Genomic DNA, 231,228 nt, shown 5'->3' with positions numbered 1-231,228 from the left:
AAATAACTTGGTTATAATAATTGTAGTCTGCTGGATATAACAATTCTATTCTGTGGAATATTGCAAAATCTCCAAGTAGTTCATAGTAAAAGACAGTGAAATGGTACCAGAAGTTTAAAACACTTGATCTATTCCCCCTCATCCAGGTTGATACTGTCTCCAGCCAGCTGTTCAGCCAGGGTTTGGGACCAGAGAGATAATGTAGGGATAGATGATTCAGGGGCCCTCTGTGGGCCCCATTTGAGATATGGACCAGATCAGACCTGTAAGCTAAGTGTATCCTATCACTGTTCTGAATGTTTACCAACATTTTACAATATTTTTCCAACAGTTCTTTCAGGTCTCATTTAGCACCAAAGCATAAAAGGCTCCCAAGCCAACTAGAAGCCCCCCAGCTGTTTACATGGGGGCTGGCTTCCAGGCACTCTGGTGGTGTGTTTATATGCTGTACACCTCTGGAGCACCGTAAAGTCGGCTTCCAACCACCACGGGACGAAACAGCCAGCTTTTTGCTGGCCCAAAAGAAATGGCTCTTTGCCTCTCCTTTTTCAACCAGCAAAAAGGCAGATTGGGGCCGCGGTGTAACAACAGTGCAGACAGTACTCACATTTGAATATCTCACCATTGTGATTGCAAAGAAAATACTAAACATCTACTTGCTGTTCTCAAAAGTTGAGCTAGTTCATAGTTGTCATTTATATAGCACTTGGGAGTTTTCAAAGGGCTTCACGTACATGCTTTTCTAAGCCCTACTGCAGTCTCGTCAGGCAGGACAATATTCCTAAATGATGTAGCTGAGGTTCAAGGGGAATGTTTTCCCTAATGTCACCTAAAGAGTCCCAGGAAGAAGCAAATTCTTTGCCAAAAATTGTCTGATTGTCAGTTTTAGTCTCTGTGCTGCAACAGCTCATAGGGAGCAAACAAATGTAAAAAAAACACACACACACACACACATTTCAAATGTAAAAAACCGCCAGTCTCCCAAATGTTTAACAACTGTAAGCTTCAAAATAAAGCAACGGTCTCTATCTGCTGAACATTGGAAAGAGATATTTAGTCTCTGTTTCAACATGTAACAAGAGGGGATAAGGATTTCCTTGTTACCACAGAGTCTTCATTAAGGGATATCACAGGGTTCCATCTCAGCCTTCTGCTGGGGGTGGGAATGATGTAGTCCTCCAAATGTTCCTGGCCTGCATCTCCCACCATAGGAGAGCCTATGGTGAGGAATGCTAGGAATGGCAGTCCAATAACATCAGCAGTCCAATAGCTACCAAAAGTGTTGCATCATTTCCACCTATTCCCTAGGCTCTTTTAACATTGATATGAAGTCACTGGGTGAAGTCATCTATGGCAAGGGTTTGGAATAAGATACCATTAGCGTTCCAACTTGTTATCTAAGTAATGTCAGTTTGTGGAGATTTTGAACAGATACCTGGAAGAAGTAGAATGGCATTAAGCCAAATCCCAAGAGAAAAGAGGTTGTGCAGGTATATGGACAACAGGCCAAGAAGCTAGTGTTCAGTCTTTTTTGACAGGGTTGTACTTCCCTTGAAAGAGGAAGTTCACTGGGAATACTTTTGTATCCAGCTTTGTCAGTCAGTGCCCAGATGACCCCAGGGACATGGAACATCTTTTACTGGTGTCATCTCCTTGCCAACTGTCCCTGTTTCTGTACAGGGGTAGTCTGGTCACAGAAATCCATGCTAATGTGTAATGTCCCAGTAAGAATGCTTCAATACTTCATATGTGGAACTGCCATGGAAGATAAAATAGCAATGTAAACTGTACTAGATACTAGATATTTATTCTGGAAATGGCTTGAAGGCACCCAGAACAAAAGCATTGTTTCTTTGCATAAAATAAATGCTTTGTACAGAATATTTGGGGGGAGGGGTTGAAATATTTTTCACAAAGAAATCCCAGCATTTGAAAAAAATCTCATAGCAGCTGAACATTTTCATCTTGGAGTGTGTCAGTCTGCTGAGACAAGTATTTGGGTGACAGCCTTTCTCATCAAGAATTAGAAAACGTAAATAATTAAGCCATATAATAAACTCTCTCACACTCTCCTTCCTCGCTTCTTCACATCCTCCAACCCAAACATGATAGTTAAGTATTGATTCCAAATACCTTCCGTAACATAGTTGTTAAACCTATTATTTCTTTATCTTTCTTTCCTCAAAGTATGCTAACACTGGTTAATTATTTACATATATTTCTAGTCTTTCTATGTTCATGTTTAGAAACAATGGTATAGGAAATAAGAAGATTATACACCCACAAATTTTTATTGAAAAAGAGAGGATTATAATACGTATTTGGTAGTAATAGTAGCAAAGATATTAACAGAGATCCAAAGGGGTTAATTTTATGGGATAAAAGCAAATTACATAAAATAGAATATTTTGGAAATCCAAGAGATCATGCGGGGAAGAAACTGTTAAGGGTTGAGGAGGAAGTTAGTTTGCGAGGAGATATGAATGAAGGCACAGGCAGGTTATGTAAGAGAGGGGAGAGAGGAAAATGTTAGTATGTAAGAAGAATGGAAAATGATGAAGGGTAATTTGGTAGATGGGGGAGGAGAAGGATTATGGAAAGTAGAGATATGCAAGAAGAAGGTACTGGAAAAAAAGAAGAGAAAAGAAGAATGGAAGAAAGAACAAGAGAATTCGTAAGATATATAAAGGGACGAAATTTCTATGACCCCAAATATCATAGCTTATGTAACTGGAAGGTGTATGTCTTGTGTGATGTTTTAAATGCTAAGTGATTGATTATCAGATTGTTTGATGTTTTTAGCCAATAAAATAATTTTAAAAAATAATTAGAAAATGTAAGAGTCTAAAATCCATAATTCCAATTTGTTTCCATCCTTAATTCTGATAAGAGTTGGTATTCAACATAATTTGGGAGGCCACATCTTCCCCAGTTGTGCCAGAAAGATTTTTAGCCTCATAAATTATTTGGATCCCCATCTATAACCCTTGTATCATCAAAAAAAACACTCACTTGCAAGGACTGTGTGTGTCTGTATCTGTGTCTGATTTCTATTCTCCGTTATCTTTTCTCTTCCTGCACCCCAAAAGGCCTCCACTACAGTCAGGAAGACTCCAGACCAAATTTGAAGGAGGAGAGCTAAAAACCAGAACAGTCATCCCATGTAACATTAACCAGGTGTTCAATCAGGAATATCTTAACTAAAACCTACACACTGACTTCCGTAGCTTTTTCAGCGTTGCATCTTGATTTGCTCTGTCTGAGTACAGAGCACTCTGGGCAGAAAATGTCAGAGATGTGGCTGTAGCTTGGAAGTGGGACAAAGGTGACAAGGTAACCTGAGTTAAGTGGCAGACATGATGACTCAACATTTGGAGAGCCCTGAGTCACAGGAAGCTGATGAGAGAGGGGCAGGAGGTGAAACCAGCAGGATTCAATTCTACAGAGTTACAGCTGTCCGTGATAGGAAATTGGATGACATACCAGGAGGAGGAAGGACTCAAACCCCTAGGAGGGGATGTGTATATAAGAGAGTGAGCTGAATGCTCAGTGTGGTGATGGTTGTATATAGGTGTCTGGTCGCCACATATGAAATCCTGAAAATCCTTCAGTCCCCAAATTTCTAGCATTGCTGTAACTTAAAACTCCAGTTAAGCATATAGAAATACAGTTCAAGCAGCCAAAGAAAAGGGGCAGGCAAAGGTACCAAAGTGGTGAAACCAGAAAATATGAGTTCTAGGTGTGACTGATTTTCAGTGTTTCACTCTGTGCAATGCTAGAAATTTGAAGGAAAATTTCATTAGGGGAAGATTCTCATTTGAGGGGACAATACCCTTATTTTCCCCCTTCCCCACAGCTGTGTTCCTGTGTTTGAAATACACTTCCATCATCCCCAGACAACTGGCTTGGGATGGGGGGAGGGGGGTTCCAAATATCTGGAGGACACAGGTTGGAAAAGCTGATCTAGTACATGCTGAAACCCTTCAGGATTTTTAAAAATCCCTTCAAGGAATAGAGAATGTCAGCTATTGACAGAAATATAATAAGTAATACTGTGGTAGAAATGCTGCTGGTACTGAAATATATACTGCTATGGCAGAAAGAAATGTTGGTATCATTATAGCCACAGACGCACACAGTCCTTTCCTATGATTAATTTGCCTGAATCATGAAGCAGCATTACTTCCAAAAGACTCGCTTTGGAATTCTCTGTTGTCTCCAGGAGTGGAGATTCCAGCGTGCTCAGTTCAGCCGAGCCAGGAACAATGTTGCTCTGGGTAGTATTTTTCATCCAAATAAATCCTGGAATACTTGCAAATTCCAAAATTAGAAAATACTCCAGCTTTTTCTGGCATTGGCTGAATGTGGAAACTTTCTAAAACAGAACACTCTTTTGCCAGTAATACACAGTAATACTGTTTTTGAGAACTGAAATCCAGTAGGCAATTGAAAGTGCTATGGGAATTGTGACCATCAGGGTTTTGATCCTCACTTTTTGCTCTTATATAGGGGGAAAAAATCTTATCCTTACAGAAGTATTACACACATAGAAGAGGTTCTTTTGCTCACAGAATCCTGGTTGCCATAGAGCCTTGAACTTTTACCTTGAAGAAGAACTAGCTATTTATTTTTGGAATACTTTTCACTTGAAAACTACTGCCTCAGCCACATTTCCCGCTGGCACTCTATGAAACTGAGTTTTGAATGCCTACCTGGAGCAGTACCACCTTCAGAGTCATCTAACCATCTTGCATTGGCTCTTGATATTAGAGTTTTTGAACTCTTTACTGGCTAAACCCACTCCTACATTTAAAAAAAAGTCAATTTGCAACACATATCACCAGAACCTCTGTCATTCTTATCAAGGTATTTACTAAGGCAATACTCACTAATCTAAATCTTCTTCCAGAGCTAGGAAAGAGCAACTGTTATCTGCACTCTAGTGACATGGCACCATATTTTAGACATTTTCTCCAGCAATGTGGCAAAAAGGAATTATAATCTGATAACCAGAAATGCATACCTCTTTTTAAGATGGTACAAAAGGTAAGCATTCAGTCTGAGCCAATTTTCATTTCCCTGTCATTTGCAGGTTATTCTGTTTGCATACAACAAATAGGTGAAAGAATTGTAAGTGGTTTATTATTCTATCAAATGTCAGTCCTTCTTTGTTTTACTTCCTGATACTTTTCTGTAGTCATATTGTGATTTTGTACATACCAGAAAGCTAGGTGAGGCCATAACCAACTGGAGTTATGTATATAAAAGGTATGTGTTAGAGCAAGAATGTAAAAATATATCAGCCTAAATTCAATTGTTAGTCCCAACTACAGTAGACCCATTAAATCAATAGTACCCTAGTAAAAGAACACTTGAGTACATTCCATTAATGTAATGTTTCTACTTTACTTGGATTAGCAATTGGATTTAGGCCATTTGTTTCAAGACATCTAGAGCTTATAGGACCCTTATTAATTCTTGAAAACTCAGCACCATATCTTGAAATGCATTCTGCACCTTAGATTACGAGTCTTCTCCCTTAAAATTAACAAAACAAATGGTCAGTGATGTTACAGAATTTGTACCCATAGACATGCATTGAAGCTAGTAATCTAGGATGCAGAATGTATTTCATGATCTGGTGTTGAGTTTTCAAGAATTAATAATGGTCTTGGAAGTCTTGAAAGTCTTGAAATGAGTGGCCTAAATTCAATTGTTAATCCCAGGTAAAAATGAAACATTGCATGATTGAGCAAACATTGCACATTGCAGTGTTTACACCTATGGCCATGCATTAAAAGTCAACTTGGTATAGTGGTTGAGTGTTAGGCTATGACTCTGGAGACCAGGATTCAAATCTCCACTTGGATATGGAAACCCAGTGTGGGCCTACAAGTCACACTCCCACAGCCTCATAGGGAGGCAAAGGCAAACCCTCTACTGAACAAATAGTGCCAAGAAAACTCCACAATAGGGTTGCCTTAGGGTCATCATATATCAGAAACAACAACAACAACAACAACAATAAAGTCATGCATTCTTTATTTGCATTTCATTCACTCTTCTGAGAACAGGTGAAAGAACCAAACACCTTCACTTTCTCTTACTCCAGTGCTTCTGAGACTATGTGATGTGGGGGACTGGCAATTTTTCCCCCCATTGTGCCAGAGACCAGCACAAAATTTGTAACTATTGGGTACAATTGTTTCTTTCTTTCCTGGAAATTTTCTAGAGACCAGCAATCAATAGCTCAGGGACTGGCACTTGTCTAGGGACAACCACTTTGAGTAGCACTGACTTAGCCCACAAATATTTCTTAAGACATCATTTTATTTTGTTTCCCTTTTCCTCCTATTCTTTGTGTTGGTCAATATTGTATTGTATTGTATTGTATTGTATTGTATTGTATTGTATTGTATTATCATCTATCTCCTCCTCATTATCACCATCAGTCAACATTATGTTGTTGTAATATTGGTACTGTATATAAGAAGGTGTAAGTTGATATGACAATGAACCTCAAAGAATAGATATAAAATCCCCTTGGGTATGTAAGGTATAATACAACTATGTATACTGGCTTTTTGTTTGTTTGTTTGTTTGTTTGTTTGTTTGTTTGTTTGATACACTTTGAAGCAATAAGGAAAAAAACTTATAGGATGTATAAATCTATAGAAGAAACATAATCTGTATTAAGCTCAAAAGTGAAAATCTTTTCTCATATGGTATGGAAAAACTGAAATAAATATTATTATAAAAAAAACATTATGTTGTCATCATCATCATCATCATCATCATCATCATCATCATCATATCATCATCATTGTCACCTCTACCACTACCACAGGCCTATCCATCTTGCATAGGTACAAGAAGCCGATCAGCAGATTTTGGAGGAGTCAGATTTCGCTACCTCAGGTATCTCCTGCAGACCCTCAATATCTGCTCTAGTGGGCTGGGAAACCCCCTGGAGTAATGTTTCAAGTGACACAGAGGCTTAGGAAGTAGTGAAAAGAGATGTCCTCTTACAGGGGTGGCATGGAGGAGAGGAAATCACTTCCTCCAAGATCCTCCAGCAGACTGTATTCTATCCAAGCAAAGACTTAATAGGATTTTAATAATACCTCATCCTCCTCTCATGATCATTCCCTCTCCAGCTTTTCTAGTGAAATCCATTCTTTTATCATATTACTTCAATATATTTCAGTGATATTATTCTTTCTTTATGTTTTATGTCTTGTGGCATACTCATGCCTCCTTCAGCTTGTCTCTCTGTTCTGAATGTTTTCTTTTCCCTGTTCTGGAACACATAATCAGAGGCAGGAAGTCACAAATCATTCCCATTACGAAAAATGGATAGTTGGAATCCAAGGCCCTTTTACACTGCATAGTTATAGCACTACAATTCTACTTTAACTGTCATTGAGTTTTTAGGATGGGGGAGCACTAGAGCAATCTTCTGAGAATTCTAAATCTCTTTCCCTAAACTGCAAATACCAGGATGCATAGCATGTTGCCATGGCAGCTAAGGTATAACCTTACTTCTCTAACTGTGTAATGTGAAATGCTCCCCTTTGGGGAGACTTTGGCCCTGTACAGATGGGCTTTGAAGCATGTACTGAGTGCGTGCTAGGGTTGCCCAGGAGCGTCCTATTCAGACACTCCCTAACCCCAGGACGTACTCAGTTCATCAAAATGGTGGCACCCTGTCTACATGGGCACCACCATTTTGACATAATGACCGCATCGCGTCCAAATGGTGCAGTGCGGCCGTTACATCCTGGCACCGTGTCAGGCCGCTTGTGGCGGCCTAACCGCGGTGCAGGAAGGAGCTCTGAAATGGAGCTCCTTCCCGGAGGGCGCCTTGTTTCCGTGGCAACAAGATAGCCATGGGAACGGCGCCAGGGGGATAGGGGCCAAGTGGCCTCTTTCTCTCCTGGCTGTGGCTCCTAGGGTGTCCTGGGGCATGAAGCCCCAAGGACACCCCTTTTCAGGACCAGGGTCCCTGGTCCTGAAAAGCACCATATTGGGGCGTTTGGGCTGCCGCTGTGGCTGACCTGGCCCCAATACGTTTGCAAAGGGGCGGCTGCAGCCTGCCCCAAATTGGCAGTCTTTATCCCACCTTTGTGAGCAATATCATCAGTACAATATCGTCCTGCACAGCTTTTTATCCTTCCCACCTTTTGCTATCATATGGCAGTGTTGATGACCTCAGCCTGAAAGAAGGAGCACCTAGCAGCTGCTCCTATAGTCCTTGTTTGTGTTGGTCCTGATTCTGTCCCCCCCCCCCCCCCCATAGCCTTCTTCACACACTGAAAAGGACACAGCTGAAGTCTGAACTGGCAAGGAGAGAACAATTTCATCCTGCACAGAATGAAGGTGGTCTGTGATAAAACTTTGTTAGAGAAGCCCACAAGCTGTCCCAGGAAGCTGAACATGACAAACTGCTCTTGCTAGACAGAATGGCTGGTTGTCAAATGTCAACAACCTGCATGGTTCAGCCAGTGAACTGTGATGGAGGTGGAAAATGCTGTTGTATGGGCCTTCATCCATGTGGAGCTATGATTTGTGATGGACGTGTGGTCCTAGGCCCAATGCCTTTGTACTTTGCTATGTTGTGGTCCTCCATAGTAGCCTCTTGGCAGTATTATGCAACACTAGCAAGGCAGCAGCCTCAGGACTTGGGTGAAGAAGGGATGGAATTGTGGGATTTACTACTGCTTCAAACATATTTCATTCTTATAGCAGTGGAGCAGCAGAGAACTTCTCTGTCTGAGAATTCTAAATACCCCTCCTTAAAACTGCAAATCCCACAGTGCAACAGGAGGCAGCTAGAGGAGTCAAAGTGGAATTAAGAGTATAGTGTGATAAACATCCAGGAGTTCCTGAGGGAACAATAATTTGAGAGAGTGGGTTTTGATTATAGACCAAGAGAGGGTCTAGTAGTCTCAAGAAGGGACAGTAGTCCAATTGAGAGTCTTGTAGTGAGAGGCTCAGGGTTAGCCAGACTCTGGAAGAGGGGTCTCAGTTGATTAATGTCCTGTGGGATATCATAGCCTGAGTGACTGACTTTGGTTTACTACTTAGAGAGAGAGTAGTGTGATATCTGTAATTAATTTGCCAAGTAAAGATACAATAACAACTGTTCTTCAAAATTACTTAATATATTTCTCTTATTCAAATAAGCGTTTATTATTGTTTGAAGAAACTGCTTGGCCTGAGTGTTCAAAACACAAAAACATTCTACTGTATGTTAAAGACCGGAATAGAAGTAGGTTGGGGTGTGGAGTACATCACAAGAAGTCCGTAGGCTAAGCTTTAAGTATGTTTCATCAGATGCACTTTGATTAGATACTAGAGCTGCCATTCACAAAACACTTCTCCCTCACCACCCTCCAATCTTTTTCTTATATGCAGCACATAGGATAAAATTTATCAGGTTCCTCTGTGGCTGAGATCCTATTTGATGCTAGGGAGCCATGACATTCCACCAATATAATTGATGCAAGAGGTCTAAGATGTGAGAGATACCAATAGGGCAATGTTGGAATATAGAATGATCTCTAAAATGCCAATGTTTATCTAGAATGAATTTTAGACTTCACTGCAAAATGTGCTATGTGGAGTAGGTAGCAATGCCCAAGTAATTCCTGTTCAGTTCTTTGTAACAACTGGCAAATCCTATATTGGCAAATCTCACTGAGGGCAAGACTGCCATTTGCTTGGAACTGCAGTCAAGTGGAGGTCCCTGCCTTATTACAAAGCAATTCTTCTTCCATAAGGGAGCTTATGCAACACGCTCATGTGCATGCATGCACACACACACACCCTGGCACCTCTCATGAGCCATTGTGCAGTGTGATGAGGAGCTATTGTGCAAGAGAATATGTACTAGATCCCACATACATTTCTGAAAAAAGCAGCAATGCTAGTTATAGTATACAACAGCAAGAAAAATGTGGTTGATGAGTCCCTTTCCTGAAGATTAATAGGTAATTAATCTTCAGGAAAGTTCGAATTCAGATTTGGACCACTTTGGAGGAATCCTATTTCAATTTCAATTCAGACATCTCTCGGAGCTGATCAAATTAAGCTCCATTTCATTTCAAGAATCTTTCATACTTGAAGTAGACCCCTAGTTTTTCTGCTTCTTTTAAGATATTATGCACACCACTTTGACATCACATGTGAAGGCAAGGCAATTTATACATTTATGAAATGAATTAATGGATAATACCCTGGCATCAAGAGGTGAAGGAATACCCAGTTCCTCTTGTCCAGGGTTCCAATTTCAGATTTCAACAAGTAGATGTTCAAGGCTACATCATGTACTTGTAATTAGATGAGGGAAGGCAGCAGGCTTCAAGTTAGTAGGATCCTTCCATTCAGGATTTTAACTTAAAAGAGATATACCTGTTTTGGAGCATTTTACTGCTGGATTCACTTTTATTTTTGATGCAAAACCCCTAATATTAATTCAGTTTATTTGTATAGGAAGACAAGATTTCCACTTGCCCAATGAGATTTTCCCCTCCTTTTCTTTGCCCTACAGACCCCCATGCCCTTCCTCAGGTTTGTTCCAGGGGATCCCCCAATCCTCTAAAGCAGGTTTGGGGGTTGGGAAAGGGTTACAGATGGAGAGGGGGAAATGGTTTTTCCTGCTCCACTGAAAAAGGCAATTCTATATTCCGGCTGGGGAATTCAGGAAGTTGTAGGGCAAAAAATTTTTCCCCAAAAACCCTGACCAATGTCATAGTATTATACAATGAAATGTTCTTCTTCCACTATCAAAAAATGCTGTGGGGAAATTCAGCAAAGAGGAGAGGGAAACATATGTTCAGCATGGTAACCACAACTCTCCCCACTTTTCAATTGCTTGCATCGTTTTTTACTGCAGAAACTAGGATCTAGGAAGAGTTTCCTCCCTACTTACTGGTTGCCTTTTCTGGTTTAGTTTTGCTATGGGATGCTCTACTTATTTTGTGCCATGTGGATATTATAATAAGATGAAGATGTGTTATAACTGTAATTGGTCAATTGTCAACTCAACTGCAGCTCTGCTATACAGTGACTTGTTGGAAATAATAGGAAACAGAGGCCATTATCCTTTGAAATTTTGAAATAATAAATTCCATAAGGAAGGGGACATGACAGATAATTGAGAGCCAAATTTGACTACAACATATCTCTGCTAACATCTACTGAAAAATACCACTAATTTCCCTAAAAATATATAGGGTTAGAGATACACAACACCATGTATATCCTGCATAGAAATAATTTTAGAATGGCAGCTATTATAATCAATGCTGGGGGTGGAAACCCTTGGTAAAATGGTGTCCCTTATATAAAATGGTAAAACCAAGGTTTGCTTTTTAGAATTTATATATGTTTAAAATATTTTCAAGCCATGGACAGATGAATCAGGGGATATGGAGGGCTGAGTGTAAGATGCAAATAAGGCATATTATGCATTCAAATGGATAAGCAGGAAGTTTACAACAAACAAAAAATAATCATAATCTACTCTCTCTTTGATTAAGATACTTCAATCATTTTCAGATCAATAAAGGACTACACAGCAATTAACCAACATGGAAACCATCTACCATTTCATTAATGCATCACTCATCAGTAAAGTCCCTACACGTTACGGTGAGAGTTTGGAGAACACACCGCCTATTGTCAACTTTAGATAGGCAAATCCATTATGGTTCCAGGTGCTGAACCAGTTCATGAACTGATCCATACTTCTTTTTAATGCCAGCCTTAAGGCAGGCTGAGTAGCCCCTGACAGCATTCTGCCTACCCTAGCTAGTCACATTTAGCAAGGAAGATGCTATAATGGCCCAAGGGTAGTTTTCCCCATATTTCCTTGAACCAGGCAGAATAATAATAATAACAATAATAATAATAATAATAATAATAATAATAATAATAAATATTTATATTTATATTTTCCCGCCTCTCCCAAATGGATCAAGGTGGGATTACAACCTAGTATAAATATACAACTACAAAACTCTGCAATAAAATATGTAAACATTTAACAGTTTAACCTTTTAACAATTAAAAACACGCTATCAAAGCGACAGTGGGAATAAAGGTATTCCAATCCTAGTCACAGAGATGGATCCATATATTTTATACAGAGTCAGGTGGGTATGCTCGCCGGAAGAGATCCATCTTAGCTGCCCTCTTAAATGTCTCCAAAGAGGTAGTAAGACGGATCTCTTCCGGGAGACTGTTCCATAATCTAGGAGCGGCTATGGTAAAAGCTCTTAGGGAAGTTGAAGCAAGTCTGGTTGTTCTTAATTCCAGCAGGTTCTTCCCCAATATTCTGAGAGTGTGGGGCGGGTTATGTAGGGAGAGGCGTTCCCGTAAGTAACTCGAGCCTGAGCCATGTAGGGCTTTAAAGGTAATAACCAACATCTTGTATTGCGCCCGGAAACAAATCTGCAGCCAATGAAGATATTTTAGAATTGGTGTTATGTGGTCAAACCTTGAAGAACTGGTGACCAATCTGGCTGCCATGTTTTGAACTAATTGAAGCTTCCGAACTTGCTACAAGGGTAGCCCCATGTAGAGCGCATTACAGAAATCAAGACGAGAGATTACCAGAGCATGTACTACTGCTTCAAGGTCCTTTCTGTCCAGTTAGGGGTGCAGTTGGCGTATCAACAGAAGATAGTACCAAGCACTCCTGGCCGTCACATCTATTTGAGAGACAGATCCAGGAGTACTCACAAACTGCGAACTTTGTCCTTTCATAGAATCATAGAATCGTAGAGTTGGAAGAGACCACTAGGGCCATCCAGTCCAACCCCCTGCCATGCAGGAAATCCAAATCAAAGCATCCCTGACAGATGGCCATCCAGCCTCTGTTTAAAGACCTCCAAGGAAGGAGACTCTATCACCCTCAGAGGGAGTGCATTCCACTGTCGAACAGCCCTTACTGTCAGGAAGTTCCTCCTAATGTTCAGGTGGAATCTCTTTTCCTGTAGTAGGATAATCTAGTAGGATATCCATTGTTCCGGGTCCTGTTCTCTCAGCAGAAAACAAGCTTGCTCCCTCTTCAATATGACATCCTTTCAAATATTTAAACAGGGCTATCATATCACCTCTTAACCTTCTTTTCTCCAGGCTAAACATCCCCAGCTCCCTAAGTTGTTCCTCATAGGGCATGGTTTCCAGACCCGTCACCATTTTTGTCGTCCTCCTTTGGACACGCTCCAGTTTCTCAATGTCCTTTCTGAATTGTGGCACCCAGAACTGGACACAATATTCTAGGTGGGGCCTGACCAAAGCAGAATACAGTGGCACTATTACTTCTCTTGATCTAGACACTATACTTTTATTGATGCAGCCTAAAATTGCGGGGAAGTGTGACCCCGTCCAGGACAGGTTGACAAATTTTCCTTCCCAGGACTGAGTAAGATGTTGAGGCTGGCTGGTTGCTTAAGTTGGGGCATGGTGTCCACATGATGCATGCCCTAACTCTGGCTACAGGGTGGTATGACGCCATGCACTGTTTCACACAGTGCTTCTCTGGTGCTGTATCCACATGGCACAGCCCCAAAAGAGTGCCTTAGAGCCATGGTGCCATGGCTATTGCACTCTTTCCAGGTTGCCCCAGCCCTGATCCAGCAAAGATGGAGGAGATCTGCACAGCCCCTTAGCATCTAAATTACTAGTTACCTCTTGCCTCTGGTTGACTCCATGTTGTAAAACATTCAAAGATTAGCACACATGGGCTGTTGAGGACTTTACCATGTTTAGATTCCAAACAATTGCACTTTAACATTTTTGTTTTTCAAGTGTGCTGGAGCAAGATGGAAAACATGCAAACAGAAGAACCTTTATTTCCAGATGGACAAAACCAGATTGTGGCAACAGCCTGCTTGGGGACCCTTCCTTCAGGTAGAGGCCCCACTATTTCCCACTCTATGACAGCTTTTCAAATATAGGCAAGCACGCAGCTTATTTTTGTTGCTGAAAATATTGATGGATTTATTATTATTATTATTATTATTATTAACCTTTATTTATAAAGCGCTGTAAATTTATACAGCGCTGTACATACGGTCTTTTTAATTGGACGATTCCCTGCCCTCAGGCTTACAATCTAAAAAGACACAACACAAAAGGAGAAGGGAGTGGTGGTGGGGAAGGGGCCTCTCTAGTAGGATAATCTAGTAGGATATTTATTATATTTTCATTTTATTTTTGTGATTTAGAAGTTATTATTTTTACTGTGTTTTATGTACAATGTTAGCTGTCTCTGATGTTGGTTTTTTTTTTTTGGGGGGGGGGGGTTAAGTCTCAATATAAATCTAGTAACCAAACAGGCCAACGTGCTCATAATTCTTTGATGGCCACTATTTTAACAGTGACTTGTGCAAAATAGATTATAAAAATTAGGATTGATCTAGAATTCCTGGATCCAGTCAAAAGCATGTTGGGTGAATAGATCCTGAATCAATTTATTCACTGAATCTTGAATTTGTTATTTGTGTAACATTTATCAAGATTTCAAAGGACTGACCCTCAGAACAATGCTCACTCATGTGTTAACATCATTCCCAGGGACATCTTGGTAGACTGCTGTAATCTGATGGCAGCCTCAGTAGTCCCTCTGGGCTATAGAGAACTGCTAAACTGCCACTTGAAGCAATTTGTTGCTGATGTTGCTAGGAAGGAAGGAAGGAAGGAAGGAAGGAAGGAAGGAAGGAAGGAAGGATTGATCCCCTCCCCCAAGTGACCAAAAGGGGGAGCCTTTTGATGGGAAACAAATGATCCCACAAAAAATGAGGAAATATTTTTTGCCCATCTTTAGTCTTAACAAACCATACTTGTGTTAACAATGTACATTTTAAGAATAGATGGGAGTATTTAAGCTACTTCATTTAAGTGCATCCTCTAATTCTACATTTCCTATTTGCTGAAGAAGATCTTTGTCCATGACGCCGAAGGTTTTGTACTTTGTTTTTCCAAGAGAAGGCTGTCAAAGCATATTTTGGAAATGTCTCAGTAAGTCTGATGATTATTATTCCACTGACACATTTCCAATATGAAATTCCACAGAGATCATCCAATTCTTATTTTATTTATTATTTTATTTTTATTTCATATGGAGTATTTATAGGCTACTGTAGAAAAGAGTTCTCAGGGTAGATCATAACAGGAAATAAAACAATTTAAAATTCAGTGATGATAAAAAAAAGTGGTGTGGTACAACACCGTAGAAGTGTATGTCCACTAGCATAACAATCCTTCGCCGTTCTTATTTCCCCTCTACAATCTCCAGATCTGCTTATGGAGACAGTAGATTTTCTTGGAAGATAAGGGCTGCAGCATGGAAGAGGAATTTGATCAGCCAGAGGTGTCCTTTCTATTGGTGGATGGGCACTGTTGGATTTCACCCAGTTGAAGTACAATACAGTGCAGCATAAAAATACAAGTTGCAAGGAATAAAAAATTAATGCTAAAACAGATCAGCTATATTGTGAACTTTTTAAAATGGTTCTCACCTGGCACCAAAATAAATGCCAGGTGAGTTTCTCTAGGTAGGCACTTGACACTCAAAGGCCATGATTGAAAGGTCTCTCACAGCACACCAGACTTCACTTGGCAAAGGCACTTGGAGAAGAATTGACAAAAAAGATCTCATGGTGCAGGGAAGTACCTGTGGAGAAAGGTAGTACATCAGAAACACGGCCAACTGTAAAAGACTTTAAAGGTCAAAACCAGTACCTTTATTTGGGTCCAGAACTGGACTGGGAGCCAGAAAAGATGGTAAAGCACTGTTGTGATAATGCACTCATCTTTCTCATTCACTTTTAAGAGTCTTAAAGCTGTATTCTGAACCAACTAAGAGTGTGTACTGTAAAAATAATGAAGTTTGACACCACTTTAACCACCATGGTTCCATCCTACTTTAATAAAGTAGGATTTGTAGTTTTGTGAGGCACCAGCACTCTTTTGCTTAGAATACTAAAGACCTTCTAAAACTATAAATCCCAGGATTCCATAGGATGGCGCTACAGCATTTAAAGTGGTCTCAGAATGTATTATTTCTACAGTGTAGATGCACCCTGAAGTTTCTGCATTACAGTAATCCAAACATGAGCTTCCTAGGGAATAGATAAAGGAAACAACACTCTCCACCTTCAAGTAAGATCTTAGCGTGATGTTGCAGCCTAAACTGGCAAAGAGTACTCTTGGCCACAGAGACTGCTTATGCCTTCAGTAAGAAAGATGGATCAATGTAAATTCTTAGGGTACGAATCTGATACTTTTGGGAAATGTAATCCTTTTGGAGTTGGAAATTTGCCTACTTGCAGTGCCTTCATCTTATCTGATTATTGGACCACCACTCAGTCTTTTACCCAATCATTGATTTGGCATTTCCACTATTTTAGATGAAAACAAAGAAAGCTGGTTTCATTTGCAACTTGATGATATTTCGTTTTGGATGACTTCACACGATGGTTTAATATAGATGTTAAAAGTCATGAGGCATCAAGTGAAATCATGTGAGAAACCAACATGTAAATGTGAAGGTGTCAAGAAGATCCCACACCTCAGCACCTCCTTCTAAAATTACTCACCCAGAAATGATCAGGAAAGCAGTTCCCCAACACCCGATTCAGAGAGACTCTACAGAAAAATACCATTATTGATGGTGCTGAGCTGAGAAGTGTGTTCAGGAAGATAAGCAGGATCATACTTCTTCTATCTCTTTCCTGGCAGAGCAATCACATTTATTTTCATGCCAAGAATAAGCCTCAGCCCTGATTGAAATGGATCCAGAAAACCTGTGCCATCTCAAAGTGCTTAGAGGTGGCTAGCAACCACTCTGGTTAGGAAGAAAATCTTAAGCACAAGACAAAAGGTGTTCAGATCATCCACCTCTAAGGTAGGTGTCTTCAAAGATGTTCCTGTGGCTTCTACAAGAAACAGCATAAGCATTTCTCTTCTAGTGAAATGGATTTGTTCATGCTGCCCCATCTTTTGGAACTGATTGAATGTTCTAAGGGAGAGTGGGCTGGAAAGCAAGATGGAAAGAACACAGCATCAATGCAATCAATGCATGTGGTATTTTGATTTGTCATAAAGTACCATAATAGGGATAGAGTTGAGAGACTAAAATCATGACAGTAAAGATAATGGTATGCCAATGGGGAAGTGGGGAGGAATAAGGATTCAAGAGTTGCATGTTTATCAAATGTACAAACATTTGGGAAAGCAGTTGTGACTGCTCCATTCAGAAAAGTAAGAAGAGAAACTATTAACCAGCCCTTGACCCTGGGTTAAACTGCAACTGGATCCATGTCATGCAAGCCAGAGTAGTTGAGTGAAAAGACCTGGGGCTCTTTTTTCACTACATAATTACAGTGCTATGATTCAACTAACTCACACATCTGCATCCTATGGAAACCTGGGATTTGCAGTATAGGGAAAGGTATTTAGAATTTTCTGCCAGAGAGTTCTAGTGCCTCACCAAACCATAAACTTCAGGCTTGTTGCCATAACAGTTAAAATGTTATCATAGTTCTATAACTGTGTAATATGAAAGGATCCCTGATCCCATGCTATGCTGAAGAAAAGGAAACTAAATAGATCACATGATGCTCAGTAGCCAGAGATCACCTGATATTTAGTTGTTCAAAATTTGAAGATATTGTAGAAATTGTAGAAATAATGTGGAAAAAGTTGAGCTTGTGCAGCTACATTGACAGCAGCTTCCACCACTAGATGTAGCACAGATACATTGAGGCAATCTTTGTACAGAGACCAGACTGGAAATGCTTTACTCACGTGGCTTTTTGATCCCACAGAGGATCTTTCTTTACTCAATGACAGTACTTTTTACTCCATCAGGAAAGAAGAACATGTACCCCATGGGTCACTTACAGCCCATTTTTGTAGTCTTCCAAGTGTCCCCAGTGGGAGCAAAAGAGGTGCCACTTTCCATACACCACTATAAAACAGAACCTTCTGCTTTTAAATCACTTGCACAGGAGGTGTGTGCATTGTTTTGAAGTTCATTAGTGCTTCTGGAAGCTTCTTGGGAGGCAAACGGGCATCAAACAATGTGAGCACATGCACCTTGTTTTAAAGCCAATGTGCTTCTTTTTAAAAAAAAATTTTACATGCCAACAAATTTTGGTAGCGAGTAGGCCCCAGCTAATGGAGGCTGGCAATGCAACCCCTTACCTCCTAGATATTGCTTACCTCCTGGTCAGTATGATGCTAACCAGATTCTCACATACATATAGCTTCTACTAAACTGTTTTCTCCAGTGCTTAACTCATCTGGAATAAAAATGTTACACTCAGTAATGGCAATAACTGGAACTAATTTAAATTTTATGGATTAAAAATAAAATTCCAGCTCAGATCCATATGCATTCATAATTAAGGTTCTTTTTTCAGTGAACAGAGAGGATTTATTTCTTTGAGTCCACTCAAGAACACAGCGAGAGGATGTTACCCAAAGTCTCTTTCTGCATTTCCCCCCACATGAATCCTATTTTCCATTTGGTCAAGCTGCCATCCTTATTTCATAATATTGCTTATGAATGTTTAGCTGCCTTGATGCCATATGGGGGAAAGTGGGACAGAAATGTGATTAAACTATAATTCAACAATTGTTAGCCATCTGTTCTAAGAGACTTCTGGTTCCACTCCACACTGGACCTATGGATGGTACAAGGCAGAATGAGAGTAGAGATCTCACAGAACTATTAAAATGAGAGTTTACTACAAGAAAAGTTTTCCCTAATTGAAAGACAACAATTTGTTTTATTGCACATTTCATTTTCATGGCTTTTCCCTGCTTCTCATAACCCACAGTTGAGTGTTTCACTACGGTGGCCACATACACATCACCAGGAAAGAAGATGTATAGCTGTTATGTTCTTCTAGTCAATCTTTATTTATGGCAATACTCTCCTAGGGTTTTCTTAGTAAGACTGATGCAAAGTGGATTTGCTTTTGCCTCCCTTCTGGCTGAGAGATTGTGGACGATATCACATGACTGAAATTGGAAGTATAATCCAGTGTCATCCTGAATGGAATCATGCGTATTCACATTATTGCGTGAAAGGTTACCACATGCGATCGCTGGCAGTCCGAATGCACTCCGAACGCAATCACATGTCAATCCACAGTTAAGTAAATTCAGTGAACTAGCAAAGTCACAAACACTATTCCTAGGCAACTTTGCAATCAGTGCACTGTTGTTTGGTGTGATGCGCATGTCTCCTTTGGTCCTGGTCCCCCCCCCCCCCCATCATCATCTCTGTGTTCTACAGGCTCCATATACCCTGCCATGCAACCAGAGCAAGAACTCACTATGTAAATTTACTGTGAATGCATTGCTTTAATGAGCAACCGTACCCTAGGCCAGAATTTGGGAAAGATGGGTGGTGGTGTTGGGTTTGTTGGTTTGCTTGTTTGTATTGTATTGCTCAGGCAGTATCTTTTTCCAGGTTGCTACTAGCTCATCTTCCATGCTGCTCTTCCAAGAGCTTGAAAAGTTAATTGCTGGCCATCCCCCAGCATGGCCAATAGCCACCAGGTTCACTATTGAATTCTGGTAGCTGAGTCCTAATAAAGTCACTTTCCTAAGAGTTGCTTTAGTTACAGATGGAAATTATGATGATGGCACATCACATCACATCTTAGCTACATTTTGAATAGCACAAGGGAAAAGAGCTAGGTGGGGGTGGATCTTAAATTTAGACACCACCTTCTTCTTACCTGCTTCTTCATTACTTCCCTACTCAAAATCAACTTGTCTCAAAGATGATGTATCTTTTAAGAAAAGAAAAGAAATGCAAAGAAACGAAAAGAATACTAGAGTTCCATTATATGCATTTATCTGTACTACCTACTTAGTCCTCAAGCTTCCCTCCATACAATGTATATCAAAGAGTACTTTTTCCCCTCCCAGCTGCCTTTCTAAATTTGATCCAAAGCTCCACTTGTCACAATTACTTTACACACAAACACTCCCCTTTTCCCCCTTGCTCTTTCTGGGAATCTACATAAATACAGTTTATTTTCCTTGATTGTATATTTTGTTTTATTTGATGTCACTTTTATTCTTCCCCAGAAGGCTGAAACCTGGTTTAGATTTTGTGCTTAATGGGTATGAGGATAATTGAGATTTATGATGTTAGGGGAGGAGGATTGCATTGGCAGTGAATAGAATCCCCACTCTACAGAATTTTAACATTCTTTTTTTAAAAGGTCACTGTAACCTAGTGGCAATGTAGTATAATTGTTTCCTATTTTTCATGAATTATGCTGTTTTAAATAGGGCTGTACAAATAAATGTGACGAGCTGAACATCTACACTAAGAAAGTAACTTCCTCTGCTTTAATGTCAGTGAATCAGGCATAGTTGCTGTTGATGTGGTGTAGGGATGGCAAAGGTATAACCCATCAGGTGTTGTTGAACTGCAGATCCCATGAATCATAGCCATTGTAACCAATGTTAAGGGATGATGAAATGTGCAGTCTAAAAACATTTGGAGGACCATTGGGTTTTGACAAGGAAATACTTCTACTGCTTTTTTTAAAAAAATATAGACAAATCATTCAATACCAGGATCAATCTGCCACAGCAAAAGAACTGTCTCCCAACAGCATTCCTCACCTCAAATAAAAAATAAAAATGATATAAAAGCAAAACAAAACAATTGTAAAATAAAAAATTATCATTATAAAATAACCGTTGAACCTTCTGAAACCTGCCTGTAAGCAAAGAGTTCTTAAAACTGACACTTCTAGACCTTTTCCAAATTGAGGGTGTTGAATCAATGTTTCTGTGAATGCAAATAAAAGAAATGGTAGCCAAATAATCACAATTTGGTATCTTTTGATTTATTTTTCTTTTCTTTCAATTTGTACTCAACTTTCAACCTTTAAGTCAGTTTTTCCATTAGTGTGAGATTCCAAGTCCTATCCTTCCTTATCAATATTAAATAGAATTTAAGTGATGGTAAAAAGTAAACAAATGGTTGTCTGGTGTTCCAAAATAACCATGACTATTTAAATATGTAAATATTCAGCTTCAGAACAGGGGAGTAGATCAGGATCAGAGCTTGGAAAAATAACTTCTTGGGACTATGATTCTCAGGATCGTCTAGTCATGTTAACTGGAGGATTCTGGGACAAGTAACAAAAAAAAATTCCAAGCACTAGTCCAGTCATTGCCTCCTGCAAATGGAAGAATTCCTTCTATTTACAGGGCTCCTTCCATCAGAAAACAAACCAGCAAAACAAACCTGCTGGTAAAAGAAGGTGCAATGGAGATATCTGTCCTCGACAAACAGGACTGATGGATCCTCTGAAAATATACGGGAGGGGGTGGGTGGGGGGACTCAGGGGACATGGCAGGGGGAAAACGTCCATCCTCCTCTTTATCCACCAACAGGACTGGAATTTCTATCAGGAGATGCCATCACCAGTAGAAGTCAATTCTGAATACAAGTCATCAGCTAGAATCCTGTTAGTGATGTATGTTTTTAACGATCATTGAAGGAGTAAATATTCAGCATCTTCTTCACACCACAAACCTCTACAAGCAGAACCACACTCTTTCCTGTTATCCCCTCTTGGCTGTTTAGTGACAAGGTTAATAATAATCTAATAGAGTTTAGGGCATGAGTGATCAGACAGTGTCCAGCTAGGCTGCTACAGCCAGATGCACAAAGATGACATCCTCCTGCTGGATCTTTGGAGGACTGGCAGGCTGTCCCAGAGGACACTTTCTTTTTAGTGTGCTTGGCTGAATGTTCCTATTCCCTGCTGCCACTAAATTGCCATGAGGGTGTGGGATGGCAGGAGGCTCTTGCATGAAGGAGGCAGTAAATACCTCCTTCTGCAATGACCACAACTAGGATCTCAGCCATCATAATTTCATGGATAAATTCAGTTCAGCTCTATCTAAATCATGAAACTTAGTAACGTCACACTACTCAGGCCAAGATCCTATCTCACACTGCCAGAGCATAAGGCATAAAGCTCTGCCAAACTGTTTCCACTCAACGTCCAGAAGGTGAGACTTTCCCCTTTTCCGGCTGTATAGTCACTGCCACATGGCTCCCAGACACACCCATGCAAGCAATACCCAGGGGTCAGAGCTAGACCCTGGAAACATTAGACTGCCATTGTGCAGCTGGGGATAAAGGATCAGCTTTCACCCTTCTGGACCTTTAGGAGGCTGATCCTTTCCCACTAGCTGTACATCAGCAACCCGTTGAAGCTCCATCCCTCAGGCCAGGATTGGGCATAGGATTGTGCTTCACTACCATCTGGCTGCCACTAAACAGGCAGGAAAAAAACACTCCACAAGGAGGTACTGGATACTTCCTTGCACAGAGCCTGAAAATGTACTTACTGGTTTAACAAGGGATTATAGCAGAGTAAGTACTTTTTTCAGTTGTGCCAGCAAGAAGATTCCATCCTTCATTACTAAGGTTTGAGTATCTTCTACATGTTTGAGTTTGGTTATCTTCTACATCTTTTGTAGGGATGAGGGAGCCATCAGGCAGACCCAGCAACATCTTGGACTGCCTGAAGGAAGAGGCCCCTCCCTCCTCAACTGTCATCTTGGCCTCAGAGGGAGCCATCAGGCAGACCCAGCAACATCAGGGACTGCCTGAAGGAAGAGGCCCCTCCCTCCTCAACTGTCATCTCGGCCTCAGAGGGAGCCATCAGGCAGACCAGTAACATCTTGGACTGCCTGAAGGAAGAGGCCCCTCCCTCCTCAACTGTCATCTCGGCCTCAGAGGGAGCCAGCAGGCAGACCAGCAACATCTTGGACTGCCATGAAGGAAGAGGCCCCTCCCTCCTCAACTGTCATCTTGGCCTCAGAGGGAGCCATCAGGCAGACCCAGCAACATCTTGGACTGCCTGAAGGAAGAGGCCCCTCCCTCCTCAACTGTCATCTTGGCCTCAGAGGGAGCCATCAGGCAGACCCAGCAACATCAGGGACTGCCTGAAGGAAGAGGCCCCTCCCTCCTCAACTGTCATCTTGGCCTCAGAGGGAGCCATCAGGCAGACCCAGCAACATCAGGGACTGTCTGAAGGAAGAGGCCCCTCCCTCCTCAACTGTCATCTTGGCCTCAGAGAGAGCCAGCAGGCAGACCAGCAACATCTTGGACTGCCTGAAGGAAGAGGCCCCTCCCTCCTCAACTGTCATCTCGGCCTCAGAGGGAGCCATCAGGCAGACCCAGCAACATCAGGGACAGCCTGAAGGAAGAGGCCCCTCCCTCCTCAACTGTCATCTCGGCCTCAGAGGGAGCCATCAGGCAGACCCAGCAACATCAGGAACAGCCTGAAGGAAGAGGCCCCTCCCTCCTCAACTGTCACCTCGGCCTCAGAGGGAGCCATCAGGCAGACCCAGCAACATCAGGGACTGTCTGAAGGAAGAGGCTCCTCCCTCCTCAACTGTCATCTTGGCCTCAGAGGGAGCCATCAGGCAGACCCAGCAACATCAGGGACTGTCTGAAGGAAGAGGCCCCTCCCTCCTCAACTGTCATCTTGGCCTCAGAGGGAGCCATCAGGCAGACCCAGCAACATCTTGGACTGCCTGAAGGAAGAGGCCCCTCCCTCCTCAACTGTCATCTCGGCCTCAGAGGGAGCCAGCAGGCAGACCAGCAACATCTTGGACTGCCTGAAGGATGAGACTTCTCCCTCTTTTAACTGTATTTTTATTGTATTAACGATTTTACTGTACACCGCTATGATCATCGCGGAATAGCGGTCTATAAATAAAACATATTATTATTATTATTATTATTATTATTATTATTATTATTATTTTGTGTCTCATGGTGCTTAGTGAAATGTTTTCCCATGTAAATATACAAAGACTTTGAACTTTATAGCCCAATAATGTGTATGTCTACTTCCATCTAAGTGTCATTCATTTCTATAACACTTATGGCATTCCAGGATCTTTCCTTTAACATGCAAACAGACTGTGGTGGCATCCCTGAGTAAAGCAGTGGTGTTGGATAGAAGGATTATGGAAACAAACAACAAAATGCAGGTGTTTTGTCAGATTCCTTCACCAGTTTCTCAAATCAGCAAAGGGACACATCTAGTTCACATAAAGAACTTTAAAGTTCAAGTGAAATTCATCTGGAGACATTCATGTAGATACTTTGCTGCTGAAATCCATGTGACTTGCAACCCATGTTCACTGAGGATTTAGCCCCATTGGCTCCATTTAATGGTTTTTACCTCCTTAGTTAGTATGCTGAGAAAGGCAGCTTCAGAGGAACTTCACTTTGCTCCAAAAATAATGAAAGCATTGAACATTCCACCATAAAACTTCTTCCAGATGGGTGAGGTATTTGAAAACTTTTTTAAAAAAGAAAATAAATTGGAAGCAGGCACTCTTCCCTGGTTGGGGCCAGGGGTTGCAGGTTGCTTGTGAACTGGCATGGGGCAGTTGTGAATCAAATGGATTCTAAGAATAGAGAAGTATGTGGTTCAACAATGGCCTATAATAGCCACAGTATTTCCAAAGGAAACTTCAGTTATTAAGCAGAGTGCCAGGAGGGTCAGCTGGTTTGCATAAAGATGTATTGGAGCTAGGGGGAGTGCAAATTGCCACGCACATTCTCCTTCCTCATCTCTCTGACACACTCACAAGAACACACACACATACACATTTATTCTCAGAAAAGTGGACATCTTCACATTAAGGATTTTTTAAAATATAATTTTCCCATGGCCTCAAATAGCTTCTACAGGTTTGAAACAAATTCACAAACAGCTTCCCCCTCTTCTTTCCAGAACAGAAGCTCCCTGTTAAAAACTCCAGAGAGAGGCAAGGAAATGAAGAAAAAAAATCATGACATTCTTTCAGTGATGAAAAATAAACCCAAGTTGTCCATGGGAATATAGATTTTCTTTGGAGTGAGACAAGGAAATCCACACTTTCTATCAACTAATTAGTAGCTTAATCTTATCTGCCTCAGCCATAAAAGGATATGGATCCATATTAGAATTCAATTTTCACCAAAGCTCTCCTCTTTGAGCAGGTCTGCACACGTGACTGTCCTGCTGTGTCAGCTACCACCACTGTCCCTCTGTGCTACAAATGGCACAAATAACTCCCTCTGAGCTCAAAAAAACAAGGTGCCCAGTGATGATCACATGGCTGGGCACCTTGTTGTGACCTCAGAGAGAGTTATTTGTGCCACTGGCAGAAGGTGGCATTGCAGGACACTGTGTAGACAGCCTCCTGGCATGTCTCTGAAGCGCTCTGGATTTTCCTAGAAGATCCAGAACAAACTCTGAGTTTTTAAAATCTGAATTAAGGGAGGGATGGCCTGAATTTGGTGCAGAACTGGCCTTCCCACATGAAGACAATCTGAACTCAGGCTATTGGCCCTGCCTTGTGTGGACAGGGCAACACAAGGGTGGAGGGAAGTCAATGTAAATGGTCCATGTAGACATGCCCATGTAGACAGTTGGTGCACAAGTTTTAGCTTTGCAAAGGCACTCATGGTCACCGTCGATACCTGGGCTTCCAGGCTCAGTCCTGAATCCAGAATTACCCCAAACTATGAACCTGAGTTTTCAAGGGAAGTGTAACTCCATCTAACACAGGCTGAATCCCTATTCCCAGATCTGACTGACGAGGAGCACCTCTGTCTTGTCTGGATTAAGTTTCAATTTGTTTGCTCTCATCCAGTCCATTATATCAGCCAGACACTGGTTTAGGACAGAAACAGCTTCCTTGGAATTAGGTGGAAAGGTGTGATAAGGTGACACCTTACTCCAAAACTCTGGACAACCTCTTCCAGTGGTTTCATGTAGATGTTAAAAAGCATAGCGGACAGGACTGAGCGCTGAGGGATCTCACAGGTCAATGGCCAAGGAGTCGAACAGGAGTCCCCCAGCACCACCTTCTGAGAGTGCCCCTCCAGGAAAGAGCAGAGCCACAGTAGAACAGTACCTCCAAGCCTCATCCCAGAGAGGTGGCTCAGAAGGATACCATGGTCAATGGTATCAAAAGCCACTGAAAGGTCCAGCAAAACCAACAGGGACACATGCCCCCTTCCAGTTCTCTGTGTAGGTCGTCCACCAAGGCAACCAAAGCTGTTTCTGCCCCATAACCATACCTAAAACTAGACTGAGTTGGATCTAGGAACACCTAGAGTTAGGAAGCCATCACACGCTTCACTTATATACCGCTTCATACCACATTAAGCAGTCTCTAAGTGATTTACAACTGTAAGCTAATTGCCCCCAACAAGCTGGGTACTCATTTTAGTGACCTCAGAAGGATGCTAGGCTGAGTCGACCCTGAGCCTCTGGTTGCGGTTGAACTCACAGTCTTGTGGTTTGCGAGTGAGTGGCTGCAGTACCGGCTTTTAACTACTGCACTCACCATTATTAACTTATGGTTACTAAGACTAATAACTAAATAATAGTATATAACTACAAGGTATGCAGATTATGGGTGAAAGTTGGAGGGCACTTAATCAAATCCAAAGAGCTTCAGAATATTTTTCTGGACAACAACTCCTAGAAGACCCCTCCCCCTCAACAATACAGCCATTAGTCATGCTGGCCAGGGTATTCTGGAAGTTGTACTCCAAATATAACTTTTTCATGGTCTATCCTTAACTACTCCAAATGTTAACAAAGCTATACTTACCTCCCATCCACCAAGACCCTGAGAAAGATGGCTCTTAAGAGCTCATCATAGAATGTCAAGGAACTGAAGCTCTGCCGTCCCTTGAGTTCAAGATGGGTGTGGACTTAAGATAGGCAACCTGAGTAAACAAAGCAACACAAAACTGTAGAACAGATTGTCCCCACCAAAGCCACAGGAGAAAGACATGGTGGGAGAAAAGTCATGGTCTTCTGGAAGTCCCTGACATCTGAAATTGACAGATTATGTGCTTTCATTGACTCAGTCAGCACTAAGTCTGGGTGGTCCAGGTTTCAGTGAGTATATAATATCTGCTGTTACAATTAATATAAGATGGACTCATAAACTGATTCCAAAGGCAATAAAGACAAGGTTCTTTTCTTCATGAACTCCAGCATAACATTTTGAATGAGGCCCGGAAAACATAGGAACCTCAGCCTATTAAATATTATAGAACTGCAGTAAAAGCACAGTTTGTTTAAAGAGACATTACACTACATCTTTTTTTCATAAAACAGAAAAAGAAACAAGTCAATATACTTATCATAATACATATAAAAATCCTATATTTCTCATATATATCAATATCAATAAACAATTATTTTAAAATATTACACAAATTGCAATTGTTATTACGGAGCCAGAGGTCACCAGTACTTATTGAGAATAATCTTTGCCAGAAAGATATTCAAGGAATGTATCTTTCTAACAAAAACACAGGTTTGCCTCAAGATGTTACATATACTGGATGCCTCTCTACTGCTGGAGGTATGTGTAACTCATAAAATTGATCATGACCATCATTGGCTTTTCCTATATCACTCAAGAGAGCACCAGGAAACTCAGCAAATTTAGCATTTTGTTTGTCTTATCTTAAACCTATGCAACCAGGACTTTCAGGTGCTTGCCTTTGTGATATTAAATGATGTATATTATACCAATATATCCAGCCTTCTGAAGTCCTCACTCAATATGAAAGTAGTTACTTACATTTTTTTTGTAACAACAGCAGGGAGCCATCCTTCCTAACAATCCTTAGATTCCATCCATACTCTATTTCCCTTTCCTAGTGGTTGAAGAGACTTTTCTGTTCAGTCATAGAAATATTTTTGCTTATTGTGGACTCTCTGAAGATCCTGATGTACATCAGTAAGATCAGCAGAAATCCACAGTACCTCAATTACCAGAATAACCTCTTGGCCTTTATTGAGCCCTCATTATGCATTGGATTCCAATGGCACAGATTTAGGGCTAGCCTATATTGTTTTGGGTGTACTGAAGAAATGAAGTGGATAATACACCAAACTTGGATGTTTGCCATTTGTCTGAGATTCTTCACACCAATACTAAACACTTCTGAGATTTCAGCTGGGTGCCTTTTTTCACTTTCTTCCAATTAAATGTAACACAAAAAGGGCTTACATTTCCTTCCTTTCCCACAATAGTATGCATCTCCTGGAGGGGAAATAGACATTGCCACCTACTTTGGAAAGTGGAAAGAATATAAAAAGCTTTGTCTGCCAAGATGACCCAGCCACTGCTAAACTGTGATCTGTTCTTCCCTTTCAAATGAGAAGAACTAGAGGGAAAGACAAGCAGAAGACACACACATTGTCTGAACTGGAATAGGTTGACACAAGGGCATGGATGGGAGGAAAGTCTTTATTCAAGCCAAACCAAAGAGGAGAATAAGAAACAGAAAAGATAATGATGGGAGCGGAATTTTTCTACATTTGTTATACTTGGCCACAGACAGCTATTAAGAGGATGTACTAAAACAGTGTATACTGAAATATTTTAAAATATCAATTTAATGTTGAGGGCTAGGCATGCTTCAAATAAACTTGATTCCCCTTCCTTCAAGATTTATATTCCATGAATGTCTACATGTTACAACTGGCACTTTTAAGTTCCCCTTATTTCAACTGGGAAGTAGGGAATGGCAGAGTTCTTAACTTGGCCATGGAAACCAGTGAGATTTTAAAAGTGGGCTTTTAAATCTGCCTCAACTTTAGCAGGATAATACTGATTTAAGTTTAGCAAACACTCTTTTGTTGAGAGCCCTGTCTTGAATCCAAGAGGTTGCAGAGTTCATGTCAATGGCTACTGAAGGTGATGGTGGGAGAACCATCAACTGGCTTGAGCAACTGACAGAACAGACCCTCCCATCCCCTGGGGCTATTTAAGGAAAACCCTCGCTTGGGAGCACATGATACCTCTCCTGTAGAGATTTTCAGTTGGCCTGATAGAACCCTTATTTCATTTTCCTATAATATTTTAGTTATTTGAATATTAAATACTAACTATTGTAAAGCCTTGGGCTTATCTTGCTATATTGTTGTGTGTGCCTTCAAGACTTTTTGAACTTAGGGCGACCCTAAGGCAAACCTATCATGGGGTTTTCTGGGGCTGAGAATGTGTGGCTCACTCAAGGTCACCCAGGGACTGGCCAAGCAGGAGTCATAGTCCAAAACTTAAACCACTACACCATGCTGGCTCTCTAAAAAAAACAGTATATATATGCTTTAAACAAACAAATAATGAGCCATTATTAATGGGGGAGTTGTTTTTAGAACCAGGCATTAATGGGTGCACCTAAAGGCTCCTTTCCCCTGGAGGAAGTCTCTTCAATGGGAGAAAGTGAATTTTTGGGATGCAATCATTTGGGAACAATCTAATAAAATCCAGCCATATATTGAAGCCCCTATTGATTTCAGTGGGCGAATGCTAAGTATGTGACAAACTCTTCCCTGGTATATGGAAGACCTCCATAAAATGAAGTAGGCTGTGCAATGACTAGAGCGCCACTGGCGGAACATCAATGCTTATCTGACAAGATGCTCCATAAGAATACGTTAAATTCTTATGGAGTGGCAATTGATGCAGCAAAGAACTCGTTCTGTGCTGCACAGATTGCATCTGCGGAGTCTCATCCCGCAGAGCTGTTCAGGGTGGTTAGAGAGCTAACTCAACTGTCTCCCACCCTGAACCCTTTAATAGAACCAACTATAGCCTGCTGTGACGCTTTTAATGACTTCTTTGCTGATAAAATCTCTCAGATAGAGCTGATCTTGACGTTGGTATTATAACAGAATCTTTAAAAGAGATGTCCAGTGATTCCATAAATTGGATTAAACTGGATCACTTTGAGTTTGTAAATACTGATGACATGGACAAGCTCCTTGGATCTGTAAGGAAGATGACATGCCCTCTCGATCCTTGCCCATCCTGGCTGACTGTCCAGAGAGGTGATGCAATAAAAACATCACTTCATTTGATAATAAATGCATCCTTCCTGGAGTGTACATTTCCATCTTCACTAAAACTAGCTGTAGTGAAACCTCTTTTAAAGAAACCCTCCCTGGATCCCCTGTTGAGGAACAACTACAGATCGGTCTCTTTATCACCATTCTTGGGTAAAGTGATCCAGAGGGCAGTCGCCTTCCAACTCCAAGCTGTCTTGGATGAAGCCAATTATCTAGACCCATTTTAAACTAGCTTTGGAGTGGGATACGGAGTTGAGACAACCATGGTCGCCTTAGTCGATGACCTCTGTCTGAGTATTGATGGGGAAGTGTGACCCTGTTGGTACTCTTGGACATCTCAGCAGCCTTCAATACCATCGACCATGGTATCCTTCTCGAGCGCCTGAGAGAGTTAGGTATTGGAAGCACTGCACTCCAGTGAGGCTGGGGAACACTCTCACAAAAGAGAGCTGACATCTGGCATTCCCCAGGGTGCCATTCTGTCCCCCCCATGAAGCCGCTGGGAGAGATCATCCAGAGACATGGAGCACGGTGTTATCAATATGCTGATGACACTCAGATCTACCTGTCTATGTCTCCAACTGGTACAGTGACTGAGGATGGCATCTCTCCTCTGGAAGCCTGCCTAGGGTGAGTAATGGGTTGGATGAGGGAAAACAAACTCAAGTTGAATCCAGAAAAAATGGAGGTACTTGTGATAGGTACTCCTAGTCCAGGGATGGAGATTTGCCATCCAGTCCTGGATGGGGTCACACTTCCCTAAAGGACAAAGTCCACAGTTTGGGAGTACTCCTGGACTCATCCTTACATTTATCATCTCAAGTTGATGTGATGGCCAGGAGTGCTTGGTACCAGCTTCGACTGATACTCCAACTGCGTCCTTACCTGGACAAAAATGACCTTGAAACAGTGGTACATGCACTGGTAATCTCTCGCTTAGATTTCTGTAATGCACTCTACATGAGGCTACCTTTGTACCAAGTTTGGAAGCTTCAACTAATCCAAAATGCAGCAGCCAGATTGGTCACTGGAACTTCCAAATCAGACCATAGAACACTGGTCTTAAAATCCTTACACTGGCTGCCAATTAGCTTCCGGGAGCAATACGAAGTGTTGGTTATTACCTTTAAAGCCCTACATGGCTTGGGCCCGAGTTACTTGAGGGAATGTCTCTCTCTATGCAATCCACCCCACACCGTCAGAACAACTGGGAAGAACCTACTTGACTATCCTAAAGTGAGATTAGCAGCTACTTCCCAAAGAGCATATACTGCTGCTGTCCTCATGCTATGGAACAACCTTCTGGAAGAGATCTACCTCATATCTACCTTATATACCTTTAAGAAGGCATTAAAGACACATCTCTTCCAGTGAGCCTACCCCCCAGATCTTCTATAAAAAAGAACGGTTCACCTCAGGTCAGAATTGCCATTTATTGATTTTATTGTAGCAGTTTTAGATATTGTATTTTAGATTTGTATTTTAGATATTGTATCATTGTATTCTTGTTGTAATCCCGCTTCGATCCATTGGGAGAGGTGAGAAATATAAATAAATTATTATTATTATTATTATTATTATTATTATTGCCCACCCAACAAAAATCAGTGGAGCTTTCACGTGATTAGCTTCAGTGAATTGTCCCTTATGAGTCCAGCACCATTTCCAAGATGCCATTCTTTCTAACATAATGGTGCCCTTATGTCCTGAGCCATAGCTTGCATTAGAGTCCTGTCAAAAACCAGCTAACAATTTCCATGCACCCTGTTGTTACTATGGCAGCTTAGTGCCGTGCAATGATTGTTACTATATTATGTGAGATATGGAAGTGACTACAGAAAGTGACCATAAATGAGCTACTGCAAGTAGCTCAAATATGTGAGTAGACTAAGCAATAGTGATATAGTGGTGTGACTAGTCCATGAAGCTAGTTGGTGACCTTGGTATAGTCACTAATTATCAGTTTACTTTATCTTGGAGGGCTATTGTGAGATTACTATGGGGGACATCCATTCACATCCATTGCTCTGAGGATCTTCTTGGAGGCAGGGAAGGAGGAAATAATGTATAAAAGAAAAGTTCACCAACCAGACCTATGAAGGATAAGGGATTCCTGGCTAAACAATCAGAGCCAAGCTAGAAATAAGATTGGAATTTATCTGCAGCAGTGCAATTGCTGTTTGTTTGATACAAATAAAGCTGATCCATCATACTGGGTGGGAAGTTCCTCACTTTGCACTAATTATGTTTTCTTTCCTGTGTTCTTTCTCCTAGCAAAAATTTGTTGCTGACTTTATTTGCAGTCTTAGGTCACAAGCCAGCCTTAGCCAAGCACTCTCAAATAAAGTAATAGCAGTGGGGTAGAGAAAAAGCAAGCTTACCTATTTATTTCTGTGTGCATTTATTTGGATTTAGAGAAGCAAAACATAAAGCCAAGACAAACCAGCAGGAAAGAATAAAGCAGTTCTGCATATAAAGCCAAAATAGCGAGATCAGGCCCCTACATCTTTTAAGATACTTGACATGTCCTAAGGCAGTGGTTCTCAACCTTTGATCCTCCAGATATTTTAGAAATTAACAAGCAGGAGCTCCAGAAAACATGGTTAATGAGTAAGGACTCTGATAGCTGAAGTCCAAAACATCTGGAGAACCAAAGTTGAGAAATACTACTCTAAGAAGAAAAATAAGAAATAATTGTAGAAGGTAATATGATAATGATACTGATATTATACCATTCCTGTAAGAAAATTTCCACTGTTTGCCAAGCCCTGCAGTCTTACAGAACACTACCAGAAATTAAAATGTGTAAGACCATCAGAGTCCAAGTGGGCTACAGAGTACCAGATGTTGGCAAAAGATGCATTTGAATTTTCCACTGAAAGCTCTCCCACATTAAGGACTGGCGTTCCACATCTGCATGGATGAGAGTTTCACCTGGATCTGTCATTCAGTGAGTGATGCAGAAAAGGTGGGAGCAAATGACAGTCATTTCATCTTCCTGCACACAATGGGCATCAACCAATCAAGGAGGAGGCAGTTTGGAAGGAAAAAAACCATCAGCCATTCTCCATAATACAAAATGGCAAAAATCCCAGAGGCTAATTCAGCCAACAATGAGATTGTGTTTTTAACCCAGAACTATCTCACAAATGTTACACTGAATAGCCATAGCCCTGGTTGGTGCATTACATGTGTTATCCTACAAAAGTAACTGGACAGTTTTGTCCCATGCGCAACAACTACATTCTGTTCAAAGTAATAGAAACTGCATTGTGCTTGTGTATGTGGCCAAAGCTTGTCTGTTTGTCCCAGTGGAACTACCAGCAGGACTACTCCAGTTGTGCATTCAGTTGCATATTAGGTTAGGATTCAGTTATTCAACATTACCATTCAGCACAATGCCTACACATAATCATTGCATAATTCTGTGTTCAAGATTTATGCTACATAACTTTGATGTAGTATTTTGTGTGTAATGTATGTAATAAATTTGAATGAAATATATATCTCTAACACACAAACATATACACTTTCTACTGAAGTCCCAAGCAGTCCCTTTCTTGCTCATTGATTCTCTTTTTTCCCCTAAAATGATGAAGTTGCTACAAACTCTCACTGCTTTTGCAAAACTGAGAGTCATTGTGTGCAGAGGAAAAATGGAGCAGAAGAAAGAAGGATTAGCAAGAGGCTGGGGAGGGGGGGAGGAATAAGACAAGGTCAAAAAGTCAGGACTGTAAGGTCAAAGAACTGGCAGGAAACCCAGGCTTCATTCAAGAGCTTTTTCTATGGATGCACAGTTCGGCACGTGTAAGAGTTGAAACCCCACCATTATCAGGATCCAAGTTACAGAGTTCCAAGATCAAGAGCATCCCTCCCCCCACCCCCGGATCACATCATTTCAGTAGATGACTTTCTTAGCTATACTGAAAACAGCTGGAAATCAAAACAGAAACATAGCAATAAAAATAAACAAAAAGAATAGTATTAACAATCAAAAGGAGTTTGTTTTAGAAATAGTGTCATTATCTTTCCCTAATGATTGTGACCTGCTCTGTTGTTTCACAGCACTCCTGCTGCAGCACTTACACTGTTTTTCTTTGCTGCATAAGGAGGAGCAAGGCACCCCAAGGGGTCTGTGCAGCAGACGGGACAGAGTGGTGGCAATTGGTAGCTCTGAGCCACCGAAACTCTTCTGGGCTCTAGTCTGAAAAAGGTGCTGAGCCTATTTTGGGAGAACGTTTCAGCTCTTTGTATAATGCCCTTAAAGTTCAGACCAAAACCCAGAACAGTTTCACCCTCCTATTGGCACCACTAGAATAGATGTGACCAAGATTTCAGTAAATCTGGCACAATTCATATCCAGCATATTAAAAAGTTTATTTTACTTTACTTTTTAATTTATTGATAGGATTTATATCCCGCCTTTCTCCCAAAATTAGGTGCTTTGGCCTGACTGGGAGAGAAGAGTCAGTCAATAAGGGTGTGGGACAGACCGCCCAAAAAGGGTGGACTCCTGGCGCCTGTTTTTCCGCCAGAGGGAAGCTGCACTTGCCAAACTGCATGGCTTCCTGTTGGCAGAAAAAGAACTCGCAAATAGTGGGTTCTTCTAAAACCACAGCAGCAGCATAACGAGTGAGGATGCCACGTGGTGCTTACGTAACAATGGCGGGACCCATGCATACAAGGCGCCGCCATTATTACGCCCTCCTCACATGCTAGAGTTGCGGGGCATGTGGGCGCTCCACCCCCAGGCAACCCTAGCACGTGACAAGGGCGTTGCAAAGGGCCCATGTGTACTGGGCCAATGTTTCCTTTAGTTAGGTATAGGATTTGGGGGCCATTTCACACTACACAGTTATAGTGCTGTGGTTCCACTTTAACTGCCATGGTGACACCCTACAAAGTTTGTAGTTCAATGAGGCACTAGAGGAGTTGTCTGCCTGAAAATTTTAAATACTGTTCCCTACAGTACAAATCCCAGAATTCCATAGGATTGAACCATGGCAGTTAAATTGTGCTAAAGTAACATAATTATGTGGCATGAAAGGTCCCTGTCTTGAAATGGGATCTTCTATAGGAATGGGCTGCCCATCACATGGACCATAATAAGCTTCACATTGAATCAACCCATCAGCCCACTAGGTTAGTATTGCTGCTGCTGATTAGCATCAATCCTCCAGGTTTCACAACTGGATCTTCCATAGGCCTACCTGGCGAGGTCAGAAATAGAACTTCTTTAATGTAAAGCATAATCTACCACATAACTAAACTACAATGAATATTAACCAATTCCTGAGATTAAAAGGGGTGCCCTGACCAGGTATATCAAGTAGCATTTTTTTATTTCTCTTTTTAAATTATTGTAGAAGAAGGGGTGTTTTACTTGATGTGCTACTTTTTCACCAATACATTGTTTTATTGCTATTTCTTTTTTTCTTTTTTTCAACCCTGGAATTGCATATCTGCAAACTCTCTCAAATAGCCCATCATTCCAGCACAAACAAAAGGCTAACAGTTTGTGCTTGGTCAAGATCTTGGGTTGTGGATGGTGACATTTTCTATAAGGATGCTTCACACTTGCTGTCGTTTCCATGGAGAGGGCCTTTTTATACTGACCACCCACCCTGTACAATTCTTCCTTCTGCACAACAAACAGAAAAGTCATATGCTTTCCCCAGTTTTTTCCAGAATAGCTCCTGTCACAGGAGAAAGAGAGAGAGAGAGAGAGAGAGAATACCAGGCACTTCAAGCAATAGAAAACGTGATATTTGCACCAAGAACTTAGAGGTTCAGCCAATTTTCATCTCCTTAAATGAGGCAAGCTTCTAAAATGGGGTGAACGTTCCTCTTGCCTTATCTAGAGCAGCAAGTTATCAAACACATTTCACTTATAAGATGCTCAACATACTGCATGTCTTTTATTTTCTGTTTTCCTTCTGTTTTTCTCTTTTCCTTCCTCCTCTCTGTTATTTTTTTTAAAAACTTTCAAACAGGCTCTGTTTAACCATTAAAAAAGGCAAAGGTGTTTTACTTCTCTTGTTATTCAGTAGTTCTCTGAATTTTTGTTTGTGTCATTTTAAAATTTCTCTTTTTTAGTTCAAGCAAAACAATTTAGGGAAAAGTTAAAAGCTGATCAACACAGCACTGTTTTTGAACGTGACTGAAACTTTGTCCCACATTCCTGGGAATCATGAAAATCTGTTGAACTTTATTTGTATGGCTCTCTTTAGACAAGAAACTGCAATGTTAACAGCATATTCCCTGGAGATACCTAACTAGGGAAGATGTGTTTAAATAGCCAGCAGACAAATATGATTATCTTTTAAATAATCCTGTTCGTATGTTTTTCCTACCTAAAATGTTGTCTTCCTTCAGCACAGTCTAAGGGTGGAAGAACAATGACATTTGTTTTGGCAGACAAGTTACCAAGAATATTATATTGCCAGGGGGTTTTCTCAAGAAACACAAGTTCTGGAAGATATATTGGTTTATTTTCTTTATAAACAAACACATCACCACCCTTCAAATAAGCATTAAGTCTCTCTGGAAGGATGTTTTGGGATGATCCTTTCTGTTTCTTAATAGCAGTTTCTCTCATACTCTTACTTGTGGAGGTCTCTTCAGTCTTCTCCATTTTATACTACTCACTTTCTAGAATACTATATACCAGTTAGAAGTATTCTGGCTTCATTCCTATTATTATTGAACTGCACAATGTAGCAACAAACTAGAATGCAAGGGAAGGTTCCCAAATGGTATTTCCATTTAAGGCTTGCCCAAGATATTTTGCTGCCTGGGTCAAATGAGAAAACTATGTTTCTTCCACTTCACATAGAATCATAGAAGAGACTCCAAGGGCCATCCAGTCCAACCCTATTCTATAGAGAAGTTCCTGCTACAGAGAGGAGGAGGAGAGAGGTAGCTGGGTAGCTATTTTAAGTGGTGACTGTTTAAATTTTTTTAAAAAAACCTCTAGGGAGAGTGTGCTTATTGCAGAGGGGGTGGAGCTTCAGTGAGTCATCTGTGAGTGTTAGAATCCTGTTAGTATTCTACCAGATAGTGGTTAGTGTTGTAGTATAGTAGTTGGGGATGATGGGGCTTTAGTTGCAGTTAGAAATGTAGATAGTGATGTTTAGTGCATAGCAGGGCCAGGTGTCTTATCGGGTGGCCTTGAGGACCTGGCTCTCTGAGCAGGGAATGTGCTTTCAGTTCTGTGGGAACCAGGAGGGGCTTCGCTTGGCGGGTTTCTGCATGGGAGGGGATGTTGGCTTTTGGGAATTCTGTTACTTTGTCTGTGGGAGGGGTGTGGTTAGTCTCAGCTAAGAAGCTGAGTGAGGCACATGTCTGATTCTGGATCTATCAATAAAGTGCTGTTGATTATATCAATCAAACTGACTGGTTGATTGTCTGGGATTCTGGGTGCTAACTCTGACAGTGAGTCACTAGGGGGTGGAGCTAGCAGACTAGTTCTATATCACTCCTCCCAGAGCCTCTCCAGAGCAGTTCCTGCTACAGAGAGGAGGAGGAGAGAGGTAGCTGGGCAGCCATTTTAAGTGGTGACTGTTTAATTTTTTTTAAAAAAAACATCTAGGGAAAGTGTGCTTGTTGCAGAGGGGGTGGAGCTTCAGTGAGTCATCTGTGAGTCACTAGCGGGCAGAGCTAGCAGACTATTTTTATTTATTTTTTTCATCCAAGGAGATCTACAGCAGAGGTGGAGTTGATCGAGCTCGCTGCCACAAATTGTTGAAACATCAGGGGCTTTAACATTGGTGTTTTCTGGAGGATTTTTTTTCTAGGAGGAAGCCCACAGTCCTGTTCCAGTAATTTCCTAAGACTTTTCAGTATGGACACTAACGGAACCATTGCAGTCACCTGCTACAGTTGTGGATGTTTGTCTTCTTGCCTACAGAAGTGGAGAACTTCACATGCCCCAAGTGCAAGTTGGTAGCCCTCTTGGAGGAGAAAGTGCAGCAGCTGGAGTCCAGAGTAGCTACACTTCAGCATATTAGGGAGCAGGAGGATTTTCTGGACACAACAGAATTAACAATCCTGGATGAATAACACACAGAGGAAGTTGCTGGAGCGGAGGAGGTCACTTCACTTACACAGGAGGCAGACAGCTGGAGGAATGTCACACAGAGAAGTAGGCCAAGAAGGGATTGTTCGGGGAGCTTGCAGCTAGAGAATCGATTTGAAGCTCTTTCCCTTATCAAGGAGGACGAAGAAGAGCAGCATGAACAGACTTCAGGGACAGAGCAGGCAAGCCTGAGAGTCCCACCCAAGGGAACAGTCACTGCTAAGCCTCGGAGAAGGTGTGTAGTCGTAGTGGGGGACTCCTTGCTGAGGGGTACAGAAGCAGTCATTTGTAGGCCTGACAAGATGACTCGAGAGGTGTGTTGTCTCCCAGGGGCAAAGATTCGTGATGTGACAGAGAGGCTGACAAGACTGGTCAAGCCTACTGACCAATACCCCTTCCTTTTGGTCCACATGGGAACCAATGATACTGCAAGACACAGCCTGCAGAACATCAAAAGGGATTATGAGGTGCTTGGTAGGAAGCTGAAAGGAATGGATGCACAGGTTGTCATCTCGTCTCTTCTGCCAGTTGAAGGGCACAGTCCAGGAAGGGAGAGGAAAATAGCAGATGTGAACAACTGGCTTCGCAGATGGTGTCACCGAGAACAATTTGGATTCTTCAATCATGGGCTGCAATTCCATGAGGAGGGACTTCTTGCAACAGACGGGTTGCATCTCACGCCAGTTGGAAGAAATGTTTTTGCCAACAGTCTCAAGAACTTGATCAGAAGGGCTTTAAACTGAGCTCCGTGGGGAAGGGAGACAATATTAAGGAAGGTGAAAGGGCTAGAGAAAATAGTCAAACAGACATAGAGGAAACAAGAAAAAAAGTGCAAGGACCCAACAGTGGGAGGCAAAAAAACTTGCACAAGCAGCAAGTAAATGGGACCCATGGTCTGCGATGTCTCTACACTAATGCACAGAGCATGGGAAATAAGCAAGATGAACTCAAACTCCTAGTACAACAAAGCAAATATGATATAATAGGCATCACTGAAACCTGGTGGGATGAGTCTCATAATTGGAATGTGGAAATAGAGGGATATAACCTTTTTAAGAGAAATAGGCCAAACAGGAAAGGAGGAGGAATAGCACTATATGTCAGAGATATTTACACCAGTGAAGAGATCCAGGACATCAATCATGGAAGCCAGGTGGAGAGCATCTGGATAAAAATTAAAGGAGAGGGAAACAACAAGGATGTTACGGTGGGAGTCTACTACAGACCCCCAAGTCAGACTGAGGAATTGGATGATATCTTTCTAGAACAGATGACCACACAGTCAGAAAGGAGAGATGTAGTAGTGATGGGCGATTTCAACTATCCTCATATTTGCTGGAAGTCAAACTCAGCAAAATCCTCAAGGTCTAGCAAATTCCTCACTTGCCTGGAAGACAATTTCATGGTCCAAAAGGTGGAAGAGGCAACAAGGGGGTCAGCGATTTTATATCTGATCCTAACCAACAAGGATGACTTGTGCAAGTGATGGGATCCTTAGGTGGAAGTGACCATGTTCTCCTGGAGTTTGTTATACAGTTGAAAGGAGAAGCCGGGCATAGTCAGACACGCATTCTAGACTTTAGGAGAGTGGATTTCAGTAAACTTAGAGAAGTATTGAGGGTGATCCCGTGGTCAGAAATACTAAAAGATAAGGGAGTTCAGGACGGATGGGAGTTTCTCAAAAGGGAGAAACTGAAGGCACAATTTCAAACAGTTCCAGTGAGAAAGAAAAATGGGAGGTGTCTCAAGAAACCAGGAGGGATGACTAAGGAACTTTCAACTGAGCTAAGTTTTAAACGGAACATGTATAAGAAATGGAAAAAGGGGGAAATCACGAAAAAGGAATTCAAACAAATAGCAGGCATGTGTAGGGGTAAAGTCAGAAAAGCTAAAGCGCAGAATGAACTCAGGCTTGCTAGAGAGGTTAAAGACAACAAAAAGGGCTTTTTTGGATATGTCCACAGCAAAAGTAAGAAGAAGGAAATGGTAGGGCCACTGCGTTGAGAGGATGGCAAAATGCTAACAGGGGACAGAGAAAAGGCAGAATTGCTCAACACTTTCTTTGCCTCAGACTTCTCAGAAAAGGAAAAGGGTGCTCAACTTGAGGATAATGGAGCTGAGGACGGAATAGGGGAATTTCAGTACAGAATAAGTAAAGAGATAGTAGAGGAATACCTTGTTAATCTAAATGAATTTAAGTCTCCAGGACCAGATGAACTACATCCAAGGGCATTAAAAGAACTGGCAAATGTAATATCGGAGCCATTGGCAATAATCTTTGAACTCCTGGAAAACAGGAGAAGTCCCAGCAGAATGGAGGAGGGCAAACATTGTCCCCATCTTCAAAAAGGGGAAAAAAGAGGATCCTAACAATTATCGTCCAGTTAGTCTGATATCAATACCAGGAAAGATTCTAGAGCAGATCATTAATCAGAGAGTCTGTGAACATCTAGAAGGCAATGCCATAATCACAAAAAGTCAACACGGGTTTCAGAGAAACAAGTCATGCCCGACAAATTTAATCTCTTTCTTTGATAAAATTACCAGCTTGGTAGATGAAAGGAATGCTGTAGATATAGTATATCTTGATTTCAGTAAGGCCTTTGACAAGGTTTCCCATGACATTCTTGCAAACAAGCTTGTAAAAGGTGGGCTAGACAAGGTAACTGTTACATGGATTTGTAACTGGTTGATCGGCCAAACCCAAAGGGTGCTCAACAATGGCACCTTTTCATCCTGGAGAGAAGTGACCAGTAGGGTCCCACAGGGCTCTATCCTGGGGCCAGTGTTATTCAACATCTTTATCAATGACCTGGATGACACAACTGGGAGCATACTCATCAAATTTGCAGATGACACCAAATTAGGAGGAATAGCTAATACTCCAGACGACAGGATCAACATTCAAAATGACCTGAATAGACTAGAAAGCTGGGCCAAAGCTAACAAAATGAAATTCAACACGGAGAAATGTAAGGTACTGCACTTAGGGCAGAAAAATAAAATGCACAGATATAGGATGGGGGACACCTGGCTGAATGAGACTACATGTGAAAGGGATCTTGGAGTCCAAGTAGACCACAAGTTGAACATGAGTGAACAGTGTGATGCGGCAGCTAAAAAGGCCAATGCAATTTTGGGCTGCATCAATAAAAGTATAGTGTCTAGATCAAGAGAAATAATAGTGCCACTGTATTCTGCTTTGGTCAGGCCCCACCTGGAATATTGTGTCCAGTTCTGGGCACCACAATTCAAAAAGGACATTGAGAAACTGGAGCGTGTCCAAAGGAGGTGGACTAAAATGGTGAAGGGTCTGGAAACCATGCCCTATGAGGAACGACTCAGGGAGCTGGGGATGTTTAGCCTGGAGAAGATAAAGTTAAGAGCTGATATGATAGCCCTGTTTAAATATTTGAAAGGATGTCAGATTGAGGAGGGAGCAAGCTTGTTTCTGCTGCTCCAGAGAACAGGACCCGGAACAATGGATGCAAGCTACAGGAAAAGAGATTAGGAGGAACTTCCTGACAGTAAGGGCTGTTCGACAGTGGAACACACTCCCTCGGAGTGTAGTGGAGTCTCCTTCCTTGGAGGTCTTTAAGCAGAGGCTAGATGGTCATCTGTCGGGGATGCTTTGATTTGGATTTCCTGCATGGCAGGGGTTTGGACTGGATGGCCCTTGCGGTCTTTTCCAACTCTATGATTCTATGATAAATAAAAAGAAATATATTAGGCTACCATTACCGAGCCAACTAATTCTAATATAATTACTAATAACCATAACCACAAATTATTGCATTGTTAGATTTCTTATTGCTCAAAAGGTCCATAAATAATTTCCAATATTTTTTAAAAAAATCTTCAGTTGGCTTAGTCTTTAAAAACTACATCACTTTGACAATTTGGGCTAATTTAGCAACCTTAACAATCCATATATACTTCCATCTGCAGTCTCTCAGTCCATTTCCAAATTTGATTGTATGATATTCTTGCTGCTGTAGTCATGTAGTAAAGAATTAATCCATATTTACTATCCAATGCTCAGTATAAACATTTCTGGTGACATTACAAAATCTAACTTTAAGATTTTTTGGATTATCATATAAATCTTGGGCTTTTCACCTTCTTACAAGTGTACCACATTTAAAAAAAGGAACCATTCTTACCTTGACATCCCTGACATTGGTTTGAAACATACTTCAACATCTATTTGCACATTATGCCACAAATTTTGAGCCCACATTATCATATATTCTTTTACAGGTCCATTTTCTGTCTCTAGTTTTAATAACCATTTGTTATTGTTGTTGTGTGCCTTCAAGCTGTTTCCAAATTATGTCAGCCCTAAAGTGAATCTGTCTGGGGTTTTGGCAAGATTTCCATGGCCAATCAGGGAATTGAACCCTGGTCTCCAAGACCAGGGTTCAATTCAATTGAACCTTGGTCTTGAACCCTGCCAAAACTGTAGTGCACTTTTTAAACTATATGCTCATCTTCACACAACTCTAAATAAAATTCATTTTCTCCATCCGCTAGTTCTGTATTTCACTTGTCTTGATTAAATTTGTCATTGAGTTGCATGTCAGGGGGTTGGACTGGATGGCCCTTGTGATCTCTTCCAACTCTACGATTCTATGATTCTATGATTCAAACTAGTTAAGATCTTTGCCTTCCTTAAGAAGCATCTCTCTTGATTTAAACTTCGAACTCTCTTGTTCAAATTAGAAAAGATCACATTGAAACAACCCCCTCCAATTTTTAACTCATTCTTTCCTAAAGAAGGCTTCTTGTGGTGAGGTGGCTAATGTTTGCTTAGGAAAAAGTCTCTGCTTATATTTATACCAAAGCCATAAAAGAGTTGTACAATGATTTTTAAAATCCGTATAAGTTTTAATTTTATCATATCAAAGTTAAACATGCCACCCAAACAGAAATACATGCTTATGTATGGTTTCTCAGACCTTTGTCACTAACTTCTGGTTAAGCATGCATGGGATAACCGTCTTGTCTCTTAATACAAATTCAAATTGCAGGTGTATACACAAGACCAGTTATGCTTTGATCACAAAATACCAAAACCAAATGGAGGGGGGGGGGGTTGGCTAAGAGGAAAACAGAAACAGGGTGATTTTGCCTTATACTGAATAACATTACAAGAAATATAGTTTCTTCTTTTTTAAGAAAAAATACTGATATCATACAGAGAAGAAAACAGCCCCAGGCAATAATAAAATCTTTGTATTACTTCTTCTGTGTACCTTGTCTATCATTTAGACTACCAGTTTGTCCATATTCATTAGGTGGGAGGGCGGGCTAAATAAATATTTGAACTATGAAGTCATGAGTCAGCAACCTCAACCAATATGTTTCTCAAATGAACTAAACCAGTACCACACAAACTACGTAAACCAGCTAACATTAGATTATTGTAATTTGTATCAGCCCTTTCTTTCTTTGCAGTCATAACTGATCCCAAAGGGTTATAAAAATAATGTAAAACTCCCCCCCTAACTTGTGCTCCTTTGCACTTGAAGTGTTCCCTTCCAAGAAAGAAATCAACCTCTGTCACATTTCCTTTAATTTAATTTAAAGAGTTAATAACAATCGGATTCGGGGAAAAGTAATTTAGGGAAAACTTAAAGCTGATAAGCACACACTGTTTTGGTAAAATGAACACACAAAAATTAAATGCTCCATTTCCAAGATACAAGAGCCTAAATGGGAGCCTGTTAATTTGCACACCAAAACAATGGAAACCCTAACTTAACAATACAGTTCTAGTTTATGTTTAAGCAGCTATTACACTTTCGGTTTGTGGATTAAGTTCAATGTTGACTGCATACTTAAGAGTGAGCAGAATGGCATCTGCCTGTCCCATCTGATGAGTAAACTGCAGATTGTAGATGGGCAGATAGAATGCAAGGAGGTCTAAGACCCTTGTCCATCCTGGATAGTGAAGCCAACAAAAAGGCCTGTTTGACTGGTTTGGATAGGTCACTGATTGTTCAATTGGAGGGTGTGTTTTTACCTACTCTAAAGAAAGCAGCAGTAAGACGTTGGAAGAAAAATCATTGGACCCAAATGCTTTGAAAAGTATTGGCTCATCTCTTATTTACCAGTTTTTAGCAAAGGGTCGGAATAGATGATGGCAATTCAAGTTTTCCTGGATGAAACTGCTTGTTTGTATTCTTTCCAAAATGGGCTGAGTCTGGTTTCTGGTTATAGGAGAGGGAAAATGCATCCCTGTTGTTTCCATAGGACCTTAGCAGTGGTGTCTACACAAGTCAGAATACTCCAAGAGCAGCCTGGAGCATTCTGGCCCCATAGCTGCCCTGATGTCTCCCTGTTACCTTGGGCACTCTGTTGCGATTCCAGGCACATCCCACTGTGCTGCCAAACACCACTGCCACCGGTGTGAGTTGCTTGCTCTGAGGTCAGAATGAGGCACTTAGCATCAATCACATGGCTGGGCACTGTGTTCTGAACTCACAACAAGCAACTCACACCAGTTGTGGTGGCACCAGCTGGCATAGTAGGATGTGTAATAAACAGCTGCCTGACATCACAACAGAGGGCTCCAGCTCCTCCAGGAAAATCCAGAGCAAAAGGTGATTTATTTGAAACCATTTAATATCTCAGGTTTGGTGCTGAACTGACTAGATGCCATCCAGACAGTTCACACCAGAATCTGGGTTTGGGCCCTGCATCATCTGGACTGGTTGCCATGGGAACTGGCAGAGGACATTTTATTTGGGCAGTGCAGATAGGGCCAGTGTTATTTTTGTAGGTGGAAGAGAGGGTGCTGTTCTGTGGTGATTTGAGTCTTAAGTGGTTGATCCTAGAAGATGGTACTGTGAAGTTCCTGCTTGTAATGTGGCTTACTGAGGGTCTCCACTTATTGAAGAGGACAAACTCAGAACTTAATTATTGAATTCTAGTTCTCTAAACAAGTGGAGAAAAGAGGTGAGTTTGGTACCACTTGCCTCTCTATAACTTTATTAATCAACCATATGAATTACCTACTTTTACTGAAAATTGTTATGTTTGCATTGGCACAAAATGCATGAAGTCTAAATTAACATGGGATGGCTGATTCACATATCTTCTCTTCAGTGGCATCATTAGGGTTGGTGTCACCTGGTGCGGTAACTCATGGTGTCACTCCACCCCCACTGACATCCTCCCATACTACACCATATAGAATCCCTAGCAGTACTGTCATTGGGGGTTGGGGTTGGGGGACATGGTCCGTACCAGATGACACCCCAGAAAGGGAGTGACACTACAAAAGAGGGATGACATCCAGTCGGTCCCCCCGGCACCATCCCCCCTGCTCCCCCCCCCGCACGCACCTCTTCATGCTCCACAGGCACACAGCACTTCATCCCTTCCCCCACTACATCCCCCCCATATGAACCGCTTCATCCTCCATGGGCGTGTGCACTCTGTCCCCCATGTGCCATCCTGTCCTCAGGCCAACTTGTGGAGAGGGAGTGCGCACCTTCCCCAGAAGCCCCGCCCCAGAAACCCCACCAGAAGTCCTGTCCCACAAGTCTCACCCACAGCACCAGGTGTCAGCCAGTGCAAGAATGCCGCTCTCCTTAGTAATGGTTTTTGTATTAATGTTATTCATAAATCACAATTCCTATATATCATTGAATGTAATGGCAACAATTGTGACATATCCAGCTAGCAAACTTAAAATTAAGCCTTTAAATTACAATATCATGCACACAGCCTAAATGTATTTACGTGTACATAATTTCATGTGGTTAAAGTTAAAATTTGGTAAGATGTGATGTTCTTTAAGAAAATTTAAAGAAAATAATTTGTTAAAAAATTATTTTTTTGTAAATTAAAATTAAAAATTTATTTCAAAAATTGGGCCTCTCCTTTCTCCTCCCACTGAGCTTCATCCCATTCACACCATCTCTTTAGCATTTTGAAGGGATACAAGTGAACACCACAGCTTGATTTTGCCAAAAGACAGGTGTTCAGGGAGCATGGTGTCACACACACCCTTAGGGTGTCACCTGGTATGGTCCACACCCTTAGTGATGCCCTTACTTCTCTTGAAGAGAAGCAATGAGTCAATGCTTATATGAATTAGACCTACTTAAAGTGACTCTAGGATCAAATATTGCTTACAGTTTTTTTGCTCTGCCCTTTATGTGGTCTAACTTAGAAGAGACAAAATAATAACAAATTCCACCCACAACAAATCACTGCCCTTTGTTTTGTGCGCACATCTCTGTTTTTAGTTCTGTGAGACAACTTCTCATCCTTTTTACAACATACCACCAACATTTCTCAAATGAAAACCAGAATACATGTGGCCAAGCAACCTTAGAGTGTATTCAAAATGGCAAAACCTATTAAAAAGGAAGAACACCCAAACTAGGACAGGCTGCCGCAGTTTACTTTTACCTAAGCCTACAGGGAAGGACAAGATTCTGCCCCTCTTCACTCCCTGAGTGAGTACATTTGAACTAAGTTTCCACCAGTGGAAGCAAGCTGAGGACAAAGGGGTAACGTGAGAGGAATAGAAAGTAACTAGGACATCTTAAAAGTAATTGAAAAAGTGGCATGGCAGAGGACTAACTGGGACTTTCCCTGCCAGACTTGGGCAGTGAATATGTTACACATTCTGCCTGTCTCTCACACAGAATCCTTTCCAGACAGTGTAGTTGCTTGAGACCTTTTTGCCATTTTTTGCAGCTGGCTATAATCTTTATATGTCATGGCTTTGACTGATATTATTTTTTAAGACTTTATTAGGGGTGCATTCTTAAGAGGTGCTTTAATATAGTGAACTGCCCTATTTTGGATGAAAATAATTTGAAATTATAATCAATAAATTGATAACATTCACTCTGCCCTGGGGAGATAAGAGTCCATTTTTTTGTTTTATGCTTCATTATGTGAAGCTTGAACATTTTGTTTCTCAGCATAGGGAGACTTCTCATAATAATGGAAAAGCCATAGCAGATGTAATTGTGGCGGACAGTCTCTTATGCCAGACAAAGAATGTTATTTGATACTGGTAGCAAGGAGAAGTAGACAACTTCTGCTTGACTCAAGTGAGTTTGGGCTGGGGTGGCAGTGAAGTTGATGTAGATAGGGCCAAGGCAAAGTGGAAAGCAGCTTGAAGATGCATACTGTGTACTTGAAGTGTCTGGACATGTTGGGCCCAATTATAACTCTATAATGGTTCCACTCTGACTGCCCATGCCAGCATCTGATAGAATCCTGGGGTTTGTTCTTTGATGGGGCACTAAAGCTCTCTAGCTGAGAATTCTAGATACCAATCCCAAAACTGCAAAATCCAGGATTCCACAGGACAGAACCATAGCACTTAAAGTAAAATCATAGCTCTATAATTGTGTAGTAAAGGTAGGCTATTTCAGCTTACTCAACTAGCCATTTTTTCTGCTTTTTCAACAGAAGCTATCCTAGGATTATAGTGTAAGATAAACTGGTTGCTTTGGGGCTGTTGCCTGTTAACTGGACCGCCACAAGGTGATAAGAGTTGTTATTTCTATACATCCCACCTGATAGAACTTGGTAGGGTGTGGCAATTAATGCCAGATTTTTTTTAGGTTAGCCATTTCCTCACAAAAGCAATACTATATGAGCACTCTGAAACAATTTTAAAATGACATAGGCTGCATCCACACTGCAGAATTAATACAGTTTGATGTTACTTTAACTGCTATCACTCAATTCTGGAATTTGTAGTTTTGTGGGATATTTAGCTTTCTTTATCAGAAAGTTCTGTGCCACAACAAACTATAAATCCCAAGTTTCCATAGGATAGAGGAGTCTCGATTAAAGTGAGGTCAGTCTGCATTAATTCTGCAGTGTGGCAGCCACTGTAGTCTCAAATATTTTTACCATGCAGACATCCAATCAGGGTGCTTCTCCACCACATATACAAATGTAAGTCTTAAAGGAACATTGTCAGCTATTTTCAGTGACTTGCTTGTCAGTGACTGGCTTTTCACTGAACCACTAAAGTCTTTTACTAGAAAGGATACCTTTGGATATACATCACTGACTATGGAGATGCATACGAAATGTCACAGATTTTGCTGCAGTGAAGTTACAGGCAATTCTATCCAAAGCCTATTTGAACTCACAGATTGGAAAAATGAATTCTGATCAACATATTCTGTAAACAAAATCAGAGTAGTTTGCATCTGTAAGCATTTTTGTTCCTTTCTTCTCTGCAGTTTTCTTCTGAAGCTAACATAAATATGTAATTTAGACTCGAAGGGATATTTAAATCATCTACAATTTTGAGAGGTTTTTTTAAAAGTAGTATTTCACAAGAAAATGTATGCAAAGAAAAACTTGCAAATGATAGTGCGAGATTCTGGTTAAATATAGAATATAGTAAAACATAAATACACAGGATCCAGATAAACTTAATCTCCTTAATCTGCCTTCTGGTCCAACATAAAACTCAGTTCAGAGTGTTAACAATTATTCAATTTGAAACTTTATTAAATAAGTGGAAATAACAGTCTGGGACATAAAAGAGTGAGCTCTGACAATACTGTGCAGGATAATACATTTGACATATTACAAAGATAAGGCTATCTTTAATTATTATATGTGGCCAACAGTCTTCTTGAGTTTTTCATATTAATGATTCAAGATCAGCTTGTAAGAGCTTTTTGTGATAGTTAAAAGGATCGGACTGTTTTGTGGAGTGGGGAGGGGAGGGGGAATGGTAGGCTTGCAAGCTGACTAAAAAGCAAAAAGAAATGAAAGAACAAGGGACCAAACCCTCAATTTCTACCATGTGCTAGTGTTTTGGCCACAAATGGGACCATGTACTCTATAACATGTCAGACTGAAGCTACCGTGTCTAGTTATTTGTTCTGTAATCAATTAAATCCATACAAAGGTCATGACATTTGGATATGAATTGGCTGCATGAGAATTTGCTTCTTCTTCCTTTAAGATGTGCTGGATATAAATTCATTTACTGAGTAATTCTGTTAACTGTGAATGCTTTATGTAATTTGCATTTGTTGCACTGACTTTCTAATGAAGTAGTTATTGTGCTCTCGTAGGAGTTTTTTAAAAGCTCAGTTCATGATGTGGATAGGGAAAGAAACCAACACACCACCCAACCCATAGAACTCTTCTCACTTCAATTTTTTGTAAAACTGACCTTCATATTGCAAAAGAAGGCAAAGATGGAATATTTCATGGAACCAGCTGTGATTTTGAAAAATGCACTGAAGCTCTACAGGATGTGCTCATTTTTATCAGAATTCAGAGGAAAATATAACAATGAAACAGAATAATGTGCATTCACATATCTTTCCACTTGGTTACCCATAGGAGATATGTGTTTTCTTGGCAAGATGTTTGGCAATTAAATGGAGATCAAAGTAATATATCTTGTACTATGTTCTCAGAGAGTAAGAGCTCACAATAAAGCCACAAAATCTAGCATTTGGCATGCAAAAACATTTCATTTTTAAAGAAAAAACGTTGCTTAGAAGACAAGTTTGTCTGTTATTTGCTTGTTTGTTTAGTGAATTTATACCCCATCTTTCCCTTGAGATGGAATCTAAGGCAGCATTATGAATGATTTCCCTAACTATCCTGAGAGCAATTTCTATGTAATGACAGTATCATACTCTTATATTTTAAATAGTATGGTCTAGGATTTGAGGAAGAATTATGTCTTCACATGTAATTTAGAGAGAAAAAAATCATCCCAACCCAATATGTAAATTCAAAAGTAAGTCCAAAGGAGTTGTGATGAGGAATAAACATTCTGAAAAAAAGGTTTGAGGAACCTTGAATAAATAGTTAATGACAATGAAAATCCTATCTTGAGTTCCAAAGATATAAGCATTATGTTTATATCTGGGAGAGCCAGCATGGTGTAGTGGTTTGAGTTTTGGGCTACAACTCTGGCTTTGATTCCCAGCTCGAACATAAAAAAACCCCGGACAACCTTGGGCAAGTTATGTGCTCTCAGCCCAGTGGTTTCATGTTTATCTTAAACAGCATGGAGGACGAAACAGACATTAACGGGACCCCTACAGTGTCAAACAGGAGCTCCCCAGCACCACGTTCTTTGCCCCTCCAAGAAGGACTGGAACCACTGCAGAACAGTGCCCAAGTCCCATCCCAGAGAAGCAGCCCAGATAGTTACCATGGCTGATTATATTGAATGCCATGAAGAGGTCAAGTAGAATCAACAGGGACACACGCTCCTTGTCCAGTTCCCTGGTAGGTCATTCACCAAGGTAACAAAAGCAGTACCCATCCGATAGCCAGGCCTGAAGCCAGATTGAAATGGATTTAGATAATTTGTTTAATCTCTGGATCTGGGAAACCATCACATGTTCTAGAATCTTGCTCAAGAAAGAAATATTTGAGACTCATCTATAATTCTTGAGCATGGCAGGATTCAGGGACTTTTTTTTTTTAAGTAACAAGCTCCACACAGCCTCTTTTGGGCAGGATGGAGGCATTCACCACTCTCCTTACCCACTCAATCATATCTCTCTAGCTGCTTTCAGAAACTGGGGGGGGGGGGGGGGGGGAGGATACAATACACATGTATTGGCTCTCACCTCTCCAAGGATCCTCTTCATATCCTCAAGCTGCAGAACTTGAAACATAACTAGAGTAGACAAAGTGAATCAATGAGACCTTGGTAAGTCAACACTTCTATAATTAAGAATTAGATAACTAAATTTCTCTTTGATAAAGGCTGTTTAATTTCTGTTACTGGGAGAAGATGATGATACTTATATAATTATAGATATTAGGTTAGTATCATTGTGTTCCTGTAGCTCTTCCTCAGAAGATAAGTTGGGGGTTCTGGGGTCTCTCCCATACTCTTTTTTGGGTCAATGAAACATTCCCAACAACTTCATTGCTACTTATATCTTTATGAACTATTTTCAAAACATGCATCTTCAAATTAATCACTACTTTGGGCACTTGCATAGCACCATGGAATCCAAACATCTTAATGACTGAACTGCAACAACATTTCCTCACTACATGCACACAAATACCTCACATCTACCTGAAGTACATGACTGATGTCTTTTTTGTCTGGACCCATAAAAAGGACTAATTTGAGTCGTTTCACCAAAATTGCAGCAACTTCTTTCCTAACATCAACCTAAGCCTGGAACAATCCTCACATCATTTTTCTTTATACAGTCAGCCCTCAGTATCCATGGGGATCCATTCCAGCTCTCTCTCCCCCACACACACAGTTATCAAAATCCATGGGTGCTGAAGATATCAAAATCCATGGGTGAAGCCCACATTGTCACCAATGGTGGTGCATGCACACTGCCATGGCACTTGGAAACAACTGAACTTAATGGTGTTGTGGCCACATGCATGCACCATGTGGCAATGGGGGCTGTCCCTAATGTTGGTGTGGTTGTGTGCATGTGCCACCATTGGGACAATGCGGGGTTGCTATCCATGGATGCTACAAGGCAGAAAAAAACCAGAAAATGACAGAACACCATTAATTGTCACCTAAAACCAATAGTTGACATCATCAATTATTGGCAACCAATTCTGGACAATAATACTGCCTTTTCACCAGCTCTGGGTAACAGGCCTTTACTGTTACTTAATCATCTACTCGCCTACAATAGGATAGATTACAGGGACAGGAATATAGAAATAAGACTTTGCCACAAAGCAGATGCCCCTGCAGCAACATTAGAGGTCCTAACAATATCACTGGTGACATTAGAAATGCATTCACTTGCTCGTCTTCTAATATTAAATATGCAGTCCTACGTCAGTAATGTCCTCTCGACCCTATACACTGGACAAACAGGACAGTATCTATACAAAAAGATAAATGGACATAAATCTGATGTTAGAAATTGCAGTATCCCCAAACCAGTAGCAGAACATTTTAACCATCTTGAACACACCATCAGTGACCTTTAAATTATGATTCCAAAACAAAGAACTTTCAAGGGAAAATTGTAAAGAGAAACTGCTGAATTAGGTATATTCACAAATTCCAAACCATTAGCAGTTAACAGAGAGAATGGTGGCTTGGCACACTACATAGAGTGATATATATTTGCTCACAACTATCCCAATAATCTTCTAACTTCAAGGGAATTGATAAGCAGATTTATTGCTCTCCCTACCTCAGAACAATTGACCTACTGGACAGACCTTTATCATCTTATATAACTGCTTGAAGGTTTATGGCCAGTTTCACAAATTGTATCTTTCTGCATCCTATTACACTCTGATACCGCCCCCACAAATATGTAACTGCTAATATATCTGTAGTTTGATATTAACCCAGTTAGTACGTCTTTTTTATTCCCAATGGATTAGCTTCAATAACAGTGTACTGTACAATTATGTTTGAGAGAGGTAGGTTTAATATTCATTCATCTAACTTTTGGCTAACTGCACATTAAATGAAATATGAATCTGCCATCAAAACTACAATGATATGTTAAGTTCTTCTCCCAGTCTCTACAGATTATCCCATGTCCTTATGCCATTATGATGTGTATTTCTTTCTTTTTTCCCCCTACCAGTGACAGCCAATAATATGAAGTGGTGATAATACATAGCATAAACAGCTGCAAAAAGACAATGGATATATTATAATATGTGTAAGAAAGAGGGAGCAGAACTCCATGTGCAGCTTTAACCTGTGACTCCTGCCAGAACCTAAATATCATACACTGCATTTTGAAATCTGACTTTTAAATTTAAATATTCAGACAGGACTTTAAGCTTCACTGAAATTACAACATTCTTCACATGTAATTTCAGCTTTATTGCCCTCTTTTTAAAAAAAAAAAACATTAGTGTGCTAGTTACCTACAATCAATTTGAAGTCAGTAATGAGCAAAGTTTCACACATGGCGACAGGATCAGTTTCCCACTGTTATTTTATTTTATTTTGGCCTCTCCACAGAAATATATAACATGTTTCTGTTGTTCAAGGGGAAAATGGCTTTCTTCCAATAACCACATTCAATTGCTTTTCATTATAGCCAATACAAATATTATTATTCACAAGACTCACCTCTTGAGTATTTTTTTTCAGTATTTTCTTTCCCTTGCTGAGCTTTGTTTCCATACAACTTATAAGTCTGATGTGTGAATTGTGGGAAATGACTGCATGCATTTGGGATGATCCTACAGCTGCATGCACTGAGATCAGCAGATACTAGATCAATAGATCACAAAGCATGTAGGTCTTCAGGGGCCAGAAAGGATAACCTGACCCACTCTTCCCCACTGAAGCAGGACTTTCTCTAGCCACAAAACCCCACTGTAATAAAGCACACTTAGTGAAGAACTGGAGAGTCAGAGATGCAAAGTAAAGGTGACATTATATTTTTTCTATAACCGATTGGGGGGGGGAAATCTTCCCTCAGTTTCAAAGGCTGGAATGTCTTCATAAGAAAATTATTAATTACAAGATTATAAAGCACCAATAGGGATTTGTTTTAAAGGAACCAATATTATCTGCCTCTTTTGCTTTTTAGATAAGGTAGAGTGAGTAAAAACATTTTATTACTTCTTGATTATTATTTTTCTTCTGTATTAACATACAGCACTTTGTTTCCATCTGTATTATAGAACAGAGTAAACTGCTAATTTTCTTATGCTAAATCTAGAAGTCAATTGATGGCAGCTAAGCTGGCATATAATTTCTTTAACCACTCTGTGCTCTATGGGGTTCTATAACTATATGCACATAAAAGAAGAATTAAACAAAAGAAAAATAGAAATGAACTTCAAAGGTTTTTAAGTTTAATTTTGGTTTGCATATTTGGCCGGATTTGGAGATGCTTATTTAACACTTGTCCAGACTTTCCAAACTTCTCAAGCATGCTAAACTGGGCTGAAAGCATAGAGCAGAGAAGATTTTTTTTCTCATGAGGTTTCCAGTCCTTTGGCTTAATGTACCCCTGATGGAAATATTTTGAGGTCAGCCTTCCTTGCATATTTCTAGACTTCCACATCTGTTCAGAAAATGGAAAATAGGAAAAATCAATGCACAAAACTGTATGAACATTTCAGCAATACATCCAATGTCTGATTATTATTTTTAATGTGGCCAAAATCACACTGGCTTTTCACCTTTATGAATGTTATTTCATACACAACTTGTTTCTAGAACATGGAAGTAAAAACTACAAGATATAACATTTAAGAGCACTAAAGGAAACAAATTAATTTCCATAATCAACAAGGGTACACTGACATCCCAATTCATGCATTCAACTGCATGCATTTCATGCAATTCATGCATTCAAGCTCTCTCAGAGGTGTGAAGAATAAGTGACACATACAGAAAATCTTCAGCACATACTGTCCTTGCTGTGTAAACATCCTTAACATGTAAAACGTAGGGTTACACACTCCATGGCATTTTTTTTAGGAACATGAACTGAGCCACCATTGTATAAATGATGGGGAAGGTGTGGTCCTCATGCCACAGATGGCTTCACAACACCACTTTTGTAGCTTGTCAGTCCTTCCAGATTCACTTTTCTTTGGCTCATGTGAATTGCTTCACCTGAAAGCCTTTCACAGCAGCAATTTGTTTCTTAAATAGGTCAGAAAAATTCACTCCCTGCACTATTATCATAAAATTCCCTCTGCTTTTTTTCAAAACCAGGAATTAACTTCTAGCCACTTTATGTCATTCTTTTTTAGGGTTCTTTGTTGTTCGGTTGTTTGCTTGTTTCTTTGCTTGTGTGTTTGTTTTTTGGTCATCTGCACCCCAAAGAGTCTAGATCAAACAATTGCACGCACACACACACCCGATCTGAGGCAGTTGCTCACCCATGCACTAGAATTATCAATTGTGCAATAGGACTTCTTCCCTTTGTATGCCAGAGAGAATGCACTTAAGCTGTTCATGTATAAACTGGAATTTTGATAACCTTCACACATTAAGATAAAAACATTTAATAATAGTAATAATAATAATAATAAAATTTATTTATATCTTGCCTCTTTTGTTTTGGGGATCGAGCTGGGAAACAACAGCATTTATTTGAACTGTGTCAATTGGGGGGCATTTTCTGACCACAGTGAGAATTCCAGTATGTTATGCAGATGGGTTACAGGCAATATCAGAGTACAATGTACAAGTTTTCTCAAGAGTTTCTCACACAGGGTTTATCCTGTGCAGAAACAAGATTTAAAATGGGAAAATCCCATAAAAGCAGGATTGTTTTCACACAATGTCATGCATTAACGTGCACAGAAAATGGACAAATCTAGCAAAAATGGGGTTGTTTTCACATGACATCAGGGGCATTGAGCAATGATCCGGAATTAACCCACATAGAAAGTGGACAAGATCAACTGCATTTTACTTTCAGGATTCTCCTGAAAGTAAAAAGAGGCCTATTTTGTCCACTTTCTGTGCGGGTTATTTTCACATTAATGCTCAATGCCCCCAAAGAGTCTGAAAACAATCTCGCTTTTGCAGAATTTTTCTGGGATTTAAATCCTGTTTCTGCATGGAATTTAGGCATTTAGCCTCCCGTGTGATCGGTCTTGGACATTAACAGAAAAAATGGTATCTGACGCAGAAATAACATGGAACAAATAGGGATAGATTCCTACACTAAAATAATGTAGTTCAATATGTTCCAAGAAACCTTTTATTCAAAACAAACTATATGGACATGTGAAATGATACCTTTTAGAGACCACCTGACAACTTCTTTCAAAATGCAAGACTATTTGCCTTGCCCCCCCCCCCCCCCCCGCAACCCTTTTAATCATGTAGCACTTGATTGTAGTAATCTAAATTAGCACAGCTCTCCCAGGCTTCTGTTGAATGACTCAGAGCAGGGGTAGGCAATCTTTTTGAGCCGGGGGCAATTATTTATATTATTATTTATATATTTATTATTTATATATTTATATTTATATATTTATATTTATTATTTATATCTTGCCTCTTTTGTTTTGGGGATCGAGCTGGGAAACAACAGCATTTATTTGAACTGTGTCAATTGGGGGGCATTTTCTGACCACAGTGAGAATTCCAGTATGTTATGCAGATGGGTTACAGGCAATATCAGAGTACAATGTACAAGTTTTCTCAAGAGTTTCTCACACAGGGTTTATCCTGTGCAGAAACAAGATTTAAAATGGGAAAATCCCATAAAAGCAGGATTGTTTTCACACAATGTCATGCATTAACGTGCACAGAAAATGGACAAATCTAGCAAAAATGGGGTTGTTTTCACATGACATCAGGGGCATTGAGCAATGATCCGGAATTAACCCACATAGAAAGTGGACAAGATCAACTGCATTTTACTTTCAGGATTCTCCTGAAAGTAAAAAGAGGCCTATTTTGTCCACTTTCTGTGCGGGTTATTTTCACATTAATGCTCAATGCCCCCAAAGAGTCTGAAAACAATCTCGCTTTTGCAGAATTTTTCTGGGATTTAAATCCTGTTTCTGCATGGAATTTAGGCATTTAGCCTCCCGTGTGATCGGTCTTGGACATTAACAGAAAAAATGGTATCTGACGCAGAAATAACATGGAACAAATAGGGATAGATTCCTACACTAAAATAATGTAGTTCAATATGTTCCAAGAAACCTTTTATTCAAAACAAACTATATGGACATGTGAAATGATACCTTTTAGAGACCACCTGACAACTTCTTTCAAAATGCAAGACTATTTGCCTTGCCCCCCCCCCCCCCCCGCAACCCTTTTAATCATGTAGCACTTGATTGTAGTAATCTAAATTAGCACAGCTCTCCCAGGCTTCTGTTGAATGACTCAGAGCAGGGGTAGGCAATCTTTTTGAGCCGGGGGCAATTATTTATATTATTATTTATATATTTATTATTTATATATTTATATTTATATATTTATATTTATTATTTATATCTTGCCTCTTTTGTTTTGGGGATCGAGCTGGGAAACAACAGCATTTATTTGAACTGTGTCAATTGGGGGGCATTTTCTGACCACAGTGAGAATTCCAGTATGTTATGCAGATGGGTTACAGGCAATATCAGAGTACAATGTACAAGTTTTCTCAAGAGTTTCTCACACAGGGTTTATCCTGTGCAGAAACAAGATTTAAAATGGGAAAATCCCATAAAAGCAGGATTGTTTTCACACAATGTCATGCATTAACGTGCACAGAAAATGGACAAATCTAGCAAAAATGGGGTTGTTTTCACATGACATCAGGGGCATTGAGCAATGATCCGGAATTAACCCACATAGAAAGTGGACAAGATCAACTGCATTTTACTTTCAGGATTCTCCTGAAAGTAAAAAGAGGCCTATTTTGTCCACTTTCTGTGCGGGTTATTTTCACATTAATGCTCAATGCCCCCAAAGAGTCTGAAAACAATCTCGCTTTTGCAGAATTTTTCTGGGATTTAAATCCTGTTTCTGCATGGAATTTAGGCATTTAGCCTCCCGTGTGATCGGTCTTGGACATTAACAGAAAAAATGGTATCTGACGCAGAAATAACATGGAACAAATAGGGATAGATTCCTACACTAAAATAATGTAGTTCAATATGTTCCAAGAAACCTTTTATTCAAAACAAACTATATGGACATGTGAAATGATACCTTTTAGAGACCACCTGACAACTTCTTTCAAAATGCAAGACTATTTGCCTTGCCCCCCCCCCCCCCCCGCAACCCTTTTAATCATGTAGCACTTGATTGTAGTAATCTAAATTAGCACAGCTCTCCCAGGCTTCTGTTGAATGACTCAGAGCAGGGGTAGGCAATCTTTTTGAGCCGGGGGCCGGGTTGCTGTCCCTCAGACAACTGGGGGGCCGAAGACAATAAATAAATAAATAAATAAATAAATAAATAAATTTTAAAAATTTAAATAAATAAACAAACCGGGACAAATGCAGGACAACATTTTCAAATGGTGGATACTTTTTTTAAAAAAGTGGAGGACACGCAAAAAAAGTTGCTGATTTTTTTAAAAAATGTTAATATAAATGCATGTTTCTGAGGCGTCTATAGACAATTGCCCCCCTTGCCCCTGCGCACGAGAGGCCAAACGCCCCGGCGGCAATCAGCAGCAGGACCGGACTGGGGCCGGTCCCAAGGCTTCGCCGGGCCGCATCCGGCCCACAGGCCGCAGGTTGCCTACCCCTGACTCAGAGTGACTCCCAGAAAACCTGAACACAAACAACAGCGTCATGTAAAACCCACAAAACAGTAATACCTTTATTGAACCAACCTAAGTGTACATTATACAAGTTTCAAGTTTTCTTCATCAGGCAAACTTAAAAATCAAACAGGAGAAAGAGAGGATTTTTTTTTTTTTTGGACAATGTTAGTCATAGCCCTGCATTTGGTCAATATTTTGTGGTTGTTGTCCTCAGTTCAGATGGTATGTACTGTATTTTGCTATATGGTCAACACAGCTACTCCTGAATATGTTTCCTGGATGTGAAGATCCTGCATTTTAGCCACCACAGGGGAATTCTAAAGAGAGAGCCACTTTTCTATTTGAGCTTTCTACCTTGAACAAAGGTAAAACATTTTTTTAAAAAAAATTGGGCTACATTTGGCATGTTTTACCTTAACAACAACTAAACATTTTCCTGATGCAAAAGCATGGAGGCTTCCTGAGAAATCTAGTGTTCTCTTCCTGACAAAGGGGCTTGTAGCCTCACAAAGGATTCAAGACAAAATGGCTCTCAAAGGTATTCGCTTTTTGTCTTGCTAATAGAATTTAAAGTTTATTTCCTAGACTGAATCTCCCAATACCCACATGGCCAGAAGGAAGAGGGAGCCACCTGCATGAATGCCATCTGAACTAAGGACAACAGTCACAACATCTTGACCAAATGCAGGGCTATGATTAATGCTGTCAATTTTCTTTCTTTCTTTCTTTCTTTCTTTCTTTCTTTCTTTCTCCTGTATGACTTTTAACACCTTTGCCTGATGAAGCAGTGGAGCTTTGAAAGCTTGCAACATGTGTATAATGTGCGTTTTGGTTGGCCCAATAAAGATATCACTGTTTTGTGGATTTTGGATGATACTGTACTTTGCTATATGACCAGCATGGCTACTTTTGGATATATTGTCTGAACACAAAGTGAAAATCTACACTGCTTTGGGAGGGGGCTTTGAGAATTCTCTTCAGCCACATCTTGTCTCAGTCTGTTTCTTCTTCTTTTCTACTGTCATAGTGTATCTGCTCTATGTTGTTAGTACAGTTGGTCCTCCACAGTTGCAACTTCAATTTTTGAGTATTTGAGTATTTGCAGTTTTGTCCTCTCTAGGAATCTCAATGAATATGTGCTTTCTAGGAATCTCTAGGTCTTCCAACGCAATTCTGCCAGAGGTTAACCATAGAGTTGTGCTGGAGAACCTAGAAGTGCCTAGAGAAAACACTTTTCTAGGCATTTGTAGGTCCTCCAGCATGATTCTCTTATGTAAAAAGAATAGTGTTTTATTTACAGTATTTGTGTTTTTTCCACATTAATGGAGGTCCTTTACCCCTAACCCCAGTGAATATGGAAGGACCACTATATGTATCCTTTGGTTAAAGGAAACATTTTGTAAGCAATCTGATGAGTCTCCTGTTTGTTCAGTAGCTATATGGGCCAAAAAGCCTTCTTAAAAAGAAGCTTAATTCTCAGAGGTTTCCTTAACTAAGGCATGTCTGTACAAGTCTCATATTGTGAGATAAAGGGGAGGGGTGGATCAATTTCCTCCAAATATGATAATTTAATTACAAAAGTACATCACTTTCTTTTCGGCATAATGGCACACACAGGATTTTTGTTTGTCCCAATACATTATATAGGTGGGACAAAAAATTACCCCACTGACAAAAAGCAATAGATTTGTCATGACAGTATTTTGTTCCAGGTTGTTTGTTTGTTTGTTGGCAAGGAGATGAAATGTATGAAAACTTTTTACAATTGTTCAAGTGACAGCCTACACTGAAGGCCTAATTCCCTGTAGAATGTTAACAAAATATGGTTTGGGAGGAATAAAATGCCCCATCCTGATGCACTAGGATTAAAGCTGGTAAGAATCAAAATTAAACAGGATGTAAATTAATAAGAAAAGTCATGCTAGATCAAATCAAGGGTCTCTAGTCCAACACTGTTCACCCAGCAGCCAAGCATCTATTGGGAACCTACAACAAGATGTCTATAGGAAACCCACATGAGTAGGAGTGTCCTTCCTGTGCTCTCAGCAACTGAAATGTAGAGGCATGTTGGGGCCTTACTGCACTGCAAAGAAAGACAAGAGGCAGCAAGACAGAAGCGGCTTTTACCTTCCCTTCCCTCATGTTGTCATAGTGCTTCTGTTGTCTCTCCAGAGGGAGCCAGTTGTAAACACGTGGCTTTGCTAAACAGATTTTCCAGCAGAACAAAAGGTACACATTTATCATAATCTCCCTCAGCAGTAGAGCAGAAGTGCTTTGTGGGCATGCAGGAAGGTAATCAGTAAGCCACTTCTATCCCACTGCCTCTCATCTTTCTTTTGTAATTCAATAAGGCTGTTGATCTGACATTGGAAATCATATTTGTTGTGCTAGTGTTTCTGCCTTGACCTACCCAAGGTTAGAAACAGGGGAACTGCTACTCTGTTGGTCCTCTTGGATCATAGTATCCTACTGGACCAGTAGAAGACACTGTGTTACAGCAGTTCTGCCCTTATCTGTAAGACTGGCTCCAAAGAACAGCATTAAAGAATACTTGTTCAGCCCCATAATCATTAAACTATTGAGTGCCACAGGGTTTCTGTGCTGTTCATTGTCTGTTCATTGTCTCCCATGCTGTTCAAATATCTTTGTGAAACTTCTTGACAGAGTCATTAGGAGTTTTGGGGTTGGGTGCCATCAGGTGACACTCAGCTTTACTTATTGATAAGGTCAACTGAGGCTGTTCAGGTGCTAAACAAATGCCTGGATGTTGTATTGGACTGGATGAGAGCCATTGAACAATAGATGATCCCTGATAACTGAATTGAAACCCTCCATGGATGGGAGGTTCTTGGATGGCACAGGCTATGTAACCTGCCTGGAATGGGTTTCTCTCGTTGGAAGCCCAAGTAGCCTTCATCATGTGGAGTATTTGGGACCCTCTTCAGTTGCTCTGCTGTCCAAGGCCTTTTTTGGACAAGGGATAACCTTGCCACAATAATTCATGTGTTGGTAATTTCTTGATTATATTATAACAATTCACTCTATGTGGGACTGCCCTTGAAGGTAACTCAGAAGCTGCTGTCCAGGACACTATACAGGAACGATATAACACTGTCTTTCCAGAATTTGCATTGGATTCCAATAAGCTTCTGTTCTGAATTCAAGATGCTGGTGAAAACATTTAAAGCCCTCAAGAGACTCAAGGAGCACTTCTACTTATATATATCCTTGTCTAAGAGATGAGATCAGTTAGAGGGACCTCCTTTGTGTCACTCTGGGCGGGAGTGGGGAGGGAGAGAATGCTGTTGAAGAAGGTTGTGGCTCAATTGGCAGCAATCATGATGTCATTCTGATGTCAAGTGAAAACCTGTTTGTTTGTTTGTTTGTTTGTTTTTATCAAAGCCTTTGGGGCCTAATATTTTATCCAAATCTGCAGATTGTCATGGTTTTAACTTGTCTTACATTATTTTAACTGGTTTTAGTCTGTCTGATTTTAGCTTGTCAAATATATTTTTAGTCTGTTTAAATTATTCTTACTGTTTTAAAAAATATTGTAATGTACCCTGTACATCACATTAAAGTAGTGCTATCCTAAGATCCTCAGATATAGGATGGGGTACAAATATTTTAATTAATAAATAAAAGATTTTGAGTAATTTCATTTTCATTTTTTGAACAATGATTATTTTAAAACTTTTTCCTTTCAGGGAGCATGTGCCACATTATCTGTTGTGAAACTTTTACAGTCTGCTATGGAAAGACTTGTTTTTAGCTTTTGTAAACCACCTTGGGTCCCATGCCAGGAGAAAGGAAGTGTATATAAAACAAGCAAACAAACAAGCTCCACACTTAGTTTGGGTAGGATGGTGGCCAAGCTTTTCACATTTCTCTGTAGCCACATAGGGAGATACCACAGCTCAGCAAGAGAGCAGTCATTCTGCATAAAGAAGTTGGCTGGTTTACAGGGACGTAGCCAGGATTTTGGGAAGGGGGGGTCCAGACTAAGTGCCACCATTATAATGGGGCTTGGGTGCGGCGGCGCAGCAGCACACACCATTCATTTTATCTAACGGAAGGGGGGGGTCCGGACCCCAAGACCCCCCCCCCTTGGCTACGTCCCTGTGGTTTAGTCCCCATCATATCTAGGTGTAGCCTGGTAAGACTCCTTCCTGAAATCCTGGAGAAAGATTCTGCCAGTGACTGTGAAAAATATTGCGCTATATGGATCAAGGATCTGAGCCAGTATTGAGCAAATTATTATGTAACAGCAAACTAACAGTGTATCCTAAAACATGTCAGGATCTATCTGAGGCTGCATATTTGACATGCAGATTTGTAAAGATGGAGAAGCTTTCTTCAGTTAGTTTAGCTAAAGGATTACTGATGTCCTAAGTAAGGGAACTCTGATAAACATTTGCTGATAAACTCTGATAAACTTTCTAAGTAAGAAAACTCTGATAAAACCTTATAAGCTCTGATAACTCAAAGACAAAGACTGATAACCTTTCAAAGATTCGGCAGAACTGTTCCTCACATTCAGTTTCTGTGTCATTTTCAAAATTATTATTACTGCTTGTGGCTGTGGCTGTGGATTTATCCTGTGCCTGTGGAGAATAAAAACCAAATTTCAAATCAGGCATAATTAGAGAAAGAATTACAAATAAATCTAATAATATCATTTATCCCTTATGTGAATCTAGGGTGTAAATATATCGCAAATACTTAGTATAGTTCTGGTCACTTGAACTTAAAAAGAATATGGTAGACATGGAAAAGACCAAGCAAAATGACCAACGCAAAGAAGGAACTCACCTATGAGACCATATTGCAATGTTTGGGGCTGTTTGGATTAAGCAAAAGGCAAGTAAGGCAAGACATGACTACAGTGTATAAATGTATACAAATCTCACATTTATGTTGTTATGCTATGTGCCTTCAAGTTGTTTCCAGCTTATGGCAACCTTATCATGGGGTTTCTTGGCAAGATTTGTTCGGAAGGGGTTTGCCATTACATTTCCCTGAAGCTACGAGCATATGACATGCCCAAGGTCACCCAGGGGGTTTCATGGATGATGTGGAAATCAAACCCTGGCCTCCAGAGTTGTAATCCACTGCCTCCCAAATTTCATAATGCTAGCAGTCAGGATCATCCACTGAAACTGAATGATCAGACAGAAGGCAGTATGCAATGCATAAAGTGTAGATTCACACACACTCCATAAGATGAAGTGATGGATACATTTTGGATGGCTTTAAATGTGTACTGGAAAAATTCAGGAATATGAGCCCATCAATGGCTACTGTTCAGTATCCCAATAGGGAACCCCCATTATCAGAGGCAGTAGGCCTTGGTGTTTCACCTGTTTGGGAGTGCTAGATGGAAAGTGCAGTTGCATTCCTCTTACACTAGTGGGTTCCCCTCAGGTAACTGTTGGCACCATATGAACAGAATGTCTGAGAACCAAAAGGATGAGAGGTGACATAATAGTCATGCTCACATATCTGAAGGGATGTCATATTGAGGATGGAGCAAGCTTGTTTTCTGCTGCTCCAGAGACTAGGACCCAGAGTAATGGATTCCAACTACAGGAAAAGAGATTCCAGCTCAGCATTAGGAAGAACTTCTTGATGGTAAGAGCTGTTCAGCAGTGGAACACACTGCCTCAGTGTGTAGTGGAGTCTCCTTCTTTGGAGGTCTGATGGCTATCTGTTGGTGTATTCCTGCATGGCAGGAGGTTGGACTGGATGGCCCTGGTGGTCTCTTCCAACTCTATGACCCTAAGCTAAGCAGAATCAGGCATAGTTAGTACTTGGATGGGGGATCATTTCAGAATATCATTGCCAAAGTACCTCTGACTACTCCTTAAGAAAATCTTATGAAATTAATGGGGTTGAAATTAATTGACAGGTGAGTTGAAGGCACATAACAGAGAAAAAAGGAAGAACAGAGTATATTGTGGTGTAGTGGTTTGATTGTTGAATGATGACTCTGGAGCCCAGGGTTCAAATCCCTGCTTGGCCATCCAAGTCACTCTCTTAGCCTCAGAGGAAGGCCATGGCAAAACCCTTCTGAAGAAACTTGCCCAGGAAAGCCCATGGCAGGTTCACCTTAGGGTGGCCATTAGTTGAAACACCTTGAAGGCATACAAACAAGGGGCAGTGGCATCTGAATAAATTTTATTTACAGTGTATGAAGATGAAAAGATCATTAATAAGTATACTATGGAGTTCATCACACAGGAGGCTAAGTGCCCAAATCCCATGCAGAAACTGTATTTAAATTCTGGGAATATCCCACAAAAGCAGGATCGTTTTCAGACACATTGAGGGCATTGAGCATTAATCCAACATTCACCTGCACAGAAAGTGGAAAAAATCTGCCGCTTTTTACTTTCGGGAAAATCTGAAAGTAAGAGGCAGCAGATTTTGTCCACTTTCTGTGTGGGTTAATATTGGATTTATGCTCAGTGCCCCTGATTGTATCTGTAAATGACCCCGTTTTTGTGGGATTTGTCCACTTTCTGTGTGGGTTAACTTCAGATTAATGCTCAATGCGTCTGAGAATGATCCCGCTTTTGTGGAGTTAAATCCTGTTTCTGCACAGGATCCAACCAATTCCCTCCCATGTGATAAACTCCCATGACTCTGGAGACCAGGGTTCAGTTCCTCCATTAGCCATGGAAATTTTGCCAAGAACACTCGACAGAGCAGTTTATCACACGAATGAGATTGGGAGCTTATCCTGTGAATATCCTGGGGGGTAAATCGCGTAATTACATAAAATGATTTCACACGGCATTACACAAAACCCGCCATTAAAGTGGTCACCAAGAAGCATTCATGCACTTCTTTTTACTTTCAGCATTTCAGCAATAATGAATTTTCCGACATCACTTGATTTGCGTAATTGCGTGCGATAATCATCCACTCAATTACTCACCACAGGGAGGAAGTTTAAGAGGTGCATTTTATGTAATGATTGTGTTTTAACTATGTTGTAACCTGCCTCCAGCCATGAGGAGAGGCAGGTAAGAAATAATAATATTAATAATATTATTTGTTGTTTTAATAATCAATAATTTAATTGTATTTTATTATTACTAATGGGATGGGTAGGGAGGAGTAGGGTTATAATGTTATTATATGATATTGTATTGATATTGTATTTTATTGGTCTGTTTTAACGTAAGCCACTTCAATCGCTCAGAGGAGCAGGATAAAAATAAAATTTATTTATTATTATTATTATTTTCACTCTATCTGCAGGATGCTTTAAATGTGCTTCAATCTCTTTCATGCCGAAATTAGCCCCAGTGTAGTCTTCATAAGTTGGAAAGGATTTGAAGGCACACAAGAAGAACAGAATCATAGAATCATAGAGTTGAAAGCGACCGCAAGGACCATCCAGTCCAACTCCCTGCCATGCAGGAACTCTCAATCAAAACATCCTCGACAGATGGTCATCCAGTCTCTGTTTCAAGACCTCCAAGGAAGGAGACTCCACCATTCTCCATTGAGGGAGTGTATTCCACTGTCAAACAGTCCTTACTGTCAGGAAGTTCCTCCTAATGTTGAGGTGGAATCTCTTTTGCTGGAGCTTGCATCCATTGTTCCCGGTCCTGTTCTCTGGAGCAGCAGAAAACAAGCTTGCTCCCTTCAATTGTTTAAACAGGCTATCATATCACCTTTTAACTGTCTGTTCTCAAGACTAAACATACCCAGCTCCCTAAATCTCTACTCATAAGACATGATTTCTAGACCTTTCACCATTTTAGTCACCTGCATTTGGACATGCTCCAGTTTTTCAATGTCCTTTTTAAATTGTGGTGCCCAGAACTGGACACAATATTCCAGGTGGGGCCTGACCAAAGCAGAATAGAGTGGCACTATTACTTCCCTTGATCTAGACACTATACTTCTATTGATGCAGCCTAAAATCGCATTGGCCTTGTTAGCTGCCGCATCGCACTGTTGACTCATGTTCAACTTGTGGTCTACTTGGACTCCCAGATCCCTTTCACATGTTGTCTCATTCAGCCAGGTGTCCCCCATCCTATATCTGTGCATTTTATTTTTCTGCCCTAAGTGCAATACCTTACATTTTTCTGTGTTGAATTTCATTTTGTTAGCTTTGGCCCAGCTTTCTAGTTTATTCAGGTCATTTTGAATGTTGATCCTGTCCTCTGGAGTATTAGCTATTCCTCCTAATTTGGTGTCATCTTCAAATTTGATAAGTATGCCCTCAATTCTGTCATCCAAGTTACTGATAAAGCTCTTGAATAGCACTGGAGGAGCCCTTTGGGTTCAGCCAGTCAACCAATTCCAAATCCATATAACAGTTGCACTGTGTAACCCACAAGAAGCAGTAATATTGGAGGGAAAGAGGAGGAGGCTTCCGCCAGTGGAGGCAGTGGGTTAGAGCCATCCTGGGGGCCACAGAGCCTTTGGAGGGCTCCGAGGGATGGAGGGAGGGCTAAATGGCGGGGGCGACCGAGGCCTGGGGCTTGAAAGTGGCCCTGGGGGGCCTGTGGGGGGGCCCAGTGGGAGCTCCAGGAGGGGCTGAGCCTTTCTTAGAAGCCGCCCAGAGAGAGAGGGGCCGGAGGCCAAGGCGGGAGCCCCTGACTGAGAGTGGGGGCGGGGGCAGGAGGAAGGGAGCCTGGGGTCCCGGGGAGGGAGAGCCAGGGGCGGGAGCTGCCACCGCCTCCTCCTCCTCCTCCTCCTCCTGCTGCTGCTGCTGCTCCTTGACCGAAAAAGTTTTGGAAGGGTCTCTTGGGAGCCAGGGAGAGCCACCTTCCTTGGCCCCTTTCCCTCTGGAGAGAGGCAAGAGAAGGAAGGAGGAGGAGAGGCAAAGGCGCCGGGAGGAGAGGAGAGGGCAGGGGGAGGGAGGGAGGGGGGGAGGGGCCCCCGGAGTTTTTGCCTCCAGCCCCGAAGACTCCGGAGGAAGGAGGAGAGAGCCGGCAGGAGACCATGGTGGCTGGGGCGCCCTAATGCCAGCATGTAAGTCCCTCTTCTTTCTCTCTAAAGCGACTGGATGCCTTCCAGTCCTTTGCCTTTGTCACAAGGTTTCCCTGGCCAGTTTCTTCCAAGAGGTTTTGGTGTTTTTGTTTTGTGTTTTGCCCTCCTCTGAGGCTGAGAGAGTGTGACTGGCGCCTCTGGCTGAGCCGGGATTCGAACCCACGGCCACAGTCCCCTCCGCCAGCCCCAGCCTCCTGGAGACGGGCGCCTCCGAAGCCTTCCTTCTCTGGAGTCAAGAGCTTCCATCCCAGCCTCCGCCTCTTGAGCCCTTGCTCCTGGCGAACCTCTCCCTCTCATCCCTTGCCAGCCCTTTGGACAGAAACCGGCTCCGCTGCCCTGGCCAGGCCTTTCAGGGCGGACAGACCGGGTCCCTGGAGCCGCCGCCACTGCCATCGCCAGCCTTGGCTTGCAAGCCATCAGGGATGGTGGCTCTCCTCTGGGCGGAAAGAGAGGCAGGGCCAGCCGACTAGAAGGAGCCTTGAGCCAGGTAAGAGAGAAGAAGCTGGCCCAGATTTAATACGGTTCCTAAGATAGATAGATAGATAGATAGATAGATAGATAGATAGATAGATAGATAGATGCAGATCTATCTATCTATTTTAGATAGATATAGATATAGATCTCTCTCTCTCTCTCTCTCTCTCTCTCTATATATATATATATATATATATATATATATATATACACACACACACACACACACACACACACTGAAAGCAGTGCTGGAGCAAATGATGGCATTTCTTTGCTCTTGGGCCGTGGAGTGGCAGCATGGAATGTGGCGGAGGGGGGGGGGGGGTTGTCCAGACTTTATAATACATTTACTTTTCTGTTCAACAAAGAAGCATGAGATCCTTTACAGACAGCTACCATCCTTCATTTTCTTTGCCCAGTTCGCAGTGTGGCCTGACCAAAAGGCACCCTCAGAAGAAGAAGTGCTGCAACTACCCTTGTGCTTTGTATCAGAAAGTTCACCTGCGGTTTCTCCAGCTTCGCACACAGTTAAATGCTGCCTTGGCCGAGGTGTGATTTCAATTCACAACTTTGGTCAGGATGAAGGCAGGGGTGAGACGGTGGCCACAGCAGATTTGGGAACGAACCAACAAAAAAATGACACAACCACCTGAGTTGTTCTATCAAAATAAACAAGGAAAAGGAGGAAGGGAGGCTCACAGAACAGAAGGTCTTTGCCTCCTTTGCCCTTCCATCCTTTTCTTCAGTTTGAGAGGCTGTCCTAGAGACCTTTTTTCTTTTCCCTGGGGAGAAAATGTTATAGCGGTCTGATTGGGAATATTATATTTTTCTTAACTCACCCATCTACACTTTTGTACAAGACGATAACTTGCAGCGGCCATGTCAACTCATCCTTTTTGCTGGGGAACTGACACTTGTCCTGCCTACCTATATACTTTTCAATCCAAATGCAAAACTGTGAAGTTAGGGGCAAGAAGCAGAGTTTTCGGGACTCTGTTTTAAAGAAGGAGGTGCAAAAAAGGCATATCAAATTCATAGTGTTCATGAATAGAGTAAACTCCCCCATTTGGTTATAATGCCTATAAATCTTTAAGGCAGCAAACAGAAAATGTTGCAAAGCTATAGTTTAAAGCATATTTTCTTGTAATTCACTACATGCTAAAGGCATAGTTCTGATCTCTTTGGGTTCTAACCAAAGAAATGGATGCATTTATTTGTAATTAACATATTAATGACACATTTAATTACAAACACTTTTATAAAACCTTAATCATATCAGATTCAGGCAGTGAAATTAATTGTCCCAATTCATTTATAAACATCATTGCTGCATTTCTTTTATTCCCCGTCTGATACTATCCTGTCACTGTGGCAGCTCCAAGCTGAAACTTGGTTGCTAAAAAATGCCATTTTTAAAAAGTCCAGTGTTCATCCACCAGCTGCATGCAAACTAGTGTACCATTTACAAATAATGTTATTCTGATATAAAATAAAGAGGTATCGTAGAAAGAGGGACACATGGGATATGGTCAGGGTTTACAGTGGTTTAGAACAGGTAGCACTTGGAAACTGAGGTGAGGTACTAGGAGTAAATGTTAATACAGGTTGAGTTTCCCTTATCCAGAATGCTGAAGCCCAAAATCCAAAAACGTTCACATGGGTGGCTGAGACAGTGACACCTTTGCTTTCTTGTGTTCAGTGTATACAAACTTTCTTTCATGCACAAAGTTGTTTAAAATGCTATGTATAAAATTACATTCAGCCTATGTGTACAAGGTGTATACAAAACATAAATGAATTCCATGTTTAGATTTGGGTCACATCTCCAAGATATCTCCTTACGTATGTGCAAAATCTGAAAAGCTCCAAAAACCTAAACACTTCTGGTCCCAAGCATTTGAGATAAGGGAGACTCAACTTGTGGAGAATTCTGTCATGAAGTTTTTGTTCTTTGTTTTAAAATGGCAGACACTTTCTTCTTTCTTTGAGTTTATTTCACAGATGACCTTATCATTAATTTCATTCTTGATCATTCATGTGGTAAAAGTAATACTATTTTAGTTGGTTTAAGTGGTTTAGTTTGTAATTTAAATCTAGATTAATATATAGCCATTCAAATCTCTGTTAGGATCATATGCTTGTGTTAACATTTAATTTCATTTTCTGCTGAAGTGTCCCAGAGTAGCCTGAAAATTAGAAAGGTCATGAAAGAGCATCTGAGGCAGCAGTTTCTCTTACCTCTATTGTATAATATCAGCAAAAGTTATCTTTCAGGGGAAAATAAGACTATATATTAAAATATGTAGAAAGAAATTCCCTGTAGTGCAGAACTTCACACGTTTTAGTTTCTGGTGAGCAGTGAAACCAAAAGAGCTTTTCACTTATTCCTTCATATCTTGAAAGTTTGTTTTTAAGCATGCAGCTTTAGATGGCTTCAGCCATTTCAGTCCTGAGGGCTGCATCCAAAGTCTTTTGGGGGACCAGCAGTCATATGTGCATGCATGCGTCTGTGCAATTGGGCAATTGGGAACCACTTCCCACATCTCCAATTTCCTGCATTCCCAGTAGCCAATTGATCAGCTGAGCAGTAGAGAAAAGTGGATCCCTCCAACTTCAGCAGTTGCACAGGGAGAAGGGAAGAGCTGAGTTCCCTGAGAGTCGGAGTGATGTAGTCATTTGAGAGTTGGACTCTGGAGATCAGGCTTCAAATCTGACCATAGATTTGAGTAACCAGGATTCAAATCGGCCATAGAAACCTTGAGTAAGCTGCACACTTTCAGCCTCAGAAAACCCCACGATAGGTTTGCCTTAAATTCACCATAAGTCAGAAATGACTTGAAGTTACACAACAACACAATTGAGTTCTCTATGGCAAAATGTTATGGCTATCACAACAATGCTAAATACTTCTTGACAATTTTCTCTGGTTTCCCCCAAAGTTTTTGCTTTTAAAAAATTATGGTCTAGGGTTGTCCATGTGAAAACTGAAAAGAGCTCCTGTACCTATAATGATTATATAGAAGAGGGCATTTCAACAGATGTTGCTTAACACACAACCAGGTAACAGGCAACACCTGTTGAAATTCCCTCTTCTACACAGCCATTAAAAGGTTCAGGAACCCTCTCTAGCTTTTACTCAGACAACCTTAGATGTCTTACAGACTAACTACCTAATCCACAGGCATATGCATTAAAGCAGTTGATCTATTACAACCAACACCATTCTTTAGTTTCCAAACAGTACTTCGTTTTAATTGGATTGCACATCAGATTAAAGGGGAGTCTGTGGTTTCGGAGTAAAGGAACAATTATGCCGTTTTCATGAAAGCAGTGGAAGATAAAAGAAGTTAACCCAAACACTGTTCAGGAAAATACATATTTTCTGAATAGAAGGCTGGACTAGATATGTCTTTGTCTAATGCAAAATTATTCATGTTCTTATGATCAGTCTCTTTTCCCAGGCCCACACACACACAAACAAAATACATGAGTTTTGGTGTTTCAGGCAAACTGGCGCTTGGAGGCTGTAGTGGCAGAATGGAATGGAATTTTATTCAGTATCACTTTCTTTCAGAAGGAATTGGTAGATGGGTTTAGAGTGATGGATATATATGCAATTTTTCATAGGTAAAGTTAGTTGGTGATGTTGGGAAGGCATTACCTTTCATTCCCCTTGTACACTGGGCCCCTGCAGTGTTTTTGCCAATGTCTTGAGGTACACAGAGGCCAGATCAGCAAGGGGCAGCTGGTCTGTTAAGGACTTGTAGCTGAATGGTCTGCTTTGGGCAGGTGTTAGGTTGCATGACCAAGAGACTGTTGGCAAGTTGAACCAGGAAAACAGAAATTATTTATAGAAGTTCTGTTTTTATATAAGATGAGCCTTTATTTTATTTTTTAAAATCCCATATTTGTATACATTATATTTAAAGTAGCTTCACAATATGGTGGCTATTGTTGGCAACAGGGGAAAGAGAAGCATCCGTAGCATGTTGCTGGGATCAGTGGTAGCAAGAGGAAGCACACGTGCGCCAGGAAGCTTCAAATCCAGCCCCCCCCCCCCCAAAAAAAAAAAGTTTGATGATTCTGTTTGAGTGACATAATGTCTCCGGCCCACAGCTGTCTGTCCTTTCATATTTTGAAGAATTTTCAAGCCATTTTTATAGCGCACGTCATCATATTAGTCCAACAGATATTTCTGGGCACAGTGGATTCTGGCCACCCTCCACTTCCCCCAATTATACCGGTACAAGAAGACTGTTTTGGGAAGTCTGTGTGGGGAAAAAACAGAATGAGTGAGAGACAACATAGACAAGAAGCAGTGTGATAGAAATGCTTATATTCCTAAATTTTATTATTCCTCTTTGCATCTATATCCAGAGTAGCTCCAAGAACATGCTGAGTTTTAAATGTCCATATAAAAGCAGTATAAGAAAAATATAATTGAGTCAAACCTCAGCAAGGATTCAGGACAAAACAGTTTCTCCCTTTTCTACTAGTTATAAAATGGATCTCATTTTTATTAGGTTTTCTGAATTTGCTTTACCTCATATACAAATAGAATAAAAAGCAAAATACCCATATTTTCCGGCATATAAGATGACTGGGCATATAAGACGACCCCCAACTTTTCCAGTTAAAATATAGAGTTTGGGATATACTCACCGTATAAGACTACCCCTCTTCCAACGCACACCAAATAAAAATTTAAAAAACCATCAGGTTTGATTTCAATATGGTAATTTTAATCCAGATGCTTATGACATGCAGGTACTTAGCAGGAAACCTTGTTGTATACAAAGCCTGCTTGGACTGGTCAGCTCTCTCTGCCTGCCTAGTGTTCCCTGTCTCCAAGACTATCAGAGTGGTAGCTGCTTTCATACGATCGCCGCATACGGCGGGGATGTGTCCATGGCTGTTTTTGAGCTCCCCCCACTATATGCGGCGACCACAGATTTTCATGTCTGACTCAAAAGTTTCAGCTCTTCCCTATAAGATGACACCTGGCATATAAGATGATCCCTGACTTTTGAGAAGATTTTCCTGGTTTAAAAAGTAGTCTTATATGCCAGAAAATACAGTAATTCCTAGTATCTCTCATTTGTTTTTCAAGGTTGGTTAGTATCTCTTAAAGTAAACTCTCCTTAATGTGGTAGCATAGATTTCTCTTGGTATTCATTGTGATGGAATACCAATTTGGCTTAGCTCAGTATTGTAATGGTAGAATAAGCATTGGAGTGACTACATTTTTTAACTTGGATTTGGGCAGGTAAAATAATTGGATGTAAAGAAACAGACTGTACTTGATGCTCAAGGATAATAATGGCACTTTCTTATATTGTGCTTGCAGTAATCCTGTAGGTGGTGTTTCACTGTTACCTACATAGAAAGACAACTGTACATCTAAGAAAGATCCCACCATATTTATATATTTGCTAAGTATTCATTACAGCTTCTGGAATTCCATTTTAAAAGATTTTAGCAAGAATGTCATTGCAGTTTCACTCAACGGCAGGACAATAATTTTTTTGTGTTCTAATCTGGTTGTTTTAGACTAGAGTATTTAGCTTCATCCAAAAGTTTTTTCATGTTTCAGAAGCCCAAGCAGTGTATCTTCAGCACTATTAAGTTTAATTTTATTCCATGCCAGAGAGCTAGGCTGCTGTTAAGATAGTATTTCAAAATAAACTTCAATAAAGAAAAACGTGTTTCACAATCAGCTACTTAGTTATGCATGGAGAGTAAGAATTAGAAAAATGTAACCAGTAAGAAGAATCTACACAAACGTATGTGGGAGTAAGTTTCTGTAACAAACATAGTCCTCTATCACTTTCTTTCCCTTTCAAGCAGACTGGGTGCCACTTTTCTGCCCCTAGGACCTACTGGAAGACTAAGGAAATGACAATTGTATACCCAAAGTAGCTGGAAGTTCACTTCTGGCTTTGAAATATGGAGTTATTTTTTAACAATTAAATACTACAACACCTTCTCCCCCCCCCCCCCCAACTTATTTAAAAGGTGAATTGCTTCTGGAGGTTTCTTGGATAGGCTTTTTCTTTTTCTTTTTCTTTTTGGCCAGAAAAAGGAGAGTCAGGGCATCTGGAAAGGTCAAGGGCTATAAAAACAGCCTGGGGTGGTGCTGGTGAACTAGAGCCACACATTACCCACTTCTGCTTTAAAGGAACTTGTTTGGGCAAAGAAACTCTTCATGTTATTATCTAAGTGGCAACAAGTCATTTCAGAAGTATCTCCATAAAACCCAAGAAGATGTTTTCCCCTGATTGACAATTTAAAAAAAAAAAGATAGTTTCTTTCAACACATTTCCAAGTCATATTTGTGGTAAGCATTGAAATTCTTCTGAATGTACAAAATCAAAGGTATTATTTGGAAGACTTAATTTTCCATTTGCTTGTTCTCTCAACAATCCCCTCATGAATCTCCAGTGCTAAAAAGAATATGTATTTTAGGGGTGAAATAGATGGGCAAAATAAAGTGGCTTCCCACTGCTTTGAAGGTGGTGCATATATGTGATGCATGCCTCCAAAGCAGGTGAAAACCAAACCAAAACCACGCTTAGCTTGAAAAATGCACATTTTTGCAAAGCAAAAAAAAAGTGTGACAATGACAACATACACAAAACAGACAGTCCAACGGGGGACATGGAGTGAAGGGGGGTGAAGTGGGCTGGGGAGCCTCCATGATTGTGTTACGCCAATGTATCACTTGGCACGCTGATGCATCGGTGCCCTGTAAGGCCAAAGCATTGTGCATGTGACGGTGTGGCTGGTCAAAGGGGTCGCCATCCAATGGAATGGCATCTGGGAAGGACATGGGAGGTGATTGCAGGCAGTGTGTTTGTGTATGCAAGGTGGGGAGGTAAAAAACATTACCCATGGCATGGCTTGATGCTGTGTTGTGTGGTTGGGTTGGGTGTATTCGGCCTGCCTTGGGAAAAGGCCATTCAGACAGTGGGGTTTTGGCCTGCTTTTGGAAAAAGCAGGACTGAGCCACTTTTTCCTGCCTGTCTGCTCCAGTCCGCAGTGTTCTTCAGTGACACTTTTTGCCAATGTGAAAATGACCACAGAAAACTAGCCAATTTTTAGAAATTATTAAGCCTGCTTTAGGTATTATACAGTGCATTCAATGAATATGTGCTTTTATTGCAGCTTTGTATTTTCTTCATTCTCTTACACTTCCTTAAATTGCACTGTTTAATTTGGACTCTGGTCCCACAGGCTTATTAGGGTTAGCCCTGCTGTTAGGTTCATTGAAAAATTACCTCTAGCAGTAGAGTTCTGGGTTGTTAGATTTGCCACTCCCTAGTCCATCTTCTTAGAGCCCTTGCCATTTTGGAGAGCTGCAGCTGGCTGTGTTGGGGCAAAGCCCTTTCACACCACACAGGTAACTGCCTTTGAGTTGACCTCAGCTCATGGCAACCCTATCAATGAGCCATTCCAACATCCTTTATTCTATGTGGCCTCCCTGATTGAATCTATCCATCCAGCATGCTGTCTTCCTCTTTTTCTGCTGCCTTCTACCTTTCCTAGCATTATTGTCTTTTCTAAAGAGTCATGCTTTCTCATGATATGACCAAAGTATTGCAGGTTCAACTTTGTCATCTTGGCTTCCAGAAAGGGTTCTGGCTTAATCTGTTCACCTGAACAGAGTACCCATTTGTTTGTAGCAAATGGTATACTGGTGTGGGAACTTGCCTTGAGCAGGTAGGTGTCAAACCCATGAAGGAACATTGCGGGTACTGCTGCTGGTTATGTGATGTTCTGGATTACTTGGATGAGGCATGATATGGGTCTTTGAAAAAGCACCTGGTGAAGCCTAAGGGGGGGGGGGGGGGACAGAGAAAAGTGCAAAAGAAGCAGTAGCCTAATGGGTAGCAAATTTGATTTTGCAAACTAGAAAACTACAAGATAGTTGAAAGTAAGTTAACATAGCATTGATGCCTAAAGAAGATTAGAACATGACTTAGAGTACATCTAGACTGTAGAAATAATGCAGTTTGACACCACTTTAAGTGCCATGGCTCCATCCTACAGAATCAGGATTTGTAATTTTGTGAGACAGCAGTGATGAACTTTGATGAACATTGGTTTTGAAAATTAGCATGAGTTAAAGAATAGGATGAAGTGTGACTTCTAGTTTATAGAGAGTGAGGTGGAATCTATGAAGGTTATCTATCTGCAAAAAAGATAGTCAAAAGTCATTCTTTGCTAAATGTAGTAGTATATGTTGTAGTTTCTTGTTTTTCTTTTCTTTTTTCTTTCCTTGACTTAGTTGCATGTTTCTTTGTTGAGTTTACTCCACTTTTATTCTATTTTGAATACATGACGCACTGAGGCTGCATCATTTGCAAAGAACCAGGCCAAGAAGGAGCAGATAGAATCCACTCCTTCCAGCGGCCTGGATAGGGATCAGTCACATGAGGTTCCCATGTTCCTGGCGCAAATGGTGGTGGCAAAGTCTCTCATTGTTCTATTAGTCCTATCTGTTTTGAGCCTGTGATAGCTATCAGGATTGTGACCTTCATTGTAGTGTGCAGGACAAGGTGTAAGAAGTTGGAAACCCAAAAGCACAATTCTTTAATGATAGTAATGTAAATGTTCTAAACCAACTCCTACTCTGACTACAAACTGAAGAATGAAGATAAAAATAAATATCTGAGCAGCATGATAAAACTAAGGGGCTGTACAGACCTCCTTGAAAGGGCATTTTGCAGCCACCCCTTTCTGCTCCCGAGGGACACCGCAGCATCCAAACCGCGTGGCGTCCCACCACACCTAAAAGAACTCGGAAAAACCGGGTTCTTTTAGGAGCACACGCCCAATGCCATGAGTGCACCATTTGCGCACTGTGGCGCATCAGTGACACAAGTGCAACACAGCAACATATGGATGCTGCCCAGCGCTTGCATCATGGACACATGGGCAGAGCCAGGCAGTCATGGCGATGCCCGTACGTACTAGGGTTCGGGAGCGAGCAGTTGCTGCATGCTCCCGAATGCTATAATTGGGGCGCCATGCCACATTTGGCCTGTCTGTACCAGGCCTAAGTCTGATAGACTTCACAGTCATTCATACTACACTATTATAGCACTATGAATTCACTTTAATGGCCATGGCTGCCCCCTTTGGAATCCTGGAATTTAGTTTTCTGCACAGGAACCTTTTCACAAAAGACATGCTTTTTTGCACAAAAGACATGCTTTTTTTCCTGCAGAGTAAGTCCTACACTGTGAACATTCTCACTCCTATGGAAATCTCCTTGTCAAGATTTACTCACATCTGAGAAAATTATTTTTCAACCATTTTCCAAATATTTTTGAATATTCTTTCCATTCCTACTATGAGGTGGAATAGCCTTGTGCCATGAGAGCAAAGGCAAGCCCTCTCTGAACAAATCTTGCCAATAAAACCCCATGATGCCAATCATCAGAAACGACTTGAAAGCACAGAACAACATTATATTAACATACATTGGAAAGGTGTATCAACTTCCCAGAGCACGAAAATTACTTTTGTGAGCTACAACCAATCATTAATGAAGCACAGGAGCTCTCTGCCTGAGAATTCTAAATACCCCTCCCTAAACTGTAAATCCCAGGATTGCACCGGGTGAAACCTTGGCAGTAAAACTGGAATAATAGCACTACAGTTCTGTAGTGTGAATTGGCCCCGAGATACAGAATTAGTTTTGCCACTCTGTACATCATAAACTCAAAAATAACCCCATGATGATAAAAACTGATTTCAAATAAAATAAAGCACCCCACAAACAGAACAATATAAAAATGACAAGCGGTACCTTCTTAAAGAGCTTTGTTTTGCCCATACCTTCTTAAACAGCTCTATGTCTACTTAAGCATGTTGTCATCAAATGCCCCAAGACATTAGGTCTTGCTGAAACCTGGTGGAACTTAAGAAAGGAACTGTTCCGGGTAGTCTGAAAGAGTGTTTCTCTCTCTAACATCCTATCTATGTTTTCAGGTCATTTAGATATTTTTGGTTTTCAGCAGAATGATGCAAATGACCTCACTCACACATTCCAGGTTTGTTATTCACACTATGGAACCAGATTTATGTGCATCTCTGGGAGTTCAGTTGCTCATGTGTACCAGCACTCAAATAAACATGGAGTTGATGATGTGAATGTATTCAAAACATGTTCAAGGCATTCAGAGTTTAATCCCAAATTATCCCAGATCTGTTCACATCAGTTATTCACATTGCTAACAATGTGAATACTTTTTAAAAACTTGGGGAAAAGCCTGCTATTAATTATCCCGGGTTAAGTGGGGGGTTTTGTCAGCCCCTCCCAAACTTAATCAGATGCATTCAGGATGCATGTGAACAACAGAGATTCAACCCAGATTCACCATCTGCATAGGGCCTCAAATGTGCAGGGAAGCTGTTCTTGAAGTTCCTTTAACTCATTAAGTGACAAGATCAAAAAGGGACTTCTTTGCTGTGGCTTCCTTAAGACTCTAAAATAGCAATCAGACTTTCAATCCTTTTGGTCCTTTTTGTCCAAGCCTCCAAAATTCTGTTGTTCCTTTTATTATATCAGCTACCTCTTAATTTATTGTGGACATTGTTTTTATTGTATTAATGACTGTTCATAGTTACTGTAAATCACCTTGTAATCTATAGTGATTTATACATACTTACAATAAATAGATAAATTAATTTTAGTGGTTGCCAATCATATGACTGGGACATCAGTTATATGACTAGCAAGACCTCAGATGCTCAGTGGAGCAACAAGGGAGAATATGTGGAAGAAAGTGGTCCTTTGAATAAAACAAATATCTATTATTGGCTGTATTGGTAATAGTATTATTAGACCACACTAAAAGCTCTATGCACAAAGAAAACACATCTTACATTTTCTCAAATTTTGAATTTCTTTTTTTGTAGGATGTCTTATGAGAGCCTAGTGTGCTGGTGCTATCAATGGAAATGGAAACTGAAATTGCTATTCCTGTTTGCTCTCTATCTTATGCATGTACAATGCTCAGGTAAGGAAGAAAATTTATTCTCATGTTCTGCTGCAAATTTCATTAGTAAACCCAGATGACATGAGTTCAGTTGTAAATAAAGTGTAATTGTATTGCTTTTACCTGGATGTGCAGAAGACCTGTTTACACCAAGGCCATTTGTGTTAGTATAAGATCCGTCTTATAACATCTTTGGAGGCCTTTAAGAAGGCAATAAAAACGGATCTCTTCCGGTAGGCATTCCCAAATTGACCTCCTCGGAATGTTCACTCTCCAGTTGGGAATTGTCATTTTTAATGGTATTTTAAGGTGGGAGGGAGATAGAGAATTGGATTTTATATGTTTTGCTATGTTTTTACTTGTGATTTGTTGTGTTTTATTTTTATTGTTCTTATGTTTGTTGTTACCTACCTCGATCCAATACAAGGAGAGGCAGGATAAAATTATTATTATTATTATTATTATTATTATTATTATTATTTATGCTGAGACAAGATAGCACACAGTGTCTTCTTATTGTTTAAAATATAATGTTGGCAAGACTGTTCCCCTTTAGCTTGGAAGCCTTTCTGCTGTGGTGAAATTGTAAATCTGTTGCCAATTTTACATTGTTTTTAAATCTTTTAAGTGTGTTTGAACTTGCAAGTTTTATTTCCGTGCTTTCCATACCAGCACCATATGCTATAGAATGAGGCTGTTAATGGCAAAAGAAAGAGTATTGGTCCATTCCACTGAACTTTAAATTATAGTGCTGCCACAGTTACACCATGAAAAATTGTTTTAAAATTGTGATCAAACTTTAGTATTTTTTTAAAGAACAAGAACAGCTGTCAGGGAGGGGGATAAAAAGAGACTGAGGTTGCATTTTGACACTGCTTTAACCACCATGGCTCAGTACTATGGAATTCTGGTATTTGTAGTTTCATTCAACCCTCATCCCCACCATGGTCCTAAAGGCTACTGGTTCCTCTTGTCTTTCATGTCCACCAATACTTCACTGAAGGCCCCCATTTTTCCCTCACCGCCCCTGGATCTTTGCACTGCCTCTAAGAGGGGCATACTGCCCACTTTGGGAATCAGTGTCATATATGAACAAATGGTTTCATTACTACCGATATCCTTCTGTTTATATAAACTTAATTTTCCGGATATGTGTCATTACAGTGTGCCTGTGTCATATGTAGGTGTGCCATACACGGCTTCCAGCATATGCTGGAAGCCGCACTTGAAAAACGGTTCCCGTGCCCCGGAACTGTGCACACTGTGGGCAAGAGCCCCATTACTTGTTATGGGGCTTAAGCATACACATTTTTTTCTCTTACCGGGGGGGGGGGGGCAGAACGGATCCCCCACATAAGAGTAGGGCCCACTATATTTACATTTTATAATATGATTTGGTTTTTTAAAGAGTTGAATTAGAGTCTTCTCTTTTGAAAATATAGGTGAATTAATTAATTAATGCAGAACACCAACTATACATTGCAGTGCAAACTGTATAGCAGAAAAAATGTTAATTTTGATCTTTGTAATTCTATTCATAAGTTCCATGTAATACAGCTGGAATCAATTTTATCATTGTAAGCATGATGATAATAATACTGGATTGCATGTTTATGTGCCTTCAAGCTGCCTGTCAACTTAACAGCAACCCCATGAATTTCATAGGGTTTTCTTAGGCAAGGACTACTCAGAGATAGCTTTGGCAGCTCTTCTTCTGAAACATAGCCTAAAGCACTTGGATTATCATCTGATTTAGATTTCATGCATGGCAGGGGGTTGGACTGGATGGTCCTTATGGTCTCTTCCAACTATGATTTTATGATTCTATGGTTCTATGTTTAATATATAAAGATTATTAACATAAAGTATGTAAATATGCTTTTATTTTCTTTTTTAAACAAACATTAAAATATAAAAAAGAGAAATGTAGAGGAGGTTCTTTTCTTATGCTAAATATAAACAAAGAATTGGAGCATACAGCATTTCCAAACTCGCTCTTCCAAGAATTAATGAAAATCATGTGAAACACTGTATAGTCTTGAAATGTACTGTAATAAATACTAATTAACATTAACATTATTCCTTTTTATAAAAACAAATTCAATATTTGGCCACCATCTCTCTAAAAAGATATTATTTTAAAAGGGTTGCTAAAGAAATGAAGTATTTTATATAGTGTTTACTGTTCAGTTTCTGTTGTAATTTAATCCATGCACTTGCTAGTTATAGAATGCTATATTCATTAAAATACTGGCATGGATCAATATAATAATTGTTGTATTCTTCTGATTTACTGTTGCAGTGAGAAATTCTTGAAAAAATAATACTTGACACAGGGCAGTTGAAAACATGACCAAAAGGACTGTGTGGATTTTTATATGCTGCTATAACTACAAAATATTCAAAAAACAATTTGTTTTCATTAGTATCAATAACAGAACAGTCAGTAGTAAACAATAGTAGCTAAAAATGAAGCTAAGAATATCAGGAAAGGGGAGCTAAAATTAACAAGAAAAATAGCTAGGCAGGAAAAATAGCTACACGGAGCATCAAAAATGGTAGAAGTGGCATGGGGATTTTCAAGTCTTAGGTTTAGGCAAGGAAAAGCCCATTTTGGGACTTTATCACACCACCCCCGGTGCCCAATTTACCTCTTCCAAATTTGGTTCAAATTCGGAAGTTACGCTGATTTTATTGCATGGAAGACATGACCAAACAACAGCTAAAAACACTCCTATAAATATAAATCCCTGCTTCTTAATCCTGTTCATAATGGAGGACAGTTTGGAATTCTTCATGGACAGGAGATTGGAGTGTAGGACGTGTCCTGGAAAAGGAGGATGCCTGGCCACCTGTTTCTCTCCCCCTTCCCTTTTGAACCACCATCCCTTCCTTTGCTTTTTCTCCCTTATCTTTTTCTTGCTTAACTGCCAACCCACCCATTTATGGGCCTTTGTGTTTCCTTGGACCCCAAGGACTCCAGCTGCTTCCACTCCCAGGCAACTATATCTTGGGGGCAGCCAGACAGCTGAATTCACTGGGGAGCACACTCTCTTAGCCTCAGGGGAAGGCCATGGCAAATCCCCTCTGAACAAATCTTGCCAAGAAAACCCTGTGATAAGTTCACAACACCTAAGGGTCACCATAACTCAGAAAGGACTTGAAGCCAGACACACAACAACAGTGACACATTTAATGCCTTCTCAAAAGCATTGAGCACTGGACACTGGGGTTCAAATCCCTGCTTGGCTATGGAAACCCACTGGATGACCCTGGGCAAATCACACTCTCTCAGCCTCAGGGGAAAGCCATGGCAAACCTCAACAAATCTTGCCAAGAAAATCCCATGATGGATTCGCCTCAGGATTGTCATACATCAGAAAAGGACTTCAAGGCATTCAGTACCAACAACAACAAAGTTAATTCACTGCCAATTGAACTTATTTCTGCTCCTCTGTGCAGAACTAGGCTGTCTGTAGGACTAAAGAAGGAATTAGCAAACTAGTCTTAAGCCATTTTATCTCAGTAGTCCAGAAAGAAGTGGCAACCTGTGGGCCAAATTCTTTTTTTTCCTTTTTTTTAAGTAGTTTTCGTACAGGTCGAAAAACGCATGCTCACTTTTAGAAATTGTATACTTTGTGCATATCAGATATTTACATGATAATTCATAACAGTAGCAAATTACAGTTATGAAATAGCAACAAAAATAATGTTATGGTTGGGGGTCACCACAACATGAGGAACTGTATTAAAGGACCGCGGCATTAGGAAGGTTGGGAACCACTGTATTAGAGAGTAGGAGAGAGTTCAAGGGCTGCCTGCTTCTTAAGTTTTGTCAGTTGTTACATTTATCAAGCTGTTGGTGGCCAACAGATCTCAACAAGTGTATATTTGCAGGCATTCTTAAGTAAGAGCCAAAGATCCTATCAGTGGATGAGTTGAATAAATAATTACAGAACTCATCTTTCATCCTTGGGCTACAAAGAGAGAACATTCAGAGTGCAGCACTCAGTGCAGCTGCTTGTATTTCATAGAAGTGAAATGAATGTTTATATAACACTATTACTAATGTGTGGTGAAAATAGTCTCATGGAGTCAGGTGTATATATTGGGTAGATGCTTAACAAGTATGACATTTCATTGACTCATGCATGTTCCTCTGAATTTATAGATATCAAAAGGTTTTTTTTTTGATGTAATACTTTTTTGTTTCAAGAATAGGAAAATAGCCAAAAATGCACTAGAAGAATAGTATTGTTTTCAAAATTTTCCAGCATGTTTTCAGATGTATCAGTTTTTTGAGGAACGTCTGAGTAGACAGACAGGGAGGCCACATTTCTTGGAGGAGAGAGGGGATAATGAACCTCTGGAGACAAAGTGGTGTTGTGTCCTCTCTGGTGTTCTCCTTTTGCTGCAGGGTATTTTCTTTGTTTCAGTTCCTCTAAGGAAGAGGTACTACCCACATTTACAGTGATTTCTATCACATTTTGAGCAGAAAATTGTGCTTTAACAGCTAGTTTAGATATTTGTTTCCATCTTGCAACAAACAAGAGTTTTTGTGAGCTCGTTGTTGCCATGAATAACTGCAACTTTTGAGGTCACTGTAAGGAAAAAAATGACCCCCTCCCCATCTTAAATTGGTATATGTGAGGGAACATATACCCTTGGAATGGCATATGCACATATGTAGGAGAGACACAAAATGTTTCCCAAAGTGTTTCATATTCACAACATACGTTATTTTCTAGGGGGGGGGGGAATCTATTGTATTTGTTCTATTTTCTTTCTGTGGCTTTTCTTTTCTTCCTTGTTTTTCAGTCGCCATTCAAAATATGTAATCATCTAGAACTATGCTCACTATAATGGGCTGGATGAGGGAAAACAAACTCAGCCTGAATCCAGAGAAAACGGAAGTACTGGTGATAGGTTCCCCAGGCCCAGGGAAGGAAATTTATCCACCTGTCCTGAATGGGGTCACACTTCCCCTGAAGGACAAAGTTCGCAGCTTAGGAGTACTTCTGGACTTGTCCCTGCAGTTGACATCTCAAGTAGATGTGACGGTCAGAAGTGCTTGCTATCAACTTCGGTTGATACGCCAGCTGCGACCCTACCTGGGCCAAAGGGACCTTGAAACTGTGGTATATGCTCTGGTAACCTCTCGCTTAGATTTCTGTAATGCGCTCTACATGAGGCAACCCTTGTACCAAGCCCGGAAGCTTCAGTTAGTACAAAACATGGCAGCCAGATTGGTCACTGGTGCATCCAGGTTTGGCCATATAGCACCTATTTTGAAAGATCTCCACTGGCTGCCCATTCGCTTCCAAGCACAATACAAGGTGTTGGTTATCACCTATAAAGCCCTACATGGCTTGGGCCTGAGTTACTTGAGGGACCGCATCTCCCCATATAATCCACCCTGCACACTTACAACATCCGGGAAGAACCTGTTTGAAATACCATCTTCCAGATATGTCTCCGCATCCCAGAGGGCTTTTTTTGTAGTAGCCCCGTGGATCTGGAATAGTCTTCCCGAGGAGCTCCACTTTATGACCCCCCCTGGAATCATTTAAAAAGAGACTTAAAACCTTTCTCTTTTGCCAAGCCTTCCCCTCTGTAGAATGAATAGTATTTTTGATGTGATTGATTTCCTGCCTTACCCTGCTGTATGTTGTCCATAGAGTTTGTAGAATTTTATATTGGAATTTATTTATCCTGTTTTTATGAGATTGTGTAATGGTTTTTAATTAGTCTGTAACCCCGCTTCAATCCTATGGGAGAGGCAGGAAAACACAAATAAAATTTATTATTATTTATTATTATTATTATTCTAAAACCACATACTGAAAAGAGATCTTGCTTAAAGTGTTTTCATTATTCTGAGAACTTTAATCTATATTTTAAATCACAAAATCTGTTCTTTTTAGAACATAGTGTCAGCAGAAAGGCATGATAAGGCACAAAAAAATTCATTCTTTACTTTATGACTAATTCAGCTTGATATGAAAGCAGGCTACAACTGGAGCAGGCCCTTCAGGAAACCAGTTCTGACTAGGTTTAGCTGATTGTATATAGGTGTGTACATACTATTACCGGATGTATGCCCTGTAGCCTTATGAAATTGTACTAAAAGTTACTATTTCAAAGCCATTCTAAAATTGGTGTGTAGGATTTTGGTACCCATTTCATGGGGGGGGGGGGGGAAACTAAGAACATACATTTATTCATCAAAATATTCTTTAGTAAGTGTTTAAAATGAATTATGTAGTCTTCTTTAATTATTTTTTTTAATTCTGAAAAATATACAGTACTATTTATTTAATAGATTTTCAGACTACCTCAGCACTAACAATTTTGCTCAAGGTACATAACAGAAATTCAAATACAAAATCATCACTCAGACATAAAAACACACATAGTGCACCCACTCCAAGTGCAGGCTTGCCATCCACGGTTTGGGCTTCCATGTACAGCAATCCCCGTCTTTTTGAATGGGAACACACATCCATTGAGAAGATCAGGACTCAAGGTCCTGCATTTTTTTACTGTCCAGAATAGATCCCCTGCAGATAGCAAGGGCACACTGTAATTTAAAATTATCAGGGAAGAAGTTGTCCAATTAAAACACAATATTTTTTAAAAGAAAAAATAATGAATTGCACCAGATTAAAACTAATTCAGCATCAACTCAGCCAAAGAACAACAACAAAAGTGTTATCTCAGGAAAATTCTGGAAATTGTTGCCCCAAACAGTTGTCAACTAAAATAGCAGCCATGCTTACTGGAGAGAATAAAAAAATAACTCGTTACTATGTATCACATGCACTATCCTACCTCAGGCATAGAAAAAGTGAGACTATTATAGCTTTCTTTATGCAGAAGCCTATAATTTCAGATATGTTGGTTGCCTGTACATGTGTATAATATTGTGTTGAAGGAGCTGAACATGTTCAGGGCTGAACATGTCAGCCCTGAATATGTCCAGCTCCTTCAGGGCAGAATTAATGCAGTGTGAACCACTTTAAAACTGCCATCCTATGGAATCCTGGGATTTGTAGGAGAAGTCTCACAAAACTGTGGATCCCTGAATTCCATAGCATTTAGCCACCTCACTGACATGAATGCAACCACTAACATAAATGATAAACTTTTCTTGTTGCTGCCCTGAGCTGCACACAAGCCCCTCCATGAGTGAAAACAGTTACATTGCTTTTGCCTTGATTTGCCACTTCAGGGACATGTAGGGCAGGTTCATCATGTTTTTGTTCTCCTAGACTGTTTTCAAACTAGCCTTAAAAACAACAACAACAACTGGATGGCAGCCTAAAATGGCTCAGGAGGGGGATAAACCATGGCAAAATTGTCCCAAGTTTGCTAGAGAGAATGCAGAAGCATTTTAAAAAAAAAAGATAGCAGGTATGAATGGGGTCCTGAGGACCCAAAAAAACTTAATATATTCCCATCTGCATTCTGAACATATATGGCTCATTCATTTTGAGTTGCATTCTTTCAAGACATTATCTGTTAATTTTTGTTCTTTCTAATGTTTTATTTCTGGTGTCTGTGACACTTCTGTTCTCTTTTTGTGGCCTCAAAAACAGTCCTGAGGAAGGCCACAATTTCCTCAGTCCTGTTAAGGGTCTTTGGTAAGTTCAGGCCTGGGTTTTTTGGCCAAATGGTGGTTGCAAGCTAGAAGAAGATTGTGCTTCCCTTGCTAGAGATAGAATGGTGTGAGAGTTCCGGAAGTGCTGGAACTGGCTTTCGTAGCTATGAAACATTTGGTTGCTGTCTAGAAAGTGAAGTTTGTGGAGTAGTGAATAAGCATCATAGTTAATTGGTATGATAGAATGTGATTGATAGTTTGTTGTAAGTCCCTCTTTCAGGGTAACTTCACATAAAACAAGTATATAAATAAACCAAGAAATGCCAGCTTGGTATTCAGCCTGTAACTATTACTCTTACTACAACTACTCCCCTTTCAATGGCTATTAGCCATAGTAGCTAACTGGAACATCAGTGTTTATAGGCTGAATACCAAGTGTATAGAGACCAACAGTAGAAGTAACTGTGTGGAAGAGTTAAGTAATGTTTAATACAGTAGCTGATAAGCTGTGATTCAACTTCTGTTTTGTAAACTTCTCTCCCCACATCCCTATGATTTCTGTTCCTTTTCATGGCCAGTTTTATTTCTTCTTAATGGAAGTCTTTCTGATCTCTTTTTATTCTTTATGTCTGAGAATATAGGTTTGTATTTTGTTTATTTGGGAAATAAGATCTCAGTGCACTGCTACAGTTTTCATTTTCCACAGAAATCTGGGCCCTACTGTGCATTCAGTCCATCTGGTCAGGATATGTTTGATTAGCTGCCTAGACTATGTTAATTTTAACATGTTTTTGTCTGCATTGTTGTAAAGGAAAATAAATGCTTCATAAAAATGTTGCATCCTATCCCTTTTCTATTCTGCTCAACAAGAGAGAACACCATGTGACGAACCGTGGGCAGAAGGAAATAAGCAATCCAGGAACAGCAAAGGAGGCATTGGAATATGATCTCTCTTTTTCACCATTGTAGTAGTTGGAAACCCTGTTGTCTCTGTATTGGCCTGTGAAAGGAAAGGTGCTTACCAGTTATAGGAGGAGATTCACTGTCATGGGCCAGATTCTTTGGAAGCCTGTATAGAAGGGCATAGAACAACAAGACTGGATATAGGGAAAACACCATTAAATATTAAAAAGCAGGGGTAATATTTATTTGCTTGAGACAGACATAGTAATACAGTAATGATGAAGAGCACCTCACGTTGTGACTACAGGTAAACATCTGGGATTGGGAAACTAGCTAAATGGACTGCAAGATGGTATTGATCCCAGTAAATGTTCCATCCCTGCTCACAAAACCTAATGAAGACAGGTATGCCAGGTTATTGGGAAATGAAGGTTTATAAGAGCATTAATGCCTTTTTCAGGAGCTCTCTTGATTATGTAACCCCTATGAATATTGGTTTGGCCCTTTAGGTAGGGAAACTCTAAGGAAAAAGATGTACTTAATGGTTGAGTTCAGGAGGAGCTGAAGAGTAGTAGGTGCTAGAGATAAGAAATAGCCCCTTTTTCATTTTGAATAAGAGCTTTAAGGTTTCACCAAATGTTGCAGTAATACTGAGCAACACAGGGAGTATAGTCCTGCAATCAAGCCCTGCATGACACTTCATTGGATGTTTAGTACTTTGGGGGGGAGTGCATAAGTGTCAAAATTAATATACAATTTCTTGTGGCAATGTTCAATATATATGTTTCAAGAATTAAACTGTAACTATTTTTGCAATATTCAGTTATAGTTGTCCCCATAGTACCCAGGAAGAGATACACTTAATCTACATTTTCATTCTAAATTAGATTTCACTTTCTTAGCTTATCTACCATCCTGTTATAGTCGCTGTAAATATGGGGTTGTGTATGTTTTAGAAACAATTTTTTGACTATTGTAAATTTAAATGCAATTTTACTTGGTATGACAATGGCAAATTTTATATTATTTTTAAATGAGAATGTAATAATTGTCGAAGGCCTGTTACAGACTGCCAAAATAAAGCCGCTTCGGGTCTCTTTGGAGGTATGCTGCTTAAATGATGCATGCATCCTAAGAATCCAGAAGCTGCACCAAAGCTGCACTCCAGTGCTTAGGAATGGAGTGTGGCTTTGGCGTGACCTCCGGACTCTTAGGACCCATGCATCATTTAAATAGCATACCTCCAAAGAGACCCGAAGCAGCTTTATTTTGGCAGTCTGCAACAGGCCTAAAAATAAATTTTAAAGAAATACAATTTAATGTGAAAGAGACTGGAAACCATATTTTCACAGTCCTATTACTATTTTTAAATTGCTTCCTTCCCTCTGCCCAAATAGTCACTGTGAAAAGTGCTCTAAAATCATCATATAGAAACTACAGAAGGATTCTGGAAAGATAGAAATGCAGTTAATTTAATCATGAATAATGAAATCTGACCACAGCCTTTCAGTGTTCCTGTTTTTTCTTGTCTATGAACTCAGTTCAGGGTGAGTGTTCAGACTGGTTACTGTAAAGCTCTATGAACAGAGTTGGTTTTGTTCTAATACTTGCCCTGACTGTTCAGTGCTCCTATTCTCCTAGTTAATGGTGCAGTGACAAACTCATACTATCAGGCTGAAGTCATCTTTTATCATAAAGTGATTATTAGGTGGAGAGAAAGAGCTCATGGCTTAACTTGCCATAGAGGAATTTGTGGCAAATGACAATAATCTTGTAGTCTGTGTTTTATAATGGTGTATATAGTGCAGTGGGAACATCTTCTAGATCTGGGAGATATAATTTATCCCTGCATATCAGTCCTTTGGTGCATTTTTAAATGTTTACATACTTGTTATATTTGAAGTATTTCAGGCGCGTTACAGACGGGCCTAAGAGGCGCCATCCTCGCGCCGCGATTACGCGTGAGGGGCGGCGCTTCCAGATGCGCCTTGCCCCTCACGCGTAACCGATATATCAAGATAGTGGCGCTCTATACAGATGGGCGCCGACATCTTGACGTAGCGGACGCTCTGCGTCCGCACGTCCAAACCCAGAAGAGACGTTGCAAGTGCGTGCTTTGGCACTCGCGGCGTCTCTTCCGGGTTCCTGGAAGGAGCGCGATTTGCGCGCTCCTTTTTTGCTCCGTAAGGGAGCCGCGTGGTTTGGCTATGGCGGCTCCCTCACGGAGCAAACAGCAGCACCGGGAGACCACCTCAAAGCGGTGATACTTAGTGATACTGAGGAGGTCTGATGCAACATCAGTTAAAATATACTAGAGGAGTCATTCACACACTTTTTTTAGTGCAACTATGCAAATGATCTCATTCACTCATTCCGTGTTTGTTGTTCACACTATGGAACAACATATCTGCAAGTTCTGTTGCTCACATGTGTCAGGACATGGATAAAGATGGAGTCAATGGTGTGAATGTATTCAAAGCATGTTCAAGGCATGCAGAGTTTTATCCCAGTTTATTCCAGGTGTTATCGCATTGGTTATTCACACAGCCAAGTATGCAAATCTTTTAGAAAAATGGGGAAAACTCTAGAATTGATTGTCCCAGGTTAAATGGATTTTTTGTTACACATACACACCACAAAAACTAACAAACAAACCATGGATTCAAAATGCATCTGAACAACAAAGATTCAACCCAGGTTCAACCTGGATTATTTTCACCCTCTGAATATCCCCTTCGACACCGTCAGTCTCAAATATCCATTCTATCTGGGAACACTGAGCAGATAAGAGCATAACATATTCCAGAATGAGGATAATGTGATACTAACTACTAGCTGGCCTCAAGTTTAACTGCAGTCTCTAGGAATTACTGTTTTAGACATGCAAAAGTATGGGACTCCAAATCATGTGAATATATCTTTGATTATGTTGAGGTAGGAATCTATAGTGAGAGCAAGCATGTTGTAGTGGTTTCAGTATTGGACTAGAATTCTGGAGACCAGAATTCAAATCTCCATTCAACCTTGGAAACTTTGAGTAAGTCACACAGCCTCAGGAGCTTAGGGCACAGCAAAATAAAATGACTTACCACTCCCGAATTCAAGCCAAATTTGGGTTGCCCCCTGATGTAATCGCATGGCTTTTGCCCCCAAACCCCCCTTCCGGCTATAGCCCAACTGCAGTGCTGGTCCCTGAACTCACTTCAGGAGCTTTAGGAGGCAGGTGGGGGGGCAATTTCACCTTTTTTATTCAGTCTCCCCAGACCATTACAGTCCCATATCAGGTCTTTCTTAAAAGCAGTTTGTTGTTATGTGCCTTTATATTGACTCTGACCCTGTCCTAGGATTTGTTGTTGTTGTTGTTGTTGTTGTTGTTGATATTTATTCAGAGGAGTTTGCTATTGCTGTCCTGCTAAGTCTGAGAGTGTCTGAATTGCCAAAGGTCTACCAGATATTCAAGGCAAGGCAGGGATTTGCGAAAGGTCTTCCAGAGTCCTAGCCTTAGACTCAAACAACTACACCACAACTGTCTCTTTTTAAAAGTAAGGAGTCTGTCTTCTCCTGCCTTTCACAGATATGAGGCATGTGGCCTCTTGAGTAAAAGATTTCTCTTTTTTAAGTAAAAAAAAAAAAAGAGGCTATGGATGGGATGTATGTGACCCTCCAAGATTTGGTGTGTGTCAAGATGTCACTGGATCTTGTACAGTTGCCCATTCTTGTGGGTATGGAGAGCATTTTCACAACGTTTGGATGCCTCCCAGCCCCTAGAGGTCAAAAACAATTTTTGCAAAATGTTTCCAATCCCCCCCCCCAATTATTATTATTATTATTATTATTATTATTATTATTATTATTATTAATTATTTTGCACCAGAATGTCCATTCAGGGGCATGGGGTAAATTTCCACCATATTTTGCAGGCCCTCTGGGTCACTTTAGGCCCAAGAGAGGCTTTTTTTTTAAAACCCAAAACATGGTGAAAATCCCCCATGCTGCCTAGATGCATTTAGGATAAAAGGTTTGTTTGTTTGTTTGTTTGTTTGTTTGTTTTTAGGAACAAATGCAGCCCTCCAATGTCTTCTAAGGAGCTAATGTGCCCCCCTATTTATTTATTTATTTGTTTGTTTGTTTATTTATTTATTTTAGCCTTCCACAGTTGCTTACCCCTTCCAAATTACATGGTGAAAAGACAACCAAATAAATGACAGACTCACTCATAAAAGTAGCTTTCCTAACGCTGGAATAGATCTAGAGCAAAAAGACAGTGCAAAACTTCAGTGCATGGAGAAGATGATTATATAATTAAAAGAAGGGCCCTAGCTTTGAAATTCCAGAGACAATGACTGTTAAACTCATATACTTGGTGTTATCATAAATATTTTAGTACATTCAGTTCTACCAACAGCCTAAGGCCCCATTCCCACTGGCTCAGTTAATGTGGGTGGAACTGGGTAGATCCAGATGCCCCTTCCCCGAATCTCTCCGTTAGTGAGTGCCCACTACGATTGAGGGGCATTTGAACCCGAATGCCTTATCGGGTTTAACTTGAGGGCGCCTGCTGTCAATCAAGCAATCGTCATAGGTGACGTTTGCAGGGGCATCGGAAGTGTACTCCCCCTCCTTTTTTTTTAAAGAGCCATGCACAATGCCCCAAAGTGCACACCTTTTGTCAATTTAAAATCTCTTTTGTGTGTGGGGGGGCATTTGGGTGAGTGCAGGGTATGATCTGCCCTCGGCCCCATTTTCAACCTCAAAATGCAAGTTAATGCATCATGCATCCCCCACTCCTTGCCACCCCAGATTGCCTCTTACACATGTAATAATAATAATAATAATAATAATAATAATAATAAATTCCTCACCTCGGAAATGCCAGAAAAGGATGCAATTGCCTTGCATTCTTTTTTGTTTTTAAAAGCAATTCAGGGCTGCCTCTGAATTCAGTAGCAAAAGCATGTATCATTTGACAGCAAAAAATGTAACATTGATTGTAAGTCTAGCCTTTTGTAACATTTGTAACATTTCCCCTTTGCTGGAAGCGAGCAGATGAAAGTGCACAAGCTGCTAGCGCTGCTCTATCTGCCTTAAGAAAACAAACCATGCGCATATTTCGTCAAAAATAATTTTTTAAAAATATGAAAAGGGGGGGAGGTGCCTGATGTGGGCTCCATTCGTGCCCTGCCTTTGACCTGACCTGACCTGAACTTTTTCCTCCTGCTAGAGGAGCTTTGCCATTGCCTTCCACTGAGGCTGAGCGAATGTGACCCGTCAGTTCCAACTAAAGTAGACCCATGGAATGAATTGGGAATAAAATGGAAATGCAGCGCAGGCATTCCTGTAGCATCCTCATATAACACTAATAATAATAATAATAATAATAATAATAATCCAGGAGCAACAGGAAAGTAGAACAAGCAGGCACCCAAAAAATAATGTGCATAAATTGTCAAAAGAGGCTGATGTCCCTACATCCCCCAGCTTGGACCCACAGCCCTCCTCCTCCTTCCTTCAGACCCTATCCTTCCTTGGGGATGCCCATTGACCCTTTTCCCCAGCTCCTTCATCCTCCTCCTCCTCCTGCTCCGTTTTAGAATCCCCTCCATATGGCTCCCTTCCTCCCACGGCCCCTTTCTCCTCCTCCTCCTCCTCCTCCTCCTTCATCACTTTCTCCACCCCCCCACCTCTCTCTGACAGACTTCTGCAGCCCAAAAGTCACCCCTGATTTCACCCTTTCTCCTCTCACCCTTTGCATCCAGCGATTCCCCTTTTTTCGGCTCTTTCCTCCTCCTCCTCCCCCTCCCTTCTGATGATGGGATGGAATGCTCTGACCTCTGCCCGCCCCCTGACCCTAATCCCTCCCTAATTTGCCCCGAACATGATCGAGGGCAAGTTCATATTTCGCAGAACCGGGTCTTTTGAGAAAAGACGGATTTTAGCCCGAATCTGGAAACCCCAGGGTAAGGGGCATTTCCTTGTGCAAGCCTCGACATGGATCATGACAGAATCGGGCCTAATATGAACTTCACGTGCAAGATTCGATTTCAAAACCGATCTAAAAGGTAATGTGAATGGCCCCTAAGTATAGTTGTTGTTGTTGTTGTGTGCCTTTAAGTTGTTTCCAATTTATGGCAACCCTCAGGTAAATCTATCATGGGGTTTTCTTGGCAATATGTATTCAGAAAAGGTTTGCCATTGCCTTACCCTGAAGCTGAGAGCCTAAGGTCACCCAGTGAGTTTCATGGCCAAGTAAGAATCAAACCCTGGTTTCCAGAGTCGTAGTCCAACACTCAAACCACTATGCCTTGCTGGCTTTCCTAAGTACTGTACAGTAGAAACTTTGTATTTCAAGGATTAGCAGCTGCTTACCAATGTCCAAAAAATGTTCTGTCTAGGTATTTTCTAGGTGCTCCAGCATGATTCTATGGTATGTTTCTGGCAGAAGTAGACAACAGAGGCATGCTGAAGGACCTAGAAATGCCTAGAGAGCTGTTTTTTGTAGGAATCTTGAGATTCTCCAGCATGACTGTATGGTCAACTTCCTCTGAAAGTCATTTATTTCAGTAAGGTTTGCTGTTACCTGTGGTTTCACATTTCCGTGGCAAGTCTGGAAACGGGAAGCCAGTTTTATGCAAGAAGACTGAAAAAGACTAACTTGTGTAATAATGCATGTAGATATGCCAGTATTGTCAGTGCTGGAATTTGAAACAGCCATGTGGCTCAACAAAATCAGCAAACACTTACATGGTGTTTGTGAATAGGAGATTGGATAACCTAAATTTATTATAGGAGATTATGTATAAATAAATTTCTAGGTTGGAGGGGCAACATACAGTTTTTGTAGTAAAAAAGGAATACATATCACAACAATTTCTGGAACAGGCAATGATGTCACTTGGGTTGATGACACCCATTGTGGGATGTGTGTGTGTGTGTGTGTGTGTGTGTGTGTGTGTGTGTGAACTGCCTTGTCTCCCCACCTCACCCGGCCAGATTGCTGCCTCTGGTCTTTAGAGTCCCTTGTGGCTAGAGCCACACACGGATTAGAATGCTACGTACTTCCCCCCAAGCCTTCAGAGTCCCATGTGGCTGCTGCCATATAGAACTCTGAAGGCCCCACCATCTCTCCAGCCTTGAGAGTGCCATGTGGCTGCTGCTGCATGGGACTCCGGAGGCCCCACCGGCCCCAACAGCTGCTACTACTGAATTGAGGGATGGCCTCCAGAGGGCCCATTTAGGGTCTGGTGTGGCTGCTGGACAAGTGGGAAAGCACACTTTCTCATTTGCCCAGTTGCCATGCAAGTCCCTCCAGGTGTACCAACCCCTGGGTACCAACCCCCTCTGGGATGTCACCCAGTGTGTTCCACACACCCCGTACCTCATAGTGACACTACAGGGGACAGGCTGAAGTATTTTCACTAGTATCAAATCTGATACACTACATACTCTGACCACTGTCACTACTGCCATCTCTTTGCTATCATGGTAGACAAATGCATTGCAGAGCTGTGAAACCGAACACAGTTTGCTGACAAAGAAGGAGGCAGAAACTGAACAAATAGTAAGAAAGGTTGACTCCATCAGGGTGTTCCAGCTGTTCAGCCCATACTGTTGCTCACTGAGACCTTAGTGGGAGCTTCCATCTTTTACAAAGTAAGGGCAGACCAGAAATTAATGATGTTGACTTACCAATCCTCACTTTTATGGAATTTCTGCTTTTGCACTGGTTATGAGAAAGCTAAGAATATTTTGCAAGTGACATGAAGAGCTATAGACGTGTTAAAATAAATAATAAATTAGGCCAGTAATAAAGGAGCAGATATGTGCTGTATCTAAAGCAACTTTCCAAGGTCCAGAGCAGCACATACAACCTTCCTGGACCTTGGAAGAGGCTGTCTTTTCCTCTCTCTCTTTTTTTTTTCAGAATGGTATTTCAAGGCATACTAAGCACTTTCACGTTCAATGCTTCAGCACTTCATACTGACACTGTTCAATTCTGTACTTCATAGTGATACAGAATGAAAATGGACTTTACTAAACAAGTGCTGCAACCTCAGTAGTCCTCAATATTGACTTGAATTTTTCCTGCCCCATCCTTACCAACATGATTGTGAAAAGCACTGAACAAGTGCTGAACTGTTTTGAAACAACAATTAACCTAGTTAGAAGGCATTTCTAGCTTTATGTTGGAGTCAACTTTTGTTAGTAGGGCAGAAGGAAAAAAAGCTTTCCTGCAATCTTTAAAGGGTTTATTTGTTCCACTGCAACATTGCTATTCAATTTTCATAATGTGAAAGCCTTAGAGGATGTGAAAAGAAGAACTTGTAAACATTTGGCAATGTAGTGCATTGTGACTTCTGCTTTTTCTTAGGAGCCTATTGTGATTTCTGAGTTGCAATGCTTGAAAAGAGAAGATACGTTGAAGTCTGTTTTTCATCTGTGTAATCACCATGTCATGTGATGACTGTGAAATGGTACTTAAGTACTTATTTAACTCTGAAAAATATCTGGGGAGGGGGAAGAGAAGCTGGGGAAACTGGAATCAAATATTTTTACTCAGTTTTTTGAAGGCTGAGTAAAAGCCATCCTAAATAACTGTAATATTGTACTACCCATATTTTCTGATGAGATCTGCATCTTCCAGTGGTTTCAGTGGGACTAATGCTGGCTCACAGTCTCTGTTCATCAGGCCAACAATAAGAATGGAGATTTGTTTTCTTTTTGTATTTATATGACAAGAGCATTTGTTCAACTAAATCTGGTGATGTGTAAATTAACTTTACTTCCCATAATCTTTCCATCCTTCCAATTAAGCTATAAAGCATTTGACTGGTCCCCATTCAATAGATGTTAGAGCTAATAAAAGAGTAAACTGAGCCTGGTTAACCATCCATGTTGCTACCTATCCATCCATGTATAATCTGGATGTTTTTAATCCAAGCTCAAAGAGGAAAAATGTTTTGTTAGACTTCCATTATTTTTGTTCCCATAATGGTGAAAGATTTATTGTCACTTTATAATCAAATTACTGTAGTGTGTTGGCTCTTAATGATAGGAGTACTGCTGTCTAGGCAAATTCTAATCTTAGAAATGTGGTGTGGAAGGCTTCTTATCTTAAATAATCAGCTACTGCTTTTGTTAATTCCAGATACATGAAATGTTTCATGGACATCTTGTTCCTAGCAGAAAGGAAAATGTATTACCACAGAAAATAAGTCCAGTTCTTTCAACTGTTTAACTTGTGTTCAGTCTTCATGTTTATTGACTGATGTTTAAAGAAATTAGGTTTAAGTTTAAAGGATAGTGTGAGATCATGATTGCATGAAGTGCATGGCACTTACAAATAATCCTACTAAAAGTAAAAATAAAATCTTAATCTTGTTAAATTGATTATTGTTTTATAAAAATCACGATAATAAGTTTAATATAGTTTTAATTTTCAAGCATCATAAAAGTCCTATACATGTAGTTTTTCAGTTGTACTCATTAATAAATAATTTCAATTAAGTTTATCACATCAAAAATTACATAATTTTGGACATTTTCCAGCATTTGTTGTTCAATGGTAATTCATTTTTCCCTTTGGATCCCCTGTGATTTTCAATTATTCCACCACCCTGGCTTTTTCAACTTAATATTTATTAAGGATATTAAATTTAATTTAACACCATTTAAAAAAACTATTACTTCATCTTAGAAGTCACTACTATAGTATTAATTAAGCAAAAAAAGGAAACAGCACTTCAAACAAAAGAATGATTGGGTTGTTTTATACTTATTTATTTTTTGGCACAAGCTTTTGTTAAGAAATGTCCATAATAAAACTGTGAACTGCAGAAGGGGCTTGTTCAGGCTGAGTGAATGGCAGTGCACTTAGAGTTTATGGATGGAAGTTTGTGTGTTTTAATAAGCTCTAAAATAAATATATTCTTTCCAGACCATGTGTACGTCTGATTAAGTATTCTTCAAAAAGACAAAAGAGCCTAGTTTTAAAAAGTATACTTTTGATATGAAGGTATTCTTCAATCAGATAAGAGCCTACTTGCAACCTTATCTGCTTCCTTTACACCTTTGAATCCAACATCTTCAAAAAAAAATTGATGTTTATAAGAATTCTTTCAGTGGCCTGGATCCAGATGGGTCCTTACACTACACGGGGAAGCCTATCAGCAATGTGGAAGGAGTGGATTTCCTTTCCTTAAGTGATCTCTGTGTATCCTCAGTATATCCTCTGGGGACTGAAAACACCCCCAGAAATCCAGACTGGGTGTAATGCTGCCTACTAGCTGTGTTTCTCCATCACATACAACTGAATGGAATGTAACATATAGAATGGAAGGGGGAAGTATCTCAGTACCAGACAGACAACCTACACATGCTATGCTTATGGCCTGGATATGCACAAGTGATACCATCTAGACATCTAATGGCCTGCCTATGTACAAATGGTCAGATCTAGAAATGCCCAGAGCCAGAGAGGAGGAGGAGCTGTGATAGCATAATGTCAGCTTCAGAGGCTCCTCTTTTGACCAGTAGGATCAGTGACATCGGCACTCTGAGTATTCCTTGCATCCTTGTGTGTATTTCTTTGTCATTTCCCACAGCTGAATGGAGACTGAAGCTCCATGGAACAGAAGGGTGTGGAGGCTGAGTAACATAAAGGAAGTGGAAGAATAAATCAAACACCAGTTCGCTCAAACTGTAACATTCCTCCCTTCAGCATTCTCATCTCTTTTTCATAGATAAAATATGCAGGGAGACCAGTAGTCATGTGAATTTCATCCTGCAAAGGTCTTATTTTTTTATTTTTTTATTTACATGCTGCCTTTCTCCCAGAGTGGGAGAAAGGGCCATAAGGTCCAACAACCTGCCATGCAAGAATACACAATCAAACCATTCCTGACAGATGGCAATCCAGCCTTTTTAAAAACCTCAATAATAATAATAATAATAATAATAATAATAATAATAATAATAATAATATATTGCGCTTAATCACTTGGAGACTCAAATAGAAACAGCTCTTAACATCCATTATTAGTCTTCTTCTGATTTCTTGACTGCAGTCCTTGTTCTGATCAGTGTTTGAGCTGAAGTATAGGAACACTTTTGCTATTTTCGTGTCCTCATTGTCTTGGTTGAACTTGTAAAGATTCTCCACATCATTATTTTTGTTTTCTTTATGTTCAACAGTACATAACTGCCTTTGCACTTTCTTCTTTGATCTTCCTCAGTAGTTTTCTGCTAATAGTATGGTGTCATCTGCATATCTTAGATGGTTGATGTTCCTTCCTCCTATTTTCACTTCTCCTGCTTCTGTGTCCAAGCCTGCTTTTCTTAAAATATGTTCTTCACACAAGTTGAAAAGACAACATGAAAGGATGCCTGACCCCTTTGTCAATTTGGAACCAATCGGTTTCTCCCTGTTCTGTTCTAACAGTGGCCTCTTGTACTAGGTACAGATTCCTCCTGAGGACTAAAAGATATGTTGGCACTCCCATGTCTATAAGGGCATTCCACAGCCTTTCATGATCTATGCAGTCAAAGGCTTTTGTATAGTCTATAAAGCACATGCTGATTTTCTTTGGAATTACTTGGTGCACTCCATTAGCCATCATATATTTGCAATGTGGTCCCTGGTTCATCTTCCTCTCCTGCACCCTGGGATTTCTTTCTCCATGTATTGTTGGCATCTATGTTGCAGAATTTTGAGCAAGATTTTACTTGCATGGGAGATTAGTACTATGGTCCTGTAGTTGCTGCTGTGTTTCCAATCTTGTGGATAGGGATGTAAATTGATAGTTTCCAATCCATTGGTCACCATTTTGTTTTCTGTATCTGTTGACATATGCTGATTAGAATTAAAAACTTACTTAAACAAAAAAAGGTCTTTACCTGCCAGTGAAAAGAGAGCAAGAAGCAGATCTGCCTAGTAAGCCATTTCCCAGATGACAGGGTTACAGAACCCTGTCAATCACAGTAATTCCTGACCAGAAACAAGTTTAAGATGGGGGTGTCAGGCCAGGATTCACTACATTGCCACATTACTACTATGATTATGTAGCAACATAGTGCATAGAGGATTCCGGCTGTTGCTACTTTAAAATTAGATTATGAATTGCGACCCATTGGCTTTTCATATATACATATATACGTATATACATATCTTTATTTCAGTAGAGTTTATTCCAAGTAACGATGTATAAGATTGCAGTCTAAACATTTATATGTGCAAACTGTCTTTAACAGTGTAAAGCAGTTGGCACATATTTTAATGAATACATCAAATTGGGTAATCCTTTCCTTTTTAACCAAGACAATTTGTATTTTTTTTATTTGAAATACTCCATTTTAAGGTGCAACTCCTATTGTACATTGTAGGAATTTATTTTTGAAAATTTAACCTTGGAATTGTGCTTCATGAATTTTCTGTGTAATACTTTTTACTCAGAAGTGTAAACAAAGATACACTTTGTTAGTGTAATAACAAAACTTGGTTGTGCCAAGAACTTTTTGATATTATTTCCTGAAGACTGATTGTTTTCTTAGAACTGGAAATCTTTCCTTTTGTAAATCAAATAAGTATGTCTAAAGAGACTAGCACACCATGATTCATGTAGGGTGTTACACCCAACCTTAAGCCAGCATGATTATGAACAATCCCTCATGTATCCCATTGAAATCTCAATACCATAGCTGTGAATGTTGGATTGTATTTCTATTCTCTTATAATCACAATACTGAGAATGCACAATATTTTACCAATTTGAGACTTTATTCAGTGGCATCATTAGGGGATGTGGGAGATTCAGATCTTACCAGGTGACACCATCAGGGGGTGGGGTGTCAATCTGGATTACCTTTGCAGTGTAAATGCAGCTTACCACCCCGCACTCTCAGAACATCAGGGGAAAATCTACTAGTACATCCTAAGGTGAGACTGGCAGCAACTCACTAGAGAGCATTTACATCGACTGCACAAATGTACTGGAATAAACTTCCAGAAGAACTTCGTATGACCTCTACATTGGATGCTTTTAAAAAGGCTCTAAAGACCCACCTCTTCCGATTAGCATTTCCTTTGGACTCTTTATAGAGAATGTCTCCTCAGATAGAAAAGGTTAACTGTGATCGATAGATTTGATGTTTGTTTTATATGCTGTGGTTTTATTAGTTTTACTGATAGATATTTTATGATGTGCATTTTTATGATGTATAATTTTTAAAGATTCTGTGAACCGCTTTGATCGTCCCGGAAGAGCGGTGTGTGTGTGTGTGTGTGTGTGTGTGTGTGTGTGTATATATTGATACTTAGGAGTTTATCAGAGAAGGGAAATTGGAAGTATAATCCAATGGCAATCTGCACACAATCATGGGGTTTCACGTTATTGCATAATAACCCACTACACACAAATTTGGGCAATGGAAAGTCAGTCTGAACGCAATCATGGGGTTTCACGTTATTGCGTGATAGACTACCACAGGCAAATTCGGGCAATGGCATGCTATTTTCAGGCAATGGGGAGCCAGTTCGAATGCAATTTGCATTCACGTAAATTAGCTGAACTAGCGAATTCACATGAATGCATTCTGGCCTCACTTTCTTTTCATTAAGAGAAATTCCTCACATGTGATAAAGTCCTTAGACAGTGACAACACTTGTAAGTTCTGATTTTTGTACACTTTGATATGATAAGAAACATTGTGCTGAATTAGAAGTGCAATTATTAGTTTTAAAACAATTTGTTCAGCTGATTTCATTAAGAAAAATAACATTTAAAATGTCTTAAGTCACTTCCCAGCTCCTTTCAAGAATTTGAGTGCACTTGTCCTCTTGCCTCATAAATCTTTTCAAGCCTCTTTAAAGTATGTCTCCAGAGATAACAAAATGCCATTTTCCTGTCTGTAGTACTTTTAAATACATAATCATGAAAGAGATTTCCTTTGGCTAATGTGCTTCGTTTGTTTAAAAAAAAAATTGTAAAGCAAGTGAATTGTAAAGCTGAGCATTTGCAGAGCGTGATTTAAAGTGCAGCATTAGGTCAAGCAATAAAACAAGTTGTTTGCAACAGCATGTTTTCTCCTTTGTAATAAACACTTGTCCCTCCACCTTCTCTGGAGTTAGGCGTACAGGACCCCATGAATGTGGGAAAACTTCAAATAACAAAAACACTATGTTTTACACGAGAGAACACCTCTCTAGGAATCTCTAAGTCCTCCAGTGAAACTGTGTGGCCACTATCCACCAGACATTGATCATAGAATTGCACTGGAGGAGCTACAAATGCCTAGTGGAGTGTTCTCTCTAGGGAATCTCTATGTCCTTCAGTGCGACTTGTGGTTAAAGTTGACCACAGAGTTGTTCTGGAAGACATAGATATTCCTAGGGAGAACATATTAATAAAATCTGTGGATAATCAAATCTGCAAAAGTTAAAGCCACGAATGTGAAGGGACAAGTGTAATTGTTTGAGATTTTTGGTAACATGACATTGACTTTTTAAATTTTACTTTTTGCACTGCTTACTTCATCCATAAGCCCACCTTTTCAGTCTAAATAATGCATTTGCATTTGTTCAGGGAAATTATTGCATTGTTTCCTATTTCTTCATAAGAATCTACAGATTTCTTATGTTACTATTTCTCATATTGAATGTGGTTACTGATGTAGAAGTGGAACCATCTTTCCAGGAACATAGATCAACAAAGCGGGGGATCCTACATGTCACAATGAAAGTTAAGAAAGGTCTAAAACACACTGCAGAAATAATCCAGTTAGAGACCGCTTTAACTGCCCTGGCTCAATGCTAGGGAATTCTGGGAACTGTATTTAGCCTTCTCTGTCAGAGAGTTCTGGTGGCACAATAAACTACAGTTCCCAGGATTCCCTGGCACTGAGCCAGGACAGTTAAATCAGTCTCAAACTGGATTATTTCTGAAGTGTGTTTTGGACTAGGAGAAACCAAGGCAGTGAATGGTGCTTTCTTCTTCCCACTGTTACTGTAGTCTGGCTCTACTGATGAGAAGAAAACAGAGAGAAACAGCTGAGATCTCAGTAACAGATTCATTTAGTGCTATTTTAATTCTGAAATACATATCCAGAGAATGGAAGTTTGACCTAAAACGAGTCTAGAGGGCCAATTCAAGGAGAATCTCAGCCAAATCTGGCTATCTGGAATCTCCATTGAAAACCTGGAGAAAAGTTTGACCGTAGTGTGCAATCTATTCTTGTATGGAATATTTTTTTTTAATTTTATTTTGAGTCAGGTGGTGGAATCCTCTTTTAGTCAAGTTACTCAGAAACAGATTGGGGGGAAAAAGCATTCATTTCTGTTAAGGAAAATCCTACAATGGGATAGATGAGGTAATTTTAATAACTTTCTTCCATCTTTGTAAAAATAAATATATTTAAACAATAAAGTTTCCATCCAAAATTTGATGAACTTCGTTCCAGACAATTGCTGTGTATTTTGGAAGAGAACAGAAATGGAACGGATGGATATCCAAAGTAGTAGTAAAAAAAATTAAAGACAAAATGAAGTGCATTTTCTCCTTAATGACTGCCTTTCTCCCTTTAATTAAACTTTAATTACGTAAACTAATTTTAAGCTGTGTCTATAGTGTGTGTGGATGCACACATACATGCACTCATATATAAAATCTTTCAAGTAAATCCCATAAGGGGCTGGCCAACACTCATGCTGAGTCTGAGTACAGTATTCAAGGCTGAACAGTCAGCACTTATTACTGAAACCATATTGCAATAATGGCTCTTCTGTTCCTACTTCTGTGACCTACACAGAAAAGTGTTTATGAGGCTGCCACTCCATATAGGTGCAGGTGTATATTCAGATTTGTTCAGGTGTCCTTTTATACCACAGCATACCTTTTGTACAGTCCACAAGAGATCTGTATTCCAGTAGGTAATATAAGCCGTATCAAGGGAATTCTTCAGAGAAATTGTGAACAAAGAGCTTTGCAGTACTATGAAGGAAGAAACTGCATTATTTTCCATTGACTCAGCTTTGTATTATAAATGAGAGAGAAATAAAAATTGAGCCATTATCCAATACTTGCCCAAAGTTTATTTTATCATAGTTTAGTAAAACATTGCTATTGTAAATAATTACAATGTCCTTCAATCTACTGAATTAGTTATTTAATTTTAAAAAAAGCAAGTAGAGCCACTAATTTTGAGTCAGTTTTGGTTTTTGTATAAGTATATAATGTGGCTGCCAATGAAAATATTCTTAAGTTACATTGGGCGTAACACAGGATTTTCACACTACCCCTTCCTCTAGGGGAAATCCGTAGCTGCTTTCAATGTGACCTCTTCACAAATTGTGGATTGAGCCAGTCAATCCATTTTGCTTTTACTTGATTTTTTATTGGCACAAAACCAAGGGACAAGGGGAAACAGGCAGGGCAGGGCCCCAAGTTTGGCTCAGAAAATATTTTCTGCTTTTATATCTGGCTCCTTTTGAGTTTCACAGTTTGCTGTCAACTTACTAAAGGTGTAACTGATTAACTGTCAAAAGACTGAACAGGTATAAATGCAATAATCATGGAAACCATTTGCAAATTATATATATATATATATATATATATATATATATATATATATATGGACGGGGAGAACAAGAGAGTACTTTACAAGAACATTCACCTATAATAATGAAGGTCTTTCTTTGGCATATGGAGGGTGGTTCAGAGGCCACTTCCTTCTGTCAGATCTTCATGTGGTAAAAATTAGGTGCATGAGATGAACAAAGAAAAAAGAGAGGGCTCAGAAGAACCACAAGGAAAGCTGCAGTCCTGCTGTGAACAAGTGAGTTCTCCATTTTGCCATTTCCCTTGCTCCTGACAAAGGCTTATTCATGAACCAACACAAGTAAGGCCCTATTCACAAGTAAGACAAGGTAGGACATACTTGAGCATGCCTGGAAAGCCACATATAAAACACTAAAGAATAGGAAAGGCAAGTTCATCAAAGAGATATTCAGGATTCCAAAGAATCCAAAGGCTGGCTTGCTTTCTTCCCAGTGATTATGTGTTATTGGAAACATGGCAACCTTTTTACTGGAGAATATAAAGCCTTACTGCAGATTGCTTTTCATATTCTGAAATAGCACTGATGCTGTATGATACATCTGTACATTTTACAAGTCTCTTAACACTGTAAGAATTGGCTGAAATCTGAAGTAAATAAAGTGTATACAATTACAATAACAACACACGACACCAGGAAGATGTGGAAAAAAATAACAAGATTGTCATGGAAGACTACAGTCTTCAAAATATTCTTTCTCTGTTCTCAAGGGAGCTTATCGCACACACTTTTGTCTCCGTTCTGGACATGGGCAGGGAACACATGTGGCCATGTGAAAACTGAGTTTATTGCATGCTAAATTGTCAGCAAGGCATCCTCACGCCATCGCTGACCCTAACCCATCCCCGAGCCAGGTGAGGTGTGTGGATTTCATTCTGCCAGAAAGATTCCGGCTGAGCTTAGAAAGCTTTCTGGCTGAGCAAAATTCACGTGCCTCAGCCTGGCTCAGAGAGGGGTTAGGGTCGGCAATGGCATGCGGATGTCTTGCTGACAGTTTAGCATGCGATAAACTCAATTTTTACTCAATCACGTCCATTCCCTGCCCATGCCCAGAACAGAGACAAAAGTGTGTGTGATAAGCTCCAAGGTGGCCAACCTGGAACAAAAGCATTTCAGAGACAGATTCTAGTATGGAAACAGCTGGACAAGAATTCAGCTTGGGGCTTCTGTGGCTTGAATTGGGACAAAGGGCATTTTGGTTCACTATGGCCTGAATCCTATTTTAGTCTTGATTAGATTAGAGCCTGAATTGGTTTTCAATTTGCAGAATATATGAAGTGATATTAATGATGAACATGTTATATTAGTGTAGTGATAGGCAAACATTTTAGAGACCAAGTGCCCAAACTCAGTGGCATTCCTATACTGGTGGGACTTCTGGGGGACGGGACTTTCACCTTCTGGGGAGGGGGGACTCCTAGGAGCAGGACATCTGAGGGAAAACTCAAGGCACACTCTGTCAGCCTCGGGCTAGCAATAGCAAATCCCCCTCTGACAAAACTTGCCAAGAAAACTCCATGATAGTTTCATCTTAGGATCACCATAAATCAGAAATGACTTAAAAGCACCACACACACAAGTCACATTGTCTCAGCCTCAGAGGATGGCAGTGGAAATCCCCTTGGACAAAGCTTGCCCCATGATAGTTTGACCTTAGGGTTGACAGGAACCAATGCTCGGGAGGGAAGGAGGGTGCTCTGGGCCCATAAATTGGAAATTACTTGGAGGCATACAACAGCAAACATAATAAAGCACAGAAGGCAGAGTGCAATAACAAGAACAAAGGCCCCATTCCCACTGGGCCATTTAACGTGGGTGGAACTGGGTAGATCCGGATGTCCCTCCCCCGAATCTCTCCGTGAGCGAGTGCCGACTACGATTGAGGGGCATTTTAACCCAAATGCCTTATCGGGTTTAACTTGAGGGCTCCTGCTGTCAATCAAGCAATTGTCATAGGTGACGTTTGCAGGGGCATCGGAAGTGTGCTTCCCCCCTCCTTTTTTTTAAAGAGCCATGCACAAAATGCCCCAAAGTGCGCACATTTTGTCAAATAAACCTCTTTATGTGTGTGTGGGGGGGGTGCGGGTTATGATCTCCCCTGGCCCCATTTTCAACCCCAAAATGCAAGTTAATGCATCCAGTATCCCCCATTCCTTACCACCCCAGAATGTCTCATACACAGGTAATAATAATAATAATAATAATATCAATAATATTAATTCCCCACCTCGGAATGCCAGAAAAGGATGCATTTTTTTTGCTCTCCCTAGGCTACCCCTGACTTCCTAGCAAAAGCTGTATCAATTTGTCAATTTACATAATTGGAAAGAGAAGCATTACATTCAATTGGTAACATTCATCCAGCAGTCATTCCAAAGGAAATAATAGCCTGCCCTAGCAAAAGCTGTATGAATTTGCCAAGTTGCAACATTACATTCGATTGGTAACATTCATTCGCAATCCAGCTGTCATTCCAAAGGAAAGAATATGTGCATAGAATTGACAGAGAAAAATAATTTTTAAAAAATACACATCAAAGGGAAAAGGTCCCTGATGGATAGGAGAGGCTTGTCTTGCTCTGCCCCCCCCACCTACCCTGAAATGACCCTTGCTCCTGCTCACCATCTCTCTCTCTCTCTCTCTCTCTCTATATATATATATATATATATATATATATATATATATATATATTGCCAAGAACATGCACATTTTTTGCCAAAAATAATTTTTAAAAATGAAAAAGGGGGGGAAGGTGCCTGATGGGAGCTCCGTTCGTGCCCTGGCTTTGACCTGAACTGAACTGACCCTTTCCCTTCTTTGCCATTGCCTTCCACTGAGGCTGAGAGAGAGTGACCTATCAGTTCCAACTGACCCGTGGAATCAATTGGGAATAAAAGGGAAATGCAGAGCAGGCATTCTGAATGTAGCATCCGCATATAACACTAATAATAATAATAATAATAATAATAATCCAAAAGCAAGAGGAAATAAAGCACAAGCAAGCACACAGACATGTCACCCAAAAAATCATGCACATATATTATCAGAAATAGAAGAGGCTGCTTCTGCTGCAGCTGGATTTCCCTACGTCCCCCAGCTTGGCCCCACGGCCCTATTTCCCTGGGCAATCCTCCTCCTCCTCTTTTCTTCCGACCTTCCCCTCCCAAGCTGCCCTGGCTCCTTCATCCTCCTCTTCCTGCTCCATTAGAGAATGCCCTCCATGGCTCCCTTCTTCCCAGGGCTCCCTCCTCCTCCTCCTCCTCCTCCTCCGCCTCCTCCTCCATCACTTTCTCCACTCCCCCCCCCCTTACAGCCCTTTGCAGCCCAAAAGTCACCCTGATTTCCCCTTTTGCCTCCTCTCAGCCTCCAGTCCTTTGGCTCTTTCCTCCTCCTCCTCCTCTTCCTCCCCCTCCCCTCAGATGAGAGGAGGGAATGCTCTGACCTCTGCCTGCCCTCTGACCCTAATCCCTCCCTTAATTTGCCCCAAACATGATCGAGAGCAAGTTCAGATTTCGCAGAACCCGGGTCTTTTGAGAAAAGATGGATTTTAGCCTGATTCTGGATACTCTGGGGTAAGGGGCATTTCCTTGTGCAGACCTCGACATGGATTGTGAAGGAATCGGGCCCAATATGAACTTCACATGGAAGAATCGATTTCAAAACCGGGGTAAATGGTAGTCTGAATGGGCCCAAAGAGAGCCAGCAGCTTGAGCATGTAACTCTGGAGGGCTTGAATCCCAATTTGGCCATGAAACGCACTGGGAGAGCTTCGGCAAGTCACACTATCTCAGCCTCAGAGGAAGGCATTGGCAAACCTCCTCTGAAGAAATCTTGTCAAGAAAACCCTATGGATTGCCTCATTACAACTCACAAAACTACAGTTCTCAGAATCCCATAGCATAGCAAGATGTATGCCTTCTGGCTGGAAGGAACAAAGCTTCCAGCCAGAAGAGGCAGACTTCTGCCCATAAGTGCCACATATTGCCCCTCCTTGTGATGGCTCGGTACTCTACGAGAGAAACCAAGCTGCAACAAGGAGCTGAGCCAAGCTAAGCATGCACACCCACCCCCTGTACCTACTTGCTGTGGTTATCACATGCCCTCAGAGACAGCTTCATGTTCCAGAGAGGGCATGCATGCCACAGGTTTGCCACCACGGTATTAGTGCAATGTGCAATGCAAAGGTCACAAAGAATGTGCAAGTTTTTTGAAACTCCAGTTCTCTTCATTGTGCCTTATGGAGAGATCTGGACATCTCTGGTTCGGCACATTAGATTAGTTCTTTGTTTAAAAATAAAAACTTTATAAAATAATTATAATCCAAAACCCAAGTTCTCTTTACATATAAATGTGTTCAACTTTGAGATCCTCCTAGAAAGTCAGAAAGATGATTCTGTATATTTACAGTCTTCTGGTCTGGTAAACATGGTCTGTTCACACAGTTGTTAGGGAAAATCTAGTTGAGCTTTAAATGGAAACATCTTTGTCCTTTTTTCTTTTCTTTTCTTTTCTTTTTTCTTTTGCTTCAGGTTATTTCCATAGTAAAAAGTCCTGGTGAATGTCTTAAGCATTCACTTCTTACTTTCTAGATTTAAAAGCAACACAGCACTGTGATAATTCAGTCCTATTCACCCAAAAATTCTGCCAGGAGATCTTAGCTGATAATTTCTAACATCATAATTCTGTTCTTTGCGCTTACAATGATTTTACTACTAAAAATAATAGATTGGTCCCCCCCCCCCCCCTAGCAAAGCATTTATTTGGTTGGTTGGGGCTGGTGCTTCACAAACAAAATATAAGAACGCCTAATCCTGACTGTGGTGATACTTCAGTGTAAAAATGAACAACGACTAATCTCTGAGGAGAATTTTCATTGACTGTTTTATGCACCAACCAGTTCAAGCCTTAGGCTGAGGTCTTTCCTAAACTAAAAAAAATTAAAAAATCAGCAAATGAAGGCATAAAGAAAGCTGATAGGACTAGAGATAAAATACTCTCTTTGTCTCCTGGCATCAGTGGACAAAATTCAACTGTTGAATAATTTGTGAGAATACAATCCTGTCTTTCATTCTAATAGAAAAGATTTCAGAAGGCCTGTGCACTATTTCTAGTCTAGAGTATGAAAGCTTCACATTCTTCCTGAGTATGGTGCTACTATATAGATGAAATCAAGGGAGAAACCAAAAATACAAACTTCGGCAAAGGTTTAGGTTTGAATACCTTACACAGTTTATAGAGGTTCATCCAAGATAAATAAATAGAAATGTAGCAATATTTGGAGTATGAATAGTACAAAGAAGAAGAAAGCTATTTCTTACCACTTGGAATGTCAGCAGAATCTTATTTTGAATATGCTCTTTTCAGTTAATGTATTCGTATAATATGTGTCAGATAAATTATAATGACATAAACTGTAGCCACAGAATTTAAATGTGGCCCCAGAGAGTCACAGTTGAAAAAGAGGTTATTATTGTAAGAGTTTTGAAACTTATAAAACTTTGAATCTAAAGCTGATGAAGGAAACTGATGTATAGTTAGACATTCAAAGGAAATGTCAATTTTTTTTTCTTGCTTGCTTCTGATTAATAATTTTTTAAATGTTTTTTCTTTTGTTGGTGTTTGAGAAATGTACCCTGACATTTTTATGTCTGGGTTTGTTTGTTTGTTTGTTTGTTTTAATTTATCTATTGAATTCATTGTGTATTTGCTACTCTTCTGCATGGTTTTTTAGACGTATTCATCTAAATCCAGCAGGCTCACTCCACTACCAGAACTATCTCTGTCCCCAAAGTTGAGAGGGAATGATTTCCCCTTTGCTTCTGCAGCTCCCTCTGCACAGTCTAACATGCCGTCTAACATAATACCATAACATGCAGCATTGGGAAATCTTATAGTGACATTTTTCAGGGCCACTGGGGAAAAACAGTGACCATTACCATCTTGGATTTAGTCTCCAGCTAGCACACCATTGCTATTGTCTAGATTGTCATTCTGTGAGAGACCTGGGGCCTGTGGATCTTTCCTAAAGGGCCAGTACAGATTACAAGAAAGTGGTGGCCAGAGGCCACCCCTTTTTCCTCCAGATTGTTGCCGCAGCAACCACACTGCCGTGACAATGTTCTGCCCCAAAAAGGAATTCCAAAATGGAGCTTCTTCTGGTGACGTCGCCAAGGTGCCATTAGTACCCTGTGGTGCATCTATGATGCAAACCCGGCGCCACAACGTGAGGATGCTGTGCCAGGATGCTGTGCCACACTTGCATCATCATGGTGGCCCCCATGTGGATGGGAGACCATCATGAAGGTGGTATCTGTACAGACTAGGGTTCTGGAGTGTGCGGTTGCTGCGCACTCCAGTACTCTAGAATCGGTGCCAGCACGCTGCTTCCCGTATGTACCAGGCCAAAATGTTATATGTAAGAAGTAGCTTCCTTGGTTTTGGTGGTTCTGAGTTTCATCCCAAAATAATTAACCTGTTAGAAAGGTTTCCAGTGCACAAGTTTCTCTCCTGTCCCTGAACATTGTGTGTATGCGCACAGGCCTTTGAAACAGTATTAGCATTCACATAAACTTGGTTGTTTCACGAACCTTTAAGGTTTCTTTTTACACTACCAGGAGTTCCTGACACCACTGCTTATTATTTCTTTCTGCCTTTACATGTCATGTGGGGTTTTTTAATGGACACTATGTACTCCTCTTCATCTCTGCTTGAGGAACCACTTACCTGCATTACAAAATGAGTATAACCATTGAAACTATCTCAGCACAGGAAAGCTATCTGTTTGTCACATTGGGACATGGGATTACATCATTGCCATTGACTGTGGTTTGTAGGGAAATTGTTGTAAAAATAAAATAGAACAGGGGCACATGTTTTTTAGAAAATATAAAATGCAGAATGGCCATTGCCTTTTCTGAAATCAGAATATTATCACATAGCACTCTCCAATTTCTCTCCCACGTGCTGTTCTAAAAAAGGAGACTAGGAGAATTGAGGTTTGCCATGGCCCATATAACTGCTTTTTTTATTCTCTGTTTATGTCTTACATAGGAAAAAGAAACATTTCTTTGTCCTGTAGTCAGTCCAGGCCACATACATCATGGTGGTTTGGCTCCTTCTCCTGTTTGTCTGCAGGTGTGCCCTCCACTGTCCTTATTCATCCACTTGTTAAGAGTCCTAAATTTAGAAATGCTTTTGGCCTGTGGCTTTGGCATTTAGACTGCACAACATTTATCACTACTTAAATAAATCCCAAAAGTGCAAGTGGTAACGAATGGACTTCCTAATAGCTCAAATAATCCTGTACAAGGTATTTGCCGTAGTTCCCTTTTAAACTTAGAAGTGTTTTTTGATATTCCTCAACTGTCTTCATTAGGATAAATATTTAAAACCATGCTTCTCTTCAGAGCTATGACAGTGTGTGCTTTTCCTAGACTGAATGGCAGAAGTGCAGAGAGGCCATCTGGCTGGGATATTTACAAGAAAGAGTAAATGTTTATTTGTCTTTAGAGATGGCTATGTATTAACTGATCAATATATGTCAGAGTACATTAAATGCATGTGTCATTTCAGAAGCATATGGTCCAATAACAGACTTTCCAGTCTTGAGAACTTCAGAAGTTTTAGATTCAACTTCCATCAGCCCCCGTCAGAATGCTCAGTGACTAGGAATTCTGTGGGTCATTTCCACATCTCTTCAGGGCACCAAGTTGGGATAGGCAGTAATAGGGAAATGGTGGCTCACACCAGCAGAATTATTTGGGAAATGTCTACATGGGCCAAATGAAAAGGAGCACTGGTGGTGCAGTGGTTAAATACCTGTACTGCAGCTACTCACTCAAAACCACAAGTTTGCGAGTTCAAGACCAGCTAAAGGGCTCAAGCTTGACTCAGCCTTGCATCCTTCCGAGGTCGCTAAAATGAGTACCCAGATTGTTGGGGCAAATTAGCTTACAGTTGTAAACCACTTAGACACTGCTTAGGTGGTAGGAAGCGGTATATAAATGAAGCTTGTTTGTTTTGTTTGAAATGCCCCCACACACACACACACACAGACACACATCACCCCTTTCTTCATGACACAGGCACAAAGGCTCAGTTTACCTGCAGACTGTCTTCACATGGAAAGAACAATGCCAAAGTGAATCTAGGCCATCCCTGCATTAAAGTGATATTAAAAATCTCACCATTTGCTGTGGATCTTCTAAGAAAATCTGGAGAACTCCACTGCGATGCTGGGCAGCTGCTTAAACAGTATCCCACTGTGCTGCATGCTGACATGGGTTACTCCCTCTGAGATCACAGTGAGGTGCCCAGCCATGTGACAGTCTCCAAGGAAGCATCTCACACCAGTGGCAGTGCCAGATGACACAGCAGAGCACCTAGATAATGGAATTCAGAGCAGCTTTGGGGCCAGAATACTTTGGACTTGTCCTTGGTCCAAGGATGTTCTCAACATACAATGCAACAGCTATGTGATTATGCAATAATGCTTCTGTTCAAACTGCTTCTGACATAATGGTCACAGCCTACCTTGAGCAGCTCTGGTCTTCTATTTTGCATCTTTGCAAGAAGTAGTTGCCACTAGCAGAGTGTTCCAGAAAAGCAGATTCTGAAGGAGAAAGCTCTGTTTCACATATATGAGCTGATGGGGTGGGGGTGGGGGGATAATGCAGAAAGTTTGTTCATACAATGATTCCCCAAGTTGTGACCTCCTCCCTGGTTGCTGATAATTGCTCTGCTGAATGGAAGGACATTTGCTGCTGTTGCTCTCCTTTCATGCTGCCATTGGATTGCATTCACCATGGGAGTTTGTTTCTGGAGAAATGGCAGGAGAAAATTATAATAAGAATTGTGTCTGGAAATGAAAATTCAAGAGGACTGTTGACATTGGCTTTGATCAGTGATAGCAAAGATTAATCACTTGAATTTTTATTTTTAAAAAAAACATTTTTATTTTACTTTTAGTATTTATTTTAGATAGATTCTTTTCTACAATGTAGGCCTAAACTTAACTGCTACTCCCAACCAGCAATGGAATTTACACAAGCATCAACTTACCATTAATCAGTTGCTTCTATGGTTCTTCTGTACCTGGGACAAGCAACTTGTATGTTCTTGTAATAAAATTTTAAAAGGAATTTCCTAATTTGGTATTGATAGGTTTTAGCATTTAAAAAGATAGACTTTCCTGAAAACATTAAGATAACTGATAGAAATTAAAAGTGCTGCCCCTGCCCTTTTTAGTAACCAGAGTGCTGGTCTAGCTGGTCCCAATCCATAATAGGGATTGGCATGTTAACATCTGTCAGTTACCTAGGCCAGGGCTAAAATATTGTCTCTTGCTCAATATCAGCAGGACTGGTGCTGCATGTCTTCATTTATGGTAGTGATTTGAGTAGGTGAAGGCAGAGAAAACAGCAATGGGATCACCACCAACTATTTATCCTGTGGCCCTTCTTTTTCCCTTTTGGCATGTGCCACTCTTCCACACATTTTAATTTACTATGTATGTATGCCTAGAGTAGCCATGCTATTGAGGATGCAGCTGTGCTGGGCAGGACACGTTTCTAGGATGAAGGATCATCACCTCCCCAAAATAGTATTCTACGGTGAACTCACCATGAGTCAGCAAAAGAGGGGCACCCCAAAGAAGAGGTACAAGGATTCCCTGAAACAACATCTCAAGCTCAGCCAAACTGATCACCAACAATGGTCTGCCCTGGCCTCGCACCGGGAGGCATGGAGACGCACTATCCATGATGCTGCAGCCTTTTTTGAAAACTCACGCCAAACGAGTCTCGAAGAGAAATGACAATGCAGAAAGAATCACAACCCGGAAACATCACCCAAGGAGACTTTCTGCTGTGCTTTCTGCAACCAGACTTGTTTATCTTGGATTGGCCTTTTTAGTCATCAATGCACTTGTAGAAAGCACGGGATGAGTCCTTCCTGAATCTTCGTTCACAAAGAAAAGCCAGAGAGAGAGATGCCTAGAGTAACAAAATGTCCATACACAATTCAAGGCATAATTTCATGCAGTAGAAGTGTGTGTGTGTGTGTGTGTGTGTGTGTGTGTGTGTGTGTGTGTGTAATTATTTACAGAATTGGACCTTAACATTTAAGGGATTCCATCCCTTGGAAAATCTGGCCTAATATTAACCAGTGGTGATGGAAAAAGAAACGGGCGGGGGGAAGAGTTGAAAGTTAGGCTCTGAAGTCTATAACCATATGGCTTTTTGACCATGAATGTAATTAATTTGTTTGTTCACATTTGTTCATAATGTATTTCTGTCTTGCAATAACTTGCTTGTATATATTTAGTACTCACAGTTCTATGTTTTTCTGAGCAAATGAAACAAAATATTTCTCTATTAGGGCAGTAAGCTAAGTGGCAGCCAGAAACAGTTTTTTTTAAAAAAAAATTAATGAGATAAGGATATCATTTTTATGTAACAAAAATTAAAAGCAAATGTAATGTGTAATATAAAGGAAATAAAGGAGAATCCATTCTGTGAAAATTTAGATTATGTATGGAAATTTTTCAGTAGTAATCTCTTTTGAAACAGAGTATTTGTGCTAAAAATTAATATCAAAAATTCCAAAGAAATGGAAATGTTTTGTCAAAAAGAGACAGTACTCATTTAGCCCATGTATTTGTGTCCTTTTGGTAACTATTCAACATTGCTGTGTAGCCCATTCCTGGTGCCTTTCAGGTGTTTTGAATGACACTCCTGTCACACCCAGACATGATGAATGGTTGAATTTGATTGGATTGTAGAATGCCTGCAGAGCATCAGCTTGGTAGAGGCTGGTCTGTTTTGTTACAGAACAAAGCATCCATATTAGATGAATACTCCACTACATGTAGCTACCTTTGAAGACATTTCACAGACTATAATTGCTTCAAAACAAAACTGCCATGTTATTAACTGGGCACTGAAGGCAGAACATATGAACAATTATGCCATTTGTTGGTTGCCAGCAGTTTCTGGGTCCAATTTAAAGTACTCTTTTGGGTCTTTAAAAATTCAAACAAAGGTGGATAAAATTTGTTACAGTAAGCACTTAGCAAACATGTTTTTCCCCCTTGAAATGTATGAAAGACAAAAATTATTAACAGTGTAATCTTATATATTATCTACTCTGAGATAAGTTTCACTGAATCAATGGGAGTTATTCACAAAGATGTTTGTGTAGTATGGCAGTGTTAAATTATTTTAAATACAGTTTTTGTTGCCATTTTAAGTAGAGTTTTAAGCCACCTTTTAAATTTAAGTCTGGATTTTGGATTTTATTGTTCACATGCAGTCTAGAGAGTGTGCAGAATCCAAGAAGCACTCCCATGTCACTGTGAAACCATACAAAACATAGGGTTGCCAGTCTGGATCCAGGACAGGGCTCTTGTAGTTTGATTCTTTGACAGTTCTTGGAGCAGGCAAACTACCATAAAGCTTGGTCAAGCAAGAAAAAGATATTTATCCTCCATCACAGGATGTCTTGTTCCAGAACAGGGTATAGTTCCAGGCCTCTCCAAGGGTCCTTTTGGTGCCAGACACTGACACACATTACTGCTATAGCATACACTTTATCGGTGGTAAATGATGCAACAGATACACAGCAGAGAAGCATTCCAACCCTTTCACTGACTCCAGTATCCCCTCACAGCCAATGGTACATTGGACCCACAAACAGGCGTATTCCATCCCTTGTGGTCAAATTTACATGTCCATTGCTGGAATTAATGGGAGACCTTGGGCTGAGGTGCTTCCCTCGTACTCTGAAGACAAGGCCAATGGAAGATAGGTTCTCAAGGGTTTTATGTAGTGCAGAAGCAAATTATGAGAATCACTGTGCACAAATGTGTCCCATCTCCACTTCTCCCCAAAGCTATGAAATTGTACAGCAAGGTTAACAATAGATTTTTTTTAATTACTCCTCCAATTTGTTCTCAGCCTTCATATCTTTTCCTAGTTTCAAACTGCAAAGCAAATTAAGAAAGTACATATTCAACACGGTCATTAATGTGAGTTAGCTCTTTCTTGCCACTGGACAGCTGTTAACACTTGGCCATGATCCTAACAAGGACTAAAAAAGCTCCCTACAGAGAACAAGGTACTACAGCATTTTATCATGCAGGATGAAGGTATCTCTCTTCCTTCACCTTCCAGACCTTTCAGCCACAGCCATCCCCTTCCAACATGGCTTTTAGCTCACTAGTGGAGATCAGGGAGGGGGATGTTGGAATGGCCACCTCTGTTCCTATTACCAGTCTAGTATGTTGGGAATGGATGGCTGTGTCTGAAAGTTGTATTTTGAAAGGTGAAGGAGGACGGGTACTTTCGTCCTGTTTGACAGAGCTTGAATGAATGAATAAGTTTATTACGGTCAAAGACCAGTATCAACAGAGCTTTATATTACCTTGTTCTGTTCCAAGATTATTACAGATTAAGCCTGTCTTGAATCCAATCTGGCAACCCTAGTGAAAGGACCAAATACTGCTGTAGTGTTAGACCTAGCAGTCATCCATGCAACTGTGAACATGCATCCTCCTTCCCCCCCCCCCCCCATTTATTTTAGGTCTTAAATATCTGCTGTGCTGATTTTCTCTCTTGTGTGTCTCTCCCTGTTTGTTTATTTCATAGTTTCCAGATGCTCTGACTGTCGCATGGTACTCTCCAACCCCACAGGAATTTTTACCTCTCCCTGTTTTCCTAATGACTATCCCAACAGTCAAGCATGCAAGTGGATCATCAGGGCTCCTTCTGGATTCATAATTCAAATAACATTTGTTGATTTTGAGATTGAAGAAGCTCCCAACTGCATTTATGATTTCCTAAGATTGCACACTGGAGACAAAGAAGTTACCTTGTGTGGTATAACTGCTAGAGGTTTATCGTTTAATTCATCTGGAAATGAAATGATTGTATCTTTTACAAGTGACTTTAGCATCCAGAAGAGAGGCTTCAATGCCAGTTATACCCGAGGTAGGTGTACATAATGTTAATCTTTCTTGATATGCCTTCAGGATGCATGTTAAAAATGTTTCTTCGGAGTTGAGACTAGAAGATTTGTGCCTGTACTGACAAAAACTGAGGTCACATATGTAGTTAGTTATAGAAACTGAAGTATTCCAACCAGTTGCATAGATTTTTTCTTACTATTTTAGTAGAGCTACTCTGCTGTGAGTAAGAGGACAAACTGGTGTAACCAGGCAGACTGGGTTTCTGGTTCAAATCTCAACTCATGAACTCATTGTGGGAAACTTAGACAAGCAGTTACTAGCTTTCTCCCATTCCCACAGTAAGTGGATAAAAACACTGATTTACATTGCAGTGTTGTTGTAAGAATTACAGCTAGGGTGGATGACCAGAAGTCTGCTTGCTCAAGCAGTAAATCCGGTTTCTGTGAGCAATCCAACATTGATAATGCCCAAGGGAAAGTAAGTTGATTGATGTTCAAAAGAATTCTTGAAGGCCCCATCAACCTCTCCTTTCCTCAGTAAAACTACACCTATCTGGTCTCCCAAGTACATTTATCCCTTTGTGAGCCCAGATGAGGTAGTGAATGTCTGTGCAAACAGAATCAAGGCAAGTGGACAACCTGTGGTTGGATGTTCTGTCTGCTGGGTGTGTTGTTTGCCTATGTCAGACTTCCCATTTGTGCAAACATGTAGGATGACATCATGTTAGCGACTTGTTCATACTCAAGTCTGCCTTACTCCTGTATGTGTCTTTTCTGGTCATTGCAGAGGTTGGCATTGGTCTCCACCCCCTTGACTCACTTTGCTCTGTGATAGTGCCCCCCCCCCCAGCCATTCTGTTGCTCATTCGGTTGTCTTCAGTCTGCATCTGACTACTGGGACATTGTGAAAGCCTGTCCAATCCCCACTGCTCCCCACCAAGAACAGAATGGAATAGTCATGTATCACAGCAGAAGAGTGAGTCCTGAGCTGGTGAATAGAGAGCCATAGCAGAGTCTTTATGCTACACGTGATCCAGCAGGATTTCAGCCATAACTTGCACATCCCTTTCACCAAAATGGATGCAGCAATCCTGTCCTCCTCCATATACAATAATATGCAAAAAGTTCTTGTGAATGTGTGACCTTTTGTATAAAAGTGTGGAAACTCATGTAGCTTGTTCCCCAATCCATGTGCAGAAAAATAAAATGGCAAAACAGTAAAACCTACTGTTGAAACACACATACATCTAACACAAGATTTACAGCTGATGTATTTCTTGTTGAGAACTCCAAGGGATCACAAACAAAATAATTTTGCTACCACTATGATGGATAAATAAAATGTATGATGATGACTAATAAGAAGTCCATCAGTGTGATAGCAAGAGAGGATGAGTAGATCCAGTGGTGTCCCTAGGGTTGGCGTCACCTGGAGTACTAACTCATAGTATCACCCTCCCATTGACATCTTCCCATACCACATCGTAAATAATATTTAGTCATATTTTTGCAGTAATGTTACTCATTAATTATAATTCATGGATTTCACTGAATGTTATGGTAATAGTTGTGACATAAGCAACTAGCAAAATTAAAATTATACCTTTAAATTACAATATCATATGCACATAAAACATTTGCATATACATCATTTCATGTGGTTGAAATGAAAATTTGATAAAATGATATGCTTTTAAAGATTTTTTAAAAAATTTTTAATTAAACAAATTTTACAATTTAAAATCTGGGGCCTCTCCTTTCTCCTCCCACTAAGCCTCACCCCACTCACACAATCTCTTACAGCATTTTAAAGGGACACAGGCGAATGCCCCATTTTTGCCAAAATGCAGATGTTTGAGTAAGCAGTGGTATCACACACACCCTTAGGGTGTCACCCCTCCCTTGGATGTCACCCTTCATGATGCCATTGAGTAGATCCCTCGCCTATTTCCCTGTCTATCCCTTTGGTCATCATTTAAGCAACAGTCAGTGCTGCAAGGGCAGAGTTCATCATTCTGGAAGTACATCCTGCCTCTAAGAGCACACTTGGATCTGGGAAAATGGACCTGTCCTTGCCCCTTATTCTCTCTAGAGTAGCTCCTTACATACATGACGTTGTGACAGTTTGAATGGTTGCTGCCACATACACTGTCTACCCTCAAACACAGAGGGTTGTTTTAAATTATTCAAAATTGTATCCCAAATTGTATTCAGAACCAATACAGGGAGCTAGGCCACTCATTTTTTAATGACCCTTTCCCATGCTTTGTGCAAGCAGTGAATTACAGATAAGTAGTGATAACTGACCATAGTGACCAGTTAACAAAACAGTGAATGCAGTGAGACATATTTCTAAGTATTGATGAAAATAATTGGTTTGTTATTAGCCAAGACCCAGTGGTATACCTCTGTGTGGTTTGTACTGGAACTTTATTCTCTCCTGTCATTACTGGAGTGTTAAGAACCTGCTCCAGAGGTCTTCCCAGTCCTCTGGACCAAATATGTAGAATGAACAGAGGGCAACAAATGGAAGGGTGTAATTGGTTTTAGTAGAAGCAGTGAATTCCAACAAAACTTCACCATTGAAGTCTGGCCATTGTGTAAACACAATACTTGGCTCCTAGTATATTTAGTAGGGCTGTTTGTGATGAAATACGAACAGATTTATTCAACTAAAATTCAAAGTTTTTAAAGTAAAGAGGTTTTATTTGCTAATAACGTAGTAAAGGTGCTCTGTGCAAAAACTAGAAAAGCAGCCTGGTATTAATTTCTCTTGTGTAATGCTGGAGATAATACATAATAAAATAATCTGAAAATCATTTCAGATTATTAGTCTATTGATTAACAAACAATACAAAAAATACAAATAAGTTGCAAAAACGTATTACAGTTTTCTGGAAGAAAATCCCTATATAATATTTACAGAATAAGATATCCCAGTTGACAAGTGTCACTTTTGCATAAATTTAATCTGATGCATTTTCCATACACTTATACAGTACATCACATTAGTTTATTTCAAGTAAAATTATATCATGTTTTGAAAAGACATTTTTTTTCCTCTTTTCTAGTTGCTGTGTCTTTGAGGAATCAAAAAGTCATCATTCCACAGTTCCAGGATACTGATACTGTGTCTCTGGCAAATTCCATCCAAGTACCAGAACTCAACCAGTTCACATTGTGCTTTGAAGCAACTGAAAACAATGGCAGTAGCCATGACTGGAAGGCTTTTTCTTATTGTGGTTCTCCTCCATCTACAGAGTTCTTCAGCTTTGGAAAAACAAAAAGGGGCCATTTTGTATTTATCTCAGACACAGAATGTATGTTAAATGATGCACTTGATACTAGTCCAGATGGAGACTTTTTCACAGAAACATTTGAACAGCTTTGCATTATATGGGATAGCTTCTCTGGCACTATCGGCGTAAATGCCAAGCACACATATAAAACAGTATTCTGTTCAAATTCTTATGGAAAAGTAATTCCTGGTAATGGGAAGTTGGTTTTGGGCTCTAATAGAAATGATATAAACCCTCTCAATGGAGATATTTATAATTTTCGCCTTTGGAATTTCACAATGAGTTCTCAAACACTTTCCAACCTCAGCTGTGATGTGAAAGGCAATGTTATAGACTGGGAAAATGACTTTTGGAGTATACCAACATCAGCACTTAAAGCAGAAAACAACCTGAGTTGTGGTGAGCAACCTTTATTAAATGTTTCCTTCCTGGTGTAACTGCAAATGAGCTAAGCTTCCCACAAAGCAGCCTCACCTTTCCTGGGTGTATCATGAAGTGTTCTTCCCATAAAGTGTGTGTTGCTTCTGGATATATTTGCTCTTTTTGTTAATTCAGAGTTGCATTGAGATAGGTTGTGTTTGTGTGTTTCAGTGGTTCAATAACAAGGTTTCTTTTGTTTCAGTGCTTTTATCATGGTATTATGCAATGTAGAATAAATAAATAATACAATGCGCCTTTGCCTTACGCGGGGGATCCATTTCGGACCCCTCTGCATAAGGCAAATAGAGCGTATGCTCGAGCTCCATTTAAAATGATGGGGCTCGTGCATGACGGGTGGCGCATATGCCACAGGTGGACACGCCATTGCAAACCCGTCGTGCAGCTTTCAGCATAAGCTGAAAGCCGCATAGAAGGCACCTGCATATGACACAGGCGCACTGTATAGGTTAAATAAGTCTCCCTTATCCAAAATACTTTGGACCACAACAGTTTGGGATTTCTGTTTCATTTTGTTTTGTTTTTGTATATATGTACATAATGCAATATCTTGGAGATGGGACCCAAGTCTAAACACAAAATTCATTTATTTTTCATATACACCTTATGCACATGGCCTGAAGATAATCTTATACAATATTTAAAATAATTTTGTGCATGAAACAAAGTTTGTGTACAATGAATTATCAGTAAGCAAAGGTGTCACTATCTCAGCAAGTCATAAAAAAAGTTTTGGATTCTGGAGTATTTTGAATTTTGGATAAGGGAGAGTCAACGTATAATAAGAAATCACAATTAATATTCTCTGTTCTTTCTTCTTAGATTCACGTCCTTAAACAAAACAAAATATAATAATATGGTTGCCATATTTTCCTTGTTATGAGAGATATCCCTTATTTAAGGGCCTGAAACCTTGTCCTCATATGGTTGCCAGGTATCCCTTATTTGAAGAAATGTCCCTTATTTGAGGGCTGGAAAGCTTGTACTTTATGTAGACTGAATGGGACACTTAAAATTCTGTCTTTAGGAATGTGATCCCTTTAAGATGAGATGAAACCAAGTTGCAGCAAGAAAAAATATCTGAATCTCACCACTGATATAGATTGTTATACTACCTATCCCACTCTTTTTTGCTTTAAATCTAGGGAATGTTTTCTCCTGAGTGTCTAATCAACCAAACTGAGTGAGAATAAGTGCCAGCTCTCTTTGACATGCAGACTTAGACTGTTTTATTTAGATTTTCTGTATATCTAACCAAATCTGAGATTACTCTGAATTTTAATTATAGTTGTCAAGCATTTTTATATGATCAACATGGATTCAGTTTTAATACATATTAAAAAGCTGTTGTGGGGGGTTTTTTAGTACGTATTAAAACTGGATTTTCATGAAGACATAAATCTATGAATTGTATAATTTTTGTTGATTAGAATGTGGACAATACATTGATATTAGCTAGAAGAACATAGTGAAATTAATTTTTGTTCGGTATTTGGACAAAATGTAAAATAGTTTGTCAGTCTGAATTTTGACTTTCCCTTATTACTTTATTACTTTAGTTGCTTTATATTATTATTATTATTATTATTATTATTATTATTATTATTATTACTTTTGAAAGCCTGACAGTTCTATTTAATAAGAAAAAGTGAGTATGAGGAATGAGCTAAACAAAGAGCATGCAAGATAGAATTTGTGTTTATTCAGACACATAACATAAGAATAAGGACAAAGTTTGTGTAGGCAAAGAGAAGGGGAGTCAGAGTCAAATTATTATATCTTCACTCAGTTATGGAGGTCAGTTATCTTAAGTACATTCATATACAAAACAGGAGGAAGAGGTTACTTGATATCCAGAAAGGAATACATAAAAGAAGCCAGTAAAGGTATCTCCCATCTTACTTCATTGAATTATCAGGGGTAGCCAGTTTTTTCAGGACTGTGGGCCAGATTTTAAGTTCAGCACCTCACAGTAGTTTTCAAATGGGCATGGGATGGAGAAAGAAACATGGACGTGACAAGATACTGACTTCTGGAAGCCTCTAGAAACAGAAAAAGCACAATATTTCAGTATTGCAGGGACATGGGAGACATGTATATGAGGTGGGAAATAAGGTAGGAAACTAGGAGTCTGTTCATAATACACAGTTCTGGTGCTATCATTCCATTTTAACTGCCATTTGTAGTTTGGTGAGGCACTGGAGAACTCTGATTATTTGAAATGCTCCTCTCCTATGAAATCCTGACAGTCCCAAGATTCCATAGGACAAAACCATAGCATTTAAAGTGGATTAAGAGAGTCACCATGGTGTAGCGGTTTGAGTGCTGGAGTATGATTCTGGAGACCAAGGTTCAAATCTCTGCTCAGCCATGGAAACCCACTGGGTGACCTTGGGCAAGTCACACTCTTTCAGCCTCAGAAGAAGCTACAGAAAAACCCCTCTAAACAAATCTTGTCAAGTAAACTCCATGATAGCTTCACCTTAGAGTCATAATAAGTCAGAAACAACTTCAAGACACACAACAATGGACTTCTGGGTGGAACACCATGGCAAGTGAAGGTCTCTGCAAGCACTCCATGCACAGGGAAACATTTTAGGGAAAACTGCTGGAGGCAAGATCTAGCTGGGAAATGTATCCCTGGATGAAAAGAGAAACTCAGAGATCACCCATTTGAGCTCCAAGTCCTTGTTAGTCATGTGTTGACCACTAGAAATGTGGCTGGTGGGTGCAGAATGAGGAAGGGAGGGCCACAAGAACAAAAACTGGCTCAACCACAAAAAGTGAGATGTTTTTTCTGAATAGACATTAAACTTGCACTCTCACTTTCTTGATGTCATTTTGGGGACTATTTTGGATAACAAAATTAAGAGGCGTTCAGATAAGTGGTGAAGCATGACCTCTAGAAATGGACTTCTTCACACGAGTAAGAGATTTTATTTAAAGGAGTGTGTGATTCAAAACAGAAATGTGCCTGAATATGTTGATTCTAAAAGAAGAGAGAAGGGAAGAATTGATGGATGTGACTTCTTAATAAAGAGAAAATAACAAGGAAGAAATTAATTACACTGAGAGCGTAAGGCAATGGTGTTGACGAAAATATAAAAAGGGAAGATAAAATGGAATTGGAGGAAAAAATGATTTTAAAGTTGAGAAGACTAAATATGTGGACATTACAGTGACAATTATGAATTGCAGGTTGTTGCAGAATAAAATATTTATTAGTAAATTAATATAGTAAGTTAACACCTTAGCATAGTTTAAGGTATGGGATGAAATGAAGAAAGATACACGAAGATGAAAGAAGTTAAATCTGTTGATGGAGTTTATCACACTAGCGAGATCCCATGGAAAAACTGGAGTTAAACAAGATTAAAGGCAAAGAACACTCGGAAATGCCCAAAGTTTATCACACAATGTTGCAGTTAACATGAAATAACGCAAAGTCAATCCGAACGCAAAGCAGAGGAAACGCAGCTTTTTACTTTCGGAACAATCCAAAAGTAAAAAAGGTGCCAGTTTTCTCTGCTTTGCATTTGGATTAACTTTGTGATATTTCACTTGTGATAAACTCCCCAAATTTGCAAGTTTTGTTTAAATTCAAATATACTTTAAATCTCGTTTAACTCTTGTTTTCCCATCGTTTTCCCATGGGATATCACTAGTTGGGAATGATTTCATAGATAGAAATGAATGTTTTGCCCAGAATGTCATTTTGTACCAGACAATACTGATTTTTACAAATGATTTACATTATAAGCAATAGCAGGATAATCGAAGTTTTTGTGGCAAGGGAAGAAACCAAGAGTAAAATATGAAATACTACAAGATGCAAAACAAGGAGGAAGGTTGCTGTTACACTGCAGAATTAAGTCTTTGACACTGCTTTAACTGTCATGGCTTCATCCTATGGAATCCCTGGGAGATTTCTCATTGGCATTTGTTGAATCTTTATCTTGCTGTTTTTCAGGACTGGCGAGATAAAGACACAACAAATGCAAAGAGAAATCTCCCAGGTTCAGGGGTTTCCCAGAAAACAATGAGCACTAATCAAGCAGACACTAATCCTCTTTTGCAGACCCTCTTACCCTGAGGCCTGTCATTAGCAACAAAACAATACACATGCAAATCACTCCTGCCTTCACACAGTAAAAATAAATAAATATATATATATATATATATATATATATATATATATATTTAACCAGCTCCTTTCCAGGCAAGCATTCTCTGCAGATGCCAGCCACAGATGCTGGCGAAACATCAGGAAGAAACTCTTCTAGAACATGGCCACATAGCCCGAAAAACCCACAAAAAACTATGGATGCCGGCCATGAAAGCCTTCGAGTTCACATTAAATAATATATGGGTTTTTCATTATTTTCTTGTGCTTGCACATGAACACAGAGAGCCATTGTAGTGTACTAGCTTTAGTACTGGCCTAGGACAGGAGACCAGGGTTCAAATCCCCACTCAGCCATGGAAATCCATGGGATGACCTTGGGCAAGTCACACTCTCTCAGCCTCAGAGGAAGGAAAGGGCAAACCCCATCTGAATAAATCCTGCAAAGAAAATACTGTGATTGATTGAGTCACTTTAGGGTCACCATAAGTCAGAAACAGCTTAAAGGTACACAACATACACATGCACACACATCTTTTTAACCTGTTTTCTTTACCCACATTTAAATCAAATACAGTTTCTAAGAAAAAACCCGTTCTTACCAACAGGAGCACGGTTGTGATTCTATTTTCCCACTTCAGAAATACTTACACACAGCCTCTAATAGGCTGAGCAAAAACTCTAAAAGTGCACATGGGAAATTTGCTGCTCTTCTCATCTTGTTCAGCAAATAAGTAATCTATTTTAAATGTAACCACTGAAAACAGATGTAATATCGGGAATAAAGTGCTAACAGCACTGTAGAGATTTGTCCTGATTGTTAATTTAATTGAAAAAAATCACAGAAACATAACCATCCTGCAACATTCACTGCAATAAGATCCAACAAACAATCAAGAGAACATCCTATTTGCATATGAATGTTACTGTCCTTATTACTCTCTTAGGGTTTCATTTGTACAAACAGTTGCTTTTTCTGGCAAAATGTTTTTTAATGGACTCTCTGAACACAATTCTATTAACATGCTGGTACAGGGAACCTCTTAGGAGAGCAATGCCTCCTCCCAGTTTAATATGCCCTTTAAAATTGAGTTCCTAGCTGCCTACATTTATTAGGCTTTGCTAGACACAGCTTCATCCCATAGGGTGGACCCAAATATAACTCAGTAGTTGAAGCTCTCTGCGTGTGAGAAAACTAGTCATGAGTTCCCTCCTGTTTTCAAATATCTGCTGAAATAAAAACCAGTTCTCCCAAGGACATGTTCTCAGAGTCTCACATTAAGGCTCCAGATACTCAATAGAGTTTTTAATTTTTGTACAGTGGACACTTGGTATCCTCTAGTATTTGGTTCCAGGACACATCACCCTGCCACTGTGGATGCCAAAATCCATGGATGCTTAAGTCCCATTACATGCAATGGCATAGTAAAATTGTCTCTTTTATATAATATATATATAGTTGCCGCATCACACTGTTGACTCATATTCAACTTGTGGTCTGCTAGGACTCCTAGATCTCTTTCACATGTAGTCTTGTTAAGCCAGGTGTCCCCAACCTATATCTCTGCATTCCATTTTTTCTACCTAAGTACAGTATCTTACATTTCTCTCAGATAAAATAAATTTTCTTAATTTTGGCCCAGTTTTCTAATCTATGAAGGTAATTTTGAATTTTGATCCTGTCCTCTGGGATATTAGCTACTCTTCTTCTGCAAATTTGGTAAGCATGTCCTCTATTCCTTCATCCAAATCATTGATAAAGGTGATGAATAGCACTGGGCCCAGTACAGAACCCTGTGAGACCCCACTGGTCACTTCTTTCCATGTTGGAGAGGAGCCATTGTTGAGCACCTTTTGGGTTCAGCCAGTCAACCAATTACAAATCCACCTAACAGTTGTATTATCTAGGGTTATGTTTTTATGTTTTACTAGCTTGTTTGCAAGGATACCATGTGGGACCTTATCAAAGGCCTTAGTGAAATCAAGATATGCTATATATACAACATTCCTTTCGTCTACCAAGCTGGTAATTTTATCAAAAAAGGAGATCAGATTAGTCTGACATGACTTGTTTCTCAGAAACCCATGTTGACTTGTGATTATGGCATTGCTTTCTAAGTGTTCACAAACTCTCTGTTTAATGATCTGCTCTAGAATCTTTCCTGGTATTGATGTCAAACTAACTGGACAATAATTGTTGGGATCCTCTTCCCCCCCCCCCCCCTTTTTGAAGATGGGGACAACGTTTGTCCTCCTCCAGTCTGCTGGAACTACTTCTGCTCTCCAGGAATTCTCAAAAATTATTGTCAATGGTTCTAAGATTACATTTGGCAATTCTTTTAATACCTTTGGATATAATTCATCTGGTCCTCTTTTTAATTTATATTTCTTTGGTGAGTGCCTCTCTGTATGTGCAAAACTAGGCACACACTGGCAGTTCTGGGTGGTACTGTGTGGGCAGTGACAAATGCTGCATGTGTTACGGTATTAGTGCAAAGGAAGGCAGTAATGCTAGAAATATTGCAAAGGTACAATAAAAAAGAGTAGTCCTGATTGCATAGCACTTTTGAAAAGAATGCAATTTTAGGCAAGAGCCTGATGTCATAAAGTCCTATATGTACCTAGATCATTAATAGGGGGTTAGCTCTTATGTGTTCAGCTTCATGTATCTGATTCTGCCACTTTTGTTGCATCAGCAGGAGAAGACAGTTCAAATGTTCAATCAGTTGTATTGATAAATATTTGTGAGTTATTCTCAGTTCATTGGCTTAATCAAAGTAGCTCGGTGTAATAGTGATCAAGTGATTAATAAAAAAAAACAACTTTGGTAACAAGGGTTTTTCAAAAAAAACCAGCAACTGTTGCTTATGGTTCTCTCTCTCTCTCTCCCTCTCTCTCTCTCCCTCTCTCTTTTAAGGTTCATATCTTATTCCCCTACCAACAATTGAACCAACTAGCTGTGCAAACCTAGGAGGTGTTTGCCAAGGTAAGAAACAAACACTATCCTTCAGATTGTGAATATAACATAATGAGAAGGAAACTAATGATTTATTTATTTGTATTTTGACTTAAACTTCCTGATAGAAAATAGAGAAAAGAGTGTTGTAGTCTTGATATACATGGTTATACTGTGTGTAGTATATGTGGAAAGCATGTAACAGCTCATTTGATACTGCTGTTTCTGTACAATCTTTTCTTATAGTACCTGACCAGTAGATTCTATAGGAAAAAGCTCCAACTTCATCTGTTCCTTCATGCCATTTTATTCATTGTCTATTTCAAAAATGTAGCTTTCACTGATGCAAAGTAAATGTTATCAGCAGATCCAGAATATATGAGCAAATCTACAGTACTGATTATCACAGTAGTCTTCTTAAGGAACATACAAATGGCTATACAATGAGGAAGAGAGAGACAGAATGAAAATGGTTGAGAGCTTTCTGGGATAAAGGCTGAAAATAAAGGCTTTTGTCATTTAATTGTATTTTTTGTATCTCTTTTGGGAGGTGTTGTCATGGTTGTTGCCAAATCCCCTGTCCTGTAAAAAGCCTGGGGGTTTGTCCACCCTTAGAAGCCAAAACAAAGATAACATCAAGCCAATAAAACACTATCTGATAATAACATATTGACATCTTATATTAAGCAGCACCAGCCATTAGTCAAGACCAAACATCATTTGTGTGAATTTGGAAAAGGAGCTTTCTTGCAGTCCAAACCACTGTCTATTTACTCAGCATTAAATCTAACAATATATGAAAAGATTTGTACCTGACAAATGTGCAGAGCCTTAAAGTGTTTTGGGTGAGATTAACCTGAAACATAAACTGGATATGGCAGATGTTACAGAGCAGAATACCATTTGGGCACTGTGACCATGTAAAAATAGTTTTAGAAGCAGTTGCACTTTCTCTGAGCTTGCCTAAGTGCAGTTCCTAATGAAGCCCATAGTTATATCAACATACCCCTAACACTCCCACTGTGGATTTTTGTAACAGGTAAGCTCAAGGCCGTAATGGCCACTGTACAATTTGTTGCAGACGTGCAGGATCCAACATAACTTTAGTGGTATCAATTTAACACTGTTGTGTTAAAAAATTAGGCTCTTGGCCTATAAATTATATGAGATATCCTCATTGAGTGATTTGGAAAATAACCATATTTGTAGATGTTCAAGTCCCCTTATATACAATGGGGTAATGATATGTCCCTTATATAAAATGGCAAGATCAAGATTTGCTTTTTGGAATTTATTTATTTATGCGTATTTTAAAGCTGTGGATATTTAAATCCATGGATGCAGAATTTGTGCACATGGAGGGCTGTCCGTACTTTTTTTTAAAATGTAGGTCTCTAAGGGAATGGCATAAAACTATAAAAAGTCCTGTAAAAGTGTCTTTTAAAATCATTATTAAGAAGAAATCAGAAAAGGATTATACGTTACACGAGAAACAGGCAACAATATTTCTGCTTGTTACATTGCAACTTCAACTCTTGTGCCTCCCTCAAGGTAACTCAGAACAGTAACTACTTTACTAGTAACTCATTGTTTCATGCTCTAATATTTAGTAGACTGAGAATATTTCACATCTGTTCACACTGAGAAATCTACTGAATATTGATGTTCTGTCTTCAAAGTGTCATATATATATGTCCTTTAGTTCCTTTGGGATATGAAACAAATTCAGTCGTAAAACAAATTTTCCTCACTATTTAGTGGTACTTCCCTTGTTTGGATGAAAATCTCTAAATACATTCGTTGTTGTTGTTACATTTATTTGCATCTCACTTTCCCCCCAAAATTGGGACTCAAAGCAGCTCACAATTTAAAAGAACAACACAATAAAAAAGTAAAAAAGTAAACATTAAAATAGCATTACATTATTTACAGTATTAAAACAATTTAAAAATAGTTCTAAATGACAAATTATTATGAAAACATTTTTTTCTATGTCAACTGAAAATGCTTCACTTTTTGAAGGTTTGTGGTAACCTCTGGATTTTCTCTGAATGCCGGTGGGAATTAAATGAAACCTCAGGCAGCACTTTGAAAATATATCCCTCACAAGTCTGTCTATTTATGATATTGATTCTGTTAATTATTCAGAGCTTAGAGGATTTACTTATATTCTAACATGGGTGTTCCAGACAAGCTGTTTTTATGCTGTTTGGTTAAAAATGGTTTTATTAAAATGCCTCGAGAGACGAATTTATATGTTCCTTAAAGGCAAATATTGTACAAGTAATTGTTGTTCTTACTGTGTGCCTCCAAATTGTTTCTAACTTATGGCAACCCAGAGGTGAACCTATCATGGGTTTTTCTTGACAAGATTTGGTTTGCCAAGAGGAGGTTTGCCATTGTCTTCCCCTGAGGCTGAGAGCATGTGACTTGCCCAAAGTCATCCAGTAGGTTTCATGGCCAAGCTGGGAATTGAGCCTTGGTCTCCAGTCACAATCCAACACTCAAACCATTATGCCATTTTCTGATTACATCCTGATCTTAAAAATAGTAATCAAGTAATCAAGTCAGTGACACAGGGCTCAAGCAGACTAGCGGCCTGAAACCAACCATTGCCATGGACTTGGACGGGCCATCAGCAAGAAGTGACTTTTCACTGCTCCTTTCCTGCCCAGGTTTGGGTCACCTTAGGTAGCCTCAGAGCAGCTTCCAGCCACATCAGGGGCATGTGTCATCTGCACACCATGCCCCTGAAGTAGCTGAAAGCTGCACTTTTTGGAACACAGTTGCTAATAGGTTTAATACTGGTGCTAGAAGAGCTTACTTTATTCTTTAGCAGAGGGAAGTAGTGTGTTTCAAACTGGCTTCAGGATAGGCTTTGGGGTTGAGACTACCATGGTTGCCTTAACTGACGATCTGCGTCTCAGCATCGACAGGGGTAGTGTGACCCAGTTAGTGCTCTTAGACCTCTCAGCGGCTTTTGATACGATAGATCACGGCATCCTCCTGGACCGCTTGGGGGGATTAGGTATCGGAGGCACTGCATTGCAGTGGTTCCGGTCCTTCCTCTCGAACAGGTCCCAGAGGGTGCTGCTCGGGGACAGTAGCTCCAGAAAGAGGGAGCTCCTTTGTGGGGTCCCTCAGGGAGCTATTTTGTCCCCAATGTTGTTTAACATCTATATGAAGCCACTGGATGAGATCATACGGAGTTATGGTGCTGGGTGCTATCAGTACGCTGATGACACCCAAATCTATTTCTCCATGTCTCGTTCGTCGGCCTCGAATTCTAATGGCACCTCTTCTCTCAATGAATGTCTTTGGGCGGTAATGGGCTGGATGAGGAAAAACATATTGAAGCTGAATCCGAACAAGACAGAGGTGCTCACGGTAGCGGCCCTGAAACCAAGAATTGGGTTGCAACCACCAGTCCTGGATGGGGTCACACTCTCCTCCAGTGACTGTGTTGCAGTCTGGGGGTGCTCCTTGACTCGTCGCTCCTGATGACAAATCAGGTGAATGCGACGGTCAGGAGCGCCTGTTATCAGCTTCAGCTGATACGCCAGCTGCGCCCTTTTCTGGAAGTAAGGGATCTCGAGACTATTGTGCACACACTGGTAACCTCACACCTTGACTTCTGTAATGCGCTCTACATGAGGTTACCCTTGTGCCTGGTTCGGAAACTACAGCTGGTTCAAAACATGGCAGCCAGGCTTGTGTCAGGGACATCTAGAAGGGACCATATCACTCCAGTTCTGAGGTCCCTCCACTGGCTGCCTATTGCTTTCCGGGCCCAGTACAAGGTGTTGGTTATTACCTTTAAAGCCCTAAATGGCTTGGGTCCAAGCTATCTCAGAGACCACCTCTTCCCATACAATCCTCCCCACGCCCTCCGGTCCTCTGGGAGGAACTTGTTGCAGCCTCAAAAATCGAGGCTTGCAGTGACCTCCCGGAGGGCTTTTTCTGCTGTCGCCCCCAGGCTCTGGAACAGCCTGCCAGATGAGATCCATCAATTAACATCTTTGGACAGCTTCAAAAAGGCTGTCAAGATGGATCTCTTCAGGCAGGCCTTCCCAGACTGAAATATCCCAGCCTCAGGATCTCCCCCCTCCTCAGTAATGTCTCCAAAGCCCCCTTTTCTTTTCTTTAGAACTGAAGTTGCAGTGGTTTATTGGTTGGTATTATTCTGTTTAATTTATTGTTGTTTTAATTACTTATTGTGGTTTTAAATTAGATATGCAGTTTAATAACTTTTTAAGGGGGGAGGGAAATATATTGTTTTTATGCTGTATGTCATTTTAATGTTGTAAACCGCCCGGATTGGTTCGCCACAGGGCGGTATATAAATAAAAATTTATTATTATTATATGTTTGTGTAAGAGAGGTTCTGTCTGTCTGTCTGTCTGTCTGTCTGTCTGTCTGTCTGTCTGTCTGCCTGCCTGCCTGCCTGCCTGCCTGTCTGTTTTAAAGCCCTGTGAAAGTAAATATCTATTATTATCATTTTATATGTGAGCAAATGAGGTTTGTCCAAAAGTAGATAGTTCAGTTAGAATTTTGAATTTGGGTTTCACACAAAAATACATATGTTTGCATTGTATAACTTGTTTACTGCTTTAAGAAGCAGGTTCCTCCTTTCTCTGTTCATATTTTCATGCATTATTTCCATTTGCCAATTTCATTAACATTCATATTCCATATAAGTTCACCTCTTTCTCATCTTTGTTACCAGCTACTGTAAATTCCACCACTACATCACCCACTGTCACCACTAACATGCCTGATACTAACAGAACCGATAACCAAACCAATGGTAAGAAATTCAGTGTTACATTTTCTTTGTTATTTGAGTAAGCTGCTGCATTGTCTTTTTAAGCATACTCATATTACACACTTCAGATATCCATTAAAGGGGCCTGGGTTTACTTCAGCAGATACTGATGATGATGTCCACGTTTCATGAAGGCAAGTCTATTTCAAGTACAAGGAAAATCTCTTTTTTCAAACACTGGTCACATTTTTAGTTAATCTTAAATGCTAAAATGTCAACAATTTAAAAATGCAGTATTGATCCTGTAATTTATAGGATATGTCATTTTAATGTCGTTGCTCAAAATAACCATAACCTCTATTGTTGTTATTAGATGGTCAAAAGCATTAATATCCATCTGTGTAGGTCATAATCCCAGACCAAAATTTAATTGGTGGAGAAATAGATCCCACTAAAGCCAACCATTGCCTTCTTCAGAATCATTTCATTTCTGGTAAACAATGAAAATGTCATTTCTCTTAGGTACAGATTGTGGATGTGATTCAACAGTAGTAAATTTGGTCCACAGTAAGAGACAGGATGAGAAAGATTAATCCACAGCTTTATTGCTCAAAGGCAAACTAACAATAGTGAATTAGATCCCGAGCAGGGTCTGGAAAATATACGGGTTTTTTGGACTACAATTTTCAGCATACCCAAGGTGATGACAGCTCCTTATAGTCAAAAAAGTAACTTTTCCAAATTCTCACCCAGATCCTCCTTTATTATTGTCATCTTGTAAAGTTTTACATTTAATTCTAGGCTTTTAAATTCTGAATTTTTAGTCCTCATTTCCTCATATACAAGGATGAATAATTACTGTAGTTTCCTTCCCACTGTAAGAAAAGATAGATATTCCTCTGCAGTATTCTCCCTGTATTTAAACATTGCAAAGAGTTGTGGAGGAATTATTCCATAGAGAAAAACATGTGGTGTATGTGTGATGTGTCATAACCCTGTTTTTCTTACATAAAAGAAAACCGCTGTGCAGAAAACAGTTTTATGTATATGAAAAAAAACATTTGATGTACAGGAAACCAAGTAAAACTGGTGTGTTGTTGTTATTGTTGTTGTTGTGTTTGCACAAACAGAATAATTCTTCCACAATGCTTTGGGACACTTAATATTATGGACACTAAAACACTATGGTGTAACATTCTCATGGTTGGTTATATTTCCTAACCAGTTTTTAGCATTGTCTGGTACTACAATTTTGTGAGCTTCAGAATCATTGAAAGTAAGGTACAGAATTAGGAAGCATACAATAAGCTGAAATAAGTGGAGGGCTGAGAGTCCTGGAGTGTAATACATGAGCAAGGGATTTCCAGTGTATCTGTATATGGGATATGAAATATGGACAGACCAAAATATGATGTTGGAGATAGGGCTGTTGTTTTTTTAAACACACAGGGGTGTGATTTCACTGTGGCTTCTCTCTCACTTTGGGTTTTCTTTACTTTCTTTGTATTTTTCATTCATCCTTTCTCTCCTCTCTTTCTCTCCTGTTCTTTCTGTCATCTCTTTTCCATCTCAGGCTCTTCTTGTCTTCTTTCACTCTGATTATCTCTTCCCATATTTCCCTCTTTTCTTCTCTCTCTGCCTCTCCCTGCCCTCCCTTAACTCTCTCCCTCTGTAAGCCTCCCTATGGCTCTTCTCTCTTTTTTATTATTTCTCTCTTTTCAGCTCCTCTCTTTTCCCTCTCTGGTTTTTCTTTTCTCCTTTTCTTTTTTCACTTACTCTTGTTCCTCCTCCCTCTCCTCCCACCTTTCTCTTTTCTCTCTCTTTTTTCTCTTTTCTCCCATACATTATCTTTTCACTCAGTTCACTTACTTTCACACACAATAATAATAGAATGGAGAAATAAGTCCATTCAGTTGCATGAAGAGAAAGAGAATCAGCTATGCTGGGGAAAATAAAAGAGGGAAGAAGTCCTCCGCCACATGTATTCCATTGCCCAAAGTGTCCTTCTCATCTGAGCTTCTTCCAAAATACAACTTGTTCACTAGTTTTAGAGGTAGGTATGTCCACTTCCTTGTTCATGTTTCATACATTTCCATTTTGCCCAGTCTCTTTAACATTCATATTCCATACATATAAGTTCACCTCTTCTCATGTTTGTTACCAGCTACTGTAAATTCCATCACTACATCACCCACTATCACCACTAACATGCCTGATACTGATAGAACTGTTAAACAAACCAATGGTAAGAAATTCAATCTTACATTTTCTTTCTTATGCAACAAAGCCACTTTCTTGATTATAAAATATACTTATGGTATTATAAGACTGATAAAAGGAGTTCACAAGAGAAGCAAAAATTGTGGCGTACCCAATGGAATCCAGAGAAGCCCCCCATCAGTATTTCCCAATTTAGTGTTTTGGTTCGGTTTTGGACAAGGGAAGTATAGATCCTGAAAAATTGGGGGGGGGGGGGGCAGGGATCATTATACACATTTATGATGTGATTGTTTCATTACTCTTCCGATACTGTCAAGATTAATGTTATTTAAGAAGACAATCTTGATACTGTTGCTATTGTCATTGATGAAGAGGAGAGCAGCTGATCAGAGAAATGTTGAGAAACCCTCCCCCTACATTCTGTTGTGTTCTCTCCTTCCATCTCTCCTTCTGTCTATGGCTTCTCTTCCCCTTTTTTCTTCCTCTTGCTCACTTTCTGTACCTAGTTATCCTTCTCCCACTGCTCTTTTCTTCGTTTGTTTATGTGCGATGAAGGAGAAACATCCTGATCAAAAGGAGATTAAGTGGCGTGGTGGAAGGAGCCTATCCCCTCCACAAAGTATCTTGTCTTAAAGGTTAGGGGGGACAGGGATGGGTTTCCATGCCTCTCTATTCATTTTGGGGGGTGGGGGCAGGGCAACACTTACCCTGCTCAGGTGAAGAGAGAGTCCATGAATAGTGGGGGAAAGAGATATATAAAATTTATTTCTACCACAATTTTACAACCTGGTGGATAACTCATTCAGTAGAATCATAACACTAAGAAATGAATGCAGTTGTACCATTTATTTCACTGGAAATTAAAGATGTTCACAGTGGGCAGAACAAAGATGACTTGGTCAGCTCCTTTGATGTTTTTTATGTTTCTGCACATCACAACAAACAAATGTGTTATAAATCAGTACTGTTCCTGCTTACACAGTTGTGAAGATAATCTTATGGGGAGTAAGTTAGTTTTTGCAAATAATTTGTTTATTAATTATATGGCTTGCTATATACAGACTTGCAGGAAATGAAAGCTCCTGCTGCAGTGGTCTTCAAATTCAAGAGAAATTCACCTGATTCCTCTCAGCAATTACTACCAGGGCAGGAAGATTCTAAGATAAAAGGTGTCAAAAATATAGGAATTATTTCAACTCCAATAGTTTGGCCTGTGAAACCAAGACTTTCCCGTACTAGTAAATCTGCATCAACTGAGGAGAAAAGTTCAGAGAGAAAAAATGTACTCAATTATTTCATCATGACTACCCCTGAGATCACATCATCTGCTCTTCAGGAAACACAAGTTAATGTCTTGGATCCTTTTATAGAACAAACAAACACTGACCATAATTCCTCTCTAAACTACTCAATTATTAATAGTTTTTCAGGGGACTCTAATAGCTTGCTAAGTGAGAATGATAATCCAAGAGAAGTACCCACTATTCCGCTTGATCATGTCAGGAATATGGTTTTTCCTTTTCAACAGAGCAAAAGTGTTGATACAGGATCAATATGGACTTGGGCACCTCCACTGGAAGATCTCATATCAGGTTCTTTATTCCCCTCACTGGTGAGGAAGAACCTTCTCTTTGAACATACAAAAGATCCTCAGTGGATACTATCATCTAAGAGTTATGCTTTCTCTTCTGCATATAAAGATACTTACAATTTCTTGCAACCTTTGACATGGAAAGAAGTTGCAACTGACAATCATTTAATTTCTGGAATTTTACAAGATACCTTTCCTTCTCATCTTATACAGTCTTCCTATGCATATGCTACTGAATTATATCAACAAACAAAGATGGAGTTACTAGAAAGCACACTTGAAAGTGTTTACTTAGAGCCCACTAAGAGAGTTCTACAAAAAGATTTTGTTAAGAATGAATATTACATTGTTGGCAAACTACAGCCTACAAAAGTTAATTACATCAAAGACCATAATTCAATACATTTTAAAAAACAGAATTTAAAACACAGTGCAAATCCTTCTGGCTCTTTACAAAACATGAAAGCCTGGTTTCCAGATGTTATATCTGTAATCCAGCCAACAGAAGCTCTCTTACCAGTGGAATACAGTATAAACTGGCAAAGTATATCAAGTATCTTACCAAAATTAAAAGAAAGAGGACCAGATGTTCAACAAACTAATTCTGTTTCATATCTGTCTCAAGGAACTTTTAATATGGCTTCTTTAAGAAGTGCCTTATTAACTGAACATCTGCACCATCCAGAGAAGGAAGATGCCTTGACCCAAAAAGATGTATTTAATTCCCCAAATACATTGATTTCTTACACAAATTATGTGCTTTCCTCTTTAATTTCTGTGGAAAATATCAATTCAACACCAAACAAATTTATCAGAGCTGGACATTTACAAAACAATAAATCTGATAACCCACCAAATTATGTTCCTTTTCCCACTGTTTTCCCTAAAATCAGTAAGTCATGGGAGCCTAATGACTTACGTCATCAAAAGCAATATGTAGATAGTATGTCAAAAAAATATTGGACTTTGGAGCAAGACTTCGGCATGCCTTCCAAGGAACCTACAGAAAAGTTGGCATTTAGTGAGTTGAATTCCTTCCTAACAAAGACAGTGTCCTTTTTCATATCCCCCACAAATATAGATGACATCACTGTGCAAACAGCATCTAATAATAGTGTGCTGGACTATGGAGCTGTAAAAATAGGCACTTCTATTCCTGTGTCAGAAAAGGATGGAGAGAAATTAAATTCATTTGCACCAACAGTCACATCAAGGATTTCAGAAAATATGGAAAACACAGCTCAGTTGGAAACAAAAACAGACACACATCCTTCTCTGAACCTAAGTGTGTCTATAAATGCCACATCTACACTTCATTTTCCTTTGACATCATTGGAAGTACCTATGATTCAATCTTCCTTGCATTCTGACCAATTTTATGTAACATTCATCAATGGACAGAAAGATAGTTTAGCCATGCAGCAAATTCTAGATAAAACCCCATTTGCCTATGCGAATGCTTTGCATTATCAAACTGAAATACTAACACTGTCTTTTGAGTCTTCATGCTTAGACAGTGACTGCACAAGTTCATCACCGAATCCAATAAATGTGGAGAGTCTATCACAAACTATGAATATGGCTAGACAGGGTTATGAGTTCACAAGAGCTTCTGATTATGTACAAGAGAATAGCTACTCATTTAAGAACAGTGGTTTTCTAGGAAAACAAAATCTACATAAATATAACTTGTTTATAGAGAGGGTACCTTTGGAAATGTTGCAAACTCATAGTTATAGACCTCAAATAAAAGCAAGTTCGCAGTTTGGGAGCAACTCAGGAGCACTAATGTTTTCTACACCATTGCAGTCAAAAAGCCTTTTGAATAACCTTGATCAAAATTTTCCTGGCTATGGCTATTCATGGAATGAAGAGCAAAACATACAGAGAAGCCCACTAAATGGACTCCTAACTAACAGTGAACAGCAATCTGTAGAAGATACAGAAAGCAGACTTACCCCTTCTCTTCATCTGCAACATGCAGAAATGCTTGATGGTGAAGTGGCTTATAAAAGTATTAGATTTAATATAGAAACCACTGTTTCAGGAGACAAATCAGTTTGGAAGATACATCACCATTCCAGCAAGCATAATGATCATCCTGTTAATAAAAGATTATCCTCCAATAATATCCAGGGTATTGATTTGTTGTATACATGGAAAATTTCACCATCTTTGGATTCTGAAAGAACATTTACTCACTCTTCTTTTTTAGAAGTGCATACAATTTCAGTGGTTACCAGCATGTTAGTCCAGTCTTCTCCATCTGTTGAAACTTTAAAACATGTTAATGAAAATACATTAATTCACACAGAAATGATGTCTGGAATTACATTCCTTCATAACACAGAAGTTCAAAACTCAGTAAAAGCATCAGCTTATGAAAATCCTCTCACCAGTGTGGTGTCTGAAACAGATCAAAGTATTGTGCCTAAAATAACACTGAATCCTGATAGCAGCTCTCCAAAATTGCTTTTCTCTTGTTTTTTATGTAACTCCTTCAATGGGTTGGACTGCCCTTGTGGACCTGAGGTCAAGCACAGTATGTCAACAAATCCATTTAGATGTAGAAATAAAATCATTTCATCTGCAAGATTTTGTAGAAACAATTAGAATTGTTGAGTAGATTAGAGTCCCATGGTATCATAAGCCTTAAACCGTTAACATAATTGAACATCATTAGAACTACATTTATGCCATTTAAAAAAAAATCATCTATTGTGTGTGATTCTAATTATGACCTTTCCTCTTACTAATCAGAAGAGCTTTGAGGAGACTACTGTGGCAATCAAAGACCACTGATTCACTTGTGCTGTTCCTGAGCATTATTTTAACTTTGCAATTTGAATAAAATCAACACAGACATAAATTTATAGCTGAAGAAATTAAATAAATAAGTTTGATCTAATGAGAGGGTGGATATAGAAATAAGCCTACCCTCCCACGGAAGCAAAACAGGCTACTAAGACCTACGACACAGCCCCAGCAGCAAGGTGCTTAGTACAAGGATACCATGGAAGAGAGCCTCTATGTGCCTCTTCTGTCCTCCATCCTACTGTTAAGCAGAGGAGATATTCAATAATATAAGCAGGGGAGATGAAACCCTAGCATTTAGCTTCAAATACATTTTTTTAAAAATTATATACCACCATTACCATTCTAAAGAAAATGTATACTGTATACATAATTACAAAATGGAAATTATATCTTTGAATCATTTTGGTTTTGGCATTTTATAGTCTCCTGAGAGTGACAATGAAATTATAATTTTCTGTACTAATCTAAGTGGTTTAGTGGTGGTGGAAAGTAAAACTCTTTCAGTCTTCTCTAGAGATAGAATATTAGAGTTTTCTCATCAACATGATTTAATTTAAAATGTATTTTGGTGTTTTCGCCTAATATTATTGCATTGTAATGGAAATAATCTTTTACTCATAGAAACTGATTCATGCATCTCTTAAGGTTCATCTACATGTCCTAATAATGCCATACATGCTGTGATGTAAGACCACTAGTAAAAACAGGATCTGCAGCAAATCATAATCCAATCTATTGAGAGTAATCTATGAATGGAAACTTTCACAAAGAGATTTGCTATATGTCTCTAGCTCCCTTCCCATAAACTTAGCTGGTGATCTGCTAGGCTTCTTTCCTCAGTTGGTTCCCCATTTGATAGCTAGACAGTGCTGTGAAAACATCTCTTCTCCACTTTAACTATTTTGTGGGAATAAGTGTGTTTGAGTGGTGGTCCTGACTGGAATTGGATTTAGTCCTCTGCCTCTGATAAGTATAGTTTGTATATCCCCTGAAGCGCAATACATATAGAATGTGAATGGGGGGGGGGGGAGGGGGACAGGACACAGAGATATCAGTGATGTAATTTTTGTTACTATATATGACCCCTTATGATATTGTTCACCAGCTAAATCAAGGGATCTCATAGCTTCTCTCACAGTTACTGAACCTATATCTGTGTAACTAGCAGTAGAATTGTGTCCTAAGGATAAACTTCTGGAATTGAAGAAAGGCTTGGAAAATGCAAATTATATTAATTAGTTTAAGCTGTTGGGATACACTGTTAAAATTTATATAACCAGGTAAATGTAGATGGTTAACTGTCACATAGTGTCTATTGACATCAGTAGATATTTTGTAATTAAATTTGTAGTGAACTGGGAACTCACATTGTATCTTGGCATCTTGCTGTACATTGGCTGAAGTTTTAAATATGGCTTTGTTTCAGAAAAGACATTGTAGGAGAGAAGGGCATTTTGATTTGAAGCCATGCACAAACTCCTGAAAAGCATAATTTTATTAATTTCTGGCATCATTTTTCTTCCCTCAGTCATAATTAAAATAACACACCATTAAGCATTCCCCTCACTAAGTTTCAAATAATCAATGTCAAATGCCATTTTTAGATTGTTGATATGTGCCTTGAAGTCATTTCTAACTTGTGAAGAACCTGTTGTGGAGTTTTCTAGACACGATTTATTCAGGTGGGGTTTAACTTGGTCTTCCTCAGAGGCCAAGGGCATGTAACTTGCCCATGGTTGCCCAGGGGGGTTCCATGGCTGAGAGGGAATTCAAGCCCTAGTCTCCCAAAGTCCTAGTCCAACATTCAGACAACTATATTTCACTGGCTCACGTAATTAGATACTTCCATATTAACGTAATTTGCCATAAAATCAGGCCCACAGTGTTAAAGTATAGTATTAATTATTATTAACATTATTTACAACATGGCTTTCCCCCTCATATTGGCACTTAAAGTGACTGAAAGTTGGTACATTAACCTTATGATTCAAGAATAGCAATATTAACCATGAGTCAGTATTAGATACTGTAGGTGCCACAATATTTACAGCCTCCTCCTTGTCTACATGAGCCAAAAGGCTTATCACTCTCTTATTCTAGCACCATCCTGTTTGGGCAATGTACATCCTAAACTACAGTTCTGGTGCAAGCAGCTGACATGATGACTGGTATGTTCTGCTTCAGAACCAGGATATAATAGCCTTAAAGCCTCTGTCTGCACAGGCATCCCACTGAGCTGCCTGGTGCATCCACTGCCACTGTGGGTAGCTCACTCTGAGGACAGAATGAGGCACCAAACCATGTGATTAAGACTGGGTGCCTCATTCTGACTTCAAGTGAATGACCTGCTGTGATGGTGGACAAACTGGATGGTTCAGCAGAATACCCATACAGACAGCCATGGTGGTGCGGAAATGGAGAACCAGGTAATGCGGTGGGGGGGAGGTTGGGGCAGCTGTGGGGCCAGGATACTCTGGGCTGCCCTCAGAGTATACTGGTCCATACAGACAAGGCCCTAGTTTGCAGAAAGAGTGACCACTTTTACCATTCAGGACGAATGGGGAAAATGTGGCCTATGGGCCTCATATATCTCCTACCAGCCCTGGAAACTCAAAATTACATAGACCCCTTCATTTTAAAAAATGTGCAGAAATAACTGAAACATGCTCACACACAAAAACCCCTCCCAAACTGCCACAAAACATGGTAGTTTGATTCCCCTTACACCTTTCTGTAAAGCTACAAAAAAATTGGTCTGCTCTTGCACCTTTGCAGAAGCAGAAATTATTTGATTTCACTTCCAGTCATGCTGGGAACAGCCACATATGTCCTGTTCCTCCCCTGAAGTTGCTTCACCAGATTGTCTCAGAATAAATGGACCTTCATATGCAGCAATATGTGTTTTAATACATAAATTGATGTCTGAAAGAATGCCCTGAATCTACTGCAGTGTGCTTTGGGTGACAGAACACAGTTTTCCATGGCACCACAAACATACCGCAGAGTTTTTCTCATTCTTCCTGTGCATGCTTGTAGGACGCATGCAGGATTGTGACTTTTCTGTTTCCACAAGCAAGTACACCTTCCATCAGAAGCAGCACACTGTTGAATACTGACCAATATTAAAATTTCTTTTTACATCGGAGTCACCACTCTAGTTGACATAGGGCTAGAGAATCTTGTGGACCAACACATTTTGGTATCAAGGAAGTGATCCACATACAGGATTATAAAAATAGTCAAAGGAAGTACTCGTCCTTTATACTCTGATGATGTTTCTCCCAACAATCACCAGTGTTTTACTGGTGTTGGGAGAAATATAACAGATCTTGCGATATTTCTCCCAACGTCAGTAAAACTGGTGATTAATTAGGTATTAATAAAGTAGTACCAATAACAATTATTTGTTTGATACTGACAAGTTATTGAAGGCATAAACCTTCATAAAGCATAAATTTTATTAGGACTGAAAAAAGATAGATGAAGAAGCTTTGGTAATGGTTGTAATTACAAAAAACAGTAAAATAATATAGTTGATGCAGTGAATAGGGTTTATTTTTTTGTTTTTGTTTTTTTGCTTTTAAGCGGGGAAAGCCAGAGTCAGCCTACAGTTACCATTTTAAAAAACAGAACAAATTAAACCAAAGTGCCTATAACATTAAAAAACCAAATTTAGTTTTAAAAGTCAATTGGGCTAAAGAATCAGCAGACTGCTTCTATAAGCATTTATCACCAGCATCATGGCCACATGGAATTTGCTGTTGTTATGTGCCTTCAAGAGAGCCAATGTGGTGTAATGGTTTGAGTGCTGGAGTATGACTCTGGAGATCAGGGTTTGAGTCCCCACCTAGCCAGGGAAACTCACTGGGTGATCTTGGTCAAGACACATACTCTCATCCCCAGGAAACCCCATGATAGGTTTGCCTTAGCTTCTCTATAAACTGTAAATTGCTTGAAGACACACAGTAACAACAATGTGCTTTCAAGTCACCTTGAATTTATGGCAATACACTTCTGTATTTTTTCTTGGCCAGATTTATTCAGAGGTTTGCCATTACTATCCACTAAAGCTGAGAGAATGCAACTTGCCCAAAGTAACCCAGTGGTGATTTCCATGGCTGAGTGGAGCTCTGAACCCTAGCCTCCTGAGGTCCTAGTCTAACACTCATACTTGGCAATATTTGAGGTCTGTAATTTAAACAGCTGGTTAATCAGGTTTATTCATTGCTGGACAATGGCTTTGCTAAGACATCCTTTGGGCATCATAAGAATAACTTGAATTTTGAAATTATCTATTTATAAATTATAATGTTTAGGGGTAGGCAAAATGCAGCCTTTGCACCACATTGGACCCCATGGCCATTTTGAGCACACACACCCAGGACATCCAACATCCCCTAAAATGGCAAAAAATGTGTTGTTTTTTTAATCAACGTGTCCTCTACACCACAGGGAGAGCAAGGGTGCAATTTTGCTTCCCCTATGAAAGTTGTGTGTTTATGTGCTTCAAGTCATCTGCTGACTTACGGCAACCTCATGAATTTTGTAGGGTTTTCTCAGCAAGGAATACTCAAAGGTCATTTTGCCAGTTCCTTTCCCTGAAATATAACCTACAACGCATGCTATTCATTGGTAGTCTCCCAACCAAATACTAATCAGGGCTGACCCTGCTTAGTTCCCAAGATTAGATAGAATTGGGTACGTTTCGGGTATTTAGGCCCCTACTACGAGAGAACTTTGATTAAATCAGAAGGTAAATTGGGAGTTGACTTGTAATTTACTTCCTAGTGAACAAAGGCCTTTCATGGAGTGAAAACAACTCAGATGAGGCCAATAACATGGAAGAAATGGGCACCTCAATTTCTCCCCCTCAAATGGGAGTTTTAAAATTACAAAAACATGTTTAAACATGTGTGGCTGACCCTCCAAGGTTCCATGGGACCCACCAGCCTCAGCAGTTGCCCACCCCAATATACGTGATTGCAATCTCAGCTACATAAATTTGCAGGCATTTATACAACATGAATTGTGGTTCTAACATTGACATTGTTTTTGTAATGCATAGGGGGGCTGTTCTACAGAATTGCTTTTACAGTCTACAATGAAAAAGACACTTCAGAATCAAATGTTCAGAATGCAGTTGCCAGCTGGGTAAGTTAGACTGATTTATAATCATCTCCACATATATTAAATATACTTACTGCCATTACATTATATTATAACAAATACAAAAGGTTTTTTTTAAAAATCCTCTGATCCAGCATGGTTCCTTCTAGCCTGAGGTATAGTTATATGGAGCTAAAACTCCTCTGCTTTCTATGTGAAATACATTTTACATTTAGCATTTTTGAGTGATTAAAAGAATGATCATCTCCTCAAATAATATCTGGTGGTAAGTTAGGATCAGTCCTGAGCCCCCTCAAAGCTGGGAGTTGAAGACATAGGCCCTGTACACACGGGCCCTTTAGCACGCCCTGGCAACATGCTAGGGTTGCCTCGGGGCGCCATTTCCAGATGCCCCACAACCCTAGGACATCACCAGGAAGTCACAGCTGTGCGGCGCCATATACACGGTGCGCACAGCTGTGACGTCACTGCCGTGCACCTTCCAGACGGGCGCGTGCAGCAGTGATGTCCTTGTGCTGCCACAGGCAGCACCAAAAGGAGCCACTTTTTAGCGGTCCTTTTGTTTCTCCGTAGCCACAACACGCAATTTGGTTGCTGCAGCACGGTTACGCAGAAAAGAGAGGCGGCCACCAGCCACCTCTTTCTGGTGGTGGGTACCCTGCCTATATTATTCAGGGAAGTGTTCTTAGCTATTGTGTGATTGTTATCTGTCATTTGATATTTGTTTTGATATTCGATGTTTTTAATTTGTTGCTTACTTATTTTATCTAATGCGATCTTGTATTATTATCTATTGTTTTATATATATATTGTTATTATCCCGTAGAATGTACGGCATTGGCAGGTTTCATTTTTATCAGTTTTTTATTGTATGTACAGTGCTGTGTAAATCTACAGCACTATATAAATAAAGTTTAATAATATAATAATAAATAATAATGGGACATTTTCACATTACACAAATACAGCACTATAATTTCATTTAACCTTCCATGGATTGAAGGTTTGGGAGGCAAAGTTAGAATTCTCAGCCAAAGAACTCCAGTGCCTCACCAGAACTCATGATGCCACAGGATGCAAATTAATGCATTCTTTTAAAGGCTTGTATGTGAAAAATTACTATATTAAAACCTTGCCCAGTTTTCTGTCTTTGTGGACAGTGATATTGACCACATCCTCAGTTAGCCTGATGAAGACAGAGGCATTTCATAGAACTGTAGAATCTAAGAGCTGGAAACTGCTACAAAGACCATTTAGACCAACTACCTGCCACGAAAGAATAAACAGCTAAAACTACTAAGAGATGCCCATCTTGCCTCAGTTTAAGAACTTCTCCCCCAAGGAAGGAGAGTCCACCACTCTCCAGCCAGTTTATTCTACTGTCAGATAGATAAATTCTTCCTAATGTTTAGGTGGAATTTCTTTTCTTATAAGTTGGTCTATGTTCTTGTCTCTGGAGCACTAGAAAACAAGCTCAGTCTATCTACATAATATTCCTTAAGATATTTGAAATTGGCTATCAGGGAGGTAACTCTTCACTACATTTCTTCTAACAAGTAATTCCAGCATTTTCCCCCTCCCACTGCAAGAAAGTCTTCAAAAACCACACAAATTTTGAAGTATTTGCGGTTGGGGCTTATTCTACACAACATTTGCATGTGGTTGTTTTGCACAGAAAACAGCATCTTCTGCTCTGGAAACAGAATTTTCTATATGTTAAATATTTCAGTGCAGAACTATCCTTGTAGAGTTGTTTTCTGCACAGGAAAGGAAATCTGTAATTGAGGATTTGTTATGTGTAAAATTTGCACATAGTTGATTTGCATAGGAAACAGCATTTTCTGCACAGCAGTTTCTGAATGGAAAATAATATTTCAACACAGAAATATTAATTCCTTTGCAAAAAAAATGCCGTTTTCTGTGCAAATCAACCAAGTGTGAATTTTATGCAAAACAAATCCCAAATTACAGCTTTTTTTCTATACAGAAATGCAACATTTTCTGTGCAGGAATTAATATTTCTATGTTGAAATATTATTTTTCCATGCAGCAAATGCTGTTTTGTGTGCATCCCACCATGTGCAAATTTTCTGTGAAGATTCTTGTCAGTCCAAGATTCTTCTCAACAAGATTTCTTGACACTTAAAAAGCATGTTTTTCAACCATTCTGGGGGATGTTTTCCAATATTCTTTCCATCCTTATATCATGTCACCTTTCAGTCTTCTCTTTTCCAAGCTAAACATACCCAGTAACTTAAGTTGTTGCTCATAAGGCTTAGTTTCCAGACCTTTGGTCATCTTGGTCATCCTCCTCTGAACATATTGCAGTTGTCAATATCTTGAGCTGTGGTGCAAATGAAATAGGATTCAAAGGTTCTACAACAGCGGAGATGACAAAGCACTTACATCACTAAACTACATGGATCCATACTGGTACTCTGAAGTCTTGATGATTTGCAGTGTTGTGACTAAAGTGGATTCAATATTTTATGGCCATGGTGAGATTATAGACATAGCAAGAAAAATCACAAGTCCAATGTTCTGCTGCAGAATCCATCATAAACCTGTGATTATCTTCACTGTTATCTTGCTGGATTTATTTATAATTGCTCTTTATATCTTCTCCAGCCTTTTTAAAGGTCACTGTTTCCTATTATTTAGCTATTACTGAAGGCAAAAGTAATATTCTCTCTACTAATTCAGACTAATGCATGCATGCCGAAAATTGGTTTTTAAAAATCTCTTTCTACACAACACTGTTATAAGTCATTGTGAGGACAAAGAAATATGTAGACATGTGTAAATATGTCAATTTAATAGTTTTTCCTTTATTTCCAGCTAAATCACACCTTCCAGGATTGGAATTACACTGTTTATGTGGTCAATATAAGGTAAAAACTTAATATTACTGAAATATAAGGCAGTTACAATGCCTTTTGGAAGACTTTTTTTCAAGTTTTAATATTTTTATTTGTTTTTGCTTTCTTTCTTTTTGTTTTACCTTTGTAGTATTCAACCAAGTGCTGTGAAAGACAGAGAGAGGGAAAAAAGAAACGTAGAGCATCAGAGGTAAAATTTTGTGAGATTCTTGTTACCAGGGGACTCAAAATAATTTGTATACTTTTATTAGTTTTATCAGGTCCTGAGATAATCACTTACAACAACAAAAATTGCTATTCAAAAGGCAGCAAAGCCTTCAGCCCATCCGTTAAATGTTTAGTTTCATGCCCTGAAAGTCAAAAGTAAGAGAGGGCTGTGTGTGTACTTACAGAATAATTGGCGACTAGCGACTGCAGTCTGCCATCTCTGAGAAAAGGCGACCACATGTATATCTGTTTTATGTAACCATAGTGTCCCACCAAGATTCCAGATGATATTTTGTATTATTGGCAAGAGTCTTAGCCAGTTTCTGACCCACAACCATTTTTTCCAGCAGTCTCTCTACTTTGTTACTAGCTTCAGAAAATCACCATTCATTTTTTTCAAATACAGAAGTCTATATCTCTAATAAACAGATTATTCAAACGCAGTTGTTGTGGGAGAGATGACATGGAATATTACATTCCCAAATAGAACAAAGGAAAATGGAATCCAGTAGTGTCTTGCTCATCTTGCATCACTTAGCAATTTGCCTCAGAATTATCCAAAGTGCAGACAGTTCACAGTATATTACATGCCAGTGACAGATATCTGTTTGCAGCTCCTAAAGTGCATAAACTTTATCGATAAATGGAGCAACATAAAAAGATATCTCAACAATGGTAGTGTGACATTGCCTTTTAAAAGCAGGTGTGTTGTTGTGAGAGTGTTTAATTTTCCTTCACAATTGCCCTCTTTGCCCAGTTTGATGATGCCCGGAGTAGAGCAGAGTTGAGAGGATAATAATCTTAGCTTTTGTTCATACATCTCCCCCACCCATAGTGTTTTTTCACACAAATATCATGTGCATTTATTAATTTGTTTATTTCATTGATGCCATGCCCTTTTTTGACATCGCAGTAATGCCACACATTTGTGCTCCTGCTGCTGCTGCTTTCCCCTGAAAGATACTACAGATCATAGGTGTAGCCATATGGCAAAGACTGGGTCGCCTGGGTAAGAGACATGTCTTCCTAAGGGCTTCCCTGTTTCTCTGTGTGGGTCTCCCTGCCAATTTTATTTTACACTGCTTTGCAGTCTTTTAACCAGTGTTAATTATCAACTCAATAAACATGCGTTCTGTGATTGCTCTACTTCATGACACTTTAGGCCAATACTGTACTGTGTCTTTAATCTTACTACAAGGAATGGCTGTTCTTACTGCTGATTAACAGCAACTTACTGAGACAAACCCCTCTAGTCATATTTAACAATCTAAGGAAAGAAAACAGATCATAGTTTCACTGTGTGCAGATAGATAGATAGATAGATAGATAGATAGATAGATAGATAGATACCAGTTCACACAGATGTAGAATCACGTTCCAAAATATTTGTCATGTGATTTGACAGTGAACATGGTATCTCCCAGGCAAACAATGTAAGTTGGTAAAACAACTCTGTGTACTATTGTATGACAGTTCAGGGCACAGAGTGGGGATTTTTATTTCAGTGAGAAAGCCTTTAGATTTTGAGTATGTCCCTCAAAACATAATTCAAGGTGCTGTTATGTTCATATTTTTAAAATATATCATCTAACTTGTATATCCAATCATTAAGTAGGTAAATGAAATTTTTCTTAGACTGTTTTATTCTGTTTCTCCCAGAATACTCATAACCAAATAACAATTATAATAAACCATTATAACAAATAGTTTAGTTGTTTGGAGTTTTTTTGTTTGCTTTATTTTGTTGATGTTGTTTTGTTGATTCTATTTCAAATTAAACCCACTGGGGTTTGGTTTCAGAATACATGAATGTTGAAGTCCCACTGAATATAATGGCATAGAAGAATGATGTCCCTTATATAAAATAGCAAAATCAAGTGTTGCTTTTTGGAATTTATATGTGTTTGGAATATTTTCAAGCTGAGAATGGTTGAATCCATGGATAAAGAATCTGTGGATACAGAGGGCCAACTATATTAGAAAGTTTGGATATGAATTCTGCCACTAAATATATGAATTCTCCTATTTATCCTATTTTTTTCAAACAATTTCATGTGACTTTTAAGCATTTCATTTTTATTCCGGCCAGGTGACTTATTTAATGGGGGGAAACTTTTCATTAATTCAAAGAGAGTAGCAGTCCTTACTGTAGGACTTACAGTAATGACTAAAGTTTATTCCTTCATGGTGGGTAAAATACTTTCTTGCATTATGTTTGCTGAATGATTTAAAGCAGATGCTGTGACAGAGTTCTGTTTTATATATCATATGCAGGATGACTTAGTGCTAACTCATATTTTCAGTACCCGGACTATTTTCATTGCAGTTTTGATGTTCGGGCTCTTTTGGTTTATAATTCTACCAACAATATAAGTTTAGAAGAACAAACCATTGAGAAGAAACTCAAGAGCAATAATATCAGTATTGGGAATGGTTGGAGAGTCATGAAAGTAGATGTTCATCCCATTGGTAAGAAATAAAAGTTAACCTTTGCTGTTTTCTGTATGTTGTTTGCATCATCATCATCATCATCATCATCATCATCATCATCATCATAGTTACCCTGACAATTTTCTCTCCACAGAAGAAAAATGTTTTTAAAACAATAAAACTACTTTAAAAGTGTGGTGATGTTAACTTAAAATCCTATATTTTCACTGTAATTATAAATTATAATAAGGACACATTTGTTCTGCATTTTACTAAACCAGTATATGCTTTGGACCAGTCAAGGTAGAAAGGATATACTGTAAAAATAGGGAAGGGCAGAGGTATTACAATAGCAAGGATCAGTTAAATTGTGTGCATGATAAATTAAGCCATGTATATGCAACATTTTCTCTTCTGATCTGTCAATCAGCCTATATAGCATTGGGCAGTTTCCATAGCCTCCTTTAAACTCAGGCAGCACTGAGGAAAGCATTGACCTTTTAAGTATATATACATATTAAAAAATTGGAGGAGGGTTTGGTGGAATTGTGGCCTTCCCAGGTTCAGTAGGGATCCAGCCTGGGATAGAGACAACTGAGTATGAGACTATGGATTTTATCACACAAGGAAAATCGGGGGTTTAAACAGCGATTGTCCTGTGAAAATTGCACAGTTATGATTAACATTTTCACATGGTGTCATGATTAAAGTGCCATTATCCCAGTAATAAACAGGCAATAAACAGCAACAAATAATTCATGAGGAAATGCCATGTATTATTTATTGCTATTTATTGCCTTTTTGTTGCTTGTTTATTCCCAGGACAATTGCTCTTTAATCGCAATTTGTGTGAAAATGTTAATTGTGATTGCTCGATTTCATGGGATAATCACTGTTTAAACCCCCGATTTTCCCCATGTGCTAAAGTCCTATACTAACTTGGTTTGTATAACAGACATCTCATTGGGGGAAAGAGGTGGTTTGACCATGTGGTAGAAGTGTCCTCTAGGAAGTAAAGTACAACAGTGACCTAAATTTAAGGGGCTCAGGGGGAGGGTTGCTATAGAAGATTGCCTTTTCATCAAAAGACCATGTTTGAATGTCTACCTGATGGCAGGGAATGGAGACAAGATTGAGATTCTGCTTGTATCCTGTTACCTAAGAGTATAGCTGGCTGATGTGACAACGATGGACTTGTATGTAGTGCTAAAGATGCCAAAGCCTTTGGTGTTGGGTAACTTCACTGTTGACACTGACATGGTGTTGCTTAATGCATGGCTACATTAAGGCTGCCTTGACAAGAATATGAGGCCTCTGTGGGCCTGGGCCAAATTAACACTGACACAATACACACGGGACTTAAACTTCTGTCCTGTCTGAGGGTGTATGGCGGGGGGGGGGGGGACAATTACTGTTGTCATTGTCAGATTACTGATTTTCAAGTGGCTATATATAGGTTTAATTGAGTCAAGTACAAAAGTGTAAAAAATGTGTGATTCAAACCAGCCTAATTTAAACTAGGTTTTTCTTCTTGTTCATGGTTCTTATTTGGTTTTATAGAAAAATGTGAAAACGAAGAAAATCCTCCAAATTATATTTGGACAGATACCAGACCCACAGTGACTGAAAGCATACTTTGCCATGGCAGTTCAACCCAAATTGCATCAAGAACATGGTAAGGACTCAGAAATCAAGAGATTCTTAGTGATGAGAGAAAGATGGAGTATAATGTGGATATAGATGTATGATGAAGGAACAAGATAATGGGATATAGCAATTGCATACACATCTGATTATGTTTTATATTGTGAAAGTAGAAGATGCAGAAAGCATAACAAGCATAAAAGGACTGTACAGCTTCCTAAGAACATCTATACTGCCAAACAATAATTTTATGATTATCTATTTTAATTTCTTCTCAGCTTTCTGAACCTGGATAATTACACATCATATTGGGGTGCACCTGACCTTAGAAACTGTACAGGCAAGTGTTTGTGTATTTGTGATTAAAACCATTTTGTAACATTATAATGGTCTTTGGTTACTTGTTTCTAGCTTCCTTATGTGATTTGTTGGAGAAGTACAGGGTGTGTATCAGGTGTCTTGCAAGAAACTAAATAAAAAATATTAAAATTGCAGCTCCCATAATCTTTCCTCATAGACCATGCTGGCTAGGGCTGCTGGAACTTGTAGGGAAAAAATCTGGATTACTACAGCAGTTTATCCCTGGCCTAAAGCCACAATTCAGCATAAAGTTAGGTGTATTTCATATTTGTGGACTTGAGCAGCCTCTACAGATAATTGGCTAATGTTCCAGTCCCAGTAATTTCAGTTTGAGCAAATGTACATGGCTGCAAATTGACAGCTTAGATCAGGATGGAAACTCAATAGTTTCACTACAGCAGGAATGGGTAACACACAGCCCAAGTACCTTATAAAGCCACTCTACTCCTCTGTTGTAGCTCCAATTGTTCATAGCAGTCAGCATCTATGAAACAAGAGTGCCTTTCTCCCACTCTTTCTTTCCTGCTGCTTCAGGAAGGAATCTGTGGTGCAATAAAATGTTTTAATTCATAGACAGTTGCTACAGTCCCTGTCAAATTTTGATAGTAACTGCAGCAACAAATGTGACAGCATGAGACTCAATTGTGGTAAAGCTCCCAGTAGATTTTAGAGCAATAATTCCCAAACTGGGTGGTACCCTGCTCCCATAGAAGAAAGCAGTAGAAGGGTCCAGAGGGGTGGTGAGGTAGAAAGGGGGCAGCAGGGGAGCTTTCAGTTAAAGTATCGGTATCCAGGAAAGACAAGGTGAACCTGCAGTCTTTAGGACTATGGTGGGAATGAAACTTCTTTTCAGGGTCCCCAGAAAACCACCACACTGTCTCACTGGTCATTTTGTGTGGTAGTGTCTCCCACTGTTTGCATGCCCATGTGAGTTCACTCCCTTACTGGTGTCTTTCACTAGTAGTGGCAATTGGGAAACTTGTGAGGCTTGGACACAGGGCGTTGCTTACCTGGGTCAGAGCGGCACCATTTTGAGCACATGGTAGTGAGGAAGAAGTGGTGGCAAAAAGGAGCTTTCACATTTAGGACCCTGCCTGAGCTTTGTGAGCTTTGCTGGGACTTGGCTAGCAGGTTGGAGTTGCAGTGCTGCTCCTGCTTTCTTTTGCAAGACAGATTGAGAAAAGCAGAAGAAACAATTTTTTGGTGTGAGAATGGAAACTTGAAGCTGTGTGGGGAACACGTGTCTCTGGGGAAGGATTATCTGTGCTGGATTCTTAGAAAGAGTCCTTTGTTTTAGAGCATCTCTTGTAGTTAAAATCTCTCCCTTTCTGGCCCACACCAGTCTCCAGTCCAGAGCATGTGGCCTCTGTAAACTCCCTGCATGCAGACAGGCTGTGCCTTTCTCTGCCCCAATAAAGGATGGAGGGTTCCTTCTCTCTAGGGACAAACTTCTCCCTTGCACCTGAAAATGTGGAACAGCACCTACGAACAACAACTGAGCACCTGCCTGAGCAGCAACCAAGAAGCCTCTGTCCTACCTGGCCTCTGCTGCAAGGCTGGGCACCGGTGATCGGCTTCTTGGTCCCTGCTCAGTTGCTTTTCCCAGGATGCCAGGGTGCAAAAGAAGCAGCGACTGAGCAGCCAGCTAATCTGCAACCCAGAAGCCTCTCGCCTGCACCAGCTTTAGCTGTAAGGCTGGCACAAACTACAAGCTTCTTGGTCACTGCTCAGTCAGCTGCTTGCTTGCTGTTCTCAAGGTGACTGGGTGCAATGGGAGCAGCAACCAAGACTGGTTCTTTTCGATTTTCAGCAGAAAACGGTAAAGGTAAGGTTTTCCCTTGACAAGATTGTCTTGTTATGTCTGACTGTAGGGGAAGGTGCTCATATCACTTAGTAAGCCAAGAGAGCCAGTATTGTCAGAGATGATTCTGTGATCATGTGACCAGCATGACTACAAGGAGAACAGTAGACCTAATATCAAAAAATATGTGCTGGGAGGGGTCTCTAGGACTGCCATCAAAAAGGAAAGGGAACAGTAGCCTGAAAAGACTTGGGGATCACTGTTTTAGAGCGTCCAGTGTAGCACAGTATTCCATCTTTACATTGGATGAGATTTCTAGTTTAAGTTCACTTGAAAAGGATTTTTCTTCTTCTAGGACTTTAAATAGTTTTTATTTTATTTTTATGCATGCTTTTAGAAAATGCAGCAGACATAGCCAATCAGCTTCTCAATCTCACGGGAGAAGGGCAACAGCTGACCTCAGACAAAGTCAATGATGTCATCCAGAAACTTAAAAAAATTGTTAACGATGAAGAAATCAATGAATCTCTGGGTTCTACTGTAGTCACAATATTTTCTAATATTCTAACCAGTTCTGATAGTGTTTTGGCAGCATCATCTTCAGAGTAAGTGTTTCTGAAAAAAATAAAGAGAGAAACTTACAAAAACATATGGGCATTATCTTGTTTTCCAAATAAGTGTCTTTCATATATTTGCATTGTAGAAATGACTGAGATGAATAAAGACCAAAACTAAATGCATGGGATTTTACAGTAAATCAGTTATTTGTGTGTTTAAAATAGTATTTATCTTGGAATGTAGCAGTTAGAAGACATCAGAATAAAAATGCACAAAGATAAATGCAGCAGAATATTGTAGTTGTGTTAGTAACATATATTCAATTTATAGATAAACACACAAACTCAGTTTTAACTGAATTAAATAATGCCAACTAAATGGGAATGCAGTCAGAAGAAGCATATACCAAAAGGAGACACAAAGAGTATCACCACAGTGTTCCTAGTGAGAGGCAATCATTTTTTAACTTGGCTACAATGACATTTCCAGTGCAGCTGAAGTATAAAGAGCCATGGATGAATAATATGTGTCTTTATTTTACAACTAATTCAGTATTTTAGTAGCATTGCTAATGGATAAAACATCCAACATCCACAAAACAGTGAGAACTTGGTTGAAGACATCTGTCTCAGGATGAAATTGGGTTCTGGATTATTTGTGCAGGAAGCAGTTTTTTGGCACAAAAATGTGTTCTTCCACACAGAATAATTCCTTTGCAACATAGGGACATTCAAATATAAACTGCACAAGATTCTTGCTAATCTATTACCAGTGAAGTTTCCTGATTATCAGAAATCCCCCTTATTTATTTATTTATTTATTTATTTATTTATTTATTTATTTATTTGACTTGGGAACAAATAATAACAAATGCACTTTCTATCTCTATCCTATCTTTCAGGATGTTTTGCTTGTTTGTTTGTTTTGGCATTTGGGGATATGAATGGCAAAACCAAATTCATCTCATGCTGAATGCTTGCCTAAAATACCGTGTATTTTGTTCTTCGGGCTTTCATAGTATTTATTCTAACAATTTTAATGAAAAAAATTTTTTAAAAAAAATAATGTTGTGTTATTCTGCTTGATTTTAGAGCTATAAAGACCATTGATGCTTTAGCACTGAAAATTCAGTTTACAGGACCCTCCATGAGTATCTCAGCAAAGAACTTGGCACTTGGTGTTTCCTCGCTGAATTCAACTTCGTTCAGTGGCTCTTCCTTCAGTGTTGGTCCCCAGAACAATACTTCAGACTTTCAGGTACAGGAAGCATCTTAACGTATAAACACATAAACCTGCAGAATTGTCTTCAATTGTCTTATAATGGCAGAAATTTCATTGACTTAAATGACTATATAATATTGAAAATGCCTTTGGTTATTACCCTTCCTGGCAAAGTATTTCTTCCAGCCTGTTCTGCCATGTAATTGGGTTTTTAATATCAACTAAAATGAGAAACCTTGAAACCAAGTACACACTTTTATTAAAGAACGAGACTACAGAGTATCCAACCTAACACATCCAGTGTAGAACCAAGGCTAGTTTATTCTTTCAGAAATTATAGTTGCCAACCCTTGAAATCTAATGAGTTTTGCTCTGAAGAAGCTTTTTTTACATCTCATTCTCTATCTGACATTTAATGAAGTTTCAATCATTTTCAGTCAGAAGCAAAACAAAATTAACTAAGCACTACAAGTATTATAGTAAGCACTTGGTTCTAGTGTTTGACTACAGGGCCCTCCATGGATATCAAAATCTGTAGTGGCTCAAGTACCTTTATACACAGCGGAGTAGTAAAATGGTGTCCATATATAAAACGGAAAAATCAAAGTTTGCTTCTTCTCGCTCTTGAACATTTTCAAGCCATAGATGGTTGAATCCATGGATGCAAAATCTGTGGAAAGAGAGGGCCAAGTGTTTCCTCACATCTTAGATTATGTGAACAATATCCAAGAAGAAAACAGATTACTCTGTAAAGCTGGACTTATGTCCAGGTTGCTAAATAAAAAATATTTTTTCATTATATTTGCCAGTGTTAACCTGGTAAAAGAAAATATTAAATTTTAATATGGAGGTATAACTTTGAACTCCTGGATTGTGAATCTAAATACTTCTATGGGTCTTTAAATGGTTCAGAATGTTACACATGCCATGAAGGCATAATCTTATAAAGAAATTAGATTTTGTTGGTTTGGTTTGTCTCACTTTCCACCTAGAAAATGGGATGTCAAAGGAAATTTATAGGGGGGATAAAAGGAAGTGGGCAGTGCTAAAATACAAGATGAGGAGCATCACAGCCTTAGATTTTAAAAAGATATCTTTTTTGTTGTTGTTGAGTTATTGAATAATTTTATGTAGAGTAAATCTTTGTTTTGGCTTGAAGTTGTTTGCGTACCTTTAGGAAAGGAAACCCAAGATGTAATCAACATCTGATATTACTCTTTTCCAGTATTATACAAAAGTAAAATATACAACAGTAAAATCCAGTAGCTGGACTGAAGTTATATAACCTAAGCAGCAAAATTTAAAAAAATCTGCCCAAAGTAAAGAAAAATGTCATTATACTGAAATCAGTTTAATTTATTTTCAGATTCTGGCACAAAAAGATGATTATGGTTCCCTTGACAATTGTCAGCTGTTAATTTTAGTCAATAATTTATTAGCAATAATTGGGAATTGATATATGTCAGTATTACCCTTTCATATGGAAAATATATTGCATTTTTGTCTAGTGTAACTTTATTTATTTTTCAGATTGATTTTCACAAAAACCAAGAAAATTCCCTGGCCTCTGTTGCTTTGCCTCCGAGCTTATTAAAGAATTTAAGCCAAGAAGATTTTGAAGCTGTATCCAGGGCTCAGTTTACTTTCTTTAATAAAAGTGGACTCTTCCAGGTAAGCACAGGGACACTCAATTCACTATTAATTACTTCATTTGGATTATATGATGAATTCTTTCAAAATAATGTGATGAGTTTAAGTACTCTGTAGTTTATCTTGTAGATACTAGTGAGATCTGTTTGGCCCTCTTCAGAACAACAGAAGGGAACAAGACCATGTTAGGGATTTGACCTACACAAATTCGATTCAGTGTTTGGGGGAAAAGTAAGGGGTGAAACAGGCCGCCCCTTCCGAAGCCAGATTGGGGCCATGGCAACCAGACACCCTGGCTCCAATCTGTCTTGAAGGAACCAAAAAAAAGGAGCCATTCCTTTTTTGCGTAGCTAAAAGCCAGATTTTCCCAACCACCACGGCTACACCCCCAAAATGCCCAGGAGCCAGTTTGTTGTGCTGATGTGTTTTGTACCTAACACTCTCTTCAAGGGCTTGTGAACAGGCTTCACCAAGTATAAGTATATACTCATATATAAGTCTAGAAATTTAGGTCAAAATATTGACCCCAAAAAATTGACTCAACTTATCCACAGGTCAGTGTAAGTATTGTATCTTAAATCTTATTTAAAAGAAGGCACCATCTCCTGATGAAAAACAAGAGTATAATATGTGAAGCACTGACCCCCTTCTACTCTCTCATCCATCCAATCTTAAGAGTAAGCACACAGTTATGTCTGCTGGAATTTTATAAGTTCTTTGACATTGTTTTGTTTTGATTCATCCTTTCAATCCTTTGCTATATGCCCCTAAATTTTACCCTCGACTTATCCATGTTTCACAGTAGTGGCTGACAGCAGGACCACAGGAGATGAAACAATAGAATTTAACCTCCATGCATAAAAATGAGTCATTTTTCTCCTCCAGATATACATTTGCCTTGTAAATTATATAGAGAGGAAGTATGTTATTCAACAGGGCTTGCCAAAGTGCAAATAAAGAGCCATATATGACTCCAACTCCTTTTTGATCCAGCACCTGAAGAAAAGATCAATTTTACCCTCCCACATATGCCACCCAAATAGTAGCATAGGATTTTTTGGTCAAAATTCAGCAGCCAACCACTAAATAGGCAAGGACGTAGCTAAGGGGGGGGGGGGGGTCTGGGGTCTGGACCCCCCCCTTCAACAGGAGGAGAGAAAAGGGCGCTTGTTGGAGCGCGCGCGTGCACACTCGCAGCCCCAAACAAACACCAGGGCCCACTTGCTCTTGCTCTCCTCTAGGCTTCAGGAGGAGCAGGAGTGGTGCCCTGGCGTTTGTTTGGGGCTGTGCGCGTGCACATGCGCACTCCAACAAGCGCCTTTTTCTCTCCTCCCAGCCCTGGCAAAGCCAGGAGGAGCGCAAGTGCCGCCCCTAAACTTTTTGCAGGGCCGGAGAGGGAGGGAAGGACAAGAGGCTGCATCAAGCTGCATCCACACTAAAGGTTTGGCAGCGATTTAACTCTTTTGTGGCTCATGGCTATGGAATTCTGGGAGTTAGAGTATGTTCTGGGGTCCAGATATCAAGGCTTGGCTCCTTTCTGGCTCATGGCTATGAAATTCTGGGAATTTGTTCTGGGGTCCAGATATTGAGGCTTGGCTCTTTTCTGGCCTCCTTTTATAGGATACATCCTACATTTCAGACTTCTGCCCAGAAGGAATTTCAAAAGTCCTCATTTTTTGTAAGATGACCAGATGTCCTCCTTTTCTAGGACGTGTCCTATGTTTCAACCTTCTGGCCTGAATGAATGTAAAAATGTCTTCCATTTTTGGTAGGATGACACACGTCCTCCTTTATCCAGGATACGGCACACATTTCAGCCCAGGAGCAATGTCAAAACATCCTCCATTTTATCAGGGTGACCAGACATCATCCTTTATCCAGGACACATCCTACATTTCTGCCCAGGAGGAATTTCAAAACATCCTGGTTTGTTCAGAGAGTGTGCCTTTACCAGCCTTTCCTTGAGGCTGAGAGTGTGTGACTTCCTTGCCTAGTGGGTCTTCTTGGTTTGTTCAGAGAGTCTGCCTTTGGTGACTTGAGTGTGTGCGAGTGTGCGCCTTCAAGAGGTTTTCTTGGGAGGTTTGTTCAGAGAGGGTTTGACTTTGCCATCCTCTGAGGCTGAGAGAGTGTGACAAGCGCTGTGACGTCCCTTGTGTGCTGCACCACTTGGACATGATGCATGAGCCACGTCATCGACACGTACCCCATGTAAGATATTTAGCCTTCTCTGTTGGAGAGAATCAGATTTTCATTGAATCCTGGTCTCCAGAGTCATAGAATCGTAGAGTTGGAAGAGACTGCAAGGGCCACCCAGTCCAACCCCTTTATTCTGCCATGCAGGAACTCTCAATCAAAACATCCCCATTGACAGATGGCCATCCAGCCTCTGCTTAAAGACCTCCTAAGAAGGAGATTCCAAGGAAGGAGTGTGTTCCACTGTTGAACAGCCCTTACTCTCAGGAAATTCCTCCTGGTCTAACACACAAAGCTATATGCCAACCTCCTACCCAGGAAGAATGTCAAAATGTTCTCCATTTTGAGCATGACTGAGAAACATGAATTTATATTGTTTTTTATTAATGCTTTTGGCTTTTAGTTGGGTGTGTTCTCCATTTTTGAACATCCTACAATTTGTCCTACATTTTGTCATGCATCATGTCCTACATTTTTCCTACATTTTGTGTCTTGGGCGGGCTCTTAGCCTCTCAAAATGGTGGCACTTAGTCTGGACCCCCCCTTCCCAAAATCCTGGCTACGTCCCTGAAATAGGCTAATTTGGCAGTTATCTTTCTGTGGAAACCACACCATGAAGTTGACTAACATAAAAGAGGAAGTCTGTATTAGCTGATGAACATACAAGTTCTGCAAGCATTCCAAAGCATTTCCCTCGTCAATTGGAACAGGAAGCCTTTAATGTTCTGCTTCTGCTGACACTGCCATTGTTTGTGCAACTGTATCAGAGTATGTTAAATTAAAGTACATGGTTTCCCAAAGTGACTCAAAAGTAAAAATCCTTCTATAGTGATATAGATTCACTCAATAATGAATTCATTCTAAAATGAATTAACTTTAATCCTAAAGAATTTATGATAAATAAATAATGAGTACAAGTTGAATGTCCCTTATCCAGAATTCCAAGATCTGAAATACTCCAAAATTGTCCACATGAGTGGCTGAGATAGTGACACCTTTGCTTTCTGATGGTTCAATGTACACAAACTTCATTTCATACACAAAAATTGTTTAAAGAATTATGTATACAGTTACTTTCAGGCAATGTTTATAAGGTGTATAGGAACATAAATGAGTGGATTTCATGTTTAGACTTGGTTTCCATCTCCAAGATATCTCAATATATATATATATATATATATATATATATATATATGCGCAAATATTCCAAAATCCCCTCAAAATCTGAAATCCAAAACACTTCTCATCCCAAGCATTTTGGATAAGGGAGACTCAATCTGTATATTCAAACAAATTAATATTTTCAAATTGTAGTCTGAATGGATAAGAGGGGAAATTTGTTTCTTAATATTTAATTTTTATTATGATGTTTAAATTAACATATTTTTGCATATTTACCTTCATATCTATATTTATCTATTAAAATTGTTTATTAAGAATTCTACTAAGTTCCACCCTCTCATTCTTAGGCATCATCCCTAGCATGTGGCCCTTAAGCAGTTAGCCATCCTCATACGAGTTGCTGGCCCCTGTTGCATAACAGTTTCATGTGCAGAATAGTAAACAGTATTCTCCATTTAAAGAATTGGCACATATAGAAATAAAAAGCATATATCTGGAACAAAGTATATATCTATATTTGGCACTTGGGCATTTTTTTTAATCCAGTGAAGATAACATATTGGAATGATGCTTCATGCCAGTTTTAACAAACTGGGATGCATCAAAGTAAAAGCAACATACTGTGGTTGCCAGTAGGTTGCCCTCACTTGCGTTTCCTGGCTTTGGACCCTTAGATGGTCTATATTTGAATATGCATACAGAAACACGCTTTTGGGCATTTTTGTGCCCTCAATACATAGGAACTAGCATTAGAAAATACCACACAAATCATAAAGTGTGAGTTAACTCATCCTAGTGCATGACCCTAAAACATTTTCCCCTGCTGCAATTTCCCTTTGAGAGCCTCTTTGCACTCTAAAATAAGTGTTAAAGGCCCTGTAATCACATTAATCAGTAAGAGCTGTTAGATTGACAGAGCCTTCTCAGTGATAGTGACATATCTTTAAAACTCCTTCCCCAGATTTTAAAGAATGTTAATAACATTTTATTCTAGTCCACATTTAATTACCTTGCTGAGCCTGGAATTTAATTGTTAATGCATCTTGAATTTGAGTTCAAGATACAGTAGATATTGGTTCGTTCAGTCAATCACTACTGACTTTTTTTTTAAAAAAGCACATTAATTAGATTTGTGCAATTAATATCACACCTGTTTAAATCAGGGTGGGAAGGTTCAGCAGGCACAGTTTGTTCCTTCACACAAAGTCATATGCTATTTGAATATATCTCACATATCCACTGAGAACAAAACAAGTAAGGCCAGGACCTTGATGTTGTGTGTCTTCAAGTTGTTTCTGACGCTAAGGCAAACCTCTCATAGGGTTTGCTTGGCAAGATTTGTTCAGAGGGGGGTTGCCTTGGGTTTCCTTTGAGGCTACAAGGGTGTAAATTGTCCAAGGTCATCCAGCGGGTTTCTATGGCTGAGAAGGGATTTGAACCCTGGTCTCCAGAGTTTTAATCCAGCACTCAAACCACTATATCACCCTCTTAAGACCTGCTCTTAAGACCTGGATGTAGACTATGGCATGGAAATATGTTTTCATAGAATTCAGTTAAATATGAGAGTTTGTGCGGTGGTATGTTCTTAAACATAACACTCTATGCTTTAAAAAAAATACAAAGAATATCCTGGGTTTCAGAAGACTCTGCCATTGGCAAAATATCCTTTTCCACTAGATCTTCAATAAAGAAGCTTTGTTTTTCAGTGAACAGCTTGTTTCCTATAAATCATTTCTAGTGACCTTTGTCTTCAGTGCATTCACAAAACTCTGCGGCATTCTGTTTGCATATATTGTACTTTTTATGGGCACTGTGACTCCATATTAAGCATAATCCATCTTGGCAGATTGCCATGGTCCTCCACCACCTTCTTAAATACGCCCAACCATATCTGTAGAATCTTTAGTTCCAGCATTTAAAAAATTCCTTTCTAATGACCACAAGAAAGCTTACAACAAACCGGAAAATCAGAGGGATATAACAGTTAGGAAATCATTGTCATGCTGTGGTGACACATAATTCGCTCAGGGAGAAACTCTGAATTCTCGAGGAAAGCAATCCAGCAATTATAGTGTTCTGTAAAACTTCCTGTCTATGAGAGATGGAAGGAGCTGCATTATCAATGGCATTCCCAGTGTCCTATGCTACTTCCATTTTGACCATGTATTCTTTGGGTTGTGGAGGCCAAAACAAGACATGCAAGGTATATTGTGGACGACATTGGATATGCCAGAGCCCAAAGCTCCTCATTCCCACAGCATGCCTAGGAAGCCCCGACAAAAAAAGCCATAGAGACAACTTATTTATTTTTACTTCTCATTAGTTTCGTAAAAATACAGCAGAAGGAGCAGTCTCCTACCCTGACAGGCACAAATTAGTGGGGCTTCAAGAAGCAGCACTTTGTCCTATGTGTAATCTCACCCCATTCCACCACCCCTTACAGTTGCTTTGTCTGTAAATGGGACTTCCATAATACAATCAATATTTGTTATTAATGGGTCTTCATATTTGTCTTTCATAATGAGTACAGGTTTCAGTTAATGATTGAAAATGACAGCCTCATTAATTGATCTGCCTCTCCTCTGGTTAGGTAGTGCTAAGCTGAGTGTAATATTACTTTAGCTGAGCATATTATTTTATTGACAATTCTGTTTTATTGTTTTATCACTGACATGTAAAAAGGCAGGTTTTCAGATTGCTGATAAACAGAAGTAGAAGTGCGAGTAACAAGAGAAGGTTAGAAGTGCTCCAGATTTGTATAAAGTGTATTTCATTACCTGATATTTTCTCGAAGATGCATGAGATGTCAGGATGAGAGTAAGACCATACCTTTGTCTTGTACAAAGGCAGAACATTTTAAAGTTAGCTCTGTGTAGGATACTTCCTGGTCTTTTCACCTAACCTGTGTTGTTTGGCACCAAATTAGTTTCAGTATTTTCTGCCAAGTGTGTTTCTATTTAGTCTGAAAGGTGAACTATAAAGTAGTGATCAAGCATAGCACTAGCCCCCTTTTAAAGTGTTGTGCCTTGTTTGGAGTTAATTTTATAGTTAACACTACACTATTGCGGAAAAAAGGGAGGCAGAAAGGGAAACAGAGAGAAAAGGGAATGAATATAGGGAAAGAGAAAAATGGTTGGCCTTACCCACTTTGGCCCCAGCCAGGTTTGGTTCCAGGCCCTCCCACTGTTGGCATGTGAACTCTGAGAGTTCACATCCAAAGGAGTGTGACCCATGACAGAAGAAAGGTCTTCCATTCTTGCCCTGCACTGAATTGTTTAGCATAACATGAATGGAGCATTAGCAAGCTTCAGAATTGTATATTGCACTGTCCCCTTCTCAAGCACACGTATGAAGAAGAGCTAGGAAGTATCTACTTTCACTTTTAAACTAACTAATGGTTTCCCATTTGGTCCACACCTGGCAGGAATGTTGGCTAGCTTAACATATTGTTTGAACAAATCAGGCTCAAACTGTTTATATATTAAAATATATTTTGTATATTTATTATAGGATTTATAAACCATTCTTTCTCAAAAGGGGTTTGGAGCAGTAGTGCAGGGAGTAAAACACTAATATCACAACAACTGCAGTAAAAAGAAATGCATCAGTGATAGATAAAAATGGAGATCAGGGTGGGCAGAGACTGAGGGACCACCTCAGCTCACCACAAAGTCACAGCCCTCCAACTGGTTCCATTTTATGTGAGATCATGAAAGTAATTTTTCCAAAAAGAAAAGTGGATATTGAAGGCATTTAAGCACTGAGGCCACTTTGCTTGCCCTTGAGGTATACAGAGAAACACCCCCCACCCCAAACAGGAGTTGGAATTTTTATATCCATTTGCACTCATTTATAGGGACTTGAATCATTGTTTGTTTTACTCTTGCTCTTGAGGAAAAACATTTAAAAAAAATTTTTTTTCACTATTTGGGAGATTATAAAAGGGTTTTGCCTATTTTATATGATTTTGCAAATTGCAGATCCTTTTTATCAACATGTTCATAAAGAATACAAAATATTATTTGTTTGAATAAAGAAACCATTTTTGCAAGGAAGGGGGGTTGCACATGTGTGCAAAAATATCATTTTGTGCTAAAATTAACTTTTATTTCTATTGTTGCTGCTAACCAGGAGGAGGAGAGCAGTGCTCTTTTTATTCTGGTGAAGTGGGAAAATAAATAAATAAAAATCTCATAGTTGTTGATTTTTTTCAAGCCAAGGTTTTCATCCATAAGGTGAAAGGAAAATTTGTGAATATCTTTTACATCCCTAATTGTTATATTTCATGCAGCAATTGTGCTGTGTTATTTGTAATGCCAAAAATTAAGATAATCTCCTTCCCCTGGAGAGAGTGTTGTTAATAAGATAAGAAAACTATGACATTCTTGGTTTCGGAAGTGATCTAATTAAGTCAGAACTGGCTATCAATCAGCATTGTTTGTGTGTTAACTCTGGTTTGCTTCAAAAAAAAGCAGCTGAGACAGAAGCTGTCTGGAAACAGCCATACAAGTGGTCCTTATAACACTATATGTTGTGATAATAACGGAAATGGAAAACATTGTGGGAGGAAAAGCAGCCCTTCAATATTATAAACAGGATGTTCTTAAAGTGAGTGTGTGATGTTAAATGTTAATGTGCTGACAACTTATTTATTCTGGCAATGTGTAGCAGTAAAACCACTTACCCTAGCTATCTCTTGCAGGACTCAGAAAAATAGTTTTTGCTATTAACTATATAAATTAATTTTCCAAAGGATCCTGGAGATAACACCAGTTTAATCAGTTATGTGGTGGCATGCAGTATTGGCAACATTACTATCCGTGATCTCCAAGATTCTGTAAAGATTACAATTAAACATACCGTTAAGAAGGACAAAACCCAGGTAAGAAATCTGGATTCTTGGTTTGGTGTTAATAGATCAGTAATGTTGTTCAAAAGCCATGTGACATTGGAAGAGGGGGAAAAATCACCCCAACTTTATGAAGTAGCAGAAGAAAAAGAAGTCAAAATGTGGGTCTTATAAACAGAAGTACTTTTCCTGGCATAGCTGAAATTCTAATAAATATATCCTCTTCAGTTTAGCATGGATTTCCAGCTTCTTTAAAAGCAACTCACCATGGCAATTTTGCTTGCTGTAGGTACACCAGTGTTTAAGGAAACATAGACAGACATAAAGGGTGCATGCTCACTATGAAATAGAGTAAATTGCCAATCGGTGTAAATAACCCTTGTTCCCATTTGAAACTGGTTCTTGCCACAATGTGATCAATTCCTGCTGTGATAAAGCGAAGCAAAGGGGGAAAAAGTTTTTTCCAGACAATAATTTGAAAGAGGTTCTTTTGAGAAGAATCAATCTGAAACGGGTTCAATAAGTGGGAACAACAGATCAGGATAGATTCATTCTGGTGGGAAGGGTCTAATGGCAGAGGGGTGTTTACCATCCCTCCTCAGTTTTTGGCAGATCTGCCATTACCCCCCCCCCCCCACGCTGCCTTGGTACTTGTGCCAGTGCAATTTTCTAAAGTAAAATGGATATAATATTTGATTGATTGATCAATCAATTGATCAAACAATTGAATATTCTATCAATTTTACTTTTGAAAAACCCATGGTCCCCTCTTTCATCCTCCTGCCTCGTTCTCTGGCTTCTCCCTCCATCGCTGGTTTCCTCCTTCTTTCTCCAGTTTCTTCCTTCTGTCCCCGGCTGGCTCCTCTGTTCCTTAGTTTCCTTCTTCTGTGCCCGGTTTCTTCCTTCTGTCCCCAGCTGGCTCCTTCTCCCTCCATTCCCCAGTTTCCTCTTTCTATTCCCAGCTTCCTTCTCACTCAGAGCCAATTTAAAGCAGCGCAACTAGTGAGGATGACATCCATGCCAAAAAAAAAAAAAGCGATTACACTGGAGTAAGAAAAAGATTCACTTTGATAATGAGAATGAGGGACCTTTTGGAATCGATTTCCAACACAGAGCAAGGGCGAATCAGGAATCGGTTTAAACTGCAAGTGGGAATGATCCCAAAGCCTCTACCTTTAAAAGGGGGGGTGGGTAGGGGATTTGCACATAGGTCAAGCAACCAAGTCTCTGAATTATATTCATTAAAGATTGCTGCCTTGCCCTGTCTCTGTCCAAAGAAATTCATCTCTGGAAAGGCAAAGGCAAAAGCAGAGATAGTGATTTACAGTATATGTGTTTGAATCCCCACTGGAATATCTGTTCCTGCTGGAAATGTGACTGGTGCTCTGTCAGAGGTTTTTTCCTTTGTAACAACTTCATACTAGAAATGTTAGGAACTGGATTTCCTATCCTATTATGAATGATAAAAGACATACTGTAGTGAAGCGGAGAGCCTACAACTGCTGGTGTTTCTTATTTCCCTCTGAATGCAAGACACTAAAACTTGCCATGGAACATTACCTTTGTTTTCAGGAATTATAGTTCATAGGATTTGGGTGAACAAAGCCTGACTTGCCCTACTTCACAAGAGTGAATTTGACCTAAGAATGTGATCATTTCAGACTATCTATGTTCAGGTCTAGGTTTACATCTATCCAAGCATGATATGAGGCTGAAAGTAAACATAAGGAAACACAAGAATCCGAATGCAGGAGTTAGCATCTGCAAGATGGAGTCATTGACTAGGAGCAAAATGCCCGAAGAAGGTATTTTCATAGAAGAATCAGCACCCACAGGAGACAATAAGCTCCCTGCAAGTGGTGCCTGCTACTGCATTCACAGAATCTTCACATTATGGGATAGGTAGATGATGTGGTATCTAATCTGATCTTTGTGCAATTAGCCAAGGGCACTTCAGAGTCACAAAAAATGTATTGTTGATTGTACCTTTGTACCAGTCAGAGATTCCTCAGACAACAGGGATTTCCTTAAAACAACATCAGGGGAAGAAACATCCTGGCTTGCCGTTATCCAGCCAATCATTAGTCTCTCCACAAGATTTTAAAATTGGGAGCCCAGTTATAGGACTGTGATTCTATATGAACTGCCATGACTCCATCCTATGGAATCTTGGGAACTGCAGCTGAGAATTTACAATTCTCAGTCAGACAGCTCATCTCCAAACTGCAAATCCTAGTATGCCATAGGATGCAGTCATGGCAGTTGAAGTGGGATCACAGTACAGCCATTGTGAAGTGTGAAAGGACCCTGGTCCAATTAATACAACATTTCATTTAACATTATATATTGTTAGGTCCTCCTTACATTCTCTCATCCACAATACACACAACTTGAACCGGAAACTCAAAGGCACATAAATGGAGAATTTTAACTCAGTGTTTCTTATTAATAAGACTTCATGAATGTCCTTGTATAGGGACTTCAGTAATGGTGATACAAAGTTTATAAATGCTTTTTTTTTTCATTCTTGCATGCATAATTATTTAGAAGACTTCTAATCCTACCTGTGCTTTTTGGGATATGGACAAAAACAGTAAGTTTGAACTCCTCCCTCACCTTTATTTCTTATTTGGGAAGAATATGACAATTATTACTTCTGACTTCTGAAATCATGTTTTATTGGAATCCTGTTGGTGTCATATGGGAATGTTATGTGGGATTATGTGTATGTGTATGTTGTTTTAATTATATTCTGAGGAGGTACTTTACACAATGCCGCTTTCCACCCAAACCTGCTTAAAAGGCTTGGTCAGTGATCAGGGGCAGGAGCAGCCATTTAGTGGCATGTCTGGGCAGTGCCTGGCTTCAGCTGAGAGAAAAGAATAGCTATGAAGTTGAAGGCTTTCATGGCCAGCATCCATAGTTTTTTTGTGGGTTTTTCGGGCTATGTGGCCATGTTCTAAAGGAATCGCTGTCATCCTTCTGTGTTTCCAGTGTACCTACTGAAGTTTCAGGAACACAACTGTGCTGTTTTCCTGCTGGTTGCAGAAATGCAGCTGAATGTTGACCCAGCACACTGTGCCCTGACTTCTAAATGGCCATGGAAACATCGCTGGCTACTAGGAAACTACTTTGCCCAATGGAGCTGTGGGGTCAATACATAGGATCTTAGCCTTTACCCAATGCAATTTGCTATGTGCCATGTATCCCCCCACACTTACCCCCAAGCAAAGTGTAATGATAGTTAGGGATAATTTCCTAAAGAGGCTTGATCTTTCAGTGGCACAGAGGCAGGAAACCAATTAATATGGTCCGTTCTTGTAGGCTTATGAATCATTATTTTCAAAAGATCTGTTGGTGATTTTCCTGCTAGCATATTGACAATCTTCTTGATCAAACCTGCACAGTGAGGAAATAGAAAGGGCTGTAAACATGACTGATGCTAAGCATACTGTCCCATCCTTCAGTCTTGCTTTAGTCTTCAAGTGGCTGTTGATCCGTTTTTATTTCAGTGTCTACTTTTTTTATAATTGCTTACTATTCCATTTTTATTTATAAAGCTAGCACTAGGTATTTTTCCCTCCTCACTCCATTCACTGCTGCCCTCTGTGGTGATGGAAACTAGCCTTCCTGTGTAAATGTATAGGGAACTTAAAGGGCTTCAGACAGGTGTTTAGGATCCCTACACCACCACATTACCTTGTGAACCCCTCCTGTTCTTTCATTGTGTGTACTTATAATTGTTGTGATTCCTTTTACATATGCTGTGATTTAAAAAATGGAGTCATCCTCATCATCATCACTTGTATTTCTTGATTTCTCTAGAGGGCCAAGGTGGATGGAATACCTTAGGCTGTGCTGTACAAACTGCATCAAAGGAGGATGAGACTGTTTGTTTATGTTCTCATCTTACACACTTTGGTGTACTGATGGTAAGTGCCAGTCCTGTTCAGGAAATTTGTTCAGGAAATGAAGAAATATATGTTCACTTTGAGAAACGTATAGTCTCCTAAAACAAATGAATTGTTTCTTGAATACTGCACTGTCTCAATATTTTTCATGGATCTCTTTTCCCCCTGCCCCAAAATATACCACTCCAAACACTGCACTTATTTTGCCAAGCATGTTACCAGTCACAACCCCACATGCTGATCCTAAACAAGGAGTGAAGATATGATTCCTCAGAGAATGGCAAAGTTATGTTGGAGGGGTCAGGATCCTATCAGAGCCAACAGCTCATGCAACAGACTGTAGCAAAAATGGTGTCACATTTGCAGTGTCTCTCGTGTTCCTTGATTCTTGTTTGCACACAACGTCTGGGCCAGCCAGAAAAATCAGCAGTAGCAGAACATGCCACAAACCATCCTGGGCATAAAATATTGTTTGAAAACACTGAAATTCTGGACCATGCCAACCACTACCATGTCAGGATGCACAGGCAAGCCATTGAAATCCACAAACATCAGGATGATTTCAACCGGAAAGAAGAAACCCTTAAAGTGAACAAAATTTGGCTACCAGTCCTGAGGAATAGCAAAATAAGGACTCGGTAAATGCAAATGGGAAACCATTCAGAGTCAGGGGCTTTCCCAGCAGATAATGATCACCAATTAGCAGACATTAATCCTCTTTTGCATTAGCCTCCCAGCCTGAGGCCGGCCATCAGCACAAAACAATACACATGCAAATCACTCCTGCATTCCCAGGCTCACACAGTATATATAGACCCACTTTTTCCAGGCAGAGCATTCTCTGAAGATGCCAGCCACAGATGCTGGCGAAACGTCAGTAAGAAACTCTTCTTGAACATGGCCACGTAGCCCAAAAAAAAACACAAAAAAACACGCTTTAGATCCACTAATTGAGCCACCTGTAAATAGGTTAAGGAAACAGAAAAGAAGCATAGCATGATTCTTTAAAAGTGTAATTACTTCTAGAAAGAGAACAGAATTTCTGACATGTCCTATATCCTTTTCTCGATAACCATTTCAATCTGGATTTGTGTTTCATACTGATATTCCGTGGTCTCTGCCGTCTTCTTCAGTCTTGGCAGAAAATTAACCAGGTGCATCTGATGTGACTTAACTGGTTTAGATAATTAAAAGAAAGCTATATTCCCTAAAAGACAAAGTATGAGAATGGATTTCCCCCCTTCCTGCTTTTGATTTCCAACACATTACAGCCACCAGATTTGGCGTCTTGTTTCCACATGCATAGTAGTATATTAGGCCTTTTCACATCTTGCTTGAATTTAAATATGACAAAAATCACAAGCCCTTCTGTTCCCTTTTCAGGCTTGTTCTGTTCTCCTTGCACATATTTGTGGGAAAGGGGGCCATTTAAATTCAATGTGTTCTTTCTCCTGCTGTGAGTTCTTTTGTGAGGGATTCGGAAGTGAGGAGAAAGTATTTGGAATCCTGGCAGTGCTCCAGTCTGAGAACTATAATATTTCCTGGCTTCCTAAATTGCCAGTTCTTTTTCCTCCAGGGTTTTTATTTACATTTTACAAACAATGGCTCCAGTCTAGCAAGGATTATATGTGTGAAGAATTGTATGCACCTTCTCAATCTACACCTAAACATGATACTAATACAGAAGGACATGACGTTAGGGATGTGTAACACCAAATAGATTCATTTACCTCTTGAGAGGTTGGGTGTTTCTGTGCAGGCATGCTTTTTCCTCTCCTTCAAAGTGGCAGTGCTAATGTTCACAGGAACGATCCTTGGCATGTACAAAGTCAAATGGTACTCATTAGTGTGGTCAAGGAATGAGTTCTCTCCCTTTAATTAATTTTTAGATTAGAATAGTATTTCTCAAGTAACTGGTGGTTCAAAGGCACCATGATCTGCTTGTTGGATCTTGTTCATGAAGAAAGGGAGACTAGAGAAGAAAGAAAGAAAGAAAGAAAGAAAGAAAGAAAGAAAGAAAGAAAGAGACAGACAGACAGACAGACAGACAGTGCAACCATTATATTTCACTTCATAGAAATTATTAAGGTTGCAGTCTCATACATACTTCCATGGGAATAAGAAGTCAACAAAACCTACTGTGCAAATGTGCACAAAATGGCACTGTAAGAATCTCACAATACTGTAATTTTCCAATGTTCTGTATTTAGGTAAAGTACATAGTGGTGTAATTCCCCAGCCTTTTAGAGCTTCTCTGTGGTAATTATGATGTGAATTATAATTATAATGTAAAAGGTGCCACAGAGGAGTGTCATTTTTCAAGGGGATTATACAGTAGTAGGAATGTGTGCACCACCTCACACAATTACATTGTATGTGGCAATGAAAAGCAGTTATTGTGATAACTGAGAGAAGAACTGTGTTTTCCTGGTCTTCCCCCGCTTCCTGAAAGAAATATTGGGGGTTGATTGTGAGGAAGATAGTGTTACAGAGGGGCTATGTGAGAATTGTGAAGGCCAAAACAACTGAGATTGTTTGAAAAAAAGGAATTAAATCGCTGAAATCTTGAAAGGAAGATGATGAAAAGCTGTTCCTTAGCAGCAGCATCCTAAACTGGACTACTGGGATTCAAAAGGAAATCTGCTTGTGTGAGAAATTGAAATCATCTGGGAGTTGAGCATATTGAATATCTGTCATTCTGGCCTCACTGAATATGGATCCAGTGCTGAGGAAAGGGATCATCTGCAATCGTTATCATTATCCAGGCCCTAACAAGCAGATTGTGGTTTTTTGCTTTGATTTGATACTTGTTATGTACCTTCAAGCTGACTCTGATTTGTACTGACCCTATCATAGGATTTTCTTGGAAAGATTTATCTAGAAGAGGTTTGCACTGCCTTCCTAAAAGGCTGAGAGAGTGTGACTGGCTCACACTATTCATAAGAGAGGAAATCCTGATTCCTGAAAATAAGTTGTTCCAAAGAAATGGGAAATTGCATTTGCATAAAATAATTATTGAAATTTACATGATGGAAACATATGAACAATAGAGATTTCTATTTCAGCTGTTACAGTACTTACACTCTGAATTTTTCTCAGGAACTTTAGGAAGGAAACTGGATGTGTGACAGCGATGTACTAAATATATTGAGTAGAATGGTTCTAGCCAATTTTCCAGAGTTTTCCCCAATGTTGTTTTTGCTAAAGAAAAATAGACTTCTCCAAAATGTATTTCTAGAGATTTGCATTCTTTTTGTGTATAGGACCTACCAGGAACTGCTCCACAGATAGATCCTGAAAACACTAAAGTACTCACTTTCATAACATACATTGGTTGTGGAGTATCTGCCATATTTTCAGCTGCAACTCTTCTGACATACATTGCTTTTGAGTAAGTATTTGTTCTGACACTATAGGTGATGTAATTGTTTTAATTTAACTAATTTTTTTCAGATTCTCTTATGTCTCCCTGAAACGTTACTAAAACAGATTGTGACAAGTGGATACAAGTCAATTGTCAGTTTATGAATCATATTTATATAAAAAACAATCATCCTAATCTTAAAATCTACTGTACCAGTTATTAGATGTTAGGAGAAGAAGACAACAAAATATATTTGTAGCATTCTGCTCAACATTGTTGAGAAACAGTTTTAATAGATGCAAGTAAATAAATGCTAGAAGCAAAATGATGAAACAACATTAAACTGTTGAGAACTGCCAGCATTAAAGTTTCACACACAAAAACTTATGGTATCAACAGCAACTTTGGACACTGAGATCTAAACTTTTATTGTCCTGACAATATTAATTTTAGCTTCTTTGGATCACATTAAGGTCCCAGTCCAACTTGCCCTCAGCATAATATAACTATCCACATGCAGGCCTGTGCTACACTGAACCCTCTCCACCCCCACTTACTGTAAAGGCCATGAAACCAGCACCAACTTGCTATTCCATGCTTAACAGGAAGCAGACATGATTGGAGATGCATCTGGCTACCTCCCCATAACCAGAAGCACAATATTTACAGAAAGGTTCAAGGAAGACCCCCACACACAAACACCAATGCCATCATTGTGTGTCTGGCTGTGGGAAAGTAACCAGGTGCTTCTCTGATCCTACATTCTCACTGTGAAGCATAGACTAACCATGCACAGCTGATTCAAGGGCTTTACTGTAAGTCAGTTGGAGGGGATGGCTTTGGATACTATGAAGGGGGGATGGGAATACTAACCTCTACAGTGCCCAAAAAAGGACCTCTGCGTGTTTAAGGGACTGTTACGCTCTGACTTAGACGCCAGAGTTGATACATTTTCGGTGGATGTAACATTGGCTCCTGCTTGTCCTGTATTGATGGATACTTTTCAATTTGTGCACCTTGAAGATGTGGACAAGATCCTTGGAGAGGTGAGAGTCACTACATTCATGCTAGGCCCTTGTCCTTCCTTGCTAATTAAACAGACCGGAGTGCATAAGGGAAGTGATTAATGCCTCTTTACAACAAGGCAGCATTCCAACATACCTGAAGGAGCCTGTGGTAAGACCTCTTTTGAAAAATCCTTCCCTGGATCCTACTGTACTAGATAATTACAGGCCAGTTTCCAACCTTCCATTTTTTGGCAAGTTGCTGGAGTGTGTGGTGGCTTCCCAACCCCAGGGGTTCCTGGATGAAATGGATTATCTAGAGCCATGTCAGTCTGGTCTCAGACCTGGCTATGGGACAGAAACTGCTTTGGTCACCTTGGTGGATGACATACAAGGAGAACTGGATAGTGGGAGTGTGTCCCTGTTGGCTCTACTGGATCTCTCAGTGGCTTTTGATACCATTGACCATGGTATCCTTCTGAGTCCCTTCTCTGAGATGGGGCTTGGAGGCACTGTTTTACAGTGGCTCCATTCTTTCTTGGAGGAGTGTTTTCAGAAGGTAGTGTTTGACTCCTTGGCCATTGGCCTGTGGGATCCCTCAGGGCTCAGTCCTGTCCCCTATGCTTTTTAACATCTACATGAAACTACTGGGAGAGGTTGCCCAGAGTTTTGAAGTAAGATGTCACCTGTATGTTGGTGATACCCAGCTCTATCACTCCTTTCCACCTAATTCCAGTGAAGCTGTTCCTGTCTTAAACTGGTGTCTGGCTGCTGTAATTGAATAGATGAAGGCAAACAAATTGAAACTTAACCCAGAGAAGGCAAAGTCAAAAGACAGTCAAAAGACAGACCCGGGGATAGGAGTTCAGCCTGTGTTAGAAGGGTTTACACTCCTCCTCAAAACTCAGGTTTGTAGTTTGGAGGTAATTCTGGTTTCAACCCTGAGCCTGGAAACCCAGGTTTCAGCAGTGACCAGATATGCGTTTGCACAGTTAAAGCTAGTGCAGTAACTGCTCCCGTTCCTGGAGAAGTCAAATCTGGCCACGGTGGTACATGCCTTGGTTACATCCCGTTTGGATTACTATAATGTACATGGGATTGCCTTTGAAAAGTGCTCAGAAACATTAGTTGCCCCAAAGAGCCGCAGCCAGGCTGTTAATTGGAGCTGGCTACAGGGAGCATACAACTCCCTTATTGCGACAGCTCAATTGGCTGCCGGTCCATTTCTGGGCACAATTCAATTATATGGCTTGGGTCCAGGTTATTTGACAGACAGTATCTCACTTTATGAGCCCACTAGAGTGTTCAGATCATCTGGAGAGGTCCTTCTCTCTGTTAAACCACCCTTTCAGGAGTGTTTGGTGGGAACAAGAGAGGGGGCCTTCTCAGTGGCTGCTCCCAAGCTTTGGAACTCCCTCTCTAGAGAGCCCAGGATGGCTCCATCCCTGCTATCTTTTCAGCAGCAGATAAAGACATTCTTGTGCTGTCAGACATTTTCAAGTTGATAAGGGCTGGATATTAAATGTGCAATCTAAATTTTAAGATTTGTATTTTAACATGTCACATTTTAATTTATAATTATTTTAACTCTTAAAATTGTTGAATTTTTTAAATTTTATATTTATATATTTTAATGTTGTACTGTTTTTAAATTGCATTAGTTTTTAAGTTGATGTTCGTCACCTTGAGTCCCTATATTGGGAGAAAGACAGGATATAAGAAAATAATAATAATATTGATAATGATAGTGATAATGATAATGATAATTTACATGTGCATGGTTCTAACAGATTTCTAACCAAAGTTATTAATTACAAATCCAATATTATGCCTGTAGTTGACATATCATAGCACCCAGTTGCATGGACTGGATGCATTTGTAGAGGTCATGAGTATCTACAGTCTACATAAATAAAATCTTGCTCTGAAGTGAATTGTCTTGTGAGAATATATGAACTTTGGAATAATGTATCAATTTCAGTGATTTGTAAATAAGGATGTTCTCTCTTCTGGAGTGCTTACGATTGTGCTTCTAAACACACAGGTCACAATCTAGCACAACGTTAAGTACATTAGGCTGCTGATGGGTTTCAGCCTTTTCCATGGTGATCAAGGCACCTGTTTTGTCCAGATAACATAAAGAGCTGATCTCTTTGAACTGCAAGCCACACTTAATTATATCATAATATGTTGTCCATTTATCACCAGAAAATTACGACGAGATTATCCTTCCAAAATCCTAATGAATTTGAGCACAGCCTTGCTTTGCCTGAACTTGGCCTTCCTCCTTGATGGCTGGATTGCGTCATTTGACATAGAGGGCCTCTGCATCGCTATTGCTGCCCTTTTGCATTATTTCCTTCTAGCAACTTTTACATGGATGGGCTTGGAAGCAGTTCACATGTATATAGCTCTAGTGAAAGTGTTCAATACATACATTCGGCGATACATACTAAAATTTTGCATCATTGGCTGGGGTAAGTACTAGTTTTACAGACTATATTTTTAAATTAGTTGCCTGGTTGTTTGCATTTTAGTACTGCTTACAGTTTCAACTCAAATAAAAGTTAGGACTATTAAATGTAAATTTCTGTTATATTTATAATGCCTGTTGTGCTTTACTTCACTCACTTCTTCCTTCCTTCCTTCCTTCCTTCCTTCCTTCCTTCCTTTCTGTATTTACCTTCTTTCTACTGCAATTGGCTTTCTATCGAATTTCTGTTGAAGAGTCAGCAAATAATATCTGATATATAAAAAATATGAATTGTCTTTGTGGAACTAGAAAGAGGGAAGGAAGGAGGGCAACCCTCCTCTCTCTTGTAAAATCCTGTACACTGCCAGAACAAACTCTGGAAAGCTGGGAAATTATTTTAAGTGGGAAGGTAAAGAATACTTGTCAGTTGTCTCATTCTTGATGATTACGTATGTCTCACCTCACTAAAACACTCTATCAAGAAAACAGCCAACTTCGTTTAAATTTTTCCTAATTCATAATAAGTACAGATGCACAGAAAACAGCATATTTTGAGCAAAATACAGTTTTCTGTGCAAAAATGTTGGATTTGTGCAAACACATATTTTTTAAAAAACACCCAGAAGTGTAAAAAAAAGTCTCAAAATTCTTGTGCTCTTTCATAGAAGGAAGAAAACATTTGAAATTATTTTCTCTTCTATGGACAAATGAAACAAAGATATACATAGTTATTCTGGTGTTGATATTTTGGGCAGCATGCAGGGGGGAATCTACTTGTTATGAATTAGGAAAAATTGTTGCTGGAGCAGGTGTTAACTATTGCACAGTTAGATATAAGCCATTGATTCCAAATGATAATTGTGAATATTTTAGAGCAGATGTTTTGTAGTTAAAGTATTGAATTCATACATAGACAGTGTTAATTATTTTTGTGCAATATATATTGGTTCCATAATATTTCAGGGAAGGCAGATTGCTTACACACTTTGTGGCTGCTGTAAATCTGTTTTGACAGGACAGATTGAGACAGCAATTTGAATTTAGATGAAGTTTGTTGTTTTACATTTACTTGTGTAATTATGACCTATTTTCCTAATATATGGCATCTAATAAAGGTCTAGTACAGCTGGTTATATCAAAGTTTTCTCAATGTGTAATTTTAAGGCATTAAAATTTTTTACAAATATCTAAGTGCTAGTTTGAATAGACTTGGAGCAGTTAAAGAGAAAAAGATGCACTCAGAAAATAATTGTGGTCAGTTCTTGAGGTATACATTAGAAGCTTAGATTGAGTTTTTTGTGGGTTTTTCGGGCTATGTGGCCATGTTCTAGAAGGGTTTCTTCTGTGTTAGGAGTCAGTGGGGAAAGTCATTATCTAAAATTATATATTCTTAGAGAGGAGAAGGAGTTGGGCTTTCTAAGCTCAAGGAAAGGAGTTGACATTACCACATTTTGCATCAGTTAACTTTGTATTGTGGTTGAAAATTCTGTTATCAGAATTGGGAATTCCATAACATAATTCTTAATCGTTAAGACTAATACAATGGGAAATCTGCCATTAATAAGGCCAAAACAAAATTACCTATGCAGCCATCATTATGATTATATTTGTAAAACCGAAACAAATACATTGCAGATACAACTAATTGTTTTATATATTATATGCACATATAAAAACACAGATTATTACAATTACAGTACACTTTGGACAGAAGTCTGTATAGGGTTTGTGTATGTATAATCACCATAGTTACAATGTTATGCAGTGAATCTTTTCTCATTCTCCCAATCACCACTTAGCTGCTGTGGTCAATGGGGATCTGTTCCTTGTCACTTGGGAAAGCAGCTGGTGGTCCCACACCTTCCCATGAGAGATCTCCAGTGCCTCAGGCAGGGCCCCTGTCACAACTGCCCCTCATGGATGGGGAGGGGATGTTGGCTAGCTGCTTTCTGACTAACAGGAGAACAGGCCCCCATCAGTTGCAGCAGCTGCCCTCCAGTAAGTAGAGATTGGAGTACTTTCACAGTTTCTACATAGTCTCTAAACTAGGAGCTATGTAGAGATTATGAAAATGAAACAGTCATGAATGTGTGACTCTGGGTTACATATTTTAACTGCCATGAAGATTTCCAGACTTTGGCGGGTTACAAACCGCCACTTGGGACGTCCGCAGGACTTCCCATTTTAAAAAAGGGGCGTCTCTTCTAGACGCCCCTGGCTCTAGTACGGACTCTGTCTGTACAATATGGCGCTGGCCGTTCCACATGGCCGGCGCCATCTTTACGTATCAGACGCTGTGCGTCTGAATGTGTCACGGCGTCTGTGACATCGCGAATGCGCCCCTGGCGCCTCATGACGTCACAGAGGCGCTGCAAGAAGAAGCTCCATTTTGGAGCTTCTTTTTCGGTCCGTGCGGGAGCCGCGCGGTGTGGCTGCTGCGGCTCCCGCACAGAGCAAACGGCGGCGGCAGCAGACTGCCTCAAAGCGGCGGTTTATAACCCGCCTTTATATCTAAATCTGTTCCTTAGACATTATGCCTGAATTTCAAAAACATACATGAGAGCGCTCTTTCTTGTTTCAAGGAGGGACTGGTTTTCACTTTAAAACAGAATGCACTAGAGGGCAATTCTCATAAATCTCTATTCCATTCAAAAAAACAAGCTACTCATTCACTTTTTACGCATCTGGAACTTTTGGCTTCCGGAAAGAGATTTAAGGGCTTGAATGCCACTGTTGTGCACAAAATAATACAAAGCTACAGAAAGCCATAAATCAAGTGGATACACCAACAATCTAATTTGAAACTAGCTTTCATGTAATTGTCTTTGTCATCGGCCTCCATTACTAAATGATTTCCAAAAGGATCAAGCAATAAATATTCTGGAATAGAGTGACAGAAATCATTTTATTAACAGTGGGCTGAATCTACATGTGTCAGACCAAAGGCAGAGTTAAATGTAATTTTCTGTAACATTATGTAGAGGTCTGATCCTTTCTTCTATTACAGAACTTGGGAGGTCTTTTATTTGTCAATTTGGCAGAGAAATGAGGCCACCCACAGTGGTTTCGGCATACCCAGTCTCAATTTGATACCATGTATAGTGATTTATATACAGTTTCAAGTTGTTAGTTACCTTAGATAGGCTTTTGCTTATCTGTAATTAATTACACATAACAGTCACTGCTTAGAGTTAGCTTCACAGCTATTTAAAGTAAACCATTAGTAGTTACAATTAATGTGTGAATCAAAGCATATGTGGAGATGTGTATATGAATGCTGACAAAGTGTAACACAATTACTGAAATGTATATATGGAGAGCTATAAAATGGTATTTTAAATATTGACAAAGTTTTTAAGCTATTGCTGCATACTTGATATTTTCTTTTAGAAAGGCCAGTCTTTTGTGTTGTTAAATACAAATCTTGTGTTTTTCAACTTCATATTGTTATGTTTTCTTTTATTACAGGCTTGCCTGCAGTGGTAATCATCATTGTTCTAGCAAGCACAAATGCAAATGCAAGTCTTATTTACAACAAGGATCTGTATGGCAAAAATGCTAAAGGGCAAGGTGGAGATGAATTGTAAGTACCTGCCATACGTTTAGTTGGACAAGAGTGTATAATTAATATATACTACCTTAATAATGCATAATTTTATTTACTATTTCCCAAGCAGCCGTATTCTTTAAAAACACTGTCTGCTTTTTGACAGGAATTATTGCTGAATTTATGTTATTTTACAGTTCTCTTGGTCCATTGTTCGTTTTCATTAGACCCTAAATAAACACATGCAGGTATCTAGTTCACTCTGGTTTTCCATATGAGTGTACCTCTATGTTTTGAAATAGGTGTACATGTGTTTTATTTCTGCAGTTTTTATGTTACATGTTTATTGTTAGTTCCAAAAAATACAGGCTGGATCCTAGATGGCAGACAGTGTGTATGTGTAAGTGCTCCACCCATATACAACTCTATGCCTGTTTGCTGTCTCAGGCCCCTGGTCCTGCTGCTGTGACTATTGAACGGCTTTGAGGAAGAGATGCAACTGGACAGTAATAGCCTCACATGCTCCTACAGTTTGAGAGACACAGAGAGGGAGAGGGAGAGTAAGGACAACAGGATGGAAGTGGCACTTCATTCGGATTCCTAAATGCATAGAGATAGGAATACAGACTGAGGACCTGAACAGACAGGCCAAAATAAAGCTGGTTCGGGTCACTTTGGAGGTATGCTGTTTAAATGACACATGCATCTTAAGAGGCCTGAAGCTGGTGGCAAAGCTGTGCTCCAGTCCTTAGGACTGGAGTGTGGCTTTGGCATGGCTTCCAGCCTCTTAAGATGTGTGTATCATTTAATCAGCATACCTCCAAAATGACCCAAAGCTGCTTCTTTTTTGGCCTGTCTGTTTGGACCCAGAGTTAAGGTTTGGGAGGAGGGTAACAAATATTCATGGTTTTCCCAGTTTCACAGGAGTCCTGTGCCCCCAAACCCCTGCAAACTGAGGGCCAAACTGTAAGTCTTGTTGGAGCAATTGTGTCTTCAACAAACAAAAAAATATTTTGAGTAGCAGGTGACATGGAGTGATATGTATTCTATGTGGCAACCACAGACAGCTGAGTCATGGGCACAGGGCATGAGGCAAAGTTGCAGCAAACTTGCATTATGCAATAACCCAGAACCACCCTCCTATATAAGTAGGCCAAGAGACTGGCCATGTGTGGATTAGTGTGGAGTAGGCCAAGAGATTGGATATTTGTGGAGTTACAGCTGAAGTTGTGGCTGGAGTGACAGTGTATAGTAGTCAGTTGGAAGTTGATGGAGAGAAGTCAGAGTGTGTATATATGCTGTACTGTATGCATCATAACTGAAGATAAAGCCTCCAAAACTTTGGATGAACCACTACATCTGAGTCCTAGTTTATGTGTAAAAAAGTGTCTGAGCATTGACAATACCAACAGCTGGTTCTTTGCTTTTGTGGTTTTTCTTTTTTCACTGTTACAATATTGTTTGGCTGCATCTGGGTTGATTTGTCCCCAGACTGTGCCGGTAGTTGGCTTTTCACCAACAGTTCTTCCTCTGTTGAAATTTAAACTCCATTGAAATCAGTGAGACTTTATTTTGTCTAAATACTTTCCAATTCAGACAATCTGAAAGTATTTAAACAATACAAATGTGCCTTTTCAGGCAACTATCTGAACCTTTCACACAACTTCAAATGAATACTTACAAGACTGAGTTATAACTAGACAGCCAGATAACTCTATCTGCCTGTTCATTCCTGTATCTATAATCAGTTTTCTAGTGACATAGGGATGAAACAGACCACCCAGAAGAGACAGATTGGGGCCACCCCAGTGCTGCTTGCTGCAGCAGCACAGCAACCACATACATGTGACCCCAATCCATCCTGGCACCACTGTTTTAAACCAGCTTCTGAAAAGGAGTGGGTTTCCCCCCCCCCCTCCTTTTCACGCCAGTTCTTTACCTTTAGGGAAGGATCAGGGCAGCTTCTGGCTGGATTCAGGGTGTACGTCATGTCCACACCACACTCCGAATGCAGCCCAACGGCGCCCGCTTTTGGCCCATCTCTTTTAAGCCATAGTTAAGTAGACCTTCATTGTTCATGGGGTATTCAGAAGACATGGGTTCATGGAATATAGAATCAACTTTCTAACCTTCCTGTCAATTAATAGATATTTTTGATGCAACATTAATGCAACTTGAGGTGACTGTCTAAACAGGAAAATTCTCTGAGCTAATATGTAGACATGAGAAAGTGGTGGCTCCTTTCTTAAAATCATTCAGCAAGTTCACTGACTATTCCAGAGAAAAAGTTTTGAATGCAAGAGACTCTTCATGCAACTTAGGCCCTGTTTAGACCAGCCTGAAAGGCCAACCTGGGAATGGAGTTGGGGTGTCACATCCAGATGATGCATGCCCTGACTCTGCCCCATGACATGCCATGAGCACCATGACACTGCACACTGCTCCACACGGAACACGGCATCATGGTGCTCATCTGGCACTGTGTTCATATAGCCACATGGCTGTAGCTATGGCACCCTTTTGAGGGTGCAAAAAGGAGCCACGGCCAGATTGGGGCCGTGATGTGCAGTTGCCACAGCCCTAATCCAGCTATGGGACTGTATGTATAGCCCCATAGATAGTGGGGGCTAGTTTTTTTTAGCAGTGCATGTTCAGAATTCAGAAGAACTTCAGCTTAACACCCAATTCATGTTATTATTGCTTTGTGTTTGTGGCTTCCAGGTAGCTGGGTCTCATACTACTGCAGTAATGTCTGCAAGAAGGTTGAAAACCATATGCAGTAGGTAGACCACATGTTTCTTTCTGAAGCCAACATCATTCTGGGCCCCAGGCCTAAAGACATAGTGGCCACATCACAATGGCAAAACATGCATCAACCAATAGCAATGAAAATAAAATGGACTACCAATTTGATAATATAGGAATAACCTAAAAGGATGCTTTCTTTACAGCTGCTGGATTAAGAACAACACTGTATTTTATGTTACCTGCGTTGGATACTTCGGAATTATGTTTCTCATGAATATTGCCATGTTTGTTGTGGTAATGATGCAAATCTGTGGGAGAAATGGAAAACGGACCAATCGAACTATGCGGGAAGAGATACTGAGAAACCTTCGTAGCGTTATTAGCTTGACCTTCCTACTAGGAATGACATGGGGCTTTGCTTTTTTTGCCTGGGGACCACTGTATCTTCCTTTTGTGTACCTCTTTTGTATTTTCAACTCACTGCAGGGTAAGTAGAATTCCTTCTTGAAAACAATTATCAAAATGAACAATATGCTGAAGATGGCAATAATCTTTGTCATGTAATATGTTAGATACTAGCAACTCAGTCTTGTGTTTGTGTGTGTTCTCAAAATGTAACTCCAATTGGGTTCAGTGAAACCTCTTCCCAGATAATTGGGCATATAGTGTACATAAGACTGGACCCTAACAAAAGTATCATGATGTGTTGTTGTGGACTAGAGTTTACTATATAAGGGTGCATTTGCACTGTAGAGATAATGCAGAAATAACATAGCACTTTTAAAGTCCTATGGAATCCTGGGATTTATAGATTTACAAGGTTTTTAGCATTCTCTGCCCAAGAGTGCTGATGTCTCACAAATCTAAGTCCCACATTTCCTTTTATCTCTTCCACTGTGAATATGTGCTTTCCAGTTTTTTGTTCTGTGCCTCACAAAACTACATATCACAGGATTCTGTAGGATGGAGCCATGACAGTTAAAGTAGGATCAACTTGCATTATTTCTGCAGTGCAGATGCAGCCTAAGTGTAATTATTTGTTAGCCTCAGTTGGCTGGTACATGGATAAAAAAGGAAGAAATCTTGAAATACAAGAGGTACAATGTTACCCTTCTAGACAAAACTCAAATATACTAGATACAGAGTAGTTGGTTACAACGGGAATTATTGCTATTGTTCTGAATGTCCATGAGTTTTATTTGGTATACTTTCCAACTTTGTTTGGAAATGTTGCAGATTCTATTATACTTCCCCCATTTCAAGAACCACTGTTACTTTCTCCCCCCCCCCCCTATATATGCACATATGGACATCTACTGAAGATAACACCTCATGCATCAAATTAGGTTCCAATCCACTGACATATATGCCAAATGAATATGACAGTCACGATGATGCTGTAAAACAAAGGTGGCGAACCTGTAGCTTTCTAGCTGTTAGAGTGCCCCTCTGATTAGAGATTGTAGAATGTGCAATCTTTGTTATAAGCAAAAAGGCATCAATACTTATGAAGTAATTCATGTGACAGAGAACTCTAAAAAGCATGTCTGCCCTTTTGTTTCACCTCCCTTTCTTTCCTTGATCTATGTACTTGAGCCTTTTTGCTTTCTTTGTGCCAACAGAGGTCACTTACCCCCCTTTCTCCTAATTTGTTAATCAATCCTTTGTCTCCCTTTGAGTGGGAAGGAAGCATCCATAAGGATCCAGCCTCATAATGGCTGCTAACATGAGAGCCAGATTTTGGGGGTTCTTCTAACAAAGTTTAGGTCAACCCTTTTTTTACCTATTTCCTTTCCTATCCCAAGATGGATTTCCTGAAACAATAAATATTAAGTTTCCATGTTTTGTTTATTTTATAAGAGCATCCTGAATCATTTCTCCTGTTTCTACCACAGGCTCATATTGCACTGGCTTTGCTGCACTCTGCTTGACATAAATACCAGATATTACAGCCTTGAGTTTGCAAGACATAAGCTTGGCTGCTGATAACAGAGTGATATGGGGGTCTCTCATTCATTGGGTCATTATAAGTTGAAGTTGACTCAGTGGCAGGTGGCAACGAAGTACAAAGTTGTAACATAACCCCCTCCATCAACACCATGGCCCTTCATCCCATACATAACTATCACATAATCCATGAAAAAAAAAATTAACTGTAAAATTACATTTATATATTTTATATTTTTGAAAAATCTTGGCCTTTGCTGCTTTAATTGTGTTGCATGACCTATCAAGTGGCTGCTTTTTCAGTCTGGGAGGGGAATGCAACATGGTAGCATCCATATTGCCACCTCCTGGGTTCTCTTTTCCAGAAGGTGGCACAGCACCTTGCTCTGGAGGTAGGATCATCAGCCAAGGGAGTTCAAGCCCCAGCTTGAATCCTATTGTTTGACAAACCAAACCAGCAGGAGAGTGAGTCAGTTACTGTCAGGTTATCTGCCACAGACACCTCCCTTTTCAGCAATTCCACAAGGAATACCTCCCCTCCCTCTTACCTCGATCACAAGTTCATTCTTGCAGTTAGAAATATTCTTGTCATTGCTATAATAAGTTCCATGCCTTGTCACAAATTCTGGGCAGTGGCATGGGGCCAGGATCCAAGACATTGTTTCTGGAGCCTTTATAAGTGTAACTGACAGGGGTACCCTTAAGTGACTCAAGAGGTGTAGCAGCAGAAATGGATGCCAAGATATGAGCTGGAGCATTTCTGGCAGTCCCTCTGGGAGATATGACCATCATGTGGGGTGGGTGCCTCTGACAGGGATTCCCTCTTGTCTTACTTCTATCTTCAGCAGCCAGCCAGACTCAAAAAACAACAGGAAAGTTGGTCAATGCCTGGATTTCATCCCATGAACTTGCCTTTCCTCTTCCAACCTATGCATATGTGCCTGATTTTTGTGGAGCAGACTTGCCCCTGGACATGTAATTTAATAATAATAAATTTTCTAATCATTTTACAATTCTGGGGGGGGGGGGGGGGTTATCCTGCGGCATTTTGTGGGAATATTTTTTTGTACTCAACAGACCAGTTTAACTGCAAATATTAGGCTTTATTGTTCAAGCCTTTTTCATTGCACTGTCAATGCAATCAATTTTTCCTACACTAGTTCACACACCTTAGACAAGATAGATAGTGCACTTAAGCATTCTTATCTCCATGTTGATTTTTTTTTAGTTTTTGATGGCTTTAATTTCTTTCACAGTCCCTGGCAGTGTGCAAAAACTTTGGGCGATGTACATTTCACTAAAAATTAGCTGCAGCTCTTTCTTGTAAAGCTCATTTCATTATACAAATGGAGTAGTTCATATTCTTTTTTCAAAAGCAGACTTGAATTTGTAGGTGCAACATTTCACAAGAACAGTTTCAGAAAGATCAGTGGGATCCTTGTGACACACATATTGAGAAGTTTCTTCCTGTTCCCCAGGCTTTGGTGTAACATATTTAGGACCATGCAATGAAAAACAAATGTTATTTGTTACTTTGAATCTGTGGTCTAGTGCGTAGTGCATTAGAAACATTCTTTCTGAACAAAGACTCTGGTTCATTAAAGATGGTAGGACATGATTCCTCAGGCTCAGATGTCTCATAATGAAATCCTTTCCATTTCATTCTTTTTCCCCATTTGGCAGTCGTGCAAAAAAAAAAAAAAAGCCATGCCTTCTGCTACAAAATGTGTTTCCTGTAATCTCTGACTGATCTCTGGGTTGTCTCCCATCCCCAATAGTATCAGGAATGAGAACTAGCTTTCACTCATGACAGGGTCCACAAACTTATATAATCTTGTTTATTACTTGAAAGATCTTTATATCTTGAGGTAGTCATCAAAAGTACAAAGAGTGGGAAGTACTTTTTCAGTGCCTCTTTTTTATTGTGCTTCATGTGTCAAGTTTAAATCAAGAGCATATTCCAGACAGAGAGTCTCAGCAGGTACACTTCAGTATGTATCTGACTGGGAATGGAGTGACCAGTGAATCCTTCCTATTATAACATTCCACTTCACAGAGCTGGCAATAACAAACACAAAGAGTTTCTAAATACAACTGGAAAATGTTGATGTTTCATGACAGGTTGCAGCAACATTAACCCCTAGAGGATATAAAGAATGAGAACCACAAGAAGAATACACAAGAAGTTCATTTGGGGACATGAGGCAGGCCTGAACAACTTTCACTTTTCTGTTCCAATACAAATTCTTTCACTGCCTCAGTCGTTCATATTAATATTATGACACTTCAAACTGGTAGTTAGCATCTTAGCTATCTGTTCCCCATTTTTAAGTTCAAATCTGATCAACTCAAGAACCTTTTCCTTAACCTCTTTGTTGTAAAGTGAAAATTGCAATATCAGCATGATTGTCACATATGGTAAAATAATAAAGGGCCTTTTCTGTCTCAGGAAGTTTTGTTTATGTTCCTACCAATAATCTCATAAACTCATTCTAACTATCTCTTGAGAGTCTGTTCTTTCATTGTTCTGTCCTCAATTTGATTTTGTTTGACTTTAGAGACTATATGCATGGCCAAGATACCACAAACCAGTGGCATCACTAGCGAGATACGGGGTGTGTGGAATGCACCAGGTGACACCCTAAGGGGGGTGACAGCACTGCTCCTCAAACACCTACTTTTTTGCAGAAATAGGCTGTGGCATTCATCTGCTTCCCTTTAAAAGATGCTTTAAAAGATGGTGGGAGTGGGTTGAAACTCAGTGGAGGGAGAAAGGAAAGGCCCCAGAATTTTTTAAAATTCAAATTTCAAAATTTTAAAATTGTTTAAAAAATTAAAAGTTTTGAAATTTTAAAAAGATTTTATTCTTTTTTTAAAAAAATTAAACATCACATTTTAACCAAATATTCACTATGCATATGTAAATACATTTAGGCTATGCATATGATATTGTAATTTGAAGGTATAATTTTAATTTTTCTTGTTTATGTCACAACTATTAGCATTTCACTCAGTTCTATATGGAAATTACGATTTACAAGTAACATTAGTGCAAAAAATGCGTTGTTAAGGATTCTGTATGGTGTGAAACAGGAGGAGGTCAATGGAGGGGGGAACACCATGAGTTCCTGCACCGGGTGACACCAACTCTAGGGATACCATTGCCACAGACTACTCCCATGGTATCCCTTCCTTTTGGTCCATGCATACAGCACCTTTAGTCAAATGGTCATGAGTGATGCTTTCATAATAAGCTGTAATCTCAAGAGTTCAAAAAAAAAAAGCACCATTATGCAAACCACCCATAAAATTATTATCTCCTTGGAACCCTTAACCCTTGAAGCAAGGAATAAGTTATCCTTTAATCTTTCCAATATTTCCTTTCCAACTTCTGTCTTCCCTTTATTTACTTATGAATCTCAATGTTCACAGCTACCTGACCCTGGCTAATGTAATAGCATCCACCAGCAGTAGTATGTTTTACATTCTACACACTTTTAAGCATATAGTTTGTGCCATTTTTAAAGTTGGTGAATATCTTTCCTTTCTTGCTAGCCTTTGGGGGGGGGGATATGCTTATATCTACTCTTAGGGAGTAACTGACTTGAAAAACAATTCTACAATTCTAGAGAAGAGCCTGTCAGCAACCAAGCCAGGAAGCCCAGCTATTCAAGAAGTAATGGACTTAGTGAATACCGATTGGCTCCAACAAATTTTACAAGAACAGGATGATGGATGGATGGATGGATGGATGGATGGATGGATGGATGGATGATTGATTGGAAATTGGTTTCTATAAATTTCTTTATTCATTATCTAGAGTTTATCTCATTTTTTCCTCATAATGTAATGGGATTTTCTAACACCCATGAAACTGCGTGAAAGAAGTTGTAACATAATGCATCATGCCACAATATCTTTTGCATAATCTCAAGATTCCTTTGCATACTGATATTCCAGACAAACATGGCTATGTCTCTGGATTTTTCCTAATAATGTTAGAGATTGCAGCCAGAGCTATGCTATCTTCACCTTCCAGGATCAAGTAAAATATAGCATTGTTCAAAGGAGAAAAAAACCTGGTATATTCATCTCCCACATTAAGAAAACTTGTATTCTGATCATTTCAGACTACCGTCCCTTTAGTGAAATCAAAGGAATAGAACATTACAGTTTTTGCACCTAAGTACTTCTGTCCCTTTGTGAGCCAAGCAGCTGAACTGAAGCTGAATAGCTGAAAAACCCTGGAGCTTTGCTGTGGCAAGGAAAAACATCCCATCATGTTAACAGCAATAGATTAGTTTATGGATATGAACATGGATCAGGTTAGCTTTTAATAGGAAGACACCCATGCCCAGTAAAGAAATGCACAAATAAGTAACACAGACTTTATACCTTCATACTTTTGTGTATGTTCAAGTTTCACCTTTCCACCTTTCCACTGGACAGGTTCAATAAACGTATAAGCATTAGGGATAAATGAACTGGGCTGGGTTGTTAATTTGCAGCCAAACAATTTGGGATTTTGCTTATTCCCAGCCAGGAAGCTCAGTGGGTTTCAACTTCTTGGCATCAAGAATAAATGAGGAGTGGTTTTCCTCAGGAAATGTGTTACTTTTGCCAAGACAATTACATAGAGCATGCTGGTTATTATTATTATTATTTTTACATCTCTAGTGAATTTGGAATGAAAATCAGAAAACAAGTGGATACTCACCTAATCAAAGTCCCATAATGCAACAGAATATGATCTCTACTTTTTGTGAGATCCACTGAATCCAGAATTCTGGCTTCAATTATCTATAAGGGCATCTGGATATTGGTAGTGCCTCTAGGTTGTGCTTCTTCCCTGAGGAGAGTCTGAATAGTAACTCCTTGTTTTGCCACAATGGGACCTAAATAAATATATATTTTACATATATTTTAGAGGCCTTTAATGATGTCTTTTCAACTGGACTTGAAAAAGAAATAACGTATACACATTTTCCACTTTCCTTAATATTAAAAAGAATCTGACTCTGGTGACTGCAAGATCTCCAGGTCGGCAGTTTGAGACCCTACTGCCATGTGATGGAGTGAGATCCCATCACTAGTCCCAGCCTCTGCCAACCTAGCAGTTCGAAAGCATGTAAAAGTTCAAGTAGATAAACAGGTACCACTTTGGTGGGAAGGTCACAGCATTTCATGTGCCTCAAAGTTCAGTTATGCTAGCCACATGACCATGAAGTCTTATTGACAACTCTGGCTACCTTGGCACTGACCCGAAAGAGACAAGTCAAAAGCGCTGGCTCCAGGCTGATCCAGGCACCTGGCATTCAGATGACACATGCCCCTAGATCAGGCTGAAGGTGCATAGCGTCCACCTAAGGTGTCCCAAGGCCACCTGCAAAAGGAGCACAAAAAAGTGCTCTTTGCCAGCAGTTTGTTTTGGACTGTGGCAACTGCCAGCCTCGGGACCACAGTGCCTGGTCACCTCAGTCCCAGGCCAAATGGGGAGTGACCGGGCTTGAGTTGCCAGAGGCCACTCCAAACTACCAGTCTGCTTCACCCCTTAATGACAGAGATGAGAATCATCCCTCACAGTTGGACATTACTAGACAATCACGTCAAAGGGGAAACTTTTACCTTTTAAGGATATCATAAGTGTTTTGCCAAATGAGATATGAAATTCTCCCCGCCACACACACACATCAGATAGCTCTAGAAATTTACAGGCAGGAAGTTATGACCATGCCATAGTAATAATCCCCAGGATCTGATAACCATGAGGTAGATAAGTTGAGAGTGGGGTGTTTTTTTGTTTTGTTTTTTGGCTGCAAAATGTAAGTTTTGGCTTCTAATTCTTGCATCAGCACAAAGTGAGCCTATTGTCTTTCAGAATTTCTGCTGGCATAGATGTCAATCCAAAGTAGTAGGAAAACCCAACATTTTCACTACTTCATTACTTCTTTCCATCCAGTCATGCTTCCATCCACTGTCAGTCATGAACAGCTCATACCTACTGCCCACTCACGGGGTTCTGGTGCTCCTTCTCCAATGGTAGTGGCTGCATATAGAAAAAAAGAAAAGGGTATTTCATGACTGGAGTGCTGGCTGGGTTGAAGGTAGCTCAGAAATCAATTAAGTTGCCATGAACATTAGCTTGTCCATACGACTGGAAAATCTTAGCTCATTCTGATACTTTGTTGAGAGAAAAAAAGGCTTGCTAACACCCATACTCTAACTGCAAGCCTATGCAAATGTTCTAGTATGTTTTTGTTTGTCTGTAATTTTTTTAAAATGGGGGTTTAACATACTGAGTGCTTAACATATAGAAGGCAAAATGCTAAATGAGAGAAGTTTTCTGAAATGTGAAATATTCTCTAGAGCAGCTTTTAAATCTTGCAGAAGAAAAAAAAAATACCCAGATGCTGCAAATACCCATATCCAAGATCCAGATGTTACTTTTTGAAAATCCTTCAAAATATAAGAAACCACATTATTTCTGCTGTTTTACATTAGCAAAACCCAGAAATAAATCATTTTATGTGAAGCTGATCTGACCATTTTTGTTATTCATGTTTTTGCCCTTTTCCAGGTCTATTTATATTTATATTCCACTGTGCTATGAAAGAAAATGTGCAGAAACAATGGAGACGACATCTCTGTTGTGGTAGATTCAGACTGGCAGACAACTCAGGTAATCTAAACAAACACACATCCTATCATGCATTTCCAGACTGTTTTGGAGAGGTACTGCTATACTTGCAGAAATAATTTGCAGAATTCTTGAAGAAATACTTGCTATACTTGGAGAAGTAAAAATGTCTAGTTAGTGTTCCCTGATATATTCCCTCTTGTCTTGTCTGATCAGTTGTTTCCTTGCTTTTAAACTAATACGCTCAGACTTGACTTCATTTTTGCTCCATTCCTCTTTCAGCCATCCTTTTCTTAGGACCTTTTCACACTATATAATTATACTGCTATATTCCACTTCAAATATCTTGCCAATATCCTGGGATTTGTAATTTGCTGAGGCATTGGAGCTCTCTGGCAAAGAAATCTAAATACTCCTCCTTAAAAAGCAAATCCTAGGAATCCATACAATGTTGTCATATCAATTAAAGTGAACATATATGTAGTATGAAAGGGCCATTAGCCTTGTAACCATAGCCAACAGACCCCCAACCATGCCTATCTATTAGACATGTACTTTCCTTTGTAAATGCTTTCTCTTAATTTAAGTTTGTCAATGATACTGATTTTAAGCATCCAAATTGTGTAGGAAGCCAACAAACAAGTTAAAATTGAGTTATCAGGTGACCACCCATTGGGACACTGAACAGACCTGCACCGACTTAGTTTTAGGTGAAGTACCCTCAGACAGTGCCCAGGGATCAGGCAAGCATGGGTGGAAGTCTTCAAGTAATTATCCAGAACTTTAACTCATACTTTGCAAATTTTATTATTTGGAGGACTAGTATTTTGTTTTTGTTTTGTTTTTTGCATTGTTTGCAATCTTTGTGGGAATGGTTGATGCAGTGGGTTAATGGAAGAGACTGTGAAGCACCTTGCTGCTTTTTACTTCCATTTTATTAGGGTGGTTGATGGTGCAGAGAAGGCAAAAAAAACCACCTGCATCCTACAGCAACCATGTCTTCATATTGTCTTACTTTAATTTAGTCTGGTCTTACTAGATACTTCATCTGAGTTATATATAATTTCAGGAAGTTACAAATATTTACAATAGATTCATAAACACATGGGCAATTGGTGGTCATTCAGATGTTGGGCAATAGATTTCATCATAGCAATAGCATTTACATTTCTATACCACTTATCAGTGAACTCAGCACTCTCTAAGCAGTTTACAATCTGTAAGCTAATTGCCTCCAACAAGCTGAGTACTCATTTTATCAACCTATGAAAGGATGGAAGGCTGAGTCAACCTTGGAACCCTCTGGGATCGAACTCACAACTCACAAGGGCTCATCCCTTCTCATTGGCAGTACGGGCTACTTCTGTTAGGAATTGCTATCCAACAACACTCAGAGGGTGCAGGTTACCTATACCTGCTTCAAAAATTCACAAAATTAAATTGGACCTGCTAGAGTATTACTAGGAGGCTCTACATGTTTTGTCCTATCGAAACTGCACATGTGGCTTAGAATATGTTTGAATCTGTACCCCATACAGTGAAATCAATGATCATGTTCCCAAGACTGATGTTGTATGTATACTTTTATGTAACAAAAACTGAAAACAAAAATTGGCTATCAAATGTCTTTCAAAAATAGAAAGTCATAGACGTTTTACTACAGGGTAGATGCATGAATTCCTTGTTCTGCATTCTAATAATAATAATAATAATAATAATAATAATAATAATAATAGGATTTATTTATATGCCACCCAATCACTGGGAATCCAGGCGGCTTACAACAGAGGGGATAATAGACAGTTCCCTGCCCTCAGGCTTACAATCTAAAAAGACACAACACAAAAGGAGAAGGGAATGGTGGGGGGGGGGGGGGAGGGGATCAGGTCCAGCCTTCTTCTCTCCCTCTGAGGCCTGGACCAAGGCAGATGGACTGGAGGGAGGGCTCTTCTTCTTCCAGGCTAGCCCTGATGGAGCTGGGCCTGCCTGGTCAAGTATTACTGACCAGTAATAAGCATAAGAGGAATTTGTTCATATGAATTTAACTTCTTGTTATCTTTGCATGTGAAAATAATAATACAGTTACAGGCAGTTTGTCTTTTCATTTGTTTTTAGACTGGAGTAAAACAGCAACTAATATCATTAAGAAGAGTTCAGACAACCTGGGGAAATCCTTGTCTTCCAGTTCAATTGGTTCTAATTCAACCTATTTGACTTCCAAATCAAAGTCCACATCTAATACCTTTCTTAAAAGGAACAGTCATTCTGGTAAGTCATTTCCTCAGTATAAAAGCATAATCTCCAAAATGCAATAATTCAGTTTGTGATAATTTGATTAACACTTCCTCCCTAATCTGAAGAGTTTTTTCCAGAATAAAACATGATGGGTTGTGAGATGCTCATAGATCAATAGAGAACTGCCTCAAACTGCACAGAAAAAGTTTTGATTTGGGAGAGTTCTCCACCAGCAGCCCCTGGGAAGTGATATATATCCATCCAGTCCTCTATGATGTTAATTATCTTATATATCTTTAACGCTTCCAAGAATGAGGTGTAACTAAATCTAAAATATGTCTCCATTGGCTTTTTAGTTATAATTGTGTGCCTAAGATATCACACGTTATTTTGTTGCAAAGCCAGAGTTCTCTGCCAATGCACAAAAGGCAGAATTACTGGCACATTACCAATTTACATTAATTGGAAATAGTTAAAAACATTAACATTTATGCATCACTATATGTGTCTTATCTTGCAGATTATTGTGATCAAGTTCTTAGGTCCAGGAGTGCTAGCTAAAGCATGTGTTAGATGGTGGTTGCATTTTGTTTTGTTTTGTTTTGTTTTGTTTTAACTGGGCTGCAGGCTATCCTTTATCATTTTGTGTGACACAAGGAACAAGTTATTCTTGTTTTTATATCTAATGATCTCATTATTATGTGTAACTTTCAAAATATGCTGTTATCATTAATATTTTTTCTTTCATCTGAATTTAGTTAGAATTTGTTTGATGATTATCTTTATGCAGCTGATCTATTCAGAGTGGTATTTCAAGTTAAAGTTTAACCACATTAAATGATATAGTTGGTCTGTATAGCACTTGTTAAACTAATTGTGGCTCTCTGGAATTGACTCAGACACTCATATATTTATGGTATAGATAATGTCTTCTAAGAACATTTCCTCATCACTGATGGAATATTCAAGGTAAAGTGTGTATCACTTTGGCTGACTGCATGTTTTCAAAAAGTTGTTGTCAGGACACTTGCATGAAGTTCCAGTTGGCACAATCATACATATTGCTTCATTTTATACTATGCCACTTCCTCTGTCATTAATTCAGACTGACTGTGATTCACTGCTCAAGAATGCTTCAGATTCTGATTAGTGATCAAATGCATGAAAATTAAGTATACAGGGCACTTCCAGGTGGTGGAAATAACTCCATGACCATTCTCATTGTATATATTCTGTAAGCATGCAACAAGACAGCGGGTGAAGAGGGTGGTGTTGGCTAGTAATTGCAATCTGTGAACTTATCCCAACAACTTATTGTTCTAAACCTTTTACTATGGATGGTGCAATGTTTCTACATGCTTTCATTGATTTCTCAGATCTTATTCAAAACATTTATTTAATAGGATATAAAAGAGTGAAAATGCACTTTATTTGATCCAATTGATTTAGTAATATTTTTAGCAAATAATAATAATAATAACAACCCCTTTCATTCTCTAGTACCATACTTTGCCTAGCCATTCAAAGTGAGCTTTCAGTAACAAACTCAACTAAACATAACCCATTTTTATTTGTCAGTTTAGCATGGTTAGAGCTGGTTCAGTTCACATTGATTAGGAAACATAATGATAATCTTCTGAAAGTTCACACTACACAATCTACCACAGATTTGATGTGCTCATGCACAGGAGCTAAACAATAAACAGTCTTGTAGTTGCAAAAATAGTACTCTCTTATGCATTCATTTCTTTCATTAAACATCATGACTAGTTTCACCTTTTCCCCCTATATATTCATAAAGGCTCATATAATTAAAGATATTTATTTAGGCGCTGTACATACCGGCAGATAGTGAGCCCCCATCACATGCTAGGGGTTGGCCAAGGGCACACTGCCCATATTGACCTAACCCCAGCATGTGACGGTGGCGTCAAAATGGTGGCACCCTGTACACACAGGCGCCACCACTTTGATGCGATGGACACTTAGCGTCCGCATGTCCTGGCGTGTTTGTGATGCTGCAAGTGCGCCATTGGTGCATTGCGGTGTCACAAACACGCCGCATTAAGAACCCGCTTTTTAAGGGTTCTTTTTGCTCCATGGGGAAGCCCAGCGGTCTGGAGGCTGTGGCTTCCCCGCGGAGCAAACCAGGGCAGCGGGAGATTGTCCTTTTTGGGTGATCTGTATCCCGCCTCAATAAACATACTTATTTGATGTATAATATATATGACAATAATATGAGGTGTAATTATCAATCCATTCCGAAAGCACCAGAGAAAAAGAGCATAGAGAGTGTGTGTGGTGTAGTGGTTTGAGTGTAGGACTAGAACATTGGGTTCATGTCCCCACTCAGCCATGAAAACTCACTTCTTGGGCAAGTCACACTCTCTCTCAGACTTAGAATAAATTGTACTCTGAATAAATACTAGTAAGAAGACCACATGATAAGTTTGCCTTAGGGTTACCATAAGTCAGAAATAACTTGAAAGCACATAACAACAAAAACAACAAATATCTTGAGTCTGTGCCAGACAATCTTGCCATAGCTAAATGTTTGCAAAGTGCAAAGAGTTGTCTAAGCCTGTGTATCACTGAACATATTCATCTGCTTTTTTTTAAAGACATCTTAGCATGCCTGTGCTTTCTTCTGTGAGACTAAACAAGAACATTCTGTGCAACCTGTATATCTTCGCCTGTACATCAAAAGCAATCTGTGTTCTCGATCTTCTTTCATTATATTTGCTCACCACTATCATAAATGCTTTGAAGAAATATCTATTTTCCTTTAATTTACACTATTGATCTGTTATTTTAATAATGTTTCAAAAAGAGTATTATTTACATTACCAAACAGAACTGTAGCTATTTTCTTTTGAAACAGGACATATCTAAAATAAAAATTATAGTTAAAAAGCAACTATTGCAGAAGCCTTCAGCTAGACCATTAAAAATAATCACAGTCAAAGTAAGACCTTTATTGCCCTGATACTCATAAATATAATGTGTTTACTATATAATAGATCATTACTTGAGCTCCACCTAATGGTCAGACTCATGTCAGTATCTCTGTTTACTGACATAAATTCTAGTCTGGTGTTTCTTTCTGAATCATAATAATCATACTGTTCTGAAATGTAATGTTACTTCATCCTGCATTGTAAAGTGGATTAAAATGACAAAGAATCAGAGTAATTTATTGAGATTATCAGTTATATATTCAGTATAGCTCTAGTTAGTTTCAACTGAAGCTTGAAATGATGCTTACTAGGATGGTGTAACCACTCTTTCCTGAGCTTCAATAATTTCCATCTTATAAGTCTTCCTGCAAACTGAATGGACATTACACCCGGACAGATTTGTGGAGTTTTTTTTTTTTTTTTGTTCTGAATCACCAAAATATTGTAACACTCTAATGGCACATGCCTAATGAAGCATTCTGGAGAACACTAAAGTCTGGCATATTTATGACATTGTAGTGGTCCTAAGAAAGGTATTACACAACTCTGAATTTCATTTCTACCAATGGATCTCATGACCACTTTTTGTTTTTATTGTTATCATAGGGACAAAACTGATTGTATTAATTTATATTTAAATGAAACCAGCATGGAGGCAGAATAGGTAATATTTACCTTGTTCCAATCTGGTTCTGTGATGTTACCATTTAGCCAAATATAATGTTGAATCATCACCATTATATTCAAAACGTGTTCCCCAGGTAGACAGGCTCTTAGTTCCAGAAATAGGAAAAGAGTGCTAGAGTAGCAGTTGAAAATATGGGAACACTAATGAATAGCCATGACAGAAACATTTCGATTTAGGGAACGTTTTGGTCACAAAAACTTATAACAAAACAATTCACTTGTCTGACAGTCATAGTAATTTTGAAACTATACATCTAGTGTCAGTTACTTTACAGTATGTCAACATAGAATGAAAATTAAAGCTTGTTTCAAACTGCAGGATGAACCAACATAATGTAACATATAGTATGATACAAAGTTAAATTATTGAGAAGATTCCTTAATAATCAAACAAAAAAAGAAGAGATTTTTAATGTATATACATATGACAAAGAGTACTAAATTAGCCACTAAACTCTTCAAAATGCTGACTTCTTTTTTTTTCTTCCTTTTTATTAGACAATGTTTTCCTTGACAAGCCTTCACCAAAATACATCCAAGTGGACACAGAGCAGAGTTCAATTATACCAGTTCACCAAGTTATTGACAAAGTTAAGGGCTACTACAATACTCATTCAGATGACTTCTATAGAAACTTTATAATGTCAGACTCCTTAAGCCACAGCACAAAATTCTGAGTTTCTAGACATCTGGAACAAGAAAGTTCAAGAAGCAGCATGAAGATTCAAAATGATGAAGTAAATACTACCAAAGTCCTCTGCTCCACCTAGCTATTTCAACACTTATTTAGCATGTTCCTTTCAAAAAAGCCCCCCCCCCCCATATACACACACACTAGTACCTATTTTCTTTTGGAAAAATAGAACATCTAATTGTTTTTTATAGTTTTACACACACACTTGATGCTGACTTTTTTTCATCAGGACAGTTGTCTAATATCTGCTTTGTCTTGGTGGTATATTGGTTGTATGCTGATCCTATCTGTATCTTTACTGAGAAGATCTTAAGAACCAGAACTAAAGTATGTTGGGAACTATAAGCATACTATCAAGATTTTTGCTGAAGAAAACTATAAGCATACTATCAACATCTTGCTTTCTCGAAGACTTTTCCTCTGTTATGTCTTCACTTACAAAAATAATGAGCATTCTTCTTTGATGTACAGTGCTTGGGTTTCTACCCAGGAGAGTCATCCTGCCAGCAGCACAGACACATTGGCAGAATGATCCCTCTCTCCCATGGAGCCTCACCACCACCACCACAAAATCCCTAGATCTGTTGTGAGACTCTGTATAGAGGATTTAAAGTGATGCAGGGAGAGAAGAGGAAAGGAAGGTCCAGTGCATGAGCACAAGCCTCCCTGCACAATGCTGGACAGAACCCTTGGTGTTTTAAGCATTGTCTTTCCTCAATCAAAGCAAAGAGCCCTGTTGTCACAGATGTTTGTGTATACAAACCAAAACTGTCTTCAGATAAGATTACCTTAATTTTGCTTGCATAGTCTGGGCCATATTTATAACTTTGTGAATAGAAGTATCAAAGACTTAAGCTTCTATGTGGATGGAGGAGGGTGAGAAGAGTGTTTCTTTAGCTGTAGAAATGCTTAATGAAGAATTAAGTGTTATATAAAAAGTCTGCCTAGTCCTGGACCACAGGAATTGATCCAAAAGATTACATCACCTTTCCTAATGTCTGTTTCTTAGTGTGCTCTGAAGTATTATTCATAAACTTTCCTTGACTGATTATAACAGATAAAAAGTTCATAATCTACTTCATCAAATAACTTCTTATATGTATGAGAGTGTTAGGTTAGAATGTGAACAGGAGTTTCCCCATGGATTCAGACATGAGCCATTCTGCACACACATCTTTCCTTTATAAAGATGTGTTGTGGTTATTGAGTAAGTGGAGAAGTCTAGTGATTTGAGATCACTGTGTCTTCATAAATCTGCCAACAGAACATACTATTAATCTGTACACATTTATGGAACACAAGAAACTACTTTATACTGAGTCAGGTCATTTCTTCATCTTGACCAATGTTGTTCCACGTGGTCTCAGGCAGGATTCTTTCCTAGAGACCCGGAGACTTCTATTCCCTGGTAGTCTGTCATGCAGATATTAACTAGGTCTGACTCTGCTTAGCTTCCAAAATCAAACGGGGGCGGGTTATAGACCGCCGCTTTGAGGCGGTCTGCCGCCGCCACCGTTTGCTCCGTAAGGGAGCCGTCGCAGCCACACCGCGCGGCTCCCTTGCGGAGCAAAAAAGAAGCTCCAAAATGGAGCTTCTTTCTGCGGCGCCCTAATGACATTGCGAGGCGCCGCTGGCGCACTCGTGATGTCATTAGCACCGCGACATGTTCAGATGCACAGCGTCCGATACGTAAAGATGGCGCCGGCCGTGTGGGACGGCCGGCACCATATTGTACGGACAGAGTCCGTATTAGAGCCAGGGGCGTCTAGAAGAGACACCCCTTTTTTAAAATGGGACGTCCTGCGGACGTCCCAAGTGCCAGTCTGTAACCGGCCAAGGTTAGGAATATTCAGGGCCATATGTTTGCCATTCAAGACATGCAAGTGCACTCAGTTGTTATGAGTCCATCAAAACAAATGAGGTATTTACATTAATGTTCTTATTTTATAAAACATAGCACTTATGCCACCATTTAAATTTCCTCCACATTTTCATATAGCATTCTGAATTACATCCTGTGGTTTCAGTATGCATACGTAGATCCACTAAAGACAATGTGCATAATCTTTACCTGGGAAATGTATTGTAATATTTATTGTATATACATACATCATATTTTCCACTTGGATGAAATCTCTGGTTAAATAGAAATTTCTCAAGTAAAAAAAAAAAGGAAGTGAAACACAAAACATTTTTTGTCATGACTCAGTTCCTCTTGTGATAACCCTTCAGGTTTGCTTACTTGTCTGCCTGTCCAGAAGTTTACAAGACACTGTTCGGTTCCACCCACTCAGAATTAAATCCTTAATTTGAATACAATAGGATTTACTCGGAAGTTGGTTTCTATAGATTGGAGCCTTCAGATTTTAGGCTCCCATTACCAACTGGTCAGTTATAGACTTCGCCTGTATTGCCTGCTCCTATTATCTCTGTGTTGATGTCTGCAATATATTGTTCAAGATTTTTATAGTTCATCACAACACTTTTCTTCTGCATCACTCATGTTTAACTGGACTTCTTTATATATGTACTCCAATTAAATTGTCTAGTCCCTTGAAGTACAAACTGTTTAGTGCCTATTCAGAATCCAATTGACCTAAACCAAATATGTCATATCAAATGCATTGTGGATCAGGCTGAGTCTGAACTATATGATTCCTGATAATGACATTAAATTAAGTCAGAATCTAACTGAATTAACAGTTTCAGCAGGGAAAAGAGCAAAAACTGTATGTAAGCATTGACAAATTTTATATAGGATTATCTCTCTTTCTTAGTAGTTTTCAGAAAATACATTTCGTGTGACATGTGTTTAGGGGGAAATGATTAAAGGGAAGGTTAATTCTTTTGAACAATTAGAAATTAATAAAATTAAACAGTTAAATAGAGGTTAAAAAGTAGAATTTTACCAAGTCAATCCCAGCTGCTGTGTGACCATCCAATGAATATATATTGCCTGTATTTTCACTATACTAAGAATATCTTTTGCTTTTACTACCATGTAGTAATCGTATACTATCTATTCAAATATGCCTTTTTCCAGAACTGTTTTTCACCCTTTCCCAAGGTAAATCTTTGGCTTTCTTGTTGGCATAGTATCACCTCCTTTGTATATAATTATTTATTTTTGAGGTTTAAAATATGTCAACATAGCGTTAGCTGCATATTGGCTATTCTTGTGATTACTTGCATCTAGTTCACAATAAGAAAAGTAGAAAAATCATCTCTCTCATATATATATATATATATATATATATATACACACTACTTTCTATGTGAAAACTGTATTGTCTGTGATATGGTTCAGCAGCATGAGAGGAAAAGTGATGTAATTTCAAATGCTAACTAATGAGCACTAGTGTGATGGATTTAGAGTCTGACCAAAGCAGAGATACTCAAAGTATTTTAGTTGTTAGTATGCCAAATAATTATTCTTTTTAATGTGAGCAGTTCTTTCTCTGTTGCTCTATTGTGCATGAGCAACAAAATCATCTGGTGGGATGCTGGAGAATAAACCTGCTATTTGTTATGTCTGTATGAACTTACTTTGTCAGAACTATGGGAAGAAAGGTGCTTTAGTAAACCTAGGCCCCATTCTCATTGGCACTTTTGCACTGGAAGGAACAGGGAAGATTCGGTTTCCGCCCCCCCCCCCCCCGAATGCCTCCGGAAGCAAGTGCCCACTATAAATACCTTAATCGGGGTATTTAACCCTGGAACACCATTACAGCTATTTAAACTGGTTTAAAAGGAAGAGTCCTCTGCTGTCAATCAAATTAGTTCTGCTTTCGTAAAAGGTGACATTTCTTGCAGCCATTGGCTAAGTGAATGGGGGCTTCCCCCCTCCTTTTTTAAAAAAAACTGGCGGGAAGGGTGCGCAGATACTGTCAAATTTAAAAACCTCTGGTGTGTGTCTTGTGTGTAGCAAAAGCAAAAGCATTCAATTAGTATCAATCTGCCAAATTGAAACATTTGTAACATTGGCATTGTAGCATTCGCATTTTCAACAAATAATTCCAGGAGCAAGAGGAAATGAAAGGGAAATGTAATAGCAAAGGCATTGTAGCATCCGCATATAACACAAATAATAATATTATTAATAATAAATGCTCTTAAATTCCAGGAGCAAGAGGAAATGAAAGGGAAATGTAGCGCAGGCATTCTAATTGTAGCATCTGCAATAATAATAATAATAATAATAATAATAATAATAATAAAGGCTCTTATAAGCTGCTGTTCCAGGGGCAAGAGGAAATGAAAGTAGCACAAGCACACATTCTATGTCACCCAAAAAATCATGCTCATAGACTGTCAAAAATAAAAAGAGAGACAGGTTCCTTCCTCCTGGCCCCGCAGCCCTATTTCCCTACATCCTCCCTCCGGCTTGGCCCCGCAGCCCGATTTCCCTTGGCAATCCTCCTCCTTCCTTCCAACCCTTCCTGAAGCAAAAACCATGCACACGTTTTATCAAAAATAATTTTAAAAAATAAAAAAGGGGAAAGCTGCCTGGTGCAAGCTCCGTTTATGCCCTCCCTCTGACCTGCCCTGAATTGACCCTTCCTCCTGCTTCTTCCTTTGCCTCCTCCTGCTCCATTACAGAATCCCCTCCATGGCCCCCTTCTTCCCCCAGCTCCTTCATCCTCCTTCTCCTCCGTCACTTTCTCCAGTTCCCCCCCTCTGCCCTCCCTCTGACTGCCCTTTGCAGCCCCTGTCAATCACCCTGATTCCCCTTTTATGCCTCCTGTCCCTTTGCCTCCAGTTACCCTGCTTCCCCCTTTTTGCCTTCTGTCCCTTTGCCTTCTGTTGCCTCCTGTCACCCTGATTCCCCTTTTTTGCCTCCTGTCCCTTTGCCTCCTTTTGCCTCCTGTCACCCTGATTCCCCTTTTTTGCCTCCTATCCCTTTGCCTCCTGTCACCCTGATTCCCCCTTTTGGCCTCATGTCCCTTTGCCTCCTGTCACCCCGATTCCCCTTTTTTGCAGCCTGTCACCCTGATTTCCCTTTTTTCCATCCTTCCTCCAGCTCCTTCCTCCTCCGCCTCCTCCTTCACCCCGATGAAGGGGAGGGAATGCCCTGCCCACTGCCCTCCCTCTGACCTAAATCCCTCCCCTGAACTTGACCCGATCATGATCGAGGCAAGTTCATATTTCATGGAACCCCGGTTTTTTCAAAAGAGATGGCTTTTGCCCCAATTCTAAATAACGAAACACTTGTGCATGCCTCGAAATGGATTGTGACAGATTTGGGGTGAATATGAACACATGGAAGAATTGATTCCTGATCTGGGGCAAAGTGTAGTCTGAATGGCCCCTTAGACTGTCAAATAATACATTTTGTAAGAGTCAGTTTTCATTGGCAACAGTAGTTCAATGGCATCCATTCATTCAGGAGCACTAGTTACACACAATCCATGTTGGGATTAGGGCAACATACTTCCTCAGCAACAGCTGGACCACATTCTGTTCAACCTATTGTCTGGCCTCACTAAAACCCAGAACCTGACTTTCGAGCTAAATTGGAAGTGCTAGTTGGTTTTTTTAAGGTGGAACTCGGCAGGACTGAGGGAGAACTCCGTCTTTCTGGGACCCATTAACAGTACACAATTTTAACACCTTGATTCCAACTTTACTAAGTAACAACACCCTAGAGTCCTGAGATTTGGAGCTGGGGGAATGGTATTTAAACTTCTCAACCAGACAGTTCCCATATCTCACAGACAAATCCTAGGATTTCACAGGATGGCGCTGGGATAGTTAATGTGGAATAGTTGTGTATGCAGTGTGAAAGGAGCCCTAGTTTCTTCATGGGCTCTCAGTAACTCTTCTGCAGTTCAGCAAATTTTATTCATTTCTTTCATTTAAACAAAAGTTAAACAAGGAAAGGTGCAGTTTAGAATGGCATAATCTAGATATTGACAAAATGTGTCCATGAAATACCTCTGAGTGTTAATACTTTTGCACCCTATATGTCTCCAAACTTTGAAACTATTTTAGCTTCGTGACAACTAGTGTAGCTTAAAGGTAAGTAGCTTTGTTTCTGCAGTCATAAGTTGATTGATTTTATAGCATTTAAGCTGTGCACAGTTTAATTATGCTAGATAGCCAAAGGTAAAATGAATTCTATGAAATATAAGTAATCTTCTTCAGCCTTCATCACTAGAGGCCTAGTCACACTCAGAAATAACCTGGTGTGGAAGTCGTGTTATTTCCATGATTTACCACGATCGAATAGATCTGTGGCATTGATTTGCCACGATCGAATCTCTCCGTGGCATTGATTGGCCACGATCGTGGCATTTTATCCCTGATTCCATTCACACTGGCAACAGGATAAAATGCCATGATCCTGTCATGAAGTGGGGAGGAAGATCGGAGGTGGCATGGGGGAGAGGAAGAGGAAGAAGGGCAGGAAGATTGGAGGCCATGGGATGCTCCGATCTTCCTCCTCTTCCAACCCCCCCCCCCCCCCCGACAGGATCATGGCATTTTATACAATCCGGGATTGAATTTTGTGGTCCCATTGGCAGCTCCCACAAAAAAACAACCCAGTTCTTTTGAAAAGAACCACAAGAAAACTCACAAAAACCCAGCTCAAGTGAGAACTACCCCATTTTAAACCAGTTTGGAAGCCAGTTTAAAATGCTCTAGCAAGAACTTCAATTTTTCCTTTGTACATTTGAATTTGAAAGATAGGACAGCACAATTCTCCCTTGATCTTTGGTCATCTCTAACTCTCTCCTCATTTGTCCCAGTGAGAAGTACTATAACTTTGTGTCTGTTCTTTCTTTCCAGCTTTCCCCCCCCCCCCCCCCGCCCCGGGCCTGGATATTAGTCTAAAGATTGTTTCCAGTTCCTTCTATGCAAGGCCAAACTTCTTATTTGGGTTAAAGTCACAGGGAAAACCCAGATTTTCCATACAACTACTCCAAATAAGGTCCACATCACAAGAAGACTGACCACTAGGAACCAATTTGGGTCAAAAAGCTCATTTATGTGCTACACTTGAGCCAGTTCTACCAATCCCTCAAACTGAAATGCAAATACTGCACTGAGATACACGGGAATGGTGCTTTGACAGTTGCATTTTCACACAAAAGCTTGTTATTTCATATTTCCACATCAATCACTGAAATGTTTTCTGACTATGCAAAAACTGTATGCATTTCACCAACATACTTTTTTCTCGTGTGCTTTTTAGTACACAATTTTCTGTCATGTGTGAATTTTTGTAAGCATGTTTATCAAATAATTGAATTGTTGAAATGGAAAAATGAAGGGTAGTCAAATTCTGGTTCTTTTTTTAGATCAGGAAGTGCAAATTAGTTAATAAGATGCAAACCAAAAATATTTGCCTCCCACGTCTTGATTTAAATATGGACTTCATGTAGCAACTTGTAAATTTTGCTTTCTGACATCTTTGCCATACGACATAGAACTTCAACATCAATATTACTTTTGTTGCTGCAGTGTGTGTGTGTGTGTTTAACTTTCAGAATCAGTTTATAGCATCCATTCATCAGATAGAATTAAAAACATTACTTTTAGTAGATTATTCAATTTTATCCAAAAGATACAGCTCTACAGAAAAATATTGATTGTTGCAACTTGTTCCATCATTATTCACATCAAACCTGGGATATACTGATGAACCCATCCATTTTTGCAAATGGTGGCAGCTACTTTTTCTTTTCTATGGATCTGGTTTCAACCATCTGGCCTCCAGTAGAGCTTTCCTGCTAGCTACAAATGTGCAAAAATGGTTTCCCCCACCCAAGACAATTCATTCTACCTCAGTGCGGCAAGATCACAGAAATGGAAGGGTGCCCATAGGCCATCAATTCAAACACCCTACTCAGTGCAAGAAATTCAGCTAGCATTCCCAGCAAGTACCTGTCTATCCAGAGAAAGCAACCCGATCACCTTTCTAGGTAATTGTTGTCAAACAGTGCTTACTGGCAAGAAGGTCCTTCTAATGTCCAATAAAAGTCTTCCCTCCCATAACTTAAAACCATTAAATCTAGTGCAGAAGAGAACAAACCTGTACCTTCCTCTCAGTGACATTCCTTTAGATATTTAAAGTGTGCAATCATATCCTTAACTCTTCTCTTCTCCAGGCTGAACATTCCCAATTCCCACAATATTTCCTCATATTTTTTCTCCATACCTCTTATAATCCTTGTTGTCCCCCTCTGAACCTGTTCCAACTTGTCTATATCCTTCCTAAAATGAGATGTCCAGAACTGAACACAGTACTCCAGATAAGGCCTGATTGGTTCAGAATATAATGGGACTATCACTTCTTGTCTCATGAGTCATGCAGATGGGCCAGAAAGAGTGATGCATGGCCACACCATTGCCAATAACACACGCCTGGCCTCGGTCCAGATCGCCATTGCGGTCCTCAACCCGGTTCCTGTCAAAGAGCTGCTTTTCACCACTCCTTTTTGTGCCAGCTCTTCCAGGTTGGGGCAGACTCAGCATGGCTTCCAGCTGTGTTTGGGGTGTGCTTCGTGTAAACGCTATGCCCCAAACGTGGCCCCAAACGTGGCCTATTTCAGGCCTTGGAAACAATGAGACTGTACAAACTGGTGATAAATGCTGGCATGGAGGCAGAGTGGGGATGTGGTGACTGCACGCCACGTGCCTCAACTCCACCCCCATGCCGACGTGACACCATGCATCCACATGTGCTATGCCAAAGGAATGCTGAGAAGCTGTAGCACAAGTGGCTATGCCACCCTTTCTGAGGTGCAAAAAGAAACTGCTTTTTGCAGCTCCTTTTTGTACCATGGAAAGAACAGATCAGGGCTGTGGTGTGCGGTTGCTATGGTCCCAGTCCAGCTAGGAAAGGGGTGGCATCCCCCCACCCCTTACGGACTGTCTGTACAGCCCCCAAATTTCTATTAATGCAGGCTAAAATATTATTTGCCACCTTTGCTGCAGCATCACACAGCTGGGTCATGTTCAGTTTATGATCAACAAGATAAAACTGGTGAGTGTTGAAAGGACTTCATGAACCAAAACCAACAAAAATTCAAGTGTAGCACAAACTGTGATTCATAGAGAAGGGGTGTGTCTTTGTTGCTTATGGCAAGGACATCAAGTAGTGGTTGAAAGGCCAGGAAATGGTGGGGTCTGGAGGCTCAATAATGGATCTTGCTTGAAAATTCAGCAATAAATTCCAGTTACTTTAGGGAAGGAGGGGTGATTTAATTTTAAAACTTTGTAAGTATTACCAAGTAAGTATATTTCTAAGTAAGTATATTTTCAAGTAATCACTGGACTACTAAGTTACTGTTGGAATAATGGCCATCAGGTGTACCATCCAGTAGCAAATTCTAGAAATAAATCACAGAGGATGTTCATAATCTTAATCATCTTTCTGTGAACTGCCCTTTGTTTGTCCAGTGATGTAGACAGGATATTGAAATATATGGACTCTTGAACTGATCAAATAAATCTATTTTTATTTTATTACATTGTTCTGAGCATATTAATAGTATGGCTACACCTTCTCAGCATTTTCTGCAGCATAGGAAGGAAAACACTTCTCCATCAAAATAACCTTTTGTCTCAACATATGTGAGGTCCCTCCAAATCCAAAGTGTCTTCCCTTCCCCCCCCCCCCCCAACATAAAGCTAAACCTTGGCTATTAACCATTCAGGAGGCTAGGTTTAGTGGCATTGGGAAATGTGCTTCTTCTCACCTCTCTCTGTATTCTGTTCAGAATTGTGGTGCAGTGATCTTAGAAGTAGGCTATGTGTGAGCATTCCTGCATTGCAGTAGTTCCCCGCATGTTTCTCATAGAATAAAAATAGGAATCATGTCAAAGTTGACTGTCTAACCCATAACTAGCCAGCAGAGGGCAGGATGGTACTACTGTTTGCAAAACACTGGCCCATTCAAGAAAATGTTTGTTTTCTTCTGTACGCAACTGTAGATGTAGTTGTTAACAGGAAGATTCACAATCAAATTGTAATCTCATTATTTAACAAAGGTACACCTTGACGTAAAGTAATTTTGTATGAAATGCAATTATGTGGGATCTGCTTCTATAAATTTGGATATTGATCCCTGAATGAACATATGCATTAGAATTTTCTGGAGTATGGATATAAGATGAAAAGAGAAGCTGTAGTGTGGGATAAGATGAGCTTCAAAACTGAAATGGCAGACATGCATGCTAGCAAATCAAACACCAACTCAGCTGTTCCACTTCATTTACTGCTCCACTCCCCTAGTATAGCCATTCCTTGAATATTTTAAAAAGTGCTGCATGAACATTCTTATCCCACCATTTTATAGTATTTGGGGGGTTTTTTGAGGAAAATATTCAAAACTATCCAAGGATAGGGAGGGTGGCTGAATGCAGTTTTCCCATTGCCCACAACTACTTCCTACTTCAAAGTATTAGAATTAAATCACTCCTCCGTCAGTCAACCTGTATTGAAAGCTGGCCTTTTCATTTTAGACAGCAAGAATGAGTTCAGATTATTCACAGTATTGATATCCTGATTTTGTGGCAAATACTGTGATCCAAACTTGCGTATATAAATGAAAGCTATAGTGCAGCAAGAGCTGGAGGAGTACATGGCGGGTTATAGACCGCCCATTTGGGGCGGTCTGGACCCGCCCCTTTCCCCGCAGTATCGGGGCCTCAGTGGCCAGAACGGCAGCCGCTGAGGCCCTGATCCGCCGCTTTTCAGGCTGCGGGGAAGCAGCAAAACGCTGCTTCCCCGCAGCCTGAAAAGAGGTGTCCCTGGGGCTTGAAGCCCCAAGGACACCCCGCGGCGGCGGGGAGAAGAGAAAGGAGCCACTTGGCCCCTTTCTCTTTTAGTCCGCTGGGCACAGCCGTCTGAAGGCTGCGCCCAGCGGACTAAACCAGGAAGGAGCTCCGAAACGGAGCTCCTTCCTGCTCCGTGTTCAGGGCGCACTAAGCGCCCTGGCACGGAGCAAGGACGTCACGTCTGCGCTGCCCCGTCTAGAGGCGGCGCGGCCGTGACGTCCTCACGGTGGCAGCCATATGGAAGGGCCGCCGCCGTTTAGTGCGTGACGAGCACGCACTAGGGTTAAGGTGGTGGGGAAGCACCGCCCTTTTGTAACCCTAGTGCGTGCTCGACACGCACTAAAGTGCCGGTCTGTAACCGGCCCATGACTCCTACTTTGCTCCACTCAGAGTAGATCTATTGAATCAAGTGTTGAACAGTAACAGAACATTTACATAAATTCCATTGCTTTGGTGAGTTAACTCTAGTTGGAACTAGCAATTGGGTTCAGGCTTCAGTCTGTATGGTCTGTCTGTAACATAGAGATCATATGGAAAATATATGTGATTAACCTTCCTTTCTTGTTGTCATTGTGTTTTCTTTTCCTTCTTCATCACAGATCAGAGTTCTAAAAGATCTAAGATGTAATTACTTCAGGGAAATGAAAATTGCTATAAAAATCTGGTCCTAAATCCAGCATGAGATTGGTATATATTATAGTGTTGCTGCCACAAAGTAGTTCTAGGGGTCCATTCACACTACAGAATTATTCTTTAACCATCATGGCTACATCCTGTGGAATCCTTGGATTCCAATCCCAGGTTTCCTGCCAATCCCAGGATTCCATAGGATGGTACTGTGGCAATTAAAGCAGAATAATAACCTTATAATTTTGTAGCGTGAGTACGCCCCAGATTTCCCAGCCCTTCAGAACAGGTTTCTAGGGGTCCTGGGGGAGGAACGGTTGCTGTAGGAACAAGAAATCCTATTAATTTATGTCAAGGCTGGACTTCACTGCTCTGTCAGTGGTTGCCCTGTGCTGGAGTCCTTGCCTAGCATTATACTCTCCGGACCTTTGAGGATTCAAAGGAAGATTTTAACAGAAGATTGTTACAGAATCATGACATTCTATTTTTTCCCCAGATATTCAGTATTTCTAACTTTAAATTTGAAAAAAATATTCTACTTCTTAAAAATATAAACACTAGTTGGCATTATTGGGCAGTGTGGAAAATTACCTGTACAATTCAGAAGAGATTTCTGCAGATTCAAAATATGTCAACATTTCATATTTGGAAATATAGAGTTTGATAGTAAATATCTGAAAATGTGACCTATTTGTGATGTCACATTGAAGTACTGAATATCTGAAAATATGGTCTGCTTTGATTATTTTTGGCATACAAGAGAAGTCCCTTGATTCTTGGATGCTGCCACTTTTTTTAAACCATGGGCCAAAATTCACTAGGGCAGTTACAAATGCATAACCACCATAGTACGCTGATGACACCCAAATATATTTCTCCATGTCCCAATCAGCAGCTATGACAACAGATGGCATTTCTCTCCTCAATCAGTGTCTTGAAGCGGTAATGGGCTGAATGAGGAAAAACAAACTCAAGCTGAATCCAGACAAAACGGAGGTACAGTAGGGGCCCCCAAACCAGGTATAGGGTTGCAACCTCCAGTCCTAGATGGGGTCACGCTCTCCACAAGGGACTGTGTTCGCAGTCTGGGGGTATCCTTAGACCTATCGCTTCACATGAGAAATCAGGTGAATGCGACAATCGGGAGCGCCTGCTATCAGCTCCGGCTCATACACCAGCTGCGTCCTTTCCTGGAAGTAAAGGACCTAGAAACTGTTGTACATTCACTGGTAACCTCACGACTTGATTTCTGTAACGCGCTCTACATGGGGCTACCCTTGTGCCTAGTCCTGAAACTTCAACTAGTGCAAAATATGGCAGCCAGGCTGGTCACCGGAAAAACTAGGAGTGACCGAATAACACCCATCTTAAAATCTCTTCACTGGCTGCCTATTAGTTTCCGGGCACAGTACAAGGTGTTGGTTATAACCTTTAAAGCCCTACATGGCTTGGGTCCAACCTATTTGAGGGATCGCCTGCTTCCATATAATCCACCCCGCACCCTCAGTTCCTCTGGGAGGAATCTATTGCAGCCTTTAAAAACCAGACTAACTGCTACTTCCCAGAGGGCCTTCTCTGCAATTGCTCCCAAACTATGGAATGGTCTGCCAGATGAGATTCGTCAAATTGCCAGCTTAGACAACTTTAAAAAAGCTATCAAGACGGATCTCTTCTGGCAGGCCTTTCCTGAATAAAAGTGCCCGGCCATGGAATGACTGCCCTTCACATCATGTATCAGCCCACCACTCTGTCCTCATATTTTTTTTTATTTTTATTTTTTTTTGTATGTGTGTGTGTGTGTTTAATAGATATTTTAATTGTACATGTTTAATCCTGTTTTAAGGGGGGGAATTTGGGACATAATTTTGTAAATGTGGATTTTAATATGTTGTGAGCCGCTTTGATTATCTTGTAACAGAAAAGTGGAATATAAATAAAAGTGTTGTTGTTGTTGTTGTTGTCGTTGTTGCATAGCTACACATAGTGACTCCCAGCCCATCTAGCCCCAATCCTTACTTACCAGACAGCAGTCACTGCAACTGACGGGTATATTCCTATGTCAATTGGGAACCACCTGTTTTCTAGGGATCAAACTAGGTATCAAGAGCAACATGTGTTCTTTATTATTAACTCCTCCACGCCACCATGGTTTTTCCTCAGTAATGTGCTCTACAATTAGACCTGCCTATGCTTCCTCTCCAATTATCAGTCACAAAATAAAAGCATGTAAAATACAAGAGACAAAAGGGAGGAAAATCTGACAAATATATTCTTTCACCACCTAAAGGAGAACCTCTGCAAAAATATACTAAACTTATCATCTAGTTTGATACACAGGTATTAGGTATCCCCTTCACTTTGCTACCATCTAGCGATTTCACTAGTATTCCTTCTATTTTATCATTTTCATCATAAATTTCATCATTTCATAAATGGATTCAGCAATACTAGGCACAGGACAGAACCTTCTCAAACCTACTGGTTACTTCTTTCCAAGTTGATGAGGTATTAATGAGGATCATATAAACTAGCAACAAGATAAAAATTCATCTGACATTGGGATCATCTAGTCAAGTGTGCAAGGTGAGCATTTGTGCACCAGTGATCATCTGCAGCAAGTTTCCAGGAAAGAAAGAAACAGTTGTAGACAATGAGTATAATTACATTACTGGACTCTGATAGGCACTTGATGCCAGGGATTTGAAGGGTTAAAACACAGCACACAGGGAAAGGCTTGATGTGTGTGTGTTTGGCCATGAGCATTCAGCAGAGTGGCAAGGTTGATCAGCACAGCTGAAGCTCATTGTCTCAAGGACACTTTAATGCCCAAGTGCACGTAGCCATGGATGATGAAACCATGTGTCTAGATTGCACAGGAGACACATGACATGGCTACACACCTGAACTCACTGGGTTTGAGAGACCACGTGGTCTGGAGGCTATATAAGCCCAGGGGTTGCAAGGATGTGGTGTGGGTTTGAAGTAGGAGTTTGATTGGTGAGATCGAGTTTTGTATTATAGCACTGTGAATAAAGAGCACTTTGAGGACTTAGTTTCTCTGGTGGTTTATCAGAAGAAGCTACAGCATCGGTTTGCTGTGTGTCCCTGGAAGTTCCTGCATTGCTGCAGTTCCTGGAAGACATCCAGTTGCTGTCATCCAAATTGGACTTTGGAGCCATGCTTTGGTTTCTGGAAATTGCCAGCTCTGCTACAAGGGTCTGATTTAACCCCAGGACTCGTTTGAGTTGCTGACAGTGGTTGTTGGACCCCAGCAGTTGCGCTGACACTTGATTACTCTTTGGTTTCAGGGAGGGTTTGGGGGGAGGCGATGTGATGTATTTTTATCTTTATTGTTATATTTTCAAATAATTTTATACTTTTTAAAATTAATGGCATTTTTATATGCTAGCTTATTTAACTTTTTTATCATATTGATATTGTATTAGTTGTCTTAGGTCCCATGTCGGGAGAAAGTTGAGATATAAATTAATTAATTAAAATCATATCTGGCATCTTGTTCAGTAATTATGGGATCATAAACTACATTTACAATCCCTTAACTGTTGGGGATTAATGTTTGTGGTTGTAAACAACCAGATGTGGACACCCTGACTGAAGGGTTTCTGAAGCACTTCATATCAGAGTGCTGAAAATGACAACTGCATCATTCTGGTTGCATGGCACATCAAGCCAAGCAGTTGCAGCCATGCCCTGAGGGGTCTCTCTGGCTGGCTGTTCTCAATGCACCCTCTGCCCAGGAGAGTGCTGAAAAGATCATGTCCCAATATCGTAATGTACAGTGTCTTAGAAACCATTCAATTAGGGCATTGCCAGGCTGAAAACATGGGGTTTTGGGGGTGGCATCTCATGATGCAGGATCTTGGCCCACATGTACACAGCCTGATTGCTTAGGCTGAAATTCAACATTGCTGCCCCTCTCTATATAATTTGTTCTAGAACTGCATGAAGCTAACTGGTCAATAGTTAGTTGGATCCAATTCTCTTCACACTTTGAAAATGGTGACAACATTCCCACCACCAATCTGGTAACACTTTGCCTGTACTCCAATTATGTTTTTAAAAGTATATCTGAGATTACACCTGCTGCTTCTTTTAGTACTTTAAGGTGAACTTGATTAGGTCTTGAATTCATTTAGAATGAGTACATGTACAACCTTTTCCTCTATGCTAAGCTATGCTGCTGTAATTCCTTGTCTTTGTCATTTGATCAGAAATTAAAAAAAAAGTTTCTGGCACAAAGCAAACCAGAGGAAAGTAGGGGCTGCGTGTTCTACCATTTCTGTCACCTGCTAACATTTCTGTTTTGTTTTTTTCATATTGCAGATCTCTGCCTATATTGTTCTTCCTTTTGTCATTTTAAGTGAATTCAATAATCAATTTCTTCATTTTTTAACATCCTTCACAAGTTTATGATCCTTGTGAGTTAATGACACTTCCCCTACAACCTTTCCCTATATTTCCCCATATTTCTTTCATAGTTTACACCTCAGAAGAGATGTAATAGTGTGTTCCTGCATAGCAGTGGGTTGGGCTAGATCCATCTATAAGGTTCTATGATTTCATTATTTCTTTTGTTTCATATGCAATACTTTTAAATCTTCCAATTCAAAGCTTTACTGCATCTATTGCTGCTTATCCTCCTCCTCCTCCTCCTCCTTCTCAGTAGAACTATTTATGACTGTATCTTCTGTGAAGGAGTGTAAATCTTCACGTTCTTCATCCTTGCAGGCAAGAATGAGCTATTCCTGCAGCATTTTCCCTGCCGGATGAGAACACTAAGGTTTCTGCACAGTTCCTGATTCATTGTATTTCAGGGAATATTTATCAGTGCAGAAATACACTCAGCATTTCTTTATAGGCAGAAACATATTTCTATGCAGAAAGGATACTTTTGGTACACTAGTGCATGTAGATTTTCTAAGTGGGAAAAATTGCACAGAAATATACAATTCTAATTTTTTCTCTACATAGAAAACCTATTTCTGTAAAGAAAAAACTCAGGTATTTCTATGGAGACAAATACTTCCTCAAGTGCAAGGAATCCTGCACTATGCTTGTGGCTACCTGTATTCTTCCCAATATGGTATTCCAACCATCAAGGAACACCATTCTTAGTCAAGAGACCCAAGGTCCCTATTATGTTCACTGGCCAGTCCCTCCCTGTTGGTGAGCATCTGGTCTATTCCTAATTAATTTATGTATTGTATATCCTACCTTTCACCCAACATGAGGCCCAACATAGCTCACAGGTCTAAGGCACCTGGTTGTTTTATCTCTTCTCCCACTTTTGGAAGATAAATTTATTAGCTCGGTCATCTTTAAAACAATTGATCTTTCAACAGAAACTAGAGTAATTGAATTGTCCTATTAACTGCAGTGGCTTCTCTGTTTGAAACACAGATTTGACTATGTTGTAATGACTCTGGGTGCAAATGGCAATGTGATTAAATTACAGGAGGGGGGATAATTGTAAAATAATAATAAAAGGCACTGGAAATGCAAAGGTGCCTAAAACATTGACCAAAAATTATCTGCAGATCTTGCTCATTTTAAAAGCTCTGATAAATCCCACCAGAGTCCCATCCAGTTCAGCATCCTGTTTTTCACAACAGCATAACACCTGTCTATGGAAGGCCACAAGCAGGGCATAAGGGCAAATGGTATTTTCCAGTAACTACAATTCAATAAGAGCCAGCATGGTGTAGTGGTTTGAGCATATTGGACTATGACTCTGGAGACCATGATTCAATTCCTAGCTTTGCCATGTAAATCCACTGGGTGACCATGGGCAGGTCACACACTCTCAGCCTCAGGGAAAGGCAATAGCAAACTTCCTCTGAACAAATCTTGCCAAGAAAATCTTGTCTTAGGGTTGCCATAAGTTGCAAATGACTTGAAAGCACACAACACCACCACAATTCAATACTGTCTTGGATCTTGGGGTAATGTATAGCCATCATAACTAGTTCCCATTGATTGACTTATTTTTAAATTTCAGTGCAAATCTGTGGGGAAATGCTTCAGATTGAAACAGTGTTTGCTCTCGTCTCCCAGACAATTACTAAAATATGTTTAGAAAGCTGACAACTGGACAGCACCTTTATGTGCTGAACCTGAAGGCTTCATCTGATCTACTTTCAGACTTAAGCCTGTGGTGCTGCACTCAAGTTATATTGCTTCAACTGTGTCTGACAGAGAGATAGCTAAGGCTGACATCATCCTATAGCATACGGATACAAGCACAGCCAGCAAAACATGACAGCATCTCAATCTGCCAGTTTAAAGAAAAACAGCCTAAATGTAAAGAGCACATTAGTGTGCTAATGAGAGAGCCCTGGCAAAAGAGACGGGAGTGAGAATGTGGCAGGTGCTTCATATGTAGACAACACTCTTTTGGAATCCAGTCATTTCAAAAGAAGTGAAAATATAATTCAAAAATAAGTATGCCATCCACTTTGAAAATAGGTTGCAAAGCAGCAGCGTCTTCCTCTGAGCATACAGGAGAGGCCTAAAAATATTTAGCTCAGAAATGCTGGGATTTTTCCTCTGTGCTCCAGAACTATAGCACAGGCCACAGCTGGGGGAAAAAGGTATTTTGGATGGCTTGCACTAATGTGGGGGAAGGTTTGGCAGACTTTTCTTTTCATGCACATCTGGAGCTGGAAAAGATTTTCCTCTGAAGTATAAAAAATGGTATGAGGTAATTTGTTAGGAGTGTTTGGGTATGGAGAATCTTATTTCTTTCAGTCTTACATTTTTATAATTCTAGTAAATCCAGTTTGTATTCGGTATGCATAAATATATTCCCGGCTGCTATTGGAATTAAATCCCCTCCCAAGCCAAGGATAGTTTAAAGGTTAAAATCCTGTTTTCATTTACCTTAGCAGTTAAGGCCCATTGAAATCAGTGGGGCTTACCTCTGTGCAGATATGTATGGTATGGCTGTCTAAAAGTGAACTTCATTTCGCTTATATGTTTGGAAGATACTAAACTGTTACTGTTACTGTTACTTCAATCTCATTACACTCCTTTGAACAGTAACAAGCTTCAGAGGCAGAGGTTTTAATCTCTTTTGCTGAGAAACTTCTGAATTTTATTCATGAGTTTATGCCCAAGAACTAAGGTTGCCTATAGACAGGGCTTTTATTCTACAATTGTCCTGCCTTGTTTCTGGAATTTTACAGGAGGACCTGGCTAATATTGTCTTCCATTTGTAAATTTCCTGTGCTTTTCCACCTTTTATTCTGCCTTTTTCTTATAAAATTCATTAAGGAGAAAAAGAAGGAACAGATACATAATACTTTTGAATTGGTAGCAATAGGAGCCCTTGGTGAAACCCCCTAATTTGGGTGTAAGGGGGAATGGAGGGAATCCACCAGAAATCAAGAATGTATGCAAGATATTGCTAGGAGGAAAATAAAAATATCAGAACATTGTTTTTCAGATCACCTGCTCCAGATGGTGCAAATGAGGTATTAATAACCGTGCATTGCCAGTCCTGGAAACACTTCATCTAGAGCTCTACCTGAAGCAGCCCTCTGAATTCCAAACTAGATATTTGCTTCAAAACAACCTATACAATTTGTTTCTGCTTTTAGCTACAAGCACAATGCATTGGACTTTACCAACACATAAATAGCAATGTGAAGTTGAAGGCTTTCATGACCGACATCCATAGTTTTTGTGGGTTTTTTGGGCTACGTGGCCATGTTCAAGAAGAGTTTCTTACTGACGTTTCGCCAGCATCTGTGGCTGGCATCTTCAGAGAATGCTCTGCCTGGAAAAAGTGGGTCTATATATACTGTGTGAGCCTGGGAATGCAGGAGTGATTTGCATGTGTATTGTTTTGTGCTGATGGCCGGCCTCAGGCTGGGAGGCTAATGCAAAAGAGGATTAATGTCTGCTAATTGGTGATCATTATCTGCTGGGAAAGCCCCTGACTCTGAATGGTTTCCCATTTGCATTTACTGAGTCCTTATTTTGCTATTCCTCAGGACTGGTAGCCAAATTATGTTCACTTTAAGGGTTTCTTCTTTCTGGTTGAAATCATCCAGATGTTTGTGAATTTCAATGGCTTGCCTGTACATCCTGACATGGTAGTGGTTGGCATGGTCCAGAATTTCAGTGTTTTCAAACAATATTTTATGCCCAGGATGGTTTGTGGCATGTTCTGCTACTGCTGATTTTTCTGGCTCGCCCAAACGCAATGTGCAAACAAGAATCAAGGAACACAAGAGACACTGCAGACTGGGCCATCCAGAAAAATCAGCAGTAGCAGAACATGCCACAAGCCATCCTGGGCATAAAATACTCTTTGAAAACACTGAAATTCTGGACCATGTCAACCACTACCATGTCAGGATGCATAGGGAAGCAATTGAAATCCACAAACATCTAGAAGAAACTCTTCTAGAACATGGCCACATAGCCCAAAAAATCCACAAAAAACATAAATAACACTTAAGTAAAGCTGATGCTGAAATGTCTCTCACATGACTAGAATAAATGTTCTTTCTATGTGCCTTTATGTTGTTTCCAATTTATGGCAAACCTAAGGCAAAATTTATCATGGGGATTTCTTGGCAATATTTGTTCCAAGCTGGTTTGCCTCAGAGGCTGTGACTGGCCCAAGTTCTTCCAGTGGGTTTCTCTGGCTGAATAGGGACTTGAAGCTTGGTTTCCCAGAGTCCAACACTCAAACAACTACACCATGCAGGCTCTTCAAGCTATAGTACTACCTCTGCAAACTGTGGCCCATTACAAACGGGCAAAAAGTACGTGCTTGGCACGTACTAGGGTTAGAAAGGGGCGTCCTTTCTGGACGCCCCTAACCCTAGTACGCACTCGGCGCATACAAAATGGTGGCACCCGTTCTACACGGGCGCTGCCATCTTGATGTTGTGGATGCCTAACATCCACACGTCGCGCAACAGAAGTGACGTCACGAGTGCGCCATTGGCCACTTGCGACACCATTTCCCTGGCGCAAAAAGAAGCTGCATTTTGCAGCTTCTTTTTCATTGTGTCTGGGAATCGCGTGGTTTGTCTGCTGCAGTTCCCGGACGCAGCAACTAGCGGTGCCAACAGAGCACCCTTTTTGGGCACTCTGTAAAGCACCTATGCTTCAGTTTGAAAATTACTTTGGAAGAGCACTAGACCCAAGAATAAGCTACAAATAGCCCCAAAGAAGAATGGAATGAGTGGAAGTAGAGGCATCAACACCCAGCAAGCCCCAAGAAGCAGTATGACAAGAAAGGTCACACTTCTTTAAACCAGTCTGGAAAAGCACTGAAACTGGTAAATTAACATATTAAAGAGTCAGTTATTCTGAGACTTTTCTCCGTAGATCAGCAAAAAGTTTTTGATGTGAGGGTGTATTTAATCATGCAGTTGATCCCCTGCTTGCATTCTGAACTGGTATAGTCCCAGAAAGGCTATACCACATGTTATTCCTGGATAAGTGGCTTCTTAGATCATTAGAAATAAATTCATTTTGAAATTAATCAACATACATATTTATGCACTAGACCTAGCTGAATCTTGGCTGAATGAAGTTGAGTCCCAGCTGGCCAATTACTTGAATACACAATTCCTGTATAGTACTGAATTAAACTAAACATGTTGTATTGCAATGGCTGATGGAGCAAATATCAATTCATGAATGTACTCATAAAACAGAAATTGCCCCCCACACACACACACACTCACTTTATCTGGGAGTACAGATGAGTTCTCAGTTCCAAGAAATTATGTTAGCAACTTTAAAAATAGAATTTGCATGACACAGCAAGGAAATTAAGATGCATAACTACATAGCAACCTTAAAATGAATGCAAGTACACTGAGTATATAAATACTGAGAAGAAGTGTGTGTTATTGTTCCATTATGATGTAAATGACTCCAATACATTGTACCATACTGATATGTAGTACTAGTACAATAGATCATATAAACTCTTCTGGCACAATTAGAATAAACTTCTGGCACAATTAGAATAAACTTTTCAATCTTACAGTCAAAAGAAGATTCCTAATAAGATCCAGCTTTCAAAGAGTAAAAGAGAACATAGCTTGTAGTAGTAGTAGTAGTAGTAGTAGTAGAAGTAGTAGAAGAAAGGAAATCACATGATATCCTTATCTTCCACCAAGAAATCAAAACAGTGGCATGGTACACAGGTCTTTTGCGTCATACTAGCACTGATTCTAGGGTTAGGGACACGTGGCAACTGCATGGTCCCTAACCCTAGCACAGTGTGGCAGCATAACAATGATGGCACCCTGTGTACACGGGTGCCACCATTGTTATGTAAGTGCTGCATGGCATCTGCACATTGCAGTGCCGGAAAAAGAACCCGTTTTTTCCAGTTTTTCCGGGTTCATTTTCCTCCACAGTGAAGGCGCGCCATTTGGGGGCTGTGCCATCCCTGCAGAGGAAACTAGGCCACTGGCAGGCTGCCATTTTTCAGTGGTCTGTCCTAGGCCAATTATAGGCCCGTTACACACGGGCTTAAAAGTACGTGCAGAGCGCGTACTAGGGTTAAGGTGGGCTGTGCACGCACAAAATGGCGGCGGCCGTTCCACACGGCCGCCATCATCGATACGTCACGGCCGCGCCGCCTCCAAACAAGGCGGTGTGGTTGTGACGTATTGGGGTCGCGGCAGGGTGCCTAGGGCGCCCTTTCCGCGACCCCGGAAGAAGCTCCGTTTCGGAGCTCCTTCCTGGTTTGGTCCGCTGGGCGCAGCCTTTAGACGGCTGCACCCAGCGGACCAAAGGAGAAAGGGGCCAAACGGCCCCTTTCTCCTTCTCCCCGCCACCACGGGTTGTCCTTGGGGCTTGAAGCCCCAAGGACACCCCTTTCCAGGCTGCGGGGAAGGGGCCTTTTGCCGCTTCCCCGCAGCCCGGAAAGCGGCGGATCGGGGCTTCAGCGGCTGCTGCTCTGGCCGCTGAGGCCCTGATCTGGCAGGGAAAGGTGCGCCTACAGGCCGCCCCTAAGGGGCGGTCTGTAACGCGCCATAGCTATAGAGATGAGTAAGAATTATTATTATTATTATTATTATTATTATTATTATTGCAGCAAGATTTAATCACTTCTCATGATTCTTTAAAGAATCATGGAACCCCATCCTGTTGTGTCAGCAGTGCTTCCAGTGTAAAATCATGCATTGCTTGTTCTCCTGTTGTGCCACTCTTCTATCCTGAACATACTGTACCGATTGTTGATTAATAAGATAACTCTAGTAATGATGAACAGGCCTCAAAAAAATTAAGATAGAAACAATGAATCCTTACAGGTGTGGTTGAGGTTTACAGGTCTCAGGACAGGCCTAAGATACTCAAAAATGTATCTTTCTGGATCTATGGATTTTTGTCGTATCAAATGAAGAAGAAACAAACCCTATATACTCAAAAAAAGATTGGTTCCAACTTCCTACCCTAGAAAGAAATGCTCAAAAAATAAACTGTTTCATCAGAGATGGAGGTACCTCTGTTCCAAAGGAAACTAGGGCTGCTCTGCAACTTTGCTATGTTCCTGCTGCCTTGTAGATTCAGCTGTGCGTTTTAAAAAGCCTTCCTTCATTTTAGAAGGAGAAAATAATTTTCTTGGCTGGTCAGATACTATGGATTTGTTTTTCCCCTACATTAAATAGTGTGGCTGCTCCAGAGTTTCTGACCCATTGCTACTGATTCACACACAGCAAAGTAAATAGAAACATAGAATTCCAGAGCTGATAGATGTACCAAAGGTATGATTGATTGAGGGGTTTTTTTTTTGTTTTGTTTTTTAAAGTCATTTAAGTGTAACTATTTTTATTTAAATACCTATTTTTAAAAAATAAGAAGTGAATTTTTTTAAAAAAACATCTCCTTTTATTTAATTTTGCGCTCCTGTTTACATAGTTTCATTTATTTATTTTTGTGGGAGATACCCCTTTCTACAGAAGGATTTTTAAAGACCCAAAATATACTGTCTGCTTCTTTTTTTTAACTGACTCTTTTCTATATGTAAGATACTATGAACCAAATTCAAATTAACATACAGCCATACATTTTGTATTTATGATTTTGTGCATACAGATGGCCCTAAAGGGGTAGCATGGCACCACCCCTTTGAGCACCGGATTGGGGGCATGGCATCCACATACTGCGGACTCGATACAGTTATTTGCTGGCTAAAAAAGAGGCGGCAAAATGCTGCTCCTTTTTGAGCTGGCAAAAGGGCACTCTTTCAGCTACTGTCACAGCTTTGCCGCGCACAGCATGTGGTGTATAAATGCCGTGCCACCAGAGCACTGCAATTCTGTCAGCTGTCTGGGTGGTTAAGCGGCGTGATGCCAGCTTGGGGTAGGTCATCTAAATGCCATGCCCCCACACCACCCCAAAGCCAGTGCTTACTGCCAGTCTGTTTAAAACCTTAGTCTCAAAGGTGATACAAGATCTCTCTACATACTGATTCTACAGACTAACACAGCTATATCCTGGTGGTGCAGTGATTAAATGTAGGTACTGCAGCCTTAATGTTGTAAATTTGATTCTAGGGGAGCGGTCCAAGGTCCACTCAGCCTACCATCCTTTCAAAGGTCAGTAAAATGAGTACCCAGCTCATTGGGAGCATTAGCTTACACATTGTAAGCGCTAGTTCTTTGATAAGCAGTATAGAAATGTACTTGCTATTGCTATTGCTGTATCTTTGAGTGTTTCAGCAAACTTTTTATTCCAAAGTAACAATATGCACAAATGAAATATAGCATGGTGAGCCTTTCATAAGCAAAAGTAAAGTTAAGGTGAAGTAAAGGTAAGCTTAGGCGCGTTACAGACCGCCCCTTAGGGGCAGCCTGTAGGCGCACCTTTCCCCGCCGGATCGGGGCCTCAGCGACCAGAGCGGCAGCTGCTGAAGCCCCGATCCGCCGCTTTCCGGGCTGCGGGGAAGCGGCAAAAGGCCCCTTCCCCGCAACCTGGAAAGGGGTGTCCTTGGGGCTTCAAGCTTCAAGCCCCAAGGACACCCCGTGGCGGCAGGGACAAGGAGAAAGGAGCCGTTTGGCCCCTTTCTCCTTTGGTCCGCTGGGCGCAGCCATCTAAAAGCTGTCTAAAAGCTCCGTCTAAAACGGAGCTCCTTCCGGGGTCGCGGAAAGGGCGCCCTAGGCACCCTGCCACGACCCCAATACGTCACAACCACGCCGCCTTGTTTGGAGGCGGCGCGGCCGTGACGTATCGATGACGGCGGCCATGTGGAACGGCCACCGCCATTTTGTGCGTGCACAGCGCACACTAGCGTTAGGACAGTGCAGAAGCACCGCCCCGCCTTAACCCTAGTACGCGCTCCGCACGTACTTTTAAGCCCGTGTGTAACAGGCCTTAGAAACATTTTGAACCTTCTAGAGATGGGGGGGGGGGGCAACTGTATCAGCAAGTGAAGTGTCAAATGTACAACAGCCATGATGCACCCTTAACCTCACACCTCAAAGGAGTTCCTTTACATTTCAAGGGCAAACACTTTCATTCAGTTTTGTACACAAGTGCATAGAGGTTCTTTCAGTTAAAATGAATGAGGACCACTGCACTGAGGACTTCTGTATATATACTAGAGCAGGTGTGGAATTCTTGATTTGGATGAACAGCTCTTTCAGACGCTGATGTTCCAAGACAGGAGAAATTCTGATTTGCATCATGTTTTCACATAAGGTTCCTTGCAAAATCTTTTGGCACACCAGTAAAAATAAGTCCAATTAAAGATGAAGAAAAATTATAATCCTTTATACGTTTGCAGGTAGTGGTTTGATTGTTGCACTACAACTCTAAAGACCAGGGTTCAAATCCCCTTTCAGCCATGGAAACCCACTGGATGCCCTTGGGCAAATCATGCTCTTGTAGCCTCAAAGCACAGCAATGGCAGACCCCCTTTAAACAAATCTTAGCAAGAAAACCCTGTGACAGGTTCACCTTAGGGTTGCTGTAATTCAGAAATGACTTGAAGGCACCCAACTACAGGTTTAACAAAAATTCAAAACCTGAGACTGATCTGAATAAAACACTAAAGCTACACAGAGGAATTGATTAGAAAGCCAACTGTCCTCACTTCCATTTTCTTTTTGCACGTTCCTGGCATGTCCTGGAAAATATGGAAAGATACATATTACTTGGCCAGTGTTTATGACTGTGAACATATCTGAGATACAGATATGATCCTTCCCTTCAAGGAAAAGTTGAATTAAAAAGTGTTGATCATTTATTAAAATCCGGATTGGGTAGGGAAGACATCCTTAAGTGGGTCTCTCAACAGCTGGTGTCATCATTCAACTTTGTATATCTTTCCTGTTTTGCTTTCCTGCTTAATGAACGCTGTATAATTTTCTTACATTTAGAAAGCAAGTCTGCAAGATTCTGCACAGCACTGGAAACCTCATTTTGGATTCTTCCAGGAATTTTTTTTAAAATGTTTTTCTTCCTCCCTTCTCTTTCAACAGGATTATCTGGCTTTTTTCATATCTTAAGTTTTCCTCCAGTCACTTTTGCATAGGGAAAATAAATCCTTCCCAGATGCTATCCTCCTTAACAAGTTTGCCAACCCAAATAAATGGCATGCCATTTACTGGCAAGGTGGCTGTTCTGATTCAGACCCCTTGGATTTTCTGACAGATATTTTTGGCTTGTACAGAAAAATTCACACATGGGGAGGAGGAAGCCTTTAGTTCATTATATAATTATTTGACTGCTTAAATGTATGGCTGTGTAGGTATGAGACATGGGGGAGTTATTCATTTAACAAAAAGATTCAGCTCCAACAAGTATGTATGGGAATGCTTTACCTTGTTCCTCTGTCCCTTTCTCCATTACTGAGGAGAGACTCAGTGTGGTGACAGATGCTCACCATTTATTACACTTTTTGCCTGAACTGAGCTTAACACCATTTTAAACATGTATATGCACAGTCTTGTGAGTACTATACAGTACATAACTTGAAATACAGTAAATATGTAAAGTGCTTCACTGAAAAGCAGTATGGGTACTCTGCTCTTGGCCTAAAAATCTGGTATGCAATGAGTTTTTAAAGCAAGATGATCCTACCTTTGCCAAATATTCAACTATTGCGATTTTTTTAATCTGAAAAATTTCTGAGCGTAGTGATAAAATTAAGCTTTATTCTCCTTTATGGTATGATCCCTACCTTTTAATATAATGTAGAATAGACAGAGGCATATTTTTATTTATTTTATTTTTAAGGAAGCAATTTCAGAATTTTCTTCCCACTGTGAGAATTTTGTGTAGAATAAATTCCAAACTACAAAGATTCAGATCAACCTATGATTCTCCATGTTCAGGTTTCCTTTTTATCATACATTGATTATTTTTTAATATTGTTTTCATTCCTACACATGAACATGGAGACATCATGAAACTCTGTAGCTAATGAAATTTGGTGTCTATTTGGAATGAGGGCAATGCTTGATGCTTTGTATTCCTTTCAGTCTGAATAGATAAACATATTTGTTCCTTTTCAACATTGAACTCAAGTCCAACCTCAACTCTATACACTTTTTCCCCTTTGCTGAAAGTTTTCATGGAAAGTTCTACTTTTGTACACTTTGGGGCAGGCCTACATATAACTAACAGAAATTGGGAGAAGGAGCACGAATCCATAAGATCCGAGGCTGCTGTATGTGCTGTTCTTTTGCCCAATTCAGCAGCCAGTCTTGCATGTATACAACCAGAAATAAGGATGATTAGCTGTTCCCTCCCTCTGCAGCGCTGTACAGCTGGTTGGCATGATTGCCAATTGTTTATGAGTATTACACACAGGGACAATTTGATCAGATTTTTTACTGTTACATGTCAAAGTAGAATCATTTTGAACCAATTGTAATTATATCTTCCCCTAAAATGGAGGAGGGTTATGTGTGTATACAAAAAAAAAGCCATACGTCAGCAGAACAGAAAAGAAATGCAGGAGGGGCGATTTATTTTTTTGGCAAAGATTATTCGTGAGTAGATTCTGCAAGTCCAAAAAGCTTTAAAGATCTCCATAGTCTCCTCATCACTGACAGCATAAAAGTAACTAAAACCTGGAACTATTCCCGGCCTCCCTGCAGTCCTTATAAATCACATCTGTGTAAGCCTTGACTTCTTTTCTTCTGAGGGAAGGCTTTTGGCAAAACTGACCATCCCTGGACTAAACCCAGCCATCTTACCAAAAGAAATGTGTCCAATACAAAAGCTTAATAATCGTTTTTTAAACTATTGTTCAAGGAACAATGAATAGTTTTCTGCTGGAGTCATGGATTCTACCAGCTTCTGTGATTTCTTTGTACATACTGTTGAAAGTTTGGAAAGGAGAAGTTTAATGGTCCCAGAAGTACTGTTTAAGCTTGCATTTTCAAGGACAATATGCAAGCCACATCTATTGTCAAGGAAATTGCAAGGAAAGAGCCCAGAAAGGCCAAGTGATAGAGAAATTGACTTTCTTATTCTTCCCTCAAGCTATGTGTGTGAACGAGAGATGAAGACAGGGACATTGCAGAAAGTGTTGCTATAGTTAGATGGGAAAACCTTCCTTGCCTTGGGATGTAAGTACTGTACCATTTTTTTCTGGAACAGAGACATGGAGCAATGGATTTGGATGTCCGATGGTATGTGAAGCTGTGCCTCAACCAGTGTTCAACTTGTGTATTTGTTGCTGAACTCAAAGATTACAGAAAAACCATAGATTTTCTGTGCTCTTTCTCTCTGAAGGAAACCTAACTAAGCATGGGTCCTGCAATCACTTTACTATTCCATTGCCCTGTCTAATTCTTTGAATTTTATTTGTAGTTGAAAACCATTGTGGTGTAGTGATTTAAGTATTTGGTAAGGACTCTGGGGAGACCAGAATTCAAAACCTCATTCTACCATGAAAACCCACCAAGTGACCATTCTCTAGATAAATCTGCCCAGAAAATCCTAAAATAGGGTACCATAAGTCACAGTCAATTGGAAGGCAGCTAACAACACAACTAGATATCTACACATTTCTCTTGTAAACTTCCCTTGTTTTTTCAGCATCTTGTGGCTACAGTCATGCTGGTGTCATATTTCAATGGTTGCACTTTTTAAAATATTGTACAAGCATCAAATCCTGATCATGATTGTGCAAGTGAAGTTTTGACAGCATAACTGTGGTGCATGTGGTTGTGTACAAAAACATCCCTCAGACCATTTTCACTGGGTACCTAGTGATCATAGTGAAATGGGAACATGCATTAGCATGGTGCAAGTGAAGCTAGTTCTCCTATAATGCTATCCGGTATAAAGGCAGTATATCATTCCATTGGAACAGCCAAAAAGACACACCACGTGCAGCTATATTTGAGACCATTACCTAAGGACAAAAAAGACCTCCTGATAATAAAGAACCAACTGCACTGGTGACTTTTTATTACTAGCAGAAAAAAGTTGTTTGTGTTAGGCCAAAACCCACTGTTAATTGGGAACAAATTTCTGTGCATAGCTCTGCTGGAGAAGGACTGCAGCTTAAGGAAATGAACAATCCATTGTTTTTCAAATACAGTACCAGCTTGAAAAAATAGTACCATCTTTTATGATTTAAATTCTTATTCTTCATTTTCTTACTCCAAAGGAACTGGCTATTGTTAGACTGCAAGGAGTGTGTCTTTGTGGGGTTTTATTTAAATGGGGTTTTGACTTCTTTTGACATCTGTGCCCCTATCAAACATTCCATTTATCCACACTATAGGAGCTGCTGATATTCTAAATATATCACACTTGGCCCTGTACTTTTTGCTTAGGCAAAGCTCTTTTCAAGAATTGCAAGCTTTGCTTCTTTCTTGCCTACTTTTATCAAAACACTGGGTTTTAAAGAGTATGGGTCTCTGAAAAAAATAATGGATAGCTTGATGCACACATGGACAAAATGTATGGTGGAACAATAAATGGGGCATGATGGAGAGTACATTGGAGAGATATAAATTAGTTTTCTCTTCATCTGCTAACATTTATTTGGAACAGGATGTGCCAAATATGTTCTGAATTCATATATTTGCCTTGAAATTAGCATGTTTGATCCACCCAAATAGAGAGAGAGGCCCTGATTCAGTGTTGTTTTCAGTACTGTTTCCTGCTTGCAGGCTTCTTTTCTGAATCTTCAATCTCACTAACCTAGGCCTGTTGTTGTTGTGTGCCTTGTAGTCATTTCTGACTGATGGCAAACATATCATGGGGTTTCCCTGGCAAGATTTGCCCCCCCCCCCCTCCAATATTCCTATTTCATTCCACTTGCCAGGACAGTTCGCATGATTTTATTCAGACGTATCAGTGAAGCAGGGTGTAGCTACAGGGGAGGGGAGAATGAGGATATTGTCTCCCAAGTAAGAATTATTCCTCCAAAAGGAAATTTTCTTAAAGTCCCAAAATGTTTAGATTAACTGATTTAAAACTTCAGTTGAAAATTTAGAAATACAGTTTAGGCAACCAAAGAAAAGTCACGAGCAAAGTTACCAAGGGGATGTGAGTGTACCAAATGGAAGAGTTATAGATGTTTATCACACTATACTCTTAAAGTGCTACTATTCCACTTTGACTCCTCTAGCTGCCTCCTGTTGCATTCTGGGATTGGCAGTTTTAAGGAGGGGTATTTAGAATTCTCAGGCAGAGAAATTTCAGGGTGAAAACACTTCTTGAAACGTATGTGTGTATACAGACCCAGAGGGCCTTTTCTATTACTGCTCCAAAACTATGGAACGACCTGCCGGAGGAGATCCGTCACATTCCCACTCTGACAGCTTTTAAGAAAGCACTCAAGACGGATCTCTTCTGGCAGGCCTTTCCAACTTAGTTTCCCTCCCCAGATATAGAGATATTTGTCCCCTCACCTGTCTATTCTTCGCCGCCTATCTTTCTGCCTATTTTTTTGTTTAATGTTTTTAATGCTTTTAATGCTTGTAATGTTTTATACTATTACTGCTTAATTCTGTTTTAGTACTGGGAATGGGGGGGGGGGTAGGTCTAGGGTTTGATTCTTTTTAACTCTATTGTAATTTGATGTATTTTACTGTTGTAACCTGCCCGGATTCTTCGTGATTGGGCGGTCTAGAAATAAATCTTTATTATTATTTATTATTATTACATACTTTTCTCATTTGCTGGATGCGGAATGTATATAGCCACATAGTTAAAGCACTGTACCAATGAGCTCTAATGCTACAGTTCAGGCAAGTGTCCTGAAACAGTCTATGGCACGTTACAGATGTGCCGAAGGGGCATGCTAGGGTTAGGAAGGGGTGTATTAGGGTTGAGAAGGGGCGTCCCTTCCGGATGCCCCTCAACCCTAGTACGGACCGAGTCCATACAAAATGGCGGCGCCTGTCAACATGGGGGCTGCCATTTTGGCGTTGTGGATGCGTAGCGTCCAGATGTCATGCGGCAGAAGTGACGCCGTGAGTGCACAAATAGCACCTTGCGGCACCACTTCCAGAGTGCAGAAAGAAGCGCCATTTCGGCGCTTCTTTCTTGCTGCGTCCAGAAACCATGCAGTTTGGCCGCTGTGGTTCCCAGATGCAGCAACCGGCGGTGGCGGCAGATTGCCACTTTTAGGCGGTCTGTAACAGGCCCATGTGTGTCCACAAACTACAAATCCATGGAATGGAGCCATGGTAGTTAAATTGGGATCAAATTGCTATAACTATGCAGTGTAGATTCACCACTGTTTTTTTAAAAAATGCAAGTGGCATTCTCTGCTTAATGTATTATGCTTAATGACAACACCAGGTGCTGCCCCTGTAATAACATCATTGTAGCATCAACAAGGATCACCTGGGATAGTTCTAATCTGACAAGCCTAGTTCCAGGTGTAAATGATTTTCAGTGTCTCACTCTGCAATGCTGGGAATTCAGAGGCTGAAGAAAAATGTTATTAGAGGAGGGCTACAGAATTCAGAAATGGAGGATAATGTTTTCATCCCCTGATGCAATCTTATCAGATGCTGCAGCATGATATCAGTGCAAATCTCATGAGCTGACACAGCCAAACAGATTGCATAGGAGTAGTGGAAAATGGGAAAGAAAAAAAATGAGATTGAACAAGAGGACAAAACATTAGCTATGTTGGAGTATGAGGACAAACTGTGAAAGAATTTTTTGATGCTCAAAGTGAGCACTCTGAACTATCACATAGTTACTGCAAATGAATATAGCTGATGTTAATTCAGATTTTAGACAAAGGACTATGCTGTTTTTTTGACACACAAAAGCACTACAATGACTCAAGTGCTCCAATGTTTAGGTCCTGTAACTCTGGAATATCATTTTCTTTAACTGGCAGGTAACTACTATAATACAGAATTTCAACTTATGAAGCTATGTTCAGAGTATCTGCTAATGAGTCCTGAACCTATTCCCGCATACACAATAGGTAGCCAAACAAATAGCATTGTCTGTTTTAACATTTACCAGTCACTCCTGAAGACATTTGGAAACTAAATATAATAACAAGATATTGCTTATGCCAGTATCCCTTACCATTCCCAAAGCAGATCCAAAGTAACAAATCCTTGCAAACAATCAAAAGCACACATGTGGTTCTATTAGTATTCAGTACATTGCTGCACTCCAAGAACGATATATAACAGACTTTCATCTTGGTCCAGCACCTTCTACAAAAGAAGCCACAATACCTCTTTACTGAGTTATGATGATGGATGGATGGATATTCTCCCATGGGAAAAAAGGCAGATTATACTACAGGTGGATTGATTCAGAAAAGGAAACCACAGCCTTGTGTTTGCAAGACTTGAGCAGGGCAGCTATGGCTCTTGGGTACCTCACATTCACAGGGTCAACATAAGTTGAAGCTGACTTGACAGCAAATAACAGCAGACAACAAATATTCCCCCAGCTTTATTTATGGAAAGGTATTAGAAGCTGATTGTGACAACTTCCTCTTCTTCATGTTATTTAGACACCAACAGAAAAGATGTCTATTCCGGCAGGTTTTCAGCCTTGGCAGTACAGTATTTAAATTGGTATTCTCATGATTTTTAAGAACTGGAGTGTTGTATTTTGGGACATTGTCTCACAAGCCCCATTCTTACTGTAATTGCTGTTGTTAAAGAAAATAGAATTACACTTAAGGTGAGAAGCCATTACCGCATGTCTTCTGAATCTCATAGCTAGGGCTGCTTCTGCCATCATGCTCTCTTCCTGACTGCCCCTTAACCCTGCCACATTGCCCTACCCAGCATGGCTCTCATTTTTAAGTATTTATTTATTTTTATTTTCTCACACAATTCTGGAGCTCTGCTACTGAAATTTAATTTTTTTAAAAGAAAAGAAATAGAAAATAAATTAATTAATAAAGATAAGAAGTGAATGTGAAAGTTTTTATTCCTGTCGCAGTCAATTTCAACATATGATAGAAGCTTCAGATGTCTAAAGTACTGTATGCTTTATCACACTAGGGGGCAAACAGGATTTAAACAAGAATTAAATGAGAGTTAAACAGGAAATGCCTGATGTTTATCACAGGACATTAACTCTTGTTTAAATCCTGTTTGCCCCCTAGTGTGATAAAGCAGTAAGTGTCTCAATAAGGAACAGGGCAAAGGCACAGGCATCCAAAATGCAATGGTTAAGTTTAAACTACCATCACTAAAAAGTGCAGAGCTTGGAATAATTACTTTCTGGAGTACAACCCCCAAAATCCATAGCAAGCACAAGTAGATTCTGGGAAATGTAGACCTAACCCCCAACCCCCAAGCCCTTGGGAAGAGACAATGTCAAAAAGAAGATAAAGGCGGGTTACAGACCGCCATGAAAGTACGTAGTCAGTCCGTATTAGGGTTAGGAAGGTGCGGTGCTTCCGCACCCCTCTAACCCTAGTATGGACTGAGTCTGTAGAAAATAGCGGCGCCCCATCTACATGGGGGCCGCCATGACAACGTCACGACCGCACCGCCTCTATACGGGGCGGCGCGGATGTGACGTTGTCGCTCCGTGCCAGGGCGCTTAGTGGGCCCTTTGCGTGGAGCAGGAAGGAGCTCCGTTTCGGAGCTCATTCCTGGTTTGCGCCACTGGGCGCAGCCTTCACATGGCCTCCCTGCCGCGGGGCTTGAAGCCCCAAGGACACCCCTGTCCAGGCTGCAGGGAAGCGGCCTTTTGCCACTTCCCCGCAGCCTGGAAAGCAGCAGATCGGGGCCTCAGCGGCTGCCGTTCTGACCACTGAGGCCCCGATACCCCGGGGAAAGGGGCGGGTACAGGCCGCCACAAAGGAGCGGTCTGTAACGCGCCGAAGGCAGCATATCATTCAGAGTTAAACTGTTCTTTCACTGATACTTTCCACTTTGTTTCAAAGCTACATGTAAGACATGAGCTTGAGAAATAACGGATAATTTGGGAGGAGGGGGACTATTGCTGTTCTTTCTCAGCCAGTCATAATTTTCTAGGGCCATGCCCACTATGTGCATGTATTTATATATCCAAACTACAACATGAAAAAGGTTCACAGCAATTACAGCAAAGGCAGAAAAGGTCACCTTCATAGATTCTTTTAAAAATCAGAGTTAATTTAC

General features: G+C 39.9%; 1 protein-coding gene across 1 annotated transcript; it reads left to right on the top strand.

Annotated features, from left to right (window-relative positions):
* The first annotated feature begins 67,137 nt into the window (after nucleotides 1-67,137).
* On the top strand, nucleotides 67,138-199,313 carry ADGRG6 (adhesion G protein-coupled receptor G6). Its single transcript, XM_089528451.1, has 25 exons — nucleotides 67,138-67,220; nucleotides 78,639-78,739; nucleotides 116,471-116,812; nucleotides 119,861-120,487; nucleotides 127,567-127,635; nucleotides 135,652-138,723; nucleotides 144,064-144,149; nucleotides 146,964-147,016; nucleotides 147,135-147,194; nucleotides 149,538-149,680; nucleotides 151,202-151,316; nucleotides 151,564-151,625; nucleotides 153,844-154,051; nucleotides 155,096-155,261; nucleotides 156,756-156,896; nucleotides 164,944-165,072; nucleotides 167,587-167,632; nucleotides 168,865-168,971; nucleotides 172,214-172,341; nucleotides 175,527-175,795; nucleotides 179,260-179,374; nucleotides 182,290-182,573; nucleotides 190,611-190,712; nucleotides 192,786-192,938; nucleotides 197,048-199,313. Coding segments are annotated over exons 1-25 (6,759 nt in total). The 5' UTR covers nucleotides 67,138-67,218; the 3' UTR covers nucleotides 197,227-199,313.
* The last annotated feature ends 31,915 nt before the right edge of the window (nucleotides 199,314-231,228 follow it).

Source organism: Sceloporus occidentalis, unplaced genomic scaffold (genome assembly GCF_023333645.1).
Source record: "Sceloporus occidentalis isolate IW3139 unplaced genomic scaffold, rSceOcc1.0.p SCAF_6, whole genome shotgun sequence".
Taxonomy (NCBI): Eukaryota; Metazoa; Chordata; class Lepidosauria; order Squamata; family Phrynosomatidae; genus Sceloporus; species Sceloporus occidentalis.
Note: the sequence above shows the minus strand (reverse complement) of the source record. Positions and strands in the feature narration are given on the sequence as shown.

Excerpts from the sequence above, each read along its gene's own strand:
- ADGRG6 (XM_089528451.1), top strand. Across the intron at positions 151,626-153,843 it reads TGACCTTAGAAACTGTACAG|AAAATGCAGCAGACATAGCC; the intron begins GCAAGTGTTTGT and ends GCATGCTTTTAG. Across the intron at positions 168,972-172,213 it reads CACACTTTGGTGTACTGATG|GACCTACCAGGAACTGCTCC; the intron begins GTAAGTGCCAGT and ends TTTTGTGTATAG.